Source organism: Schistocerca gregaria, chromosome 9, assembly GCF_023897955.1.
Source record: "Schistocerca gregaria isolate iqSchGreg1 chromosome 9, iqSchGreg1.2, whole genome shotgun sequence".
Lineage (NCBI taxonomy): Eukaryota > Metazoa > Arthropoda > Insecta > Orthoptera > Acrididae > Schistocerca > Schistocerca gregaria.
In genome coordinates this window covers 27467103-27701165 of record NC_064928.1, presented here as the reverse complement: position 1 = coordinate 27701165, position 234063 = coordinate 27467103, and the positions used below count along the sequence as shown (strand labels likewise).

The following is a 234063-nucleotide window of genomic DNA, read 5'->3' as shown; positions in this document are numbered from 1 at the left end:
AATTTGATAAATGCTGCATTAATTGAAATAGTAAACAGTATGCTTGAATATGTACCTGGAATTGATGTAACTGCAACAAAATTAAAAATTCGAAGCATTCGAAATGCTTACATGAATGAACATAAAAAAGTACTGAAATCACTAAAGAGTGGTGCATCTACAGACGGTATTTATAAACCCAGCCTTGATGGGTTTGAAGCTACAGACCGGTTCTTAAAAGATGTAGTAGAGACAAGAGAAACACTTTGATGAGTAATATTTTACATTTATTATGTTTCCAAAAGATCTTATTTAGTAATATGTACAGCCGTTTAATCAGCTGAGCAGTTGACGCCATTTTTCAAATTGCGCAATTACGAAGAATTTGTGGCGTCCTGTGTGAACGGTAGATCAAGGCGCCACTCCAGAATGACTTGACTTGTGGCGTTACTTTCGTTGCGTGTGTGAACCCGGCTTAACGCCAAGCGTCGGTCGATCATTCCAAAGACATTCAATAGACACAATGTCGACATCAGTGATCTCGTTAGTATGGAGATCCTTCGTCCATAGATACTATGGTCGAAGTGGAGATCACTGATCGACATCAATGGTCAAGGGTCGATATAGAATCAGTTACCTCTGCTGTCTACGAACGAATGCTGACAGTGCGTGCAAAATTTAATTGATTGAAAAATATTTTTACATATCGGTACGTGATAAGAAAAATAAAGTTAAAAACGGGAGATAAACGGCCACTGAGCCTGAAAATACGGGACCCGGAAGATTATGAAAAAATGTTTCTAAATACGGGAGATCCCGGGAAATACGGGAGAGTTGGTCACCCTAATCCATGTTCTGATCGCACATGAAGGTCTCAGGAGCAGCAATGTGTTGCTAATTTTTATAACCAGCATCACCTATAGGCCTGCAAAGCATAGAAATCGAAAAAGAGAATATGATTCTCCGTTCCTCACTTCATATTTCAGTTTGACTACACTCTACACACATAACCTCAAAACTCATAAAACCAGCGTCACCAAAGTTTGAACACGCCAAAACTGTTTTGTTTCACCCGACGAGTTGCGCAAAAGAGCGGCGCGCATGCTCTGTGGCCTATAGCGCAGGTGCCTGCAACCTATGGTCTTCGGGGTAAACTAGTCTTTAGATTGTGAACTGGTTCTCGAATCCCATCTTCTTCACTGTATTGAAAAGGAACTATTGAAACCTTTTTCGAAATCTGAGAATACTAGCGCGGTTTTGTACTTGCACAGCTCGCAGCCAGAAATAAATAAATAAATAAGTCTCACTCGTTTATGGGCGACCATACCTGTCCCGCGCTTGCCTGATACGGTCCTACTATCTTCTATCAGAATTTACAGAGTCCGGGGGAGTAATCAGCCTGAAATCTATAATCGTCTTTCGCTGAGATTTGTACGATACTGTATCAACACGGTCATTACTTCCATGAACTGCGGACGCAGTGATTTGCTTGACGTCAGTTATTACGCATTTTAGTTAGTTTATGTCAATTCTCAGGGCCCGGGTTCGATTCCCGCCTGGGTCGGAGATTTTCTCCTTTCAGGGACTGGGTGATGTGTTGTCCTAATCACCATAATTTCATCCCTATCGACGCGCAAGTTTCCTAAGTGGCGTCAAATCGAAAGATTTGAACCTGGTGAAAGGTCTACCCTACGGCAGGTGCTAGTCACACGATCCTAAGATAGTTCATTACCGATTATACCCCACAAACACTTACAGAACTCTGTTGTTGATCCGGCGAAACTGCCACCCGGCCACGCATGTTCTCCGCATTCCGCAAGCTGCAGGCAAACGTAAAACAGGAACAGTGTCACCAACTTACAGTTGCAGCCCGCAATAGAGGCCCTGGCAATGTTATGAGCTCGAAGATGAATTACCGGAACTATTTTGAATAATTTCTTCAACAATTTGATCGTCTAGAAGTCTTGCACATTTTTATTAATCTGTCGTGGAAAAAGTATGAATTTAGATTACCGTACATATTGGTAACAACCACGTAGATCGTGTTTTGTTATTTTTGTGGCCCAAGCAAAGCGATAAACTCCTTGTGCGTCTGGAGCGCCGAGCGGGTATCTGGTGCACTGTGCGAATGTTTGTTTACGTTATCTGCTGAAAAGCTTGAGTGGCCGCACGCCTGATTTTTGGATGTGAGAATATTTTTAAGTGTTCGGTTGCAGATGGATGTGACTCATATCAAGAAAGAAAGTACGTTGGAATACAGTACAGCAAAGGTAAATAATTAACTGCTCTTGTAATATTCATTATTACGAAAATACTATAGAAAGTTTCAGATGTCCCCCAGGAGAAGTATATACATTTTCACAATTATACTGAAACAAAGTTATTTCACGTGGCTCGGTTAGCTATTGTGTTGAATAGCCATTTACGGAAATGATTTAAACAGATTGTTTGACAACTTATACCATAAACGCTGCCAGTTCTTTTCTGCCCATCAACCAGTCTTACAATGAAGGTTCGTAACTGATCTCAGGGATAATAGTAAATTTAGTCATAGTTGGCACAGGCTTTGACTCTTTACTCTTCGGTTGTGAGATGCCATTTTTGAAGAAATTATTGAAAGATTTCATCCATTTTTGGTATTCAGCGAGATCAGCAGTATCGAGCAGTAAATTTAGTGCTGTATGCAGGTAGGCTAGTCAGTGTCTACCTTACCTAACTTATTGTTCTGTAAATTGGTTTTTGCTCATTTACAATGTTGTGTTAACATGTTGGACGTGAAACACGAGTAATATTGCAGCAACTAGATTAGATATGGTCATATTGAAAACTTGATAAGCCTATCCCGTTGACTAAGTGAACAATTCAGTGCCCCAGTGGCTATACAGAAGCAGTAAAATAGATGTATTCACTGAAGGAGTCAGCAATGTGCAAATTTGCCGAAGGTTTAAAACTTATGCGCATGTTCCCTTAGCTCATTTTGTACCTAAATATTTTGATGGAGTCCTGTCATCTGTGCCATAGTTATGCTTATAATTCATATGTGCTTACATAATGATGATGATGATGAATTACGTAGCTAGTTAGCTACAATATTCTGTTTACAAAACCATCTTGTATCATAATTTTATGATTCCTTTCCTTTATGGCATTATAAATAGTTCACGTAATGAATGAGGACCATCAGGAATGGGGAAAGAGTTAAGATATAAAAGAAATAGTCCTCTCTCTCTTTTTTTTCCTTTTTTTTTCCTGGATGGTTAATGAAGTTGTGTGGTGTCTAAGTCACACTTCCAAGAGTCACCCAAGTACATGGCTGTTTATTTTGTTCAACCCAGACTGTGTAGATTGTTGCTCATTTTCAGCACAAAGTGTTGATTTATTGCTGATAGATACCAGTAAATGGTTTTCCTCATCATCCAGTAACAAATGGAACATCATGAAATTTAAAATTTCTTGCAGGTGGTGGAATACATGTCAGCTTTGTCATATGTGTAGAAATGTTAAAGTGAATGTGATTTCCTTAACTACAATCCCAGAGCTCCTGTCTGTATTTAGTTGTTTCTTTATCACTTATGGGGAATTGCCATTGACTTAGGCCTATATCAACCTCCGACATGGGTCCCAACAATTCAGAGGGTTTTTCGTGCTGATTTTAGTATTAAAAAATTGGCAAATCACTTTATATTGTGATTAAATCCTATTGACTGTCCCTGACTGTTATCTTTGCAACAGTAAGACAAAAATATGGTGTGGTGTCAAAGATCTTCAGTTAATTGTGTGGGAAGAGGGATTAATTTGACCCATGCAACCCCCCCCCCCCGCCCCCCCAAATCCATCGTTCTAATCTTATTGTGTTCAGGTGATTATGATGTTTGCATGCTTGTGTGTGTATTTTACCTCCCATAATATAGCTTCTTTCATGTATTTAACACTTGTTCCAAAGCAAGCCTATAAATAAATAATTGTCTAATTACTTCTCATGTGGCCACTATACTGAAGACATTTTACTCAGGTCATGTATAACATTTCTTGTTCTCAATCTGACATCGAACATCAGTGTCTACTAGATCTGTTGCTAGCTTGTGTCTTGTTGCCTAGGTTAAGTTATCAGTCGGCTCAATCAAATTTGTGATTTGGCACACTGAACCTAGATTATGCTGAAAGTGCTGGTGCATACAACATCAGAACTCTTAGTTTCAAGAGCATTCTTTGAAATTCTCATTGATAACTTGTCCTCATCTAATATGTTTTCTGTATTTCTGTCTCAGTTTTAATATTGATGACAGAAAACTACATTAAATAAGGCAAAGCATGTTTCAATGTGGTGTGCATGTAAACATATAGCTACACTACAGGTCAGTCTGTTACAACTTTTATCTGACATTCAAATTTGTTGACTTTGCCAGCTCCCAACCAAGTTATCACCTTTCAACCAAATCTTGCTCTGTGGTTACACTACAGATCAGGCTGTCACTTCAATCAAGATTTGGAGGAAAAAAAGGGAGGGGGGGGGGAGGAGAGATGTCTAGTTTCATACCCTAGCTGAGCTTGTCAGGTCGTAAATTGTGACTGTGCAGCAAAACCACCCATATTTTAACCAATACGTGATTTCATGAGTGATACATTACATTAATAGTAGTTCCCTAGACCATGATTACGACATTTTGTAATGATGTCAGTTTGGACTGCAACTCAGGTATGTCCATTTTAGTGGGTTATACAAACACACAGATAAGGGAAACAACTGAACAACAACAACATGATGATGAGATGGGAGATAAAATACCGATAGAAGAAATTGACAGAACACAGTCTTCAGTAGGAACATGAACCCCTGTAGTTAACAATTCCTCAGAATTTTTGAGATCCTTGGGATAGCTAACCAGGACAAAACTATTGAATCTGGTGTGCAATATATGTGTGATAGAGCAAATACCCTCATACCTCAAGAATAGTGTAATAGTTCCAGTTTCAAAGTAGTAGATGCTGACAGGTGTGAATATTATTGTATTATCAGTTTTATAAACATGTTTGAAAAATACTGATTCAAAACATTTGCAGAAGAATGGAAAAACTGTTAGATGCTAGCTTTGGCTAAGATCAGTTCTGGAGAAATGTAAGAACATGGGAAGCAATGCTGACCCTATGACATATCATAGAAGGTATTTGAAGAAAGGTAAACCTACATTTGTAGATTTAGGAAAGCTTTTGACAATTTTGACTGGGTTACATCCTCTGAAATTTTGAAGGTAACAATGATAAAAAATGGATAGCAAAAGGTTATCTGCAATTTGTATAGAAGCCAGGTGCAGATATGAGTCAAAGGGCATGAAAGGAAACCATACTTCAGAAGAGAGTAAGGGTCGTAGTCCATCACCAATGTTATTCAATCTGTACACTGAACAACCTGTGAAGGATACTAAGGAGAAATTTTTTATTTGGAATTTGAGTTCAGGTAGAAGAAACAAAAACTTGGAGGTTTGCCAGCAACTTTGTAGTTCTGTCACCTGATTAGCATATGGGACATGAAAACTAGTAGATGAGTTTTTCTATCCGGCCAACAAAACACTGATGAAGGATGAAGTAGAGAGAATATGAACTGCAGACCATCGATAGCAAGAAAAGCATTTATGGAAAAGAGAAACTTGTTAACTTTGAATATAAATGTGTCAGGAAGCCATTTTGAAGCTATTTATGTGGAGTGCAGCTTTGTATGGTAGAGAAACTTTGGTGATAAGCAGTTCAGACAAGAAGAGAATAGCTTTTGAAATGTGGTGCTATAGAAGACTTATGAATGTGGCAATGGAGGGAAGTCTGGGGAAAGGCAGGGGTTAAAATTGTAGAGGGAGACCTAAGTAAGGATACAGTAAGCAGGCTCAAATGGATGTAGGTTGCAGTAGTTATTCGGAGATGAAGAGGCTTTCCTGAGAAAGTCTCCAGATGGAGGAGAACAGCAGCAGCAGCATTTTGTCGTCGTCTTCAGTCCAAAGACTAGTTTCGTGAAGCTCTTCATGGTAATCAGACTTGTGAAGGCCTCATCACCTCTACATAACTAATGAAACGTACATCCATTTAAACCTGCTTACCGTATTTGTCTCTTGGCCTCCCTTTACATCTTTTGCCCCCTTTCCTCCACACTTCCCTCCAACATTAAACTGATGATTCCTTGATGTTTTCGAATCAACCAGCCCCATGTTTTTAATTACAATGATGAGGCATATTCCTTTAGCATGTATCAGTTAAATTGGTCTTTTCACCTAAGAGGAATTAAGTGAAACGGATACATTGATAAAACTGCTCCATTTTCACTTTTTTGTTACCTTTCACCCACATATTCATCGTGCTTAGTTTGGTTGTTCTCTTCCGTAATTCTTGTATCTTTTCCATGGTCTATGTTTTTATGGAATTTCACAGAAAATTGCATTGCCTTTATCTCTGCGCTCACAAGAGTGAAAGCATGATTTACAGTTGTCACGTGACACATTAAATTGTATAATAGACTTGTGTAGGACTGCAGCTGGTGAAAATATGCACAAGGAAAACAGCATTCCCCTATCAATGATACCTTTATCCTAACTGTGACTCTTTGTCATTGACAAATTGAGTTTGTGGCTACCCTTTCACCACATATTTAACTTCAGTTAAAAATGGTATGTGTGTAGTAGTAGTAGTAGTAGTAAAGAAATAAAGTAGTTGTTCTTGACCGACGAACACAGTAATTAGTATGTAAGCAGTCATCCCTGAGACAAGCAAATATTACACTTCATTTGTGTATTGAAGTATACTTTACAGCAAATGCTTAAAAATGAAACTTTGCACTGTGCGTATTTTTTTTAATTATATTGTGTTTATAAAAGTATTAAGAACATTATTTTTTTAGTTTCACTTGTTCCACTGCATTTTTAAATTTTCTGAAAAGTCACTTAGCAGCATTAACTGAATCATTTATTCCATGTTGTGAAACCTTGTTATAGAGTCTGTTATATTGATATATATTTAAAGAATGTAGGGCTTATCTAACTTTTTTAAGTGGGATAATATAATCTCACTTATTTAAGCAAAAGTCTATAAAATTATCCATTACTGTTTCAGATTTCCCAGCAAGAACATGAGAATTATAATGAACAGACACAAGAAGAGTATATTTTTGTTAAGCCAGAACTGGTAAGTTTGTGGTCATGATGTACTACCACACATTTTCTAAAAATGATTTACCACTCAGGACTGTAAAAAAAAAAAAACAAAAAAAACCTGTGTGTGATGTTTGTAGCGACTGTTAGACAGTTAAAGCCCGAGACCTCAACAATTTGTTGTGTTATCAAAGAATGGATGACACAGTGATGTAACTTTTATCAGAACAGCTTAACCATTTGCACTTTGGTTACACTGAAACCTCAAATAACAAAGTACTTCGCATACAATAACTAGAGTCCGCATAAAATACCGTGGCTGGTAGATATTTAGATGGCAGGGCACACGTGGGGAGAGTGGTAGTGGTGGGGGGTTATGGGCAGGCATTGTAGGGGATGTGCTGTTCTAAACTGAAGCTTACATTCACATTTTTTGTAATTATTAAGTGGGGCTTATCCACACGCACATTTGCATGCTGACCACTCAAAACGAACTGTCACTTCGGGTTTGTTCTGCTGAAAGTGCAGGAATTTATTTTTGCCTGGCTTGGTAAGCATTTTTAACTTCCAGAGAAGCGTCACTAGTGATGAATTTTGAGTAAAACCTACACATTTCTCTGGTTGCCATGTTCTTCTTTTTCCAAAACACAGCGAGGTTCACACAGTCTCACCTTAGTGAGATGTTGTACAGACACAATTGTGACAGAATTCTGAAACAGTGGTTTATTAAATTTATTATGTCAAGAACTGAGAAAAGTAAGATCAGTAGCTTATGAAAAAGTACATCTCCTGTGGAAAAAAAAGTGTAATGCCTTCACTTACGTTGTTCGAGAACCCATAGCATCTCTTCTTTCATCAGCCATCAGTGGACCTTAAAAGTTACATTTTTTTCATCGAAAAAATCTATAGTTGGTGGAGTAATGTGGTAGATAATTAAATTTTGTATAATAATGATGTGGCAAAATAGTCTTCTGTTTGCATGCCATCATTTGCCAAATTCTCATTTCGATGTCTGAAACCATTTATGAAATATGAGGAACGTTGTGGATGTTTCACGTTGACTTTATCTCTGACATGGTGCGAACGTAAATGAGCCTGCTATATCAGATCAATTTTCTCGAAATTGGTGGCAGACAGACACTTCCAACTTTTCCAAATTTCTCACAGTAAATATCACACTAACTCTGACCATTAATGAATTAATGGACACATCATCATGATGATCCTGACACATAAAGCTATAAAAGCAAAAATGTTTTATTTATTTATTTATTTATTTTGTATTATTGAATAGTTTCTGCAATTTTTTTGAGAAGGATTGCATGGTATGCACCTTGATTCTGTCACAGCCAACTGGCAGGAAGGTGGCCAACGCTTGTCAGCCTCCCCTTTCAAACAAACAAATGAACTTGCCCAGCACTTTTAATGAAAAGTGGTCACTGCACATCGGCCACTATATCCTGCACAGACACTACAAATATACGATGAGCACTCTATAATTAATGCAACACTTTTTTTTCTTGGCGAATTTTGGTTGAACAAATGTGGAATTTGTTGTGGAACATCGTGGAATATTATCCCTTCAGCCCCTGTAGCTTCAGGAAGTTCTGATATGTGGCCAACTCGTAGGTGCAAATGCTATAAAGACAGGTTTGCCTTTGCTTATCCTATCTTCTATGAAAAGTCGTAGGGTCAGTATTGCCTCACGAGTTCCTATATTTCTCTGGAATCCAAACTGATATTCCTCGAGGTCAGCTTCTACTAGTTTGTCCATTCGTCTGTAAAGAATCTGTGTCAGTATTTTGCAACCATGACTTATTAAAATGGTAGTTCAGTAATATTCACACCTGTCAGCAACTGCTTTCTTTGGGACTGGAATTATTATATTCTTCTTGAAGTCTGAAGTTAATTCACCTGTCTCATACCTCTTGCACGCCAGATGGAAGAGTTTTGTCATGGCTAGCTCTCCCAAGGCTATCTTTAGTTTCAACTGAATATTGTTTACTTGCGGGGCCTTGTTTCGACTCAGGTCTTCCAGCGCTCTGCCAAATTCTTCACGTAGTATCGTATCTCCCATCTCATCTTCGTCTGCATTTTCTTCCATTTCTATAATGTTGCCTTCAAGTACAACTCCCTTGTATAGATCCTCTATATACTCCTCCCACCTTTCAGCTTTCCCATCTTTGCATACGACTGTTTCTCCATCTGAGCTCTTGATATTCATACAGGTGGTTCTCTTTTCTCCAAAGGTCTCTTTAATTTTCCTGTAGGCAGCATCTACCTTTCCCTAGTGATACATGCTTTTAAGTCCTTACATTTGTCCTCTAGCCACCCCTGCTTAGCTATTTTCCACTTTCTGTCGGTTACATTTTTTTTAGATGTTTCTATTCCCTTTCGCCGTCTTCATTTACCACATTTTCTATTTTGTCTTTACATCAGTTAAATTCAATAAATCTTGTGTCAACCAAGGATTTCTACTAGCCCTCATCTCTTTGCTTACTTGATCCTCTGCTGCCTTCAGTATTTCATCTGGCAAAGCTATCCATTCCCCTTGTACTGTATTTTGTTTGCCTGTTCTTGTCAGTTGTTCCCTGATGCTCCATCTGAAATTCTCAACCGCCTCCTGTTCTTTCACTTAATCCAGGTCCCATCTCCTTATCCAGGTCCCATCTCCTTATTTCCTCTCTCTTCAGGTTTAATCTGCTGTTCATTACCAATAAGTTGTGGTCAGAGTCCATATCTGCTCCTGGAAATCTCGTAAAATTTAAAATCTGGTTCCAAAATCTCTGCCATACCATTATACAATCAATCTGATACCTGTTGGTGTCTTCACCTCACTTCCACGTGTACAACCTTCTTTATGATTCTTAAACAAAGTGTTCATAGTGATTGAATTATTCTCTGAGCAAAATTCTACCACACAGCTTCCTCTTTCATTCCTTTCCCTCCAGCCCCTATTCACCTACCATTTTACCTTCTCTTCCTTTTCCTACTATTGAATTCCCATCCCCCTTGGTCTATTAAATTTTCATCTTCGTTAACTGTGTGAATGATTTCTTTTTCTGACCATACATTTCTTCAATTTCTTCGTCTAGGGAACTAGTTGGCATGTAAACTTGTGCTATTGTTGTGGATGTTGGCTTTGTGCCTATCTTGGCTGCAATAATGCATTCACTATGCTGTTTGTAGTAGCTTGTCCATGTTCCTATTTTCATATTCATTATTAAACCAACTCCTGCATTACTCCTATTTGTTTTTGTATTTATTATCCTATATTGACCTAAGCGGAAGTTCTGTTCCTCCTGCCATCACACTTCACTAATTCCCACTATATCCAACTTTAATCTGTCCTTTCCCCTATTTAAATTTTGTAACCTACATGCCCAATTAAAGTATCTTCTTCTGATAATGACATCATCCTGATTAGTCCCCATCCAAAGATATAAATGGTACCCTGTTTTACCTCTGGAATATTTTACCCAAGAGGACGCAGTCATCATTTAACCGTACAGTAGAGCTGCATGCCCTTGGGAAAAATTATGATTGTACTTACCCCTTGCTTTTAGCTATTCGCAGTGGTAGCACAGCAAGGCTGTTTTGGCTGATTTCACAAGGCCAGATCAATCATCCAGACTGTTGCCTCTGCAATTACTGAGAATGCTGCTGCCCCTCTCCAGGAACCACTCATTTGTGTCGCCTGTCAACAGATACCCCTCTGTTGCCATTGCACCTACAGTACAGCTACTTGTATTGCTGAGGTGTGCAAGCCTCCCCACCATTGGCAAGGTCCATGGTTCATGGGGGAGGGATCCCAGTTACCATTGTGATTATATTATTTTGATAATACTTGTACAACACTGCAAATAATTACTGATGAGCCAAAATGTTACAACCTCTGCCCATTGTGAAATTAAATGCCAATGCAGGCAATGTCACCGGGATGGACTTCCTATTGCTTATTAGGCAGCTACCTCACCCCCTTTCTGCTGCTTGGTGACTTTAATGTGCACCATCCATTTTGGGGTTCTCCCAGAACCTGCCCAAGAGGCGCCCTTTTGGTTGACCTTCTTAATCAACTTAATCTCTTCTGCGTTAACACGGGAGTACCCACATTCCTTTCAGACTCCACTTACACCTGTCCCCATTTGGACCTACTCTTCTGTACTGCCCAGCTTACCCATTGTCCCGAGTGATCAGTTCTGTCTAACATATACACAAGTGACCATTTCCCGTGTGCTATACATTTGCCAACTCCTACCCCACATTCTTGCACACCCAAATGGCAGTTTACCGAGGCCAACTGGAGGCTTCTGTCGTTCCTAAAGACCTTCGACCAACAATATTTCTGTTGTTGTTATGACCAGGTGGAATATTTTACAAACATTATCCTTACCACCGCAGAATGTGCTGTTCCTCTTTACCATGTTGGGTCCCAGTCCTTTGGTGGACTGAGGTGCGCTGCAAAGCAATTTGTGCGTGAAGACCTGTCTTCTGCGTTTTTAACTGTCATCCTACAGTGGCAAACTGCATTCATTATAAACAGATGTGTGCACAGTGTCGTCACGTTCTTTGGGATAGCAAGAAAGCGAGCTGGATTTCATTCAGTAGATCTAACAGTTCCAATCTCTCTTCTTCCGTGTGGGCCAGCCTCTGACGGCTCTCTGAGACCGAGATCCGGTCTCCAGTTTCTGGCCTGACACTAGCAGACGATGTTATCGTGGACCCTATTAGTATCTCTAATGCCTTAGGCTGCCATTTTGTGGAGATTTCTAGCTCTTCTCACTATCACTGTGCCTTCCTCCATTGGAAATGAGCGGAAGAGGCTCGAGTGATACCCTTCTCTTCTCCAAATTGTGAGTGCTGCAATGTCCCCCTCACTGTGAGGGAGCTAGATCATGCTCACTTCATGCCAATCCTCCTCTCCAGGTCTAGAAGCTGTTCACATTCAGGTGTTGCAGTACCTTTCACTTGTGGGAAAGCATTTTCTGCTCAATACGTAGAACTGTATCTCGGCAGAAGACTTATTTCCCAGTCGCTGGTGTGAAGTTACTGTCATACGCATACCTACACCCGGTATGGACAAACACCTTCCTTCTAGCTACTGCCCCAGTTCTCTCACCAGCTGTGTTTACAAGATGATGGAATGTATATTTCATGCCCGGCTGGTACAGTGGCTCGAGACTTGAAATTTACTAATTACTGCACAGTGTGGACTTTCTAGCACGACATTCTGCAATTGACCATCTCATCACTTTGTCCACTCGTGTCACGAATGGTTTCCTGCGGAAATTCCAGACGGTGGCCATGACACCTGCTGGAGGACTGGTATCCTCTGTAAACCTGGGGCTTCCATGGCTGTCTGCCCTGTTTCATTCAGAAATTTTTAGAAGACCAAGTTTTCAAGGTGTATATAGGTTCTGACATTTCGGACTCCTTTATCCAGGAAAATTGTGTGCCTCAGGGTTCCAATTTGAGCATCATCCTCTTTGCTATTAACCCTATAATGGCCTGTCTCCCTCCGGGCACATCCGGTTCCATTTCCGTCGACGGTTTTGCCATTTATTGCAGTTATCCAGAGACTTCTCTGATTGAGCGGTGTCTTCACCAGTGTCTTGATCATCTTTACTTGTGGAGCATCAACAATGGCTTTCATTTTGACACTGACAAAACTGTTTGTATGAAATTCTGGCGGGGCAATTGGTTTCTTTCACCGTCTTAACATCTTTGTTGAAACTACGAAATTCCTGGGGCTCGTGCTCAGTGCGAAACTCTCGGTCCTCTCAAATGTCTTACCTGGCAGCCCACTGTATGCGGCCTGTCGGTGTCCTACATGGCCTCAGTGGTACTTCCTGGGAAGCAGATCGTATCACCATTCTCCATTTGTACTGGTCCATTGTCCATTCGTTCATGCATATGCACGTCCATCCTTTTTACACCGTCTCAATACTATCCAGCACTGTGGTATCCGTTTGGCCACTGGCACCTTTCACACTAGCCCGGTTGTGAGTTTGTACGAAGAAGCTGCTGAACTATCGCTATCCTCCTGCATGACTTTCTCCTCGGCAGATATGCATGGCGTATGTCTTCTGTGCTTGGCTACCCATCCTGTACCTCCTCCTTCAATGACTCCTTTGATGGCCAGTGTGGAGCACGCTCCTCTTCAATGTTACCTTGTGGAGTTCGCTTTTGGGTCTTGAGTCATTCCATGTCAAATCAACACACCTATTTTACCTCACCCTCTTAGATTTTGCTGAAAGTTGGTATACTTATAGTGGGCACTGAGACTAAGAAAAATACCAAATTTCAATTTTTTATCTCGAACCACTCCTGAAATATGGCTATATAAACTTTTCCAAAACCAGCCAAAATGTGTGAACGGACTTTTTTAAAAATTGTCCTAGGAGCTGCCCTAATTGAGCTAGAGAACTGGGAAAGGTGTCATTTTGCAGCATTTTTCATGCTCTTTCCTAAGGACACTACTCCAGCCTCACTCTATCGCCTTTAGCTTCACAGCATTAGCATGGAATTTTGCTGTAGTACCTGTGTGTACACTGACGGCTCTCGGAGTGACTGTGGTGTCGGATGTGCCTTCGTCATTGGCTCTGACATTTTTCGGTATCAGCTTCCGGAACACTGCTCAGTATTTACAGCAGAGCCCTTCGCCCTGTATAAGGCTACGCAACACATCCTGCAACACGGGCATTTCAATTGCGTCATCTGCTCAGATGTCGAAGCCTCCCCCGTGTACTGCAAACCGTCCGTCACTTAGTGCGACTGGTCCAGGAAAGCTGTTACTTCCTCACTCTTGATGGAGCTTCTGTGGTGTTTATGTGGGTTCCTGGTCACGTCGGTCTGACAGGAAACGAAGCTGCTGTTGCTGCTGCTGAGGCTACTGTCCTCGTACCTCAGCCCGCTACTTCTTCTGTTCCCTCCAATGATCTCTGTGTCACTGTGTGTCAGCAGGTAGTGTCATTACCACTGGTCCTCCCTTCATGAGAACCAGCACTGGGTTATTAAGCCTCTCCCAGTGGCTTGGACGACCTCCTCTTGGCCTTCTCAGTGCGAGGAGGTCATTTTAACTAGCCCCCCCCCCCCCCCCCACTTTGTGCACATTGCGCCCAACTTTTGTCTGTCTGCCATTTCCTGCTGGAATGCCCTTTCTTTAACTGCTTACTTCCTCATTTGTGTTTGCCATCTGAGTTACAGGCCATTTTATTGAAGGATGCTCTGGGTGTCGACTGTGTTTTACTCTTTAAGCGTCGTAGCAATATGGTGAAGGTCATTTAATTTTTAGTCTAGACCTCCATTGATTGGGATTGATGTGCAGTTGTTTTTACTCCTCTCTTTGTCTTCGTGTTCTACAGTTTTGACACGGGCGCATTCGACCCTAGTTATTTTCACGCCCTAAAACAAAACAAAGCCACTCCAGAATGGTGTTCTGTTACAGTCTTGTCTCGTTAGCATTTTTTCATTTCGTTTGATATAATCCTATGACGGCCTTGGACTAAGAATGGTTATGTTACAGATTGTGTGTGACATGGTGTAATCTAAATGAGGAATTACAAATAAAGAGCTGGAAGCATTAAACACTTGCATATGGTGTTTACACCTGTGCCTTGCTGTTTCAGGAAGATTGCATGGCCGAGGAATCGAGCAGTGCCCAGGACCCTCTCAGTTTAGACAGTGAAGATGTACAGGTAAGTATTTAATTTTGGCTAAATTATTGTAAAAGGTGTTCTTATTTAAGGAAACCAGACTGTCTCTCCCTGAACAAAGCTTTCTGTAATGGTAAGCATTAGGCACCAGATGGTAATTTACAGAAGTTTATTTTTAAACATATGTGCAGTGTTCAGCAGATGGCATAGGGATTTTAAATGAACTAAAAATACATGGCATTTTCTGGCATTGTTATTTTTTTGCTACTGATGACTCAGGAAGTACATGAAGTTGTTTGCATAAATGTGTGCATTTACTGAACTTCACTATAGGTTCCTCTGGCCATCACTGCAATTATAATGAGCAGCCTGTTTTGTCCACATATATGAAGATTGTACAGAAAATGACGGGTTGTTATTTCTCTTTCTATACACAAAAAATGTAAATACAATTTACACAGTTTACATCCACAGCCTTTTGGAGTAATTCACATTACCGAAGAAGACACAATTTCTTCAAAGGCCTGTATAAATATTTTTATTTTATGCTACACCACTAAACTTTTGAAATTTGAACAGTTTTGACGAAGCAGAAGAATCCTGCATTTAATATGGTGATTATGGAGGATGGCAACATTGAAGTCAGTTGTAACACCATGAGTCTGGATGAGCATTTTATCTTTAGAATTTGTGGATAAACATCTATGAAGAGATCAAATGAATAAGCACTTTTATTCTTGAATGTGGTGCTATAGGATGAATATAACATAATTTTGTGACTTTTGTTTTATTATTTTGTAATTGTTCTGTTGTTTCTTAACTAGACCATTCTCTTTTGTTTTAGTTTGCGGAAACAGAGGATTCAGGTTTGCAGCAGAAGAGCTTCATTGAGGAAGTGAAGGAGTAAGTTCATATTTGTAACATTTAGTGTCCTAATAGTTGAGCTTCAGTTAATTTTGTTTAGAATGGACACAAGAGTTAGTAATAACAGTGACCCTGTTTTAGAGAGGAGAGAAGTTACTGTTAGGTGAGTGAGAATATTAATAAATAATTTGTCTGGCCATGGTCATCCAAAAAACACTGACAAAGAAGCTTCCCCTCAATTAAGTTTTAACTAAGAGGAGGAAAATAGTTTCATAGATTCATAATGGTTGACTGTCACACTACTCTGAGAAAATTTACAACAGGACTTCCTTGATACCATTGCACTTGCTGCTACAGCATGGTGTTTTAAATCCTCTTAACACATTGGAATGATTGCATAGTCGTCGTCTTTGAGTTTACCCTGGAGAAATAAGTCCATTGATGTCATATTGGGCAGACTTGCAGGCCAATGGATAATACTTCCACTTCCTGTCCAGTGACAGGAAAGAGCTGTGTGACTGCTTTCTTAGCCACAAGCGAATTGTTAGTTGGGCATTCGTTGTATACATCTCTGAAGTGGTACTTCCTCTAGGAGAGCAAGTAGTACTTAAGTAAAAAATTGTGTATTTCTTTTATGTGTTCAGGTTTGTTCAATGAATTAAGGACCAATTGTGCAGTCCCCACATTTGTTCAGTGAAGTAATGACCAATCACATAGTCTCCAGGTTTATTCAGTGAATTAAGGACCAATCACATAGTCTAATAATCCAACATCAGACATTCACACTCGAGTACCTCTGATGTTCAACATGTGAAGATTCTCAGTGGCCAAATAAAGTGTGTTTATTACATTCAGCAGCAAGATTTGTAATGGTAGCTTTATGAGCAAAGAGAATTCTTTCAAGAAAAAATCTATTTCCCTAATGTCGGATCAGAACTGTGTGGCACAACATCTTCTGAAATCTCGCTGGTTAATCTGATGGTGAAATGAGTGACACAGTATGGGCAGGTGCTATTTGCATGCAAAATGTGTACAACTTTGGTTTGATTTATTCCAGAGGCATTCCTAAATACTCTGGAGCTAACCTGTGGATGAGTATTAATTGCCAGAACATCTATTTTGTTTACTTTGCTCATTGCAATACTGCGCCCTACCCTTTGTGTTGTATTCTGGTGCCATTCCATTAAAATTTTTTTGCTTATTTACTGAATTATCATTCTTGTTGGGCAACGTCTGTAGAAGTACCTTTGTGCATATGTCATCAGTTCGCTTCATGTTCCTTGTGTTCTACATAAAGAAGTAGCATATTTAGTTTATCTTGATTTGTGAAAGACATTTATTTTTTTCAGCTAACTTGTATTTCGCACAAATGAAAACACGGACAGAATGAAAGTTACGTTTCCTCTGTGCCCCTTTCATACCAGTTTTGGAGCGGTTTGATGCCTTTTTCCCTACGAATTTCATTAAGACGTAATTTGGACATGAAATCACGAATCCAAACCAGACTGTGCCTAAGTTCTAGCAAGTATTTTAATTACTCTGAAAGTGGTGATTGGATTTTGAAGAGTAAAATGCTATTGAATTTCTCTCTTTCAGGATTATGATATTAATAGCAGAAATTACCATGGTTTAATTTGAAAAGTGAGGTTGATGGCAATATATCTGTAATTAAAATGTCTATGAAAATGGACTGTACGCTGAGGTTAACAGCTCAGCATAATCATTCTGTATATTAGTAGAAAACCAGCTGCTTTGTGAACAAGAATGCTACTCCTCTTCTTACATTATTCAGTCGCACTCTTCATCTAGTAATTCAAATTACGATGTAATATGAAACACTGTAGTTATCCCCAGGGGCCTCACGATTCGTTCGTGAGTTCACGCATGACGCACACTGGACCTCGAGCTATTGTTGCCCATTCTTCCTTCCCGCACTACAATTCCTTCCCTGTGCCTCTGCCTCCATGCCCTGGCTCCTTCCTGCAGCCTCCTCCTTCCCCTCTCTCGGTGGTCTTATGTCGACCTGGCTATCCACCTGATTTCCTGTATTGCTCGTGGTTTTGTTCTCCTTGTCTTTTATCTGCCATGCTTCCTTTTTTGGTATTTTTGATCCCTCTTTGGGGTTTGACTCCCAGTTCTAAATTTCCTCTCCGTAGTGTGCGCCACTTGGAGAACAACTTCCTCGCTAGCATCTACATTGTGGATTCCTCTCCCCCTGTCCTTCCTCTCTTTCTTCCCTTTCGTAGCCTCCTCCCGCCCCGCTAGCTCACCGGCCTGTGCAGCCAGTCCAGGTGGTAGGGCTGTTATGTCCGCATCTGGCTGAACCCCATAATAACATAGGTATAACACTTCTGATACCTCAGCTGTTGCCTCCCCATGTATGCCTAAAGTTCACCTCATGTAGGACGGCAGTCCTATTTTCAGCTGTTCTGCGCATCCCCAACCACTAACTGCTACCGGCCAATAAAATTCATTCTTTCTCCCAGGGCTGGCCGCGAGATACAAACTGGACTGCGAGAATCTCCCTCCTGCCTGCTGTGCTATTGCCTTATTTCGCGACAGTGCAGTTCCATTCACGGAGTCACTGAATTATTCATTCAGGTGTCAATTTTACTGTCTTGTAGCAGTATAGCTGTGAATGTGTATCTGTAAAATGAATGTCAGATGATGGCAATACATTTGAAGTATCTGACAAACAACTTTAATTAAATTGCACAGCTGTGGTGTATCATTTTAGTTGTGTGACTGGGTTCACGATTTCTTGTCCAAGGTCACAGTTTATAGTAATTGACGGAAAATCGTGGAATAAAACAGCAGTGATACCTGGATTTTGCAAGGAAGGTTCGTAGGCCCCCTGCTGTTCCCGAGCTAATAAACAATTTAGGAGACAATCTGAGCAGCCGTCTTAGCCTTTTGGCAGATGATGCTGTGATTTACCATCTTATAAAGTCATCAGATGATTGAAACAAATTACAAAACGATTTAGACAATCTATCTGTATGGTGAGAAAAGTGGCAATTGACTCTAAATAATGAAAAATCCACACGAGTACTAAAAGGAATCCATTGATTTGTGGTTTACAGGATAAAACACAAATATAAAGGCTGTAAATTGAACTGAATTCTTAAGGATTACAAATATGAATAACATGAATTTCAACAATCACATGGATAATGTAGTGAGGAAAGCAAAGCAAAGACTGCAATTAATTGGTAGAACACTTAGAAAATGCAGCAGGTCTACTAGAGAGACTACTTACACCATGCTTTTCTGCCCTCTTCTGGAGTACTGTTGACCGGTGTGGGATCAACAGCAAATAGGATTGATCAAAAAAATTCAAAGAAGGGCAGCTCGTTTTGTATTACTGCGAACTGTGGTGGCAGTCATCAAAACAAAGGCCTTTTTCATTGTGGCAGGATCTTCTTTTGAAATTTCAGACGCCAACTTTCTCTACAGAGTGACGGCCACCCACATATGGAGGAATGATCATCATAATAAAACAAGAGAAATAAGAGCTCGTGCAGAAAGACTAAAGTGTTCATGTTTACTACGCACAGTGAGAGAGTAGAACAGTTGAGAAATAGCTTGAGGGTGGTTACATGACTCCTCTGCCTGGCACTTAATTGTGAGTTGCAAGTAATCATGTAGATGCGGATGTAGTTGTTTCACAAGCAGACATGGAAGTTTATTTCCCGCATTTGTAACTTTTCAAATGTGAATCTGAAAGCGAGACTTATATTTTGGACATTTTGAAGTCTCAAGAACGAACTGCAGAAGCATGTGTCGGCAAGATAACAGTACAGAGAATAGTAAACAAAAGTTTCATAGCTGTAGAAACCACAGGAAAATTTGTGTTCATGTTACCTGGAAAGCATTGAAATCGATACCTGTAACACAAATAGATGATTTTGGCAACAATATTTTAAAGTGCTCTGTGTTTGGAATGTTTATAAGAAGGGAATACCCGATATCACAAAAATTTGTTACAATTATGTAGGAGTGAATTGGCTTCGAAGGTAGTGCTTCATCAGTGCAAAGAATATTAAAATATATTGGTTTCAGAAATGTTAAGAAGAGAATTTTTAATTTAAAGAAGTGACACAGAAGCAGCATGAACCACTTGCCTTATAAAGATGGATGATACAAGAGGAGGAGGTAGTTCTGCAGTGTGTTACCTTGATGAAATGTGGGTGAATCAGAATCATACAGTAAATACCTCCTGGTAAACGAGTGATGGTATTGGCAGTTTTAAAGTTTCTATAGGAAAAGCTTCTCAGATACTTATTCTGCATGCTGGCCCTCATTCTGATTTCGTTCCTGAGAGTAAACTTGTATTTAGCTGTAAGAAAAATAGTAGTGACTACCATTTGGAAATGAATGCTGTCACTTTCAAGAAGTAATTCACTGAACAATTCTTGGAATATCTTGCTTTGAAGTCAGTCATTGTAGTTACCATGCCAGTTGTCATTCAGCTGTTAGAGAGAAAGGGCCAGGTACGAGCACCAGGAAAGGAGATATTGTGCTCTGGCTGAAAAATATTCCGGACAATATAAGCCACACTCGTGGTGAACCCCTGAAGCTGGTTAAATGAATGTGATCCACAGTTATGCATTTACCCTCATATCACTGTGAGTATAATCCGATAGAATTTATTTGTGCACAGGTTACAATCTGTGTTGGGGACAAAAACCATACATTCAAGATAACAGACACTGAAATACTTGTGCTTGAAGAAATAGACAGCATCCCCTTCAGTGTGGCTACAATTTATTTGGCATGCTGAAAAGTTTCAGAAATAACACTTTGACAGGGAGGTGAAGGTCGATAACAGCCTTGAACGTGTTTTCCTAAATTTACAATTAGATGGTTCGGACACAGACTCAGATAGCACATGTCAGTTCAACCAGTGGCTCCAGCTCTTAGTCTCAGATTTGACTGAAAGTCAGTACACTAATTCTACCATGTGTGGAACACTCATGTACAAAGTATTAGTTTCCCCTGCCATTTGGTTCCAGAATTATGACTTGTGAAAGAAGGTGGCGTGACACGGAAATTGCAACCCACATCTGGCAATCTGTCTTCAGAGCCAACTTCAGGTCTTAATATCTTTGAAACCATTCCACACAGTCCAGTGAAATTTTTACAACCCAGTAACATCCATTTAGAGAACACACTCCATGAATCAAAATACCAACAACATATTTCTGAGGGAAAACAAAAAAATCCAAAATGTGATTAAAAAATGTAATACGTTAAAAGGTACATATTGTAGGTGCCCTCTATGCCAAATATAATTCACTCAAAACGGTATAATTTTTTTTTTTGGTAAGCTTAGTGTGGCCTAAACACACACAGAACTCATCATGTTCGAATCAGTCACAAAAACTGAGTTACATGCACATGAAAATACAAAAATTTGTAAAATTACCTGAAAAACATGGATTTTCTAAGTGTGGTAGCACAATAGGGGCAAGTGGTATCCAAGCCAAATTTCGCACACTGCATAAGTAGACCAGAATATAATATGTGGCAAAATTTCAACTTATTGCAGGGCATTTGTGTACAATAAAAGTTGACAGATGTATTTGGTGATGAGGCCATTGTTCCACAACACAATTTTGTAAAAACATATCGTAAACTGTTTTGCCTCTTCTTATCCTCTCCCACAACTATTTAATCACTAAGCAACTACACATAGACAGATTAACACAACCTATCATTAATGTTTACTGCACCTTAACTGCTAAAAACCAGTTGATTGTGCTTCAAACGAAGTTCTCTCACACTTTAGATACTGTACTCTGTACATTGAGTGGCAAATTGTACTGTCTTCCTGACACTGTGGTAGGAACTAGAACTGTCATAAGAATATCTTCAAAAGGAATCCAACACCTGTCTGCCAAACGTGCCCAATGAAATGATCTTGCTGGTCCTGCTGTTGCCATGAAGTGCACAAATACATCACCTTCTGCTTCACAGCACTCTGCAACACATCCTAAGTACCTTTTGTCATCATAAACTGCAATAACGTAGCAACCTGGTTGTATGTTGCTGCTTTTGCTTCGAGTCAGACACACTGTGAAGGCACATGTTATAGTTATAACTGGACAGTCTGCTCATCTGCACATTGTCAGAGTCCGCTGGAGAGAAGGGATGATGGCTCCTTGTGCCTGCACCAGTTTTAACGTGCTCTAGTCTGCTTTTTAGCAACTCTTCAACTGATTTCATCTCATCTTTCGAAACATAGAATGATTGTATGCCAGAGATATTTTTCTGTACCCAGGTAAATAATTGAAGAGGTGTTAGAATGTGATCTTCTGTAGGGTGCTGCAGACTAGCTCATGATGCCATGCGCTTAATGGTAGCACCAATACCAACACATACATTTTTACCATGACTTGTTGGAAAAAAAAAAAAAAAAAAAAAAAAAAAAAAAAAAAAAAAAATCCATTCTGCGTGAATCTGAAAATCATGGTAATGCATGCATACATTTTTGAGATTTTTACAGTTTTGCACTGACTAGCTGCCCCATCACTGAGGTATTTTGCAAAATGTATGTGAGGCGGCTTGTTTTTCACATATGCCATGACAGTGTGAATGTGGGCGTGAACTTCAATGGCATCATGAATTAAACAGTCACTACAAACGCACAGCTTCATGACAGACACATCACCTGATTCACCTCTATTGTAAATCGCAAATGGCTGGAGAGTTGTTTGACTGTTATCCGAATGATATCCTTGAATAGCATCTTGAACTATAAACACATTATTTTCAGAAAAGTCTAGTACTACTATAATTTCATCTTGTTTCAAATTGTCCTTACAAAACTGGAGATAAGCTGATTGTGCTGTTGCTGTGACGCTGTGTGTGGTCGTTTGACTGTTTTTTGACAACACATTTCAACAAAATCTTCCACTGTACTTTGCTTTGTTTAAAGACTTGTGTGATCAATGTGTGTCCATTGTTTATAAGAAACAAGTTCATCATCATCATCATCATCATCATCATCATCCATAAGGTGTTCACCATACAGTTTGTTATTAATGTGTTCTGCAAGATTTGCCTTACCAGGACACTTTTCACACCTGTGTATCATGCACTTGTAGGAACTGATGTCGCACACTAGCAGCTTCATTGCACCTTTGTAATCCAGACCAGAATCCTTTATAGCAGGAAACATCAGCTTAGCTTTTTGATGGGTCTCACATACACAAACATTGTGTGCACCCTTGCACTTACAGGCACAACCCATTTTCGCTGAAGATTGAAAAAAGACGATAAACCTACTTTGGTATTGGGATACTTTTCGTTGAATTCTTCATATAATTCTGATATGTTGCATAGCAACAGTCTTTTTTGCATCTGTACACGTACATTTCCCATTTTCACTGTTACATAGTCTTTTTTTCCAGACATTATTTGGCTGTATTCATTATTTTCATAAAACTCCAACACTAGCAACTCAATTGCTTACCCTGAGCCTGCTGAAGTTGTGGAAGCACTCCTTGAGTTGCTTTTATTTTCCTAGCTTGCTTTACCATATATGTAGAAACATTGAATTCCTTTGCAGTGTAGTCAAGAAGACTAGATGGAAGGTGCAAGGGTAAGAATAACTACTTTTTTTCTGGTGTGTGGATATGGCACAATTTTGTCCAAATCGGAGCATTTCTGGCACAATTTCTGTTCCTTTGGAGCAGATAGTTCTTCCTCTTCCACCATTAGTGTGTCAGCTATTTTGTGTTTTAATTCCATTTGAGCTTCTTGTAGTTTTCTTCTACTATAGATGGGACTGTCTCTTTTCCCAACATTGTGTGTCTTCATGGGAAACAAACCAAGAGCAGTCACTGAAGTATTTAATTGCTCATCCACTGTGGATGTAGGTGGCTGATACTCTTAGTCACTGTCATGTAAATTATCAGAATATTCTTCATTTTTTAGCAGTGTAACACACCTGGAACATAACTTTTGTCCTGGTTTCATAAGTCCCATGCACTAATTCACTTTCAATACTGATTTTATATGAATTTCTCTAAGGCTACACTTCACTGTCTTCTTATGAATCCGAAATGGATCAAAACAACTTCTTTGTAGGAAAGAATACTTATCCATAAACACTTTCATATGATGATAACAAACACTAAAGTTTCCTGGAACTGTACTTCTTGTGCCCACAGGGTGTATCCCGTTTCTCCATAGCAACAAATCTTGGTGCGATTCATCCAGATCATACAGTACACAGCGAATGCCACATTTTGTTCCATATGTTGTTTTATGACATTCAGATGCTTGTGCTCTACGAATACTGCAACTTGTTTTAACAAAAGCACCACTAGTACACTCTTGTGCCTCGATGCTGACTTTCAACAACAGTAGTGACCAGTCTGAACTAGAATCTTAAAAACACGAGTAACCTGTAATTGTTGCTAGTTTCCTTTGTTGTTTCTGCCTAACAAAGACTCATTCTGTCCCTGAAAACTGGCATTGCTTAACTTTCTGTTGCCTAATGGTTCCCAATAATTGCTGCAGCTTTATCTGAAACAAGCTGTCTGCATCATCACTATTACTTGCTAAATAGTGTTAAAAGGAATGTAACCAAATACATCTCTGTCAACTTTTATTGTACCCAAATACCTTTCAATAACAAGTTGAAATTTTGCCACATATTATATTATGATCTTCTTATGCAGTGTTTGAAATTTGGCTTGGATATCACTTGTCCCTTTTGTGCTACCACACTTAGAAGATCCATGTTTTACAGGTAATTTTTCCAATTTTTCTATTTTTGTGTGCATGTAACTCTGTTTGTGAGACTCATACGGGCAAGATGAGTTCTGTGTGTGTTTAGGCCACATTAAGCGTACCACAAAAAAAGTTATACCCTTTTTGAGTGAATTATATTTGGCATAGAGGACACCTACAACATGTATCTTTTAACATATTACATTTTTTAAAATTACATTTTGGAATTTTTTATTTACCCTCAGAAATATGTTGTTGGTGTTTTGATTCATAGTGTGTGTTCTCTAAGTGGATGTTACTGGGTTGTAAAAATTTCACTGGACTGTGCGAAATAGTTCCAAAGTTATTAAGACCTGAAGTTGGGTCTGAAGATAGATTGCCAGATGCGGGTTGCAATTTCCGAGTCACACCACCTTCTTCCACAAGCCATAATTCTGCAACTAATTGGCAGGGGAACTTAAAAATTTGTACGTGAGTGTTCCACTCTTGGTAGCATTGGTGCGCTAAATTTCAGCCAAACCTGAGACTATCAGCTGCAACAATTTTGCAAATTGGTTGAATTAACATGGAATGACCCACATGATGATATGATGTAGACTTTGAAGAGAAGTAAAGTAAAAACTTTTCTTGGTTTTAAAGACTCATGGTTTAAAAATATTTTTGTGGACATATCAAAATGCGTACAAAGAACATAAGGATTTCCTAGCTTTTATTATTAGAAATATGTAGCCTATGACACAGACTATAATGTTCAACACTTTGGCCAATGAGAAGTTAAGCTTTTCCCAGTGTGTTGTGTGCTCTAATTACTCACGAGAATGCAGCCGGATAAATTTGTCAAAAACTCCAATATTTGCACAAGTATTTTCAAGGCACGAATTGGAAAATGTCTTAAAATGAAAGGGACAGTTACCTTTGGAGATATCAGTGGTTTTCAACATTATTGATCAGCATTTGGTAGAGTTATTTACAGAAGACAGTTAATTGTTTGCTTGTTAATGGATCATAAATGCATTCTCCCACTATAACGTTGTAAGAATAATGCCTGTCGACACCAAAAAATATGAGAACATACAGATGATTTTTATGATAGTCTTTTGCAGTAGTCTGTGCCTCCAGTAATTCTTTTTTATGCATAGTGAGTTACACTGAACTGCATTGAAATGCACCCACATACATGCGTTATATATATTTTTAAAAAGTTGATGGAGTAGAAGCAGTTATCAAACAAATATAATGATTTCGGTTTGAGTTTGAACTTAGTTTGTTGTGTATTCCACTTATACTTATAATGTAGCCCAAATTGCAATAAATGGCAATTATTGCAACCATTTTTGATGATCTTGTCGCTAGATAGTTGTCATTTTGAGAAAAATTGCACTTGAAGTCTTCACTTAGCTACATCTGCTGTTCCGACGTCACACGGACGATTGCAGTAGACACAACCTCAAGAGGTGAAGTAAGATTTCTCTCCTGTAGATGACTGACTGAAATCGATTTTAAAATTTATTATTCTCTCATAGATTGTAACATAAAATACAATTTACTGAATGCAAATGAACCTGGTTGTTGTCTGCAGCAACACAATTGGCAATGTGGACATTGTCTGCCTGCTCTCTGTTGCCACACATGACCAGACCTCTCCCCTCCACGCTTTCCTATCTCTCCGCGTTTATGTGTGGAAGCGTGGTCATACGTGACACAGACTACAGGAGAGGTTGCTTACCACTGCGAAGCACTGGAACTTCAGCAACAGCCACTATGCCAGACGGTGCTTTCTTGGTAGCGCCCATGAAGAGAGCCCTTGATTGGAGTAGGTGGTATCAGGGCAGATTCTTTGCACATGGGCATTAGTTCTGTCTCATCTGGACTATGATTGTAAAGTTTATGGGTCAGCTGCCCCTTCCATGCTGCTTCTCTTGTACCTAGTTCACTATCGTGGTATATGTTTAGCCAGTGGTGCCTTTTACACTAGCCCTGTCGATGACCTTCTACCTGTTGCTGGGACCTCTCCCATTTCAATTTACCCCCCTTCCGGGGGCTTGCCACCCTTTGGCGGGTTTGTGCTTGGCGTTTGGCTATCAGGAGGCCCCGGCCTCTGCGGCACTTTTTCCCTTCCGTGCTGTATGTCTGTCTTCTTGCTATTCTTTTTCCCTTGGGGAACACGTCTGGAGTATTATTGGGAATATTCTGCATTCTGTCGCTGACCTGTGAACAGTCTACATTTTCCTTTTGGCTCCCTTTTTCCTTCTTTGTTTTTCTTCTCCTCTCGTTCCTCTGCTTCGGCATTTGAGGATCCTCTTTTTTTCTTCTTCCTCCCTGTGAGCTCCTGAAGGCCTGCCCACGTGTCTGATGTGTAAAAAGGTGACCGGGTAACACGTAATTCCCAGCCCCGTGTCAACAGGTAGGTTTTGCACGTACCACCTGGTGCGGGCCAGGTCCAGGGAGGGGTGATTACCTGAGCTGTAGCCTTCCCAAATTGCCCATCGGTCCCTCCATCAGGTGTTTGGGAGGTATGAGCGGTCACCTAAGGCGTGCACCCCCTCGTGAAGGGGGCCTCTACTCGAAGGAGCACATCCTCAGAAGCTGGCAATCGTGGGGGATTTCCTCACGACGAGTCAGTCATCCTGTCTATCGATGTCGACAAAATGTAAATGTAATCGGGCTACTGATTCGAAGACCCTTCCCGCTGCATTGCATTTCCTAGTGGTATCACATAATGAAGATGGTCAATCCTTTGCCACGGTCAATCCGTTTATTTTTCAGAAAGGTGTTGATGCCATTGCTGGCCCTGTGAAATCCTGCTCTCGTTTACAGAATGGCACTTTGCTTTTGGAGACAGCTTCTGATTTTCAAACACGACAACTACTTGCTGCCTCATTTCTCCATGCCTACCCTGTTCGTGTCGAGGCACTTAGAACTTTGAATTCTTCCCGCGGTGTAATTTTCATCGGGCGCTTGACGGTCTAACCGAGGCTGAAATACAATCTTACCTCTCCGATCAGGGTGTCATTGCTGTCCATTGAGTAATGAAAAAGGTGGATTCTTCCTTGGTGCCCAACTGCACTCTTTTCCTCACCTTTGATAGGGTGATGCTCTCATCCAAGATTAACGCAGGCTGTGAAATCGTCACAGTCTGGCCGCACATTCTGAATCCGATGCACTGCTCACAAGCTACTGGCTAGTCACAAACCCTGTGTTCTCCCGTCTGACACTTATAGTTCAGTTCTTGTTACCCCTCGCTCCACAAAAGACGTGGCCACGCAGTCGTGCAACCTCAGATTTGGCTTTGAGATTGTGAAGTCGCCCACTGTCGAGGTAGTGTCACTCTCCTCCTGTCCCACTGTGCGACAAACTGTATGAATTTCTGGCAGCGCAAATGGTTTCTACCACCCGCTCTACATCTTGGGCCTGTTGCCCTTCCATTCGTTGACACTATGAAATTTCTGTGGCTCATGCTCAATAGGCAATTCTCTTGGTACTCCGATGCCTCTTACCTGGAAGCCCGCTGTACGCAGTCCCTCAGTGTCGTACATGTCATCAATGCCACTTCTTGGGATGCTGATTGAACCACCCTCCTCCGTTTGTACCTGTCTCTTGTCCGTTCGAAACTCGACTATGGATGCTTTGTTTAGGCATCTGCACACCCTTCCTTTTTATGCCATCTCAACACTATCAGTAATCATAGCATCCGTTTGACCTCGAGCGCCTTTAACACCAGCCAGGTTGAGAGTCTGGATACTGAAGCTGCTGAACTACCACTGTGCTACCACCGTGACTTCCTCCTCGGCACGTACGGATGCTGTTTGTCATGCGTTGCCACCCGTCCTATGCTGTCTCCTTTGATGATTCCTTAGATCGTTAGTATGGGGCTCGTCCCTCTTCTCTGTTATCTCCTGGAGTTCGCTTTCACCACTTGCTATGGTGGCTTAACTTCACACTACCTGCAACTTTCCCAGTGGGTGTAAAGCCTTCACCACCTTCATTCGCTTCCTAAGGCCACTACTCCAGCCTCGGTCTATTGCCTTCAGTTTCACAACCTTCATATGGAACTTAGTGATAGTATCTTTGTATACACTGATGGCTCTCGACTGACAGTGGGGTCGGGTGTGCCATCGTCATTGGCATCTTGATATCGGTTTCCGGTACACTCCTCAGTATTTACAGGTGAGCTTTACGCCTTGTATCAGGCGCCTTGTATCCGACAACACAGCCTTCCCAATTATGTCCTGTGCTCAGGCTCCCTCAGTGCCCTCCAAAGTCTCTGTGCCCTGCACACTGCTCATCCCTTAGTGCAGCGGGTCCAGAAAATCTGTCACTTCCTCATTCTTGGTGGAGCCAGTGCTGTGTTTCTGTGGGTCTCTGGTCATGTCGGCCTGCCAGGAAACGAGGCCGCTGACACTGCTGCCGAGGCGGAAGTCCTCCTACCTCAGCCCGCGAGTACGTTTATTCCCTCCGATGATCTCTGTGTTGCCATCTGTGAGGAGGTGGTGTCCCTTTGGCATCCGCAGTGGTCCTCCCTTCACAGGAATAAGCTTTGGCTTATTAAGCATATCCCAGCACCTTGAACGACCTCCTCTCGTCCCTCCCACCATGACAGATTATTTCAACTCAGCTGTGTATTGGGCATTGCCTTTTTAGCCATAGTCATTTGCTCAGTGGAGCTGCTCCACCACTTTGTACGCATTGCACCCAAATTTTAACTATCTGCCTCTTCCTGCTGGAATGCCTTTTTTTTCCGTTCGAGCTTGCATTTGCCATCTGATTTATCAGCTGTTTTAGCGAGTGACGTGTGAGCTGTCAACCGCGATTTACTTTTTATCTGCCGAAACAATATGGCAAAGGCCATTTAATTTTTAGTTTTTGACCTCCTTTTTTGTATGATGGTTTTTTAGCCCTTTTTCCACATGCCTTCTTTAGCTGTCTCCTATTCTGTCCATTAGGACTGACATATAATCGTGTCCCTCATCTCTGTGTTTGTGTTCGCTAGTTTTGACTTGGATGCCTATGACCCCAGTTATTTTTTGTGCCCTAAAACCAAACAAAACAAACATTTCAATTTAGTTGTCCCAACTCAAGGTTTCCTATGCCACCACTGTTCACTCTTTCTCTGTTCACCTCTTCTATTCTTTTCACATCTTGGGCTGTCGTCCTCCCAGTGCCCATCCTCAGGTGGGGTTTAGCAGTTGGCTTTTTTAATCTGCATAGCAAAAGCACCACACGTGAAAATACTTCAGGACAGAAGGGCATAGATGAGCTGGGATGATGAGCAAACCTTTCCACTCCAGTGGATTGTAGTTCCTTTTATTCAGTGCTTCTTTTATTAGTCAGAATTCTCCTTTGGTTGGTTACTCTTTCTTCAAGGCTTCTGTTATTTTCAGCAGTGTTGGTTCCTCAGCAGCAGTGTGATTTAATGCAGCGACCACTGGGATTTCATCTACATTGATAATTTTCGCCAAAGAATTCCTCGAAAGGCAGTCGGCATCCTTGTGTTTGCGTTTGCTTTTGGGAGATTGTACTTCAAGGGCCTCGGTGCCCATTTTACCAGTGGACCCGACGGATACTTCAGGATAGTCAGTCAACACAATGATCGGTGGTCCATCACAATGGCAAATGGTTTGGCAGAGAAATATGACCGGAACTTGTTGATGGGTCAGACAACTTTGAGGCGCACTTTCTCAGTTGTAGAGTACTAATCTTGGACTTGGAGAGTACTCTGGAAGCATAAGGTATCATGTTTTTACCACATTACTGAAGTTGCACTAAGGTTGTATCTGTCTCATAACTGCTGAAATCATCGTGAAGTTCTGTATTTGTATTCTCATTGGACATTGCTAGGATCGGAGAAAAGACACAAACAAAAGTATGTCCAAGATCTGCGCTGTGACAGATGTGAAAGGAGATGCTGTGGACGGAGTGAGTGGCAGCTTGTATTAGTGTCTTGGGGGGAGGGAGGGGGGCAGAAGTGGAAGAAATCAAGCACAATTTCTTATGAAACAAAGTCATTGGAGAAGTGTGTTTATTAATCACTGAATACACTAGTGCTACCATTTTGTAATAGGTACATACTGTATACAGTGCAAAACCAAGAAAGCATAGTTTGTGTGAGACTCATTCATATTATTTTACTTCTAGGCAGATAATGTTCATAGGCATGTAAATACTTTAATAGTGAATTGAAGGTACGACACTGCAGGAAACATGTGGAACCTAGAAGAGTGGTCTGGAATTTTCAGTTGCCAAGAGAGTAGCAGTGAATGGTGAGATAATTCTGAGAGTACAGTAAAAGTGTCCCTGGGCACACCTGCTACTAGTCAGTATCCATTATGTCACAGCCTGCCCCCCCCCCCCCCCCCCCCCCAACTTCTCCCTCCCCCGGCTTGCTGAGTGCACCCTTGCATTGAATCAATGCCTATATGCAAGCAAGTGCAAACACTGAAATACAAACTAGAAGTATTAGAGAGAAAAACTGTGGTTCTAAAAAGAAACCCACAAAGCTAATAATTAAGCAATGGCCAAATAAATTGCCTAAAAAGAGTATTTGACCACCCTCGCAACTTGTCCAGTCTATCGGCACACCCTGAAGGGCATTTCCTGTTAGGTAGAGTGTGCATTGTTGCTTTGCTACAGGTATGACTGTTAAAGAACAAAGAGAAAAAAAGTGAGTCTATATACAAAACACATGCAAGGTCCCTGTAAACAAAAAGTTTGTCAAATTTTACTATGTTTGCCAAATATTTGACTGTATGGTGGTGCTTAGTGTGTTTGTCAAACATAGAGCATGTTTGACATGTTTGCAAGAAATTGTGGTTGACGAAAAATTTGACAAGATGGTAGACATTGTTTATGTTGATGTTTTGCTACATATGTTTAATCAAAAATATTTTTATTACAATTTATCTCACTGTAAGCTAGAAACAAAATATCACTGGCAGTTACCAAAATGGTAGTGGTGTCATCTTGCCCAGCCATACGTTACACAGGAAGAGGTATGCATAACATCCAAGAAGGAGTCCAATAAAGTAAAAAAAAATAAAAAATAAAAAAAAATAAAAAAAATGAAATTATGAGGTTCTTCCAAGGATAATGTTCCCGTGTCATTTGATAAGCGAGAAGAGAAGAATAAATCTTTGCATACTTATTTTTCAATGAGAAGGTGAAGTAACTCTAAAATAGTTATTAAAAGTTTCACTGTCCATTCACAGAAAGTGATGTAACCATCTGGCTCTGAATGTAAAATTTCCTTAACAGATTTTTGTGTGTATATTTCTCTTTCAATTTAAACCATTCCCTGGGCCATTGTCTTATTTTCATTTATTTCTTCTTCTTCTTCTTCTTCTTCCTCCTCCTCTTCTTCTTTAAAAAATGCTGTCAGAGTTAATGTTTAGAGAGACTTTATCAGCATTTTTAGCAATTCCCAGTAGTGTCAGAATGCAACATACATGAACAGCATTGCTTCAAAAGTGCGGTTAAACAGACAAACTTTGTTGATACATGTACAGGATCCTTTGACAGATCTGTGGCTCAATAAGAGCAAATTCGATGAGAAAAGTTTGATAGTTGACAAGGGCCTTTACAGGTCTCGTTTGACAGGGGAGAGACAAGTAATTGACTGTGGTCTTCTGGTAGGAACCACCCTGGTATTTGCCTGAAACAATTTAAGGGAAACATAGAACATGTAAACCAGTATGGTCAGATCCTATCAATTACAAGATCAGTCTTTTTAACTTCATTTGGTTTATATAGTGTACAATATTACTTTATAAAGATATTATTTAATAATGTAAGAAACTAGTACTACAAGGCATTCATTTATCAATCTGAGTCACTGCTCTTACTCCACTCACTGTCTACTAACATTGCGACCATGGTAAAGATGTTTGATTTCCATTTTGTGTATCACAACTTCTCCTATGCCTGCCTTAAAAAAACAACTGTGTCGGCATCTCTCTGTAATAAGTGAGATACTGAGTTCAGAATGAGGATAAGACGTATGTGTAACCCATTGCAGAGATTTGACCAAAATAATTATTATTATTGTTTAGGATGGTGACTGGGATACAGGGAAAATGGAAGAGTTTGACAGTTGGGGATGAATGCAAGTTGCAAATTAGAAAAAAAATTCTTGCTTTTATTGCAGTCTGAGGTTTACATTAGCACCCTCCAGGGCGCACATACTTATGCTATGTATCAGTCGCAGGCAGCAAGGGTGGATGGCCAAAAGTGAAAAGATATTAGAAAGGAACAGTAGTATCTGAAGAGCCAAGGTTGAATAGTAGACAGAGGTTCAGACAAAAATTAAGAGAGAGACAGGCAGACAATATATTGGAATGCAAAAGAGGCAAGGCCAGTGCACAAGATAGGAGTTATAGATAACTTAAACCTGAATACAAGAGAGTGAAATTCAGAAGTCTCTATCCACAGGCAGTTGCGGAAGGCAGTCACGTAGGATCTGTTCTGTTCCTCGTGATGGGTTACTATAAGCTCTGTATTCCCCTTAGACCTTGATCAATGAATTCAGTACGTATGTCGTGACATGTGGAAGTGGGTTGAACAATTGGGTACTGAACGTAAGATTACCCCCCCCCCCCCCCTCCCCCCTTATGGCACGCCGTTCTTTGGCGGGTTCTTGCTTGGCTTCCACGGGGCCCCAGCCTTTGCAGCATCTTTTCCCTTCTGTGCTGCATGTCTGCCCTCTTGCTATTCTTTTTCCTCTCCCTTGGGGAACATGTCTCGGGTGCTTTTGGGAATGTTCTACATTTTCTGTAGGTGACATAAGAAGTCTCACCACTGTTTTTTGTTTCTTTTTTTTCTTTCTTTGTTCCCCTTGTCCTGTCCTTCCTCCGCTTCGGCATTTGAGACTCCTCTTTCTCTTCTTCCTTCCTCCCTGTGTGCATCTGAAGGCTGGCCTATTTGTCTGCCATGTAACAAGAGACTGGGTAACACGTAATTCCCAGCCTCAGGTCAACAGGTAGGGTTCGCACATAACCCCTGGTACCACAGGCCGTGCCCAAGGAGGTGTGATTGCCTGAGCAGCTACCTTCCCAAATTGCCAGTTGGTCCCTCTGTCAGGTGTTCGGAGGTGTGAACAATTACCTAAGGCATGTGTGCCCCCTTCTGCAGGGGGTCTGCAGTTGGAAGGAACGCGCCATTGGAGATGCTGGCAGTCATGTGAGATTCTCGTAATGAGCCAATCATCTTCATAGTCAATGTCTATCAAACATAAACGGAATGAGGCAAACAATTCAGAGACCCTCCCAGCTGCACCATGATTCCTTGTGGTTTCATCTACTGAAGACAGTCAGTCCTTCGCTACGATAAATCCATTTATTGTTCAGAAAGGTGTTGATGGAATTTCTGGCCCTGTTAAATCCTGCTTGATTACACAATGGCACTTTGCTTTTGCAGTTGACTACTGGTCCTGAAGCACAACAACTGCTTGCAGTTTCGCTCCTCCATGATCATCCTGCTCATGTTGAGGTCCATTGAATACTGACTTCTTCCCATGGTATATTTACACTAGGGTGCTAGGTGGTCTGAAGCAAAGGACAGACGGAATACTCCCACGAGGGCTTCTTATGTCCCTCCAGCCAACAAACAACTGAGTCTTCCTCTGCCAACTGGAAGGCTCCAAGAAGTCAAAGGCAAATGGTCTACTCCTTCGCTGACTCGGAGATCCTCTTTGACAGTGTCGCCATGCGGTACGCTCGCCCAGCCGACCTCCATGTTGCTGGTGCACAACATCAACTGTTTTTGTGCCCTGGACTCTGCATATCAACAGAAGGAGAGTGCCAATGCCTCTGTAGATCTCGTGGAGCAGGATCCTCTAGCCCTTGTTCTCTATAGCAGTGAGTCTTTAAAGCTGGCACTTGGCAGCCACCGAGGTGACACCCCTCGATTTTATCCCTCGTCCTCTTTCCTTGTTATGGCTCTTCTTCAATGGAACATTCGTGGCCTTCGATCAAACAAAGTGGATTTACACGGCCACTCTTAGAATCCCAGTGTCTGCTTGTTCTCTGCCTCCAGGAAACAAAATTGCATCCTCACAACTGCTTGAGCCCTTGCGTTTCTTCCTGGTCCATAGTAACCCCCAAGGTCTGGATTCCATTTCATAGGCAGTCATACTGCTCATAAGGGATGTCATTCGTAGTCAACACATCTCCCTGACTACCCGCTTTCAAGCTGTTGCAGTTCACCGTTTCATTCCTCACACGAAATTTTCTCTTTGTACTGTTTACATTCCTCAGTCATTCGATGTCACCAGGGCAGATTTCTTCCAGCTTATTAGGCAGCTACCTCACCCCCTTTCTGCTGCTTGGTGAGACAAATGTGCACCATCCCCTTTGGGGTTCTCCCAGAACCTGTCAGAGAGGTGCCCTCGTGGCTGACCTTCTCAAACAAGTTAACCTCCTCTGCCTTAACACAAGAGCAGCCATGTTCCTTTCAGACCTCTCACACACCTATTCCCATTTGGACCTATCCTTCTGCACTGGCCAGCCTGCCCATAGTCTAGAGTGGCCCATTCTCTCTGACATACTCGAGCCACCATTTCCCGTCTGTTATCCATTTTCTGACTCCTATCCCACCTACATGCACACCCAAATGGCAGTTTACTAAGGCTGACTGGAGGCTTTACTCTTCCCCGGTGACCTTCGATGAACAACATTTCTCCAGTTGTTATGACCAGGTGGAATATCCTTACCACCACAGAACGTTCAATTCCTCGCACTGCCTCTTTACCACACCGTGTCCCGGTCTCTTGGTGGACTGCGGCATGCCCTGACACAATTTGCGTGCAGAGATGTGCTCTCCGCATTTTTATCTGTCATCCTACGATGGAAAACTGCATTCATTATAAACAGATGTGTGCACTGTGTCGTTGCGTTGTTTGGGATAGCAGAAAAGCTAGCTGGCTTGCATTCAGTAGTTTGTTTAACAGTTTCACTCCCTCTTTCGTCATGTGGGCCAACCTCCGTCTTCTCTCTGAACCCAGATCTGTTCCCCAATTTCTGCCCGATCGTACCTGGTGATGTAGTGCATCCTACTGCTGTCTCCAACGTCACGGGCTGCCATTTTGTGGAGATTTCGAGCTCCTCCCACTGTCAACCTGCCTTTCTCCATTGGAAACGAGTGGAGGTGGCTCTGGCGATACACCTCTGCTCTCAGAACTGTGAGTGCTACAATATTGCTTTCACTATGAGGGAGCTACATCATGCTCTCACTTCATCCTGATCCCGAAATGGTTTTCTGCAGAAATCCCAGACTGTGGCCATGTTTTTCGATTTGGAGAAAGCCTGTGGCACCTGCTGGAGGACTGGTATCCTACACTTAGGGCTTCTGTGGCTACGTGCCCCGTTTCCTTTTCTTCAGGAATTTGTAAAAGACCGGGTTTTCACGGTATGTGTGGGTTCTGTCTTGTTGGGCACCTTTATCCAGGAAAATTGTGTGCCGCAGGGTTCCGTCCTGAATGTCGTCCTCTTTGCTGTTCCCATTAACTCTATAATGACATGTCTTGTGCCGGGCATCTCCAGCTCCCTTTTCGTTGACAGTTTTGCTATCTAACGAATGCAGTTCTGCACGGACCTGTCTCATCGAGCAGCATCTTCAGTGATGTATCGATCGCTTTTACTTGTGGAGCATTGCCAGTGGCTTTTGTTTTTTCACTGACAAAACCCTCTGTACGAATTTCTGGTGCCGCAGTTATTTTCTTCTGGCAATATTTTTCTTCCACTGTCTTTACATTTTGGGTCTTTTGCTCTTCCATTTGTTTAAGCTACAAAATTCCTGGGGCTCATGCTTGACAGGAAACTTTCTTGGTCCTCCCACCTGGCAGCCCACTGCCTACGGTCCGTCAATGTCCTACGTGTCCTCAGTGGTATTCCCTGGGGAGCAGATCGTACCACCCTCCACCATTTGTACTGGTCCCTTACCCATTCTAGACAATGGGTGTTTCTTACACTAGCCCGGTGGCGAATGTATGCGGAAGCTGCCAAATTACCACTGTCCTACCGTCATGACTTTCTCCTCGGCAGATGTGCGTGCCGTTTGTCTGCCTTGCGTGGCCACCCGTCCTATGCCGCCTCCTTCGATGACTCCTTTGATCATCACTATAAGGTGCGTCCCTCTCGTCTGTTACCTCATGGAGTTTGCACTTGGCTCTCGCTCCGGCAACTTAACTTCACACTACTTGCCACTTTCCCAGTGGGCGTGAAGCCGTCACCGCCTGGATTTCGTGCAGCGGCCTTAATTCGCTTCCTAAGGACACTACTGCAGCCTCGCTCACCATCAGTTTAACGATCTTAGTGTGGAATTGTGCAATAGCACCTTTATGTACACTGGTGGCTCTGAGTGACAGTGGTGTTGGGTGTGCCTTCATAATTGGCACAGGTGCTTCTGGAACACTGCTCAGTATTTACAGCAGTTTTTCACCCTGTATCAGGCCATGCAGAGGATCTGGAGACACAGGCTTTTCAATTGCATTATCTGCTCCAACTCGCTCAGTACCCTTCAAAGCCACCATGTGCTGTACACTGCCCGTCCCGTAGTGCAGCGGGTCTAGGAAAACTCACTTTCTTGTTCTTGATGGGGCCACTGTGATATTTATGTGGGTTTCTGGTCATCTCATTCTGACAGGAAACGAAGCAGCTGACACTGTTGCCAAGGCAGCAGTCCTCATACCTCAGCTCGCTGGTTCTTCTATTCTCTCCGACAATCTCTGTGTTGCTGTCTGCCAGCAAGTGGTGTCCCTTCGGTACCAGCACTTGTCCTCCCTCTACAGGATCAAACTCCGGGTTATTGAGCCTCTCCCAGTGGCTCGGATGACCTCCTCTCGGTGCTCTTGCTGTGAGGAGATAATTTTAGCTAGGTTGCGCATCAGGCACTGTCTTTTTAGTCATTGCCATTTGTTAAGTGGTGCTCCCCCACCACTTCGTACTCATTGCGCTCTACTTTTGACAGTCCACCATTTCCTGACAGAATGCCACTTTTTTAACATCTTACATTCTCGTTTGCACTTGATGCACGAGTTATCTGCCTTTCTAGCAAACGATACTTGGGTTGTCAACAGCGTTTTACCTTTTATCCATTGTAGCAATATGGCAAAGGCCGTATAATTTTCTAGTTCGGGACCTCCATTTCCCTGTGGTGTATTTTATAGACCTTTCTCTAGATCCATGTTTTAGCTGTGTTCTTGTCAGTCGTTTTGGATTAATGTGTAGTCGTTTTTAACTCCTCTCTTTGTCTTCGTGTTCTACAGTTTTGACATGGGCATGTATGACCCTAGTTGTTTTCGCACCATAAACAAAACAAACATCAGATTTTGGGGAAAACTGAAAGATCATCAAATATCTATTTTTAGGGGTTCATTTTGCTGCAACTTGAGGTTGTACCAAATTATAGTGTGGAAAAGTGTAATTTTAAATGACAGATTATTATTATTATTATTATTATTATTATTATTATTATTTTTATTTTCTGGTGTCAATTTTAACTAGAATTTATAACAAACTTTGTGTTTTTCTTATTATTCAGTGTGAAGCTGACATTTGAAGATGTATCCAATTCGAGAGCCCAGCACGTTGAGCTGTCACCAAATGATGTTGGCTTTTCGAGGACAGTGAATACGGGATACAAAGTACCAAATGAAGAGTCTCCTTTTGCGAAAGGAGAATGTGAAGACCGTGCCGTGCTCCATACGGTCGCTGTTGAGGAAGAGGGAAATTCAGACCCGGAAGAGGAAGGCTCTGAGGATGCGGAAAGCGAGGAGCAGATGGCGACGTGCGACACGTGCCGGAAAGGTTTCCCCTCGATGAAGGCGATGGTAGGCCACACTTGCAAGGCGGCTGATGTGGTCGCCAGGGAGGGCGCCGCGCTGCCGCCCAATGCGTGTGCCGCCTGTGGGGAAGTGCTGGCGACTGCGGAGCTGGCACGCCGGCACCTGCACTCGCAGGAGTGTCCGCGCAACCGGCAGCTGCCCGGCGGCAGAGCCAGGGATGTGGCCGAACCGGGGAAGTTCGCCTGTGACCGGTGCCCGGCGCGGTACGGTCGTCGCAGCCATCTACTGCGCCACCTGCGTGTCCATAGTGGCATCAAGCCCTTCTCCTGCTCCACCTGTGGTAAAGCATTCCTGGACCCCAGCTCTCTCAAGGCCCACGAAGCCACACACACGGATGACAGGTACTTTTTTAATTGTTTTATGTATTTGTGTATTTTCTATGGATCCATACAGTGATGAGATCATACATAATTTTTTTATGTATTTGTGTATGGAAACCAGGGAAATATCAAGGAAATTTCTAAAAAAAAGGAAAAATCTCGTTTTTTGTCTCAGTAGATGAAGTAGATGAAATGGTTTGTTTACTGAGATGCCATGCACTGTTGCTGGCTGGACACAGCTGAGAACATGCCCTGCTTCCCTACTCCCTCATTCTTATTGCTTCTCCCCTTTGTACCACTCCCCTCAGCTTGCAGTCAGTGTTGCCACCACTTCTTGCTGCTAGCCTAGTAGCTGCTGACGAGAGGCATGAGGAGTGGTTCGTTTCAATCTGATTTGGGAGTGGTTCATTTGGATCGGATTCTCAGAGATTGTTGGTGCAGCGACTGGAGACAGCAGTCGTGAGTGCATAAGTTGTGCCTGAGTGAGTGTGTGAATGTGTGTGCGCTTTCATTTTCTGACCAAGGCTGTGGCCGAAAATTGAGTTGTGAGAGTGTGATTGTCTTTTCTACAGTTCTGTCTGCAGCTCAGCGGTCATCTTTACAGTGAGTTGTTACCCATCCTCATTAGTACTGATCCTCAGAGTATTTGCACAAGTTATCTGTTGCACGGATTGATCACGGCAATCTCACTTGATCAGCATCCTGTCTGTGACACGTGAATAGCTGGCCGTATGAGTGGATTCCTGCGACGGGCCAAAACTGCAGACCCTGTCTGCGGGTATCTCTTAACGGATCAGGCGTGCCATTATGAAGCTCATCATTTCCCACCAACGTGCAGGCCATGCACGTCGGATGTAGTCTCACCAATCTGTCTGCAGGCCGGGTCTCTTTGTGTGTGCATAATGCGGTGGATTTTCATGGTTTATCTGTGGACCCAGGACTGAGATGCTCCTCGGTAAGCCAGAGGGCGTGGGTTATGGATTTCAGAAATGTCTCAGCACATTGTACAGTTTGCCATTTTATAGACTTTTATTTATTGTAGTACATTTTTTCACTTTGAGAGTAGTTTATATATAAGAAAGTATGGACAATAAAAAGAAGAAAATTGTGGCAGTCACTGGCAGTTTGTATGCTATATACTCATATACTTCTCAAAAGAAAATTCACACAATACCTATAAAATAATAGATATAACACAGGGGGTAATAACCAAACATAGTAGAACCAACATTTTATTGACGATCACCTATTGTTTTGGTTTACACAACTTTCCCCTGCCTTATACACTTCTTTCAAGAGGCCTACTTTTTCTGAGGTTATTTCTGAAATCGGAGAACGTGTTTTAAATCTGGTTTGCGAGTCCAAGGAAATACATATTTTTGTGAGCAGATGTGTTTCGTTTTATTGAAGTACAATAATAACAGTGGTATTAATGAAACACACATACCATTTGGCTTGCTTTCTCGATCGAAAAACAGTTCATTACAAAAGATGTTGATGTTAATTGTTAAGATTTTTGCTCACGTGGGAGAGAAATACAGAAGTCCTTGCATTTTTTGCCAACTTATATCTTTATTGACCTTTGAGATCTCAAAATTTGTCAGGGAAAAATGCTAAAACTTATCTGGAAATGAGGGAAATATCAGAAAATTTCACTTGGGGAAACTTGTGCCAACTCTGATTATGATTACATATGCTTAAATCTATAGAATTGATCATAAGGATCTCAGTTTCAGGAGATGGTTGTGCAAAAACTATGAGACATTTAGAAAATACACACGTCTCCAAGTTTTAAACTGATATTGTGGGAGCTTAATATTTATGAAGCAGTAAACACTACATTTACATTTACATCTACATACGTACTCTGCAATACATCATATGGTGCGTGACGGAGGGTACCTCGTACCACAACTAGCATCTTCTCTCCCTGTTCCACTCCCAAACAGAACGAGCCCTAATCTTTCTTATCTTTGTGGTCTTTCCGCGAAACATAAGTTGCCGGCAGTAAAATTGTACTGCACTCAGCCTCAGATGCTGGTTCTCTAAATTTCCTCAGTAGCGATTCACGAAAAGAATGCCTCCTTTCCTCCAGAGACTCCCACCCGAGTTCCTGAAGCATTTCTGTAACACTCGCATGATGATCAAACCTACCAGCTACAAATCTAGCAGCCTGCCTCTGAGTTGCTTCTATGTCCTCCCTCAATCCAACCTGACAGGGATCCCAAACACTCGAGCAATACTCAAGAATAGGTCGTATTAGTGTTTTATAAGTGGTCTCCTTTACAGATGAACCACATCTTTCCAAAATTCTACCAATGAACCGAAGACGACTATCCGCCTTCCCCACAACTGCCATTACATGCTTGTCCCACTTCATATCGCTCCCAAATATTTAATCGACATGTCTGTGTCAAGCGCTACACTACTAATGGGGTATTCAAACATTGCGGGATTCTTTTTCCTATTCATCTGCATTAATTTACATTTATCTGTATTTAGAGTTAGCTGCCATTCTTTACACCAATCACAAATCCTGTCCAAGTCTATGTGATAGGTCAAGTCTAATATGATACTTAGACTCTTTCCATTCCATCTCCAGATGTAACGCTCAATATTGAAGCCATGTTAATTAGTCTTGCAACTTTTCCAAATTAATTGGCCTTGGAGGCAGGAATGTGTGATCTTTGATGTAACTTCATAAGAATCAATCACACAGAGTTGTCAGGTGACCGTGGGAGCCACTGAAGGAGAGGAGAGTCACAATGCGAAGCACATCCAATCCGATGCTGAGGCAGTTAGCCATTGAGGTAATTGTGCACACTGGGAGGAAAGTGTGGTGGGATACCGCCGTGTTGCAAAATGACGCTTCCATTATCGTGTTGCAATTGTGGCATAAGCCGTTGCTGGAGCATGTTCGGGTACGTGAAACCAATCAGTATCTTAATTTCATCTGCAGTATTTTGGCATCCAAAGACAGTTTCTTTTACTTTTTGGATCGCCTTTATTTGTTGCTTTCGGTTAATCGGCTCCTCAGGATCCTCCCTCAAAGCTGCACGTCAAAACAATACGTCCACCACTCATAACTGTACAAAAGCATGCCAGAGACCAAAGTTCCATCCATTTCTATTTTTGTTATTATAGTGTTTTCTTTCTTTTAGTGATTTGCCAAATGTAATTGTAACTGATTTTCCAAATTGCACCCTTCTTCTTATTCCCTCAGTGCAGGAACTGCTTTCTGTCATCACAGATCCTAAAATATGTATTTTACTGATTTCCTCAGCGATTTTTCCATCACCATTTATTTTCATTCCTTTGAAATTTTTTTTGTTTGCTTCAAATTTGGTTGTTGTCGAGATGCTCCAATTTTGATTCCAGGTTACAGACAACAATATCAAAATTGCTAATTTTCTTTCTAGTAACTGTGACTGTGATAATAAGTTGGCAGATGAAGGCTTCTTTTTTTTAATTCCTTATTTCCGTGGAGATACAAACATTTCATATTGGAAGTTACAGTGTGAGGGGAGATATTTTGTTATCCATAAGAAACTGGATTACCACTTTTTTATAAATCATTGTATGCCAATTAATATTACTTTGTGACTGACATTCCAATGATTCGAGTGATAGAGGCCAGCCACTAGTCAGACGCAATTCTTTCTCTAGCAACATGTGCTGGCTGGATTGCCTGTTTTGTAGGCGTGTACAGCACTTTGTGAAGCGTGGCTGACTGCACACTGGCAGTACTCCTCCCTCCATTGCAGTCTGTGAGTCACAAAGTAATTTTTAATGCAGTATACTACATTACGAAGAAATGCAACAAAAATATTATATATTTATTGATAACTAGCGAAGCACCTGCTGCTTCTCTTGTGTAGCCCGTGTGGTCTGCACAGATTTGTTTGTTTTTTCTTGAATTAAATTTTTTTGTTGTTCACAAATTGTAACATATTCTACACTTTTCATGCTTATTGAGGCTATAGAGGCAGGGTCTTCTCTGGATCGACTTGTGACCGTAAACCAGTTCTGGTAGCTGGAGTCCAAGATTTTTGATAATTATGCCTTTTGTAGTCTTGTGAAAATATTTCACCCCCTAACACCTTTCTTTATATCTAACTGAGAAATGAAATACCAATTTTCATACATTTAGCTTTAAACATTTTTTTAAGATAACGAAATATTTTCTTAAATGTTTGCACCCTCTAAGGGGTTGAATTTGGAAGAAGGAAAAAAAAATTTAACTTGTAGTCTATTTTTTTTCAATTTTTAACAGAAAAGCCAAAATGCACATTTTCTTAGATTTAGCTTTGAAAATATATTTGTAATGAAATAATTTCATTCTTTTTTCATCCCCTATTTCATTTCATTAGGCAGCTGAATTTTCAAAATCGCTGAAAGATACATTTTTTATTGGTAACCGAGACATCAAATACCAATTTTCATAGATGTAGCTTTAATAGTACTTTAGTAGCTCTTTAATAATGATTTATTTTCAGAAAACTTTCGCCCACTATTTCACTCCCATAGGGTTAGGTTTCTAAAAATGCTGAAACAGGAATTTCTTTGAAACTTCCTGGCAGATTAAAACGGTGCGGCGGACCGAGACTCGAAATCGGGACCTTTGCCTTTTGCGGGCAAGTGCTCTACCATCTGAGCTACCCAAGCACGACTCACGCCCCGTCCTCACAGCCTTACCTCTGCCAGAACCTCGTCTCCTACCTTGCAAACTTTACAGAAGCTCTCCTGCGATCCTATATGGCCTATGTAGAAGCAGTTGCAGTCCAAACATTCAATTTTGTGCACACATGTGTGATGAAGTGGGTTTCATGTGCTGATATTGTGGGGTAACTTCTGTCTAATCTTGTTTTCTGTGATAAAGGATATGTTTACGTCTTTTTGTTTCAAGACACTTGCAATCTGATATGAAATGTTACCTAGAAAGGGGATTGTGTGGAAGATATTGTTTTCTTTTTTTTTGTTTTTTGTGAGGTGATTGCTTTGCCGCTATTGAGTGTTTCATGATGTCAACTATGGAGCTGTTGCAACAATTTGCAAATAGCCCTTTGTTTGGTTATTTCAATTTCTTGTTCATATTTGTCTTCAGATAGTGGTGTTTTGGATAGCTCTATTGATCACGTACTGGAATGCTGCTATTTTTGGGGGATATGGGGTGACAAGAGGAGCTGTGGATTGTAGTGTGTTGTGGTGGGCTTCCAAGAGATTTCAAACAGATGTCTGTTATTCTTTATTCTAATGATTGAATAACTGGTTCAACTCATTGATGTCAGCTTTTGTGCCATTGGTTAAAATGATATCATCTACATATCTGCAGTAGTAGATGATATTTTTGGGGAGGTGCTGATTGGAGTCGTCTTCTATATTACTTATGAATATTTCACTTAACAAACCGGAAAGGTTTGAGCCTATTGCCAAGCCGTCTGTTTGTAGATTTTATTGTTAAACTTAAAATAGTTGTGTGAAAGGGTGAATTTGAGCAGGTCCATTAGTTCAGTAATGTGAGTTGAAGGGATTTTTTTGTGCTTTTGTAGGTTAGCATTAATGATCTGTAACATTTGATCTATTGGCTCAGAGGAATAAAGATTTTGTATATCAAATGAGGCAAGTGTGGCTCATTCAGGAACTTCCATGTTTTTGACATGTTGTGTAAATTCTGCTGTGTTTTCAACTGTTCTCTCGTTATTGAATGTGTATGTTTCTTCAAGAATTTTGAAGAGCATTTTGTTGAGTTTGAATGTTGGGCTGTTCCTACAGTTCACTATAGGCCTGATGGGGGTCCCATTTTTGTGTGTCTTTAGTTGTGATCTAAGGCAAGGGGCTTCTGGGCTCATTGTTACAATATTTCTTTTTTCTTGGATGGTGAGTAGGAAGCTGATGATGTTTGAAATGTGTTCAACCTCTTTGTGTATTCTGGCAGTTGGATCTTTATGTATTTCTGTTATGTTGCTGGTTTCGAAAAAGTCTATAGTTTTTTCTATTTATGGTTCTCTGTTAATTACAACAGTTGTATTACCCTTATCAGCTCTTACAATTATTGCATTATTCACGTTTAGTTTAGTCTTAATGGTACGTGTAAGGGCTTCTTCTCTTTCTTGGTATGCCGGGAATGGTTTTGCAATTTCCTTCTCAATAATTTCATTAATTTTGTGTCAGGCTGCTATTCTGTCATTTTGCTTCTGTCCGTAAACACGATGGCAGAACTAAAAAAACACATCAGCAGTAGCCACCCACCTGCATGAAACAAAACACTATGTTAACAACACAACAGCATCCTAAACATTCAACCTAAAGGCAGAAAACTAGACACTCCAGATATACGAGGGCTAGTCAAAAATTATCTACACTTTTCATTCTACCATTTATTAACATGTTAACATGACATAAGCAACGGTCAATGAGCTTACGTATTCCTTCCAAATAAAAGGTTTTTGGTTGTCTGTGAAGCCAATTTTGCACCACATTTTGCTCGTCCATATCTGAGGCAAATCTGCGACCACACGTACCATCTTTGGTCCAAACAAGTGAAAGTCACTGGGAGCGAGGTCTGGGCTGTAGGGAGGGTGTTCCAATACCTTGAATTTCATCTTGTTGATGGTTTTAATAGTGTGACGCGGCATGTGAGACTGTACTTTGTCATGCAACACCACCACCACCACCACCACCACCACCACCACCACCACCTTCTTCGACAGCAAACCTTGGGATTTGGTGCAAATTGCTGGCTTCAGTTTTTTTTCCAGCAATTCACTATACTCCGCACTGTTGATAGTCGTCCCCTTTGCCATGAACTCTGCAAGTATGGACGCCTGTGAGTCCCAAAAAAATGGTTAACATAACCTTTCCTGTGGATGACCCAATCTTGAATTTTTTCCTCTTCAGCGATCCAGGGTGTTTCCACTGCATACTCTGACATTTTGACTCAGGCTCATAGTGATACACCTGTGTTTCATATCCGGTGACAATTCTGCTAAAAAATGCATCACCTTTGTTGTTGGAGTAAGTGAGCAAGTGTTGACAGACCCTAACACAGGTGAGCTTATGGTCGTCGGTAAGCTCTTTTGGTACCCATCACGCACAGATCTTACGGAAACTGAGGTTGTGGAGGATGATGTGATGGGCGGAGCCGTGGCTGATGTACAAAGCAGATGCTACCTCATTGACATTGATTCGCCAGAACCATCTCTCGAGCTTTCTGAATGTTGTGATCCGTAGTGGAGGTTGATGACCATCCCACTTCCTCTTCATGATTACACTTGTTCAACCACTTTTAAATTTCTCAATCCACAAAAGCCCAGATTTACATGATAGTGTACTTCTTTTATATTGCAATGATAGTCTGTGATGAATGTCTGCCCCCTTTGACACTGTCCAACCAGAGGAGTTGGATCACTGCCCATTGTTCTTCCTCTTTGGTGCACACTTCTAATGTAGCTGTCGTACTATATCTTCAAGAGAAGGAAGAACAATGGCCAAAATAAGATCAAACTGTCACAGCATTACTACTACAGTATAACAATGACATGTGTGAGGACAGAAGACAGTATGTGAAAATGTAATGAATGTTATGGCAAAAGTGTAGATAATTATTGACTCACCCACATTCAAACACCAAACGAAACAACTTGAATCCATCTTAAATGACAAAAATGACTACAATAGTATCATCTATGTTTTCAGAAAACACACACACACACACACACACACACACACACACACACACACACACACTCACATGTGCATCTTACTATTTTCCATAAATATTTAATTATGTTACCATGACATTCCCCAAATGTACAAGGGATTGATCTCATGTACAAATATACCATCACACCAACAGCTTGTCCCCCCCCCCCCCCCCCCTCCCTGTCAGCTTGAAACTATATGTACATCAATTAATGGCACAAACTCCATCTGCATATTTTAAAGCATTAACCAATGTATTACCCCAAACTTTACAAGTTATTACGTGTAACAGATGTATCTTAAGAACCCCTGCTTTGGAAAGTTTGATCCCTTCTAATCACTCTGTACACCATCTCTCTCCCTCTCACTTTCTCTTTCCCTTGCTCTGCACCCGGCCTTTCATTTCTATCTGTGAACCCCAACCAAAATTGTTGTTTGTGTACAGTGTTAATACTGTAACCAACATAATTATTGTACTTAAAGGTTGCAACATGTCACCTCATTATATAAACGAACATGAACTTTAAGCTTTATAAACTTGACAAAATCAGATTTATATACGACCTCAAATATTTATTCCAAGACATGCCCCCCCCCCCCCCCCCCGCCAAAAAAAAAAAAAAAAAAAAAAAAAAAATGGTGGGGGGCGTAAGAAAGAAAATCTCTTCTGTCTTATGATTCTTGCACCTAATAGTTTCCCGACATCATATTTGTTTACAAAATATGACAGTATACATGTGATGTGTTACGGCAGTCAAAGGAACCTGTGACCTTTGGAGATACTATATTTTACTTATTTTATTTTTACCGCTCGATATACATTTAGTTTTTTGTCAAAAGAAACCCAAAACTGTGTTCTGAAATAGTGTTTGTTTTCTTCCACTAGACAGCACCACACGTCATGCTAACAAATGTAAATCCACCTGATGAGGGAAGTATAAATCTTTGAAATGCGTCGTGGAGATAAATAAACAGTAACTGGTAACAGTAAACTTGTTGTTTCATTGAATGTCAATAATGGTCATGGTAAAGCCTAACCTTTAAGTGATGCACACTTTGCCCAGTGATCCTCCAAGTTTTTCATGCTGTCAAACTGCGCAAAATACTCGTTGATTGTAACTATCACTCCTCATTTTATGAAAATTTCTTTCCAACAGGTTAGAGACCAGGAGGATGTCACTTGGGGCTAAGTCTGGTTAATAGAGTGGATGAGGAACCAGTCCAAAGCCAAATTTGTGCACTTTCATTACTTATGCATGGAGGAACATTATCCTGGTGAAAGAACACTTTTTGTATGCCATTCTTGGTCTTTTTTTCAGCCAACACAGGTTTCAGATGATCCGACCATGAAGCATAATAGGATCCAGTTTATGGCTCTGCCTTTCTCCAAGTAATCTATGTGGATTATTTCATGGGAATCCCAAAAAAACAGTTGTCTTCGCCTTTTTTGGTGCACTTTTTTCAGCCTTTTTCCATTGATTTTACTGCCAATTTGAATGTGATGTGTAATAATGGATCCAGATTTCCGCAAGTCAGAAAGTGTTGCAGATTGTTATTGAACATTACCAGTCATTGTTAATCTTCGGTGTTGTCTGATCATGTTCAAATGCAGTATTCTAAAAGTAAATGGTCTTCAGTGATGGTGCAAAGTCCGCATGAGCTTCATACAATTCTGGTTTAATTTGTGCGGCAGTCCAACCCTTCAAATGAAAATGGTTAATAACGGCACAAAATTTGGTTTTCTCCATTTTCAGTCACAGTTGACACATTGACTAATTCAGATGGCTGTCAACAATGAACTGTAGACTGTACATTGTTGAAATTCTTTTATGTGATCCTTGGAATAATCAAGCTTACCAGCCACGAAGGTGCAACAATAATGTTCCTTTCTTTCGTGGAAATTAACCAGACTTGTCAAACCATCCTCATAAGTAGATTATTAAGTCCTTTGTGTCTTGATCAATAGATTTTTTTCAAACTTGTAAATATTTTAGTGTATAAATAAAAATGATTTAATCATATGCGAAAAGATTCTCAATGAAAAAAGAATAAAAAGAAGCAAAACCTAAAAATGAATATAACACAATGATTAAAATTATACAGCAATGGATTAGAAATGAGGAAAAAATTTAAACCAATTAACTGAGTGAAAATAATGATTCCTTTCTTTCGTGGAAATTAACCAGACTTGTCAAACCATCCTCATAAGTAGATTATTAAGTCCTTTGTGTCTTGATCAATAGATTTTTTTCAAACTTGTAAATATTTTAGTGTATAAATAAAAATGATTTAATCATATGCGAAAAGATTCTCAATGAAAAAAGAATAAAAAGAAGCAAAACCTAAAAATGAATATAACACAATGATTAAAATTATACAGCAATGGATTAGAAATGAGGAAAAAATTTAAACCAATTAACTGAGTGAAAATAATGATTAGTCATTTCAGTAAAAATATTAAAGAAAAGTATATTGCATGCAAAGGGATTTGAACCTGCTATCTTCAGCATATCAGGCAAATTACTTAATACTAGGCTCTGACGCCATTTGAAATTAAGGCTATTTTCAGTGCTCTAGTAGAGCAAAAGAAACTGAATTTTTTTTATTGTTAAATGCAATTAAGACCCCATGGGGAGAATGTTTGCAAGGTGATATCTGGGATCCTACACGCTGTGTGGATCGTTTCAAAAAGTCTATCTCATCCCTTTGGGGCTTCCTTCCTTACAGGTAAATTATTTATAAGAAATAAAAACTAGATTTGACCTAAAATGGAATCTTGTTGATCTTCCTGTGAAGTAGTTTACCAGTATAAGAAAAAAAATGCCTGCTATTAACTGTCATTTGATTTCACTCTGTTGAATATGATTTGAACCATTTAAAACCACTTGTTCCTCTCTTTCTGGCTTCTCTGGTAAGACCAATTAATGCAGTTCATAATGCTAAGTGCAGAAACTAATGTGCAGGCACATTGCAGGCCCTACGTGTGCGGCCTGTGTGAGAAGCTGTTCCGGCAGTCGGCACACCTGAGAGCGCACCTGCGAACGCACACGGGGGAGCGGCCGTTCGCCTGTGAGGAGTGCGGAGCAGCGTTCGGAACTGTGGGTACATTGGCCATCCACCGACGGCAGCATACGGGCGATCGGCCGTACGCGTGCAGCGAGTGCCCGGCCGCCTTCACCACTGCCAGCAACCTGACGGTGCACCGGCGTACCCACACGGGCGAGCGACCGCACGCCTGCGCGCACCCGGGCTGCGGGCGGGCCTTCAACACGGCGCACAACCTGCTGTCGCACACGCGTGCCGTGCACGCCGGCGAGCGGCCCCACGCTTGCCCGCAGCCCGGCTGCGGCCGCCGGTTTTCCCAGATAAGCAACCTGCGCTCCCACACCCGCGCCGTGCACGAGCATCTGCGGCCCTATGCCTGCGACCGCTGTCCCGCGTCGTACTCCTCCGCCAGCTACCTGCGCGCCCACCGGCGCTCGCACACCGGAGAGCGGCCTTACTCGTGCTCCTCGTGCGGTGCCGCCTTTGCCACGTCCGGGGGACTCCGCCAACATGAGCGCGTCCACTCGGGGGCGAGGCCATTCGTGTGCCCGGACTGCGGCAATGCGTACAAGCAGGCCGGCAGCTTGGCGGAGCACCGGCGCTCACACACTGGGGACCGCCCACTCGTCTGTGGAATCTGCTCCAAGACCTTCGCTGCTGCCAGTAACTTCAGGAAGCACCGCCTCATGCACGAACGCAATGGTGACTGTACTTGAGATTTAGGATAATCACTTGTGTTAATGTAGTATCCTCTAATTATGCAATTGCCATTGCATTTGATTTTGCAAAAGGCTTCTTTGTGCTGCCAGCAGTTTCATATATATATATATTGGGAAAGAAGGTCCGGATTTAATGTTATGTTGCTGACAGAGTCATTAGCGAGGATATATATCCAATGACAGTCAAAATTAGTGCAGTGTCCTTCGATTAAGCAATCGCCAATGCATTTGCTTTTACAAAGGGCGTGTGTCTCCTGCCAGCAGATGTGAGAATGCATACCTTTCTCTCAAATGTCGGTGCACCTCAACTAGACCACTAGCGTTATATGGCATCAGCTTATAGATACACAGTTGGAGAAGCTGGAATCAAGAAAATAAATCGTGGCTTCGGAAAGCAGAAAGATTAGGGTTTGATACCCTCTCACCAGCAATCTCATGCTAGGGAAGAATGAGAAAGGAATTGGCTCTGTCCTTTCAAAGGAACTATCTCACTCTTTACTTTAAGTGCTTTAGGAAAATTACAAGAACACTTAATGCGGATGGCACACGGGGATTTGAACTGCTGTCCTCCTCAAAGTGAGTACAGCATCTTACACCTCTGTGCTGCCATGTTCAGTGTTTGGATGACAGCGGTCTGGCAGTGACTAAATACAGATGCGACCTGCCGTTTTTGAGATACAGTGTTGGACACTTTTGTAAGACAGAGCAATATGCGACGGAAACTAGACTGTGGCTGTGCCATAGAGGAAACACAAGAGAAAACAGTGCATTATCTGAACCAGTGATCATTTTTCTCGTGCACTGTACTTGAAGGGCTTTAGTGTATTGCATAAATTTGTGGTGATAAATATTTTGCTTCCAGCAAAAGGAAGAAGACATTATCAGTCACTTTGATTGAAAAGAAAGGGCGGTCAGAGATGAAAGTTCCACTGTCATCACAGTCCAGTGAGACTGAGACATTAGCGTTTGTGTTTTATAGATGCTTAAAATGATCACGTGCATGGTGTCAGCAACTTAGGAGACATATTACTCATAAATGGAGTAATGGGAAGTTCACTATGCTCTCAGTGGCAAACATATGTGATTATGTTTAATATTGAGGTACAATGGGAAGGCGACATACCTGACTTGGCAGCAACAGGAGTGTTTTTAATACTGGAGCTGCATTCTTAATAGCAAAAAAAGGGAATTGTTACTGACCTCGTCCAGACAGGTCGGTCTACGGGTGATCTCAGAAGTCGGCAATACGAGCAACAGTAGAGCAAATGCTGAACACAAGGCAGTAGCCCCGAGAAGACGTGAGCAGTATCAGCTGCAGGGACAGGAATCTGGTTGCTATCTCCACAAAGAAGAGTAATGAGTTATTCTCCATTCTGCCTGTAACACCAAACTGCCGAGGAAAAGCAGTGTTGACAGCAGTGGCACCAAAAGGATCAGCAGTGGGAGCCGTAAGGAGTGCATCAGTCACCATATTCGACAGCATTGTTCGCGGCAGCAGTGACGTAAGGATGGGGAGCAGGAGTGGGGAGTGCATCGGCTGATGCATTTTGCAGCAGTATTGACAGCAACGACATCTGGACCGGGAGCAGAAACAAGGAGTGAATCGGTCACTGCATTCGACAACTGGTTCGGAAATGTCTTGTAGCAAAACGCAAGTGAGGGTAACGTACATGTCCTGATCACTACTTTGTTTCTATCTCTTTTGTTTGTTTTAACCATACTGATTTAATTTTGTTCTGCTAAGATCAGGCAACCAGAAAAAGTGACTATAATTTTTGTGCAGGACATATACATGTGTAGAGAGACGAGCCACGTAGGGTTTATGGAACGCTCACCTCTCAACATGGCTGGGTACAACATGTCTAGTGTAAGCCCAACATGAAAGCAATGCATATTTTTCTGTGTTCGTTGCGACTCTGATAGATTATCCTTCTTGCGGAATATTTAAACTTCTTCCATATCATAATTCAAGGTATCTGGTTTACACTTGGAGCTGGCATTTGCTACGTTTACACGTGACACAACTTCTGGAAGATGGAAACTGAATTTTGGAAACAGTTTTCCACTGTCACTTTTCTTTTCATTGAATACCTCAAATACGTTGAATACAGTTAGGTGATTCAGTGCAGATGGCGGCCGACTATGCTTAAAGGTTGCTCTCCTACCGTGGCTCAACTCTTTCACTGACAGTGTGTGCCTTATTTCACTTGTTGATGCTGACGTAACTGAAATTGAAAGCTGCTCTTTATAAATTGTTTGGCATAATGGTTACACCATTATTTGTAAGGATAATATTAGAATATTGATAGGCATCATATCTCATTCCAGGAGAGACAGTTATTCGTTTGAATATCACATGCTCAAGATGAAGTTTCACTGACTGTATGCTTCAGTCTTAATGAAAGCATGTGATGGTATCTATCTGCTTCGTGTTTATATAGAATTACTGTCAAAGTGACCAGTCTGAAACATACTGTATTTCTACTAGCAGATTTTAGGTGTTTGATGATTAAAATTGCTCTTGGATGACTGCCACATCTGTGGATACTGAGTGATTGGAAGGGTGAGACAACCTGGTGCTCCAGCAGTTTAAGCTAAGTTTAGACTTTGCATGCAAGTATCTCCAGTGATTTGGTTCTGTATTAATTACTCTTTACAAATATATTAAAAACAAAGATTCTAAGACTTACCCAGCGGGAAAGCGCCGGCAGACAGGCACAACGAACAAAACACACAAACACACACACAGAATTACTAGCTTTCACAACCGATGGTTGCTTCTTCAGGAAAGAGGGAAGGAGAGGGAAAGACGAAAGGATGTGGGGTTTAAGGGAGAGGGTAAGGAGTCATTCCAATCCCGGGAGCGGAAAGACTTACTTAGGGGGAAAAAAGGACAGGTATACACTCGCCCCCTCCCCTCCCCAAACACACACACATATATATACACATACACAGACACAAGCAGACATATTTAAAGGCAAAGAGTAAGGGCAGAGATGTCAGTCGAGGCGGAAGTATAGAGGCAAAGAAGTTGTTGAAAGACAGGTGAGGTATGAGCGGCGGCAACTTGAAATTAGCGGAGGTTGAGGCCTGGCGGATATCGAGAAGAGAGGATATACTGAAAGGCAAGTTCCCATCTCCGGAGTTCGGATAGGTTGGTGTTGGTGGGAAGTATCCAGATAACTCGGACGGTGTAACACTGTGCCAAGATGTGCTGGCCGTGCAACAAGGCATGTTTAGCCACAGGGTGATCCTCATTACCAACAAACGCTGTCTGCCTGTGTCCATTCATGCGAATGGACAGTTTGTTGCTGGTCGTTCCCACATAGAAAGCGTCACAGTCTAGGCAGGTCAGTTGTTAAATCACGTGGGTGCTTTCACACGTGGCTCTCCCTTTGATCGTGTACACCTTGCGGGTTACAGGACTGGAGTAGGTGGTGGTGGGAGGGTGCATAGGACAGGTTTTACACTGGGGCGGTTGCAAGGGTAGGAGCCAGAGGGTAGGGAAGGTGGTCTGGGGATTTCATAGGGATGAACCAAGAGGTTACGAAGGTTAGGTGGACGGCGGGAAGACACTCTTGGTGGAGTGTCCCCACTCGACATCCGCCAGGCCTTAACCTCCACTAATTTCAAGTTGCCGCCGCTCATACCTCACCTGTCTTTCAACAACTTCTTTGCCTCTGTACTTCCGCCTCAACTGACATCTCTGCCCTTACTCTTTGCCTTTAAATATGTCTGCTTGTGTTTGTGTATGTGCGGATGGATATGTGTGTGTGTGTGTGTGTGTGTGTGCGCGCGCGAGTGTACACCTGTCCTTTTTTTTCCCCTAAGGGAAGTCTTTCCGCTCCCGGGATTGGAATGACTCCTTACCCTCTCCCTTAAAACCCACATCCTTTCGTCTTTCCCTCTCCTTCCCTCTTTCCTGAAGAAGCAACCATCGGTTGTGAAAGCTAGTAATTCTGTGTGTGTGTTTGTGTGTTTTGTTCATTGTGCCTGTCTGCCGGCGCTTTCCCGCTTGGTAAGTCTTATAATCTTTGTTTTTAATATATTTTTCCCATGTGGAAGTTTCTTTCTAATTTATTTACTCTTTACAAAAGTATTTATCAGCTGTGACTTGTGAACTTTTACACTCTTTGTGTTCTTGAAGTATACCACATGAGCCCGTAGAGTTGTGGTACATGGCTCATGTATTAAGCTCAGTTCATTATACTACACTACACTGCACGGAAAACAAGTACAATACTCAAAACCAAATCCATCTATGAACTGTCTGTGAAAATTTGGATGACGCAGTAAGTAAACCTTGCAAAGTTCAGATCTGTTGCAGTGCCATCATATACCTTATTTACCCAAATCTGAGGTGCACTCAAAACAGTGACACTCGGAATTAGAGGTTTGATGGGGAGATGGTAATGAATGTAAGCCCGCAAAAGGAAAATAAGACTCATTTCAAGGGGGGGGGGGGGGGGGGGGGGGGGGGGGGGGGGGGGGAAGGTGTAGGCCGCACTTCAAACTTCAAAATCGAAACAAAGTTGGTTCAGTCTAACTTGATATATGAATTAGGTAGAATGGGTGATGATACAGCTACAGTAGTTGGATTCGCATCATAAGCTTAGCAGTCAAGCTTAAGCAAGATTGTTTTGTAGATCAAGAAGATTTAATAATCAATACTAGAATTCAGTTGCTGTGCTTACTTTCTGACTGTATCCCTGTTCGGCATAAGAATAATACAAATATAAACATTACATGATATTTATATTGTTTTGCAGTTGCCGTTGTCTCACTAGTTTGTTAGGCAGTTAGGATTGGAATGAGGTAACAGTTACCATGAAATAAATAAATAAATAAATAAAAATATGGCGTAATGTTTACATTTGTATTATTCTTATGGTGAAGTCAGTGCATGATTCACAGTTCATGTGGGAAAACATTCAAGATGTATTGTCAGCCATATTGACATAAATGGTAAACAAAGGCTTGTCAGTCAGCTTTTGGTAGTAGACTTTTAGTACAAACTTCAAATGTGAGACTAGCAAAATAGGAATGAAAATAACTTAGAAATTAAAAGCAAGAATATTAAAAAACTATTAGCTTTTGATACAAATTATATGAAATGTTTAAAATATCGATTAGATAATTTTGAACCACAATCACTTGATTCCTTGTTGCCCAGTTCTGCGCACAGAGCGCCATCCTCAGTACCATTTAGTTTATTATCAAACTTCTTTTTTTTTTTTTTTTTTTTTTTTTTTTTGGTGCCTATTGCATAATCTGATTTGGAACAGACTTCTGTGCATCTTCTGTCTCCATTGGCAAACTTGCTACAAACTTTTGTTTTACACATCCTGCTGGTGTCAGTTGTCTGTCATTGTTTGAAAGCCAGTCCATGTACATGCATTTAAGCTTGTCCTTGAACCCCAGGTCTTCATAAAAAAGACTAAACTAGTTGCAGCTAGACTCAAAATTTCTGACTTTTTTTGCACCCAAGAAATTTCATGTGCCTTAATTTTTAAAATTTCAGCTGCTCCTTAATAAACTCATTTAAAATTACTTCAAGAGTATGGTATAGGCCACATTTTGACCCATTAAAGGCTTTCCTGCTACTGAAACAGCCAAATAATTTCCCTCTTTGTGGTCACCATCGTCTGTCGTTGCTCTCGTCAATCCCGTATCACAGACATGCAGCACTAATAGAACTTTTTCCCATGAGAGACATAACTTCTTTCTTGAATTTGGCAATATAATGAAAGCACTTCATTGTGATTCACTAACACCTGCACTTCACAAAATTCAGTGAAGCAATATATTGAATCTGAATAAGCTGCAGCTTACCAACTCGTACAAGAATCCTAAAGCTTTATGCCTTGTGGGTATTTATAGAAAATTTATTTATTTATTTTTTGCTATGAATATTGGAAAGGCTGTTACATTCAAAGATGAGCAGTACTGAATTTCTGTTTCCTTCGTTGGATCATGCATTTAGTGACAAAAAAAGAAGGTGGACTCATCTTCTACCACTCCCACCTCCCCCTTTTTTTATGCTACTGCAGAAGTTTTGACAGCAATACTTATTTTTGCACCTGCAAAACATGCCTGTGTAGCACTGCTTATATTCGATGACAAAAGTTAGCTGTGCCAGCTCCTAGCACTATTTTTCAGAACGTCTGTTTACTTTGCACTTCATTCTAAGCTGCAGGTGGTTTTTTTTATCCCTAAAACCAGAAAAAAATATAGCTTAGATTACATATACGATAAATAGGCACTGGATCGCAGGATGTGGGCATCAGTTGACGACGACGACACACAAGTGGTCCTCTGGTAGATATGTTGTCACTTTTATTCTGAATTCAAAGAAACTTATTGGTGCCACGTAATCTTAGGTGGCAGTAAGAGGTGCATTTGTGGCTTGTAGTGTGCAGATTGCTGCATAAATGTGGTGATGTGTGTGATCCTGCTTTAGGGAGCTCGCAAACTTGATCACGTATAGGTACCTGAATTGCTGAGTGCAGCAGAGTTCATGGCATATTATAATTGCTGTGTAACAACTGTGGACAAAGTTTAGAGTGCTGATACGGTCATGTGCCTATTGCTCGTAGGAAGGCGTCAAACTGGCCAGTTACATACGTCCTACTGCAATAGCAAGAGTGTTTTGTAGATTCAACTTGTTTGCTAATATCTTCTGGATACTACAGTCGCTTATAAATTTATCGTGTACAGCAGGTCTTGCTTTTAAGTCCCAACTGATTATGTTCTTCATCGCACTCAGATCCTCTTCCCCAAAGATTTTGTGAATTAGCTGAAAACGAACTTATTTTTCCCTTCGGTGTAAAGCATTCATAACCAGAGTTTCATCATTTCAACCATATATTGTCAAATTAACCATTAATACAATCTACTTTAGCATGAGCAACAGGCTGCTGCTCTTCTCCGATCCGTATATGGGAGAGTTAGTTCAATACATTACACAAAGTTCATTGGTAACACAGGCTTTCTGGTTATTTCTTTGCAGGCCACTGTAACACCTTGAATCAGAGGCTGCATGGAATAACACGTCCACCACAGTAAGTGATGACGTCCATTCACCTCTCTTGCCCAAGGGAGGTGCAACTGCTGCATAGATTCTTAGCTCTGCATAAACAGAAGCTTAGAGACCCTGTTTTTCTCCACTCTAGCTCAATTAAAACAACAGTTTTTCGCTCTGTTCACTTGAATATCTCCCATTTCTCGAAGAGCTGAGAATGTACCATGGTATTTCCTAACGAAATGGCATGTTACACTACAATATCTGTGATGAAATTAATATTGTTATTATCATCATAGAAGAAACAGGGTATGAAGTAGTTTTTTGGCTCATCCATGTATTGGAAGAAATTTTAACTGACAATTATTGTTGCTGCAAAAGAACTCCAAATTTCAAATGCAAGCATTTTTATCACCCAAAAGCAGTTATTTGAAATTAGTGCAGTTGATTACTCCTGCAAAGCACAGACAAAATATGTGTATGAGAGAATGAGTCAATCCAGTGGATTGAATTTTAATCACACTTAGGTTATATTTGTTTGAAATACAAATTCTTTATAATAAATGTTGTGGTACGTTTTAATTTTTACCAAGATGCATATGTTAAATGTCTCTTCCACTATTTGATAGCACCTGTTTGGGTCATGTACTTCTTGTAGTTGGCCGGTGGGCACATATACAAACTGGAGAATAGCAAATGATGACACCTACCAGTCACTGCTTCAGCTCTGAAAATGTCAACCTTGACACTGACTTTAACTCCTGAGAAGAATCAGCTGAGAAGGGTCACAAAATCTCAGAAACTAACTCTAGAATTTTTCTCTTAGAAATGATGCAGATGTTTCTCACATTTTTATGATGCCTTGCAGCATAATTACCGAGAAAATTTTATGTCCTTGGGTTCTTTACTCTACATCTGACACACACATTCTAACCCCCCCCCCCCCCCCCCCCCCCTTCCTCTTGAATATTAAAGTAGCAATGTGTTCACTTTTTTCCATTAATCGTGTGTGTGTGTGTTTGTTTTCAAGTTGAGGGGAACTGAGGGTGACATGGAGAACGTGTTTTCTTGCATTTTAGATTTGTTACTGTCTTGCCCCTCTAACTGGCCAGGATCTTCTTCGTGTTGTGGCAGACTGGGTAATTATTTGGAAGGCGCTACTAGTACCTTAATGTAAGGCACGGTAAGTTTCATAGCTTCTAAGTAATAAGCCGTTTTTTAGCTCCTTAGCCACTTTTAGGTGGCTTCATGAGCTGCTTTTAGATCAATTCATGTTCCGCACTAAAGTGAGCTGAAAATTTTTTCTACTTTGTTCTCAGCTGGCCAAGAAAACAAACAGAAAGGCCAGATTTAGAAACTTCATAGTGAATACTGTGTAACCAACTTAGTAAAGCAATGTCCGTCTGTTAAAAGAAACTTAACGTTTTTATATTTGGAACTGGAAATAGTTCTGTGCCAGGCATGTCTGCATGGTCAGTCTCAAGTCATTCAATTCCACAAGATTGACATTAGACTTGTGCATCAGCTCTGTCAGAATATCAATGCATTCTACCACTGGTATGTTAGAAAACACAACTGCTGACATCAAAGGATACTAATTTATCACTGTGTGAGACAGATATACCTTTTGACTTATTGACTAGGTCCACGGAGTTTGAAATACCATGCTTTGATTTGAATTTAGTCTTGCTCTTAATTAGGACATCCAGTTTACTAGCTAGTTTGTAAGCTGGAGCAGTGAATGATGATACAACTGGACGAATAGGAACATCTTGTGTATGCAGTTTAGGAAGCTCATACATTCTAGGAGGCACTGGGTTCATATTAGTTAACAGTTTTGCTTCAAACTCAGAGAATATGCTTTTGCATGAATTGTTTGCATATTTAACATCCTCTTTGAACAATTTAGTAGTGTCGTTAGGAAGAACTTGGAAGACTGTGGTATTCAGGAAATCATTAACTTTATCCACATAATCACATCTGTTCCCTTTCTTGGCTAGTCTTTTTCTCCCTCCTCTTTTGCCTTTATCAGATTTTGTGGCAATGATACCTTGGTGTTGTAATTTCTGCTTTAAGGATTTGAGGGTGAGAAAGTCAATAGACCGTGGGATGTTACACACGAATTTGGTTTCATTCTTTAGCGCATTGGCAACTATATATTTTGCAATGGTGTCTTTCGTTAGAGCTTATTCAGTATTTACTTTCTTAACATCCAGTTAGGTAAGAGCACCTATAGTTGACACGTTAAGAGAATTTTTTCCTACTTTACGGCCATGCTATTAAATAATTATGGGTTCTAAAATTATTTTCTGAAACTTCAGAGTCTCAACTTTCACCTAAAATATCACGTCTTGTAAAAATGAAATTGTATGTTTTTATACAAAAAGTGGAATGTGAACCCTTGAATTGCACCAAAAATAGACACTCTATAGTGGCCGTGCTTCTAAAGTTGACAATTTTGGCACTTATAGTTGACATAATTCCCATATCCCCCAAAATTAGACAAGGATGGAAAGAAAACTGCAATGCTAGTCACACCAAATATTTTTTATTATTATTTAAGTTTAACTGCAAACACTTACAGTAGTTGTAAATCTCCTGAAGTACATGTAAATATAGTCCTTGAAAATTAACATTCCTTACCAAATTATTGATTATCTTTAAACAGACAAGTAAAAGCAACTGAAAATTCAGAGAGGAGCTTACTGCTGAAAATTAATGTTTACAAAAGAATGTCAGAAACCAATCTACAACCTACTTTTATTTTACATTAAGCGACTTTTTGAAAACATATTTGATCCTTCCCCCGTTGCTGACAGTTCAGGCATCTCTACAACATCAGTTATTCGATAGTGTGATATAAAGGAAATATCAGTTTCATTTGCTACAAACTCTTACCTATATCAATACTTTTCAGTCCCATAACTTCTGTCAGATCTTTCGACACCTCTTGAACAACACAGAGGTAACTCAAGTATTTTGTTTTCCTCCAACAAATTTTGCAATGATAAAATCCCCTTCTTTCACATTCTTTTCACTGGTACTTTATAATGACATTTCGTCAGAATATTGTTCATATAATTCTGAGTCACTGTCCATTAATGGAACTTGACTCTCATCTGAAGTATCTGAAACAGACACCACCACTTTCTTTTTCCCTTTCTTGGATAGTCTTTCTTCCGCCCCTCTTTTGATGAATAATTTTCTCGTCCTCTCTAGCCTTCTCCCTTTCTTGTTTCTCCATTTCTAGTTTCTTTTTTCATTTCCTCCTTTTTTTAAAAGTAATCTATGATTTGAGGAGATGTGACAACAGCTGGCATATTTTCTCTCTTTCTCTTTACTCTAGTTGAAGCAGTATGACTTGGCCAAAACAAAGCTCTTTTAAAGGGTGATGGTACAAATCCTGCACTAATGGATGGTTTTGGCTCATTTGTTGCCATTATGGCTTTTTGTGGAGTTCTAAGCTCTAGTAGTGCCACTGACTGTGTTGTATTTCCCGCGTCTTGAAGTTGAGAAGATTGTTCTGGTGATGAAACCTGAGGCAAGCTCAGCAAGACGTACTGTGGTGCAAATTATGGTGCTGGTGAGGTTGCTTGCTGAGAGAGATCATGTATGGCTTGTTGACTTACTTTCTTCCAAAGGTTCTAAAGGGACAAATCTTCAGCACAACCTGCCCAGTCTCCCTTATTTTCCACAAAAGTTCGTATACATGCTTTTTCAACTGGGACTCTGGAATTGCTGTTGTTGTTGCTGCCACTTGTGGCTCAGTTACATCTAATTCTGCAACTTTACGGAATCCATTCTGAAGGATCTCTGGCATTATACCATCTAGAACTGAAATGAGCAAATGTGCAAAGTATTGTTTATTTAAGTGTCTGTGCTCCATGCGCCATTCTTGCACATTTTGCTTCCAAGACATTTTTAGAGTATGGAACACAGCAAGATGCATAGGTTGCAAAATGTGTCGCATTTGGATATAGGGCCACTATTTCAATGCCCTTCTGTGCACAAAACTGGGGCATTAACATGTGTGATGTATGGCCATCCAGAAACAAAACAATTGGGAACTGAAATCCTTTCTTTACCAACCATGGGTAGAAAATGTTGGCAATATACTCACAGAAGTTTTTGTGGTTCATTCACCCACTTTCTGAATGCCCAGTGGTCCATCCTTTGGTATTGCTGTGGCTACAGCTGCTGGTATTTTGGTGTACCTGAAAGAAAATGTTCAGAATGTAAACTAGGCTTGCTAGAGAATACAGATACAAAAATTAATCAACAGGTAAAACTATTTACCTAAATACATTCATTGGGGGAACAAGTTCCGCAACAGAATTTCCCATAATGAGTGTTGTGATGTTCTCCTTTTCATCATTTCCAGCCCCTTGATACACTGTCTTTGATCCTCATTCAGCCAGAACCTTTCCACCCTTTAGATTGAGGAAGAAGGAAGTTTTGTCTCCATTAAAAATTCCACTTGGGTCCTCAGACACTGAAATTAGCCCCCTCTCCTCAAAATAAACCAAAATTTAATATTATCTTGAGTGACATTTCTTCGGTTTGTTGTTAAATTTTGGAAAATTCTTGAGCTTAAATTGTGATGTCTTTGCATAAAGCCATTGTACCATTTCTTACTGGGACAAGACTCTTTTACTTTAAGCATTAATTCTTCAGCCAACTTTCTAGCAGAATACAATAATGCCTGTTTTGAAACTGGGAACCCTCTTTCCCCCATCATTATTACCCATTCAGCTAGCAAATTTTCCTGATCTGCTGAAAATCTGTAGAAACTCCCATTTTCATTTGTACTGGGGCCTGCCCCTTATGGTTCCCCAACAAAGTTATCCTTGGAATCCCAAATTGTTTTGAAGCAGAATAATAGCTCATTCCATGGTTCACTGCATCAATGGCCTCTATAAAGACTCTTGTGAGTATTGTTGATACTTCTTTGGACCCATGTTTCTGGAAAAACAGTTAAAAATAACAATTATTTATAATGCTGATACTAGAAAATAAAAAAATTTAAAATTATCAGATAGCACTCCTAAATTAGACACTCGAATACCTAAAGCTGACACCCTATGTCAATTATGGGTTCTAAGTGACATAGCTTAATAAAACAAATAACATTATGAACAGCATTAAACTTACTTACAGATACAGTCTAAAACTCAAGTTGTAATAGGAAACCAAAAGTTGACACCCCTCTCATATTTAAGATTATGCTAATTTAAAAGAAGCAGTAGTTTACATACATGTGAATGCTTGAAGCACTAATTTTATCCTAGACTCGACAAAACAAAGGCAATAATAAAGTCTTCTCAGTAACACAAAAGAATTAAAATTAATCTAACACATACAGAAAGAAGTTGAGACACACGGAATGAAACTTATTTGCTTGTGATTTCCGTAAGGTTTGCTTCTTGCTCCTGTCTGCTGTGCAGGTCATAACAAATGTGGCTTTTCCCTTCCAAAACCATGATGCTTTCTCTGTGACTTTGTAGATACCATAGTTAAACAACGTATAACAACAATACTTATTTAGCATATGGATCATAACATCACAGTAAAAATTACAGAAACAACACAATTTAAAAAAATCACATATGTATAAACAGAACAATAAATAACAATTTGTAGATAAGGACACCACCAATTGTAAATATACACTCGCAGAAGAGCAATCACAAACAAACGTCCAGCTTAGATAATATATAGTCGATTGCCTCTTGGGTCGCCATTAGGAAATCCTGTGGGGTCACCATCATATGCCCTTTGTGGGCATTCCTGCACGATTTGTTTGACCGTCTGTCTCTCAGCATCACAGTCGCAAGTGGCCGAAGGAAGTTTACCCCATCTGTGTAAGGAGGCGGCGCATCTCCCACAGTTGGTTCTGATGCGATTAAGAGTTGACCAGACTTTGCAAGGGCAATCAAATCTTTTGATTTACTAAAGATGCATGGCATACTGTGGCAGTTTACTGCTCTCCCATTCCTCTTTCCATCGGTCATTTATTTTAAAGTTGGTTTGGTGCAGCGCCTGTGCGGTCTTTAGTGGGGGATGCCTAGACCGGAGTCGGTTTCCTTGGATGTCGTATCTTCATGGGTATGTAATTGAGGGTTGGTCACGATTTTTTGAAATTCTTCAACCAGAGCGTGTTCTCGGCACAGTTTAGGAGGGGCTATGTTATTGAGAACGGGCAGCCACACTGTAGGAGTTGGCCTGATTGTGCCTGATATAATACGCATTGTTGCATTAAGTTGGCTATCTACTGTGTGTGTGTGTGTGTGTGTGTGTGTGTGTGTGTGTGTGTGTTTGCTGTTGAGCCACACTGGGGCACAGTATTCTGGCACTGGATACACCAAGCCAAGTGCGGATGTTCTTAAGGTAGATGCTGTGGAGCCCCAAGTGGTGCCACAGAGCTTCTGCAATATGTTGTTGTGTGTTTTAAGTTTCGCTGCAGTTGTCATAAGGTGTTCTTTGAATTTTAGTGTCCTATCCACGGTAACCCCAAGGTACATGAGTTCCAAAAGAAATCCGTTGGATTCGATTACTCGATAAATAGTACAATTCTCAAGTCTGTCAATTCAACTAAGTACCTGGGTGTTAAAATTACGAACAACTTCAGTTGGAAGGACCACATAGATAATATTGTGGGGAAGGCGAGTCAAAGGTTGCGTTTCATTGGCAGCACACTTAGAAGATGCAACAAGTCCACTAAAGAGACAGCTTAAACTACACTCGTTCGTCCTCTGTTAGAATATTGCTGCGCGGTGTGGGATCCTTACCAGGTGGGATTGACGGAGGACATCGAAAGGGTGCAAAAAAGGGCAGCTCGTTTTGTATTATCACGTAATAGGGGAGAGAGTGTGGCAGATATAATACACGAGTTGGGATGGAAGTCATTACAGCAAAGACGTTTTTCGTCATGGCGAGACCTTTTTACGAAATTTCAGTCACCAACTTTCTCTTCCAAATGCGAAAATATTTTGTTGAGCCCAACCTACATAGGTAGGAATGATCATCAAAATAAAATAAGAGAAATCAGAGCTCGAACAGAAAGGTTTAGGTGTTCGTTTTTCTCGCGCGCTGTTCGGGAGTGGAATATTAGAGAGATAGTATGATTGTGGTTCGATGAACCCTCTGCCAAGCACTTAAATGTGAATTGCAGAGTAGTCATGTAGATGTAGATGTAGATGTAGATGTGCTTTGGGTGTTTGTTATTTTCCCATCTAGATATACAACTAGTTCTCTGTTGGCCATTTTGACCTTCAAATGAAAGGCAGATACTTCCGTCTTTGTAGCACATGTTGTAGTCTCCATTTTCTAAAGTACTCGCTGAGAATCCCTAGGTCACTTCTAAGGATATCTTCGGCAGTTTCTATATTTCTGTGGCTGTTGCCAGAGCCCAGTTGTTAGCATAACCAAATTTGCGCGATCTGGTTGCAGGCATGTCAGCGATGTAAAGGCTGAAACGAAGGGGCGCAAGGACAGAGTCTTGTGGGAGTCTGTTATTGACTTTCATCTGTTTACGTCTCTCATTCCCCATTATTACTTGGAAGGTTCTATTTGACAACATATCGTCAATGAAGTTGGTTATCTTCTTGCAGGGGACGGCACAGATTAATTTGTACATGAGTCCCTGTTTCCAAACTGTATCATAGGCTGCTGTTAGGTCTGTGAATGCTGCAGCTACTTTGTTTCTTCTGCAACCCCGCCTCGATATAAGTTGCCAGTGATAAGACTTGATCTGTACAGAAGCGATAGGGACGGAATCCTGCTTGTTCGATAGGGACTTTTTCGAGTATAGTTTGTCCTGTTCTGTTGAGGAGCAGTCTTTCTAGTAATTTGTAGACCATACTGAGAAGGGCAATTGGGTGATAACTCTCTAGTCTATCGCCTGGTTTGTCAGGTTTCAGGACTGCGATGATCTTTGCTCGTTTAAGTGAGGGAGGAATGTTAACCACTCGGAGAATGTCTGTAAAGAACTTAGCCAGACATTGTTTTGTGTAGGCTCCGACATGTACGAGGAACTCAGGGTGCATTCCATTGAAACCCGGAGCTTTGCCTGGTTTAACCTTCTTCAGGGCATTGGTAACCTCCTCGATATGAATATCTGACGAATATTCTGAGTCCATTGCACGGGTCCTTTTTAATGTTCCTCAAGGTTGGGGACTGGGAAATAGCGGATGAACTATTACATAACATCGACTTTATTAGATGGCAAAAATGGGAGAATACTGTTGAAAATCTAGACTTTTCAAAGTCAAGCCGACAAGCCTGGTCCCAACTGTGTAAACTTGGAGGCGCAGATCCACCAGAACATAGAAAGGACGAAGTATCTCCCAACAAGGTTGCATCCTGCATAGTTTCTGTGTCTAGAGCCCCACGAGATAGAAAGCACACAACAACAATACATGTTAAAAGCACAGCCTTCCATATTATGGGAGACTGGGGCACATGGGCACTTTTTTTTCCAAGAATTTGTTGTGGTGAAATTTGACTATATTTTTGGATTATTTCCTGTCTGGCAGGAAGCCTAAATCATCGAGTATGTATATTAAATTAATTGTTTTGCTCTGATAAAAATTTTACATATAAAAATAAACGAAAGCAAAGTCATGTAAAAGTGCCCACTGTGGCCCCATCATGGGGCACTGTGAGCATTGGTATGGGACACAGTGAGCACTAGTAACAAAGTCCTCACACGTGCTGAAAACATTTATTTTATTGCTAAACGTTATTTGATACATTGAATTGATACACTGTACAATCACTGGACATTGTATGATTCCATGTCAATGGGAATTACAAACATTCCTACAATTCGTTTTGTGCTGCCAACTGTGGAAGGCTTTGGTAATTTACAAATGACATCTGTTAAACAAATTTCACCTGCCTCTGCACCTGCAGGAAGTGAAAAATGTCTGTCAAACTTACGTGACTTTTGCAAATAATTCATAATTGCAGTGACTTCATTTTTATTCATCGAATTAATATGCACATCAAAGTAGCGAAATGGTCCTTCACTGTCTGATGAGCTACTATCTGGCTGCAGTTGCCTTCTGACTTTTTAAAAAAGGGGCTTCTTGGCTGTTTTGTTTGTAGAGTTTGTTCTGTTTCTTTTTTCCCTAATGTTCTCAGATTCTAGAAGCTCCTGCTTCTCTGGGGTGATAGTAAAAATTCTTGTCATTCCTCTTTTTCTTCCATGCTGAGGTGTCTTACAGATGGTTGCTTTTGGAAGATGTCGAATTTCCTTTGGTGATACGAAGGATCCTTACATACTTTAATTGCTACTATTTGCAGGCAGACTCACTGCTGGAACAGTGCTTGTGTTGTTGAAGTCTGTTATATTTGTCCCATTGGCATCATCAACAGTATTTTCTGGTACACTTCCAACTACTCCACCTTGTTGACTACATGTGACCCGTACAGTGAAAACCGGAAACAATATTGTTTGAAGTAAATGCTAATGGGTATGCCTTTCCTAAAAGTCCTGCAATTTCAAGTATTGTTATAGTTTTTCCTGGATTCATCAGCATGTAATTGTCACAGGCATTGTTATAAAACTTTTTGAATGGACCATATACAGTTCTATCTAAAGGCTACAAATGACTGTAGTGACGTGGCAATGTCAGAATAGTTACTGTTATAACCTTTAATCACAATAATTTCGTGGATTTTCACACTCTCTCTTAGAAACAATAGCTGATCACATGATTACAACTCAGTCTCTCGTATTCAACTGCTGTGCCGTGACATGCGGCCGGTGCCGTTCGTAGCTAGGTGGCGCTCCCGCGCTCATCCGATTTGCGGAGCGCCTCTATCGCCGTTTGTGCGTACTGTCGTGGCGGCACTGTTAAATGTCGTGGCACTATCACAACACTTTTCCCCCCTTGAAAAAAATAAACACTCACTTCCTTGGAGACATGGACAGCGCAGAGACATCCATGGCCTCTTGTGAGGCCCCGAGGAGATCCCGCGCAGAGACACGGGAGTATGGTCGAAAATGTCCAGGACGGAAGCTCGTGCGAGGAACGTGCCTCCTGGATGAGATGATGGGTGAAAACTCCGGAGCAGCATCCATAGGTGTCATTGACCTGGGAGTGTGCTCCAGCGAGATGGGTCCCGGAGAAGGCGGCGGTGCGACTGGGGCCAGTTCCGGAGTACTTGGAAGCGGCAGCGACGGCGGCTGCATCAACACGGACGGTAGATCGGCAACAGTGACAGGACTGGCGTCTCGAGCTGGTGGAGGCGAAGGATGGGGCGGTGGCACAGGCGTGGCCACCACTCGTGGGCACATCTGGTCGTAATGGCGAACAACCGTGCCGTCACCCGTACGGATTTCACAAAGCCTGCGGCCGCGAAGAGCCTTGACCACCCCTGGAATCCATTTAGGGCGAGATCCATACCCTCGTGCCCACACGTCGGCGCCCACCGAGTATTTTCCCGCACTAGGGGACACAGTACAAGGCCTGACAGGGTGAAGCAGGTGCAGTAGAGTGCGCGGTTGGCGGCCATGCAAGAGTTCAGCAGGGCTGCGATCACCCAGAGGCGTGAAGCGATAAGAACTCAGAAATTGCAGCAGGGCGTCATCTGTGGAAAAATCAGTAAGGAATTTTTTCATCTGGCATTTGAAAGTGCGGACAAGGCGCTCGACCTCCCCATTCGATTGCGGATGGAAGGGAGGTGCGGTAACATGATGAATCCCTTGTCCAGTACAAAAATCACGGAAGGCCTGCGAAGAGAACTGAGGGCCATTGTCCGTGACGATCGTGGATGGAAGACCTTCTAGCGCAAAGATTTTGGACAAAGCCAGCGTCGTCGCCGCAGTGGTGGGTGACGGACATCTAACAACAAATGGAAACTTCGAGAAGGCGTCAATCAACAGTAGCCAATAAGTACCGAGGAAGGGGCCAGCAAAGTCGGCGTGCACCCGTTCCCATGGCTGAGCTGGATCAGGCCACGGAGAGGGCATTGTACGAGGTGCCGCCAGTTGTTGAGCACACTGGCCACATGCAGCAACCATATGGGTGATGTCCGTATCAATGCCGGGCCAATAAACGTGCCTGCGGGCCAGGGACTTAGTCCGAGAAATACCCCAGTGGCCTCCGTGCAACAGTTTGAGAACATCTTTGCGAAGAGAGGCTGGCACCACGACCCGTGGAGATGCGCCATCCGTGGCCAGAAGAACAACACCATCACGAACAGACAGACGAAGGCGCAAGGCATGGTAGTTGTGAAGGGGATCCGATGCCCGGCCCCTGGTCCTGTCCGGCCAACCTCGTTGAACAAAACCGATGACCCGACGCAGGACCGGGTCCCGCGCAGTAGCTGACGCGACCTGCGAACCTGTAAGTGGAAAGCCCTCGACTGCACGACGTTCTTCCTCATCAATGTGGAAACAGAGGAGTTCATCACGATCGAAAACAGGGTCGGGGCCCATCGGCAATCGCGACAATGCATCAGCGTTGGCGTGCTGGGCCGTGGGGCGATAGTGAATCTCATAATGAAAACGAGACAAGTATAAGGCCCAACGTTGCAGGCGGTGAGCTGCCTTATCCGGAAGTGACGCCGAGGGGCTGAACAGAGAGACCAGCGGTTTGTGGTCGGTGATGAGGTGAAACTTAGAACCATACAAAAAAACGCTGAACTTTTTTAGAGCATAAATGATAGCGAGCGCCTCCTTTTCGATTTGAGAGTAACGCCGTTGCGCCTCGTTGAGGGTCTTGGAAGCATAGGCAATGGGTCGTTCCGACCCATCCTCATACCGATGGGCGAGAACAGCCCCTAGGCCATACTGTGACGCGTCAGTCGCCAGAACCAAGTGCTGACCCGGACGGAATGTGGCAAGACAAGGCGCCGACTGCAAATGAGCCTTCAGGCGGACAAAAGCCTGCTCACACCCGTCGGACCAACAGAAGGGGACGTTTTTGCGTAACAGCTGATGCAGAGGATAAGCTACCGCTGCTGCGGATGGAATGAGTTTGTGATAATAAGCAATCTTGCCTAGAAATGCCTGAAGTTCTTTGACCGTAGACGGCCAGGGTAGAGCGTTAATGGCCGCAACGTGCTCACGGAGAGGGCGTATGCCCTCACGGGACAAGTGGAAACCAAGATACTCAATGGAGGGTTGGAAGAACTGTGACTTGTCCAGATTGCACCTCAACCCAGCCGAATGCAAAACCCGAAACAGTGAACGTAAATTACGAAGGTGCTCCGCAGTGGAGGCTCCCGTGACAACAATGTCATCCAGATAGTTTATGCAGCCGGGAACGGAAGCCATGAGCTGTTCCAAAAACCGCTGAAAAATGGCCGGTGCGCTAGCGACGCCAAATGGTAATCGCTGGTACTGATACAACCCACAAGGAGTATTAATAACGAGAAATTCCTTGGAAGGAGCGTCCAACGGCAACTGATGGTACGCCTCCGATAAGTGAAGTTTGGAAAAGAACTGGCCCCCAGCGAGCTTGGTAAACAACTCCTCAGGACGAGGAAGAGGATAAGTGTCAATGAGGCTCTGAGCGTTGACAGTGGCTTTAAAGTCACCACACAATCGCAGACTCCCGTTTGGTTTAGAAACCACCACGATCGGCGATGATGCCCATTCGCTGGAGGTAACCGGAAGGATAATCCCTGAAGCTGTTAACCTGTCTAGCTCAGCCTTGACAGGTGCACGCAACGCCACCGGAATAGGGCGTGCCCGGAAAAACTTAGGGCGAGCCGTAGGTTTAAGAGTAATGTGGGCTGCAAAATCCTTGGCACAACCCAGACCAGCAGAGAACACTGACGAAAATTCACAACACAATCCATCCAGCAGTTGATACGGAATGTCCTCAGATATGAGGTGCACATCATCATCAATGGAGAACCCGAACAACTGGAAAGCATCATAACCGAACAGGTTTTCAGTGCCCGCATGATCCACCACATAAAACGTGAGGGGCCGAACAACAGACTTGTAGGCAGTGGAAGCATCAAACTGGCCCATGATAGGAATTTTCTGCTGATTATAAGTCCTCAGATTGCGCGTAACTGGAGACAAGGGAGGGGAGCCCAACGCCAAATACGTGCGAGAATTAATGAGAGTTACTGCAGAGCCAGTGTCCACTTGCATGCGGATGTCTTTATTCAGAACACGAACAGTAACAAACAACTTATTTGTTTGAGAAAGCACACAGTGAACATCCATGTCCGACGCCTCGCCATCGTCGACAGGAACTTTATGGGACTGACACACAGAAGCAATGTGGCCTTTTTTCCTACATGAATTACATGTAGCCCAACGTTTTGGACACGCTGCCCTGTCGTGCTGTACGAAACAACGGGGGCAAGAAGGAAGCGCGGAACGAACCGGCTTCTGTGGTTGCTGGTTTCGCTGCGAGTGTTGCGGCCCAATGCGACGTTGTTCACGCGAGTGAACCGCCGCCACATATTCGTTCTCCTGTGCAACAGGCAAATTGTCCTTGTCGAGAGTTGACTGTACAGTGCCTACATCACACCACGTGTCTATTTGCGCGCCAGCAGCGTGAGACACTTCAAAGGATTGAGCGATGCTTAGAACTTCCGACAACGACGGGTTTGGCAGTTGTAGGGCACGTTGCCAAACTTCTTTATCAGGAGCAAGCCGTAGAATAGCATCCCTAACCATTGAATCAGCATAAGACTCGTGATGAGTGTCCGTGACAAACTGACATTTCCTACTCAGGCCGTGTAGTTCCGCCGCCCAAGCCCGGTAAGATTGATGGGGCTGTTTACGACACCGGTAGAACGCCACGCGGGCGGCAACGACGTGGGTGTTTGTTCGATAATAGGCAGACAATAAGTCACACATTTCTTGGAAGGACAGGGAGGCTGGTTCCCGCAGAGGGGCTAACTGAGATAGCAGCTGATAGACTCGTGGGGAGATCCAAGATAGAAATAACGACTTACACATAGGAGCGTCGACAACGCCGAAAGCCAAGAAGTGTTGCCGCAAACGCTTCTCATAATTCTCCCAGTCTTCAGCGGCCTCGTCGTAAGTAGGGAATGGAGGCGGAGAAGAGGAAGACAGACGATGAGTAAGCGACGTCGACAACGCCTGAATCGCTGCCGTCAGCTGTGTTTGTTGTTCAATGAGCGCTTGCATAAGCTGTTCCATGTCTGCCCCGTCACGAACACGCAAATCCACAACGCGGTGAAAATATCCCGACCTCGTCGCCAAAAAGTGTTATAACCTTTAATCACAATAATTGCGTGGATTTTCACACTCTCTCTTAGAAACAATAGCTGATCACATGATTACAACTCAGTCTCTCGTATTCGACTGCTGTGCCGTGACATGCGGCCGGTGCCGTTCGTAGCTAGGTGGCGCTCCCGCGCTCATCCGATTTGCGGAGCGCCTCTATCGCCGTTTGTGCGTACTGTCGTGGCGGCACTGTTAAATGTCGTGGCACTATCACAACAGTTACATTATTTGCTTTTGCCAGATCAATGGTTTTAACACTCAGATGTGAATCATGGTTGTAAAACTGGGTGCTCTTTTGATGCATTTGAAAACTGAATGAAATGTTTGATTACACAATGAAAATTATTGCCTGCTATCCAGCCAGAAGGATGCACCAGTCCCAGTGTCTATGTAGGGGCTCCATGAATGAAACTCTCCTTAAATCAGACTTGGGGAAATATCAGGACTGGTGGAATTGCATTCCCTAGTGCCATTAACACATCCAACAAATGTAACCAGTTTACCACCGTTCACCAGAGGTGCATCTTCCAACTTGTTTTCGACCCTTTGGTGCAATGATTTTAGTTGGTGTCTGAACAGTGTTTACACTAGATTTATCTAAGTTGTATATGTCCTCAGGACCATAAGAGTGTCTGCTATATACAGCTCTTAACTTTTTGAAAAAGTATAGCCAGTTGGTTCTATTAAATCCAGTTGCTCTCCCAAGACTTGTTGACTGTGGAATCCTCAGTGATAGTGAATGTCTCCTTATAAATCCCTGGCGCCAATCAACTCCTGCCAACTTATTTGTAGTCCAATTTACAGGCACACTGATATTGTTAACAGTAGCAAAGTCATATGCCAGTTGTCTCAGACACTTCATTGTAAGCCGTATAATATGTTGGCTGATTCCCATGCATATCCCACTAATAAGTTTCTTCTTTTTCCATAAAAACTAATTTGGACTGATACTTTGGACAGTATAGCAATTAATCTGGATTGGCAGCTGCCTTGGCCATTTCACATACCTAGAAAAGGTGAATGTAATATGTAAAGCCTGGTTACCTAAATTTAATTTTAACCCAAGATAAAATAGGAAAAAAAGTACTCGTTAAAGGAATTGCTACAGCTGTTTGTTCAGAATATCATTATTCAAGGGGTATCAGTCTCATATTGCAGCAAAAGCTCAATAAAACCTAAAATTAAGGAGCATTTTTTCAAAACTCAGTATATGCACAACAACAATCAATAGGCACTAAATTAGGCATGATCATGGCATAATGTTGACCTTTTACATGAACAAATTTTAATATCTGTCATCGCAATGTTTCATTAATGTCAGTGAGATTGAGTAGGGCTAGTAATATAAAAATGTTCAAACATATCTAGGTACAAATATAAAAACTCATTTTATGCAAAACTGTATCTGTTCAATTTATCAAGTTTTGAAGAAACACTCAGTTATTAGATGAACACTGCAGCTACTGCAAAAACAACCAACCTTTGAAGAGTCTGCCTTGGGATATTGTATAGTTCTACTGCTGCCAAAACTGTCATTCCATCTGCAATAATACTATTCTCAGCTTTCTTCATTTCTTCAGCAGGTGTTAATGCAAAAGACGTTTTCCTCTTTCTGTAGAGAACCATTTTTCTTTTCTGAAAGCTATGGAATAGGCTACTATTTAGAAATGGAACGACACGTGGGGAACAGTGAGCACCTGTACTCACTGTGCCCCACGAAAAATTGCTCACACTGCCCCAAACTCCAGCTCCACACTCAAACACATTTTTCTCAGTCACAAACAGGCGTAATAATTCTATGTTTTAAGCAATATGTATTAACACTACTTACATTCTCAATCTTTTGTTTCTGCAAAACATAGAAGTACAGCCCCTTACACAAGATGCATTAAAATTTACTCTGGAAGATAGTAAAACCAAAGAGTCACAATTTCAAATCTACAGCATTATTCTGCCATCTTGTTTTCACAGCCCTCTATATGCTCAGAGACTGTAGTTCCAATGAGCAAAACTTTGCTGGAATCCTGGCAATCATCGATTATATATAATCGATTGCTCACTGTGCCCCAGTCTCCCCTACTTCATTTCCTTATTTCAAACATTTTAAAATTGTTTGTCGACTTTAGGTGACCTGTCAACCATAGGTGCTCTTACCTTTGTTTCTCTGAGGAGGGTGGGGAGGAGCATATTTAAAATCTTTCTCAAGCACTTTTTGTTCGTTTGGAGACAGAACCAAGTTTGATAAGTTAATTAAGCTTTGCAAAAATATTTTGTTTACAGTTTGAGGTTAGATGTACACTCACCTTCCTAATCGTAGACTGTTTCCTGTTCTGCCGTAAAAATACGTCGTGAATAAGGTAACTTACATTTTGAGGAACTTCTTGATCAAAAACGTCAAACTCACAGGGGTGTAAATATAACAGAGGGAAACATTCCACATGGGAAAATGTATCTAAAAACAAAGATGATGTGACTTATCAAACAAAAGTGCTGGCAGGTTGATAGACACACAAACAAACACAAACATACACACACAATTCAAGCTTTCGAAACCCACGGTTGCTTCATCAGGAAAGAGGGAAGGAGAGGGAAAGATGAAAATATGTGGGTTTTAAGGGAGAGGGTAAGGAGTCATTCCAATCCCGGGAGCGGAAAGACTTACTTAGGGGGAAAAAAGGACAGGTATACACTCGCGCCCCCCCCCCCCCCCCCCCCCCCACACACACACATATATATACACATACACAGACACAAGCAGACATTTGTAAAGGCAAAGAGTTTGGGCAGAGATGTCAGTTGAGGCGAAAGTACAGGGGGAAAGATGTTGTTGAAAGACAGGTGAGGTATGAGTGGCGGCAACTTGAAATTAGCGGAGGTTGAGGCCTGGCGGATAACGAGAAGAGAGGATATACTGAAGGGCAACTTCCCATCTCCGGAGTTCTGACAGGTTGGTGTTAGTGGGAAGTATCCGGATAACCCAGACGGTGTAACACTGTGCCAAGATGTGCTGGCCGAGCACCAAGGCATGTTTAGCCACAGGGTGATCCTCATTACCAACAAACACTGTCTGCCTGTGTCCATTCATGCGAATGGACAGTTTGTTGCTGGTCATTCCCACATAGAAAGCTTCACAGTGTAGGCAGGTCAGTTGGTAAATCATGCGAATAGGTTGGCTCATGGGTCGCTTAGAGGTAGCCTTCTTGGTTACCCAGGCCTGCCAACCCAAAGTTTGGTACAGATTTATTGACGACATCTTCATGAAGTGAAGAAGAACTCCAGAATTTCCTCCCCAACTTCAACTACTTTGGTTCCATCAGATTCACTTAGTCCTACTCCAAATCCCATGCCCACTTTCCTTGACGCTGAACCGCCCCCGGTGTGAAACCTGTCCCATGCACCCTCCCACCACCACCTCCTGCTCCAGTCCTGTAACTCGAAAGGTGTACACGATCAAAGGCAGAGCCATGTGTGAAAGCAGCCATGTGATTTACCAACTGACGTGCCTACACTGTGAAGCTTTCTATGTGGGCATGACCAGCAACAAACTGTCAATTCGCATGAATGGACACGGGCAGACAGTGTTTGTTGGTAATGAGGATCACCCTGTGGCTAAACATGCCTTGGTGCTCGGCCAGCACATCTTGGCACAGTGCTACACCGTCTGGGTTATCCGGATACTTCCCACTAACACCAACCTGTCAGAACTCCGGAGATGGGAACTTGCCCTTCAGTATATCCTCTCTTCTTGTTATCCGCCAGCCCTCAAAACCTCTGCTAATTTCGAAGTTGCCGCCGCTCATACCTCACCTGTCTTTCAACAACATCTTTGCCTCTGTACTTTCGCCTCGACTGACATCTCTGCCCAAACTCTTTGCCTTTACAAATGTCTGCTTGTGTCTGTGTATGTGCGGATGGATATGTGTGTGTGTGCGCGAGTGTATACCTGTCCTTTTTTCCCCCTAAGGTAGGTCTTTCCGCTCCCGGGATTGGAATGATTCCTTACCCTCTCCCTTAAAACCCACATCCTTTCATCTTTCCCTCTCCTTCCCTCTTTCCTGACGAAGCAACCGTGGGTTGCGAAAGCTTGAATTTTGTGTGTATGTTTGTGTTTGTTTGTGTACCTATCGACCTGCCAGCACTTTTGTTTGGTAAGTCACATCATCTTTCTTCACAGGGGTGTAACTTTGATGTGATTGCCATATGTACAAATTTTAGATGTGTACACACATTGTCACGAACACGAAACCATTTCTTCATTTCTTCCTTTATCCACGTGTATCTTGCGATGTCAACGGCTTTATTTGCGTCGCGAGATGTTCCTCTTGACTTTATGGAGACGTATTTTCACGTAATTTTGCATTGCAAACACGTTTTGTTAAACCAAATGCGTTCTGTTGACTTTGCTTTTTGTCTCAGTAATCTACTATAAAAGATGGATAATTGTGCTGTTGTGGCACATTTTATCATGTTAGCAGAATCTTCTGTCGGTTCTTGGTAGAATAACATTATAATAAATGGAAAGGACCAGTTTGCTTTTGTTCTAGAATAATATTTTTATTGTTAACTGGTTTTCAATTGGTGTGTACCAACAACTACAAAATTAATAGATATGTATGAAGCTGATGAGGCGCTTTACAGTATGAGGCACCCTGAATACAAAAATAGATTAAGAAGATTGGAGACCTATCCTATCCTAACCTGAATTGAATTGAATTGAATTGAATGAAATTTTATTGTCATTTAGCTATTACAGCAATTGACAAAGTCAAGTTACATATGTACAAGTTGTACAGCATATATACATGGGTTGAAGATCAATATGTCACTATTGGTTTTCCATAAAATAAAATATTTAAAATGAAATAATATGAAAACATTGCATCATAAATTACTTAGTTAAAGAAATTATGCTGCACTCTCCAAACCGGTACCCCTATTTTTTTTTACAGTCATAAAATTCCTGAAGTGAGTAGCAAGGATTTGCAGCTAACCAACTGAATAATTTGTCTGTAAATAAATCAGATGGAGCTTCTACCCATTCTAGTGGCAGTTTGTTAAACGTCTTCATACCCACCATTTCGTAGCTGATCAGCGACGTGGATAATCTGTAGTAAGGTATGTCAAGATTGGCCACTACTTCTGGTTCCATGAGAGTGTAAATATCTTCTATGCTGGTATTCTGATAAGTTGCTCTTTATATGCAGTAGGGTAGTGTAAATATACATGTTTATAACAGTTAATATTTTTAAGTTGATAAACAGTGGTTTGCAGTGGACCAGTTTATCACTGTTTGTGATAATTCAAATTACTTTCTTCTAAAGTACCAAAATGTCCTGAAGGTGTGAGCTATTGCTCCATATTAAAAGCCCATAAGATATAATCCTTTGAAAAAAAGCAAAGTAGGCCGAGCTTACATAGGCTGCAGGTACATGGTTATTTTAATTCCTTAGCAAGAGGATATAAGATGAACATCAACAAAAGCAAAACGAGGATAATGGAATGTAGTCAAATTAAATCTGGTGATGCTGAGGGAATTGGATTAGGAAGTGAGACACTTAAAGTAGTAAAGGAGTTTTGCTATTTAGGAAGTAAAATAACTGATGATGGTCGAAGTAGAGAGGATATAAAATGTAGACTGGCAATGGCCAGGAAAGCGTTTCTGAAGAAGAGAAATTTGTTAATATCGAATACAGATTTATGTATCAGGAAGTCGTTTCTGAAAGTATTTGTTTGGAGTGTAGCCATGTATGGAAGTGAAACATGGACGATAACTAGTTTGGACAAGAAGAGGATAGAAGCTTTCGAAATGTGGTGCTACAGAAGAATGCTGAAGATTAGATGGGTAGATCACATAACTAATGAGGAGGTATTGAATAGGATTGGGGAGAAGAGGAGTTTGTGGCACAACTTGACTAGAAGAAGGGATGGTTGGTTGGACATGTTCTGATTCATCAAGGGATCACCAATTTATTATTGGAAGGCAGCGTGGAGTGTAAGAATCGTAGAGGGAGACCAAGAGATGAATACACTAAGCAGGTTCAGAAGGATGTAGGTTGCAGTAGCTACTGGGAGATGAAGAAGCTTGCACAGGATAGAGTAGCATGGAGAGCTGCATCAAACCAGTCTCAGGACTGAAGACAACAACAACAACAACAACAACACTCTAGACAGCCTTGCAGTAATGTATTTAATATGTGGCTCCCAAATCAGTTTACTATCTATAACAATACCTAAGAACTTAACACTATCCATGAAGTCTTCTACTGGCAGAGCTCTTAAACTAAATACAATCTTTTGAGTTTTACTCTCATTAAGCAGGAACCCATTAGCTCGAAACCGGACTGATGGCTGTGATATTGTGTCATTTGCCACAGTTTGGAGCATATCCATGTCTGAGCTGATATTGAAAACAGTGGTATCATCTGCATAGAGAATAGAGTGAGTATTTATGTAAGATGGTAGATTGTTTGTTATTATGATAAGTTGCAGAGGTCCTAATACTGTGCCTTGTGGCACACAGCACTTATCTTCAGCTAGCTGTGATCTCTGTTTACCAATACAAACAATTTGTTTACAGTTGTCGAGGAAAGATTTGAAAATGTTGTCAACTTCATTGTTTGTGATTCCGTAATAAACTAATTTGTTGAGGAGTGAAATATGCTTCGCACAATTGAAGGCTTTGCTAAGATTACAAAAGGTAGCCTGAGCAAAATTTTTTCCTTCATAAGCATTAAGCACATTTTTAATCAGGGAATCAATGACATGGACTCTGGATTTGCCCTTCCTAAAGCCAAATTGTACTGCAGTAATAATGTTATTACGTGTCAGATAATCACACAACTGGGAGTTGATGATAGATTCCAAAACTTTAGGTAAAATAGGTTTTAGAGATATTGGGCGATAGCTTGATGGGCAATTTTTGTCTCCTTTGTTGTAAATGGGCACTACCCTGGATAATTTTAGTGCACCTGGGAATACTCCTTCAATTAGACATCTGTTTATACATTTAGTAAGAGGATATATTATGTGCTGAATTATCTTTTTTTAACATATTATAAGAAATACCATATATATCTTCACTGTCGGAGGCCCTAAAATTATTTACAATAGTTAAAATAACATCTGGTGTGACCTCTGTTAAAAGGAATTTATCTTTCAGGGTGTAGTCAACATTATGATATTTAATAAGATCAGCTACAGTTTTTTGCGGCCTCCCAATTCTTTCCCTAATTTGGTTAACAGATTTTATACATTAGTTATTAAATTCATCTGCTGAAATTTCTACCTCAGCTTTCTGCTTGCTTTTGCTCATTGAATTTATTATAGTCCATGCTTTTTTGCATTTATTTTTTGATGACTCAATGCTGACACCCTTCTTGCAGCGGTGTACCGTAGGTCTCTAGAAGAGCGTAGCATTCCAAAGGATTGGAAAAGGGCACAGGTCATCCCCGTTTTCAAGAAGGGACGTCGAACAGATGTGCAGAACTATAGACCTATATCTCTAACGTCGATCAGTTGTAGAATTTTGGAACACGTATTATGTTAAATGACTTTCCTGGAGACTAGAAATCTACTCTGTAGGAATCAGCATCGGTTTAGAAAAAGACGATTATGTGAAACCCAGCTCGCGCTATTCGTCCACGAGACTCAGAGGGCCATAGACATCAGTTCCCAGGTAGATACCGTGTTTCTTGACTTCCGCAAGGCGTTCGATACAGTTCCCCACAGTCATCTAATGAACAAGGTAAGAGCATGTGGACTATCAGACCAATTGTGTGACTGGATTGAAGAGTTCCTAATAACAGAACGCAGCATGTCATTCTCCTTGGAGAGAAGTCTTCCGAAGTAAGAGTGATTTCAAGTGTGCTGCAGGGGAGTGTCGTGGGACCGTTGCTATTCACAATATAGATAAATGACATTGGAAGTTCACTGAGGCTTTTTGCGGATGATGCTGTGGTATATCGAGAGGTTGTACTAAAATGCAGGAGGATCTGCAGCGAATTGACGCATGGTGCAGGGAATGGCAATTGAATCTCAATGTAGACAAGTGTAATGTGCTGCAAATACATAGAAAGAAAGATACCTTATCATTTAGCTACAATGTAGCAGGTCGGCAACTGGAAGCAGTTAATTCCATAAATTATCTGGGAGTAGGGATTAGGAGTGATTTAAAATGGAATTATCATATAAAGTTGATCGTCGGTAAAGCAGATGGCAGACTGCGATTCATTGGAAGAATCCTAAGGGAATGCAATCTGAAAACAAAGGAAGTAGGTTACAGTACGCTTGTTCAGCCAGTGCTTGAATACTGCTCAGCAGTGTGGGATCCGTACCAGATAGGGTTGATAGAATAGAAAGAGAAGATCCAACGGAGAGCAGCGTGCTTCATTACAGGATCATTTAGTAATCGCGAAAGTGTTACGGAGATCACAGATAAACTGCAGTGGAAGACTCTGCAGGAGAGACACTTAGTAGCTCGGTATGGGCTTTTGTTGAAGTTTTCGAGAACATACCTTCACCGAGGAGTCAAACAGTATATTGCCCCCTCCTACGTATATCTTGCGAAGAGACCATGAGGATAAAATCAGAGAGATTAGAGCCCACACAGAGGCATACCGACAATCCTTTTTTCCACGAAGAATACGAGACTGGAATAGAAGAGAGACCCGATATACTATGGATTCTTATCCCTATGTCTATTACTGTTACTTTTAGGGTTAACTTTACATTTGTATTGAGAGCAGTTGGTCTCGAATATATTTAAGAAAGAATGAAAAAATCTATCGAACAATGTATTGGCAGAGCCCTGAGCGTCATTGTTAAACATATGTGACCAATCATGGTTACTGAGTGAGACCATGAAGTTTGACAATTTTTCTTGCGTTATTGGTCTTGCGATGACTATTTTAGGCTCTTTAAACTCATTATAGTCCATATTAGGCACATCTGTACGTATTTTTGCCCAAACTGAATCATTGTCTGAGAAATCGAAGACAGCTACATACGAAGACAGTAACTCTTTATTGATATTTGTAAGTATGTTGTCGAGACAAGCAGACTGTCTTGCGGGTCTGCAGTTTGTAAAAATGAAGTTGAATTGTCGTTACAGGTTTTTAAATCAATTTATGGTGTGCACGTCTTTCTTTACTTCAAATGCGGCATTGATGTCACCACCAAACACTATACTATATTCCTCCCACTGAGGACTCAGAAAGAAATTCAGTAAAGTCTCAAGTTTTTATAAAAATATTAGTGGACTTCCATCTGGTGATCTATAAAGAGATACAATAAGAATTTTTAAATGACCCAGGTATACACATGCAGCTTCAAAATTTATCTCACTGCTCAGAAATCCTAGATCTAGTTCATCACTACAATTTATTAATCCTTTCTTAATGTAAATTGATACACCCCCCACGAATATGCTGCTCTCTGCTATAGCTATTTGCTAAGTGGAAATCATCTACACTCCTGGAAATTGAAATAAGAACACCATGAATTCATTGTCCCAGTAAGGGGAAACTTTATTTACACATTCCTGGGGTCAGATACATCACATGATCACACTGACAGAACCACAGGCACATAGACACAGGCAACAGAGCATGCACAATGTCGGCACTAGTACAGTGTATATCCACCTTTCGCAGCAATGCAGGCTGCTATTCTCCCATGGAGACAATCGTAGAAATGCTGGATGTAGTCCTGTGGAACGGCTTGCCATGCCATTTCCACCTGGCGCCTCAGTTGGACCAACGTTCGTGCTGGACGTGCAGACCGCGTGAGACGACGCTTCATCCAGTCCCAAACATGCTCAATGGGGGACAGATCCGGAGATCTTGCTGGCCAGGGTAGTTGACTTACACCTTCTAGAGCACGGGTGGCACGGGATACATGCGGACATGCATTGTCCTGTTGGAACAGCAAGTTCCCTTGCCGGTCTAGGAATGGTAGAACGATGGGTTCGATGACGGTTTGGATGTACCATGCACTATTCAGTGTCCCCTCGACGATCACCAGAGGTGTACGGCCAGTGTAGGAGATCGCTCCCCACACCATGATGCTGGGTGTTGGCCCTGTGTGCCTCGGTCGTATGCAGTCCTGATTGTGGCGCTCACCTGCACGGCGCCAAACACGCATACGACCATCATTGGCACCAAGGCAGAAGCGACTCTCATCGCTGAAGACGACACGTCTCCATTCGTCCCTCCATTCACGCCTGTCGCGACACCACTGGAGGCGGGCTGCACGATGTTGGGGCGTGAGCGGAAGACGGCCTAACGGTGTGCGGGACCATAGCCCAGCTTCATGGAGATGGTTGCGAATGGTCCTCGCCGATACCCCAGGAGCAACAGTGTCCCTAATTTGCTGGGAAGTGGCGGTGCGATCCCCTACGGCACTGCGTAGGATCCTACGGTCTTGGCGTGCATCCGTGCGTCGCTGCAGTCCAGTCCCAGGTCGACAGGCACGTGCACCTTCCGCCGACCACTGGCGACAACATCGATGTACTGTGGAGACCTCACGCCCCACGTGTTGAACAATTCGGCGGTACGTCCACACGGCCTCCCACATGCCCACTATACGCCCTCGCTCAAAGTCTGTCAACTGCACATACGGTTCACGTCCACGCTGTCGCGGCATGCTACCAGTGTTAAAGACTGCGATGGAGCTCCGTATGCCACGGCAAACTGGCTGACACTGACGGCGGCGGTGCACAAATGCTGCGCAGCTAGCGCCATTCGACGGCCAACACCGCGGTTCCTGGTGTGTCCGCTGTGCCGTGCGTGTGATCATTGCTTGTACAGCCCTCTCGCAGTGTCCGGAGCAAGTATGGTGGGTCTGACACACCGGTGTCAATGTGTTCTTTTTTCCATTTCCAGGAGTGTAGTACATGAAAAGATATTTCATTTCCTTTGCACCAGTGCTCACTTCAGCATAATGCATCAAATAAGTTTTCATTTGCAAATTCATTTAAAATTACGCGTTTTTCACCTTCAGTATTGAGATAACCTATCTTGAAAGACAAAGTTGGCGAAAAATTAGACTCGGTCCTTCTTTGCTACGTCTAAAAAACAGTTTTCCCTAAATCTAAGTGGTATTGACTCACGAGCTATCGATTTTTGCTATGCTTAACTCAATGGCTACTTTTATGATTTCATTACTCACACACTTCTTTCTGAGTTGATTCAGATAGAGACCAGGGGTAGTGTGGAATCATGTACCTAAGTTAGTTATGTTTACAAAACAGACATTTTAAAAGTATTTACAAATTTTCTTCATTTACTCTTCTCACTTCAGCATTCACACAAGATGAGTATGGAAGATCATGCCGAAATGGTATTTTGTAGTTCCTGCAGTTTCTTCTTTAATTATAACAGGAAGTCTTTTCCTTCATTTCTTGCTATGTCATTTGATCCAGCCAGAAAAACTGCCAATTCCATAGCTTCTGCTGGTGAAGAAACTGCTACAACATCTTTAAATTTTGCACTAGGTTTTATTGTGGCTGAGATGTGGTGGCTTGAAGTGTTCTCAGCTATATCCTTTAATTTCCTTCCTTGACTGTCTGCATATAAATGTATTTTCACAGACGTAGGTCTGCAGTTGCGACTCGCTTTCTTGGGGTTTTTGGTTTCATTACTTCTATTGACATTTGATGTAATACTGTTGCTTCATCTATTACTCACTTCACTTTCATTAACTTTACTTGTGTTAAGCAACTTGACTTGAGTCTACGTTAATGTTTTTTCCTGTAGCATCAACATGCTCAAGGACACTAAATCTGTTTTCCAAGGGTGGAAATTTTACACAGTCCCTACCGCGCTTTGTGATAGGAACAGCCTTCCATTGTCTTTGTAGGCGGTCTACTGACCTACATTGATTGCTTGGTTCTTTGTACAGGGTGCTAACCTCTTCTTGGGAAATTTGTTTAATGAGTTCCTGATTAATTGCTGCATATTCCTTCTTCAGGTGTTCGTTTTCTTTAGCCAGAGCTAAGTTCTCTTCAATTACCACTGATAAGAATGCTTGTAAAGTATTATAGTCAGTGTTTACCTCACGTTTATCTTCCTCCATCAGCACCATATTGTCCTTACTCTTCAGACAGACATTGCATCGCCATTTGATGTTTTCGTCTGGAAGATTGTCTTCTTCTAACTCTGCACATCGAAAATGTAACCAACCATCGCACTCATCAGACAGAATTCCATTTTCCACAGTTTTACTACACTTTAAGCACTTTACACTCATTAAAATGCTACTTTTCTTGGGAGATAATTGACTTCTAATCATACTACTTGCCACCTTTTCCTGTAGCAAGGAATCTGAGTGTTACAGTGAGCCTGTCTTCTGCAGATATAGCTGGTCTTAAGTGAATATTGTGCTTTGTGATATGAGGATACACTTCACTGAGCACATACTGAAATGTATGCTCATCTATTCTTAAGTAATTGATGTACGACTTGACGTCCTCCACTATAAGCTCATGTAACAAGTTTTGTTAAATGCTTTTATCATGTCGTCTTAAAACCCACGGCTTCACCCAGTTACGTCCCCACCCCCACCCCCCCACCCCCGTTTCTCTTCAACATGTGCACACAGTGCAATTGTGGTACTAGCAACTGCTGCAGTTAATAAGTTGTTGTCAGCCATCTTGAACTTCGACAAAAAATATGATGACCGTGTAATACTCCTATTTAGCGCTACGTCAAAGATGTTTCATCAAATCTTTGACAAAGAAATTTGATAGTGTAATACCGGCCTAAGGGGAAATGGCGCTACAGACGTACGCTGTACATTGTTTTGAAGCCTGCGGGTGGGGTCTGCCGCCATCTTGGATCCCCCAAAACATTAGCAGATGAGTGCTTACAATTGCCTCCTATTCGTTATATTTGTTGTGTGCACGCAATATTTGTTTTACATAGTAAATGTTAAGTGAAAGGTTTGTTAAATTACGAAGGAAAAGAACTGAATTTAAGATTATCAGGCCCATTTTAGTTTACACACCTGCTTTGTTTTTAAATTGTACTTACCAGGTGACATTTAGTGTGGCAAATAACAGCAATTTACAGGGTAACACGACAGCACAGTGATTAATGTAATGATCTAAATAGCCTGGACTTAGATAGGGACCGAGCAAGGTGGCGCAGTGGTTAGCACACTGGACTCGCATTCGGGAGGACGACGGTTCAATCTCGTCTCCGGCCATCCTGATTTAGGTTTTCCATGATTTCCCTAAATCGTTTCAGGCAAATGCCGAGATGGTTCCTTTGAAAGGGCACGGCCGATTTCCTTCCCCATCCTTCCCTCACCCGAGCTTGCACTCCGTCTCTAATGACCTTGTTGTCGACGGGACGTTAAACACTAACCACCACCACTTAGATAGGGAACTTTGCTTTAACAAATATGTAACCCTTTAAGTACTTATAATTAATCCACTTTAACAGGTGATCCACACATTTTACTGAAGATTTAATTAACTACATGTAGTTACATAACTTTTATATAAAATTATTGCATTTTAAAACATTAGTCCCCATTTCTAGGATATTTCTTGCCAGAACTTGTCAGTTACTTGAGAATAACTGAACAATGAAAACCAAGTGTACTGCTCACTTCCTTCCAATTAATTTTAAATTCCATGTTCAGGGTTTTAGAGTACACAGAGTTACAACAAATAAGTCGGTAACAATACTAATACCCCATGCAACTACTTTTATTTATTCATTCTTTCAACCATCCATCATCCGGATAACGTTTAGCACATTGGACATTTTCAATACAGTATGTTAGTGAACACAAGTATGAAAAATAATTTATTTGTTCTCTATACTGAGTGGACAAATGCTGACATTGCAAAATGTACATAAACAGTTAAGAATTTACTTTTTACAGACTAAAGTAAAATGAGACAAATTTTATGAATGTAATACTATCTGAAGAAGAAAAGCAATCTTTTGCACAATATTGCTCTTAGAGAGAATTCTCCAGTTTTAAACTCACATTTCAATTGCATGACATTCTATGCCAACATGCTGCCAAGTTTAATCACTTGTACTTGACAAAGTTACACAGTTCTTTGATTAACATCTTAAATTTTAAGTATAAAAAGTGTTTTGATTGATAATGTGTCTTAACTTATAAGAGCCATTCTTATATACAATTACACCAAAAAGTATTGGCACAGTTACATTTTAGTGGTTGTAGGTTAAAGGAAACATATTTCAGAACAGAACCCAGACATCTGCCACCCTACATTACATAGGTTACAGATATGTCCAAATGACCTGTCCATAAAGTAACATACAATGTTATGAAAATAAACATCGCTCTTTTGCACCCAAAAAAGTATTGGCACACATGTCTGAATCGGACAGTGTGTTTGTTTTCTTCATTGATGTTCACTTTCTAATAGCTAGTGTGCATCCCTTTAGCATCTATAACAGCATGTAAACGCCTAGGAATGCTTTGTATTCAATTCCGGGTGATATCAGGTGTAATTTTCGACCATTCCTCCAGGAGCACTTTCTCCAAGTAATTTTTACTGGACATACGCCTTTTTCTGACTTGTGTGTCAAGATGAATTTACGGACATTGTTGTTGTTGTGGTCTTCAGTCCAGAGACTGGTCTGATGCAACTCTCCATGCAACTTTATCCTGTGCAAGGTTCTTCATCTCCCAGTACCTATTGCAACCTACATCCTTCTGAATCTGCTTAGTGTATTCATCTCTTGGTCTCCCTCTACGATTTTTACTCTCCATGCTGCCCTCCAGTACTAATTGGTGATCCCTTGATGCCTCAGAACATGTCCTACCAACCGATCCCTTCTTCTAGTCAAGTTGTGCCACAAACTTCTCTTCTCCCCAATCCTATTCAATACTTCCCCATTAGTTATGTGATCTACCCATCTAATCTTCAGCATTCTTCTGTAGCACCACATTTCGAAAGCCTCTATTCTCTTCCTGTCCAAACTATTTATCGTCCATGTTTCACTTCCATACATGGCCACACTCCATGCAAATACTTTCAGAAAAGACTTCCTGACACTTAAATCTGTATTGATGTTAACAAATTTCTCTTCTTCAGAAACGATTTCCTTGCCATTGCCAGTATACATTTTATATCCTCTCTACTTCGACCATCATCAGTTATTTTGCTCCCCAAATAGCAAAACTCATTACTAGAGGTAAAGGTGGATAAATGGGCCCCCACTTTGTTTTTTTTATATAACACCTTTTATTTTTGGTATAATCACCTGAAATTGACATAAAACATTTCTCTAGTATGTCCTGAAATAGTTGAGACATGTTTTGGTTCAACTTTTTAATATTAAAAACAAATTTTATGTTTTTCCTGATAGTCTGCATTTTGTTGCGTCAAGAATTTGTGCTGGTAATATGGGCCCCAAGGTAGTTTGAAATAAAAAGAAACAAAAATTTAAAAAAAATAATAATTTAATTTAATTTTTTTGTATAATGAAAGAAAGATTCACTCTGAACATTGTTAATTAGTCTACTGGTGGGATGATTTTCACAGCCTACACCTAGACTATTTACAAGTCTCACACATAAGCATCTTTTTCACATCCAGCACATTCATTGTGAGCCCACATCTCACAGGTTATACACTGCACCCAAAATTACCTTTTGTGTCCTTTGAAAAAACCCCTTCACAAAATAGACATACAGTGTCGTCAACATCATGGACAGAAACACCAACTTCAATGTCTGGCAGCGATTCTCCCGAATCAAAACCTACACTTGCCTCTTCACCTTCTTCATCTGATTCATGTTCATACATTAACTTATTTCTCCTACTTGTTGTAGAATTTGGTTGGTTTTCATTGCCACCGTTCATTATTGTACTGCTCTTTTCTTTTCTGTCTTGCTTCTTCTTAGTTTTCTTATTTTTCTTTTCTTCTGCTTCTTCTAGTGCACATTTATAAGGAGAAGAAGTTACAACAGCACAAGTAATGGGTTTAGGGCCTTTGTTTGTCAATTTTCTATTTGGTCTTGGTATCGGCAATACGTCTTTGGAAGAAATATGATCGAAACGTTGTTGGGAAGAGCATCCTGTGGATTCAGCTTCTGCCAAGTCTCTTGCAGATGGTGTAGTTAATGTCGATGATGTGCCAGGATGAATGCATTGATCTGATTGACTTGAAGGCTTGTCCTTAGGAGTTCGCCCTTTACTAGATTTCAGAGCATCTACAGTCAGACTTTGAACTTCAATATCTTCAGAGGGAGCAAAGTCAATATCATTAAACACTTTGCGATTTACAGGAAAAATTCCTGTGACTCTGAACCCTGAAATGGCTATCTCAGCTGTTTGACATTTCAGGAATGCATTCCAAAGTAGCTTAGCAACATCGTATGGTCCAAGAGGCCTGTTGTTGTGCAGCATCCATTGCCTTATGTAGTCATTATAAAGATTCTTAAGGGGTCCCAGAAGCTCTTATCTAGTGGTTGCAGCTTGTGTGTAGTGTGCAGAGGCAAGCTAACTATTGTAATGTGGTGTTCACAAGCTATGTCAATTACATCAGTATTCTTTTTGTGGGTATGGTGGCCGTCTAAAATAAGCAAAATAGGATCAGCTTTTGATGGCTTTGTTTTAGAGATAAAATGGATTAACCAGTCAGTGAAAAGGTTGCTCTGAATCCAACCAGAGGGATGACACCTTTCTATAGAGCCAGGCGGAGCCCCTTTCATCAGTGTATCCGTCATATTTTTCCTGGGGAAAATTAGCATCGTAGGATGAAAGTACCAGACGCGCTCATGCAGAACACACAGATTCCAAGTGATCCTCTTTCAGCTACAGATTATGCACCAACTTCCCTTTTTCCCCCTCAGACCGATGACACGAGAAATTTTGCTTTGACTGACACTAAGGCCTGACTCGTCTACATTAAAAACTTTGTCCGCAGGATATTTGTTGTTACTGAACACAGCTTGAAATAAGTTGAAGAAATTGCCGACAGCTTGTTTATTAAACCCATTAGCACGTGAAATCGAAGTTGCGGATGGCTTCAAAATAGACAGAATATTTTTGTGCCGTGACATAAGATGGTCAAACCAGCCTCGACGAGCAACTTTGCCTTTACAAATGGATGAGGGATTTTGATTCTTGTGCAAAGCTGGTAGGCCATGAGCCTGATGTCATTTCTGGTAAGGCCGTAGAATTTGGATTCCATAATGAGAAGATATTTAACTAGTTCGTCCTCAAGTCCCAGTGGTAAAACCGTGGATGGCCCAATTTAATATTAACTATTTCTTCGACCAGTTTATCGATTCGTGAGAGCCTTTGTGGCGTAGAACGAGGGACAGAGTACACTTTAACCGCTTTTTCAACCCCATTTTTTTCTCTTTATTAGCTACAATAGCATTTGCCATATTTGCTTTGTCCCACAATTGCCGTTTCGATTTTTTGGGGGGTACAAGATGTCTTAGAGGCATCTGAAACATAAAGAGTAGCAATATTTGTAAATGGTCCCATAAAATCTGATTGATTTTATGGGGCACATAATACCAACAGCAAAAGGGGCCCGCATATCCATATATATCTTGGGAAAAACGATTTTGCCTATGGCTAGTTTGGTTCACAACCGACGTTAATTAATGTAAAACGGAATCCCAACAACAAGCCTAATACGTACCTTACCTTAGTTTCACTAATAACATGTTAGAAATTTGAGTTTTATTCAAGTAAACACTAACCTTTCAAGTTTTTGATAACAGCGAAAAAATTCACAACACAACTACTCACAAACCATGGCAGCTATTACATCTGCGCACTCTACAGTGAAGTTTGGCAACTAGTTCTAGTAGTTCATGTGCTCTCCGCTAGAATTCGTGGCCTATACTTCCAAATATGTAGGGGGCCTATAATACCAGCAGGGGCCAATTTTTCTACCTTTGCCTCTACTTTAAGCGTCTCATATCCCAGTCTAATACCCTCAGCATCACCCGATTTAATTCGACTACATTCCATTATCCTCGTTTTGCTTTTGTTGAAGTTCAGCTTATATCCTCCTTTCAAGACATTGTCCGTACTGTTCAACTGCTCTTCCAAGTCCTTTGCTGTCTCTGACAGAATTACAATGTCATCGGCGAACCTCAAAAGTTTTTTTCTTCTCCATGGATTTTAATACCTACTCTGTATTTTTCTTTTGTTTCCTTTACTGCTTGCTCAATATACAGATTGAATAACATTGGGGAAAAGCTACAACCCTATCTCACTCCCTTCATGCCCCTTGACTTTTACAACTGCCATCTAGTTTCTGTACAAATTGTAAATAGCCTTTCGCTCCCTGTATTTTATGTCTGCCACCTTCAGAATTTGAAAGAGAGTATTCCAGTCAACATCTTCAAAAGATTTCCCTAAGTCTACAAATGCTAGAAACGTAGGTTTGCCTTTCCTTAATCAATTTTCTAAGATAAGTCGTAGGGTCAGTATTGCCTCACGTGTTCCAATATTTCTATGGAATCCAAACTGATCTTCCCCGAGGTCAGCGTCTACCAGTTTTTCCATTTGTCTGTAAAGAATTCGTGTTAGTATTTTGCAGGTGTGACTTATTAAACTGATAGTTCGGTAATTTTCACATCTGTCACCACCTGCTTTCTTTGGGATTGGAACTATTATATTCTTCTTGAAGTCTGAGGGTATTTCGTCTGTCTCATATATCTTGCTCACCAGATGGTAGAGTTTTGTCAGGACTGGCTCTCCCGAGGCCGTCAGTAGTTCTGATGGAATGTTGTCTACTCCCGGGGCCTTGTTTCGACTCAGGTCTTTCAGTGCTCTGTCAAACTTTTCACGCAGTATCATATCTCCCATTTCATCTACATCCTATTCCATTTCCATAATATTGTGCTCAAGTTAATCACACTTGTATAGACCCTCTATATACTCCTTCCACCTTTCTGCTTTCCCTTCTGTGCTTAGAACTGGGTTTCCATCTGAGCTCTTTATTTTCATACAAGTGGTCCTCTTTTCTCCAAAGGTCTCTCTAATTTTCCTGTAGGCAGTATCTATCTTATTGTTAGTGAGATATGGCTCTACATCCTTACATTTCTCCTCTAGCCATACCTGCTTAGCCATTTTGCACTTCCTGTCGATCTCATTTTTGAGACGTTTGTATTCCTTTTTGCCTGCTTCATTTACTGCATTTTTATATTTTCTCCTTTCTTCAATTAAATTCAATATATCTTCGGTTACTCAAGAATTTCTACTAGCCCTCTGCATCCTTCACTATTTCATCCCTCAAAGCTAGCCTTTCTTCTTCTACTGTATTTATTCTCCCATTCTGTACAATCGTTCCTTAATGGTCTCCCTGAAACTCTCTACAACCTCTTTTTCTGTCAGTTTATCCAGATCCTGTCTCCTTAAATTCCGACCTTTTTGCAGTTTCTTCAGTTTTAATCTACAGTTCATAACCAAAAGCTTGTGGTCAGAGTCCACATCTGCCCCTGGAAACGTCTTACAATTTAAAACCTGGTCCCGAAATCTCTGTCTTACCATTATACAATGTATCTGAAACCTGTCAGTATTTCCAGGCCTCTTCCGTGTATACAACCTTCTTTTATGGTTCTTGAACCAAGTGTTAGCTATGATTACGTTATGCTCTGTGCAGAATTCTACCAGGCGGCTTCCTCTTTCATTTCTTAACCCCCTTTTATGGACATGGCAGATGTCATTGAGGGGAAACACTTTGTAACGCTAATTCCACTGCATTTTCACTTTCACTGCAATCTTCCTTCTTGTGGTGAGTGTGGAGGGATGGCTAGTGGTGGTGCCGGTGGTCCCAGGCTGGGGAGGACTGTGCCGGTCACCCTCTGCAGTGGAATCTGGAGGAAATTCTTCAAGTCGTCACTACAGCACCTGTGCTGCTGGGCCTGCTTGTCCTCCTTCCAGAGGTTTATCAGAAAGACGAGGTGGTCGGTCTGCTTCCTCGCCACGATGGCGTGTTGTGTCATCTCGGGGATCCTGAGTGTCGCCAGCTTCTTGGGCCGTGGAAACGGGTTGGTTTCTGGGCAGTGATTGCTTCTACTGTGATACTATCCGGTGTTGTTCTTTTGATGTGAGCCACCATTTGCTGGAATGCTTCCCGTATGTCAGTCTCATACGGTGCTCGAGGGTGTCAGTCGAGGCACGTACGTCACACTTGTCGGTTGGGCTGAGTTTTAAGTCCGTCCGACAGTCTTTGCTTTGTTGGCACCATTCTATTTGCTATTTGTACCACGGCTCCATGGCATCTTTTGGTAACAAGTTTTTGGTAACATGTTTTTCCATATTTGGTTCCAATTGTTCTGTGGAGGTTTGTTCTCCGTTTGTTTTTACTGGCTTCCACCTGAGGGCCCAGTATGGTCTCTTGTCTGTTCTGTAGCTGGGGTTCGCCACGGTGTCCAGTGCGTAGCTTTTGTTCACGTAGTGCAGCCTGACGTGTCGCATTCTGAAAGGGATGTGCCACGTGTCGACCGGCGCTTCTTGTGATGCGGGCTTGTATCTTTCGATTACTGTGGGTGTGAGGCTGTCAGGGTTTTTGCCCTGGGTGAGGAGCATTCGTTTCAGTAGGAGTGCTTACGTTTGGTCTTTACATCCACTAGACCTAGTCCCCCTTGCACGTCGCTTGCGTTCGTTTGAATATGTTTAGATGCTACAGTAGGCAGTACAGTGCGCTCGCGATTGCTTGCGCAATTTCAGTTGGGATGCTTAGGATTTGCACCAGGATTGTCGTGTTTGTCATCTGTATTTTCTGATGAATCGTTAGTTTACAGTTCGTGTGCTGTGCGGTGAGACCTCCTACGGTGTGTAGCACGTCTCCCCAGTTGTATGCGGCCATTTTGAGTGGAAAAGGCTGTATAAATATTGCGAGAAATTTATGGCTCTCTGCTGTTCTACATCATTGCCCGTCTGGTTTGAGTCATTGATTTTCGATCGGCAGTAGCACTGTTTTCCTTTCGTTGGTTTCTATGCCAGATGCTTTTTGGAACGTTTTCATTATAGTTTCTATTCGCCCAAAGTCATCCTGATCATCAATAAGGATGCCAAGGTCGTCAGTGTATACTGTACATGCTACTCCCTTGTCTCCTACGGAGAATCCTGTGATGTCGTTTGATAGTTTCCGCCGCAGCGGAGACAGCCGGGGACAATGGGCAAACCAGCCTCACCGATCTGTCCAGTTTTATCTGTTTTGTTTTCCGGCTATTAACTGTTATTGTCGATCTCGGGAGTACTTAATATTTTCTGTATGATTATGATGAATTTTTTTGCGTAAAACCGAGCTTGTTTAGCGTTTCTATGGGTATATGTGGTCGATCCTGTCGAAAGCCTTATGGAAGTCCACCGAGATTGTGGCACCTGCACTTCTGATGTTGGGTACATGTGGCGTCAATACGTGTACCACGGACTGATGACTTTCCTCGTCACCAACTTCAGGTTATTTGCGATGCATTTCGCTATTATTTTATAGTCGGCGTCGAGGAAAGTAGTCGGACGAAACTCCTCAATGCGGCGGGCTGCTTTCTTCGTAGGGATTAAGGTTATTGTGCCTCCGATTTTTGTGCCCCATTGAATATCTCTTTCATCATCGCTATGAATTTCATTCCTAGTACGTCCCAATACGCGAGATAAAACTCGAGCGTTGGGCCATCGCCGCCTGGTGCTCTTGCTCTATTGCTGATCTGCATCGTTTCTCAGAGATCGCCTCCGTCAACATTCTCCGTCAGCAGTGCTCTGCCTGCGTCTGTCAGCACGTTCGTCGTTTGCTGCAGAATTCCAGCTGTTGCCGCATTGTCTGTCTCTTGGCAATGGTCATCAGTACGTTTTGTAATTTCCGTTTTCACCGTAAGCGTCTTCCCTTCCAGTTATGCAGCTCCCTTAAGCACTTGCCTGCTGCTCTGTGGAGATGGTGCACGGTGAGTCGCTCTTTTTCCAGCTCCCCATATGTTTTGCTCCAGGCGACGACACCTCTCATTTGTTGTTTCTTTATTTGCAGGAGTTTGGCCTCGATTCTCCGCGCTGGCCGCAGTCGGGCAGTGCTGACAGAACTCGGCTGCGGTTCGCCTCGAGAAAGATTTCTCTGCGCTGACTCTTTATCAACAGCTGCGCATTTTCGGCTTCGCTCGCGCCAGCCATCGCTCCGTTCTGCTCCTGTGGTGTGCGCGCTGCGCCAGGCATTATTGCCACGTTTCTACTATTTGCTTTCGCCCTGCAGGTGTTCTGTATTTGGTTTCCTCCTGCCTCTTGTGCCCGCGATCTTTTCTTTCTAGAGACGCAACCTGCATTCGTAATGGTCCAAAAAGATGACATCGCAGACTTCGACATGCACTACAATTTCGGGTGCTGCTCTGCTGATGTATATCGGGTCCAGTTTGCTTTCACCATTTGTGTAATATTAGGTAAATTCTGTGTGCGTTGGATGGATAAGGCGGCACGAATCTTCTACTTTTAAGTCGTCTGATTAGTTTTTTGTAACTCTGGGCATACGTTTGGTACTGGCGTTTCGTCCTCTGCTGCGGCGAAACAGTTAAAATCTGCACCAATGAGGTTGTTGTTTTTGTTGTGTATCAGCAGTTCGGCTATTTCTTCATTGCTTGCTCGCTTGTTCTGTGTACTAGATGGGACGTGTATGTTGATAAAGAGCGTCTTATAAAGCGTTTGTGAGGTTTGTATCTTCGGCTGAGGGGATCCTTCGGTATTTGTCAGGATTATCACGGGAATTGGGTCCATGAGGTACAGAAGTACGCAAACTACGAGTTATGAGCCATCATCACTTTTTTATGTGATGACATTTATACAGTGTGTTACAAAAAGGTACGGCCAAACTTTGAGGAAACATTCCTCACACACAAAGAAAGAAAATATGTTATGTGGACATGCGTCCGGAAACGCTTACTTGCCATGCTAGAGCTCATTTTATTACTTCTCTTCGAATCACATTAATCGTGGAATGGAAACACACAGTAACAGAACGTACCAGCGTGACTTGAAACACTTTGTTACAGGAAATGTTAAAAATGGATACATGCATCCAACCTCCGTCGCATGGAATCCCTGATGCGCTGATTCAGCCCTGGAGAATGGCGTATTGTATCACAGCCCTCCGCAACACGAGCACGAAGAGTCTCTACATTTGGTACCGGGGTTGCATAGACAAGAGCTTTCAAATGACCCCATAAATGAAAGTCAAGAGGGTTGTGGTCAGGAGAGCGTGGAGGCCATGGAATTGGTCCGCCTCTACCAATCTGTCGGTCACCGAATCTGTTGTTGAGAAGCGTATGAACACTTCGACTGAAATCTGCAGGAGCTCCATCGTGCATGAACCACATGTTGTGTCGTACTTGTAAAGGCACATGTTCTAGCAGCACAGGTAGAGTATCCCGTATGAAATCATGATAACGTGCTCCATTGAGCGTAGGTGGAAGAACAAGTGGCCCAATCGAGACATCACCAACAATGCCTGCCCAAACGTTCACAGAATTCTGTGTTGATTACGTGATTGCACAATTGCGTGCGGATTCTCGTCAGCCCACACATGTTGATTGTGAAAATTTACAATTTGATCACGTCGGAATGAAGCCTCATCCGTGAAGAGAACATTTGCACTGAAATGAGGATTGACACTACTGGATGAACCATTCGCAGAAGTGTACCCATAGAGGCCAACCAGCTGCTGATAGTGCCTGTACACGCTGTACACGGTACGGAAACAAGTAGTTCTCCCGTAGCACTCTCCATACAGTAACGTGGTCAACGTTGCCTTGTACAGCAGCAACTTCTCTGACGCTGACATTAGGGTTTTCGTCAACTGCACGAAGAATTGCCTCGCCCATTGCAGGTGTCCTTTTCCATCTAGGTCTTTCCCAGTCGCGAGTCATAGGCTGGAATGTTCCGTGCTCCCTAAGACGCCGATCAATTGCTTCGAACGTCTTGTTTTCGGGACACCTTCATTCTGGAAATCTGTCTCGATACGAACGTACCGCGCCACGGCTATTGCCCCGTGCTAATCCATACATCAAATGGGCATCTGCCAACTCCGCATTTGTAAACATTGCACTGACTGCAAAACCACGTTCGCGATGAACACTAACCTGTCGATGCTACGTACTGATGTGCTTGATGCTAGTACTGTAGAACAATGAGTCGCATGCCAACACAAGCACCGAAGTCAGCATTGCCTTCCTTCAATTGGGCCAGCTGGCGGTGAATCGAGGAAGTACAGCACATACTGACGAAACTAAAATGAGCGCTAACATGGAAATTAGGCGTATCCGGACACATGTCAACATAACATCTTTTCTCTATTTGTGTGTGAGGAATGTTTCCTGAAAGTTTGGCCGTACCTTTTTGTAACACCCTGTAGTAACGTACTCGCTACGAAGACCCGTCATAATTGTGTCTGACGCCCCACCACGAACAAATACGGATTTGTCAATACTCCATTGTGAGTTGAAAGAGACGTAATTGCGCGTCGGCTACTGCGTGTGTGAGACGCTCGGCGGCCGGAGCTTACTGACACCGCAGATCATCAGCGTTCCACGATAACGCCGGCTCGCATTCGTACCCGCACGCGGTGGCTGTGCCCGTTACAGTCTCTTCTATATCTAGCGCTACTCCTTGGCCACTTGACAACGTTTTATTCCGATCCCGTTTCGTACCATTATTGCCGTGCGTCATTGGGTCACTGGGCCTATGTTTGTGGTTGTCGCGAATCATGGTATCTGGTTTATTTTGGTCGTAACCACTTCTTGCAACATTGCAACATCCGTTCTTCTTTGACGTGACAAGTCCGCGAGGGCTCCAATTTCTAGTGGTGTGCTCATTTTGTTTATACGGTAGAACCCCTATTTAACGTTTTTCTAGGGACCAGAATTTTTTAACCTTTAATGGGGGTTTGCCTTAAATCGAGGTTTCGATAGAATGCAAACCTTTTCCAGAACTCCTTGCCTGTATTGACATGAATTGCATCACCACACATAATTTACACAGTAACAATAGTAAACCAAGGAAATACATACCCTACACACTATACTGTAATTACAACTTTTTTTGTGCCACTAATAGCGTAGTCAAAGATCGTAGTTTCCCAGCACACTACAAAATTAAAACATCCACAAAATATTTACACAATTACAGTAATATTATAAATCGAGTTACTTTTCCTATACACAACACATATTTACAAAACTTTCTCTGTGCCTCATTGTTTGAAATACCTGTAATCAAAAATGGTAATCTGCTTTTTAGCACTGTTGGATTTTAGGTTCAAAGTGTCCATCTCCAATTGATTTACTCTGTCTATAACAGGATTGTGCACGTTAAATGGTGTGACAAATCTCCATACAATGTCTATCTGGCAATAGCTTCACTGAATGATGGTGTTTGCACTTCTTCATCCCTAACATCATCATCTTCTTCGATATCTTCATCAGTCTGCTTTACTTCATCTTTGCAGATTTCCTCAACATTTCGGATGCATGTGGCATCATTATCATCACAAGCCACAAATTCATCAAAAGTGATGGGTAAATTGTTAGATACCTGCACCCAATCGTGAACGTCCACTACTGCTTCGTCCCCGTCTTTGTCGTGAGTGCTCATTTCATTAAATTCAGTCTTATGAAAGCAATCTGAGCACTTCATTCCTATCAGTAAAAGCAAGTGCCTTAAGCCGGGTTCACACACGCAACGAAAGTATTGCCATAACTCAAGTCATTCTGGAGTGGCGCCTTGAGCTACTGTTCACACAGGACGCCACAAATTCTTCGTAATTGCGCAGTTTGAAAAATGGCGTCACCTGCTCAGCTGATTAAACGGCTGTACGTATTACTAAATAAGATGTTTTGGAAACATAATAAATGTAAAATATTACTCACCAAAGTGTTTCTCTTGTCTCGACTACATGTTTTAAGAACCGGTCTGCAGCTTCAAACCAAGCAAGGCTGGGTTTATAAATACCGACTGTAGACGCACCACTTTTATGTGATTTCAGTACTTTTTTTATGTTCATTCATGTAAGCATTTCGAATGCTTCGAATTTTTAATTTTGTTGTAGCTACATCAATTCCAGGTACATATTCACACATACTGTTTACTATTTCAATTAATGCAGCATATTTCAAATTTCTGTCTTCTGTGGTTCCAAAGGCATTCTCGTGTTTGATACACCTCCAAGAATCTCATAATTGTCACTGTTGACCACTTTATCGACATATTAATAGCAAACGCTCAAAAGGTTTGAATCCAACTGCGAGGCAGGAATCGAATGACGTTATTCGGTTGTGGAGAAGGCAAAATGGCGCAACAAAGTAGGACCAAGTTCAACTTTTTGTGGCGTGACAAAAGTTGGGTTTCTTTAAATGGCGCCACCGAAAACTAGGAATTCACACATGCAACTATAAAGCAACTGCAGTTCGCCATTACCAGTGGCGATACTTTTGTTGCCTGTGTGAACCCGGCTTTAAGGACAAGAGCATTCAGATACATGCTTTTCAGGCTATGAATAATCCCTAGATCCATGGGCTGGAGTCTGCTAGTGCAATTTGCTGGAAAGAAATGCACTTACACATTCCGCAGAAATCCCAAGTCCGTTGGATGAAGCAGGACACTTGTCCATAAAGAGAACAACCTTCTTGTTGCTAGCACCCATTCGTGCATCAAAAGCTTGCAAGAACTTTTTGAACAAGTCCGCAGTCATCCAAGCGCTTTTGTTGCTGTAATACTTATAGGCAGCGTAGCACTGTGCTTAATATCGTGGTTTGTGGAACTTTCCAATTACTATGGGATCCAGCTTGTCGCTGACATCTGTGTTGCTGCATAGGAGAACAATAATTCTCTGCTTGCTCATTCTTCCTCCATGGCATGCTTTTGCTTTAACACTTGAGGTTTTAGAGGGCACGAGTTGGTAAAACAGGCCACATTGTACACATACCGAGATTCCAAACCTTCCAAGAGGGGTGGCGACTCTTCTTTCCAGTGTTCAACACTTTCATCACTAACTCAGCACTCTCTCCACATACTGCCGTGCAAGTTATCCCATAGCGTTTTTTAACATATCCAGCCAACCATTCGAACCTTTGAATTCTGTTAGCACAAGTTTCCCTGATATCGTAGACGCTTTCGTTTTTATCACTGCCCCTTAGATTGGTAAATTTTCAGCACATGCTCCATTGAACCACTCCAATAGCTTCGATTCCATTTCTTCGTACGGGGACTTTTTAACATTTTTCTCTGTTTTACTTTTGAACCTCAATATGTTTCTTGATCCAGAATCTTCTCCTTATTCTTCAATATTTCTGACAATGAAGACTGTGCAAGTCCCAGGGGTCGAGCCATTTCACTTATGGGCACATTTGCGCTTCTCTCCACTTCCCGAATCAAGTTCACTTTCTCCGCGACAGATACAGAGTTTTTTCTTTCTGCTGCCGTAGTCAACTTCACTACAACAACGAATGTGAGTGAGCACACTGATATACAGCTGGATTCTCCACGCAATACACAGTAATACACGAACTGGTGGAAACTTGGGTAAACTGTATGCTGCTACGGACGCAACAGACGAACAGAGCTCGGCCGCGTGCAAGCATGCAAAGCGGCCTCAGTGTTGGCACGCTCTCTATTGTTAGTCTTCTGCCGCGGTCGGCTAAGTTCGAGTTTGCTCGTGCATGTAGCGAGGAATCGATATGGAAGATGATCGATCGTATCCTATATAAATGCTGGAGTTCATAGGTTCTTAACCCTCCAGCAGGCGCGTCAACTTTCATGACGCCACTAGCTGCGATGCATCTCGTGGATACATGCGACGATTTTTGTGGTTTTTTGTTTTACAGGTTCTTTTTTTGTTGTTTTTGTTTTAAATTGCAGTTACCTTTATTGTTACAGATTTTACGCATGCAGAAGTGAACCTCAGGCTCATTACACTTTCAAATTAACAGAAATATTTGACATTTTGTAATGGAGAAGTACATGAAACTCTTTTAAAAATTGATTTTACTATAGATACAAATAAATTATTGAACTAATCAAACCATGTCTCTTTTTACCGATTGCCCTCTACAGAAAGACATTGTTCACAAATTATTTTTGCTTGCTTTTACAAAGATGTGTACCGCATTTTTCACATGTATACTTATTGAGACAAGTCTTTTTTGCCTCCCTGTAGCATGACTGGCACCTTTTTCTTTTCTTGTTTTCTGATTCCAAGAATTGTTCAGCGTTTTCTTGCTCTTTTCCTTTAGGTTTGTACTTTACTAGCATTGACTTTACATCATCAGGTAGAGTCATAAGAGCCTTTCTTTTGAGATGATCTTGCAGTAGAGTCAGCGCCAAAGTTTTGAGGTACACGCGCCGATTTGTGTATTTATTCTTGTTGCCCAAGAAAAGTACTCTTGAGTTGATGCTTGCAATGTTCAACAGGTGGAAAAAAGTCACCATAAGTCATCTTCTTGTTGACCTAGCTACATTGTAGGTTGCACAGACTTTGTCAACCACTTCAACTCCAGATTTGGTGTCATTATAGTGTAGAATAATTGCTGTTTTTTTTTTTTTTTTTTTTTTTTTTTACTCTAAACCTTCCGAAACCTCACTTGACGATACACGCATACTTGAAAGGAGGACTACAGTTTTCCCTTTTTTTCGGGACATACGACACAAGGGTTTCATTCTTGCTGTAGCCAAATACGCTATCATATTGCTGTCTACTGTTTGGTGTTACGAAATTCGATGGCAGTTCCTTCTTGTTTTATCTAATTGTGCCTACAAACTACAGTCTCCTTGTATGCAGTTCTCTTACTAACTCCAAACTAGTGAACCACTTATCTGCTGTAATGTTTCTACCTGTCTCATATATTGGTTCGGCAAGTCTCAGAACTACTTCTTTGGCGGAGTTGTTATTCTGAAAGAGTCCCGGTTGTAATCCACAATATATTTCCATGTTGTAAGTATATAATAAAGCTTGGCATCACATAGGCAGAAAATTTTGACGCCATATTTAGATGGTTTGGATGGTATGGACTCGCGAGATCCACACCGGCCTCGAAATGCTGGTACCCGCTCATCAACTATGACGTTCTGACCGAGGGAGTAACGTGTCTTGCAGTTATTCAAATACATGGTGAACATTTCTCTCACGGCTGCTAATTTGTCTGTCTTGCGCCGTTCTTGTCTTGTGGCTCCATCATCAAAACGAACACATCTTATTAGGAACAGGAAACGTTTTTCGGATATGGTCATTCTAAAAACATTGAGACCAAGGTCATCTGCTGTCCAGAACTCGTGAACGTTCTGTCGCCAACCACGGAACACACCAGCAAGGAATAACAAGCCAAGAAAGGCTTTTATTTCGATTGCGTCTGTGTCCTTGCAGTCACTCTCGCGAGCAAAGTTTCCTTTTAGATCAGCTATACGCCTGTTAGTGTTGACCACAATTAGATCTAGGATATCATTACTGATGAGTAGGCTCCAGCAGTCAATTTCAGTTACCATTTTCTTTGCGTCTCCAACTACCCCAGGCAGTTTGGTTAGTATATTATGAGGCCGTGTCTGTGTTACTTTCCAAGGCACTTTCCTCCATTTAGTTCCATCCTTACCTAAAATAAAAAATAAGTACATTACACCATTATTAGATATTGTTATTATTACATCTGAAAGCATATTTATTGTCTTTTCTACTCACCAAAATAGTAATGTTCGTCAGTTTCCTGCGCTTCATTATTTTCCTCTTCATCAAATTCACGATCTGTGTCTGAGTCAACAGATCGTGTTTCGAGTATATCTTAGGTTTCTGAATCAGTTTCTGCAAGATCATCTTCATCTTCAATGGATACCTCGTCGTCGAGAAGAAGGCGATGGATGTACTTCTACCAAATCCTTAGGATTTTCTAGATCATATCGTTTACTCATTTTGAAAGAGAGTACACGTAGCTACAACGAAACGTTGCTTCATTTAGAAGACAACAACGCAACTGCCGATTTGCGTACGCTGCAAACAATGCAACAGCTGCAGTTATTAGCTTTACCCGAGTAGGCGCGCTGTATCTGAGAGTTACAGGCAGTATACGTTCCCACACCTGACTCATTTATGACCTTGTCAGTATCGGGATAAGACTGAAATTCCTGTGAAGCAATAAGAAAGGTGTGACACAAGATGTCGTGGGCCAGCAAACCGTTACCACTGTTCATTGCGGTAATATTAGAGAAAAAGTAGGTCATGATCTCACAGATACATGCGCAACTGTCTGAGGGTTAAAGCCCGTATTTCAGGATGCTTACATTTGGAGGCAAAGCCTACGGAAGTTCCGAAAAATCTCGCTAGAAGCCATCGCAAGTACTGTAGTTACCCACTGATCTCTATAATGACTGGATGGCGAACTTGGGCTGTCACAACGTGCCGTCGTCTGTTAGCGCCACCAAATTGCAGTTAGAAGGGTGGCATTCGTTTTCGTTCGAAAGTATCTTAATTCTTGACGATAATCAAATTAACTACGTTACCATTAAAGCAACGAACTACCAATTTCGTTTTACGCTCATGAACACTAAAGCCTACTGTAATATTGTAAATGAAGTACCTAAAAGTGGAAAAAATATTTTTCCCAGGCGTAAGGAACAGTTGTATTCACATATGTAATGCATTTATCAGTGCCGACATCATCTTTAGCGTCGGAAAAAAACGTAATGGCGTTCATTTAAACGTGAATTTGCATATCCACAACAATACGCTAGTTATTTTCAGGGACTGTATGAAACAACCAAAATTACGTGTGACACTGACACGAAAATTGTTCTCTTCTTTTACTGAACTAATTCACATGTACTAACGTGGAATTCGCTATGAAATCAGTTAGTTTAAAGTGCATATTTAACTGAGAACTAACATATGTAAACAGTTCAGTCAAGCTGGGTATCTGTCTTTTTGAAGGTACTGCACACACAATCTACATCACAATAGACACTAAAATTTCACACATATAGCGAAGGTGTGCTTGGCAATGAGGAAATATGTACTAGAGACGCTCTCTTGGAGTAAAATTTCAATTTTAATACTGGCACAAAATTACTCAGTCATTTTTGGGTAACTTTAGTCTTAAAAAGCATAGTATTTTTCCCCATATCTAAAGTTCTGAATAAATTAACATCACAACGAAAGGAAATCAGGTCTTAATAATATCAAAATATTTGTATCAACCTGGCAGTGTTCAACTTAAATCACTGTCAGAAGCTTTACTTCACAGTCAAAGCAATTAAAGAATTATCACAAGCCTAAGAGCTTCTAGGGAGGTGAAAAGACATTTGAATGAAGCACAAGGGTAATAAAAAAAAACCAGCCATTTAAAGCAAAAATAGCAATTGGTACAAAGATACCCTGATGTAATGCCCCAAGGAACACCTTCATATGTCTATGTACTTTTTTTATCATTTGTAAAATGATGAATATCGTAAATATGAGCATGGATATTGAAATGAGAACATATTGGAACACAAAATATTAAATTTAGTTTTGTCATTTCCATAATTTTTAACCACTGCTGCAATGTTACAGGCACAACATTACACATTACTGAATAAAATAATCTTACTGAGTTTTTGTCTTACACTAGTTGTATTGTGACCAGCTGAAAACCTTTTCCCATATGTTTGCAGCCACACCTGAATGTACCAGGATGCAATCTTACGTACAAGCATGTCATGCAAATGTTCAACTCCGCTTTCATTATGGAAGTTGTGGTCAAGTTGAGGGAATGAATAGTTCACAAACTTTTTTAAGGATGCTCATGACAATCTTACTAATCAAGTGCTTTTGCCTCATGTTAACATTGACAAGAAACACCTGAAACAATTTTTCTGAGTGCTCCACCACAGTATTCACCATTACTTGTTTCACCATTACTTGTTTCACCATTATTTGTTTCACCATTATTTGTTTCAATAAGCTTGCCTCGGCTTACAAATTTTGTGAATGAGCTCTTTCCTGCAGTACTGAGAAGTGAAGATGTTGTGTCATTACATATAACAAGTGGTCTAGGAATGTAGAGACAGTCCTTACCTGTAACTTGTTTTGAAATTGATAATTTTCTTCTCGGGTGTGCTGCCGGATCATAACGTCATCTTGACACAATATTTCTGCGGTCCAACGGGCCGCCATCTTCAGGTGAGAGTGCTGGTACACGATCTCGCCGGAAGTGACTTCTCAGCGCAAGCAGCGGCCCCTGCATAGACAGCAGAAGGCCCACAACGCGTGAGCGAGAAGGTGTCGTAACTGTCCTCTAACGCAAGCGCCGCCAGTGCTGGAAACAGGCGAAATCGAGACATCTCTATTAAAAATTATTCCGACGATCGAAACACAGACCGTCGTATTTTCACGTCTGATAACACCGGGTTCCAAGTCTTACTTAAAAGGTAACCCTTGTCTCTATTAATAAGATTATCAGATTAACGAATCTCAATGTATTCTTTTAAAACACAGTCCCAATAGCGAGATGCATTGGCAACCATTTGTGTCTCGTCATGCAGCATTCTATGTCCCTCGCTGAGACAGCGCTCCGGCACTGCAGATGTCTCTGGCTGGAGCAACTGTGTGTGCCGCTAGTGCTCAACACATCGGTCCTGAATGGTCCGGATTGTCTGGCCAATATAAGACTTCCCACAGTGGCAAGGGATCTTGTACACACCGGGCCTCCTCAAACCCAAGTCATCCTTAACAGAGCCAAGAAGCGCTCTAATCTTGGCTGGCGGATGTAGTAACATTGTTTAGAAATTGTGAGGGCAACATACCCTTCAATGTAGTACAAAATGTTTTGCTTGTATGTGGAAAACAGAGTACCCTCTGCAATAAGTGAGCACCATTTTTCTACTTCATCTACAAACATACAAGAATCATCATCATCATCTACAAGCGGACGCTTTTGTGATCGGAAATCATACAGTCCTACAGGTACCATTGAACACATGTTAAAATTTGCACAATTTTCTCCAACAGTGCTATTACAACCGTCTTTATTCACAATTTTGACCCACAAGGTAAAACACTCTTACATCTAGTGTGCCAGTACCCCCTGAGGGGAGCTTACATGGGGCGCCGGTTACCGTTGTCGTTGTAACTGCAAAACTTTATTGCTAGACACAATACAAAGACCGAAAATTAAATTAGAATACAAGACTGTATTGCTCCTGAACTCTTGAAGCCCCAGGAGTCAGGGCAAACTAATCTAAGGCAGACCGGCTCTCTAGCCCACGCCCTCTCAGAACATCGGCCTCAGCGCGGTCATTTTTTTCAAAGAGGCCGAAAATCCACGCAGTTCGCCTGAGCACCGACGTGCTAATTACGCTGAGCTCCAGCCAAGGTGGAGGATCTGGCGGGCAGATGTTGGTGCCCATGTCCCCCTACAATTCAAAGTCACCGTGGCGGACTCCATGTTGCTGTCTGTCGGCCGGAGAGCTCTGATCGCTTGCCGTACCGACGGGACGCCACACTTTGCCGCCTTCTGCCGGTGACACCAGTCAGTGTCGTGGTGGTCGCCGACGATCTCCACATTGATGCACCATTCCGTCCTTCGCCGCAACAGTGTCGGGCTTGCGGACGTCCTGACAACTTGTTACCAAATGTCATGCCTTCCTAAATTTGCAACTCACTTAGTTCTTTAAGTACTGCCACTTAATAAGGCCATTTGTAGACTCTATAACACCTACGTCTGCTAATGCATTTCGAGCAAGCTGCACTAACTGACACATATCCAAAATAAAGTGAACATTGTGATTTCAAACTCGGTGAAGGAACTGAGAAGAAAAACCTTTTTGATGAAAATTAATACTGCATCCCAATGAACAAAGAGTACTTCTATTTGTCCTTGTGCCATCACAAGTGACTACCCAAATTCTGATGCCTGAATTGCTTAGCCTCTCCAGAGTACAGTTTATTGACTTTGCCTGCACACTACCATCAAAGCCATTCACTAAAAAATACGCTACAGAACACTTAAATTTACCTTTTATGGACACAAGCATAAAAACTAATGCCTCCTTTAAATTCTTCTGATTGTTCAGCTTTTCCTCGAAAACCTACAAAACGTGTACACCTTTTAGTTTCCTGGTCCCACACTACCTGTTTTCTAATTGACATACTGTCTATTATGAGGCTAGAATCGTTAAATTCAGTCCTCCTTTGATGGTTTAATTCAAAGCACCTGAACACCTGACTTTAAAAGCCAGGATCACAATTCACGGTCCCTGCCCAATGAGAAATGAGTGATGTGTGAGGCGGAGGCATTAATGTCTGTAAATATTCATATGCCTTAGGAGAGTAAAAATACACTGTCATTACAAACATTTTAATTTCTGTTGTGTACCTGTTTCCCTTGGATGACACACTATTATTCAACAAATTGCTCACTAATTCCACCTGAGTCCCTGTTTGTTCATACAGGAGTTCATGCCGCTTCTCTGGTAGATAACCCTTCTCTTTCAGAGCTCTTATGTCTTTCATTGAATAGTTTTTCTTCTCCTTTTTCCTAATTTTTTTCCTGGAGCCTTTTGAATTTTCTTCTGTGTCCCCACAACATCTGGTAAAAAATTGCATGTGTCAGTGGCCTTATCAATCATTTCTATTGGTGTTTGAGTGAGATCCACATCCCTTAGATGTCTCGCAACTCTGAGAAAACTGAAACAAGAGTAGAATACAAGTAGTACAGGCATGAAACAAAGTTTGGCAAGTACTTATGAGCAAACACGTTTGAAAACAAAAACAATGTTTATGTGAAGTGACTAACCTGTTCAATATAATCATGAGTTTCTACAGTAGACTGTTCAGTTGCTGTTCTAATCTGTCGCTTTGGTTGCTTTTCCTTGGGCATTAAATGCGTCGGAAACGCAAACTGTGATGACACTGCACAAGCTTGGCATGCCAGCCCTTACTAAATAATTTTCTTCCAAGAAGTGAAATCCACACAAGAAATTAATCCTTGTAGGCGTGAAACCTTTGCATTTAATGGCAATGGTCCACTGTTTCAGCAAATCGCCTTTTTGCAGAGGAAACATGTCCAAAACAGAAGACACATTGTGTCATGCAAGGCAACGACCAAGATATTTACGAGATCGCAGTCATTTCTTGACATTCAGTTATTACCTGTGGAAAGTTAAACCACTTTCCTTGCTTCACCGGTTCGTACAGTTGTATGCAGAACAAGAAATAACCATTTTACACTCACAACATACACTTCGTTAACAGGAGGAGAAACTTACTACCTAACTGAAAGATGGTGGACGATGTAAACAAACAGTCCTGAGACGGCACGGATAAACGCTATGGTCAAAGACAGAAGATGTTAGTATGGAGATCACTGTAGTTACCGTATTTACCCGACTACAAGCTGCACCCCAGAAATGAGACTCGGAGAAAAAAAAATTACCCTGATTTCAATCCGCACTTAAAAGTGATGGATAGAGTATTAAGTGGCACTACCCGCCAGGGATATGGACACTTAAAATTACAATTAAATCGCAAAAGACTGACAACAGTGAAAATTCATGATATATATCGAAATGCAGTACAGTATTCCGGATCTACACGCACGTGAGCTGTGAGCAGTGACATTGCAGGCGAGCTCGCAGCACTGCATATCGGAACACAGTCGTGATTTTTCAGGTTTCATTATTAACGCTAGCGTCACCTTGTCGATACTTTCGTACAAAACATCATCCTCAGTGCCAATAAGCGCATTAGAAATAGGATAAGGATGCCTAATTCCTTTTTCATATTGTGTTGCTCAGTGCCCATAAATGATAAGAAGTCATGTAAATAACATGTCATGTAGACAGTTTCAGTGAACTCTAATCATTTTTATTTTGCTAGCTATTGGTAATTTTTACACATACAACAAAAAGTACAGAAATAAATTGACAGAGGCTCCTAAATGCGTCACAAGATTCCTAAATCCGTGATAGTGGTATCCTAAATATATATATCGTAATCATCCTCTACAGTCTAGAGCCTCACATTTTTGTGATACCACTGAAGACAAAAAGAACACTGTATCCACTCTGCTCCAGTTTTATTCTGCACGTTATATTCAGAGTCCAAATTGCACACCGAATACTTAGTTTTCTCATGAGATTTGGCATTTCTTCCCTGTGGTCTTTTATAAGACGGGCTCAGGTTCAGAAGGCCTATCAACATTGCATGTAGTGGGCGATATGGTATGAACTTGGGCAGAGTGTGATTTTCTGAAAGTGCTTCTTACTGGAGAAGGTTCACATACAGGAACGGACAATATTTGCTCTTCCTCTGGCGTGACATTAATGTCAGCAATTGGTTTATCAGAAACCAAAGAGGGTGCTAGGGCTTCTGGTGGAATTGCATCTCTGTTAAGAGTGTATCCCTGCCTTCTTGAAACCCGATTTAATTATTTGAGGGCAGAATGATTTGTCGTAATATGCATTGAAGAGTGCATGGAAATCATATCTGCTTGGCTCCTTCCAGCATTCCTCCTCGTATACGAATCGAGTTGAGCTTTCCATGAACTTACTAATGATTTTCAGACACTAACATCAAGGGGGCTGCAGTAGGTGTGTCGTATGAGGTGGAAAGGTCAGTAGAATCGTCCCATTTTCTTCAGCCATTTGCAGTGCTCCTGTAGACAAATGTGACCTATGGCAGGTGGAAGTGATCTGAGGAAGTGCTGCATCCACTTCACAAAAACGTCACTGTTTACCCAACCTTTTGGAGTAGCTCCTATGATGGCATCAAGTGGGCACCAACTTTTAATGCTGGAATATTCCGCACGCCTTTAAAGATCATTAGGACTGGACTAGACTTCCCAGCAGCATTGCCACAGCCAAGGGTTGTTGTTGTTCCTCTTTCAGCATAAACTAGTATGTGGATGTATTTTTTCCCTATGCTTGTCACAATTTTTGACCCAGCTGTGGCAAACGTCACCCATGCTTCATCACAATTCCATATCTGATTGGGTAAATTCATCAAATTGTAATCATTCATAACTTTCTCAATACAGTCATAAAATCCTTGAATTAATACCGGATTTGCACAAGATGTACGATATCTGGATAAGTTTTCAGATGTTCGCAATGTTAGATTGAATCTATGTTGAAAACCAGCATATTGCTTTTTTCTGGCAATTTTATTTTCCGAACTCAACCTTACTGTTGCTTTAGGGCTACACTTTTCTCCTAATTTGTAGGCAGGTTTCCTTATGTGGATAACAGTCCAAATCCAATCTCGTGCATGTTAAGGATGTAGGATGCAAGCTACACTTCAGCATTTGAAGGAAGAGCAAACAGCCTACCCACTTTCCCAAGTTCTAAGTTTTTAAGTTCGTTTGTGTTGCAGTCAAAGTGTTCAATAACTTTCATGACATTTTCTTTTAAATTGGTCCAAGGGATTGAATAAAAATTTGTTGCTTTGCAAACCGACCAGTCTTCCTGTAAAACTTTCCTTACAGCATGTTCAAGCCTTCTTCCATCATATGATTTGATGGAATGATTTCCACATTTGATCTCGTTGTTGCGTTTTCCCATTATGACAGCAGAACAAACCTAAAACAAAAATATAGAAATTACTCATGTTCTATCTTATTGGCATTGTATCCACAGAAAATAAATATAAAAAAGCATTTCACTCATTATGACATAATAATGTTGATTCAAAATATTTCCTCCATTATAGCATCAAAATATTTAATGAAAATTATATATTTATTTGTTTTACACCCTACGGCAGATATATGTACGCATAGCATCCCTTTCGTGAACTGTACTATATTTCATCTATAATTCTGATGGTACTCCTGTTTCAGTAAGAGGCCATATTGCAGAAAATGCAAAAATAAAATATGAAACAGGAAAAGTGTTCCAGGACTGTGTAAGCATAATATAATTATAATACTGACTTGCAATGATTCCCTGTATATTTATCTACGTTACGAAGCATTTTTAACGTTTTGTCACTGATATTTACCTGTGAAATCAGTATTTCTCGAGCAGCGGTAACAAAGCACAGCAATTCTTGAGCGTTTGATCGATGTTCACTGCACAGAACAAGAAAAAAGAGAAACACAATTCCCATGTTAAAAATGTGAAACACAGACCGACCTCAAGTGGTATGGAGACTAACTAAAATATAATAACATTGCGGGTTGCATCCCCCCTCCCCAGTTTACTTACGTTGTAAGTTTTTATTTTTTCTTTTAATTCTATTACCTTATTTTTCTGGGCGCGCTATGTAATTATTTTGGCTGGCATCATAATAAAATAATTGAAACACAGCCATAGCACACTGTACTACAGCAGAGAGATACCTATTCAGTAATATTTTCAGTCTATTTTTGACGTTTTCGTCTGTCAGACAAGAAAACATGATAGGAGCAGAAACTGACAGGCGCGAACGTCGAAAACAGACTTTTAAATTGACATGCTTGTATTGCATCTATCAACATGTAAAAGCTCCAGCATGTTTTATGGTTCATAAGAACTAGATGCCACACTTGAAACTGAGAGTAAGTCGAAACAAGATTGTAGTGTAAATAATTGAACCAAAAGAAAAGTAACATTGTAGCAGCTAAACTGGACTACAAACATTCTTGAATAATGTCATAATTTTTGCATGGTACAAGCTGCTGGATCAATGGAGAAAATAAGCGTATTATTAAGAGAATAATGAGCAGTATTAATTAATGAAGAATTCTAAAATTTGTTACAACTATGTTTCAGGACTATAAGTCCTGAGTAACTGCCCAGCAAACTTGCACTACTGACCATTAATTTCTTAAAAAGGTTCCTACATTTTACTACTGTAAAAAAGAAAACATCGATATCAAGTACCAAGAGCAGGAAAGGTGGATGAAAACAGTGAAATGAAAACAAAAATTACTTTTTATATCTCAAGCACACAAGAAAAACTTTCTTTTAACTGTTATAAAGCTTTAAACCATTTACTGAATTTGTCTTTAACAATATCAAGTCTTTTATTACTGATGGTGTGTTTCCAATCTTTCACATACTTGTAAATCAATAGAAGTACACATTGTCTTAAAATATACTGTTCAGAAAAATGGGCTTGCAAAATGTTATTTCCTCTGGAAACTTAAACTGAATAGAAAGTACTGTCAAATTGCATACAACTGACTATGAACATTTGTTACAAAGGACATTAAGCTGTCACTAGCATACAATAATTTTAGGTTTAAAGCATCATATTCTTATAAACTTTTATATAAATGATGCTCTGTGGGTGTTGGTGAGAACAGAGTTGTTTCAGTCACTACAGTTGGTTTCAGATGTTACACACATCTTTCGTAGAATGTAACCAGCTACATATGCTAGTGTTTGTCTGTCATTTTTTACATCAACTCCACCACCACTACCAGCAGCAGCTTCATTATCAGCAAGGGCACAATATAAAGCACTTTGATCCATAATGGAATGGTCTGTTGTGGAGTCAAGAATGTTGTCCTCACAAAAATTGCCTTAAATTGCTTAAGGGCATGCATCTATCATCCTCACAATTACCTAGTGAATTTGTAGGTAAGGACATGTTATTGACTGTAACTGTTTTCAATCTTGCTTTGAACTGAAAGCAAGTTGGGTTGGTGTTTGCAACACCATGCTACCTCACACAACAAAATATATTTTCCACTTGTCTTGATTGAAAGCCCTCACACTTAAAAAATTAAAGCCATTTCTTTAATTTGTTCCAGATGAACATGAGTGATGTTATTGTAGTTTGCCACCCACTTATGAAACTGTACATATTTGTCTTATCTCTAGCTCCAACACTTTCCAATTTTCAATTTCCTTTAACAGACTGTACCACATTTCAATATGTGGGGACTGTGAAGAGAGGGCACACTTATAAGACTTGCCATCTTGTGGATATCAATAGGAACTGTTCAGTGAATCAAATAAACAATCTATCTTTTCAGCAAATTCTGCAGTTATATTGCCTCAGCAGGTAAAATATTAAATGCCACAGAAGTTTCAATAACTGCAGCAACTGTATGACTAAGCTGGGCTGCAGCTACCTTGACTCTCATTTTAGTAAAAGAATCCTTTAGTTCAAAATTATTCGTATGTAGTTTTGGCAATGTCTTAAACATCTTCGGCTGATCCATAAGAAAAGCCCTGTGAATATATTCAAAACTGGCCTCTTTTTTTGAACTGAAACTGTATTTTATTTCCTAGGAGAGTATTTCTAGTATTTTTTAATAGATGTGGGACATCGTAAATGACTGCAATAGGTTCATCTCTGACTACAAAATGAAATGGACTGGACTCAGTAGATTTCTCACAGCAGAGTTCCTTCAGTGATCTCTGGTTGATTGCACCCTGGTCACAAACTGTATAAACTACCTTTAGCCCTATTTCTTGCAATTGCCTTATGACATAAGTAATAAGACTTTGTGAAGTGATACTTGAAGCTGAGTTGTGAGTGAAATAATGAGCAACAACCTGCTTCCAGCTTTTATGTATGCCTCTAACCATGAAAACTAATGCATGATTGGCATGAACATTTGACCTCCCTAAATCTTGAAACCCTGAAATTTCTTGTTTGCTTGCATTATAATACAACCCTCTTTCTAAAGACATTTCATCAAACAATAAAGCACAATATTTGTCACTGTTATTCATTACTTCAACTTCTGCTTAACATTACATTCATGGCCAAAGTATTCAATCCTGGTTCAAAAGGTATAGAAGACAAGACATTTTGGATGCCTCACAGAAGGAAGATAAAAATGAACTGAGAAATATTTGTGTAGGTGGGGACTTCGTTTCTCTAAGGATAAAGCAAATACTTTGTCCTTGGGTGTCATCTCCTTGCATTTGCTGATCGATGAGCATTTTGTAATTGGCTGTTTATGAAATCTTTGGCAATAGAATTTAAATTAGATTCTATGAAGGAGAAAGTATTGCTGTCATATAAATCTTTAAGTGCTTTCAGTTCTGATTTTTCATGATGTAGCTTCGCTTTGTTTTGATAGCCTTGTTAGAGTATTCCTATGAATCTTGCACATTTTTGATTTTGTTGGAGTTAAGTCTGCTTTTCAGATAAGAATGCGTACTCCATATCTGCAGATTCATTTTGAGGGGAGATAAAAAAATTTAAGAGATGCATCACTCAATGAATTACTCTGCTCAGCACAACTAGTGCTAGGTAATTCTCTAACAGCAATTTCACCTCTGGCATTGGCACCTGTATAATAAAGATTTTCCATGGTACCACTAGTGCTTGGTAAGTCTAATTCACTATTAACAACAGCTTCACCTGATCCACTTCTGGTACAAACACCTACATGTGAACTGCTTGCCACAGCACAACTAAGGCTTTGTAGTTCATTAACACCAGTTTCACTTCTGATATTAGCAGCTGTAAAATGAACTGTTGCCATAGCACCACTAGTGCTTGGTAGGCCCAATTCACTATTGACAACAGTGTCACCTGATTCACTACCGATTTTGGCAATTTCACAAGGAACACTTGTCACAAATTTTGGAAACACACCCCATTACCTAAGGCTACTTTTATTCATAAAATCTTCGGAAAAAATGATCTTCACAAACAAAATAAGAAGCACAGTTCACATCTGGTGACAGTTCACAAACACTCTTCCACTTTAGGAGCGACTCTTGAGGTTGTTTTGGCAACCTGTAGAAACGCTTGTTGCAAATTTCCTCCGTTGAACCCACGTAATAATCAGATGAACAGCCGGGGAACTTGCAGGAGTATTTCAACGTCAATCTGAAAAAAAAAACATAAGTCTTCATTAAATAAAACTACTACAGACATATCAAAGTTATTTAAATAAACAAACGGAAACCACACTGCTTAATTTACGACAGAAGTGAATAGATTTCATTTATAGGCTACTAGATTATTTAATGAAAAATTAAATGTCTTACCTTTTTTTCAGAAAAGCTTTTCAACAGAAAATGCTATATACGCTTTCACTGATCAAATATTAAATGCTCTGAATAACCGGACATCACCCATTGGGATTTTTTTGTGATCTCTCAAAGGCCTTTGACTGTGTAAGTCATGGAATTCTTTTAGATAAGCTAAATCATTATGGTTTGAGGGGGGCAGTGCACAAATGGTTTAATTCATACTTAACTGGAAGAATGCAGAAAGTTGAAATAAGTGGTTCATGTAATGTTAATACAACAGCTGATTCCTCAAACTGGGGCGGGGGGGGGGGGGGGCGGGGGGGGGGGGGGGGGGCGGCTGTCAAGCACCGGGTCCCACAGGGTTCGGTCTTAGGTCCTTTACTGTTCTTGATATACATTAATGACTTACCATTCCATATTGATGAAGATGCAAAGTTAGTTCTTTTTGCTGATGATACAAGTATAGTAATAACATCCAAAAACAAAGAACTAAGTGATGTAATTGTAAATGATGTTTTTCACAAAATTATTAAGTGGTTCTCAGCAAACGGACTCTCTTTAAATTTTGATAAAACACAGTATGTACAGTTCCGTACAGTAAATGGCACAACTCCAGTAATAAATATAGACTTTGAACAGAAGTCTGTAGCCAAGGTAGAATTTTCAAAATTTTTAGGTGTGTCCATTGATGAGAGGTTAAACTGGAAGCAACATATTGATGGTCTTCTGAAATGTCTGAGTTCGGCTACGTATACTATTAGGGTTATTGCAAATTTTGGTGATAAGAATCTCAGTAAATTAGCTTACTATGCTTACTTTCATTCACTACTTTCGTATGGTATCATATTCTGGGGTAATTCATCGTTGAGTAGAAAAGTATTCATTGCTCAAAAACGTGTAATCAGAATAATTGCTGGAGCCCACCCACGGTCATCTTGCAGACATCTATTTAAGGATCTAGGGATCCTCACAGTAACCTCACAGTATATATATTCACTTATGAAATTTGTTGTTATAAATCCAGCCCAGTTCAAAAGTAATAGCAGTGTGCATAGCTACAACACCAGGAGAAAGGATGATCTTCACTATGCAGGGTTAAATCTGACTTTGGCACAGAAGGGGGTAAATTATGCTGCCACAAAAGTCTTTGGTCACCTACCAAACAGCATCAAAAGCCTGACAGATAGTCAACCAACATTTAAAAATAAATTAAAAGAATTTCTAGATGACAACTCCTCCTACTCATTGGCTGACTTTTTAGATATAAATTAAGAGAGGGAAAAAAACTAACTTAAGCGTTAGTATCATGCAATATTTTGTGTAATGTAATATCTTGTACAGACATCTTTCATTAACCTGACACGTTCCAAATCATTACGAAGTGTCGTATTCATGATCTATGGAACAAGTATTAATCTAATTTAATCTAATCTAAACCATTAATTGTGGACATTTTTCGGCAGGAAATCTCTTCAATTCCACGGTGAACTTTATGAATTTAAATTGAAAAATCTGTTTATAATGAAGATGAGTAGTAGGTATAGATGAAACAAATACAAAGACGACCGTAACCGAGGACCACAGACTTCAGTGCAGAGCAAGACGGTAGAATATTTCGAAACAACCACCATTGGAGTTTAGACAGCTCTCATTGGTCAATTCAAGCTTCGTTTGACCCGTAGCGCCACTAGTGGTCTCGAATGGAACTATGTAGCTTTTTATTTATTTATTTATTTATTTATTTCGTATTCCATTAATCCGTATTGTGATAAATCACAAGGATGTGGAATGAGTCATGATTACATACAACAGATATAATACACATATATAAAATGACAAAAATGTACCATAAGATTATGAATAAGTTTGTAGGTTAAAATCAAATCAAAGGTATAGCTCAAGTAATATAAAACAATACCTAAAAAGGAAATATAGTACATTTTCCAAATTAAACAGTTAATGTGATCTATAGCAAACAAATTTTTATCAGTATAAAAAATCATTGCTTTATCTGTAGATACTCATCAAGAGAATAGATGGAATTTACCATTAGGTATTCTCTCAATTTACATTTAAAAGTAGGTAAGACATTAATGTGATCTTTAATACCTGATGGAAGGGAGTTGAAAATTTTTGTGGCTGAATAATGAACACCTTTCTGAACAAGACTTAAATGTTTCAGATGTGTAGATCATTTTTAGACCTAGTATTATGATCATGACATTCACTATTAGTTTTAAAAAGAGATAGGTTGTTAGAAACAAAAATCATCAAAGAAAATATGAATTGAGAGGTAAGTGTTAATATTTGTAACTTATGAAACAGACTTCTGCAAGAATATCTTGGATGAACACCACTCATGATTCTAACAGCTCTCTTCTGTGCAGTAAATATTTTTTCGCCCATATAGCTTTCACGGCCGTGGTTCACTGCACCAACCGTGTTGTAGTTCTTTCCCGCAGAGCGCTGGGTGCATAGAACTGGAAAGCAGACAACTTGCGCTATCTGTTGGATGCTTTAGAAAGCAAGGCATATGGATACTAACGCCGTGGCACGTTTGCTGAACCAAGTATCACGGTATTAGGGGTATCTCGGAATAAGGCATCCTTACCCTACAGTATTTTTTAAATGCGTGACTAACAGTTTCACTTGGGAGACATTTCCAAGATTGACTAATGCACACGCACACTTGAGACAAGCTTGCACACTTAACATGTCGTTTAGGCGTTGATTGCATATCTTCTTTCGTTGGGCACTGTGTATACATATTTTTCTGCTTGTCCATAAAAGGTTTGTTTAAAAAAAATGCAGAATCGTCGTCATCCATTCTGGAATTACAGCTAAATCCGTTATACCATCAGATATTTTTTTTCCACAGTTGGTGTACAGTGACATGTGTACGAATCTAACACAAGTATACGTGGCAAGCGTAGCAAGGTACCAGGACGACGTTGCCAGACTGGTCTGATCCACTCTGAAACCATGTCCTTCGTGAACCAGTCAATTTCGTTAGAACGTACAATAATATCTTTAGGAAACACTTCGGACTTCGTTAAAGTCTTCTGTGTGAAATGAATGGTGGCAGTTTGCATGGCCATTGGTTGTACAAGACAGCATGAATTTCTGGTGCGCAGTTTGATGATGTAGCGCTGAAATGCGACGAGTTTTCCCCTGTACTTTTCAGGCCCAATTGCGGCTCCCTTTAAAATCCTGGATTTTCTGACGTTTTTTTACTTGAATTATTTCTGCGGTTATAGGTAATAACTGTAGCTGCTTCCTCACAAAATCGTTCACTACGACTTCCAACTCATAGTGGCGGCCACATTTTGGTCCACAAAATGCTTTTCTGTTGCTGGAACAAGCTAAAAGTTGTTACTTTTGCTGTCTCCATTTTTTTTTAAAGTGTATTGTGTTGTCCCAAGTGTACCCGCCTTTGGCGGTTTTTACTTGTTTGTGTGTAGTAAGGAGAGGTTAAGTTTTTTACAACTTTATTTTAAAAACATTCAGAAGTAACTGGGCACTCGATTTTGGGTCCTTAGTTCTTCTGGGATGGTGTCCTTTTGATGGAAGTTTTGATTTTACCGATTTCTTCACGTTGTTTTTTGCTGGTTCTCGTCGAGGTTGGTAGTTTTTGTTTTGGAGTTTGCCTTCTTTTGTGTGGTTTTCCGAGTTATCTAGGGGCTATTGCCTTTGGCACTTTGTATTTGTGCCAATCTTGAGGTTCTATTGTTGCGACAGTTGTTAGTTGAGGCGTATCTTGTCTGCAGTCATCTATTTTTTGGAAGGTTTTGGCAGCATGATATTGAATTTTTTGCATAATTGTTTTTTCTTGCAGTTGTTCGTGCATCTCTGTCACCCTTGTCCAACGAGGGACACCTAGGGACCATCTCAGGCATGTATTTTGAAGTATTTGTAGTTGCTTGATATTTGATTGATATGTAGTGCCCCATGCTGCGGCTCCATATAATATGGCTGGTTGAATAGTCGCTTTATAGAGTTGGAGTTTTGTTTTTGTATTTAGTTCTTTACTTGTGAAGAATGGAATGAGCATATTCATCATTTTTTGAGTAGTTCTTTTCCGTTGTGTGGTGTTCTCTGTAAAGGTGAGTGCCTTGTCCAGATGAATTCCCAAATATTTAGTTTTGGTACTCCATGGTATTCTTTGTTCTGCTACTGTTAGTTGTGTCCCTAGTTGAGGTTGTCTTTTCTTCGTAAAAAATACTGCGGCTGTCTTGGTTGGATTGAAGGTTATCTTGTTTTGTTGTGCTCATGCTTCCATGATGTCTATTTGTCGTTGTGCTCTTGTTGTCAAAATTTCTACATTTCGTCCAGATGTGAGAAAGGCTGTGTCGTCCGCGTATAAACTTAAGGTGATATGTGGCAATGTAGGTAAATCATTGATATATAGGTTAAAGAGTATCGGTGAAATGACTGAACCTTGTGGGATTCCTGCTTCCGGTCGTTTGATGTTTGATCTTTTTCCTTGAATTGTAACGAAAAATTGTCTGTTTTGCAGGAAACTGTCTATGATCTTGATGTAACAGTCAGGGATAGGTGTTGTTTGGTGGATTTTTAAAATTAGGTTTTCCTTCCACACCTTATCGTATGCTTTTGAGATGTCAAAGAAGACTGCTACTGTTGATTTACTAAGGTTGAAATTATTTTGAATGTGTTCAGTAATTCTTATTAACTGTAGTTCTGCTGATAATTTTGATGTAAAGCCAAATTGTTCTGGGCGCATTATGTTATGTTCGGTGAGGCAAATTTGTAGGCGTTTTAGAATGATTCTTTCAAGTATTTTGGCAAGTGTAGGAAGTAGGCTTATTGGTCGGTGGTTTGTTGGTTCAGCTGGGTTTTTGCCTGGTTTCGCTATTGGTACTATTTTTGACGTTTTCCAACTGTCTGGAAAGTATTCTAATAGTAGGCATCTGTTGATAATTCGTGTCAGTAGGACTATTGCTTTTCTTGGTAGGTGTTTTAAATGTATATTTGAGATTTGATCGGCGCCAGGTGCTGTATTTTTCGTTTTTCTTATTATTTTCTTTAGTTCTGCTGGTGTTATTAGGAGAGGTCGTTCTATTGACGGCGTGTTTCTGAAATGTTGTGTAAGTTGTCGTATTCTGTCCTCTTCGTCGTCTCTGTTTTCTTGATGTGGTTGATCAGTGTTTGGTAAAGACATTTGGAGGTTGTACTCTTCTGCAAAAAGTTCTGCTTTTGAAAGTGCGTCGAAAATTAGTCCGTCCGGTCCATTTATGGCTGTCTGGGGAGTTGGTTGTTTTCGGATATTTCTTACGAGCTTCCATTCGTCGCGTGATTGTAAGAGAAAGTCTGCCATCTTATCCTCCCATAGTTGTTGTCTCCATTCTGTTACTCTTCTATGTAGTTCTCTTGAGAGTTTCTTCATTTCTTTCTTATCGCGTGGGTTATGAAATAATTGCCAGCGTCGTCTGTATCTGTTTCTTTGTAATTTTAGTTCTTCTAGTAGCGGTGGAAATGTGTCGTGATATGGTTCTGGAGTGTTGGTTATTGTAGATGCTCGTTTTGCAGCTGTTTTAATTTTGTTAGTGAGTACTTCTATTGCAATGTTGATTCTGTTTTTTGTGTCTAAATTCATTGTCGGACGGATGTTGTTGTTTAAGTATCTGTTGTATTGTTCCCAATTTATTTGTACTTGCTGTAGTGGTGGTATTTGTAGAGCTGCTCGTTGGATTATTCCCAGGACCGGTTGGTGATCGGAGGTGAGGTCATTGATGGTGCGGAGTTGTAAATTTGGATTTATATTTTTGATTAGAGCAATATCGAGGATATCTGGATTCTGGTTTGGTGCATGTGGAATTCTTGTGGGATGGTTCGGTGCGTGTATTGTGCATTCAAGTTCGGCTTGTGCTTCATACAGTTGTCTTCCTTTTGCGTTTGTAGAAATCGAATTCCATGCTTCATGTTTAGCGTTTAAATCTCCGATCATTAGAACTTTCGGGAATCGGTGAAAAATGGCTGTAAGATCGTCAATGATGAGTCGTGACCTCGGACTGATATATGCAGCTACTATGGTGATGTTGCCAATGGCGGTATGGACGGTGACTGCTGTAGCTTCAAGTGATTGTAACGGTGGTAGTGTTTCATGGTGGTGTGTGATTTTCCTTTTTACGAAAATAGCGGTTCCTCCCCCTCTTCTGTTTTCCCTATCTGTCCTGTAGGTATGCATGTTGCGTAGTCGGAAAGTCGTTGTCGGCGTAAAATGCGTTTCGGTTACTGCTATGATGTCGAGTCAATGTCTGGCGTTAAATTCGTTGACTTCTGTCTGTTTTGGTTTTAGTCCGTTCGCATTCCAATTGCAAAATTTTAGGTGTCGTGTTTGTCTTTGTTGAGCCATTTCTTACGGCGCAACGAAAGCTTTGATTATTCCCTCAACCAAACTGAGGAAAGTTGTGATTTTTTGTTGCAGGTTGGTGAGTAATGTTGCGATGTCAGTAAGTGCTTGTGAAAACGGCTGCATTATACTTGCAGAGGTCATTGAGCTTGCATCGTCGCATGTGGTGCTTGTTCTGTTTGCTGCAGCGCCTGAATATAATTTGCCGTCTTGTGCAGTAGTTGTAGACGGGCCGTTGCGTCCGAGTCTTGTGTTTATCGATGTTTTTCTTTCTGTTCTGGATGGTTGTCCGGTGGAAGGCTGGGCGGCGGATGATTGCGGTGGAAGTGGTTGCTGGATGGTTGCTGGTTGGGAAGTGGTTGAAGTTTGCGCAGTGGATATCATAGGATGAGCAGCTTGTTGTGTGATGTGAGTTGTCTGTCTTGTTCTATTCTGTGGTGTATTTCTTCTGATACTGTATTTACGGAGCAATTCTTGGTATTTTTTGCATCCTAAGAAGGAAGCCGGATGTGCCTCTTCGCAATTTACGCATTTTGGTGGTGATTCTCTTGGAGCAGTGCAGTTTTTAGATTCGTGTGAACCCGCGCAGCGCACACAACGCGGCGGAAGTTCACAGTAGCTGGCTGTATGTTCAAATCGTTGACACTTTTTACACTGTGATGGACCGTCTTTTGGTTCATAATTTTCGATTCGGATTCTTGTGTGTAAAATGTATTTCAGATCGTATATTTTCTGACTGTCTTTGTTCTTGGGTAGTGTCACTGCGTAAGTCGGAAGTGGAATAAGCTGTTTTGTTTTGTCATCTCGTTTTTTGTATTGATATACTCTTGCGTGAGTGAAGCCTTTTTCTCTGAGTGCAAATGTGAGTTCTTCTTCTGAAATCTGTGCTGGTAGTTTTTTGATGACTACCTTAAGTTCTTTATTTTCGTACGCCTGGTGAGTAAAAAATGGTATATTGTATTTTCGGAAAAACTGGAGTGCTTTCGCGTGGTCTTCTAGAGAATCGAAATGATACTTCACGCGATCTCCCTGAAAGAGGGCTTTGAGAGTTCCTTGTAGTTGATTTTTTAATGCAGTGTTCAGTTGTACGTATTTTTCCGTGTAGTAGATTGTGATCGGCGGGATCCTGTAGTTGAGCTGCTCTGCCGGCGCGGCGCGCTCCTGATTGGCCGTTGTATTAGGCTCTCTGATTGGCTGTTCGTGTCGGCCGGCGCGATCGCCTCGTACCTGTTTGCAGTCGGGATTTCTGCGCGGCGTTTTCGTGGATTTTCTACGTGTTGTGGTGTCCGGTGTTGTCTCTTGTACTGTATAGTTGTGAATTCTTGTTCCTGTTGATTGATGTCTTGCATTTCCGTGTCTTCTTGTTCAGATAATGCAGTTGAATCAGAGTCTTCTGACGATGTGGTCATGGATGTGTCCTGTATTTGTTGCTGAATAGGTGAGAAATTTTGCTCTTCCATCTGTTGTGACGTGACCGGGTGTTGTTGGACAGTGTGGGTGTCATTTTTATGTTTTGTGGCGTCTCTGTGTCCAGTTAATGTTGCATTTTCTGCCTGTTGTGTTGTTGTCTGACTTCTTGTCGTGCCTGAGATGGTCCTACTCGCGGTGTCCTGTCTGCCCCTATCCATGCTGCCTTTTCGAGAGGAACGCGGGCTTGCCACCCGCGGGTGGGGCCCTGGCTCCTCGGCGTCCCCTAACTCTGACATCCTAACAGGGCCGGCTAGCCCGGTCCGCTAACCTGCCTCTATCTCGGATGCTACCACACAGCGCTTCGCTGCTCGGCCTGGCCGATGCTGTCTCCATGTCTTACCAAAGCTCAAAAGCAGACTGAAACAAACATTTTTTCGAGCACTGCTCTCAGCTGGAGTTGTCGAAATGCAAAGCCACGCTTGTCAAGTTTTTCTAAACGTCCGTTTTGATGGTGTATATGTAAAGAGTTTTTTAATTGCTATGAATATTTGAAAAATTGCTAAATTCGGCAATGATAAAAAATACCGTAATATTCATTACTCGAAACCGGTTTCTAGCGGCAGAAAGCAGCAATAAAGGCCGTAAGCACTTACGGCGGCAACTAGCGGCAGTTTTCGGAACTTCTTAGGCTTTGCACCCAAATGTAAACTGCAGGCGGTTTTTTGGATTCCGAAAATCTGAAAAAAGTGCGGCTTGCATTCGGGCCGCAAAAGCCACTATTGTATTTTTGTCTATATTTAATATTCCTAACGCGAAATGCGGGTTTTGCGGTAATGCGAATTACGTTAAATCGAATATAAAATTGCATTGCACTTATGCAAAAATTTTCGGGACTTGAAATTTCTTCCTGTAAATGCGGTTTTCCGCTAAACCGAGGTCAGGCAAAATCGGGGTTTACAGTATATTACTGAATTTACTACAAATACCCACTGGCCAATATGTAAACATAAGTTAGAGGGCCGACAACGCATTCAGTAACATTTTTCAGTATCTTACAGGATATGCCCTATATATGGGCACTGCTCGAAGACTTAAACTTATTTACAATATTTAAAACCTCCTGCTGCGTCACTTCAGAGAACACAAAATTATGTCTGTCATGCCTAAACCCCAAATTACAATTTTCCATCATTTGAGCAGCAGTTTCCGCGAGTAAAATGATATTTTTCTGACTATCCCTAACTGACTGTATACAGAAATTGCTAAAGTCATATGCTGAGACAGCTACCTCTTTTGGTTTGTTATTTATTATATTCCAAGCTCTTTTACATTTATTTTTTGATGCCTCGATTCTTATAGTGTTATGTTGTTTTTTTTGCTTCAATAATATCTGCCCTATGTTTTTTTCTTAGCTTCTGTAAAGAAAAATTTGGATTGTTGAGTATTTATCTTTTTATTTAGATCGAAAAACAACACAACTTTATTCTTTAAATTGGCTAATTCGGGAGTAAACTACTCTTTATTTCTCTTTTTGATTTGAGATTCACTGACGGTCGCTTTAATTTTACATTTTCTTTGTGGAATAGTCATTTCAAACAAACTATTGAATATTGAAAAAAAATTCTCAAAAACACAATCAGCTGCCAAAAATATTTTAGCAAACATATCAAACTTATTGAAGGAACTAAGCTGGGATCTAAAATTAAACAATTTTGTGTCATCTACAGGTCTTGTTACAACTAATTTAGACTTATGATATGTATTATGAGTTACAAAAGAATTTTCAAAATTGAGAAATACACCATCATGATCAGAAAAGAGAAAGTTGACTACACCACATGAAAAAGTTGATCTTAAGTAGTTTGTTAGGATGTTATCAAGACAGGCCAAGCCTCTGGTTGCTTTGGTATTGTAGTAGACGAAGTTAAATTTCCTAAGTAAATTTTTAAATTCCTGTTCACTGGGTTTATATTCTGTGGCATCAAAGTCAGCATTTAGGTACCTTCCCCCCCAATTAGTATCTCATAATTTTTCCACTTGTTACCATTGAAAAACTCTAATAATTCCTCCAATTTTTGAACAACGAGGGATCACCATCTGGGGATTTGTACAAATATAAAACTACTAACTTTGTCATATATACATATTCATGATACCTCAAAATCTATGTCTACAATAACATCTGAGATAAACCTTTTACCTAACCTATTTAGGTGAAAACCATTAGATGTGTCAAACCTCCTACCAATGTTGTTGAGGTAAAAGAAAGTGACATTCCTAAAGCGTTTACACATCTTAAACATTTCCTGGTTAGCCTTCTTCACCTCTTCATTGATGGCTGACAATACAGGTAGATCATACCATGTTGGAACAGAAAAACCACAGATAAGTTTGGCACTCCGAAGATCTTGCAGCCTGCCTTTCAGTGAGAAGATAAGATTTTGCCTTTCATTTCTCGCCACCAGTAGTACAGTAACTTGACACTCCCCGCAGCACTTTGGGTGGCTTCCTTGAAGCATGCCCCTGGTCTCACAAAACTAGTAACATTGAAGTTGCTTTTCTCCCTTATTCCAGCATACACATTCCTACCTTGGCTATCAGTGTGAATTTGAATGTTTACGGATCTTCTAGGCCTACGTACAAACTTTCTGGGGACTTGTTTAGTAGTCTTTGCTGTTGGCTTCAATTGTAGGTTAGACCTTGAATTGATTTGGATGCAGACTGGGGTTATGCTCTCTGCCCCATCGATAGCTTCCAAAATACCAAACTTACAGGGTTAGATCACGTTTCGGTTTTTTCTGGTTATTAACAGATTTTGTGCTGTTTTTTAAAGGCACAATATTTCACTGTTCTACCTGACTAGTATCAGGCCTGTTTCTAAGCGGCGGCCAGTTGGCGTAGATTTTAGGTCTATAACCTATTTCTAATGACTCACTATTAACCAGCTTTTTACATAGTTCCTGGTCGCTCTGCTCACAGCATTCTTTGAGTCGTCTAATTTCTTCACACAGTAATTCGTTTTCTTTTTTCAGTTGCTGAAGAATAGCATCAGATGAATCGTAGTCTTTTGTTGCAACATTGTCCAGGCTAGCGTCGTTGTAGCATGCAGGACAGAACCACTCAGTATTATCTTCGGGCAGGCTCTGTTCGTCGACGTTGGCACATTTAAAATGGTTCCACAGATCACATTTATCACAAACGTTTGCCGTTTCGCACAATTTTCTTGCATTTCACACACTTAATGTTAAATAAAATTCTACTTTTAGCGGAGCTGAATGAACTACGCCCTTACTGACTGGCGCCATCTTGATTAGCTATAATTTGGGGAATTTTTAATGGATTGTAAGTTGTTAAACCAAAGGTTAGCTCGTTGGGCTTTTTATAGAATTCCCAGTTTCACCTGTCTCCAAATTTAGTTCAGGATCCTCCTTGATAAAATCATTTGGCCAAGAGGTTCCCAAGTGATCTTTAGGACACTGTTGGTTCACTTGCTCATCCAATTCTTCTTTTATTTTCATGGTAGATATCATCCAGTACAAGTAATGTTTTAACTTAAAAATCATAGCCGTTTAGGCCATGTGTTCCATCAACACTAACACAGTCATTTCCATATTTTGATAATATTTCAGCTTTTGTGTTGTTCATTATAATTACTGGTAACACAAAGTCGCCCCTTCTCGTTTCATGTTGGAGATAATTGTTTCTTGATGCTTATAGAACAATACACATGGATTGTCACTTTGATGCTCTTCTTGCACCCAAGCTTCAATGCTGATCCCATTATTTGGATGTCTGACTGACTTTGAAGACAGGTTATATGCAGCTGCAATATTATGCAAATCCTGCATCATTGTAAGATGCACTCTCTCCAATTTGAATTCTGTACTATTTTTTGAATCTTTTGGAGGACAGTAGGAAACGGGTTTTCTGCAGCAATGTCTTCAGCTATCTTTATCCGTTATTTTTCTGTCAGATTCAGATGGCTTAGGTCCAGATCATGATCAACATGAATGGAAAGAAAATTAACATGGCAGCTTCCTTCCTTGTATTAGACTTTAATCTCTTCAGGCATTTTCTATTGATTTTCCTGTCAATTTTAGGTGTCTGATCCTGGAGAATACTCAGTATTGTAGAACACTCTGTATAATGTCATTTATTGAAACTGAACTACACTTCCCGAACAATCACTATATACACACAAAAACAAATAACTTGTAGACGACTATTCATCAAGAGCATCGGTGAGGTCCGTCCTGGTCCTAGCTCGGCGAGGAACTGGCTGTACTGCTGCTGCGCTGGCCTTATAAATCCGGCAGAGTACTCCAACTTTCCCTGTATCTGTGAGGCAACCTCTGCAGGAAAAGCTTCGCATTAGTCTGTTTGTTTTGAAGAATTGTTTTCCTCTTGGTTGCGCCTGCAAGTGCTTGTGTATGTTATATGGTACACAGAGGTGTCTTGAGTGTAGTCTGCCTGGCAGGGGCTGTCTGTGGCAGATGTAATAGCTCTCATCACCTTTGGAGATAAACACTGACCTCAGAAATGGCAAATATAATAATTAGTGCCAAAGCTTTAAACTAATTTGGAATGTGTTGCACATTCCACTTTAAAAGTTCTAGGGCTTCTGGTTTCACACATAATGCATGTGCAGACTGGAAAAACCCATCCAGCACTTTCTAGAATCGGTTTCAGATGCACACATATTTCACTTAAACATTTTCTGTTGCAGTTCACCATGAATATTTTGCTGGTGGCGTTTTAAACTACCTTCACAAGTAAAACTCTTGTCGCATAAGTAGCATTGGTAAGTATGCAAATGTTCGTTATTCATAACAGGAAGTATCATTTCGCTCAACTTCCGTGGGTGGGCTGTGGAAATATACCTCTACAGAGGCTTGCGGTAACTGTACTCGTTTCCGCAAACTTCACATCTAAAACAACTCATAATAAAACACTATTACAACACACAAAATGCGGAAACATTTCTCACGCAGATTTTTCTATAACGCACCACAAACGTGCAAACAGTTCACGCACAAATGGTACACGACAAAACATTTTTCACACGCAAATAGTTCACTCACAAATGGTACTGCAATGTATTAACCCTCTATGGATAGAATTGTGATTTAACACAAACAAACAACTCTAAATGCCATATTTGTATTACTTAGGGTTACTTTAAGGATATTTTGATTAAAAATGCAAAAAGTAATGTTTAAAAAATATATATTTTTAACATTACAAATTTGTTATGGTAGGCATTTAAGGATACCGGGTAATTAAATATCAGAGAATGAATACAAACATATATCCTTTTCTTACAATTGAAAATATTTATGAATTTAAAACGTTTGACTTGCATACTTCTCATTCCCCATGAAAGTCCAGAAAATAGTTTTTTTTTCTCTCGGTGCACAAATAAACACCACAATTCTGGCAAACAATTGACGGACTTCCTTTGCAGTTTGGCTTTTTGCATCTACCTCTCTTGTCGGACACAACTGGCCAATGTCCAACATTGTTCTGATGAACAATGCTTTGGGGGATTGGGTTGGATGCATGTGCTACGTTCTTCTTTTTTACATATTCGATATCAATACTTGAAGATGGTCTACCCCTCTGTCTCCCACTCAAGTCCTTGTTCATTTTGCACAAGGCTTCAGCTTTCCGACTTGAACTGACAAAGTTGCTTTTGATTATTTTTGTTTACACCAAAGTAATCAGCCTCTTCTGTAGAGCAACCATGCATTCACTACCACCATATCAAGGAAGTAAAAAAATAAACGATGGTAGAACTTTTTTGATCTGATGTTTATTCGGTATAGTGCAATCAGTGAGTCTAAAAGATCTACCCGTCGATAAATTGGTTGTAAAGAAGAATTGTTGACGGGCAGTCAACTTCAACTTTTGCTTTGGCCTTCTTATCCCATTGTTTCACCTTATTTATTGGTTCTGCAGCAGAAAAAGTAGAGGCAAGTACTACAGATCTGTTGTCAAACCATTTGACAACTCACACACTGTTTATCAATATCTGACTCTTCTTCCATCATATGCACCTCACCCTTTTTTTTTTTTTTTTTTTTTTTTTCAAATCTTTATCAGTTGTCAACACACATCCAGGTAATCTATTGTCTCAAACTGTGCCCAGACAAAAAATATTCATGTGTGCAAGCCCTGTAAGCAGTGGTATTGTCGTAAACCAATTGTCAGAATATAACAAATGGTTTCTTTGTTGTGAAATAGCCTTACAAAGACGCATAACAACATTCCTTCCAGTGGATCACGTTTCCCACAATACACTTCGAAATTGTATACAGTTCCTTTGTTGTTGCATAAAATATATATTTTATAACTTCACTTGTGAGGCTTTTTTGGAATATATTGTTTCAAACTAGACACTCCTTTGAAGAGTAGGAGAGCGAGGGGCTTGTTGTAACAGTTTTCCTGAAAACTAATATATCTTGAGATCCATTGATGAAATTGCTACTAAATAAAGATGGATGGATGCTGTAACTCTTCCTCCACCAAATCAAATAAATATAATTATTTTACAATCAATTATTTGCTAGAAGAAGTGCAGTGTTACAACTTAGCTCGTGTTTTTTGCTAGTTGTAAAGTCTACTGGGGTAAGTAGTAACGACAAAAAAAAAAAAAAACAATAATACCCCTGATCATTTATTCTTTGTTTATTGTTAACAAAAGTGACATCTTTCTAAAGTAGGTATTATGTAATTCTTATCAAAAATCAACTTAAATACAATTCTTGAGTAATCAACATCTAAAACTTAAGTAATTAACAGTTTTATTTAGTTAAACACTACTTATAATCATCATGGCTCTTTTCAATTACAGTAAGTAATTAAATTATTTATATCTAAGGTTTTTTTTTGTTGTTGTTGTGGTCTTCTGTCCTGAGACTGGTTAGATGCAGCTCTCCATGCTACTCTATCCTGTGCAAGATTCTTCCTCTCCCAGTACCTACTACAGCCTATATCCTTCTGAATCTGCTTAGTGTATTCATCGCTTGGTCTCCCTCTACGATTTTTACCTTCCACGCTGCCCTCCAGTACCAAATTGGTTATCCCTTGATGCCTCAGAACATGTCCTACCAACCGATCCCTTCTTCTGGTCAAGTTGTGCCACAAACTCCTCTTCTCCCCAATCCTATTCAATACCTCCTCATTAGTTATGTGATCTACCCATGTAATCTTCAGCATTCTTCTGTAGCACCACATTTCGAAAGCCTCTATTCTCTTCCTGTCCAAACTATTTATCGTCCATGTTTCACTTCCATACATGGCTACACTCCATACAAATACTTTCAGAAACGACTTTCTGACACTTAAATCTATACTCGATGTTAACAAATTTCTCTTCTTTAGAAACGCTTTCCTTGCCATTGCCAGTCTACATTGTATATCCTCTCTACTTCGACCATCATCAGTTACTTTGCTCCCCAAATAGCAATACTCCTTTATTGCTTTAAGTGTCTCATTTCCTAATCTAATTCCCTCAGCATCACCAGACTTAATTCGACTACATTCCATTATCCTCGTTTTGCTTTTGTTGATGTTCATCTTATACCCACCTTTCAAGATACTGTCCATTCCGTTCAACTGCTCTTCCAAGTCCTTTGCTGTCTCTGACAGAATTACAATGTCATCGGCAAACCTCAAAGTTTTTATCTCTTCTCCATGGATTTTAATACCTACTCCGAACTTTTCTTTTGTTTCCTTTACTCCTTGCTCAATATACAGATTGAATAACATTGGGGAGAGGCTACAACCCTGTCTCACTCCCTTCCCAACCACTTCTTCCCTTTCATGCCCCTCAATTCTTATAACTGCCACCTGGTTCCTGTACAAATTGTAAATAGCCTTTCACTCCCTGTATTTTACCCCTGCCACCTTCAGAATTTGAAAGAGAGTATTCCAGTCAACATTGTCAAAAGCTTTCTCTAAGTCTACAAAAGCTATAAATGTAGGTTTGCCTTTCCTTAATCTTTCTTCTAGATAAGTTGTAGGGTCAGTATTGTCTCACGTGTTCCAACATTTCTATGGAATCCAAACTGATGTTCAATGAGGCCAGCTTCTACTAGTTTTTCCATTCGTCTGTAAAGAATTCATGTTAGTATTTTGCAGCTATGACTTATTAAACTGATAGTTCGGTAATTTTCACATCTGTCAACACCTGCTTTATTGGGGATAGGAATTACTACCTCCTTCTTGAAGTCTGAGGGAATTTCGCCTGTCTCATACATCTTACTCACCAGATGGTAGAGATTTGTTAGGCCTGGCTCTCCCAAGGCCATCAGTAGTTCTAATGGAATGTTGTCTACTCCCGGGGCCTTGTTTCGACTTAGGTATTTCAGTGCTCTGTCAAACTCTTCACGCAGTATCATATCTCCCATTTCATCTTCATATACCTCTTCTTCCATTAACATAATATTGTCCTCAAGAACATTGCCCCTGTACAGACCCTCTATATACTCCTTCCATCATTCTGCTTTTTCCTTCTTTGCTTAGAACTAGGTTTCCATCTGAGCTCTTGATATTCATACAAGTGGTTCTCTTTTCTCCAAAGGTCTCTTTAATTTTCCTGTAGGCAGTATTTATCTTGCCCCTAGTGAGATAAGCCTCTACATCCTTACATTTGCCCTCTAGCCATCCCAGCTTAGCCATTTTGCACTTCCTATCTCCTTGAATTCCCACCTTTTTGTAGTTTCTTCAGTTTTAATCTACAGGTCATAACCAATAGATTGTGTTCAGAGTCCACATCTGCCCCTGGAAATGTCCTACAATTTAAAACCTGGTTCCTAAATCTCTGTCTGACCATTATATAATCTATCTGATGCCTTTTAGAATCTCCAGGGTTCTTCCATGTATACAACCTTATTTCATGAATCTTAAACCAAGTGTTAGCTATGATTAAGTTGTGCTCTGTGCAAAATTCTACTAGGTGGCTTCCTCTTTCATTTCTTAGCCCCAATCCATATTCACCTACTATGTTTCCTTCTCTCCCTTTTCCTACACTCGAATTCCAGTCACCCATTACTATTAAATTTTCGTCACCCTTCACTATCTGAATAATTTCTTTTATTTCATCATACATTTCTTCAATTTCTTCGTCATCTGCAGAGCTAGTTGGCATATAAACTTGTACTACTGTAGTAGGTGTGGGCTTTGTATGTATCTTGGCCACAATAATGCGTTCACTATGCTGTTTGTAGTAGCTTACCCGCATTCCTATTTTCCTAATCATTATTAAACCTACTCCTGCATTACCCCTATTCGATTTTGTATTTATAACCATGTATTCACCTGACCAAAAGTCTTGTTCCTCCTGCCACCAAACTTCACTATTTCCCACTATATCTAACTTTAACCTATCCATTTCCCTTTTTAAATTTTCTAACCTACCTGCCCGATTAAGGAATCTGACATTCCACGCTCCGATCCATAGAACGCCATTTTTCTTTCTCTTGATAACGATGCTCTCTTGAGTAGTCCACTCCCAGAGATCCGAATGGGGGACTATTTTACCTCCGGAATATTTAACCCAAGAGGACGCCATCATCATTTAAGTACACAGTAAAGCAGCATGCCCTCGGGAAAAATTACGGCTGTAGTTTCCCCCTTGGTTTCAGCCATTTGCAGTACCAGAACAGCAAGGCCGTTTGGTTAGTGTTACAGGGCCATATCAGTCAATCAACCTGCAGCTACTGAAAAGGCTGCTGCCCCTCTTCAGGAACCACACATTTTTCTGGCATCTCAACAGATACCCCTCCGTTGTGGTTGCACCTACGGTACGGCTATCTTTATTGTTGATGCACGCAAGCCTCCCCACCAATGGCAAGGCCCGTGGTTCGTGGGGGGGGGATATCTAAGGTATGCTTCGTTATCTCTCTTCTTAATATCTATCTAACAAAGTATTGCACTTATATACGAATCAACATTTGGTGGATGTCATTAAATTCAGTATTCCTCTGAGCTACAAAAAATACAAATAAAAGATATAGTGTCTCCTGTAACACACCCTACATGTGCACACATCTTACAAATGCAACACTCGACCCAATCTTTATTTGATTCTGTGTAAGCGTCGCCACATACCAGTCAATACCACTCTTCTGATGCAGATTCTGAATCTGAACATAAAATCTTTTTTTAGCCCTGTCCACTTCGGTTTTATGTTTTGTTGATTTCCCTTTGCCTTTCGCCTTCTCCTTTCCTGTGCCTTTTCCTTTAATTTTGTCAACTTTTTCTGTGTTTTCTTCATCTTTTCCTCATGTTCCTTTTGTGAAGCTTCTATTTCAGGAATATCCATCAATACTGTAGATTTTCTTTTGTGTCTGTTATTTGTATTAGTTTTTCTTGGTGGCGCCTTTGGTAGAGGTCTAAACTTCGATGGCGAAAAAGGTTTTTGTAGACTGGAGCAACTCGCAGTTTCGATTTGGCTTATAATTTCTGGTGTGCCGATATCTAATTCAGGGGCAGAATCTAATAGATCTGAATTTTCAAGATTAAATGATAAATTTTCTGTGACATTTACGACATCTGGCTCTTGTGTAGGATCTGGACCATCAGTAACATAAGATGGCGCAAAAGTCGGAGTCTTGGAAAATATCAGCATTCAAAGGCCACACACCAGAACCTTTAAATCCACTCATAATATTAGCAGGGTTTAGGGCAAGCGGTAACGACTCTTTCACAATACTTAGGATGTCATATATTGTTATCGTTTTCCCCAGATTGTTGTGCATCCATGCTGTATGCTGTCTGGGGGTCCACCGAGAAAAAACATTTCAGCATATTTGAGCCTGGGAAAAACGAACATCGGTGGGATACAATTACCTGCAGCGTTAAAGGCACAAGCAAGTGTTACAAGAGTTCCCCTCTCAGCCGATGTGGTAGCTCCAATTTGCTTTTGGCCACGAGCAGCTACTATTTTCTTAGATTTTTGAACCGTTGTGACCCCTGTTTCATCAATGTTCAATATTCGAGCAGCATTAAACTGATATTAGAGAAGTCGTTGATATATTACAAAGAATGAATTGACATTAGTCTTATTCAACGACATTGCTCGACATCAAGACTTTGCTTCTGGTGTCCTTAAAGATACTGTCGTTTTCTGTGCATAAAATTTTGAAACCAGTCAGTACCAGCCATGTTAATTTGATGGCAAGAAGGAGGATTGTTTTTAGCATTAAGCTGCACACCGCATTGATAAGCTAGTTTCCTTACTTCTATAGGAAGTAATCCAAAATATATTTCGGCGCACTTGAGTAGGTAGGAAGCCATCTTATCCTCTTTTTCTGCAGTAAATAGTGGAGAGCAGGGCATGTTGAGACAAATTTCAGATTTAATTTTTAACATTTTTGTTTTAATTGGGAAAATTATGATACTATACTTCAATTAGTTGTGCACTTTTCTATGGTACTGACGCTTTGATTAATCACATATATCTCCCAAAATTAAAATATTTGTTTAATGCTGCAAAGTACATCAATGTTCCCCACATGGGGGCAAGTTGGTATTAGCGACAGGCAAGTTGATACAGATGTATAAATAATAACCTAATTGACATTAAGGTAGCAAATAATCACTCAATAGATAATGGAAAACATTTATTAAGCAGAATATAGTACAAAGGTAATGTAAGACATATTATTAACTTATTTTATACACACATCATTAGATTGTGTCCATAACCTACTCAGAATCACCGATTACAAAGTCAGATGTACAGTGAATACAAGTGCACATCTTACAGTCTTTACCACATTCTATATGGGCCCATTCTTTGCAAGACATGCACTGTATCCAGTTCTGACCTGGCTTGGTTTTGGAGAATGGCTCCAAACATATGAGACACAAGGCGTCGTTCTCTTTCTCAGACTCTGATGCAACCTTCATTTTATTCTTTGGGACGCATTTCTTTTTCTTCACCTTGTTCTTCTCCTTAGTCTGACCCTCTAACATTTTAAAAAGCCTTTTTTTGGCGTTTTCTGACTTGACTACCATTTTAGCTTCATTTTCTTTGGATTTCTCTTCCAGTCCCTCCTTTACTGGTGTCCTAGTAAGGATAGCGGATTTTAAAGGTTTCTTCCCTTTTTTGATATTTTTTGCTCTTCAGCTTTAGGGTAGGGGCGGATGTCTTGAGGCCTTACAGTGAATACACCTAGAGAAACATCCTTACTTGTAGATGGAACAGCAGTTGTAGTCTCAGTTCGCTTATCTTTGGACTGTAGACCATCAGCGTTGCTTGTCCAAGCCTGAGAAGTCTTGACAGTGCTGTCGTGTGAAGTCATCTCTCTATCTGTGTCTGCGCTGGACAAGAAGTCATCATCAGTAAACACTTCTCTGTTGTATGGCGCGATTCCTGTTGCTTGAAATCTAGATATAATATTTGTGGGATTTATTGTTCTAGGTAGTGCCATCTTTACTATGCCATGAATGTCGTAGATTGCTACAATTTTCCCTGGATTGCTGGTCATCCAGTTGTCAACTGAAGCGAAGTAAAATTTCTTGAAAGGACTGTAAACTGACTGTCAAGCGATTGCTGGCGGTGGGAAGTGTGCGGGGGAAACGACAACATGACGATACCATTTTCTTTGCAGAAGTTGAGCACATCAATAGATAAATGTGATTCATGGTTATCCAAAACCAACATGCAGGGATTGCCCTTGGTAGATCTTACGTGACCATGAAAATGTTTAATGACCTTCAAAAACGATTCAGATGTTGTCCATCCGGATGGGTAGGAAGTTCCAATACATCCTGGTGGTCTGTTAATGATGAACTGATCCTTGAAGAATACTCTTGGATATATGAACATCGGAGGAATTGAGTTGCCGATGGCACTGACAGCCAATACCATAGTGACAGTCTGCCCCCTTTCTGCTGATGTAGCTTTCCCTACTTGGCGTAATCCTTTATTTTGTTTGGTCTCTGAACTGTTTGTACACTGGTCTCGTCGACATTCCAAAAATCCTTAGGTTGATATTTGTATGTATCTAAAGTACTCTTCAAATTGTCAAAAAATAGAACAGCATTCTCTTTATTAAAACTGGTAGCGCGACTGAGGCTCGTAGGCTCAGGCTCCCTGATTGATAGTCGAGGGTGTCATTTCGTAAATAAGCTAAACCAATCCTTTGTAGCCATTTTATGGTTAATCCATGAATGTAATGATATTTCTGTTAGCCACAGCAAGTTCGTAAGCTAAAACTTTGATGTTTTGTGGTTAATTCCGTAGTAGATTTTAGAAGAGTGTATTATATACTCTTCGATTTGAGATTCTAATTGGTCTGGAAAAATTTGTCTCGGTTTGGCATACCCCTTTGTAAACGTTTGACCTTGCGATTCATCATTTTTTCTTATAAATCTAAACAATGTCATTTTGTCGATCTTGAAGGCTACAACTGCTTCCCGTAAAGACATGATTTTGGTCTTGACGACTTATAGGCTTTTTCAAAGCTCTCATTCGGGACTTTCCCCCGATCTGTCTTCCTGGTATAATTCGGCACCATGTTTCTGTAAGAAAAGACAAAACTCTAATTTTTCAATATTGGGGTACGTTGATACAGTGTATCAGTTTGCTTCAGCTACGCGTATCAACTTGCCCCGTTGAATAACTGTCTCTTAAGTCAAACTTAAGTCTCTAAAATATAAAGTCAAGAAAGATGAAACTATCAAGAAATTCTTACCAAGAAACAGGCCTTTAATTGTGCCAACAGTGAACGTCCTGAAGAATATCCTCTTGCTGGTACGCCAACTTGAACACACTAGCCAATAATTACTTTCTACTCACGAAAACACAATTTCAACAATAAAAACGCCTACTCTGTTGACAGCTGGACGCCGTGTGGCACTGCGTCGCGGTAAACAACAGCCTCTACTCACTCATGTTCGCCCTGCGCATGCGTGTTAGCTCACAGTCCCAGCCAGCCGGAGTGGCCGTACGGTTCTAGGTGCTACAGTCTGGAGCCGAGCGACCGCTACGGTCGCAGGTTCGAATCCTGCCTCTGGCATGGGTGTGTGTGATGTCCTTAGGTTAGTTAGGTTTAATTAGTTCTAAGTTCTAGGCGACTGATGACCTCAGAAGTTAAGTCGCATAGTGCTCAGAGCCATTTCAATCATTTGAATCACAGTCCCATCTGTATAAACTCTCCCTTACTTGTCTAGGCTTAACATAACCAACTCTTAAACATTCATTATTCTTGTTTTTCTTTATGTATCTATAAAGAGAGACGTGACATAAACCTAAAGTCTGACTAGCATTCCGAATACTGCATTTTTTCCTACAACTTCAGCTGCCGCTAACTAGTACACTTCCTGGCTTTGTGTTGCCCGCTCTGACTTTCTTTTATACACCCTCATTCTAGAAGAAAGTGAAAAAAGTAGGTATCTACGTCATAATGTGGGGCTTGTTGTAACACGTTACAACATGCTCCGGGACTTTCTTACAACTGATCCCACGGTACGGTTTTTAACATTTATCAAGATAACTATTTAAACAATTTAGCAGTCTGAAAAACTGTTACACATTCCAGAGATAGATAAATTTGAATATAAATAAGATATAGAAAGTTTGCAATTAGTCGATAATAATAACGCAAACCGAAATGTTACGACAGTACAATTTAATATTACCTGGCAAAAGTGAAGCGCGTCCACACTTCCGCTCACTGCGCCGGCCTGCGGGACACTGGCTACGGCAAAATGATGCGGCGCGGTTTATAGGTCAAATCGAGTCAAAGAAATACGCTAATAAAGTTTAAGATACCAGTGAAAAGGGCCTGTTACTACTTACCCCAGTTACAACTAGCCCCTCGCTTCCCTACCATCTGCTCATCGACACATGGCATCCTATCAGTAGGTAGTTACTTATCAGTGGCCAAATGTTGAAAAGTTTGTCTTTGCAAGTACCTTCTGAATCAGTCATTCTGGTGATGTCATTGAAATGGAGATTGTATGTTATGTCTTCCCACCGGTCTCGACTCATCACGTGCGATAGGCAAGAGACGCCAAATAAACCGGACCAATGCATTCGTGTGCATGGTACAGTGACAAGTGACATACACTCCTGGAAATTGAAATAAGAACACCGTGAATTCATTGTCCCAGGAAGGGGAAACTTTATTGACACATTCCTGGGGTCAGATACATCACATGATCACATTGACAGAACCACAGGCACATAGACACAGGCAACAGAGCATGCACAATGTCGGCACTAGTACAGTGTATATCCACCTTTCGCAGCAATGCAGGCTGCTATTCTCCCATGGAGACGATCGTAGAGATGCTGGATGTAGTCCTGTGGAACGGCTTGCCATGCCATTTCCACCTGGCGCCTCAGTTGGACCAGCGTTCGTGCTGGACGTGCAGACCGCGTGAGACGACGCTTCATGCAGTCCCAAACATGCTCAATGGGGGACAGGTCCGGAGATCTTGCTGGCCAGGGTAGTTGACTTACACCTTCTAGAGCACGTTGGGTGGCACGGGATACATGCGGACGTGCATTGTCCTGTCGGAACAGCAAGTTCCCTCGCCGGTCTAGGAATGGTAGAACGATGAGTTCGATGACGGTTTGGATGTACCGTGCACTATTCAGTGTCCCCTCGACGATCACCAGAGGTGTACGGCCAGTGTAGGAGATCGCTCCCCACACCATGATGCCGGGTGTTGGCCCTGTGTGCGTCGGTCGTACGCAGTCCTGATTGTGGCGCTCACCTGCACGGCGCCAAACACGCATACGACCATCATTGGCACCAAGGCAGAAGCGACTCTCATCGCTGAAGACGACACGTCTCCATTCGTCCCTCCATTCACGCCTGTCGCGACACCACTGGAGGCGGGCTGCACGATGTTGGGGCGTGAGCGGAAGACGGCCTAACGGTGTGCGGGACCGTAGCCCAGCTTCATGGAGACGGTTGCGAATGGTCCTCGCCGATACCCCAGGAGCAACAGTGTCCCTAATTTGCTGGGAAGTGGCGGTGCGGTCCCCTACGGCACTGCGTAGGATCCTATGGTCTTGGCGTGCATCCGTGCGTCGCTGCGGTCCGGTCCCAGGTCGACGGGCACGTGCACCTTCCGCCTACCACTGGCGACAACATCGATGTACTGTGGAGACCTCACGCCCCACGTGTTGAGCAATTCGGCGGTACGTCCACCTGGCCTCCCGCATGCCCACTATACGCCCTCGCTCAAAGTCCGTCAACTGCACATACGGCTCACGTCCACGCTGTCGCGGCATGCTACCAGTGTTAAAGACTGCGATGGAGCTCCGTATGCCACGGCAAACTGGCTGACACTGACGGCGGCGGTGCACAAATGCTGCGCAGCTAGCGCCATTCGACGGCCAACACCGCGGTTCCTGGTGTGTCCGCTGTGCCGTGCGTGTGATCATTGCTTGTACAGCCCTCTCGCAGTGTCCGGAGCAAGTATGGTGGGTCTGACACACCGGTGTCAATGTGTTCTTTTTTCCATTTGCAGGAGTGTATGAAACACTGTTCCGATAAATAGTTCTAGTTCACTGACAGACAGTTGCAGAGCTTCACTTGGATTCTTCTGAACAGAATACTAGTGTGATTGTTGTTATATGCTCCAATAGTTGACTGTCAAAGAAGTGTTTTAAATAATCACTGGTTCCTTGATTGCAGTAGGGAGCCTAGGCACTGTGGTATGTCACGAGCACTATTGTCTTTGCTAATGTTTCTCCAGACTGGTCTATCGGATGTACATGATGACGAAGGAGCCGAAATGTTCTCTGCGTCGGGAACAGTGGTACCATCCTCGTCACTGATGCCTGGAAATTGCAAATATAATACATAGTTTAGTGTCCTAAAGCTGTACATATTGTTACAGGGCAACGAAGTGATAAAAGCAAAGACCATACCATTTTCAGAGGTGCCGGACACAGATTCCCTACTCGTTGGCTCATAATCCTCGTCATTATCGCTACAGGAGGCACTGACCCTCTCCACCAGCTGCACGCGCCACAACACTCTTCTTCTTCCCATAAAATGCCGCAGGATTCATTTTCTAGAAAGAACAACAGTTTCCGTGCAAGTGCCTGAGTTGACAAATTTGTAACGTTTAAAACATAAGCTCTCAGATTTTGGCAGTAATCGTTATGGTAATTGTTTGTTATCCAGATATACCTGAAAGTAATCTCTATCACACAATATTTACATATAGTTGATAACTTACGTTTTCCAACACCAATTGTAATAAATATAGATAGCTGAAATGCACACGACCACGCTTCACTCAACTCCCAAGATGCAACTGTTGACGTAGTTGAAAAAAATTCCTGAGCTCGGCGTCACTTCCAACACTTGTAGTCTGAAGCGCTACGAATCTGCTATGCTCGTCACCTGCGAGAAAAAGCTTCGCGCTGTGCAGATACAGCAAAATATTTTAAGCGTTAAAAATTTGTCGAGGTCGTCCATAGAGGGTTAAACGGGTAAAAGGACAATTCTAAACGCGGTAAACCACGTGGATCGAGTGAGACGAGCTTGGACCGGGAAACATGGGGGCGAATGGGCGGGACTTGGTGCGCGTGAAATCCTTCCTGCTGGCCCACGTCCCTAGTGGGGGGAGTTCGGCGGCGGCTGCACTGGTCTTCCTCGCGTGACTTGCAGCGGGGCAGGTGGAGCAGGTCTGCGGTTGTCCGGTATACCAGACGAAACCCCTGTGCCCGCAAACGGTAATGAAAGACGGGATATGTTTTCTAAGGTCCAGTTTAACAGTTCGGACGCCTGAGTCCACCTGTATTCGGTAAGCAGTCCCAAGTTTCCTCGGGCGAGTCCAAAAACGTTTCCACGAAGCCTACAGCTCTTTATGATTTCCTCGTTCGGCACTGCGAACGGTAAATTGTAGATTTCGACATTCCGAATACCATATTCAAGAGACTGCACATGAATGTCGCTTATTGTTTGTGTTAAAAATTTTTATGTTCCCCCATTTGTATTTATCCGTCTTTATTTATAAAAATAGAAATCCCGCATAAGTTGAGCTTACGGAATCCCGCGAATGTCTTTTATGGGCGTTTTTACATTGTCAGCAACCCAATTGTGGATGTCGAAAGTAGTCGGCTTCTGCAAATTTCTGTCGAATGTGCACTGGATCGTGTTTCACGATTGACTGTTGCCGATTATTAAACGTCAAAGACAGAGAGTTTTATACTCGCCGTTGCGAAGATTCTGCAGCTAAGCGTGCACCTGAAGATGCTGGGTTTCATGGATCTACACGAACGACACACCCAGGCAGGTCGGTGGAGAGATCGCTCTCTACGCTCATGACACAGCGATCTATAGAAGTTCTCGTAACCTTACGTTCATAAGCTGTAAACTACAAGAACACATCGATACCATCACACAGTGGTGTAACCTATGGAAAGTCAAAATCAATCCGACCAGGCGCCGAGCCATATTCTTTCCGACCAGGCTAACCCAGACCAGCAACTGACCATTGGTGGTCGAGACCTAGCCTGGCGGAACTGCGTTACTTACCTTGGACTTGAAACTGACGGACGCCTCACATGGCATCAACATATTACCAAAGCAGCGAACAAAGGCTGCGCCCCCCCCCCCCCACCCCTATTTCAGTTGTACTCCCTTCTGAAGTGTGAAGGGCTCATTTTAAACTGGTAAATGCTTCTCTGGCGCCAGCTCATGCTCCCAGCCATCTTGTATGGCTCGGAAGTGTGGTCGATGGCGTCATACACCACACTCACACGGCTACAAGAGAAAACCTTCCGTGTCATCACAGGTGCTGATAAATACGTCCGCAGTACACAAATCAGAGAATTTTTTAGGGCAACCCACCATCTATTCCCTCATAAAGGAAAAATCTGTCAAACTATACGAGAAGACACAAGCATCGCCCCACCACCTCATTCAAAATTTAGGCCGCGAACACCCCGAATTTCAACATAAACGCCTAAAATTAACACTTACTCGCCACTTTAGGGACCTTTAGAAAACACAAACATCTACTCAAAAACACGCACACAAACCAGACCCTCATCTTGATGAACCCCCAAGCGCATTTCTTGAAGTCAGACGGCGACAGCCCCGTGGCACCTCGGTACGTTACCACACACTGAATGCCTGTGCTGGGCTACAGACTCCTTGGCTGGTAACGACAACACACAGACTTTGAAACTCGATTTTCTCGAAAACTGTTGAGAGTTCCGCGTTACTTTTTATATATGTTGAAATCCTAGCCATGATCTACACACCCTGTCAATATGAATCAAATCGGTGGGGTCAAGTACGTACGGTGTTCTTGTAAGCTGAAGTTCACCGACAGGAATTCTGTTAGTGACTACGTAAATGAAGAGGTTGAAAACCATATGGTTTTTAAGAAAGGTACAGTGTTGTCTTTCATCTGTAAAGTAAGCGAAGGTTTAATAGCACTTATTGTACTCGTATATAATATATCAACAAGAAGTCAGTTTTTTAGGGATCTATCAAATCGTTTAATACTATTTTGGTAGAGGATTTTTGTGTGTCTATCCGTCCGTCCAAATCTTGGGATGTGTAAAATAAAAGTGTCTAAAATCACGTGTTAAAAACACTGTTTGATACACTTTCTAAGTCTATGTTGGCTACTGTATTTTTTCTATGAAACTAGAGGTGAAAATAACTACGTTAAGGTACACTGTAACGAGTAGGAGTAAATTAACTGTCTGAAAAGCTGCCAAATGTTGGAGAATATTCAGAGAATATCTATTAGTATAAAAGATAACATTTTGTTTCATAAAATTAATTATAAAAAACTAATAGGTATTTTGAGTGGTATGAAGCAAAAGCGAAAAAACGTGAACGTATCAAATAAGTTTAAATATTTAAAAAAAATATAGGATAATCATCACGTGACGAGTATGGGGGGGAGGAGGTGCCACCAATATCTCACCAAAACTCACGGACATCTCCTAAGGCCAAACATGCAACGCAGTGCTCGATCTAAAAAGCAATTAATTGGCGCACTAGGGAAGTACATGGAAGTTAGGGAAGAGGGAGAAGACTGCGTATTATTGGGAAGAGTAACCATGAAGGACAAAGCAGTCATAAAAATGTCTTTATATGTTGAATAAGGAGCGTTTAATATTTTAACAACAAAACATTGCCCGATGATGCGGACAAATTTAAGACATTTTTCAGATTCACTCTCAACAGCTTCAATGTCTTCTTTCGTTAATTGAAGACAGAATTTCAGCAACCGAGTGGAGCAAAGACCTACATCAGCAGAAAAACTCGCGTTAGTTTCTCATTAATTAGTAATGTTAAGAGTAAGTTGTCAGCCGACGTGACCTAGAGTCGATTATTAAATGTGCTGCTGGGCCATTGTTCTAGTAGGGTAAGTAATGATTTACCGGACTTTTGGTACGTGTAATGAGAGCGACGAGAGGATTGTATTAGACTCACACCAGTACATATGATTTCCGCAGGCAGGGAATGGGACTGAGAACAGGACAAAATATTGATTCTATGGTTTGAATAAAATACCGTATATTGCCGCAGAAAGATAGAAAATATTTTATGACAATATAGAAAGCATGTTTCACTAATTGTAGGTAGCGAAGTTTTCAGTAGTGACATTATTGTGATAGTGTGCAGGGCCTTGTTCACTGTCAACACTTGAAATAGAAGTAGGAAGCAAGTAAGTGATGTGCCACTGCAATTTTGTGTAGGAATGCTGAATTGTTGGCATATCCTTGATGGCTCCGGTTTATGCTTTCCATGCCCATCACAGTATTGCAAATTTGTGTTTTGGCGTTGCATTTATGGTCGGATATAAATTTTTTGTCTACTGCTGCCATGGATTTGAAGAGCAAATTAGATTCGTCCTCCATTTCAGGCTCCACTACCTTTCCAACAAATTTCGAAAAGGTCTCTTCCTCTTCACGACTTTATTCAACGAGTTCCTGTAGTAAACTTTTAGTCTTTTTCGTGCAGGTTCGTGGACGCTTGGAGGAGAGCTGTCAGGTTCTCCTCCAACCAAGCAAGTATTTGGGACAGAAGAGCAGTGTTGCCAGGCCTGAGTTTTATATACACACTACCCACCATCCTCGCATCATTAGTTATTACACGTAGAAATTCCGTGCCAATAGGAAAGTCGTAACAGGGCACAAACCTCGTCTCCCTTTGGAATTAAAGTCCGGTTATTGTTCCTGTGTTGAGTCTGTTTCTTAGTTTGGTTTTCATTTTGAATACTGCCGAAAATAACCTTTCCACGCTAGCCGACGAATGGTGTAAGCAACAAGGCCTAAATCCATGTCTGTTAAGCGTGTCAGTTATTTTCACAAAACTTGGCTTGCCAGTAACGTTGTTTATGATTCCAGCTACTTTTGTTCTTCTGCAATGAATATGTTTTGCAACTTGTTAATCAGGACACACTGCCTGGATGAGTTTCGGTAAACGTTCGGTAACCCGAAGTGTTCTGCAACAAAACAAGCAAGGCGAAGTCCACTGATATTACCTGGATCATCTTAATCTTCAGGTGCCACACTTGTTTCGTACCACTCAGTTGCTCCGTTGCATAACATTTGCCAGACATATTTTTTAGGGCACAGTCACGGGCAGAGCAAGTCCGTTCGCCGCGTTCCAAGTCTTCGCAGTTGCCTGCAAGTCTCAGTGGTGATGACGACACAGCAGCCAGTCACCGGTCCGAGGAAATCTGAGCCGACCGGTAATCGAACGGGGGCCCGCTGCTTGCCAGTCAGACGCGCTGACCGAGGGCGCGGACTCTCCAGAATATGTGTGGGCGCATATCAGTGGCGGAATGTGTTTTTTTTTCTGGGGAGTCTGTATTTTTTAAAACGATTATCTTTCATTTATAATCTTTTATGAACACTACCACTGTCCTAAAGATCTGTGCTGTGAAAAAGTAATGTATACAGATACTATGAGCATACGTTGAGAGTGCCCCAGCTCAATCGGTTAACACAGCTGACTTAACAGGAGCAGAAATGAATCAAAACCGGGTTCAAATGTTCTTGGACGAAACCAGAGGCTCAGAAGCGTAACGTACGCGATACGGTCCGCGTGAAAAAATAAAAATGTTGACTCCCTAACATAATGTGTATAACCTATCATCTTTATAACTATTCAGGTAGTCTATAAGAATCAGCTTCCTTGTAGCTCAGATTATTCTTAAACATTGCTCAATATTGGCAAGCAGATATTTTAAAACAATTGTTGACGAATGGAGTGGGGGTATTGTAGCGTGTCACTTGTAAGGGAACATAAAAGCTAGCCGAAAAGACGGATTCTATTTACACTACAGTGCGGCTGTTATTCTGGATGACGCCTTTGACTTAGAGAAAGGCAAGGAACGGGGGAGTGTGTTACGTGTTGCCTTTGAACAAATAAATCTGAAACAAACAGATATTTTAGAGGTCAGAGGTTTTAACTTACATGTCAATGTTTCAATACGCAATTACTTTTTGATGAAGACAACTGAGAAATATTTATTGTGTTTTTATCAGACTAAAAATTTCGTGGGTGCGGCGCACGGACAATGTTATTTTGTGGGTGCTCGATCCCCATCGCACTCACGTAGTCCAGCACACAGCGCTGACCACTTAGTTACGGGGGCAAACAGTAGTCATTGTAAAGACCTTTCTTGGTGCTTGTGAGCCAACCACTAAACGCTGTTTCTTTTCCCCACCGGCGATTATACACTGAAGAGCCAAAGAAACACCAGTGTAATATCGTGTAGGGCCACGGCGAGCACGCAACAGTGCTGCAGTATGACGTGGCGTGGAGACGCCTAATGTCTGAAGTAGTGCTTGAGGGAATTAACATTATGAATCCTGCAGGGCTGTCAATAAATCCGTTAGAGTACGAAGGGGTGGAGATCTGAACAGCACGTTGGAAGGCATCCCAGACACGCTCACGTCTGGGGAGTTTGGTGGCCAGCTGAACTGTTTAAACTCAGAAGAGTGTTCCTGGAGCCACTCCGTAGCAATTCTGTACATGCGGCGTGCCGCATTGTCCTGCTGGAATTGCCCACTGGGAATGCACAATGGACAGAAATGGAAGCAGGTGAATCAGACAGGATGCTTACGTACGTGTCATCTGTCAGTCGTATCTAGACGTATCAGGGGTCCCACATCACTCAAACTGCACAGGCCCCACACCATTACAGAGCCTCCACCAGCTTGAACAGTCCCCTGCTGACATGCGGCATCCATGGATTCATGATGCTGTCTCCATACCCGTACGCGTCCATCCGCTCGATACAATTTGAAACAAGACGCGTCCGACCAGGCAACACGTTTTCAGTCATCAACAGTGCAACATTGTCTGTGTTGACGGACCAAGGCGAGGCGTAAACCTTTGTGTCGTTCAGTCACCAGTAGTACACGAGTGGACCTTCGGCTCCGAAAGCCCATATCGATGATGTTTGAAAGGTTCGCGCGCTGACACTTGTTGATGGCCCAACATTGAAATCTGCAGCGATTTGAGAAAGGGTTGCACTTAGGTCACGTTGGACGATCTTCTTCAATTGTCGTTGCTCCCGTTCTTGCAGGTTCTTTTTCCAGCTGCAGCGATGTCGGAAATTTGATGTTTTACCGGATTCCTGATATTCACGGTACACTCGTGAAATGACCGTGCTGGCAAATCCCCACTTCATCGCTACCTCGGAGATGCTGTGTCCCATCGCTCGTACGCCAACTATGACACGACGTTCGAACTCATTTTAATTTTGATAATCTGCTATTGTAGCAGCAATAACCGATTTGATAACTGCGCCAGACACTTGTTCACTTATACTGCCGTTGCCGATTGCAGCTCCGTATTCTGCCTGTTTATATATCTCTGTATTTGTATACGCATGCCTATACCTGTTTCCTTGGCGCTTCAGTGCACTTCTATTTGTCGCAGAGATAAAAAGCTGACAGGTTATAGATCGCCAGGCGGCACTTGCACCGCCCGAATTAACGAGGAGACAATCTCAACCTGGGGTCACAGATTATAAATCCCTTTTGTGATAAGAAAGTACTCGTGAGTAAACTAAAGCCTCTATCCCACCCCGTCCGTTACGGCCGCCAACACACAACCGTTTTCGAGAAAAATTGGTTTGAAGAACGTGACGAGATTCATCTACCCGTACGATTGCATGAGCTACCGCTAAGGCTGCGTGGCCAAGAGGATGAGCACCCTATTACTAACCGAGGAGTCTTTGTTCAATTCGAGGCCATGTCTTTCTTCTTCTGTTTGTTTTTTCTGTTACTATCAGATGACATACTCTACATTCTTCCACGATTCCGTCAACTAATGAGTGGATTTACAATTATCTAATATTTATTACAAAATTTCACAAAAATGTACGGAAAATCCGGAATAGTGTGTTGCATGCAAACGTGCTTGCATTGTGTTGTACAGGTGCCTGACGCCAGTCTGTGGGCTTTAGTTCCATACCTCTTGCATCTATACAGTGACAGTTAATGCTGTTTGTGGGTGACGCTGGAGTTGTCGTCCGATGACGTCCCATGTGTGCCCGATTGGAGACAGATCTGGTGATCTAGCAGTTCGAGGTGACATGTCGACACTGTAGAGTATGTTGAATTACAACAGCGGTACGTGGCCGAGCGTTATTCTGTTGGAAAATACCCCATGGAATGCAATCCGAGAAAGGCAACACAGCAGGTCGAATCACCAGATTGACAAACAAATTTGCAGTCAGGGTGCATGGGAAACCACGGGATGCTCCTGCTGTCATACAAAATCGCATCCCCACACCATGCAGGTCCAATATGTCGCAGACAGACTGATTGCAGGCTCTCGCTTGATACCACTGGAGTCGCAAAATCTGGTGCTTTGGGGTCAGTTGAATGGGTGCTACAGGGCGTCCGGCGCAGAGTTGCCCTTCAAGTAAGCAATTTGTACAATTATTTGTCACTGTGGTGCGAAATGCTCCTCAAATAGAGCCACGTGTATGTTCGCATTCCTGTTTTCTTATGATCGTACATTCCCGTGACCACTGCTGCCAGCAGTAATGTACAGTGGCTACACTCCTGCCAAAGTCCTTATACAATATTGCGGAAGGAATATCCAGCTTTGCCCTACAGGCGTCCTTGACTAATATTAGTTCACCACGACCAGTTTCAGAGGCAACTGATGTCCACGACCGTTACAGCATGTATTTCAAGCATACCTTATTTGCGTCTTCATAGTGTCAATACTAGTTCCACTCTTGGGCGACTTAGCGAAATTTCGACAGACGTGATCTTTTAGATGTAGAAACACGCCTGCCAACTTTCGTTTGTCACACAACTTTCAGTGTATAAATGCTTACTAGTATGATTGATTACTATTTGTTTTAAAGTGGAGTATGTAAATCTTCCCACACTGCAGAACATAGGTGAAGCATGGGGCACTGAAACTGCTAGTTTTAGTAGTTTTAACAATTTGTAGCCACCTATATTCACAAGAGCACAAGTGTGTCTACAGTGATTATTGCACTTCACAAAAACTGTCACTGCAAGAAAACTACTGGTTCAACATTTCTTAGGGGACTCCAGTTTGTACTGTCTATTGACTGCGCTTAATGCTAACGCTTCTTTCAAAACACATTAGGGGCAGGGTAGAGCGCGGCCAGTTGATCAATTTTTCACTCCTCAACTATAAGTCGTAATGGCTTGTTGTGCACACTGGTCGGTAATTAATTTATCGCTTTTCAAAAGTGTCTATAGGAATTAATTCCTAACAAGTTGCATTTAAGAGCTAGACCTGTTTAAATGGCAACAGTCAAGTACGCTCATCGTATCCCATAGGTGAGGTAAGTTGAGGAACAGTCTGGGGCAAATTGAGCACTTAGAAAGCTAGCCAAACCACGGGTGCAATGTTACCTAGACATCAAATAAAATTCTTGTTTCACAATCAACTGTTTATTAAATGAAACAAAAAGTTTACTGTTACCAGTCATTGTTAATTTATCTCCACGACGCGTTTCAAAGGTTTAAACCTTCATAATCAGGTAGATTAACATTTGTTAGTATGACATTTGTGTGTGTTTTGTGTTACGATTTTGTAGAGGAACTTGTGGCACTGTCTAGTGGAGAAACAAAACACTATCTCAGAACATGGTTTTTGGTTTCTTTTGACAAAAAATTAAATTTGTATCTAGCGGTAAACATAAAATTAGTAAACTAAAGTACCTCCAGTGGTCAGAGATTCCTTTCACTGTCGTAACACATCACATGTATACTGTAATATTTAGTAAACAAATATGGCGTCGGAAACTATTGGGTGCATGGTTCGAATAACAGAAGAGAACACAGTGTCACAAAGTACAAAGAATATACGTCTTAACAACATTATTACAGAATAAATCTTTTAATCGATGTGGAGGTGTTGTTTGAGATGTTGAATAAATTCGTTGGAATAACTACTTTAGATGGTATATAAATCCGATTTTGACAAGTTAAAACAGCTTAAACTTCATACTAATTTATACAATCAGATGAAGTGTTACAGACTTTAAGTACAGTAATCATATTGGCTACAGTCGTAAAATAACAATTTTGGTTATGGTTAAATTTAAAGTAGTTGTTTTAAAGTGTTATTTCAAGCAGGTGCATTAGTTCAGTTGCAACGTACAGGGATTTTTATTTAATTATTACCGACATATTGAAAAATATCTACTGGTAGCCTCAGTCGACCTCGAGTTGCTGTCTGACTCACGTTGGCTCTGTTTAAACGCGCGGTTATGCTCTCAGTATTGTTTGCATCGAAATTATCGTTAAACTATAACTATTAAACAAAAATATGGTGATTGCTAGCTACGAAATCAATAATTACCATATGATACCAAATAAAGATTGATTCAGAAAACAAGATGAGCAATATTTCTAGCCTAAGATGACAATCCAGTACACTCACTAGCCTAACTAGCCTATCATTGGCACAATGTATCCTCTTTTCCTAACTGCTTAAGCCAACACTGAACCCGCAAGTGACTGTAGTGAGGTTCTGCCTTCTGCCTGAAATGACACAGACTCGGAGAGCACCTGTCAAAGAGCTAGTAGAATACGAACTCATTTAGCATTACAGTGCCCTAGTTTGGTCGATGATTGCTAATATCACCGTAATTCTCCTCGGTGATTACGACGTTCGGCCCAGCCAACGTCGTGATGCCGTCTTTCCCGTGAGCAAGCTTGGCTTCAATCCCAAACGTGGACGTGATTTGCGTCCGTAAACTCCCGTACGGAAGTGTTTAGTTGCAGAATCAGTCACGAGTCAATACTAAAGCTACTTGCACATACGCCAAGAAAGTTGGTAGACTCAAGTGGACGGCAGCAAAGGTACACTTCAGATCGCATATGGAGACCACAAGTTAGCAGAAATCTGTTTCTCTTCTCAGACAAACAGATAATGCTACGTGTGTGGAGGCGTATGTTCTGCACTATACAGACGCGGAGAGTAACCACTGGACTCTGTGCTGGTAATTTCTGCAACCTCCTCCTCTCCACGCTCTCCAAGCAGGGCAGCCAGACACCGCGACTGCTCCGGTCCAGTCCCGACCCCAGACACCCATTCACATTTTTGCAAACGTGGCCGTTCATCGCCACATGGATCCGTGCGCGTTGGTTGCCAATCACGACACAGACTTGCATGTATCTGTGCGCTTTTGTACCCAACTACGGGACAGAAATCTCCCCGCGGTTACTGTTGCTGCCAAATTTTTAATGTGTGTCTCTACGCGCTCTGCGCCAATCCCGTCACAGTCTCCTGCAAATTTTCCACTGTGGCGCCAAATCGTGTTTCTCTGTTTCGCATATAGCTCCTTCTCACTTCTTGTTGTAATGGCCCAGCCTCTCCCAATGTACCAGACGACGAAGGGGTCCGGCCGTCTTCCAGCCGCTGCGGCCATGTTGTTAAATGGCTCTGAGCACTATGGGACTCAACTGCTGTGGTCATCAGTCCCCTAGAACTTAGAACTATTTAAACCTAACTAACCTAAGGACATCACACACATCCATGCCCGAGGCAGGATTCGAACCTGCGACCATAGCAGTCGCGCGGTTCCGGACTGCGCGCCTAGAACCGCGAGACCACCGCGGCCGGCCCATGCTGTTAGTCTGACATGACACACACAACTTCCTTTTCTGTGTCCGTTCTGCCCTACTAGTGGACCAATTATCTCGTTTTGTTAAATGACTATCTCTGAGTATTCGGTTATTAGTACATGATTTAGCATCATGCAAGGTGTAAAATCTGCTACCTTACACAGGTAAGGCATTGATTATCTGTAGTGTGGGATCTATTGGCACAGAGGAATAAATGTTTTGTGTGTCTAATGAGGTAAGTGTGGCTCGATCAGGTTCTTCTATGTTTTTAACATGTTTTGTAAATTCTGTATCCTTCTTTGAGAGTTTTGAAGAGCATTTTGTTTAGTTTGAATGTTTGGCTTTTCCTGTAGTTCACTACATGCCTGATGGGGGTCCCATGTTTGTGCATGTCTTAGGTTGTGATCTGAGGCAAGGTGCTTGTGGGCTCATTGTTACAATGTTTCTTGTTTCTTGGATGGTGAGTTGAAAGTTGATATTGTTCGAGATGTGTTTAATCTCTTTTCATATTCTGGCTGTTGGATCTTTATGTATCTCTGTTATGTTGTGGGTTTGGAAGAAGTCTAAAGTTTCTTGTACATATGTTGCTCTGTTCATTACAACAGTTGTTACCCTTGTCAGCTTCTACAATTGTTGCATTATTCATGTTTAATTTAGTTTTAATGGTACGTGTAAAGACTTCTTCTCTTTTTCTTGTATGCTGGGAATGGTTTTGCAATTTCCTTCTCAATAATTTCATTAATTTTGTGGCAGGCTGTTATTCCGCCATTTTGCTTCTTAAAGGCGATGTTGAGATCTGTTTGACACTAGTTATGAGCTTTTCTTGGTTCTTTTGGTCCAGTGGAGCTTGAAAGTTGTGTTTTAAGCCTTTGTAGAGTAGTGGCAGGGTGAGCGAAGTTGCAGTTCGTGCAGCACCTAGGGGATAGGAGATAAGGGAACTGACGGTTGGGAAGGGCCTGGCAGACGGAAGGCGTGTAATGGAATTTCAGGCTGTCGACGGAGGAGAAGGGTCGCGCGGTGGTGACTGTCACTGACCCGGTGGGTACTCTCTTGTCGAAGTGCACTTGGATGAAGACAACAAAAATGTGTTCCCGGTCAGAGGGGATGGGGATGGTATGGTTATTGATTAACTTGAGGTCCCTGCTCGAAACAAGGGAGCGGAGAAGACTCTGATGCCTGAATAGGTTCGTGTGGCTCGTGAGGAAGGGTGGGTTGGGGCCTGTCGGGAGTGATGAACTGGTGAGGATTGCCCAGGTGCGGCTGTGAACCGTCACAAAGAGACGCGGCCGCCCTTTCCAGCACAGGTTGTACGTTGCGCTCATTTGGGAGCGGCGAGCACACGTGCTGGGTGGTCTCTGACACCGCCTCAGCAAGAGCGGGTGTGGCAGTGTGCGCCCCTTCGTCTCGTGCGTGGTCCCTTCAGCAGGCAGAGCAGACGCCTGCACGTGCTGGGGTGGGGCGCAGGCGGGGGCGTTGCTGGTCTGCCTGGGTGGAAGCGTCTACAGTGCAGATGGCGACAGGGGATGCAGTCTTCTTAACCTAGAAGGACCAACCTGTTATTTTGACGCGTACTTTTTCACTTGCCGTTTTTAGAAAAATTCACACATTTTAACATATTGCCCTCTGGTTATGTATCGTTACCTTTATATCTCTCTTCCTCTCTCTCCTTCTATCTATGCTAAAGTGTCCTGCGCGTGATTGTCCTCATTAACACGTGCTTACCCGCTTGGTTCAATGCTCGGAAGGACTGAATTTAAGGGGGGCCGCCCCGAAGTCTAGTTATTATGTTAAAATTGCGCAACGGATAACGCGGGGCGGGAAGGAGGGCTCAAGGAACCAAGTGGGCAAGTAAGTAAGGACTCCACTTTGTTGATAACATTGCTCTCTACACAGGACTGGGGTTTGTAATAGCCACTAAATCCATGACATCCAGTTTATAAGACAATCATTATCTATATTCCCAGAAACTTTACAAACTTAATAATTTCAGCAAACAAAGCCAAGTCAATTAACTTCTAGTTTTGTCTCTCACTGAAGGTACTTAAACTAACAGGCATCTCGTTGCTACTTAAGGACTGGGAAAGAAGATGGAACTACTACGTTGCTGCCCTTGTGGTCCGCCTGCTGGGACAGTGATCGAAATTCGCACCCTAGATTACTACTTCGACCGAATTACAAAATTCTTTTGGCGGGTAAACTGGGGACAAAGCAGACACAATCGTCTCCCATATAAGAGGGCTATCCACAAAGTACATTACGTTTTGGAATTAAAAGTAAATAAAGTATTGGAATTTTTTTTAATTATATACAGATGAAAGCCACACTTTAATACTACTTTTCTACGTAATTGCCTTTTAAATTAAGACACTTATTGTAGCGATGGACGAGCTTTGAAATTCCTTCGTCGTAAAATTCGGCCACCTGCGCAATCAAACACGTGGTCATCTCTTCTTGAAGCTGTGCGTCGTCATCAAAACGCTGCATAGCCAACCACTTCTCCGCTGCTGGGAATAAGTGGAAGTCGCTCGGTGCCAGGTCGGGACTGTACGGCGGATGAGGAAACAACTCCCACTTAAAAGATTCGAGAACTTCACGAGTGGTATTTGCCGTGTGGTACCGGGCGTTGTCGTGAATCAGCAACATCTTTGAGCCCAACTTTCCCGTGCGCTTGTTTTGTATTGCTCTTCTGAGGTTGTGCAGAGTTTGGCAATACCTTTGAGAGTTTATTGTAGTGCCTCTTTCCAGGAAATCCACAAAAATCACACCTTTTCTGTCCCAAAAGACAGTCGCCATCACCTTTCTTGCCGACATTGTCTGCGTTAATTTCTTGGGTTTTTGTGAGGAATTTGTGTGCCCCCACTGCATTAACTGCAATTTTGTCTCGCAGTTCACATGCTTAAGTCATGTTTCGTCACCAGTAACGATGCGATCGAGTAATGAGTCGCCATCTTTCTCGTGAGCATCCAAAAACGTTAACACTGCAGCCATTCGCTGATTTTTGTGAATCTCTGTCAAGATTTTCTTGCACAAAACTTGTGGTGAGCAAGCTTTTCGGTAATGATTTCATGCAACAAACTTCGTAAAATTTGCGGAAAACTCATAGAGAGTTCCGTTATTGAGAAATTACGGTTTTCACGGACCACGGCATCGACTTTTTCGACAAGTTCCGCAGTCACTATGCTGGATCTTCCACTTCGCTCTTTGTCGTGAACGTTAGTTCGGCCATTTTTAAATTTTGTGACCCATTGACGCACTCCACCTTTAGTGATTATGTTGTCCCCATACACTTCACAAAGCTGCCGATAGATTTCTATCGCTGTACAGTTTTTTTGCAGTCAGAAACCTTATTACAGCACACACTTCACACTTCGTGGCATTTTCAATTAACGCTGACATATCAAACTGTCACAGTAACTTAACGGAGTACAGCGCGAACCTCTCACTGCCACGGCAGGATGCCGACTGAGCGGCGGAATGCCATGACACCAAGATGGCCGCGCTAGCCCCGCCCCTAACGGACACAAACGAAAACGTAATGTACTTTGTGGGTAGCCCTCGTACACAAAAGAAAGCAAATTCTTAAAAAATTAAAACATCCTGTGAAATATGGACATTTAAATAAACAATTAACAGCACTAACAAGCATCCTCACCTTAACTAATATCCAAGAACGAACTGGTAGCTCGCTGGCAGTGCTATTTGACACCACTTCGGTGACCCATACCAACAGATAATTTCTTGTACTCACCCCTCTGTTCGTTCTTGCTTTCCATTCTATACAATTATTCATACTCTCAACCTATTCTTTATGAAAGTAGTTAGGACGTGCTGCTTCCAAATGGGGGTTAAAACTATCCGTGAACATGGCCAAAAAATTATGTCACACGCTTAGAACCTTAAGTGACTCACACGAAACACACGCATCTCTGGAATCGTCATCTAAATTATTCATCAGCTGTTACGTCCACGTGTTAAGTTAACTAGGTGGGGTGAGGCCCCAGGTTACTGTAACATTGCAAAACGCTGCTTCTAAAAGTGAAACTATACGATTTTTTAAAATTTAGAGTTATTGCTGCTCTCGTGTACTGAAGGCACTGCAGCACTATAAATAGATAACGTGAGCCCCCATGCTCACCTCTGGAAAAGAAATCCGAACTGAAAACTTTAATTGTACAGGCAAAATTTCTCAGAAAATGAATGAATGGCCATAACGACAAGTTAACTAATTCAGTCCTGAAAAAGAGCGGATTAATAACAGTGTAACACATAATACCTCCTCCCACAGTGAAATTGGCGGCAAAGACGGAGATCGCCCTCGATTCCGTCCGCTCAGTTCAGACGCTACCCCGAGTGACTCGTATCATGGCGGCTCTCAACAGCCGTTCCCTTACATGGAGGGCAGGGGGGACCTGTTACCAACCCTGATCTACCTCTGGCCTTCGACCATAGATACTACTAGACTGGCCTTGCTGTGCAGAAGCTATAGGGCTGGTGTGGCTCCAACAGAAACCACGGGACTGTTGGCAAAACGTGGCGGGATTTCAAATCAGCGATCTGCCATCTTATGTTTGTATCGTATTTCTCCCACATTTCTCAATTGACTGCCAAACGCTTCCAACAAAAATTACTTTTTTTGCGAAAAATTATGCCAGAACTACATTTGACCTGGATTTGTTCACAGTACCATTTATAAAATCTAACAAATACATCAGATGCCACTCTGGTGGGCAGCGGGACGAAAATACTATAAACTATCAAATAAAGTAAAATGTCGTTAAAAATCTTTTAAACAGTAAGAGTGGGCTCATGTCAAAACTAAACATTGGATTCGCTGAGTTTTGAGCTCTAGTCATTTATAAAAGAAAATGGGATATGGGAATTACGTCAACTATAGGTGCTAAAATTGTCGAGTTTAGGAGCAGGTCCATTTTAGAATATCAATTTGAGGTGCACTTCAAAGGTTAAGTTCCTACTATTTTTACAAAAGTTTAAACTATCAGTTTAAAAAAATGATATTTTAGATGAAAGGGTGAGCCTTTGAAGTTTCAGAAAATAATTTTGGAGCCTACATTTATTTAATAGTATTAGAAGGCAGAAAAAAATTCTCTTCATGTGTCGACTATAGGCGCTCTAACCTTATTATAATCTTACTTGTATATACAAATCCTTGGTACCTGTGGGCTGTTTCAAAATGAGTAATGCATATACTAAAGTGAATATTGTGCACCATAGTAAAAGCTGTCAATTATGACTGAAGAAACACCTATAACATTTCAACTGAAACAGTCGTCACAGCTCGCAATTTAACCACGGCAGGCCATAAATTAAAAGTTCCAAGAGACTATGCAATGAATTTTTTACCGGTATTTCTTCACAGTTGATGAAAACAATCTCCAGGAAAACTCTGAGGTTAAAACACTGTTGTCAACTTCTGTCTTAAGATAGTCATTCTGTGGGGAAACAAACTGCAATATAATTACCACAATGAACTGTGACAGTATATAAGTTTTTGAGGAAACTATCTAAGGGACACTTTCCACTCCTAAAATTGCAAAACTGTTCTGACCCTCATCCAGATTAAGAGCTATTTTCCAGGGCATAAACAGGTTAGAGCTCGTCTGCCAAAACAAAAACAGTCTGCTTACATTTGGCAGTCTCTCAGTATAATAAGAATAGGGGCTCTTATTTTAGGAAAATAATGCCTGTACAGTTATCTGCTTTTGTTATGACACTGTGTGGGATCATGAGGAAATTTTTCCTTGCCTCTGCCTAATAATCATGTGAGCATAAATTAAATAAAACTCCCCTTCAATTACATATTAATGTTTATCATTGCAGTTTGTGACAAATTTGAATAGCTTGCTACAAATGCAGCAGAAGACAATAAGTTAACCTAGAGCTTAAAAACACTTTTTTAACAGAAATTTTAGGTTTTCCTTAGGAATAACCTTTAAAGGTAGGAAAAGTTGTTCTTAGACTGAAAAGTGAGGTCTGTTTTTTGCAGAGTTCATAAACTGCTAATGCCATGCACAATGTCACATTTTCATGAAGTTTGTACTCAAACAGCATTCTGAAATTTTTTATTGCAAGCTCATGCAACAAATCCTTGGTACCTGGTGTCTGTAGTGGATGTATTTTGCCAGAGGTGAACACTATCCATTGCAGTAACAACTGAGGTAATAGAAATACTTTTATGCTTGACACTCCAACGATATTTACAAACATGCACTGTCAACACCATGCACAATCTCACATTTTCACTACGTTCCATAACAAATTTTGAAAGCTGTTGCGTATGAATGAAATATATGTACCTGTACATGCTTCACTCAGAGCCTACTAAATTTTGTATTACAATCTCATCTGACAAATCCTTATTACCTGGTGGCTATTACATATCTATAGCAGACACATTTTGCCGAAGTGAACACTATCCATTGCACCAACTACAGTTGACTAAGAATCAATAAACTGGTTTAAACTTTCACGTGAAACAACTTTTGAGGGTTTGAGTTTCTATAGATAACAAGAAAAGAAATACATGTTGATTCTTTCAATTGCTTTTCTCATTTTTAATTTATAACACTTTTTTCTCATCCCTCAGGAAAAAAATAGATATTTAGAAAAAAAATAGACTCAAAAACTATATTTCACAACATTATTTTATTTCTTACAAAATTGTATTTCACATTTTCTTTCTTACAACACAATATTTTTCAACAAATTTATTTCTTAAGCCCATATTCTAAGGGGGCAGAACAATGTTTAACAGATAAAAAGATACAGAAGACACTGACAAGAGAATAAATCTATTAAAAATATAAGAGCCCAAACAAGTTAACAACACAACATACAGACCTAGAAGAAACAAAAAATAAAAAAGACAGTACATAAATATATATTCTGTTAAGAGAAAAAGAATATCTAGGTTTACATAAAACAAATTAATCTGGTTGGTCTGAAAACATAAAGTCCAGACATATATCGAAAAAGGCTTTGTGGATGCAGTATGGGCACTTAGAAAGGCTAAGAAGTCCAGATACCTCTCTCTGTACTTTGTGTAGACATCAAGGTTCAAATATTAATAATAATAAACACCACCACCTTGGCAATTATTAACTCTAATGTAATAGGGATTAGGCATAGAATATTTAATGTCCCTTAAACAACACAATTTTTTTGTATAAGCTCCTCACACAACCTTTCTGGAATGTTTCTGTCACAGACTTTCCAAAATGGTGATTTCTAATTTTAAAATACTCAAATAAAATTGATTTAATTAGTGAATTTCTGTGATTTTCTTTGGACTCAAAGTCCATAATATGTTCGTTGATAGATTTAAAAACACTACAATCAACATCAGCCATAGCACACAAAACAAGAACAAGCATAACATTTTTCTTTTACCACATTCCTTTCGCCTGTTGCAACCGATAAACTTGCTCTGCTGCTTTGCAAATTTTAATAACGACAGCAGATGGCGTAACTAAACCTCCCACATTCTTTCTTCTGATTAGTCCAGTGTCACTGTCCACTGCCCCACATAAGGAATTTGCACATTCTACACGATGTACTGACTTAGTCAATTTATGCACAATGAATCCTGCTATGTATGCAACAACATTCCATACATAATTTGACAGATGCTCAAAAGAGACAGCAGGAATGCTGTATGAGTGATCATGAGCGACTGATGCAAACATGTAGGCCTAACTTTTCTGAATTACAATTGATAATTTATGTACATGGGTTAGATTGCGTCACATCCAGTCCAGAAGATAAACTGAGAATGGAACAATCTGCAGTATCCAAAATAGATCCAAATTCTGACCCTCTTACCTGCTGATGGATAAGCAATCGTTTGTAGGCTGCTTTGAATTGAGCTGCTGTGGAATTATCACCACAATATCTTCTGGTTGAGCTGAAAAATGTCTGTGTGGTCCTGTAGCAATTTATATGTAAGCAAGAAATTTAGTTTTGGTTGAGAGCTGTTTATGAGAGAAACATATAATTTTCTTAGGCTCTGTATACATACAAGAAAGCCAAGGAAACTAGTCTTTCTGTACTATACATAATAGATGGCCCATTAGCCTCAAGTCTCAGCTCCTGAATATATTTTTCCACTTCATCAAGAAATGGTAAAATATGGCCATTTGTCTGCATTGACAGAGGTGATTTATACCCTTTAGACAGGAGATTCCTACTATTGAAACAATCAAAAAGGTTCAAACAACTTCTGGGAATTCAGCCAGGTAGCACTTTCAGCAGCCGCCGATATTTCGGTGGGAGAACACCCCGCCATTTTCAAGGCAAATTGCAACGGACAGTTATTTGAAAGTTGTATATGCCAGGAGAAACTCAGGTCTCAAATCAAAAAGGTTGTTCATTGTCCTTATAAGTTTAACTGTATGTTCACATTCTTTAAAGTCAGCTAGCTGCAAATCTTTGTCAAGGAATTCTAGAACATTAGCTACACTACCACTAAATGTTTGCGCAGTAATCCTTGCATTCATTTTATGATGATACCACTCAATGTGTTTTGTTCTTACTTTTGTAGCAGCCAGAAGTTTCTGTATTAACTTGAACATGTGACATGGATCAAGGAATATGGAAACATCATCCTTTCATACAGGGTGTTTAAAAAAGATTTCATACTGCACGTTGAAAGACAGGCCTCTAGCTTGTCTACCATTGCATTGTTTATGTGAGCACCATCAACATTAACAGAAACTACTTCTACTCCAGCATCACATGTAAATTTCAATGCCTCTGTAAGTAGGTTTGATTTTTCAGCAGCACCTAGGCCATTGACTAAAAAGTAGCCAATTGGAATTTTCCATGAACCATTAACAGGAATCAACATGAATGTTAATGCCTCATTTGCAACAGGCAGATTGTCATTGTCAAGATCTTTACCATAATATATGTAACCAATAAACTTATTTCCACGAAATTCAACATGCTTCCTTATGGCAATCTCATCAAATGACCTGGCACAAAGCAATTTATTACCTTTGCTAATGAGTTCCTGACTCTTTATTCTAAGCACTATTGCTACTTTTTTACTGAAACCAGGATCCACATCAACAACACTGTACCACTTTTTTAATGTTCGTGGATGTGGCAGTGATGTTTTAAAATTTTTCCTTCCATATCTATATGCCTTGCTACTGTAAAAATTTAGTGTTATAGCAAAGGTCTGAAGAGCTGCTGGATACATATTTGCTTCTTTACCTTTATTGACGCATTGGAGCAACTCTGCTGCCCTTCAGGCTGAGTTAGATGAGGCTAGACGAGAACTGTGCAGGTTAAGGGGGGAGAAGGGTAAACAGGGGTGGGAAGTGGCAACAGGCATAAGGAACAGGCCAAGAAATTCTTCTGACAGCTTTGTGATTAATGTACAAAATAAGTTTGCCCTGTTGCCTCAGTCGGAAACTGATGAGCCTCTCACAGAAGTAGATGTAGACAGGGCTCAACAAGCTTTCAGCAGCAAATTGAATAAGAAGGTAGGGAAGTGTACAAAGAGAGAGAAAGTCTTGTTGCTAGGTAGTTCGGATGCTAGGGGTGTGGGCCAACTTCTGCAGGATGAATTAGGGTCAGAATACCAGGTCACAAGTTTTTTCAAACATAGTGCTGGACTGGGGCATGTTACAGAGGATTTAGGTTCACTATGTAGAGGCTTTACTAAGGAAGATACCGTGGTTATTGTGGGTGGGCCGGGCAACAGTATTGACAGAGATCCGCGGTACAGCATAGAGTGTGACCTGGCAAAGATTGCATCGGCATCGAGTCATACCAGTGTTGGGTTTGTGTTGGTTCTGGAGTGCCACGACCGGCCTCATTTGAGCTCTTCTGTCAGGAGAGTTAATTTGGAGTTGGAACAGCTACTTGGATCTGATGCAGGGTCACACATTGGTGTGGTTCCTGTTGATTCACTCTGTAGGTGGGACTATACTAGACATGGCCTACACCTCAACAAGAAGGGGAAGGGTAAACTGGCTGGGCTGATAGCAGGAAATTTAAAGGGGGGAGGAACTACATCTCATGGTGGTAACTCTTTTTTAGTGTAAGATCAGTGTCCAGTGGGAAACTCAGCCAGGCAAGTACTAAAGATGTTAAAAAAGTTCAAGATACTCACAAAAGTAAAGTGAAAAATGTTAGTATATTTCATCAAAATATTGTGGGATTGAAGAATAAAATTGATGAGCTTATGCTTTGTTTAGAAGATATAGAAACTGAGAATGTAATAGATGTACTATGCCTGTCTGAGCATCACATTGTCACTGATATGCAAAATGTTAGCATCAATGGGTACAAATTAGATGCACATGTAAGTAGAGATAATATGATGAGAGGAGGAGTTGCCATATATGTCAAAAGCTTCCACAGCGCAAAATATTTAGAAACAAAAAAAAATTTGTGTAGAGCAACATATGGAAGCATGTGCCACTGAACTAAAACCAAATGGTGGCACTTTCATAATTGTAACAGTGTATAGGTCCCCCTCAGGGAATTTCCAGCTATTTCTAGAAAACTTGGATGCTTTGTTGTGCTATCTGTCAGACAGGGGGAAGCAAATTATCATTTGTGGGGATTTCAATGTTGATTCCCTGAAAGTGTGATAGGAAGAATGACCTTGTAGTATTACTCAGTTCTTTCAATTTGAGCTCCGTCATTGATTTTCCTACTCGGATAACAGAGAACAGCAGGACATTGATAGATAACTTTTTTATAGACCAAGATAAGTTTAAGGACATAAATGCTTATCCTGTTGAGAATGGTCTTTCAGATCATGGTGCACAGCTAGTTACAGTACATGGCATAGCTCCATGCAGTATATCAAATCAGAATTTCAAAGCAGTGCGTTCAATTAAAATATAAATACTGCAAACTTTAGGGAAAGACTAAAGGAGCTAGACTGGGATGAAGTGTATATGGAACCCGATGCAAACTTGAAATATAACGTATTTCACGATAAATTTTTAAGGGTATTTGAAAATTGTTTTCCCAAGAAAACAGTGAAACATATTTCCAAGAAAACATATAAAAAACCTTGGCTAACTAAAGGAATAAGAATATCTTGCAACTGTAAAAGAGAACTGTATCTAACAGCAAGAGGGAGTACTGACCCCGAAATTGTTCAATATTATAAAAACTATTGTGCGCTACTAAGAAAAGTTATTAAAAAGTCCAGAAGCATGTGTATCATGTCTTGAGATCAGTAACTCTGATAATAAAATTAAAGCAGTTTGGAATATTATTGAAAGGGAAACAGGGCAACCAAGAGCACAGGAAGACTAGTGCCATTAAACTGCATGACAAGTGTACTAACAAACAATCTGAAATTGGAAATATTTTCAATAATCATTTTTTAAATGTTGTGGAGAAAGTAGGATCTAGATCTTCACTAGAAGAGGCAAGGCTTCTAATAGAAGAGGCCATACCTGTGCAGTTTGAAACAACTGTATTTCCACGAACCTCTCCCTCTGAAATCAGTAAAATAATAAACTCACTGAAAAGTAAAAGCTCTTACAGAATTGATGGCATTTTCAGCAAGATACTTAAAGCTTGTTCCCCACAGATAAGTAGGATTCTCAGCCACGTATGTAATACCTCTTTGGAGCAGGGTGTTTTCCCTGATAGACTGAAATATGCCATTGTAAAACCATTGCATAAAAAGGGGGATACGTCGGATGTCAACAACTATCGCCCAATCTCTCTTCTGACAGCTCTATCAAACATTTTTGAGAAAGTAATGTATTCATGAGTAGCCTCCCATATATGTAAAAATAAAGCACTAACAAAATGTCAGTTTGGTTTTCAGAAAGGCTTTTCAACAGAAAATGCTATATACGCTTTCACTGATCAAATATTAAATGCTCTGAATAACCGGACATCACCCATTGGTATTTTTTGTGATCTCTCAAAGGCCTTTGACTGTGTAAATCATGGAATTCTTTTAGATAAGCTAAATCATTATGGTTTGAGGGGGGCAGTGCACAAATGGTTTAATTCATACTTAACTGGAAGAATGCAGAAAGTTGAAATAAGTGGTTCATGTAATGTTAATACAACAGCTGATTCCTCAAACTGAGGGGGGGGGGGGGGGGGGCGGGCTATCAAGCACGGGGTCCCACAGGGTTCAGTCTTAGGTCCTTTACTGTTCTTGATATACATTAATGACTTACCATTCCATATTGCTGAAGATGCAAAGTTAGCTCTTTTCGCTGATGATACAAGTATAGTAATAACATCCAAAAACCAAGAACTAAGTGATGTAATTGTAAATGATGTTCTTCACAAAATTATTAAGTGGCTCTCAGCAAACGGACTCTCTTTAAATTTTGATAAAACACAGTATATACAATTCCGTACAGTAAATGGCACAACTCCAGTAATAAATTTAGACTTTGGACAGAAGTCTGTAGCCAAGGTAGAATTTTCAAAATTTTTAGGTGTGTCCATTGATGAGAGGTTAAACTGGAAGCAACATATTGATGGTCTGCTGAAACGTCTGAGTTTGGCTACGTATGCTATTAGGGTTATTGCAAATTTTGGTGATAAGTATCGCAGTAAATTAGCTTACTATGCCTACTTTCATTCACTACTTTCGTATGGCATCATATTCTGGGGGTAATTCATCGTTGAGTAGAAAAGTATTCATTGCTCAAAAACGTGTAATCAGAATAATTGCTGGAGCCCACCTACGGTCATCTTGCAGACATCTATTTAAGGATCTAGGGATCCTCACAGTATATATATTCACTTATGAAATTTGTTGTTAATAATCCAGCCCAGTTCAAAAGTAATAGCAGTGTGCATAGCTATAACACCAGGAGAAAGGATGATCTTCACTATGCAGGGTTAAATCTGACTTTAGCACAGAAGGGGGTAAATTATGCTGCCACAAAAGTCTTTGGTCACCTACCAAACAGCATCAAAAGCCTGAGAGATAGTCAACCAACATTTAAAAATAAATTAAAAGAATTTCTAGATGACAACTCCTTCTACTCATTGGCTGAATTTTTAGATATAAATTAAGGGAGGGAAAATAACTAACTTAAGCATTAGTGTCATGCAATATTTTGTGTAATGTAATATCTTGTACAGACATCTTTCATTAACCTGACACATTCCACATCATTGCGAAGTGTCGTATTCATGATCTATGGAACAAGTATTAATCTAATCTAATGTAATCTGAAGTACCAGGTGGCAGACTGATAGCAAAAAGCCACAGATATTTAAGCATAAGTATTCCAACGTGCAATCAGTCATACATTTAAAAAATGACAGGCATTGTAAATATACTTGCCTTTAATAAATTAGCCAGTGATTCATTTATAACACGATTATTTTCAAGATTATTTATCAAATAGTTCAAAGACAAGACTTTCTTATTCATCCCACGAGATGACCACTGCAAGTTCTTTAACTTTCTGGCTTTGATGCTAATATGCTGTCTTGCCACATCTACCACTTTTCCTGCTATTCCAGGAGTACACAAATCGTTATTCGAAAAGTCCCCAATATACCTGAAACTATTGTTTTTCGGGGTGTTCGATGCTGCAAACAAAACAAAAATGCATGTTTTGAGGTATAATTTGTGGGCGAAGCATGTCCGAAATGGCACTTAATGTAACGTGCTACAGCTCTATCGTAACACAATATTTTACTAACTCGCAGTTATCATACACATTCTAACAACATTCAGATTTACAGGCATTGGAAGCACAGATTTCCGAAGACGAGGCATCATCTAACGAACGCCGTCGGCTATGTGATTGTCTCTGGTAATGCCAACGTCCTCGATTGGAAGTAATCGATCGTCATGCTTCCGATGAACGCTGACATCCAAATTTTATCAGGTTTAACATTTTCCTCTTTCTTGTTAAAATTAGAGATAGGTGCCCAGGATAGTTGGCGTGACTGCCACCTGTATTACGCCACTGTCAGTGTGACTAGCTATTTAATAATATTTCATTGGGTTCCATCTGCTTATATGTATGTAGTGTGTGAAGTTGTCCAAGCTGTGAGAAATGAAGTATCTTATATTCTATGTTTACATTTAATTTGATATTTTGAATATGACTACCAAATGTGCTTTGGGTCTGCAGTTAACAAAAGTATTTATTGGTTGGGTGTGTGAATCTCAGTCTAAGGCTTTCTGGATATACGTCAGCATCAAGAATTCAAATACAAAATGTGATTTAATGTTTCGTTAACCAAATAAACTGATGAGATTCACAGGCTGTAAAAATGGCATCATTCGTGCAGCTATTTACTTCACTTTTTGTACTTACCATTGCTGTTGTGCTAATACTTTCAACATAATCTTTTTCATGTAACTGTTAGTTCAAGGTCGTGAACATTAAACCAGGGTTGTACAATTCTGATTAAGAATTGTGTACTACTGGTTCCTGTGACAAATTTTCAAATAATGGTGCTGTATTATATTACCTTCAAACTGTAATATTTGTTCACACTTTTCCACTTTGACATTATTGATATTTTCTGTAATGGTAGTAATAGGGCAATTGCTGTGTAGTATGTCTTCATAATGAGAAATTAGTTTTTTTCAGTGGCATGAACTACACTAACTTATTAATTTAGTGCATACTGTGTATCTGGTATTGGCATTCATTTGTATATTTTATGTAAGTCAGTTGCCACTTTTGGGCTGTTTCTTTTCTTATTTTCAGATTTACTGTAATCATGATTTGTTATACCATTTACACAAACTGTCTGTATTGGTAATTATATTATCAAGATATGTTTGTAGCCCAATGGACTTTTTATTGGAATAATTTTCATGAATTCCAGGCTTAAAAGCTTTTATTTTGTTTTTAAATTAACACAGCTGCATTGTATCTCAGCTGTAAAGACAAGACAGTATTACCACGGAACTGTGCAGCTCTATCAGCAGCGTTTTGAAAGATATTTTATCAGTTGCAGTTAGTAGTGGTGATGAGACGATTAAGTATTTTCTTTAAGACTATTCCTGTTCATAAAATTTTGTTATGATATATATAACACTGGATCAGTAACGAGAATGTAATCTCTGATTAGATGGTCTGAATTTCATATAAAACTTTATGGGGAATGTTGAAATGCCATATAAAATATTGCACCATGACCTCTGTGCATGTTAAAGATCATGTCAAAAGTCAGTGCTGCATGTTTTAATCACATTTTATTGGCCACATCCTCATTACAACAACCCATAATTATATATATTATGTATTCCAGTTAAGATTCTCCAAATGTTTGCCAGTATTATATTTTCGTAACAATATTATGCAATTATGATGTTTATATATTATAGAGTATGCTGGTTGTATGTATTTGTTGGAAATGTTAAAAGTGTTTGACATAATGTTTGATATCTTACTGTGGAAATAAATACAATGTGCTTTTCCCAAAATGATTTATCCTGTTGCACTTAGGAACAGTAACCTAAAAATAAAAAGTGACACTATTTTATCGTGAACGTACTTGGAGAAGATTTTACAAATTTAAATTGTAGCTATTTTAAGGCAAGGGGGCCGCGGTGGTCTCGCGGTTCTATGCTTGCAGTCCGGAACCGTGCGACTGCTACGGTCGCAGGTTCGAATCCTGCCTCCGGCATGGATGTGTGTGATGTCCTTAGGTTAGTTAGGTTTAAGTAGTTCTGAGTTCTAGGGGACTGATGACCACAGCAGTTGAGTGCTCAGAGCCTTTTGAACCATTTTAAGGCAGTAAAAAGTTTTGTGAGACATCTGCCAAATTTCCCTATGATGCATAGAAATATGAAACAATATTATAACAACATACATTCTCTGTTAAACCCATGCACTTAGTTTTGATTTGAAAGCCATTCAGATGGGAGACTTCAACACAGCTGACATCCAGTGGATAACTGAACCTGCAAAATATAAATGTATTGTTCTCATTAAAATAAATGTTCTCTGAAGTAATTCCTCTTGCTACTAACAGTTAAATGCTAATAGTGCTGCTTCAGACGTGTAAAACACGCCTTATTCCTGTTGTGGTATTCACATAGATCTGTAACTATTTTGGTTTTGTGTTAACACAACATTTTCATTTTGAAATACTATTTGCTTAGGTGAAGAAGCACATTTGTGCCTAGCAAGTTTTATTTTCCATTATATATCGTGATTTTGCAGGGTGAAGAATAAAGGCAATGTGGGTGGAAAAATCGAATTTCAACTCACACTGTTGGATGGATCCCTTGAACTGCTCTTGTGGTGGAATAGGGTCTTCAAAATATCCTTCAAACGCAAATTCTGTTTGAAGGACTATAAGCATAAAGTATATACATCAACAATTTTCAAGCATTATCTGATTTCAGTCCACTATTTGACCACAATGTACTTGACATCCTAGTACCTTAGTTAGATATTCTGCACATCCAGCCTGTTTGTTAGATTACTATGAGAATAGGGAATCAACTTTCTACTTTCTGTGTCAACAGTAATTTTTATATATGTGTCCAAAGCCATTATAACATTCTTAGTCAGTTCCTTATGTAACCTTTTATTTTGACAGAAACAACTTTATTTCATTACTCAGCCATTAGCTAATTTTGCCCCCTTGAGCATTGTTGTTGTACTTACAGCATGTTATAATTCTTACATCAGTTTTGTGGGGGAATAAGCAATGTGATGATGTCTCTAAATGTACAGGCACAACTGTCATCTGTAAAATGAAAAAAGTTTAACAATTATGTGGGGTTTGTTACTGTTCCAGCATACATAACAGATTAAAATGAATTAGCAATCTTATTAAAATGGAATCACATTGGGCAAGCTCACCATCCCAAAAACAATTAGGCTGTATGTTTTAACATTTACCAATTCTATTGTTTGTCTGGTCGCTGTTGTTGTTGCTGCTGCTGCTGTGGGCCACGCAGAGTGGCCGCGTGCTTTGAGGTACCTTGTCACAGACTGCGTGGCCCCTCCTGCCAGAGGTTCGAGTCCTCCCTTGTCTGTCTCTGTGTGTGTGTGTGTGTGTGTGTGTGTGTGTGTGTGTGTTGTTCTTAGCATAAAATAGTTGTAGTAGTGTGTAAGTCTAGGGACTGATGACCTCAGCAGTTTTGTCCCTTAAGAATTCACACACATTTGAACATTTTTGCTGCTGCTGCTGTGGTGGTGGTGGTCTTCAGCCTAGTTTGGCACAGCTCTCCATGCTGTACTGTGCAAGTGTCATCATCTCTGAATAATTACTGCAATCTACATCTATGTGAACCTGCATACTATAATCAAGCTTTGACCCCTCCCCCTCTAAAATTCTTTTACGCTCCACATTCCCCTAGATACCAAATTGACAACTCACTGATGTCTCAGTGTATGTCCTGTCAAATGAGTCATTTGAGTTAAGTTATGCTATAAATTTCTTCCTTCCCCACATCGATTCAGTATTGCCTCAGTCATTATTCGATGTACCAATTTTCTCTTACATTAATGGAAGTTATGTTACCACACCATTTAATCTTACCACACCAAGCAACTCAAAAATAAATAATAATAATAATAATAATAATAATAATAATAATAATAATAATAATAATAATAATAATTTACGCAAAAGGGGGTATAACATATATGCCATGAAAGGCAGAACATACATTTTAGGCAAAACACAAGAGAGAAAATAAAATAATGCAGTTTATGTCATTTAAAATTTGTTCTGTTTAGGCGACATTATGTGCTTTCTGTGACACTGTACGAAACAGCAACACATGTACAGCACATTGTTTCTAGGAGTTTCTCTTCAGTTTTCTGCAGTGCAGCGTCTTCTATTTTCCTTTGGGAACATACCTACCAGATTATTTTTCTCGTCATATCTGATGTCGTGCAGCACTCTACCTCGACATGAATTATCTCTAGGGCAACCGGGTCTCCTAGGGACTGTTGCATTGGAAATCAGGTGACATTTCACAATGCAGAGCCGAAACTGCAATTGTGACATATTCATACCTGTCTTTCTGTGGAGAAGCAACGTTTTATGTACAGACACATCCAGTAACCATGTAAATATTAGCCACGCCCATGTCTTTCCTTTGATACCATATATGATGCTCTATTTCCATCCATTTGTTCAGTAAACCCCATATTGTTGCTGCGTTCTCAAATAACACTGATCAAGGTACAAACATACTTTTCTTATTTTGTCTGAAGTATTGGCCCACAGTCCTGACTGGATCGGAGCCATGCCTAGTCCAACCAGTTATTCCTGTAGAATTGTCTAGCCATCTCATAACGATCATTACATTTTCCTTGTTGCTCTTTTAATCAAAGTCTCGTCTCCTATTGCTTCTGGACAGTGTTTCCAAAACCTCGAAAAGTTGACGTACTTGTGGCAGCCGATTCTCACTAATAGTCCCAGTGGCACCATAACTTCATTCCTTCAGGTTAACCAACATCATACGTGTTGCGAACAAGTTGTCAAAATAAAATTTCCAGCACAGTAGTAAGAGAGGAGATTTTGATTAAAAGAGCAGCAAGTAAAGTAGAATGATGTTTACCAGATATCTATATAATTCTGTAGTTACAATTTCTGTGATATCAATCGAGTCAGATATAAAGGCAGATCTGCATTGAAGAGGAAAAAAACCTTTATCAGGAAGTGAATTGATTATTTGAACCAGAGGTGCAGCGCATATACCAAATGCTTTCTCATACACATTGTTCCTTTTGTGCATTAGCTCCTTGGTATATCTGAAAATCCACTAGATAATTCCCATTTGTTTTTAGACACCATGCTTTGTTCGCAATACTTTTCGTAATTCGTTTGCATCCATGGCTGCCAAAATAATTCATCATGCAATCATTGGAATCTAGTTCTTGCTCAGGCTGAGTTTGGAGCAAAAACTCTTTTCTTAGCATACTTGTTAATAGACGAAGTTTCCAGATTTCATAATTTACTTTGATTTCAGTGTTGTCACATGAGGGAACGAATCTCATAATTGTTTCAAATCGACCTCTCCTCATCATATTGTGCACCATTTCACCCAAATCCAATACCATCTTCTTCTAGGTAGAGGATTATATGGCTCTGAGCACTATGGGACTTAACATCTGAGGTCATCAGTCCCCTAGAACTTAGAACTACTTAAACCTAACTAACCTAAGGACATCACACACATCCATGCCGAAGGCAGGATTCGAACCTACGACTGTAGCAGTCGCGCGGTTCCAGACTCAAGCGCCTAGAACCGCTCGTCCACCACGGCTGGCAGAGGATTATACCCCCAAGAGAATTGGAAACGCTAGAAAGCCTTTTCTCTCTTCATACGTTGTTTCGAGATACAGACAGTTCTTTAAAAAAGAATATTTTGTTGATTCAACGATAAGAAATTAAATTGTTTCGTCTTCCAAAACAGTTCAAAGCACAGTACGAGAGACAAGCTTCTGTATTTACTATGATCACTGTCAGAAACCGTAGTACTAATACTTTGTAGATTCTCCCTACTCCAGTGTTTGATTCCTGTGTTTATAATTTGTAGCTTTTCCGTTTCATCTGAATCGACATTTTCTGTTTTCTCATCGCGAGTTTCTAGACTGAAGCATACCAAGTAGATAAGTAGGTACACCATGGTAACAAATACGAACAATTGTGGAAACAATGGCTCGCTCTCACTCCCTGCCCTTGTTGTTGTGCACTGTTGAGACCTTTGTACTGTCTGATGTCAGTGCACTGCCATTTGGCTTTCAAACCGCTTGGTTATGTTAATTATCGGTCGCTGGCACGCGTAACATTTGTATTGTATTCGTTAAGGTGTAGTGGTGCACGTATTTTCGTCATGAGTAAATGGTAACATACAACGTAAACTCTCAAAGAAAAACTGAATGCTTTGAAGTGGATAGACAATGGTGAGAATGTATCAAAAATGACACCAGAACTGGGCGTTGGTAAAGCAAACATTTGTGATTGGAATAAGAACCGAGTGAAGCTTGAACAGTCCTGTGCAACGTCTTCGGGAAAAAACGTCTAAATTCCGCAGACTTTGACACAGTCCCAGTATAAAATGGATGGAGCTCTTTTTCCTTTGGTTTACGCAGGAAAGAGGAAGGGGGACGTCTTTGAGTGGAGCAATGGTTCAGGAGAAGGCTGTTTACATAAACAAGTTAACGAATGCTGATGAGTCTTTTAGTGCGAGTAAGGATTGGTTGGACAGATCCAAAAACCGTCTTGGAATCCGTTAGTTTACAATTACTGGAGAGAAGCTTTGATCTGACCGTGATGCAGCGAAGGAATACTTGGGTGAGTTTGAAAAAACGATGAGTGTGAAAGTATTCTCCCCAGCAAATTTATAACGCTTACGAGACTGGCCTTAATTTTAGGGCATTGCCAACAAAAAGCCTGGCATCAAAAGCAGAAGACCATGCTCCTGGTTTCAAAATGTGCAAAGACTGTGTGACTTTTATTAGAGTGCAGCAACGCTGCTAGTATTCACAAGCTGCCTTTAATGCTGATCGGCAGATCTGCTAAACCCAGAACTTTTAAAAACTGCAACACGAAGTCCCTGCCCGTATATTATCACAACCAGAAAAGGACATGGATGGATGGTAAGCTGTTCAAAGAATGGTTTCCGGGCCATTTTGTTCCCTCTATTCGACGATTTGTAAGAAAAATCATTAGTCTCCACATGCAATCCTTTTGATTCATATACGCGCCATCTTACCCTAGCGCTGAGGAATTATGTGATAGAGAAATTGTGGCGAAATTTGTGGCGTCGCAAGTTATTACGGGATAACATTTATTGTAGTAAGACATGTAGATGTGGAGCCGGTGGCTGTGAGGAAGTTGCAGGAAGACGCCTCAGCTATGAATCACCGTGCAGCTGACGCTATGTGGCCATGCGAATGGGCTACTGTGTCACTTAGTACAACCCCATGCGAGTCTAAATAAATCATAGTAAATATTAACCATTTGTTTTCAAACTTGGTATACTACTTTTTGTTACTCAGTAGAAGATCTCATAAAATTTACAGCTTTCTAACTATTATATTTTCGGAGATTGAGAAAATTACCTAAAAACCATGAAACCGACACTTAGGGTGTAAAATTCAGTTAGGAACAATAAATGTTTGTGTTCTGTTATAAATTGAAATCGTAACTCAATGTGTAGAATCATGTAAGTGGGATTTTTATTTTCAAAAACTTTAATTATTTCGCATTTCATAGTATGAAATTCATTAAAAATTAATATTTGTTTATTATGTTGTTGTGTGAATAAATGGGAATGAAAGAGTGTGTATGTGGGACACATGTAAAATCTGATGATAATTTCTGTAAAACATTACGCAATCGGATTGTGGGAAAGGTGTATTGTACTCACATTGCTGATGACGTATGTCAAGGTGTGATTGCTTTTGCAAGAAGGCAGCCAGAATATCAGTTTGAAGTGTAATCTGTTTCTAAATTAATTTTAAGATTATTTTTCTTTTCGGTCATTTTATTAAACATATTAATATTTGCACTTTATAATGATGCAAAGTACTTTCTGAAGAGTGATTGGCTTAGGCCAGTCTTAGCGCGAGAATGATCTCTAAGGATTCTTCTGATTGGTCAGTCAGACTGATCGGCCAGTCAGGATTAAGCTGTTCCTGCGCGCAGAAACTTGAAACTTAGGTATGGAGAGTGTGGGGAGGCATTGAGAGAGTCGATCGCCAGCTATCGGACGCGAAAGGTCATGGTAAATGTCATGCTGCTCATTATGTGTAAAATGAAGCAATATTGAGTTCTCGCGTTTAGTACGAGCCGTGACTAAAGCTGTCGCAATTTGAAAATATGAAGTCTGTAGATTGTTTTGTTGGTAAGTTACTAGCGTGTGAACTTCCGGCATTAGTGAAAATTCCGCGTGGCATATTCTGTATTTATTTATGGAGTTTTTGGCAAGCACGTCTTTTATGTAAGCCCACTGAATGAGACCGAATGTAGAACTCACAAACAGTGGTGAATGAGAGACTGTGAGATCGCAAACATGAACGGATCGGACTTTAGTATATTTCTGGCTGCTTTGCGTGTGAAATTTGTTGTTTGACTGGGAACTGAGACTGATAGAATAGTACCTCACTAAATGTGGACTTGATAGTCATAAACATATGTTATTATGCAATAAACATTACCAGTCTTGAAATTTTACGACGCTTAATTCAGTCACCCGAAATCTTGATAAATAGGAACTACCGGGAACTGTTTCTACACTAGAGTTACGCGGACTCTGCTGGGTAGGCAGGTATTAGGCGCCGTTTCCTTCAACGCTGCGTTTGGGCCATCTGTTAAGTACCTACGACTGCAGAGCGAATGGACGTCGAGCAGAAGCTGCACTTGAGGTAGATGGACATTTAATACGAACAGTACGATGAATGTTAGAGACATATATTTTAACCCACCCCGTAGCAAGCTTTTGCCGCCGAATTTTACATCACTTCTACAGCCGATGGACCAGGCTGTACTGCAAATATTAAAACTGATTTAGAGAAAAAAAAATTTAATAATGCTGATCCAAGATGATAGCATTCCTTTAGTGGACAAAATAAAAAAGACCAATGTGAAGGATGTTTTTTATTGGGCCGCTGAGGCATGGCAGAATATTTCAGAAAATATTTCGAGAAAATCGTGGAGAAAACTGTGGACACCTCTTGAATTTCAGGACAACCTAGTTGAAAATGAATAGGAAAGTCTACTACAAATGACGCAGACAATCCATGGATGTGAAGAAGCTAGTGAAGGAGACATAGATGTGGATGGCAGTGGATAGGGCATTTGCAGAGAACCTCACTGATGCTGATTTAGTTGCTGCTGGGACTCAAGACCAGGAAGAAGTGGACTGCTGTGACAGTGACATTGAGCCTGAAAGCGACAAAGGAGAGCCGGTGCCACGTAGTGATGCAGCAGAAGCCCTTGACCACGCACTACGTTATTTGAAGCAACAGCCTACTGTTACACCTGCTGATTTGATGTTTATGAGACGATGGCGCAACTATGCGTCATATAACAGTCTGTCTTCATTCCGCCAACAATGACTGAGTTTGCCATCTAAAAAGTAGGGATAAAATGTCCGCTGTATTTTTGCAAGTTTGACAGCTTTTTTCGTTGTTATGCATTGCTTAAACTTAATGTTTTCTTATCAATTTTTCTAATCCACCTTCACTGTACTATGTTAATTAAAATAGTCTGTATGTACAGCAGTTTACTTCATAGTTTTCGATCCTTAACTAACATTTTTCATGTTAGAATTAACCAAACGTTCGGGTTACCAGGATTTGGATTAGCGGGACAATGCTGTACTTTTACCTAATTATTATGTTTATGAGAAGTCACTGTTGTATAATAGGGTCAAATGTGTAAATGTGCAGTAAGTTACGCTACAGAACGTTGAAACTATGCCTGCTGAGCTCCTATGTTGTTCTTTTGAGATGGTGTGGCATTGTAAGTCCCTGTCTGTTTCAGGTGGTGCGATATTGTAAGTCCCTGTCTGAGTAAAAAGTATATCAATGAATAATTCAAACCAGAGTGCTAGTAGTATGCTCACATTCAGGATGTTTGAACATTTGGAAACAATATCGAGATTCAAAGATGGGACAATGGAAATTAATAGGAGGAATAGGAAATCAGTGAAAGAATTAAATGAGGGACTCTCAAAACACTGAAAAGGGGATTGGTAAATGATTTAGTAGGGAACTACAAAGTAGGAGAGTTCAAACATCTGGTAAGGGATGAATACTTACACTGTAGGTGTGCCTATTCGTAGGTAACGTTGTGAAAGGAACAGATTACAGCAAAGTCGTAGAAATCGTTATAGAGAGGAGGTACAAAGTGAAAAAAATATTTACTTTTGATTAGAATCACTCATTAACTGTAAAAAAGTCTCAAGTCTTTAAAATTTAACCCACAACATTTATCACCATACATGGTTGGAAAAATTTAATTACTCCCCTCCACATATTTGCCAGATAGTTATAGAGTTGAATCTGAGTGTTTGGTTGGCTAGAAAGTGAGCCTGCAGTTCGAATCTCTACATTAACTAGTAGTTGTGAAACATGTGAAATGTAGTAATGGTAGTGACACACCCAAAATCACAATAGTAATCTGTTGTAGTTGCTACATATTTTATTACAATGAAAAGCATTATAAATCACAATCACAATAATACAGGAGACTGCCTTACAATGCCAGATCACTTTGACAAACAACAAATAATGGACAAATAACAAATAAATTCTTCAACTGGAACAAGACGCATAAAACTTGAAATTTGAATATGACTAGTAAATATACTCAGGTAAAGATTTATGTAAATAGTACAAATGTCCATACAATTCCCATCAGAACTCTCATTACTTCCAAGTAGCTGAGGAAAAGATTAAGGGTAAGAACACAAATCTTTTAAGGCTAGCCAACTTTCCTAAACAAAACTATATACAAATGACTAAAACAATTAAGGAGGTGCTGTGCTTCAAGACATGAGTACACCAAGGTTTTAAATCAATACGAGAGATCCACGAGACAGCAAATGTACTCAACTTTGCACTGCAACTGAACTTCAGATGCTATAATTCTCCATTGGAAAGATGGAATCACATAACAGTGACAACATAACCCAAGATGTAAAGGAGAGGACAGGGCCTTAAATATCTCTCTGCTCCCAGTATGCTTGCGTCGACCGCTTCCAGTTATCGGTAACACAACACACATCATCAGCAGACAATATTCTGAGACATTATCTACACAATCTTGTCTAAAGAACAGGTGATCAATACAAGTAAGTAGAAACAAATTAACCTCCATTAGTTACTTGGCCGGTGCCAGCCATTAAACTTTGATTCTTAAGTTTGCTAAAAATCATGCCCTAAAGTTAATATGACAAGAATTATCTCGGCCCACATTTACACTTGGTAGCAGAGCACACAACACACATCAACGGTAGACAATATTCTCAGACATAAACTACACAATCTTATCTAGAGAACAGGTGATCAATACAACTGAATAGGAACAAATTAGTATCTGTGAGTTACTTGGCTTGTGCCAGCCCTTAAACTTTGATTAATAAGTTCGCTAAAAATCATGCCCTAAAGTTAAGATGACCAGAATTATCTCGGCGCACATTTACATGATAAACTACCAAATGAACTACAAGATAGAATAGAGGACGTATCTCAGCGTGTCTTGAAACGCCAGAGCCGGACTTACTCACTACTTGTTGAACTTGTAGCTATGTCTTTAACCACGCTTCATGTCGGTTGGTTGGTGTTGCCATACTTCCTCAACTGCCGTCAAGATAATCAGTCACGACACCATGGAAAGTGATCAACAACTGAAACAATTCCAAAGGATTTTTAGTACACTGGCATATTCAATTAAGCCGCACGCAATGCACCGAAGCAACTCGGCGACTCCTTAGACTCTAAGGAACTTGTCCTTCCGACCTCTAGGAAAACCAAATCACCATGGGCGGTCGATCTGCCCTCACGACTCAACACGCCATAGCCCCTGGCCCTGCACCTTTGCTGTCTGACTCGTCCTCTTGCCATCCTACCTACGTACACAGTGTCACGTGACTCTCCTCACTGCCAATGCTGGCACAGCTCCCCAGCAGAGCGCATGTGCTGTCGTTAAACCCGCGCCGCCAAAGATGAGCAGAAGACAATTAACCATCGACTCAAAGATCAAAATGACGATCGATGGAAACTGGCGCCAGAAACTCACCATCTCAATATCGAGACTCTAGACAAATATTTTTATCTGCATATTGTTCTGAAACAGCCGACAGTAGTGTTAAATTGCTTAAATTTGTATTGATGTGAAGAGTATTTTTAGGGCGAAGGTCTATTGTGAAAGAGAATACATCAGTGTCATTCAGTTACTAGGCTCCAACACAGGGCTTAGTGCTGAACAAGAGATTCAGAATAGGGATTAATACATAGAAAGTGCCAATGAAGCACTGAAATGAAATTTATGCGAAGCTTTATGCCATAACTATTCTGTATTCGATAGATATTCAGGAACTATTAATGAATTTCTGTATAATTTTAGACTTAGACAGCGTAACAGTTCCTAAGTTCAACCATATTGGACACCAATAATTTACAATGAGGATCTTGAAGCAGAAATTGAGAAAATGCTGCAGTAAGGGGTGACTGGACAAACAGTCAGCTCTTATAATAATCCAGTGTTTAGTTGTGCAGAAATGAAGAGACAATAGTAGATTAGAGTTAGATTCCAGCAAATTAATAAAATAATTATACCAGAAATCAATGGTCCATGGGTACTAGAAGAGTTACTGTGGAAATATCATAGTATGAAGGTTCTATCCACAACTAATCCATGAGTGAGCTACTTTCTGAGAAAGTTGCATCGCTCATTCAGGAAGTATACAGTATTCTTATGATATGACTGGTGCTAGAATTCCCTTTGGCTTGAATGTTAGTCTGACTGCATTTATTACGACCATTAATAGTTTTCATCTTGTGGCTCTAAAGATGATGATCACAACATTTTATGATGATGTATTAGTTGTATAACACAGTTTGGAGAATCATAATAAGGTGTTGATAGGGTGATAGGTGTTTTTAAAGAATATGAGGTGACTGTTAATTTAGAAAAGTCAGAATTGGAGCAAAAGGAACCTAGTTTTCTTGGTCACACAGTAGCAGCATCAGGGATTTTTACCTGATCTGGCAAAAGTATAAGCCATGAGAGGCTTCCTTGTACCTAAGACAAGGAATCAGGTTTGTGCTTTCTTGGGGTTTATCAGTTTCTAAAAAGGTTCATATATTTCACCATTTTGGCCATGTCAAACTTGTGCCCGCTTTACAGTAGCAAATAAGACACATGTCATATTCAGACTTGACTAAGGATTTTTGCTTAAACAGAGATGCCTCCAGTGTAGGTGTTGGTGCTGCGTTGTTTCAGGAATCTGAAGGAGACGTTGTGGTGAATCACCACATTATTGTATTTGCCAGCCAGGTGTTGACAAAGAGTGAGTGCAGCTACTCAGTAACTGAACTGCAGACCTTATGGGACTTCATTAATTTAGGTGTTATCTATTTGGTCGAACAATTAAAGTCTATACTGATCATAAATTACTAAATTGTTAGTGAGTGTGAGAAAATTAACTCAGTCATTTGGTCAGGTGGACATTGCGTCTTCAAGGTTTCAGTTTCAAGAGACTTTACATTCCCAGCAGAGTCAGTGTTGTTTCTGGTGCACTTTTAACATATCTATTAGGACAGAAACATGAGACTCAGGAGCATCTCCAGATTAACAATTTTAGTATTATAACCTTGCAGAATGTTACTTTTTTATTTTATCATATCTCCACTGGAAAACATTGCCAAGGAGCAGTAAAAAGATCTGATATGGAAAGAAGTAAAGGAAAAATGGAGAGATCAGAACAGTTTTACCTCTTGACGGTACCACATATAGTTTAAAATGATATTTTATTCAAGAACAGAGCTTGGAGGGAAGTGTTATGATTAATTGTGCTGTTCAGGAGTGATGAGCTGTTTGTTTATGTAGTAATGATTATCTTGTACTTTCCAGATGGCTAACTTTTCGTAAATGTGTATGTAACCACACTGTTAGCAACTACAATCCAAAAAGAAGCGAAGATGTCGATAGAAAAATATTTTACCTAGGAGGAGTAAAGATATATTAGATTTATTCAGGACAGATAAAGAGGAGGTGATGAAGGAATTACTGTTCTGTCCTTTGGCATGATTGCAGACTGATAGTGAGATGAACGATAGTATGTTATTGTAATTTGAACATGATTCATGAAGTGTGATTTTATTTCTCTCTCTCACATAGTGGTATGTCACTTTGACATATGTATAGTAGCATACTGACATATAAGTCTATAAGTATCCATGTGATTTGGAATGGATTTGATGAAGCTTATTTAGAAGTGCTTTACTTAATGATGTTTAGATAAGTGCTGAACTGTGATGTCATTCCAAAAATTTCATGTTTCTTGTTTCTGCAGTAATGTAGAACACACTAATGAAAATGTTGATGATACTTAGTAATTATGTTCTTAGTCAGGTTCATGTATTTTCAATACTGTTATTATTTACTTGGGGATCCTTTGTATTAGAGCCTAGGTTAAAAGTATTATTCATCTCTGGATGTTGTTATAACTGCCCTCATCATTTATTAGTGAATTCTGACTATTAAATTGCTTTTTCTATTGTCAAAGTTTATCTGCAAGAAGGTATTTACTATATCATAACTAAGTTAGACATAGTGACCCATTCTACCAGACTTGCAGTTGACAGCTGATGCTTCTAAAAAAAAAAAAAAAAAAAAAAAAAAAAAAAAAAAAAAAAAAAGAAAACTTGAACTTTTGATGCCGAATTTAGTATTCTAAAGAAGGTAGCACTGTATATGTAGTTAATAATAAGGAATGTCTGTGGACACTCTAATGGGGTACATTCTGGAAATAGGGAGTTATCTGATGAAGAAAAGTAAAAAAAGGCAGTTGCAATAGGCGTGTGTCATTTGTCATCTGAAGGAGTACAGTCAATTGCTCTTTGATTTAATTTAAGAATAATGCACCTCTGTGTAATATCACAGAAATGGTGAATCCATACTTATGCTTTAAATTCAGTGATTTTTACTGTTTGTTTAAATTTGCACATGGTTTATCCAACTGTGTAACAAAACAGCTATAAAGACGACACATTTCAGATTTTAAGCCAACTGTTTTACACTATTTAATTTTTTTGTAGCATCAAAGCTATTGTATGACCAGATATGAAATTTCGTCCACCTAGTTAATTCTATGCTAACAACGACTTATTACGTTCCACTCTAAATATTATTCTTGTGTCATAATATATAACAATATATTTTCTGTATTTTGTAAATATTTGAACAATTGCTGCTAATTTCATTTTCTGCATATAAATCAAGTAATTTATCTATTACATTCTTGTACATGTACTGAAGGTATAAAGAATATCGTTTGGTGAATGAAGATATACTCGTATAGGTAATTCTTATGATCAGCTTGGAATGCAAACTATCTTCTCAACAGGAAATATTCAAAATCAGATATCTACGTACAGGGGAGCCTGATGAAAGGTGTCTGCTGATTGAGTCATCCCTCATTTTTTGCATCCATTACAAGGGAGCGTTTTGCATTTTGTCCTGATTGCATTGATATCGATGTTTATGTCTTGTACATGGGAAGTACTTTAGTTTTACTTGTAGGCTTTGGAGTCTGTAACTCGGTCAAGTAACAGCTAGGGTGTGCTTATGCCGCATGAGCATGTAGAATTTGAAAAGAAAGTGTTGTCCAGGGTCAGTGAGACCCTTGTAGTCAAATGGGGGCTGTCATAAGTTGTCTCACTATATAATGCAGTTCGTGTTATTGTCAATGCGGAGCAGTTTTATATTGGACGGCCTTGTTATTGTGAGTCTGTGAGGACAAGCAGCACTGAGTTTGCATCAGACAAGGTGCGCTCTGATAATTTCTGCAGCCACTCAGTTAAAGAGAAGAAAAGCATAATATAGACATTTGTATAGAGAGTGGCTACTACTATTATATTTTGAGAGGGTGAACTATATTTTATTAACTGATAATGACAAGCACATGTCATTTCTCTCTTTTTATTCTACTCAGTGATACGAGCTAAGGTGTTACTCTATTCATCGTAGTTTGATGTGTTATGTAGAGTCAATGTGACTCATGAGGCTTTCCCATGATCTGTGTAGTAAAGTAACAACGAAAGTGAGGTCAATACACAGAATTTTGATTATGTTCATTTCCAGTTTTTAACCTGCAACTGGGAGTCAATAAGTTGTTGTTTTACTAGCCAAATGAATTAATAATATTTCTGTGGTATTTTTTAAGTATTGCTAATTCACAAATAACGCAGATACAGACGAAATGTAGCAAATAGCTCGACTTGCATTACTCTATGTGAGTGTTTGTCATAGAACTTATTACAATGAATCAGTTTAATAAATCAGAAATTAAGTTGAAATTTCAATTTCATTACGTTAGACAGACTAATGTTCTCATCTCACGCCATGTGAAGGAATAACACACAAACATTTTGTGATTAAGGCTGGTCTAGATTTGTAACTGAAATCTCCCTAAATAAGATACCTATGAGGAGTCACTGTAGTGCAGTAATGTAGAGTGCAGCAGCTCAATATAGGGTGAGCACTGGTTGTGGACTGGTGGATCCACTGCTGACTGACAGAAATGTTTCATTGATCTTTAAATACATATTCCATTTTAAGCTTCGTATGGCAAACAAACCTCACTCCAAAGACCCTGGCAGGCACTGGCACATGGATGGCTGATTTCATCTAGGTAAAGAAATGCTCCCGCAGGTATTGTTAAATACTGACTAAAGACCAAATAATGGCCAGTGGCCTGTCACTACACCATCGGCCCCTATGCCAACAATGTTCTCTTTCTGCTGTGATAGTGATCCCCTGTGGAATATACACTCCCAGCTATTCACCTAAACAGACATTCAGTGCGGTGGCTCATGCAGTTTGTTATGCATGGAATATGACCCACTGCTGTCTGACAGAAGGCGGATAGTCATAGGCCCAGACCGCAGGTGTAGTGACATTGTCCTGCCCAATCTGGCAATTACTGTGGCATGGTGCAGATTTCCACTGAGCGAATCTAGCCTGAGAGGCAATAATTTTTGCATACGTGTTATTCTGGTCCACATTTCGCCGTACTCAGCCTATCAGAGTGCAGTTGCTATTTCTTACAACTCCTTACTAATTTCGCTGCAGCTGGTTAGTGATATGTAATCAAGCTGCAGAATTACGAAACTGCCCTGCTGAGGTCGTATGTTATTCTTTTCAGGTGATTTGAAATTTTCAGTCTCCGGACTTAGTTCCATTACCCCATATTTAAGGATACAAAATGTATGTTAGTGGCATACAGATATTTTTTATTGCTTGAGCCACACCACAATCTCTTAAAATTTATGATAGATTTTAACATTATGCACTATATGTATTGGTACAATCCATTTAGTCTTCCTCCATCGAACAGGATCTAATAACCCTCCAGGATTAAATGGACATAGTCAAATGAAAATCGATAGGCTTGATAGATGAGTAAACCTGTTGTTAACAGATATTGTATGGCCTACTGCTTAAATAATTTGTTAATGGATTATGCAAACATCATATAAAATAAATAAATAAATAAAATATTAATTTTTAGTTATATGTGATAGTGATTGGTTGTAATTAATATTTACTTATGTGGAACGTGGGCGTTTAATTATTTGGAAACAGACGCTTGACAATGGCTTTTTCGTAAATGCAATGTTATTCGTAGTTGACCGTGAAACAAGACTCAAATAATCGGACTTGGTATTTAAATCGTTTCCAAAGAGTGCTGCGGTAGGTGCGGGCTCAAAATCTAAATCTCAATATTAGAATAATTTGCCAGCCATGTCAATACGTCGTACAGAGGTGACTGTCTACTAAACATAAAAAAGTTTACACAGTTAGTTAAATCAGATATATTCAACGAATAAGCCTACAGTTACATAATTCTACTTACTTTCATAAATATAAATTCTTTACAGAATCGAGTGCCTAGTAAGATTGCATCTCGCAGTGTTATTATATAACGTCAAATATGGCGGTGTGCCAGTTAATAAAATATACGTGCTTGCCGCACCAGTTATTCTACTCTACCAACTTCTTCTTAATGAAACATAAGAGTGTCATAATTGTTTTTTGTTTTGTCAGCGGCATAGCGCTGCAGTTCTGTGCCATAGGCTTCATTTATTTGTCAGAGATTAATTATTTAATTAAGATTTCACGCACGGCATGCAAATGTGCCTTTATATTGCCCCCTGAATTGCGAGGCGGAAGGACACACCTGCAGGCGAGCAATTCACCTAAAGAAAATCTAAGTTATCTGCAGCTACACTCCTGGAAATGGAAAAAAGAACACATTGACACCGGTGTGTCAGACCCATCATACTTGCTCCGGACACTGCAAGAGGGCTGTACAAGCAATGATCACACGCACGGCACAGCGGGCACACGAGGAACCGCGGTGTTGGCCGTCAAATGGCGCTAGCTGCGCAGCATTTGTGCACCGCCGCCGTCAGTGTCAGCCAGTTTGCCGTGGCATATGGAGCTCTATCGCAGTCTTTAACACTGGTAGCATGCCGCGACAGCGTGGACTTGAACCATATGTGCAGTTGACGGACTTTGAGCGAGGGCGTATAGTGGGCATGCGGGAGGCCGGGTGGACGTACCGCCGAATTGCTCAACACGTGAGGCGTGAGGTCTCCACAGTACATCGATGTTGTCGCCAGTGGTCGGCGGAAGGTGCACGTGCCCGTCGACCTGGGACCGGACCGCAGCGACGCACGGATGCACGCCAAGACCGTAGGATCCAACGCATTGCCGTAGGGGACCGCACCGCCACTTCCCAGCAAATTAGGGACACTGTTGCTCCTGGGGTATCGGCGAGGACCAATCGCAACCGTCTCCATGAAGCTGGGCTACGGTCCCGCACACCGTTAGGCCGTCTTCCGCTCACGCCCCAACATCGTGCAGCCCGCCTCCAGTGGTGTCGCGACAGGCGTGAATGGAGGGACGAATGGAGACATGTCGTCTTCAGCGATGAGAGTCGCTTCTGCCTTGGTGCCAATGATGGTCGTATGCGTGTTTGGCGCCGTGCAGGTGAGCGCCACAATCAGGACTGCATACGACCGAGGCACACAGGGCCAACACCCGGCATCATGGTGTGGGGAGCGATCTCCTACACTGGCCGTACACCTCTGGTGATCGTCGAGGGGACACTGAATAGTGCATGGTACATCCAAACCGTCATCGAACCCATCGTTCTACCATCCCTAGACCGGCAAAGGAACTTGCTGTTCCAACAGGACAATGCACGTCCGCATGTATCCCGTGCCACCCAACGTGCTCTAGAAGGTGTAAGTCAACTACCCTGGCCAGCAAGATCTCCGGATCTGTCCCCCATTGAGCATGTTTGGGACTGGATGAAGCGTCGTCTCACGCGGTCTGCACGTCCAGCACGAACGCTGGTCCAACTGAGGCGCCAGGTGGAAATGGCATGGCAAGCCGTTCCACAGGACTACATCCAGCATCTCTACGATCGTCTTCATGAGAGAATAGCAGCCTGCATTGCTGCAAAAGGTGGATATACACTGTACTAGTGCCGACATTGTGCATGCTCTGTTGCCTATGTCTGTGTGCCTGTGGTTCTGTCAGTGCGATCATGTGATGTATCTGACCCCAGGAATGTGTCAATAAAGTTTCCCCTTCCTGGGACAACGAATTCACGGTGTTCTTATTTCAATTTCCAGGAGTGTATTTACATGACATACGTTATACAGTATATTATATACAAAATTGGAATGACGCGCGTGTGCCGTAAAAGTTCTAATGTTTACAAAATAGAGTGCGCGCATGCGCAGAAGCTTCTATGTGACTCCGGCACTGTTGTTATATCGTAAATTTAGAGCACACAGCACAGTATTGCAGTTCATATTGTTCGTGTGCGCGCGCGTTTCTTAGTCGTTGCATAACGAAAATGTTCCACCAAGATACATATGAAGAGTACATTCTATGACAGGTAACTTAATTTTAAAATTACAATATTTGTTATAATACAATACAACTTCAGATTGTTGTATGTTCTCAGTTACATAGTATTGCATTGAAATGCTTCAAAGAAAAATGTCTTTTTGTTTCAGGTGCGTTGCCCTATACACATCGTGTATATTCATCTGCTGCACAGTAATGTTTCTCAGGCTAGTGTCGTCGTGGTAAGGTTTTTTGATCACAGTAACATCTCTGTATAACAACGTAATTGATACATAAGCGCGTCCACTTCCCATTTCCATTACAGTCGTTGTGATGCAGTTCGTTGTGACAACAAGCACTGTTTGTTACAGATCGGACGTGACCCGTCCAGTAATTGGTCAATATGCAGTTCGTTTTCAGTATTCCGTGGAAGCTTGCTTGCAGAACCTCGGACAACACATAGCTGGCGCCCATCCTAGGACAGTCCAGGTGTGTCCGTCACATTTAGAGAACTTTACGTTCCCTGAAGTTCCAACCACAGGCACGTTGTGACCATTTAATCCAGTTAACGTCTTGAAGTTAGGCACTGTAGTAATGCCACTAGACGATGCACCAGTTATGCACTTCACATTTTCAGTTTTCCTTTTTGCTAAATATAGCTCACCTAAATTTTCGTACTTACTTATCAAAGAAATAGTTCATCGCGTTTACAAAGGTACGGTGCTTGATGAATGTTATTAACAGTTTCTTTCACTAGGTTTCTGCGTAGTTGCAGACTTAGTAATGTACGTTAATGTCCGTGAACAGTGGTTCACTATGCATTTTTTTGTAAAGTTTTTCGCATTTTGGCACTCGTTATCGTTCAAATTTTCACATAGTAACAGTTACATTATACGCCATTTTTTAAAAAACATAAGTAACCATACATATACACGTCACACATTTTCTTAGCATAAACATAATACAGTTACACATAAACATGTTTACATCATCATTACATAGCTATAAATTATTACATTGTGTCACATTTGATTATATGAATTGCAGATATTTACATTCTCTTTAACGGTTTTTGCTGGGTTTTTATCGATGTTTTTTGTGATGTCATCTGAAATTAAGATAGGTTAGACACAACATTCATTACATCAGTAGGCAAGACCAGGCGTTTTCACTACTCAATAAATATTCAAAATAATAAGAGACGGAAAACTGTTAAGATTCCTCGCATTTTGTGCGTGTGTATAGTGTCTGTGTGGCCTTGGCTACTGGTAGATGCTTTTCTTGCTCAGAGATGTGCGTCTAATCTATTTCTCGAAGTAAAAGATCCCTTCACAGATGACGTCTGTCGGTTCGTCAGGTGTCATACCAAGTCAGGGGTACCTACAGTCACAAAGGTTCCGTGAAAAATTAATATATCTTTCACTGCTACGTAATCATAAATTTTACCTTATTGCTAATGCCGCTGCGATGAAAGAAAAGTTCTTCCGTCCTCAACTGCGTCACTGGTACAGCTGAAATGAAAATTTCTATACTACTTATTATCTATGTTGTAGCAAACAGAGTTTTGCGAGTTGCTTAGCGATGTTTTCATGGACATGACTTTGACATTATTTAGCATGAAATGCTTGAAGATCTCGGTGTGCGTACAGCCCAATAATTTTGTTAGTTCTAGTATGTTGTAACAGATACGCACCAGGATGTGGTATGTTAACAATAATATAAGGTCCTTCATATAGCAGATGCCACTTAGCATTGCGTCGTTTGAGTGCTACAGATTTATGATGAGTACGAAGCAGTACAAGCATTCCTGCCTTGAATTTTTGTTCTCTTTTTATTATGTTTGTTTCGTATCTGTGCGTGATGTGTCAGTGTAGTCAATACTTCTCTTATTTTCTGTTCAGATGTGATTTCCTTGTCTGACAACTTAGATAATGATTCTATCCATTGATCGTTCTGTTTGCAATTGAACATGATCTCGTTAGGTGTGTAATTTGTATTGTAAATATTTAAGTTATTGTGTATGTCTTTCAAAAGACTTTGGTAGGACACCCAATTAGTATGTTTTGATGAAATATAGGTCCGCATGAATCGGTTTAGTTCTCAGAAAAGTCTCTCAGTCGCGTTACATTGTGGACTAAACCTTGAAATAAATATACTTTTATGTTATTGTCCTTCAAGAAATTTCTCCATTTGTACCCAGAGTAGTATGCTGCATTATCTGACAGAATTGCTTTAGGTTTTCCCACGTGCGTCAGGTAATCACTTGAGAATCTTCGTATTATAGCATTTGCAGTGGCGGATTTTAAAGCATAAAGTTTTACATGTTTAGAAAATATATCGTAAAAAGCTAAGATATATTTGACGCCTCCAGAGCTTGCTGGATGCGGTTCACTGATGTCAGTACACAGAATTTCCAGGGGTTTACTCGGTAAAATAGAATGTAAATCTGTTTTTGTGGATACAGTCTGAGGTTTTGATTTTTGACATATGACACATGTTTTCAGTTCCCTGTAAATTTTTCTTCTCATATTGCTAAAATAACAGTATGTGCTGAGCTTTGCCAAACACTTTTTCGTCCCATAATGACCTCAAACGAAGTGTGTGTGCCAAATCAAATTATGTTCAGACACTTTGGGAATGCATACACACCAGTTAGTAGCATTTGGATGTCGTCGATAAAATAATACATCATTGTGTAACTTGTAGTACTTAGTCAAAGGATGATTGTGTGTTTCTACCAGTAATGTTATTATCTTATACCGGTGAGGATCAGATTTTTGTAATTTAGGCATGTTTCTGCACATGTCAATATAATATTGGTGATACTGCTTGTCTTGCATTAAGAGCATCTTGTAGTCATTTATATTTTCTAAGTAACTGTTGGTTTCATTCATACCTTGTGGAAGTCTAGACAAAGTGTCGGCACTGGTGTTGTCCTTACCTTTTATGTACTTAATTTCAAAAGAGTAGTTCTGAAAAGTAACTGCCCATCGTGATAGTCTAGGATGTACAAGTTTACAAGTTAACAAAAATGTCAGGGACTGGTGATCGGTATAACTTACTGTATGTTTGCCAAATAAATAATAATTGAATTTTTTGAATGCCCAGACTATGGAAAGTGTTTCTAACTCAGTAGTGGAGTATGTATGCTCACATTCACTTAGAGTACGACTTGCAAAACCAATAATTCTTATCTCTTCCTTTTCTTTATTCTTTACAACTTGAAATAAACAACAGCCCAAGCCAGAAAATGAAGCGTCACAATCCATACAAAAATCTAAATTGTATTCTGGATGGCTCAATATGTTTGCATTCACTAAAGCATGTTTAATTGTATTAAAGTCATTCTGGCACTGTTCCGACCAGATCAAAACTTGATTCTTTCTGAGTAGATTTAACTGTTCAAAAGTGGTTGTGGTAAAAAACGTCTGAAAAATGAACATAGCCCAAGGAATGATTTTAACTTCTTTTTTGTTCGAGGGCTATGAAAGTTTCTGATAGCATCTAATTTACTGGGATCAGGATGTATGCCCTGTGAATTAATGATATGTCCTAAATATTTTATCTCACTGCAACCAAATTTTGATTTTCTAAGATTGGCTGTGACTCCAGCTTGTGCAAATTTTTCTAAAATTCTTTGAAGTGTGTCAATGTGTTCATTCCAAGACTGTGTAGCTATCAGTATATCATCTACATAGTGTGTGACTGTCTCAACTAAATCATGGCCAAGCACGGTATCCAGGGCTGTAATGAATACTCCAGAACTGACATTCAATCCGAAGGGTAGAACACAAAACTGATAGGTTCGCCCCCCGAACATAAATGCAGTATATTTCCGAGAATCAGGAGTGATACCTACTTGCCAAAATGAATTAGCTTGATCTATTGTGGAAAAATATTTTGCATCTCGAAATTTCTGTAATTGCTCTTCTAAATTCTCGGCTTTTGTGTGAACCGGTAAAATTATTTTATTTATTGCTCGTGCGTCTAACACTAGCCTAATGTTACCATTTGGCTTTTTGACAACAAGTAGAGGACTACAGTAAGGTGAGGTGGATGGTTCAATGACTTTCCAGTCTAACATTTGTTTTAGTTCTTGCCACACAGCAGGTTGTTGAGATAACGGTATGTCATATGTCTTATGGTAGAAGATCTTGTGAGGCTTAAGGTCAATTTTGTAGACATACTTGTTGATAACACCTAATCGTTTGGTAAATATTTGGATAGCACTTCCTGTAGTTTCATACGTTCATGTACACTGAGAGCTGTAGCTTCATTTATCTTATGATGAATCAATGTTTTGAAGTCCATTAGCTCTGTGTCAGATGAGTGTGTGTGCGTCTTGAATGTCATTGCCAAGTACTAACTGAACCTTGTACCCTGTACAGTGTTTGTCATGCTTTAGCTTTCTCCTGTCCAAATCAATAATAATTACACTGCCTTTATCATTTAAAATACATTTATCTTTGGAGAAGTCTATAATGCAGTCCTTCTCACTCATAATATCTAATCCTAATATGCAATTTGTCACAAGGTTTTGTACAACCAGGAATGGCCATTGTACGGTTCCATTACCTATTTTCATGTTTACAAAAACTTGCTTCTTAACCCTACATGACTTATTACCTAGAGCAGTAGTTATTTTACAGTTTTGGGCAGGAAACTCAGGCACAGGCTCCAATTCACACATCTTTTTTATAGAAATTAAAAGACATAACGCTCACAGCTGTACCTGTGTCTAAGATAATAGTAGTTGGAATCCCACCTACTACACCAGTAGTAGACGCTAAAACAATTTAATTTGTGTTTGAACGACATTGTGTACTGTCTTGCCAAAGTTCATTTGATATATTCTCATTGTGATTGTATCTTATAAATAAAACAGGTAGTTTTTGTTTACAATTATTAGGCATATCAATATTTTGTTCTTCAATGGCGGTGTCAAATAACTGATTAACATTGAAGTCGCCCCCCAAGAATTCTTCAGCCACGACCTGGGGCATAGAAGTGACTGTTTCTAGTTTGTTGGATTAGCATTTGTATTAGTTATTGACACAGATTGAGGTTGTGTATCCGGTGTCACTTCTATTATATTCACATTCAGATATTGCCTGTTGTGATCTCCAAACGTTTGCAGTTGTTGTTGCAGTTGCGCATTATGACTTACCTGTCGGTCGTAAGGTATGCTCCAATTTTGTCCTGGTGGCTGCTGTGGTATAGCAGTGTTTGAATGAAAGTATTGATCGCTACGAGTCCAGCCTTGATGCTGTCTTGGCTTGTACTTATTATTATTTCTACACTCCTGGAAATGGAAAAAAGAACACATTGACACTGGTGTGTCAGACCCATCATACTTGCTCCGGACACTGCGAGAGTGCTGTACAAGCAATGATCACACGCACGGCACAGCGGACACACCAGGAACCATGGTGTTGGCCGTCGAATGGCGCTAGCTGCGCAGCATTTGTGCACCGCCGCCGTCAGTGTCAGCCAGTTTGCCGTGGCATACGGAGCTCCATCGCAGTTTTTAACACTGGTAGCATGCCGCGACAGCGTGGACTTGAACCGTATGTGCAGTTGACGTACTTTGAGCTAGGGCGTATAGTGGGCATGCGGGAGGCCGGGTGGACGTACCGCCGAATTGCTCAACACGTGAGGCGTGAGGTCTCCACAGTACATCGATGTTGTCGCCAGTGGTCGGCTGAAGGTGCAAGTGCCCGTCGACCTGGGACCGGACCGCAGCGACGCACGGATGCACGCCAAGACCGTAGGATCCTACGCAGTGCCGTAGTGGACCGCACCGCCACTTCCCAGCAAATTAGGGACGCTGTTGCTCCTGGGGTATTGGCGAGGACCATTCGCAACCTTCTCCATGAAGCTGGGCTACGGTCCCGCACACCATTAGGCCGTCTTCCGCTCACGCCCCAACATCGTGCAGCCCGCCTCCAGTGGTGTCGCGACAGGCGTGAATGGAGGGACGAATGGAGACGTGTCGTCTTCAGCGATGAGAGTCGCTTCTGCCTTGGTGCCAATGATGGTCGTATGCGTGTTTGGCGCCGTGCAGGTGAGCGCCACAATCAGGACTGCATACGACCGAGGCACACAGGGCCAACACCCGGCATCATGGTGTGGGGAGCGATCTCCCACACTGGCCGTACACCTCTGGTGATCGTCGAGGGGACACTGAATAGTGCACGGTATATCCAAACCGTCATCGAACCCATCGTTCTACCATTCCTAGACCGGCAAGGGAACTTGCTGTTCCAACAGGACAATGCACGTCCGCATGTATCCCGTGTCACCCAACGTGCTCTAGAAGGTGTAAGTCAACTACCCTGGCCAGCAAGATCTCCGGATCTGTCCCCCATTGAGCATGTTTGGGACTGGATGAAGCATCGTCTCACGCGGTCTGCACGTCTAGTACGAACGCTGGTCCAACTGATTCGCCAGGTGGAAATGGCATGGCAAGCCGTTCCACAGGACTACATCCAGCATCTCTACGATCGTCTCCATGGGAGAATAGCAGCCTGCATTGCTGCGAAAGGTGGATATACACTGTACTAGTGCCAACATTGTGCATGCTCTGTTGCCTGTGTCTATGTGCCTGTCGTTCTGTTAGTGTGATCATGTGATGTATCTGACCCCAGGAATGTGTCAATAAAGTTTCCCCTTCCTGGGACAATGAATTCACGGTGTTCTTATTTCAATTTCCAGGAGTGTATTTCTGTTTGTGTTTCTGTTGTTATATTTGTTTCCGTTGTTACCGTTGTTGTTGCAGTTATCACCGCGGTGCTTTTTGTATAGATTTCCGCATTAAGTGTTATTACTGTTGTTTGTATTCGAATACGCGTGTGGCTTTTGATTTCCGTATTGAGACGGCATGTGAGTTTGCTGTTTTTGCTGTACCGCGTATCCAACTGTCGGCGCGCCAGAACTGAGTCGGCAAGCCCGCATGTTTTTCATACCATTAGCGAAGCGCTGATCTTCTAGTAACATGTCAACCGAATCTAAAGCTGCTGACAAATAATCTGGATCGTCATCCGGAATATGTAAGAGTTTTTCTTTAACGTTGAAAGGCAATTTGGCCTTCAACGCACGAAGTATATCACGTGTTGCGACTGTTTCGTCCAAAAAATGTCCCATGTTCAAGTATTTTTCAAAATATGTGCGTAAGTTACTTTTTTTACTGTTAAAAGTTTCAGGTTCTAAAATTTGTCTTCTGAGTCGCTCCTGGACGGATTGCGACCAGAATTTGTTGAGGAAGGCACGCTGAAACACTGTACGTGGTATATACGTCAGCTTGACTGTATGCCCAACAGCTGCATCGCCTTGTGTGTAACTGACAATATATGAAATCTTTTTCCGGTCACTCCAAGTGCTTGGAAATGCATTACTAAAAGATTTAAGAAAAATCATCGGGTGAATGGTTCGTTTTTCTGGGATAAAAGTCTGAAAGTGCCTGCGTTTTATTAAGCTTTCTTCTTCCTTTGCATTATGATATGGATTTGTTCCACTGTACTTACTGTAATGTTCAGATGGCGAGTCATTACGATTATGTAACTGTGGTTTACCGTGATAATAGCTTGTGTTTGTGTTTGCACGACGTGGTATGTGTTGTTGGTGTGTGTTTTGTTCTTGTGTGTTTGTTGTGTGCGGTATGTGTGCGTCATACTCGTATGTATATTGGTTTCTGAACTCTACATTTTGACTGATGTTTTCGTTACATTCAGACTGTGGTTGATCGGTTAATTGTGTCATTGGTGCAGTGACAGACTGTACTGCGTCACCTATCATCTGTTTGTTATTAGTGATGTATTCCGCTACGGAGTCGTGCACAATTGTTGGTAAATTTTCACGTATGCATCTATCAAAATGTTTGTCTTTGTTCTCTACCCAGTCACGAAATTCTTTATTAATATTTTGAAAATGAGCTGTGGCATCAGATTGTAATCTGTCAGTCAGGTGTTGCTCAACATCGTCAAATTTATTCTGCACGTCAGTAATTCGGTTTTCAACGTAGTCATGTACTGTAGGATATGTTTGATTTTGTTCAGTAAGAGCTTCACACGTGACATTAAGGTTTTTTACTTGTGTCTATAAAAGTGCTACGCCATTTGTAGTCTTTTCTTGTATCGTATTAAGCTTGGAAAATTTCGTACTGAGTTCAGTCATCTGTTTAGTCAGTGTGGCGTCTATAAGTTCCACACGTTTACATAAAGTGTCATTACATGTCTTGATTGCTATGATGTCAGATTTAATTTCGTCATTTTGTGTTTTTAGCTGTTCATTTTGTGCCTTTAAGGTTGCCATAATTTCTGCGTATTGTTTCATTAGCATTTGTAACATGTTGGCAATGTTTACTGCTTGCAAGGTCACTGCCCCCGCCGCGTCATTAGACGTGACGTCATGTATAAACATGTGCTCTGACTCAGACTTTGAAATTTTTGAGGTGGACGACCTATTGTCAAAATGTCCGTTAACACTTGCGTCAATATTTGATGAATCGTCACTACCGGTTGCTGTCGTGAAGTCATTTTCTAACATTTGTCTCGAGTCCGAGTCGGATTGCGTCTGAATAGTATGCCTTTGCTGTTCCATCTTTGCGTATTGTTTTCTAGTTATGATCATGCCACACGTAAGATATGCTTCAAGAAAGTAAAATTTGACACTGGTTTAAAAATAAAATTCGGTTGAACACGAATCGCTCGTAGTAACAATGGCTGTATGTTAATTTAAAACTGTAAACTGGATATGGGATTATTGTTAATGGCTGCTGGCCATGTTACAACGTGTCGAACAGAAGTCGGCCATATTGTACACTCGTGTATTGGTATTGTTGCAGAAGTTACTGTTTAAGGAAAACCACTGAGAATGAAATTGATCACTGAAAACTGCTACACGTGAAAGAAATACTACAGAATCTACTGAAGAGCTAATACACTGAATTATGCGTCTGGTCAAGCCTGCCAATGCAAAGATGCTGCGTCTTACCTTATTGTGCTGGAAGCTTCATTGCGTCTTCCCGCAAAATTTTAGAATTGGAAAAATCTTCAGATTTTTGTTATTTCTCATATATTCAAGTTCAGGTCCAGAAAGTTGATTTTTCACATGAAACAAAGAGAAGAATGTAACAAATGACAAAATAACAAGTCCGATACGCAGTCGCCAATATCAAATAAATAAATAAATATAATATTAATTTTTAGTCATATATAATGGTGATTGGTTGTAATTAATATTTGCTTACCTGGAACGTGGACGTTTAATGATTTGGAAACAGACGCTTGACAATGGCTTTTTCGTAAATGCAATGTTATTCGTAGTTGACCGTGAAATAAGACTCAAATAATCGGACTTGGTATTTAAATCGTTTCCAAAGAGTGCTGCGGTAGGTGTGGACTCAAAATCAAAATCTCAATATTAGAATAATTTGCCAGCCATGTCAATACGTCGTACAGAGGTGACTGTCTACTAAACATAAAAAAGTTTACACAGTTAGTTAAATCAGATATATTCAACGAATAAGCCTACAGTTACATAATTCTACTTACTTTCATAAATATAAATTCTTTACAGAATCGAGTGCCTAGTAAGATTGCAACTCGCAGTGTTATTATATAACATCACATATGGCGGTGTGCTAGTTAATAAAATATATGTGCTTGCCGCACCATTTATTCTACTCGACCAACGTCTTCTTAATGAAACATAAGAGTGTTATAATTGTATTTTGTTTTATCAGCGGCATAGCGCTGCAGTTCTGTGCCATAGGCTTTATTTATTTGTCAGAGATTAATTATTTAATTAAGATTTCGCGTTTCCGATTAAAATCACGCACAGCATGCAAATCTGCCTTTATAATCACAATAATAATATACTTCAAGCAAATAAAAGTTACTCTCAGGTTGAATTCACTATACTAATTTGTGGGTGTTTTACATCAAGAAGAAGGCTAGTAAGTAGAGTCAGTTGTTGTTCTGAGTCTCAGCATTGTAGTTTTGTGGTAACAACTGTACTGTGTTTGTCTTTATATGAAGTTTCCTTTGTGTTTCAAAGTCTCAATAGGTTAGAAATTTTGCAATTAGGAAGAAGTGTTTTCCTTGTATCAGTGATTGAGTATGCTGAGATGAACCTGTTTTCCATTCAACATTGTTACAGTCAAAAGAGAAGTCCATAGCCACTGGATGCGAGGAAGTGACACAGAGTGCTATGGGCTGTGCCCGCAGTTGGAGGCATCAAGGGATCACCAATTTAGTACTTGGGGATATCATGGAGTGTAAAAATCGCAGAGGGAGACCAAGGTAGATCAGGATATTCTTTATTGGTTTTATTGGGCCAGGATAGAGTAGCACGGAGAGCTGCATCAAACCTGTCTTTGGACTGAAGGCCACAACAACATCACCATTAATTTAGTTCCTGTGTAGATAGTCCATTGTTTTATCGTATTTTCAGCACAATACTTCAGAATGAATTGTGAATCATAATCTTTACCTTAATGTGCTATAAATGTACAATCGTTATGTTTATTAGATGTCATCCACCTACAGAACTCATCATTTGTTTTAAATTTTTAAGCAGTATCACCATCAAAATTTTGAACTTTTATGAGATTTGAAATATGTATTCCTCTTTCTTGTTGAGCTTCATGATCAAACCACATGTATTTTTCAATATTGGTAAAGAAATTCTCTTTGGGGATCTTTTTTACAGTACTTAAATTGTTTTCCTGTAACTATGTTATTGGATTTTGAAAATTCAAAAATATAAGGAGTTTTATATTTGCCATTGACATAACAACCATTTTTACTACATTTTTGACAACCTTTGAATATACAGGTTATTTCAAAAAGAATATACATACTTCGAATGCATATATTTACACTCCTGGAAATGGAAAAAAGAACAGATTGACACCGGTGTGTCAGACCCGCCATACTTGCTCCGGACACTGCGAGAGGGCTGTACAAGCAATGATCACACGCACGGCACAGCGGACACACCAGGAACCGCGGTGTTGGCCGTCGAATGGCGCTAGCTGCGCAGCATTTGTGCACCGCCGCCGTCAGTGTCACCCAGTTTGCCGTGGCATAAGGAGGTCCATCGCAGTCTTTAACACTGGTAGCATGCCGCGACAGCGGGGCGTATAGTGGGCATGCAGGAGGCCGGGTGGACGTACCGCCGAATCGCTCAACACGTGGTGCGTGAGGTCTCCACAGTACATCGAAGTTGTCGCCAGTGGTCGGCGGAAGGTGCACGTGCCCGTCGACCTGGGATCGGACCGCAGCGACGCACGGATGCACGCCAAGTCCGTAGGATCCTACGCAGTGCCGTAGGGGACCGCACCGCCACTTCCCAGCAAATTAGGGACACTGTTGCTCCTGGGGTATTGGCGAGGACCATTCGCAACCGTCTCCATGAAGCTGGGCTACGGTCCCGCACACCGTTAGGCCGTCTTCCGCTCACGCCCCAACATCGTGCAGCCCGCCTCCAGTGGTGTCGCGACAGGCGTGAAAGGAGGGACGAATGGAGACGTGTCGTCTTGAGCGATGAGAGTCGCTTCTGACTTGTTGCCAATGATGGCCGTATGCGTGTTTGGCACCGTGCAGGTGAGTGCCACAGTCAGGACTGCATACGACCGAGGCACACAGGGCCAACACCCGGCATCATGGTGTGGGGAGCGATCTCCTACACTGGCCGTACACCTCTGGTGATCGTCGAGGGGACAGTGAATAGTGCACGGTACATCCAAACCGTCATCGAACTCATTGTTCTACCATTCCTAGACAGGCAAGGGAACTTGCTGTTCCAACAGGACAATGCACGTCCGCATGTATCCCGTGCCACCCAACGTGCTCTAGAAGGTGTAAGTCAACTACCCTGGCCAGCAAGATCTCCGGATGTTTCCCCCATTGAGCATGTTTGGGACTGGATGAAGCGTCGTCTCACGTGGTCTGCACATCCAGCACAAACGCTGGTCCAACTGAGGCGCCAGGTGGAAATGGCATGGCAAGCCGTTCCACAGGACTACATCCAGCATCTCTACGATCGTCTCCATGGGAGAATAGCAGCCTGCATTGCTGCGAAAGGTGGATATACACTTTACTAGTGCCGACGTTGTGCATGCTCTGTTGCCTGTGTCTATGTGCCTGTCGTTCTGTCAGTGTGATCATGTAATGTATCTGACCCCAGGAATGTGTCAATAAAGTTTCCCCTTCCTGGGACAATGAATTCACGGTGTTCTTATTTCAATTTCCAGGAGTGTATTTAAGACATACGAATATGAAACTTAAGACACATATTTACAGACCTCTCAAGTTCCGATTACAGATGTGCATTATGTCCTCCATCAGTGAGAAACAATATCACATCAACACTCAAATTCCTCCCGTACTCGAGCAAGCAGGTCCTTTGTCGCTGATGTTATGGCAGTACAGATCTGGTTCTTCAACTCTTCCAAGTTCTGTGGGAGTGGTGGTATATAAACGTTGTCTAACGAAAGCCCACAGGAAGTGTCAAATCTGGTGACAGTGGAGCCCAGCTAAGACATGCTAAGTCGCCAGTTCCTTGACGACCACTCCATCGGTTTAGCACAGTTTCATTAAGATATTCACGCACTTGGCGACTCCAGTGATGGGGTGCCCCATCTTGTTGAAAAATGAAGTTGTCTTCGTGGAGCCTGGGAAACAACCAGTTTTGTGACGTAGAGAGATACTGCTGACCGTGTTTCCGTGAAAGACGAATGGGCTGTAAACAGATGATCGGGATATCGCACAAAATGCATTGGCTTTGTGCGAATCTTGTACATGTTCAGTGGCTCCACGTGAGTTCTGTACGCCCCAAATTCGACAATTGTGTTTGTTTACCTGACCACTAACATAGAAAGTTGCTTCATCACGGAACACAATGCCCTGTGTGAAAGTGTTACCATTGTCAGCAGCATCAAGAATCTCTTTACAAACTGCCACACATTGGCATTTGTCATCAGAACGCAGAGCTTATAACAGCTGTAACTTGTATGGCTTCATAACCAACCGACGTCTCAAAACACGCCAAATTGTTGTTGTAGGCAGTTGTAACTCCGGACTGTAATCAGTTAATTTTGAAGGACGTTTGAATTCGTGCAACATTTTCTTCAGGAACACGGGGGGAAGGGGGGGGGGCGTGGCAGGGGGGCAGAATTCTTTCCTTTACATACATATCATGTATCTAGAAATGGTCGATACCATATGTGAATGTTCAACCCATTTGCAGAATCAATTTGGTACCTCAACTTGAAATGTCTTTGCACTGTAATCAGGAAATTGCACTTCGGAAACTAGAGAACGCAAAAGATTTCTACTGCGGAGTAGCTATTTTAAACATATGATGATTACCAAGCAAAACAGAAGACAACTGACATCTAGTAGCCATTAATATAACCAAGACAATGTATTCGTTTGTCCAGTAGCCGAGCCCAGGAGCAGTGACCGATAGACTTGACAAAATAATACTTTGTAATACGTATGTTGTTTCTGAAACACCCTGTATATTCTTCACAAATTTTTTTCTCACATTCACCACCTTTTTATATTTTGTATTCCATATAACATTTATGATTTTTAGTTTCTACTTTCAGGTCATAGTTTCTACATCTTTCAAAACCACGGTTATGTAGAGGGTGTTTGTAAATGAATATCAGGGTTTTAATGCTTTATAATATTTATTGCATTAAACTTACAGTTATAAATGACATGTCAAATGAAAGATCAACTCAAACAGTTGTGTTTGGCACCAGTGCACATGCGCAGCACTTAATGTTTCCACCGCAATCCGCTAGACTGTCGTAGTAGCGAAGATGGCGACTAGTGAACAGAAAGCGTTTTGTGTTTTGCAGTTTGCAAAGACCGAATCTGTAGTTACTGTGTAACGTGTCTTCTGGCTGAAGTTCGGTTGTTGTCCTCTTATGACGATAACGTTCGTAGATGGTATCATCAGTTTTAAGATACCGGCTGCCTTTGTAAAGGGAACAGCACAGGATGACCAAGAGTTAGTGAAGAGGCTGTTGAGCGAGTGAGAGCGTCGTTCACTCGTATCCCAAAGAAATCAGTCTAGAAGGCTAGTCATGAATTACGAGTTCCTGTGTCGACTGCTTGGAAAATTTTAAGAAAACGGGTACAACTACATCCTTACCGTTTACAGTTATTATAGGCTCTAAAGACCATGGATTACGTGTCAACTTCGCAAACAAAATGTTGTTTCATGACGACGACGATTTTCTGGATCATGTTGTCTTCCGTGATGAATCGACCTTTCACCTTAGTGGACATGTTAACACTCACAATGTGCGCATCTGGGGCTCAGAAAATCCTCACAAGGTTGTACAAATGCAACGAGATTCCCCTAAAGTGATGGTTTTTTGTGCCGTATTCTGGCAGAAAGTATATGGGCCTCTTTTGTTGGTGAACCCACTGTAACTGGCACTTCTTCCTTTGATACACTACAGTAATGGCTCTTCCCTCAGGTGCAAGAAGATGAGCCAGAGAACTTCATTTTCCAGTAAGGTGGTGCGCCACCTCACAGGCATAGCGGAGTATGCGATTGGTTGAACTTCACTGCACCCCAGCACTGGATAGGCCGCAAGGGGCCCAATGACAGGGCTTGCTTTGCATGATGTCCACATTCACCCAACCTAACGCCATGCGATTTTTTCCTTTGGGGATTCGTCAAGGGTCGTATGTACGTGCCTCCACTACCAGCAGACCTCCCTGAATTAAGAAACTGGATTGGAACAGCTGTTGCTACAATTACTGAAGACACACTTATCAACATTTGGGAAGAACTCGGCTATAAACTTGATGTGTGCCGTGTGACAAACGTTGCTCACATTGAACATTTATAAGGTTCTTTGTAAAACTGTTTGAGTTGCTCTTTCATTTGACGTATCATTTGTAACTGTAAGTTTAATATAATAGATATTATAAAGCATTAGTCCACAGCTCGTGGTCGTGCGGTAGCGTTCTCGCTTCCCGCGTCTGGGTTCCCGGGTTCGATTCTCGGCGGGGTCAGGGATTTTCTCTGCCTCGTGATTGGGTGTTGTGTGATGTCCGTAGGTTAGTTAGGTTTAAGTAGGTCTAAGTTGTAGGGGACTGATGACCATAGATGTTAAGTCCCATAGTGCTCAGAGCCATTTTTATAAAGCATTAAACCCGGATATTCATTTATAAACACCCTGTATTTTGGATCTTAAACAAGTCAGTTTACATTTTCCACATTTATAAGCTATGTCATGAACTTCTTTGTGATTATTTAAACATTCTTCATTATAACTACCTATTATAACTATCACAACACATGTTATTGTGTTCTGTACAATTGCATAACACACATATTTTTTTTCTATCTTACATTTATGTTCATTCTTCTTTTTATATGTTTTGTTATCTTTAACATAGTTATACAATGGCCCTAAGAATGCTGACATTCAACAAAGGTGGCAGTTTTTATACAGATACTTTTTATTGCTTCCTCAGGGCCACAATAGTTAACTGAATTGAAATTTTCAGCATGTATGACATTTACTTGAATTTCCAATAGTTGCTCAACTTTTTTAATATCTAGAATTAATCCTTCTTCATTATGTTCACTTAATTGGATACATAATATCATGGTTAAGTCATTTTGTAATTTGTATTTATCTCCTTCTCTTATTTTCTTAATTTCACCAGTGGTTACTTCTCTGCCTAAGGTAAAATCTGTGTGAAATGATAATGACACTATTATTGCTCTAGGATAACACAGGTTATCACTATTATTAATTCTATTAATGCATCTTTTAGTCTTTTGCTCATTAGCTAAATTTATTATTTCTTTACCTCCTGGAATTTGGTAACACTTGAATTAAATGTAGCATGTGCTAAGTCAATACATTCAGCAGATACTCGTATATCTCTAATTTTATTGGACAAAAGGGGAACAGATTGTTTAGTATTATTTGATATTTTATATCCTGTGAAATTACATAATTTTTTTTGGATTTGCTGCTGTTACATTCAACTTATGTCCTTTTGTAACATTAGTTCTCTTTTTAGATGCTTCTGCCATAGAATGAAGTGCTTTTATTATATGATCTGTTTTCTCACTAACATTATCGAGTTTAACACATTACCATCGTTAAAGACTATTTTATAGTGAACAGACTAAGCTTTAAATTTTTCATTTAAATTTTATTTCTCTGACCTCAAAAATTTCATTTTTCAACTGTTTCTTCTCTTTCTCTTCCTCAAGTAGTTTAAAAATTTGATCTAGTCTATTTTTTCTTGCCTTCATAGACGAGTTTTTACAAAAACATCATTGTCAATACTATAAAAATATTTTATATTGGGTACATGTTTTGGTCTTGTGTTAGTCTTTTGAAATAATTCTTGATGAAATGAAAAATCATGCAAGACAAATTAATTAATACTGATTTATTTAATTACTGTAGCTTCTTGTACTAAGATTTTCAGCTCTGGTTTTGAGTTCAGCTGCGGTCACATTATTGAGAGTCCTTGTAGAAATAGGTAAATCATTTGTCACAAAAATTAATTAATTAATCTTCACTTAAATTGTTGTAATTAGTTATATTATTCCTTCTGCAATAATCACAATGTTTGGTAATCGTGAGTTGATCCATTTTAGTCTCTTGATAAATATAAAAATTTTTATGTAGGTATTTAAAAAAGACTCAGCAAGGTATCTTATTTTTGATGTATTCCTGAGCACATTTGTTACATCCACTTGGAAATTTGTCTTCAGATGATAGATTTGGGTGAAAACAATCCAAAATTTTTGACTGTCAATACATTTTTTTCCTGTAGTCTGTTCTTCATTTTTCATTGACAGAAATATCCTCGAATGTTCTTCACTCAGAATTCGTTGTATATGATTTTTATAATACGTAGAAACATTTTGTCCACATATGTAAGGAATTTTCTTAGTATTGTATACTTTCATATGATATTCTTTTATACATTAACTACACATCGTCCTCTAACAATCTTCTGTATATTTATGTGAAATAAAATTATTGATTGAGTTCTCAGTTCCACAATATTTATTCAGTATAAATTGGACACTGTCTGAAGAGTGCTTTAGCTATTGGTTGATGGCAACCATTTATATAACAAGTTTATTAGGAAACAGTAAAATTTTCTGTTCCTAATACTGCATATTTTAATATATTTATTACCTCAGGAACTAATGCTCATTGTTTATTGCAATCAATACCAAAAAAGTTAAATCACCTGTACCAGCAATAAGTAATTTTTTGGTGAATGCATTATATTCACAGAATGTATTATCCTTAACAAATACTACAATCCATTAATGAACATAAATGCAAGGTTTGTTCCTGTAGGCCATCCAGAAAATCGTCTACTTTTTGTACTAGCGTTAAAACTACATTCATCCATCTCTGCATACAGAATATATATGTTTTACCTGACTATGTGTTTACTACTCTATTGAACTTAAAATCTTGACATAATCCTATATAAGATAGTGGTTTTGGATAACTGGAGATTAATTATAATGTATACAAATTTATCATCTACATCATACTGTCAACAAATAAAACAACTTCACCACTTGATCTTTGATATATTCCATCTATTTAATATAAGTCTTATGCTAGAAATTTTAAACAATGAACTATTATTTGTGATATCATATCACTATCTGTCAACACCCCACATTGGAGAAAAAATATAAAAAAATACATTCGCAAATAATAACTTCTTAATTTGAGATAAACATTCATTTGGTTCAGATGAACAATTGGAATATTTTTTGCTCTAGGAGGCTGCGCTGTTGGCAATAGTTTTTAGTATATAATGTTTGAATAGCATTGACATCATCTATAGATAATTCTACATGTGAGCCACTACAGCATGAATACGTTATTGCTCCACTGACATCTGTGTGGTCTAAGCCTAATGCATGACAAATGTCATGAACCAAATCCTGCAATAGATCAGTTTTTTGGTGTATTCCTGTCAGTACCCAAGTATGACAATTCTTCATCATCCATATTGGGGAGAGGAGTGGAGGAGTGTTAGGTTAGTGGAGGTAGCCCACATATCTTCCTGCCAAAATCTGCCATCTTGAATAATGTCACGGCTGTCACCTTGGATGACGTCATTGCCACGATCATGAATACATCTGACAACAATGTAGAGTGGCTCAGAACCTACCTTACCCAAATACTTACACAGGCACACCTCAACGCTACTTGCTCGACATAAAATGTGGGAGTGGAAATCTGATACCAGTGTTGTAACTGGCACCACGTCTGACCCTACTGTTGTGGCGTCGGTGGTCAAACCTAAGCCTACAGATGGCCGAGCTGAAGCCCCGACCCACCGCCCTGTATTTCGTCAAGAGTCCGAGCAAATACAAGAGTGTCAAGGGGCAGTGCAGAGTGATACAGCAGTTATTCGGTAGCATTTCTTAATTCAGCTAGTTTACAGTATTCCATGGATGCAGTGTAGTGTTGGTGTGCTGCCCGCCGCACTGTCCCACGAGTCCAGCTGGCTCAGGAAGTCCTGGTATGCCAATGAAGCTGCTGCCATCATCAAGGCCGCTCTCCTGGAAGTCGTTCCAATTCTCCCCGGTCGCCTCCCACCGATGCATCGTGTCTTGCGCCGCACTGCTGCCCGCAATTCCAGAGATCGCTACAGTCTCTGGTCCTCATCTCCCTCCGCCCTAGTTGGCCTGCTCTGTTTGATCATGGGACGAAGGTCGATGTACTGGTCACCTGTGGCCCTCGGGGTGCCGCTGCTCCCAGGACAGGATCAGACTCGAACCCGCGCTCTCGTGGATGCAGTGCTGCAACTTGGCACTAGTGGTGCTTGCTGGTTCCCAACACCATCGCTGTCCGTGGTGCTGCTGCAGCACTGCTGTGCCTCCTGCAGGGTACGCCTCACCCGGACCCTGGTACGCAAGGTGGGTAGTGAACGTGTCCCATAGACTGGAGTGGAACCGAGCCCTTCCTGGAACCGCTGCAGCCCGCTGTCACTGCCTTCTTTCAGGCAGACCATGTGATCTCCAAGTTCCAGGCTGCCGTTCTGTCCCGCCCCGGTGTTGTGTCCTCAGAGGCGTATTATATCCCAAACAAGAACATAGAAACAAAGTACAAGTTTATGTAGAATACTTATAACATTGCTACCAGGCTCCCCTATAAGCGTAGACCAGCACAGGTCCATCCCGACTCCTGAATGACCTGGCACACCGTTAAGCTAAAATTGTCCTTCTATTTATATTGGTTCCTCCCTCGCTTCTGATGTAGTGTCAGAGAGAGACAGAAACTATGGCAGGGATAAATTCCCACACATCAGCCATTTACAAATCGCTACTCTTGGCTCAGGCCAAGTGCCCCACCTCTTACATCGTAACAACTTAGAGCAACGCTGCAGTTTCCTGCCTCATTGTTGCTTCACTCAAAACAAATCGTGCGTGCAATACCGCCGCCGCAGCTCGGCGCCCGCAAGTGCCGTGTTTACCATGCTTGGCTTACTGGCTGTCGTCTGTTACCACAGTCTGCCAGCAGCCCCAGATTTCATAGCCCAACTGCGCCTTCATTGAATTTTGATAAAATTTCTCTTTCCCTCGACTAGGACTGACACTAGCGCAGCAGCAGTAAAGTATTTTGGACTAACGCTCGAGAGAAAACTGACATGTAATGCACACCTCCATTCCGGCCAACACAAACCCTGAAACCAACTAAAACAAATACAATACTATGAGGCGTGTTTTCTAAATAAGTACCGTTTTGAAATTAAAAAAAGACGCGCTAAGGTATCTCAATAATTTTATTTTTACATGAAAGCCTGTACCTTACTGACGCCATTACAGTCAGATTCTTCCTTGTTTACGTTGTGTACAGTGTGTTTAAGATGCCTCCGATAATCTTGAATCCCGCCGACTCTGAAGTAAGAGCTGTTATTAGATTTCTTTGTGCTAAAGGCCTAAAAGCGATCGACATTCATCGTGAGATCTGTGCAGTTTACAGAGAGAACATTATGAGTGATGGAATGGTGACAGCATATAAAGATGGCCGCACAAATGTACATGATGAACAACGGAGTGGGCGTCATTTGATCGTTACTGAAAGATTGGAGCAGGAAATGGACAATAAGGTGAGAGAAAACAGACGCTTTACGATTTCCTCATTGCTGGATGAATTTCCTAATGTTTCTCGTAGTGTTTTGTATGGTATTGTGACCGAGCACTTGAATTGCCGAAAATTGTGCGCACGTTGGGTACGGAAAATGTTGACGGATGTGCACAAAACCAAACGTTTAGACAGTGCATTGACTTTCCTTGAACGGTACCACAACGACGGTGATGATTTCTTAAGCCAAATTGTTATGGGCGATGAAACTTGGGTGGCCTACGTCACACCAGAATCAATGCAACAGGCCATGGAAGTTGGGCAAGGGCATCGTTTTGCTGCACGACAATGCCCGTCCGCATGTGGCGAATCAGACCAAAGATCTCATCACATCTTTTCGATGGGAAACTCTAGATCATCCTCCGTACAGCCCCAATCTTGCTTCTAGTGACTATCAACTGTTCCTGCACTTGAAGAAACACCTGGGCGGTTACCGTCTTCAAGACGATGACGAAGTCAAAACAGTGGTGATTTAGTGGTTAACGAGTCAGGCGGCATACTTCTATGAGGATGGTACTCAAAAACTGGTACAAAGTTATGACAAGTGCCTCAATATTGACGGAAATTATGTAGAAAAGTAGATTAAGGTACAGGCTTTCAAGCAAATATAAAATTATTGAGTTATCTTAGCCTGTCTTTTTCAAATTTCAAAACGGTACTTAAAAACACCCCTTGTAATAGGCCCCACCTTGAGTTTAGATCCCGCTACCATTATCATCACCTATAAATCCCTTATCAACCACATCCTAACCTGTTCTAATGTTGTCTAGATCTCTGCCTCACCTAAATTCTCTAAGTCCCTCTTAATCCTGGAAAGACATTCACTCTGCCTACCCATCTGTATGCTCTTACCTTCCTCAAGTCGCATCCAGTACCAACGCATCCGCTTCCCCCACAGTCTTCTCTTCCTAGAGCACATTTGAATCTGATACATTGATCCGAAAAAACAGTCCTAGCACTCATTTACCCACCCACTAATAACCAATCCAGAGTGCATCACTAAATACATATTCCACCCTCAATGCACCTCCATGTCTTGTTTATCTTCTCCTGCGGGACTTTTACCCAATTCCCATTGCTCAATGACAAAATTTGTCCTGAGATATACCCCTCTCTATCCAGAATTACGATGCTCCACCTCACACCATACTCTCATTTTCTCCTCCCCCCTTTATCCTGCAGTTCTACAGGGCTCTAAAGACATACTCACCACCACATCTTCATCAGAACAGTTTTTTTATGTGTCACCTAGCATCAGCATCACACCATGGCATCATTCACATTCATCAGTGACTATATTTTAACTTTAGCAAGATCAAACGAGTTTTAAAAACCATCAGTATTTTCGATGTATAAGTATTTTACACATTTCTCATTTAATGCCACTTGTTTTATGTAAAAGTCTTCAGTATCGTTTACCTATGTAATTTTTAGAAAGTCGTCAGTTTTGGCCACCTTTTATCTATATATACGATCTTTAAATGTAGTCTATGTAACCTTCAGCTGACGAGCAGTTTTTATCTGCTGGCAGCTTCCCTCATTGTGAGGAAATAATAACAAAGAAAAGAATACTAGTATGGCTAGGGAGCCAGTCCTGAAACGAATTTTTGGAAGTCAGTAATGCAAACATAGTTGACGAGTTTTACGACAGCTTCCTTTATCGTATTTGGCGGCCAAGTGGGTGGGTGGGGTGGGAGGCGTCTGGGGTGTGGGGTGGGAGATGCTTCATGGAAATTTGCAGAAACACGGCGGAGGGGAGGGGGGGGGGATAGCTATCTCCTTCCCGTCTCGACCCCGGCACGTAGTTCCCAGTATGCCTTAGAGATAAGGAAATGATGGTGCTGCTGTCAGCAAATTATGACATACACAGTTGTCTCCGCTGTAATAAGACACTACAGATTAAACGACGCTGACGCTGAAGTCAGCGAATTCCTGGCCACACCTTGTAGTACCATAAGCCCTAGTACTAATTATCAATGGCTACGTTTATCTCTGGGCTATTCGTATGAGTAACAAGATGCTGAACTATCAGTCTGCTTCTCCTGCGTAAACATCAAATGTGAGCAAATAGAAATTTCTATAATCTACTAAAACAGCAAACTTTAATTCCAAATTTCCTTGTAGTTTTAGACAAATACTTCCTACAGCAATAACATCGTCAAAATGAAATGAGCTATTCACCAGCCGTCAGGTATTCTGTAGTGGTATATGCCTCCATGTATTTGTGCATATGAAAGGGCGGAAATTCACGAATGGCAATCAATAGTCAGTTTCACTGAGCCCATAAACACGTACGTAATATGGAAATACCGCGCGACACCACTAGTTGACGCAACAGTTCCATAAAATCACCAACCTGTGGTGTATCTGTCTGTAATTTTCAATGTCTTATTGTTGCACTGTTGATAGCTACTGCGAAATTCAGATTTTATGCTGGATCAGTTTTACAGTGGGTTTTTGCTTATCACATCTGATCAATTGCTCAGCCTACTTCCCGGTGCATGTATGGTAGAAGAATTGTGTTTTTATTGGGGCTTCTTTGGCTGAATGGCTTCTCATTTTATTTGGTTTTACCGTTCAGACTGTAATATTTCTACGTTTGGAGCAGTATGACGATATGTTGCGTAATTTATGTTTGTGCATGGCAACTAATACTATTCTAATTAGTGTTCTTTGAAAAATACTGTAAAATCCTCTGCTTTTGTATTTATTTCGTGTGAATGAAGGATCTTGTGCTGCGGTTTATAAGACTTGGAGGTGCTGGATCAGGTTAGTGCCAGTTGAACAGCCTTTCGTCTCAACGAGATGGGAGTCGCTCTGTTAAGATGCCACTGATCATTACTAAAATTTATAAAAGATTAGAATGGGATAAATGTTAATGTGACACTGTATTAGTGCTTTTCCAGCCTCATATAATTGCAGATGCTTGTTTATAAATATAACATTCTTTAATAAAAGACAGTGACTTATACACACATAAAGCGCAATAATTTATTATAAGGTGTGTTTAAAACAAATAAGTACATGAATGATGAATTTAATTGGAAGTCTGAAACGTTTATAATGTGTATAACGGAGGAATTATTTTGAAAGGCTCTAAAGGTTTCGAGTTGGCCCAGAGCGCATTAAAATGTGATGATATATTAATATAAATGACCATAAGACAGACACATTTTGATCCCGCGACCATTATGAATGAACACACAAAGAAATGGCTGATATTAGCTGATAGTGGACATTTATTTAAATCAGCGAGGAGTGCTGAAAATTTGCGCCTCACTGTGGTTCGAACCTGTCTCTGCTGCTTACTAGGCAGGTGCACTGACCGCTGTGCCATCCTCACACAGTGATCATTGTTGCAGCACTGCCTACCCTCGCACACCCCCTGTCAAATCCAATTTCTCAACTTAACACCACACACTACTGACGTAGCGCCGCTTGTCCATTATCCTCATAACTCGCGGCGTGTCGCAAATTCCCGTGAGTTCGAGCGTGGTGTGCATCTGCACTAAGGGGATCAGTTGGTCGTTCTCGCCTTAATTATGTATGTCGTGTCTGTTCTTTCGGGCACATTTAAGGTAGGAGACAATTTTAATCTGGACGTTTGTGTTCAGCACACCGAAATGTATAAAAACAATCTACTTTGGTTTCTCTCAGAAAACCACTGTGGACCAGTGAGCTACTTGAGAAATTTCAGAGGACAGGAAGTTACAGTTGGCTGCTGAACGACTCTACTTCCACCAACGTAAATTTACTGCTATACTCGTTTTCCCTGCACTCCATTTGTGAGTGGAATAGGAAAGGGAATAACTTGTAGTTGTTCATGGCAGTTCCGTCGTATACCACACAATGGTTTGTAGAATATGTATGTAGACCGTAAATGAAAAGCATGTGAAGTGGTGATCTGCCCCACAATGTAGCTGGCCACAGCATGCGTGTGAAAACACGTGTAAAATTTCACATGTCTTGGCTCCAGCATAAGCGCTGACACTGGAGGACTTAGTATGCCGCAAAGTCCCTGGCTTCTGTTTCTAAAATAATGCAGTAGCCAATCAGTCACTTTTCTGTTGTTCTCTATCTTTCAGTTGTGTTTTTTTAATTTTTATTTACTTACTTATTGTTTTTGAGAAGTTCAGAATTGACTGTAAATATGATTGTAGTATTTCTGCGTGTCTCTACAAACAAGTATTATTTCAATACCTGTCGACTTTTTACAACATTACTTTTTTTAACTATTCCCATCATCACAAGGAATACTAGATCTGACGCTAAGAAACGGCTGTCTTCCACCCTAACCAACATACCACCGTCGTTAGAGTTCATGACACCGGCAGCTTGTCAGGTAAATAACGTTATCATGTGTGTCAAGAGTGACTGGGTCCGACATGTGGTTCTCGTGAGGGGTTCAGAATTTAAGTCCCATAGTGCTCAGAGCCATCTGTCACGAGTGGCTCAGTATTAATTAATAGAACGATACAGCACTCGTGGCACGAACACGGGAAGAGTGCACATTTTGTTGCAAGTCGTTAAATGCTTTCAAGGGAAATCGACTCCGTCCAAGTAATGACGCGACACCTGTGATGGCGCCATTCCGATGGAGAGACCAGTTCCTTAAGAGTCTAGATGGGGCACCAAAATATATGGAGAAACATTTCTCTTTTATGCGATGCTTTTGTTATACGTGGGGCAAAGGGTGCTAAATCCCAGGTGCTAAATCCCACAGTTATAAAGTTTAGGAGATCCTTTACGGTATTCGTAAAGCAGAATATTACCTTCGTTTTTCCTTATATGTGTGTGTTCGTAACTGCAAGATTCCGCAGTGCTGTAAAAGAAACTTCGATTTAGCATCAGAGTTACGTGATCTTCGTATTGTGTGTACTCTCTATGGACTGATTTCAAGGACTCTTGAGTTCCAGGGAATATTTGCTTGTGGAGGTATTTAATGCAGGAGTCGCGTTGGCTCCAAAAATATGGAAATCGCCTGTGGCGAGATCTGGACTGTGTGGAAGATGTGCAAGAGCGTCGCACTCAACTATTCCAGTATACTTGAAACTACCTTGGCAACAAGTGGGAGGGGATCAGTTTAAAATAATAAATAGTTCACACTGTTTTTATGATGTGTCTCGTTTTCATCTGAATAGCCACTTGTACTTCATATAACTGTGAAAATTTTATTTAAAAGCGTCAGAATTAAATTTCATCGTCCTATCTTAAGTACATATTCCTGTGTCTTAGTACAAAACAAGTTTTTTTGAATCTATTTCTTTTCAATAAACAAAATAAAAAATATTAATGTGAACAAAATTATCAGGTCTCGAGTTTCCTTAGCTGAAATTTATGTTAAAGTATAAACACAACCACTTTGTTGCAATAAAATCGAAGTTTAGAAAAGTATGTAATTTTGTAAAAATTAGTGTTTCAATTAGAAAAATATTCTGATTAGAAAAGTATAGATGTCCAGAAAATATGTGCACCCAAAATGCGCCAATACGTCAGTCACATGTTAGTTAACATTTAGACACATAACCTGCACTTCATCTGTCTGTCCCATGTGAACAATTTTCGGATCTTTAAGGACAGCTCAGCTTTTGTCACATAAACATGAGTTTCAGTGTTGCGTTCTCAATATGTACGTCATTATGAATACACATGAACATCTATCAACCACATGATTATTTTTGTAAGAAAAAATATGTTCTTGTTTGCCCACATTACAAAAAATGTCTTTTGGAAAAAAAGTATCACCTAATAAATACGCAAAAATGGAATTTCTATCCCATAAATACAGGACCCACCCCACATAGCCAATGATGTCAATGGTGTGCAACAAATAATATGCAACAGCACGAGAAAAGTATTACTACCTTAAATTACTTTCAGTGTCCAGTTGTGGTTTTTCGTCCTCCTGAACTTCACTAAGACTGATTTAACTTTATGTACCATAATTAGGGAAGGATATTTATAATTATGTTTGCTCAGCTGTGACATTTAGAATACTGAGATACTATGTGGAATAAGAAATACCAATAATTTGAAGTTTACATAATCTAATCTTATACATGTATACAGCATATCAGTAATAATGTGAGAACGTAAGTTGAAACACAAATAAGAAAACTAGAAACAAAATATGGCCTTCTTTTTGCTAAAAATCCCAATGAAATGCCAAGATTTGATTAATTACGCGCGCCTGAGTCAACTCCTTAACAAAAGTGTAATAGGAGCAGTCGAAATTTGCCTCCCACTCATATGATGCTCCTCACATGAAATGGAGATTACTCGATAAGAGAAACTAGCGCGATGGAAAACACAATGGTTTACGGTGGACCAGCATCATGGATATAATACTTAGCTGCGCATCTACAATGAGTACTGCACTGAACAAAATACATACATTCAAAAACAAAATAATGGTAATGGAAACTATATACACTATTTTGACCAGTACTGGGAACTAGAACCACATCTGATCTAAACCATGCTCAGATATGGTGCTATTCGAGAGGTGGAAGCTATGTGCTGGCACTGGAATTGACCCACTCCCTTCTCTACGTCCGTAAGAAAGTAACTCTCAGACTATACAGTACACGCTCTGGTCACAGACATCTGCACGACATATACTGTCACCTGACACTGCATGACATGTCAGTGGATGGCAATGGCAGCTCACCTCCACAATTACCTTCCCTAGAACAGAGATGCTGTATTTCTGCATCTTATCTCCCAACATCCGTACTCTGAGTGTGGAACTACTTTCACACTCAGTAACACCGCACCTCTACACTCTTCCAGTTTTCCTACAGTCAACATTACGTATAAATTCTTGAACTCCAGCCCTACATGTTCAGAAATGTCTGGTTACATACTGTTTTTAATACTAGTAGATTTAATATTTTATTAATGACTGTAGTTTTCAGCAACCATAGTATTATTTTTTTATATTTTAATGGTTTTAACACCAGTAGTTAAACACTTGGAATCCTTCTTCTGTTTCCTTTCCTGTTTCTCCAATATACAGACTCAACAGTATACACCATCCTACCTGGTTCTTATCGTTATGGACTAGTTTGACGCAGCTCTCGACGCAAGTGTATCCTGTGCCATCCTATTCATCTCCAAATAAGTACAGCAACCTAGATCCGTTTGTATGAGTTTACTGTATTCGATCTTTGAATTTCCTGTTCAGCTTGACTATAAATTTATTTTTTTCCTCAGCTCCACCCAGAACCGCCGCATTAACTATTCGGCCAACCCATCTCTTCATCAGCATTGTTCGCCCAATGCTTGAATACTGCTCAGCAGTGTGGGATCCGCACCAGGTAGGGTTGATAGAAGAGATAGAGAAGATCCAACGGAGAGCAGCGCGCTTCGTTACAGGATCATTTAGTAATTGCGAAAGCGTTACGGAGATGATAGATAAACTCCAGTGGAAGACTCTGCAGGAGAGACGCTCAGTAGCTCGGTACGGGCTTTTGTTGAAGTTTCGAGAACATACCTTCACCGAAGAGTCAAGCAGTATATTGCTCCCTCCTACGTATATCTCGCGAAGAGACCATGAGGATAAAATCAGAGAGATTAGAGCCCACACAGAAGCATACCGACAATCCTTCTTTCCACGTACAATACGAGACTGGAATAGAAGGGAGAACCGATAGAGGTACTCAGGGTACCCTCCGCCACACACCGTCAGGTGGCTTGCGGAGTACGGATGTAGATGTAGATGTAGATGTAGAATCTTCTACAACAACACATGTCAAAAGTATCTCTCTCCTTATCTGAACAATGTAACATCAACGTTTGGTTTCTATATAGTAGAGGTAAATACTGTCAGAAACGACTTTCCATCATTTTAATTTACATTTAGTGTTAACACATTTCTCCATTTTTGAAATAAGTACTTACTATTATTGCCACTCTACATTTAATAGCATCTCTATCAGCTTCCGTAAGAAGCTTCTGACCCAAATCGTCTACATTCGCTTTCTTTTCAGGAGGAAAACAATATACTGTTTGGATCAAATATACACACTGGCCATTGCTCGATTGTCAGTGATGGTGAAAGCTGGGCTTTGGCGACGACAGCGGCGCCTGCGCCAGATGACGTCACCAAGTGCTTCTCTCTTTCCCTTCCTCTCAGCCAAGACTATTTCTTAGGCCAATCAGACAGCATCTAAACCGACACACATGTACACTGAGGTGACAAAAGTCGTTATCACGTCGGACCTCCTTTTTCTCAATGTAATGCAGCAAGCTGACGTCTCATGGACTCAACAAGTCGTTGGAAGTCCCCTGCAGAAATACTGCCTCTATAGCCGTTCATATTTGCTAAAGTGCTGCTGGCTCAGGTTTTTTTGCACCTACTGTCCTCTCTATTGCGTCCCAGAAATGTTCGTTGGGATTCATCTTGTGTGATCTGGGTGGCCAAATCATTGACTCGAACTGTCCAGAATGTTCTTCAAACCAATTACGAACAATGACATGGTTCATTCTCATCCATAATAATTCCCTCGTTGTTTGGGAACATGAAATGCATGACTGGCTGCAAATGGTCTTCAAGTAGCCGAACATAACCATCTCCAGTCAATGATCTGTTCAGATGGCTAGTTTCATAAACACACATAACAATGTGATGGGTACTCGGTTTGCTCGAAAGCCTTGATGCACTGCTATGAGTCTCAGAAGTAGTTCTGTCTTTCAGGAGGTTCCTCATGGAGTAAATGCTGATATCTGATTACACGCAAAGCATGATCTTTACATCAAACGTAAAACAGCACTTTAAAAAAAGTGAACACTGTCTGTACCAACTATCAAAAAATTTAAGTACTTATTCTATAATGGTACAAAACACATGGTTCACTCATTGCCACAACTGATGTAACATTCAGGTGAAGGTGTTTGTACTAACTTATTGCAAGGCATAATGTACCCTGAAATTAACTGCCACAAACTCATTTGCAGGCAAAAATTGTCCATATTGTTTCCCAAGAACTCGCGTTTGTTCCGCTGGTACTGGAACACTACCTGTGAGAGTCTGTTGATCAGAATGTAGCATGTACAGTGATTGGAGCCTGCCTCCCTTGGTAGTAGGGCAAAGCAGGCATCAGGAAAATTTGTTAGTGTTGGTTGCCTAAATAAGGGACAAGTATACATTCACAGGGAAACCTGTTCTTTTCTTTCACTTGACAGATCTTTAACCTACTGTTTGGCTAAGTGGATTATGACCCTTTGGGGATAATCTGTCCTTCTGAGAAATGTCCCTACATGCCACCCTCCCCTCCTCCTTTGAAACTCTCTGAAAATGTACAGCCCCTCCCCCTCCTCACCTCTCCACCTTGCTGATACAAGCACACTTTCTGGCCTGAGTTTTCCGAATAGACACCATCCATTTCATCAATTTGACTGATCAATTAATTAGACCAACAACTAATCAATCCTCCCCTGGTAAATCCACCCAGTCCTCCACTCCCCCACTTCCTCCACCCCTCCTACCTGGAAATTGTCGGCTCTGTGCTGGAGAGGAAGGTTCAAATGGATCTGAGCAGTATGGGACTTAACTTCTGAGGTCATCAGTCCTCTAGAACTTAGAACTACTTAAACGTAACTAACCTAAGGACATCACACACATCCGTGCCCGCAGCAGGATTCGAAACTGAGACCGTAGTGGTCGCGCGGTTCCAGAATGTAGCGCCTAGAGGCGCTTTGCCATAAAAAATTCAATTTGCAGGAGTTGGATGTGTCTTGCTCATCATTCTCTGCTGTTTGGGAAGATACATGTCTTGCAAAATAGACTGAAAAGAAGTAATTAAATCGACCGCTTTTTTAATTGCGATCATTCATGGAATATTGTCATGAAACACTCATCACACGGAAATCTCCCGAGCATGAAACACGTGCTGCCCGCTAGCCACCAAGCTGCACCATGGTCCGGTTTCCAAGAGACCTCTCTGTGCCCACTTGGGACCCTATGGCAGCTGTCATGTCAGCTGCTGCATAGCCAGCCGCTCCTTGCATCATGAAGCATCCCACCTGTCCAAACAAAAGGAAGCTGGTCGCCTTGGACTGGGCTTTGAACACTTTAACGAAGAGGAAATCACATTTCTTTAATCACAGAACTTCCTGTAGATACATTGCTCTGCCCCAGTCTTGTTTGAACCAGTCTATAGAGACTTCTATGCTCCCCACAAAGGATGTCTTATGACGCTCTGACGTCATGAAACTTCCTGTGGATGGAGCATTCTGGTTATTTCTTACTGAATCTACCGCCAAATTGTTGCTGCTGGTGTGGGAGCAGTCAGCCACATACTGCAGATGCACAAATTACTAGAATTTCAGCAGCGAACTATTTTGTGCAGCTCGAGAAACATACAGCAGTTACATTGTGCTGACAGTTAAACCCTGCAAAAGTGGTCTACTGGAAGGAAGTGTCGTATAATCTGAGATCTCCTGTGTGTGTGTCTGTCGTCAGGGCGCCTTACAGAAGTCAAAACCTCCCAAAGTAATATTTACAGATAACGTTATTGAATACCACTCAGCACAGACTGTATACCAGCATCGTCTGATCTCGCAGCTCCCAAGCAAAGCATCAGGTGGCGGCATTCTATTTATCAAGAAATTCCGCACTCACTTCCCATCTCTGTCTCTCACAAGAGGCCACTCCCTGTTTGTCTGTGTGAACCAATCTCTCGAAACTCGCAGACAGATGTTTGCATCTCTCCTCAGACTACTGTGTTCCTACTGTCTAACGGTGGAGACAAAGTGAGAGCTGACGTAAATTCGACATCAAAAATTGCATTAAATAATCCATTTTCACTATCCTGCCAAATTAATTGCTTAACAATTTACAGCACTCAAATATATCACTTAAAATACTCACTTCCACCTTACCTTCATCCTTATACAGAATAAAACATATTTTCAATGTCTGAGTATCACATGCAAATATTATGTAAATCAAGTAATGATATTACCACCACAAATAGATCATAGCAGTAATAAATATATCTAAGATCTGGTATGCAACGATGTTTGAGAGCACAAACACCTTCCTCCACCACAACGTTTCCACTAAACGTGTCAGGTGACAAAAATCACGTCGATCATATAAACTCACGATTGCGAAGAGCGCGCCATCCGCTGACTGTGAGGAGCAGCGGTTGCACCATCCACCACTGGCAGGGACATAGCATGCCCATCCTCCGCCATCCACACACCCGCCACACCAAACACTCAGAGGCTGGGGATTGTCTGTCACCAAACTGTCAATCGATCTATTAACATGGGTGGAATAATCGTCCAGTACAAACACCTGTCTTTTTGAATCTTCTCGAGCAACAAGCACGTCCACATCCATTGCCGCTCACGCAGAACGCTGGCCACTGTGTGTGGTGTGCGTACTGTAAGACCTTCGGTACACACACCATCAGATTATTTGACTTGTCGTTCTAATGAAGTAGGCGAGTGTCAGCAATATGTCTCGTGGTCTTATCGTGGCGTGTTTATCTTCTGCCGTTAGGTCACATGATAGAAATGCCACTTGCACACTTAGAGTAGCAGACTGACGGTGACCAACTTTAAACAGAACTTGATTAATTTTCACACACATTTATTAAAATAATAAAAATTATAGATATCACGTAACTTGATTCTGGATGCTGTTTACAATTGACAATCTGAAGTTCCTTTGGCCTTGGTACGTTAATCTCATTCTCACATATATCTCTGATACTTGACAAAGTGTCTATTCATTTATCTTCATGCCTATGTACAAGAATATGGTAATCTTATTAGGCGCAGACTGAAACTTGACTATAGACTGGTACAGACTAATGCAGACTGATGGAGACTAATGGAGACTGACTAATCGGAGGTCTGTGCACTCTTTATAATACCTCGCACGTTCAGGTCTCACTGCGCGAGTGTGATCTGCGAGTAGAAAAGGTTCTACATTAGCAGCAATCTCATTGGCTGCATTACATATTAATACGCAGATCGGCGGAAGCAGAATTTGGTCCGTCTGTAAGACAGCGCCATCTCGTAGTGCAGAGATGGACGAGCGCTGCGCCTGCGCTGTTGTGCTTAGTGGGGCGCGCTCTATTAGGGAAAGTTGTGTACGCACTGACCACGCGGAACTCTGTACACAACACTTTGCTAGCCTCTGCTGCCACAGGCAAGAGCAGACAACTAGATGCATTCTTTGTACCTAACCGTCCACCACAAGCTGAACTAATCTGTTAGTTCTGGTCGCCAATTCCTCATGACGACCCCTGCCGCCAGCTGAGGTGCACTATGAAACAAAGAGCTGTGGCTTGGATGTGTAGATTAGTTCTAATCAATTCCAGCTTGACATAGACTACCCGCCCACTCACCCCCCCCAGTTTAAAAATCCAATTTATCCAATCCAAGATGGCGATATTATTTGCCATAGACGTCGAATTTCTCACGCAAAATGTAGATTTTTACCTTTTATACAAGTTATTATCGAAGAAAGAAGAAACTGAGGTATACATGCGTTTCCACATCGCTATAGTATCGTTACTTGTCGTAAAAATCCTGTAACAGTATGGCATAGGTTACATTTCCTCTAAGTATTTTCTCATCAGATAGAAAAATAATTTGTTCTAATGAGCGTAATATTTATAGAACGTAAAACCTGTCAAAGTTTTCAAATCCTCATAACAAAGTCGAAAATGGCATCTTCGGGAATGCCAATTTGGATTTTGTTGTGATGATTTGAAAATGGGTGTCTGCCCGAAACTAGTCGTCTAATGAATAAAAAAATGAAAATTTGCAACTTTGACTGGCTTTTCGTTCTACTGGTTAACCGAAGTTGCTACCCCAAGCTACTCCAGCAGACTGGAAGTTCGTAGCTTAACATCACAGGATTACAATATTAAACTCATTTTTGGCTCATGATCGAGTGCAAAGATCTACCTCAGTCACAGAATGCCTCATCACTTTCCATCTTCCTTAAAGTAACCACATGCCTCGCCACATACCAAGTTTCTTAGGGTAACAGCACAGAAAGGTTGTAAATATCATGTTTATACTATGTATCACTTCATAAATTCGATAGCACATTTGATTTTATTACGATGGTTGTCTATTCCTGCGTAGGTGGGAGATTATAATTTCGTTAAAAGATATTACTGCACCGAGAAAAACACCTGATTACCTCTCCAGCCCAAGAATCATGTATGTAGTACCCTAGCCATCGTTTCCACCTGCCAGGTGGCGTATCATGGAGATCAAATTGAGAGACTAATTAATTAACTCTAGGATGCATGGTGCCAAAAACACACATGAATTCATATACAAGGTCTCCAAGGCCCTGCCCTAATTTAAAATTTTCCCCTTTTCATATGATCATTCTTTGGAGTTAAATTTATTTCTGTCATATTTATTGTCATATTGAAAGATTCGTAAGGTACAGTAACAGGATCTGGTGGGCCTGATTAACATTTTATTAATTTTTTTTAAAAAACTCTAAGAGTGAATTTTTATTAGTTACACCCATTTACATGCAACATATACAATTAATATTATTAATTTACTTATAAGTTGCAGTTTACATTTTATAACATTTATTACAACCAATTTCTTCAATTAAAACATACTCATTATTCACAGTATTATTTATATAGGCAATATTTAGACAAAAAGTTATTATTCCTTGTTCATATAAAATTGCATTTTTCTTAGTTTTCAACATGTGACAAACGAGAAGCACAAATAACGCCACTATGATCCTTACAAATATTGCTTTTACACTTAATGCATGCCATAGCACTTTTCCTGTGTTTATTATAAGGACAATAATTGCATCTTCTTCTTTTTATTGAAACAGGTAGTTGGTTCGGCAATATGACATCTTTTTGAACACCCCATCTTTGCATAGCATCAACGATTTTCAATGGAAGATTAGGGATCTGAATACGAAGTTCCATTAGTGGTCTTACCATTTCCTATGCTAAATCTCTTAGGAACAAACGCCTTTTATCACTTCTTCCACTATGGTATGTTAGATGTTGGGCGCAAAAAAAAAAAAAAAATCCTTGTTCATTGCTGCGACGTCCATCATATTCATCCATAATGCAAATGGCCATCTTCTTGTTTGTCTCTTGCAAGTGCAATAACGAATTTTCTGGTCCATTTGATCTACTTCACCCTTCGTAGAGTTATAGAACTTTATTATAGATGGTTGCTTTTTTGCATGAGTTTCATCAATGTTTCTGTCGTTATGCATTGTGCTAATGAGAACTACAGACTTTTTCTTTTTGGGAACATAACTCACTATTTTAATGTCACCTCTAAATGCAAGCAAAGAGAAATGAATCGCTCTTGAGGCAGATGGTTTCATCTCATTAGGAATTTCTGGTTTATTTTGTTTGATTGTTCCCACCACTGTAATTTGCTTCTGAAGCATCTCTTCTGCCAGCTGCACACTAGTAAAGAAGTTCTCAACAGTACTATTTTTTGATGATTATTCAATGCTTTTAGGAAGATCTTTGACCACATTCAATCCAAGATTTTTCTGAATAGGTTCATGGGGCTTCCTTCCTGTGTAAGTAATTCCGTCTAAACCATATGCAGATGTAGCATCACATAACCAAAATATTTTTATGCCATACTTGACTGGTTTGGAGGGCATATACTGGGTGAAGTTGCATCTTCCACGGAATAGGACTAGCTGTTCGTCAACTGTGAGCGAACCATTGGGAATCATTCTAATTCTACATCTTTGGCTTCCCTCTGACAACCATGCCTCCATCCTTGCTACCTTCCCTGTTTTCCTTTCCCTGTTGCTTCATAACCTGGGTTGTGAGTAACTAAATCCACTTTCCCTTCTTCCCTTTCTTTCCCCTCTCTCCTCCCTGATGAAGGAACATTTATTCCGAAAGCTAGGAGCTTAAATTTTCGGTTGTTTTTTGTGTCTCTATCGGCTGTACTGAGCTGAGGTAAGTACTGGCCAGCCCCTCTATCTCTTTGTTAGTAATTCTACACTTGGCAAGAAATAGTTCCCATACTTAGAGAACAGCTGCAAAGTTTGTCATCTGCAGATCGAGCTTCACAGGTACGCCTGTCATCAAATATAATCATTCTCCTTATATCCTCGAATCTATTTACTGACATGGTGGCCTTATGTGTAGGATTTGCCTTTTCATCCAAGAATAATTCTCTACTAGGGACATTCGAACTCTTCTCAACACCAGAAAGCAGTAAAAGACCAAGAAAACCCTCCATTTCAGCAAACGAAACGTTTTTCCACATTTTACCACGTAAAGCAGCCACTCTTCTGCCTTCAATGTTTGTGCAGTTGACGATTTCCTCTCGTATTTCCTTGGAGATGAAATAGTCCTAGGCATCCTTAGCTTTAGAGGTTTTCAAACCACAGGCTGGATCAGGTGCCTTCTTTACGATATTATGGACAGGCGTACGAAAAGTTGCAGGAGGACCTAATTTCCAAATCGTTCCATTCCGAATAATGTATGTGTGGTTTTCTATACCTTTTTGTGGTGGTTCTTCATTTTCAGACTCTGATGAAGTAATATTATCGGAAGGACTGTCATCTGCCTCATTATTCACATCTGCAGGTCCATTGGCTTATACTTCACTACTTGCATTTTCAAAAATATTTCCTTCGTCGCAAGAATCATCTTCTTCAAACCACTGAGCCAAAACACTTTCAAAATTAGCTGCATTTGCACTTGATGACTCTCTTGCTTTATGTGTCGAAGCCATAGCAAAAAGCGTGTCTCGCAAACAGCAGCTTGTGCAGCACTAAACGAGTCAAACTCGTAACAATATGGGCCTTGCAGCAACAAACAAACAACAGTAACAATGAGGCTGACAAGAGCAGCGCAGGATAACAATACTATGCAATAATAAAACATTGGATAGCAGAAAGATCAATTATACACCGACATCGCCAATATGTGAAATTAGTGTGTATTATTTTTTTAGTTATACTATAACTACTACAGCTACTGCTGCTGTTGGCACTCTTGTTCCTGGAAAAACCACTACAGTTATTGTTGAATTAATAACTGTTCCCAAACAAATGTTGAAGACAATATAGGCTAAAGAACATTTATAAATGTTTGGGGGCTTCTGAAGCCCTGCTTATGCATTCACAGTGTATCGATAAACGTATTGAACTATACAAAAAGTTAAAAAGGTATCTCGTTCAGACTTGATAGGAGGAATGTCGCAGTGTTAGTGAAAGAGTACTGGAAAGCAGTTTGAAATCAAACAAAAAATTACAGAATTAAAAAAAAAATGAAGACATACAAGGGCCTCGGAGGCCCTGTATATGCATTCTAGGCTTAAACTGATCATAAGAGTCGCTTTGAATGGCGAATAATTGTCATTTTTCAGCAGTCGGAATACACTCACCAGGTAGCTCAAATGGGAATCACTGGAGAGAAGACTATGTTCTTTATGAGGGACACTACTGAGAACCGACAATTGAACCTGACTGCAAAAGGATTCTACCGCCAGGAACATACATTTCGCGTAAAAACAGCACTATTAGAAAGATAATCTCAATGTCTGTGTTACTGTCACCCTGAATAAGAAGCGATCTTAGTTCTACAGGCATATGCAAGGGTTGCTGTTACGCTTTCTAGTAGAATTGCTATTTGCAATTTGGATTCAAGTCCACACATTCAACAATATGCATGCGTTGGATCCAATGGATACGTCTTTCAATGATTACAGCCACTGGTGAATCATATTTGTGACCCCTGTAACTCACAACGAGTCACCTTTTTCGAACCTATCTGCTAAGGATCCCATACAGAACAATTCCAGCGTGGTATTTTAGACCGCCCCTCTGCATCTTGTAACTATTCCTCAGTGTCTCTCTCCCCACCCCTTCCCCTCCCCCTTGCAGCTTTGTCCATGTGAACGAAAGTCAGAGAGCACTTTATCTAAGACATTTTACGTCCTGTGGTGGAAGAGTGTGAGCTCAGTTAATGCGACAAGACTGTGTTTTGACCACTCGGTAGGCTCTGAGCACTATGTGACTTAACTTCTGAGGTCATCAGTCGCCTAGCACTTAGAACTAATTTAACCTATCTAACCTAAGTTTGGTATCCATGGTGTAGGGGTAGCGTCTTTGATTCATAATCAAAACGTCTTCGGTCCCAGGTTCGATCCCCACCACTGCCTAAATTTTGATAAATAATCAGCATTGGCGGCCGAAGACTTCCGGCATAAGAAGTCAGCCTCATTCTGCCAACGGCCTTGTCAATGAGGGCGGAGTAGCGGATAGAGGTTCAGGGCACTCTCTTGTCCTAGGGCTGGGAAATTGCCCCTAAAGGCGGAAGAATCAGCAATGATCAACGACATGAGGATGCAGAAGGCAATGGAAACCACTGCATTAAAGACACGTAACGTGTATCCACAGGACACGTGGCCTGTAGTTGAAGAAGTGTCATGATGATCTCTCCATTGGCAAAAGATTCCGGAATAGTCCCCCATTCGGATCTCCAGGAGGGGACTGTCAAGAGGGAGGTTACAATGAGAAAAAGATTGAATAATGAACGAAAGGATAATGTTCTACGAGTCGGGGCATGGAATGTCAGAAGCTTGAACGTGGTAGGGAAACTAGAAAATCTGAAAAGGGAAATGCAAACGCTCAATCTAGATATAGTAGGGGTCAGTGAAGTGAAGTGGAAGGAAGACTAGGATTTCTGGTCAGATGAGTATCGGGTAATATCAACAGCAGCAGAAAATGGTATAACAGGTGTAGGATTCGTTATGAATAGGAAGGTAGGGCAGAGGGTCTGTTACTGTGAACAGTTCAGTAACCGGGTTGTTTTAATCAGAATCGACAGCAGACCAACACCGACAACGATAGTTCAGATATACATGCCGTCGTCACAAGCTGTAAATGAACAGATAGAGAAAGTGTATCAGGATATTGAAAGGGTAATGCAGTATGTAAAGGGGGACGAAATTCTGATAGTCATGGGCGAATGGAATGCAGTTGTAGGGGAAGGAGTAGAAGAAAAGGTTACAGGAGAATATGGGCTTGGGACAAGGAATGAAAGAGGAGAAAGACTAATTGAGTTCTGTAACAAGTTTCAGCTAGTAATAGCGAATACCCTGTTCAAGAATCACAAGAGGAGGAGGTATACTTGGAAAAGGCCAGGAGATACGGGAAGATTTCAATTAGATTACATCATGGTCAGACAGAGATTCCGAAATCAGATACTGGATTGTAAGGCGTACCCAGGAGCAGATATAGACTCAGATCACAATATAGTAGTGATGAAGAGTAGGCTGAAGTTCAAGACATTAGTCAGGAAGAATCAATACGCAAAGAATGGGGTACGGAAGTTGTAAGGAATGACGAGATACTTTTGAAGTTCTCTAACGCTATAGATACAGCAATAAGGAATAGCGCAGTAGGCAGCACAGTTGAAGAGGAATGGATATCTCTAAAAAGGGCCATCACAGAAGCTGGGAAGGAAAACATAGGTACAAAGAAGGTAGCTGCGAAGAAACCATGGGTAACAGAAGAAATACTTCAGTTGATTGATGAAAGGAGGAAGTACAAACATGTTCCGGGAAAATCAGGAATACAGAAATACAAGTCGCTGAGGAATGAAATAAATAGGAAGTGCAGGGAAGCTAAGATGAAATGGCTGCAGGAAAAATGTGAAGACATCGAAAAAGATATGATTGTCGGAAGGACAGACTGAGCATACAGGAAAGTCAAAACAAACTTTGGTGACATTCAAAGCAACGGTGGTAACATTAAGAGTGCAACGGGAATTCCACTGTTAAATGCAGAGGAGAGAGCAGATAGGTGGAAAGAATACATTGAAAGCCTCTATGAGGTGAAGATTTGTCTGATGTGATAGAAGAAGAAACAGGAGTCTATTTAGAAGAGATAGGGGATCCAGTATTAGAATCGAAATTTGAAAGAGATTTGGAGGACTTACGGTCAAATAAGGCAGAAGGGATAGATAACATTCCATCAGAATTTCTAAAATCAGTAGGGGAAGTTCCAACAAAACGACTATTCACGTTGGTGTGTAGAATATATGAGTCTGGCGACATACCATCTGACTTTCGGAAAAGCATCATCCACACAATTCCGAAGACGCCAAGAGCTGACAAGTGCGAGAATTATCGCACAATCAGCTTGACCGCTCATGCATCGAAGCTGCTTACAAGAATAATATACAGAAGAATGGAAAAGAAAATTGAGAATGCCCTAGGTGACGATCAGTTTGGCTTTAGGAAAAGTAAACGCACGAGAGAGGCAATTCTAATAATGCAAGCAAGGCTAAAGGAAAATCAAGACACATTCATAGGATTTGTCGACCTGGAAAAAGCAATCGACAATATAAAATGGTGCAAGCTGTTCGACATACTGAAAAAAGTAGGGGTAAGCTATAGGGAGAGACGGGTCATATACAATATGTACAACAACCAAGAGGGAATAATAAGAGTGGACGATCAAGAACGAAGTGCTCGTATTAAGAAGGGTGTAAGACAAGGCTGTAGCCTTTCGCCCCTACTCTTCAATCTGTACATCGAGGAAGCAAGGATGGAAATAAAAGAAAGGTTCAGGAGTGGAATTAAAATACAAGGTGAAAGGATATCAATGATACGATTCGCTGATGACATTGCTATCCTGAGTGAAAGTGAAAAAGAATTAAATTATCTGCTGAACGGAATGAACAGTCTAATGAGTACACAGTATGGTTTGAGAGTAAATCGGAGAAAGACGAAGGTAATGAGAAGTAGTAGAAATGAGAACAGCGAGATACTTAGCATCAGGATTGATGGTCACGAAGTCAGTGAAGTTAAGGAATTCTGCTACCTAGGCAGTAAAATAACCAATGACGGACGGAGCAAGGAGGACATCAAAGCAGACTCGCTATAGCAAAAAAGGCATTTCTGGCCAAGAGAAGTCTACTAATATCAAATACCGGCCTTAATTTGAGGAAGAAATTTCTGAGGATGTACGTCTGGAGTAGAGCATTGTTTGGTAGTGAAACATGGACTGTGGGAAAACCGGAACAGAAGAGAATCGAAGCATTTGATATGTGGTGCTATAGACGAATGTTGAAAATTAGGTGGACTGATGAGGTAAGGAATGAGGAGGTTCTACGCAGAATCGTAGAGGAAAGGAATATGTGGAAAACACTGACAAGGAGAAGGGACAGGATGATAGGACATCTGCTAAGACATGAGGGAATGACTTCCATGGTATTAGGAGGAGCTGTAGAGGGCAAAAACTGTAGAGGAAGACAGAGATGGGAATATGTCAAGCAAATAATTGAGGACGTAGGTTGGAAGTACTATTCTGAGATGAAGAGGTTAGCACAGGGGAGGAATTCGTGGCGGGCCGCATCAAACCAGTGAGTAGACTGATGACCCAAAAAAAACCTAAGGACATCACACATATCCATGCCCGAGGCAGGATTCGAACCTGCGACTGTAGCGGTCGATCGGTTCCACACTGTAGCGCCTAGAACAGCACGGCCGCTCCGGCCGGCGACCACTCGATAGAAATGGGAACTTGTTGTCAGATTTCCATTAACCATGTACAATGTGTAATGCCAGCACAAAACAATGCTTTCTCCTGCAATGTGAGTTGGAGAAAAGACAGTGTGAGCAGTCTTGGCAGTTGAAAATTTATTCAGTGTTTGCAGTATAACAGATCGCCCCCCCCCCCCCCCTCAAGGTAACGATGCCAGCAGTGTATGTCACAGTATTTACTTTCATGAAACCCTGCGTTACATTTGTACCTGTGAAAGTCTTTTCTGTATCTATTGTTGTTCCAGAGAGAGGTGCACTGGAACGTTTAATTGGACCTCCCCACATATAGATGTTAGGGGTATATAGTGTACATTGTGTGTTTTCAAGCAGCAGTATCCTTAACGATAGCAAGGACTATAATACTTTTGATTTTACATGGACAGTTACTCATAAAAATCGTGTATTCCTAAAATCAGATTCGTTAAGTCCAATAAAAGACTCAGATGGTTGACTGAAATATTCAACACATGCAAATCATCAAAGAATTTGGGGTTAAATGCTGGAAAAATGATATCATTCTTCATCATGCTAATGATAGCTGCATCATTGGATACAAAAAGTTGATGATGTGGCTCGCAAGAAACGATGTCTCACTGCCTTGATTAATATGTTTTGTTACTAATGACTTCATTCTCTTCCTTTACATTAAGTGAAAAATCCTTGGATGATCATTTTCGCCATGTCAAATCGCTGCTGATTTCTCCCAATTCATGCTTTTTAGGTAATGATTACAGAGTGGATGGGGCGTTCCCCCGAAATTTTTTGAATGTACGGAAAAATGGATAATTTTTAAGGGTGTATATTTTGAGAACAATTATCGATTTGTAACAAATAAGTACTTTTTCCTTTTTTTAGGAAAACTTCAAAGACTCTCCTGTTGCTGCCTAGGTAAAATCTGTATGTGGATAGTTTCTAATGGCGGTTGAGAGCATCAATAAAAAATGTTTCTTGATATGTTGTTTTGTCGTCGGGGATGTGTGCACATACACTTCTGCTGGAAAACAATGTGTTGCCTCTTATAAGAATATGAGAACTTAGTATACACCGTAAAATGTGTCACTGAGGTATATATTCCCATGACGGGTGTATAAGTTTATATATTGTTCCACTAAGGTCTGTAGCGGCTGGCATTTCCTCACTGCAGTGTGTAAAATATTTAGCGTCCCACTTACTCACTCTCAGTACATAATATCAGATATTTGTAATATAATATTGTTTAGATAGACAATAAAATGATTATAACAAGCTAGAGGTGGGATTCGTGAAACTTTTTGTATTTGTGGCTGTGCAGGTGTCTTGGCATCGACTTCAAGTACGCTGACTAGCTCTGCCCTGGCATGGGAACCTAGTGACTCCAGGTGATAGTTCCAGTGTAGTGATAACTGCTTGCATTTGCTTTGGATTGTAGCCATAAAGGCTGCCACGTCATCTTTCAGATATTACCATGAGTACTGAACCAGAGTTGGTTGTGGGTCACTTTCATTAATGGGATATTAATACAAATTAGCTGTCACTTTCAAGGTCAATGCCACCTTTCTCACCCCAGGTCAAAGTGAAGTACAAGGTCACCACCATCACCACCACCACCAACTCTCTGCCCACCTCAGCACCTCCCACCCACCTCTTCCCCAAGCCCCTCTACACCCTCTTTTCAGGCTGGACTACACTCTTATCTTCACCTGTGTTCTGTACACCACAGTGGAAAAAATGGAGCTGCAAAAATGTTAACGTGGCTAATAATTATACTGATCCCATGTTGAATCATTATGTATGACTACGCTTATTTGACGATCACAGACCAAAAACTAGCTTAAAGTAGCTACTGTGGCTAACAGATGTGACTGGATTCAATTATTCCAAAATTACACCATGAATGAATAGTTGACAAAATTACATTCATTCTGCTGAGAAACTATGTCATAGCATATCACATTAAAGAACAATATATTTGTGCAGTCCAAAAGTTACACTGCTTAATTACAATATTTACTTTTTGTGATTGCACTGATTCTTGATGAGCCAATTGCCACACACATCCTCACATGTGTTCATACCGCAAGCATGTGCCTATCGCAGAAGACAGATCACAAAACTATAAGCCGTAACACAGGCTTCTTTCCACATTATAACAGGAGTTGTATGGAAGAATGGACCAAATACTTTACTTAGATAGAACATAAATGCTGAACACGAGTTGAAAGTTGTGGTGGGCTAGGACCGTGTGTTCGTGTACTATAGTGCTGAGTTAGGGACAACGAAATTCAACTGGCATAGCGCAACTTCCACACGGCTGAATGCAACCTGCCAGCAGCTGTCGGGATGCACATCCCCACACACCTCTTTGTGCACAACTGTCGCCCCAGAAGCGCTCCACAGCACGTCCTATGCAGTGCCACCGCCCCAAGCCTTTGCAGTGGGCGCCATCTCTGCGTCACGCACACACCATTGCTCCAACACACTTACTTTGTTAATTACAAGGGCAGACCAGCTGGTGCAGAAGTGTTATAGGAGCTAGCAGCTTGTTGATGAACTCCTTGTGGCATTTAGAGCGCGCCCACCTCGAGTCACCCCCACTCTCGCGAAAATATATATGTTGAATGCACAGAAGTTTATCGATCTAGTGCTAATGATGTGCTGATGGGAACAGACTATGAATTCTATCACTGTAACAGCATTATAGGGCCCCAGAGACCCCTGTCCGAGGTGATGGAGTGTGGATGGCTGCTGCTCCTCTCTGGCAGCAAGTGGTCCCTTCTAATTTAAACACCTGCCATCCATTCCCAAAACGTGTTTCAATGCTACTAATTTTTTAACATCACACAATATTTACCGCCTTTCAAAGGTACAGCACCTGCAGTTTCCTGTGCAAGGATGTTAGGACCTATCAGATCTGGAACAGACTAAACAGGAAGCCATCCAAACAGTTCACTTGTCTGTAAATTCCCCACCCTACAGATTCGAGTACCTTCTAATGCTCAGATGTGTTCCCGGTGATATTATCCCCACTGGTATATACCACTCCTTATAATGTTTCAGAGTACAACACAATGAGAGAAAATTTTATTCTCTCTCTGACATAATTTTCTTGACATTTCACAGCACTTAGTCTCCTGTAATAAACTTGGTGTGCAGGTGAGCTTCCTTTGAAATAGGCACAGTTGCCCCCACCAGTTAACAATATTGACTATACAACCCTGTTAGCTGAAAATCATTCCACTTCCAGGTTGTTAACCTGAAACACATAGAATCAAGAGATTGTAGTCATTGTCACCCTACAATAGTTCATAGGGTAAGCCCCAGTGTCAGCCTTGTGACATATCCAATGCTATAGTTGATGATGATCAGCCACAAAATTTGAGCTTTCATGCGAGTACTGATTTTTTCCTTCTTATTAAGCTCTTGTGTGTGTGTATTATATGGAATTCAGCATCTTGTTGTTGGTGTACAATTGATCCCTCAGATACTGGATGAGCATGAACAATAACTTAAAGTTGAACAACATATAATCAATGTACATTGCATAACAATATGGTGCTAGTTTTGGTGTATTGAGTGAGATGGCTGACAGTTACAAATCTTATTTCTTATTTTGCAGGTGAAGATGTGTGTACATAGATGTCTTCCCTCATGGGCAACGATACTGAGAAGTATCTTAAACAGCATATACTCACCCCAGGATCAGGAGATTGGGCTGTTGTGCTGGCATTAACACATAAACAAACTGCTCCAAAATTTTTAAAGATGAAGCTGGTCCCCAGGATGATGGGGAATAATATGTTGGAATAATATGTTTATACATTTGTATGTCTTGCTTGTATTTGCATCTGCTTGTGACTTCAATAAAGATGATTATGATGATATACCAAACTCTAAGCTGACATGTGACTCTGACATGCGTATCTGTATAGAGGATGTGCCTGATGATCTCAAGATAACGATATCAGATAGGTGTTATACAAACATGGATGTTACTTTTGGTAAGTACAAAACAATTCAGTATTTAAGCGTGTAATATAAATATATACTATTATAAATATCAAATACTAATATATCCAGTTATTTGTTTCTACAGGAGCATCTGAACCATCCATAGGTGGACTTAAGATGCAAACACCACAATGCGGTCTAACGTCATATTTAACACCTGCAAGTCCGTCAAAACACAGTCTGCTCTGGCTTGTTCCTCACAGTCTGTCAAATCCACTGCATGCTGGCCATGGCATCTGCCACCATACCAGCATTGGGGCCTTACCCACCAGTGTCCTGGTCCATTGCTCTTGTAACAGACATCAGTTTCCACTGCTGATAGTTATGATAACACTCAGGCTAGCAGCAGACCTCTGTCCCATTGTACTAATAATATATTCACACACTAGGTCAGTAGTGCACCACCTTTAAATTACGTGGTGGCGGCAATTGCATTTGAAGACTAGATATCATTTGCCCATATAGCTAATTGTACTGCTGAGTACCAAGACACAATACATATTCTCAGCTCTTGTCTATGAATTCAAGAAAGCAAGTTTTGCAAAATGGTTGAAATTCCGCAATATCCCACAGTTAAGTGAGGCGCAATTTCATACTGTGAACTGGCACACAAAACAAAACAACTATTTAAAGATGCAGGAAAGAGGGTCCAGTAAAGAACTAAGACGAATATTCCATGCTGATGTCCAGTCGCATGTTACTGATACATTACATGGAGGGTACAGCTATATGTGGCTTCCACAAGATATTGCTAACAAGAAGACCATTACTAATGTCGAAAATATTGATGAGATTTTTTATGCATGGTCAATACTGGCTAGTGAGAGAAGTTATAGAGTCGTCTGCATAAAGACCATGTACATAATAATGTTTATGTGTGTTGTAACTTTGATGGTACTGATTTCTCCATTAAACTTTAGAAAATACAGAAAGTTGAGAGGCAGAAAACCAATGTAACAGTTCTTGTTTATGACCAGACGATAATTTCAAAGTAACAAACTAGATTATTGGAGCCCTTCATTCATACAATTTTGGGAGTCGTCATATGATAGAGGGAAATTTGCTTTTATTCTCAGAGGGAGAAAATCAACATTACACTACAGGTTATCTTTGAAGAAACTGGGATATGTTTATATGTCCACATTGAAAATAAATGCTGAAAATTTAAGAAGACTCACCACCAAGAGGAGTTTCCCATCATTGTGTATGCTGACTTTCAGTGACTCCTTGCTCCTGTCACACCCAGCTGTATCACAGCTGAAACTCAATCTGGTGCCTCATAATAATAAGCAAGTCATTTGTTGGGATGGCACAGAAACTCTCCTGTTGTCATACTATTCATGCACTTTAATGGATTTATTTGTAAATGGTTTGTGTGTGTGTGTGTGTGTGTGTGTGTGTGTGTGTGTGTGTGTGTGTGTGTTTGAGAGAGAGATAGTTTATTACTTACGATGTGTTCTGTAATAAAATGTATACTTTGTACACTAGTGTGTCTGAGTTTATTGCACACCATGTATTTGCTGTAATGAAATAATAAAATGTGTCTATATATTTCTACATTAGTCTTTCAGCTGCTGCCAGCTGCTACAGTCTGTAGCTTTTATTTTAATCGATTTGCGTTGTTAATTCAGTCTATTCTGAAGAAGTATTTTGTACGATACTGCAAATTTCTCCATTTAATCAAATGACACTGCGATTGCAAAATTGTAATTTTTTCTGTTACTCAATGACTGGTTTCATAGATAACATATTATAGGAAAAGTATCTTTGTATATAAAAAGTATTATTTTTCAAAAGAATTCATTATTACTACTGAAGCGAATTAATTGAATATATGTATCTCTGTTTGATCATTAATTAAGGAACCAAAGAAAATACTGTATAAAATTAACTGAATAAATGATGACGAAATTTCTTCCCCTAAATTCTTGTTATTATTTACGAAAGCCCAAATCACAATTTTTTCACTGTGATGTAGCTTATAAAGGGTGTGAGACACTTGCTTAAAAAGAAATCAAGTGATATTTAGAAGGTGTGGTTTAGAGATGGGTATAACAGGGGTCATAGACTGATCACTTTTACATACTGGTATGTACTTATAGGTTTCTGTGAACACAAAGCACATGATCGCTGCTGTTTCAAAAGATGTATACAAGTGATGTCTAAGTTTGTATCACCTGTGCATGAAGGAGACCATAGATTGTACCTGGATGAAGTTGTTTGCTGCATAAAATATATCCTCTTAACATTAACCATATCAGCCAATGGTAGTTGAAAGCAAAGAAAAATCTTGTTGAACTCATTAATAACACACTGAGTTTGTTTTGAATTTATTTATTTATCACCCAACTTAAAAGCATTCCCAGATTTTCTAAAAAAGACACAACACTATTTTGTGCATTTCTGTACTCATTCCTGAGCTGCTGCATGGCTGCACACCCGTACCATTTCAAGTCCCAAATAACCGCTTGCTTTTAGATGCCACACATCCATGTAACCTTCTTGGAGCCTTTGACAAAGACAGTAGTGTCTATGAGGACGAAGCTTTCAAATGATTTCACCACATCCTCATATGTCGGGATCATTACACTAAATTCTATGGAAAGTCTATTGAACCATATTCCTCTTATGTGCTTTGGCACAATTTATGCTTCGCTTCCCCGAGTCTTCAGCAATGCTATATTTGATCAGAACGTCGTTATTACACTTCCACAATTTTTGTAAAAACAGTGATGGCAATATCCTTAGCTACAAAATTGTCTGCATTTATTGAAAAATCCCTGAGCGTTTAGAGGGATGTTCACGCTTTGAGGTGCCATCGTGAAATGCTTTGGATGTGACACAACACCAGTTCATCTCTACAACTCGTTGCCCAATTCCTGTGAGTGGTGAATTTTTAATTCGTCAGTCATGTCAAGGTAGAACATATGCTGCAGACGATGCTGGAGGACAAACTGTGTTGTTCTCTTTTGAAAATGTATAACGATAAATGGTGCAAGCTCCTTAAGTTAGCAGGAGGTGAGCAAAAATACTTCTTCTTTACTGACCTCGTAGTAGGAAGGCATAATTCTTGCATATATATCAAATCTTAGGTTGTAGATTCCACTCCACTCTTAAATTGTAATAATGAGTAATAAACAGAATTCAGATTGCCTTTGGTGTTAGTTAAATTGCTGCAGTCAAATATGCTATAATCGCTTCCTATGTTGCCATTCATACTGGTTTGAAAAGTATAATGAATCTTGGTGTTCCTAATTGAATGGACATTTTAATAGCCTTTGTGTGCTTGGATGCCGTCGGTAAAATAGGATAGTCAAAGTGGTCTCATCAATGGAAAATTAACAGCAGATGAAAATCTTTTAAAAGATTCAGATGTTCTTCATATGTTACAGTGATAGGGGACATCTTCCATATTATTTCATCAACGATAATGTCATTCACATCACCACATCCACATTGAATATATGAGTTACAATAAATTGCATTTTTCACTAAAACAAGTTCCTGCTTCTAACTCATATGTAGACACTTCATGTCCTTGAAGTAACCCATCAACAACTTGAGAGGTATGTGTGCATTTAACTGACTACTATTTTGCTGCTCTAGCCATCAGCTCATGTTCGAAACACCCTGTGTTTTCTAAACCATTCAAATCTAAGGATTTAAAGAATTAGTGTTACAATCACAGTACATGTGTGGTCAGTCTTGACCCTGTACTCCTCATATCTTATTTTCTGAAACACAAATGTTAAACCAATACATTAACATTCGATGCAACTGTAGAATAGCCATCACTTTTCCGAAATTTCCCGTTGAAATATCGGAAACTATTACTATTTTTATCTGACACAGGAAAATTACCAGAATGATCCTAAATCTGAATCCTTGAGAAATATAGTAGTGCTCCTATTGTGCAATCATGGATGAACTCTGTTATCTTTTATGTTGCCCTGAGTTAAGCTTATTAATGTTTACATGTAACACAGTCCTTTTCCTAGACTATTTAAAACCCTCATTTAAATATCAATATCATATTGCCCAGGTTCTATTTCCTTAACATTAGCAGGTTTTAGCTTATTGTTTGTATTGGTGATATTGGGAATACAGGCTGTTTATAAATGAATATTGGGGTTTTTAACACTTTGTAATATTTATTACATTAAACTTACAGTTATAAATGATATGTCAAATGGAAGAGCAGCTCAAACAGTTGTGTTTGGTACCAGTGTGCATGCGAAGCGCGCAATGTTTCCGCTGCAATTCGCTAGATTGGTGGAACTTCACCGTACCCAAGTGCTGGATAGGCTGCAAGGGGCCCAATGACAGGGCTTGCTTTGCATGGCCTCCACGTTCACTCAACCTAACGCCATGCGATTTTTTCTTTGTGTGTATATGTCTCCTTTACCAGCAGACCTTCCTGAATTAAGAAACCAGATTGAAGCAGCTGTTGCTACAATCACTGAAGACACACTTATCAACATTTGGGAAGAACTCGGCTATAGACTTGATGTGTGCTGTATGACAAATGGTGCTCACATTGAACGTTTATAAGGTTTTTGGAAAAACTGTTTGCGTTGCTCATTGATTTGATACAACATTTATAACTGTAAGTTTAATATAATAAATATTATAAAGCGTTTAAACCCCGATATTCATTTATAAACACCCTGTACTGATAAATGCCTCTAACCCAACAGGTTGATACCTAAGTGCATTCTGTTAAAATCAATTGGTGTAAAGTAATTTGCACTTAATACCGAGGACTGCTCTTTTAAAGTCAGAATGTCTGTTATCACATTTAACTGTCAGCTCATGAATGGATGGGTAATGCTGATCATTTTATATTCTTCTACTTCACAAATTTCAGGAGAATGAGTGGTACAGATGAGCATAGAAGTATGTATCACAGTTTTGGTAACATTGAAAAATGTAGAACATATGGTTGCTGATGAAGTAGTGGCGTAATTCTACTGGCGGATGCAGGTCACCAAACAAATCATCCATTATTCATTGGTCTTTTAACATATGCCACCTGGTGAGTTTCCCCTGCTATATCTAAATACACAGTCCTGCATTCATTAGTTTTTCACATAGTCCTAGCCTATGTCTTCCATTTAAACACTCCACAGAATCTTGGAATATCGTTGCAGAAATTTAACTACGTCAGTATTGAGTAGTATGGCTTGGAGCTAGCCCATTAGGAATAGCCACAATACTTTCATGTGTTTTTTAAATACAATCTTTTTCCAGTAGCCATAGATCCCAACTTCTTATAACGTTTTTCACCTTATAAAGCTGTACCTTGACACTTTTAGCAGTTTTCAGTGCTCACGTGCTAAATGCTGCATCTGTGGCTAATGAGCCTATTACTGGAAGATCTGTATATTGGAATTAGAAATGGAATAATTTCACATATGGTCTTATGTATTGGCAGCACCCTAGGCGTTTTAATTAATTAATTAATTATTGTTATTCCTTCACCTTTGCATTTCAATTCACTTTTTGCTGCTGACACCACTGAATGGAAACAGTTTTTTTTAAACCTTCTTGGGTTTCTTTGGGGTATGACGAGCAGTGCATGTAACTTGTTGGAAATTTACTTCCAAACCCTATTTATACTCATGCATTGTTTTATAAGTTGCAAATGGTTCACTGCATTGTTTGATAAATGTGTCTCTTCTCGCATGTATTGTCTTAGCTTGACCTGCTGTGTGACATTCTGTCTGACTCTGATTTGTAGCATATGAAAAACACACTTCTTGCACGACCATTCAACATATTAATTCTGTTATCATCATTTGTTAACTGTTTTTGAAACTTTGTCCCATGTTCGTTGTATTAATATGTTGAGTTGTGTAGTTCGATTGGTATTTCATGTATACAACTACTGCCACCCCTGATGCACTTCCTAACACAGATGTTATACTACTGCACAGTTTGATGTTTGCAAGTCCTGTAATACAGTAAATCACAGGCATCCAGCCAACTATTGTCTAATAATGGGAAACCAAACTACTTTACTAAAGACCTAACTCTTGATGTATTATGAAACACTATGAAAAACACATCTGACTCAGAGCTTTTCTCCAATTTGTCTGTGTAAAAACGTCCAGCAGCGTTTGTGCTCTGCTATTCTGTACATATGATTTATCAAATGCAGTCTTTCATTTTGAAATGCACGCCAAATCACCTACATTAAATATCTGATTCTTTGGATATGCCATTTTAATATGACTGTATACAGTATTTAGAGTCTCATTATTGCGATTGTCAATTGGTTTCTTTTGGACTGTATGAAGTATAATTCAGTTACACTGTTCAGTTCTTTGGGGGAGGATGTCTAGACATTTGTATGATACTCAAAAATTAAAATGCATCCAAATTTGTTTTTTATTGTCCTATTCAATCATTCCAAGATACTAGATTTCATGTGGGAGAGCGTAGAGTATTGGTGTGTTCTATACTGCTCCATCACCAATTTGAAATGCTTATTGTAAATTTCACCTCCATGGTTAGTTTGAAGGTTTACAGGCTGCAGCATCAGTTATTCAAACAGCTGTGCAACAACCTTCTTCCTTTATGGTTTCACATGTAATGCCCAGGAAAATGTGGAGAATGTATCAGTAACCATTAAGATATATTTGAATCCTTTACTCACTCTTTAATATTGCATTGTATCTACAAGATCAGCCCGCCACAAGTCATCCAACCCAAGAATAATAACATGCCTATGGGAGAATATTTTGTGTGCTGATCTGTGTAGTTCTCGAACTA

General features: G+C 40.7%; 1 protein-coding gene across 3 annotated transcripts; it reads left to right on the top strand.

The window, feature by feature from the left end:
• Positions 1 to 2024: 2024 nt before the first annotated feature.
• Positions 2025 to 182757, top strand: LOC126291557 (zinc finger protein ZFP2-like). Of its 3 annotated transcripts, none has more exons than XR_007551814.1 (7): positions 2080 to 2249; positions 7072 to 7143; positions 14738 to 14806; positions 15609 to 15667; positions 37901 to 38545; positions 49200 to 51650; positions 182726 to 182757. XR_007551814.1 is itself a non-coding variant. In XM_049985069.1 (6 exons), exons 1-6 carry the CDS (start codon positions 2196 to 2198, stop codon positions 49984 to 49986), a joined length of 1686 nt encoding a protein of 561 aa, XP_049841026.1. In that variant the 5' UTR covers positions 2025 to 2195; the 3' UTR covers positions 49987 to 53763. The 3 variants fall into 3 exon arrangements, 1 of the variants encoding a protein (XP_049841026.1); XR_007551813.1 differs by lacking the exon at positions 182726 to 182757 and adding an exon at positions 76187 to 77159; XM_049985069.1 differs by lacking the exon at positions 182726 to 182757 and having other exon boundaries at positions 2025 to 2249; positions 49200 to 53763.
• The last annotated feature ends 51306 nt before the right edge of the window (positions 182758 to 234063 follow it).

What these genes read in the sequence shown, in the direction of transcription:
- LOC126291557 (XM_049985069.1), top strand. Translation starts at nt 2,196, where the DNA reads ATGGATGTGACTCATATCAAGAAAGAAAGTACGTTGGAATACAGTACA. An exon ending in TGGAATACAGTACAGCAAAG is followed by an intron (nt 2,250 to 7,071) that starts GTAAATAATTAA and finishes TTACTGTTTCAG; the next exon opens with ATTTCCCAGCAAGAACATGA. An exon ending in TTCATTGAGGAAGTGAAGGA is followed by an intron (nt 15,668 to 37,900) that starts GTAAGTTCATAT and finishes CTTATTATTCAG; the next exon opens with TGTGAAGCTGACATTTGAAG.